Here is a 243793-nt window from a genome sequence, read left to right on the forward strand (position 1 = left end):
GGGTCTAGCAAATTCACAACAGCCCGAGAGGGGGGGATTTTGGGTACCAAAGTCTGTAAGCTTCTCTGAAAACAAACATTCATCGAGGTGCATGACTTATAAAGTTGGCAGTATGGTTTAGTTCTTTGCAATCGAGTCGTATTTGTCCTTCCAAAAGAAAGATTATGCGTTATGTGGTATTGTTTTCAATTTTTTGTTTTTTTGAGTCTTTAATTAAAGTATGGTATGGATTTTTAAGTAAACACAATAATTGCCTTGAACTGAAAATAATAAAATCGCAATGAAACAATTCAACGATTCCAATAATTATTAAATGAATGAAATGGAAATGAAAAATATTACTACAAATTACAATTTGGAGCTCTTAATGGCACATTGCCGGTAGTATTATGATAAAACGGTCGTGATAGACTGACGCCAGAATATGTGTTTCATTATTAACTTTCCGTACAAGCTCATAGCCGAGCCAGGTTATAATTTTCGTTTGAATTTATGTGTAGGCTAAAAAGAGAATCGCCTGGACTTTTTGTTTGCTTGTTTGTTTATTTGTTTGGTTGTTTTTTTTTTCATTGGAAGTTGATTGCAATATTATGCAATGCAAACAAGGCGATATCGTTATGATGAGAAATTCTGGACATTCATGATGTTCTTCTTTAATTAAATTATATTTTATTTATAGTTATTTTTTATTTTTATTTTTATTTTGTCGCCAATTTCAAATTTTTACATGATAGGCAAATGTACTAGAATCAACTAAAAATATGTCTGACCTTTAGTAGGTCATTCATAGCCGTTTTGCTAAAAACTTAGCCGCTAGTATAATTTATTCAATAATTCCTATTAATGTCCTTTAAAACCAGTTGCTGGGGCGGTCCCACGGTATAGTCGTCAACTTGAACGACTTAACAACATGCTCGTCATGGGTTCAAGCCCAGAATAGACCCCCCCCCCCATACGTAGGACAGACTATCCTGAATAGTCTGAATAGTCTAAGCCAAGAAATAGAAGAAGAAGAAGAATAAGAAGAAAAAGAAGAAGAAGAAGAAAAAGAAGAAGAAAAAGAAGAAGAAGAAGAAGAAAAAAAAGAAGAAATTATATAGTGTGCATTTTATCATTCTTATGAATATTTTTAAACATCCTCTAGAACCTTATCGTGAATGAACGCTATAATTGATTGAACGCTTGATTGAATTGATTGAACAATGAACGCTATAATTGATTGTGATAGTTGCGATCTATTTAATATAATGTAAGCGCTAAACAAAACTGCAACTAATTAAACTTGTCCTTAGAGTCCTTAAGTCCTTAAGTCCTTAAGTTCTTACAACAAAATTGCATTGTAACTCTGGAAAAGAATAAACACTGCCTCTTGAAAACATTGTATTCTTGCATAATTTACTTCATCTTCAACGTGTCAAAAATGAGAAAGTCGCGCTGAAATACTTATTCACAATGCTTAGAACCTGATAGAGTACCTTCCTAAGAAAGTAACAAATTGTATTTATTCCGTTTTTCAAGGTCACTTCTCATTAAACTTTTCTATCTCACTCTTTATATATATCTCAGATTGCATTTCTTGCAATGGGTGGATTTAAATCAATGTTAATATAATTATTATCTTCACAGATATCTCAGACACTTTGCCTTCTTCCATCAATCTGTCCAGCAACTGCCAAAGGCAAGAAGAAGGATGCAACAGCCAAATTGCTTTTTAATTCCCAGTTTTATTACAACTGACGAAGCATTACGGCAACGCAAACGTTGTTTTTTTCAATAAAGTATAGGAAAGATGCGTGCCTTAGTCAAAGAACCCTCGGGCTGATGTGTCAATTTCCATCCTCTTTTATGGATACATTGTAGCATCAAGTTCCAATAGCCCAGATCGATTTCGATCGCATGTTCGATTAAGTTAAAAACGATCCAGTAGTGAAGCATGCCATTTTTGGAGTCACAGGTCGCTCCAGGCCAAGTCCAGGTAGATACAGTTTGTTGTTCTGTTTGTGTAGGTGTGTTGATCGGGTTTCACATGTTAAAAGAACACAATTGAGCACCATTCTTGCTGTCAAATTAAATCTTAAAGCACGTAGCATCGACCGAATATCGGTGCTCTTTAATGTATTTTAACCAACAGTCCGTTCTTTAGTAAATGCCCAACAACCGTTGTTATTAGCAACCGAGGGAGATTAAAATGTTAATAAACTTATTCATTATTCCACGACATTGTGTGTGCGAGTGCATTTTCACCTCGGGGGTGAATCGATGCATACGGATATGTCATTTCAGTGAGAATGCATTTGTGTGCAGTTGGACTGTGGGCTATTACAAACCTCGAAATGGCAGCCTTTTCGGAAGCCCCATTGAATTCGCCAGAGTGTGTAAATTAATCAACCGAGTGTGTACCGTGTGTACGGTCACACTGCTGTGGCTGCCTACTCGTAAGGAAGCTATCCGAGCTCCACCCGACCGCTTTCCAGTTCGTCGAACTGCAATGTGATGCATAATAAATTGAGCAAATTTATGGAAATCAGGACGACGCTGGCCGTAAAACATGCGAATATTACAGTTTACGATATCTTTCGCGATATGGGAAACCGACAAACCACAACGACGATCGTGTCAGGTTCCTGCTCCGGGTTTCTGTGCCTCAGCCGGCAGCTCGCGCTAGTCAGCAGCATCGTTCAAGCAGGAATTTACCCTGCGGTGTCGTTAAACCGCGACTAATACGCTCTTGCGATGATGATGAGCTGGCCGAGCCTGGGACTGCGAGCTAACGACCGTTCAATAGCGTTGGATGGATGGTCGTTGACGGACGGCTGGCCTTCGCTTGAACGGGAGGTGTCAGGCAGGACAAAACATCGTAATGATACATCAACCTCGATGTCCATTTTTCTTCATTGGACGGTGCGTATTCCAAATGAGATAGATTTGTGTAGATCACTTCCAGCCAACCTTGTAAGAATAGCGAAAAGAACAGGAACGGCTTTTTACAGGGATTTAACAGCATCCTAACAACGTCGAGTGAAAATTGTTGTAATTGTTATATAATGCTAACTAGCAAGCATTTGATAAGGCATTTTTTCAAAAGGAACATCTTAATAACAGTAGTCATCAATCAAATGTATTTCAACACAAATATATAGGTGTTTTAATTACATAGAAGTAAATTTAAATTAAACTCGATCTTTTTACATGAGTTTTTGTGTTTTACATTTGAGCATATTGTGCAACCGTCCTTCAGCTTTTCTTATTTGCCCAATCGTATCTAGTAGAATTATTATATAATTTAGTATAATTAACATGATAACTATTTTGTTTTTGTTTGTTCTTCAAAGATTGCATGATTGTTAACCACAAAATAGCTGGCTTTAATATATCTCTTCAGATTTTGTTTTTGTTTTGTTTCAAGGATGACGATAATAAAAATATACAATTCGACGAGAGTAGTTGTTTTAAGAAGAAACTTTAATAAATTTCATATTAAATTTATATTTTCCATGATAAACGAAGAGTTTCAAACTCACCATCAACCACAAGTTTTCTTTTTTCAAAAAAGGAGATGTGTTTTTTTTTGTAATTTGTCTTCTTTATCCACAAATAATATGACACGTGTATGAATATGTTTATCTTTTTGGCATAAAATGTAAACTCAAGCCATGCATCTTGCCAACACAAGCATCTTATAGTTTGAGGTTGAAACTTCGGATTAAACCGTTGTAGAGAACCACCTATACAATGTAGTAACTGTAGCTATGCCATATCGTAAATCCCGCAAACGATCTACAACATCATGTTTTTGATCGTTTATGTGCGCTTAAGCAGCTGGATTGAGAACGATCCAAACGATAACAATGATGCTTCACGTCCCGTAGGGAGACGTACACCGCGCACTACCATATAAATAGCCTTGAACGCAGCTAATCAGGTTTCCTCGTCTCGTCGAAAGCGGGAGTAGCTGGATAAGACAGCAATAACCGAACAGAGTGGTGCGACATCTCACCGGGATTTTGCCTGCCACATTACGGGGGCACAGCGATGAATACCGACACTTCTTCCTGCCACATTAACGTTGTTTCTAAGTGGTGATCATTTAAGCACACGTACATATTATGCTTTATCGTTGCGTGGTCATCGAAAATGTCAACTAACACTGCGTAAATATTGCCCACAGCGGTAAGGCCACAACACGCAGTATATTTTGACAAAAATTATGCTCTAAAATATGCTCTGAAAATTGTGTCCAGTTGTGAAGATGCCGACAAAACACGTTATTTCCTCCACTTCTCTGGTGGCCTATTTAGGCTTGCTACTCTTCTATTCATTGCATGCCTGTTCCATTCCACTATGGCCATGTTATCCCCTAGGAGGACTCTCTTTGATGCTTGTTGCTGTGCAGTTGTACCAATGGTCATAGGTTACGTTAGACTGGAAATTAATTGGCCCAGCAAAACTATTCTTCGACACCGCTTTTTTCTCGGCTTTTATCTCGGTATACAGCGTATTCATTTCCACCATAAATCTGTCAAAGACAGCCACTTTTCCGTTGTATAGAGTGCATGTTTCCATCGTGGACCAGAACACACGAGGCGTGACAGCATCTCAAATGATAATGGCTACCAAACATGGTTTCCGAAAGGAAGTGTACGTCAGTTTGCTCGTGACTGAAGAAATGAGAACATCTTTTTCGTTTTGTTGTAAATAATGGATTGAGATGGAATATTTTTACAAACGGTTTATCTTTATAACAATTAATCCCCCCCAAACTCAAAATTATACGTATACAAATTTAATCATTCTTGCATTAGCGATCCAGACAGCAATATATTCCATAAGCCACCATGCTTTGCTGCTGTTTTTTTTTCAACCTCACTTATGCACTGCAAAAAACCATCGAAATGGTATTCAAAAATGAATCTTACCCATGCACCGTTGCATTGCTAGCGTCGTACATGCTAGGTCCTTCCAGTGGCTTTGTGAAGGAGGATATGCTGTTGATTTTTTACTCTATTATTATATAAGTATACCTTTATACACACGCTCACTCATACACTGCATAAAAAGACAAAAGGGGTTTCAATACGATGGCCGTGTTGGAGCGAACGTGAAAACGTTAGGAGCACAAGAAATTGTGATAGCAATTCGAGCAAGGAGGCACCAAAAGCGTGTCATGACGATCCAATACTTTTTTCCCATCTTGAGGTGAGCAAGCAATGATTGCATGAAACGATTTGCTATCGATAAATGTCAACATCAGATTCACGGTTTCGGCAAGATCTTATTTTATCGCACATTAGTCTGTGAAGGTGTATATGATAAGAATGCGCTTTTTGCACATACACTATGAATGAAAAATTAGTTGCCAGTTACAGCATCGTGTTTGGTAAAAGTTTATCAAAGCGGAGTCGATACGATATTTTATGACATCTAGGGAGTAAGAGCACTTATGCATGCGTTATATAAAAAAAAGTTTGCATATTGTTTCGTTTGTGATCTAGTGTGTATAACAAAACAAACGGTTTCAATGTACAACATACACAAACACTCTCCAACCCAAACGCTCTACTCTTAGAAAGGAACTTTACTGAAAGGATGCGCGTTCTTATTTACTACGTTGACCATCTAAAACCAACCCGGACTGGCAGGTTAGTCGGTACGACAGATTTGTGAAAGGCACGAACAGATTGAATGACAAATAAATTTTTGTCTTTTGTTTTACCACCATCATTATGTGCCCTCATTCCTCGAGCTGCAAGAACGACTCTTCGCTTGTCTTGTTCCAGTTCATTCTGGCGAAGAGTTTGCTCTTGCTGTCACTGTTTGCTTGGCTTTGGAGCAGCAAGTTCGTTTTCGCTATTTTGACGATGCACCGTGCTCACCAATTTTGAGTACACACAGCAACAGTCGTTGGCAGACGCGAGAATCCTGTATGGGTTGTTTTTTGTTTTGTTTTGATATTCCCTTACCCTATTCTTGAGCACGAAGCTTATCAGATTATGATTTTCGTTTCATTCACGGAACAGTGCATGGAATAATGTAATTATTTTCAATTGTTCGTTACCCAAAAACCTTTGGCAGGACAGACGACATGCACGGTGTAGGTTGAAGGAGGTCTCGACTATTTTTTTTTCGTTCGTATCTAGACGGTGCTTGAATCGCTGGAGACACTTTGTAACCCAAACGATCCGGAGCGTGTTTTTTTAGAGTGAGGAAAGAGGGAATGGCTTTCTTCGCAGTTATAGAGAAAAAACCTGCTCGAGCCAAAAAGGTAGACAATTTTTGAAAGCAACCACCGCTGGTTGGATGGTTCTTTTGGTACTGTTAAGCACTGTTCCCACAAATGACTATAAGAACGTGAAGATGAAGTCAAATGTGATCGCGCATAAATTAGATTCGGGATGTTAGGGCTGCTCTTGGGCCAGCTGACTGTAATACGTGCAAAAAAAGAATATACTTAAAAAACTCACTTAATGGACCACTATCAGGCACAACGGTGCTAGCTAATGTGCCCGAAAAGAAGGAAAGGTAGATAGCATTATTTTAAAGGCACAACTACATCGCTTGTCGTCGTGGTCCGCGCAAGATAGCCCTTTTACCATGCCGATTTCCCTTTCGAATGAATTGTAGATTGGGCAATGGGCGACGACTCGCTTGCACGAATCGTAGCCTCGTTTCTATGGTGTCGGACAAATTGAATTTATGATGAACTCATTTTGTCACGATTCACCCTGCACGGTGCATGGAACAAACGCATTTCGGCTCGGATGAGCATGCGGTCGAGCAAAAAGCAGGAAGGTGTCAGAAGGTATGATCGGTGCACAAAGATATGCTTCCACTCCGTTGCGGTCTGCAGGGCGGTCGTTTCGGAAGCGTGTCTAACCGAATAAGAACCGCGGCATTTCGGAGCAAAATGGAATGAGGTTTCGACATGCTGCGATGCAGTGCCACTCGTGCAATGGATCCATGGATGGTTAAAAATAGAAAGGCATCAAGGAAGCTTCACTCGCTGCCCTTTGACACGACGAGCGCGAAGGGCATTCCGCCGGTTTATTAAATGCTTTCGATTAGAAAGTCGATGTGATTGGAAGTGTAGCTGTTCGGTAATCAGTGTTATTTTATGACTTTGAGCTCCTAAACCATGATAATTACAGTAGTGAAATTAAGAATGGATTGGTTACGAAGAGGAGTCTCACAATGAGTCACTCGTCATTCAGGTCGGTTTCCATGAGTATGTGGCAACAAGGATGAATAAATGAACATTTCCACAATTACCTTTTATTATATTTTTTTTTACCAAGACTAACAGGTGGTAAGATATAAGACTTGGCTGATTACAACATAACTTCTTAATTGTTATAAAACATTATTGAATTGAAAACTCTATGATCAGCAGCATATCACGACTTACATGACTAACATAATATTTAGAAATAAAATCGATGCTCCAACATACGTATACAAATTGAGAAAATAACAGCTGAATTTTACAATGTACTTGTTCTCGATATTTATACTATTACAGAGGATTTAAAAAAATCCTTCTACAGTGTATGAATATTTAACTCGATGATTCTAATAACGCGTAAACATTTTAAAGACTACCAATAAAGTTCCAGAACTTATAAAATTAGTTATTAAATCAAATCAGGATATTGTGCTTCAATTACGACATTTAAACTAAGATGGACTAAAAAAACTAGAAAAAAGTGCATTGTCAAAATAGCGAAACACATGTGCATCGACATATCCGCCACATGTACACTTGTCCGATAGTTGGTGTTTTTTTTTATAGAGCGTTTGGAGCACAACACTAGTCTGGTGAAGCTCTGTAATCCCTGATATGGTTCCACATCCTTCACTCTTGCGGTTTTACACATAACACGCAGTCATTACCGTATATACAACCATACACACATCACGTGAAAATTTGACATACGACGGATATGTAAGAGAGTTTATAACTATTCATTAAATGCACGGAATGTTTTATTTAAGGGTCTCAATAAGAGCTGCTGTTGTCTATTAATATTTTTCATTCAAATGCTGAAGCATTTTAAGGAATGCTCAAAATAAATATTGGTACTTATTCATAGTTTTCGAAAAAATAGAAATAAAAAATATCTATTTAATTGCGCGTAAAATAAATGTTTCTTATGTTGCTAAAATGTAGTAACTTTCAATTTCATACAAAACAAAAAATCTAATTTTGGCGCAGTCAACCGTTCAATTTTGGTGTACAGTGTTATCCCAACATCTGTGCAACATTTCCCATCTTTAACGTCAAACTATCGGCCTCGATGGTTATCAATTCACGATATAATAATTTGTTGGTTTTTGTTTTTACAATTCACGTCCAACCTATCGTCTTGGTGCACACCAAGTCTCTCAAGCACGTCTTGGCAGTTTTACGCCACCAAGCGCAGCAAGACGTCAGGCAATAGGTTAGTGGCTTCAATCGGAATCCCTCCAATCCTTGGCAGCTCAACTGGAAGCTTGTTTGTTTTTCCGGTGCAGCGTTGTTGCTGTTGCTGGGGGTACCTTGTCAAAATCTACCTTGCGGCGGGTACCCGGTACGAAGCTTTAGCTCAGCGTCAAACCGTCGGCAACCGTTTTGTGCATCAGCTACCCCAAAAGGCGGGCGAAACCATCAGCAAGAACAATAAACCCTTCCCCGGCCACCAGGACGCGGAAAAGGATTGGATTGCACGGGTTGCTGCCCCGCCAACAGTGGCCCAACATCCTCCGGCACTGTTTGGACGGATTGGCAGCGGAAGCGAGTGCATTATGTTTGTGTGCTTTTGCTCAGTCTGCGCTGCCGGTCTGTGTTGCATCGCAAAAGCGCAGCCAGCGAGTGGTGCAAATGCACCGAGCCGGAACAAATGATGGGTGAAAAGGGTGCTGCATGGGATGGGTTCTAGCGTCGAGGTTAGAACCAGCCAGTCATTTGCTGCCGCGTCTTCAGCCACGGCCGCAGCTGAAGGACTGCGACTGAGATGGGGGAAAGTGTTTTCCTTCACGGCTGCACGGCGCATAGGAGGTTGAGGATTTTTAGCTAACAGAAACCGGATACCTTCGGGGTGAATTCGTATAGAGCGACGAGCTGTGCCGAACGGGTGGGCAAGGATTGTAGGTGATTTTGCTCGAGACACGTTTGCATTTGGCAAAAATCGAGTCACGCCAGGGCGCGCACATTCCGTGCACACATTCGCACAAAATCCCACCCCTAATTGAATGGCGAAGAAAAATGTCGAGTCTTAGGAAAAATTTAATCAGCATTAGCTGTGTAAGGAACTTGCCATGCATTGCCGTTTTATTTCGTTTCCCTTGATATCCCACACACACACACACACACACACACACACACACACACACACACACACACACACAAACACTAACACACGCTCTGTGTTTCATTTTTATCCTTCTATCTAACCAAACCTTTCGCTCCGAGACCGTCGACTGGGAAAGCAAAAGAAGCGAGTCCCTTGAGAGACGCTAGCTAAGGCTAACTTATGCCAAAAAATAAAACCAACCCACCCATGGGACCCCTCAGGATGGCATCGTAAAGGGAAGCCTGTGACTGGTTGCGGCGGAGCGCATTAAGCTTATTCCTTCTTCACGGCCAATGGAAGGCGACATTTGTAGATTGCATTCTTCCTTCATTTTACGTGGTTAACTTTATGCCCGCCAGCTTTAGCACCAACCGCACCACCGCCAACCGACGCCAACCGGAGCAGAGCGGAGCATATAAAACAGCTAATTCGGCAGCTTTTCTGGCACGGGGATGGTTCCGCGAATATTTATGCCCGACTATAGTGTCTGCGCTTTTGCGGGTTCGAAGCTTCAATTTGTTTCGATTTCGGTGTCACGCCTCTGGAAAATGCAACTGTGCATTCGATGAGCTTTGCTGCTACGGAGGAATCCGGCAGACTGGGTGAAGTGTAACAACACAACGATGCCAGGGCGGGCGAGAAGGAGAATAAAGAAATTTCATTTGGCAACGAGTTTTAAGTGCAAGGAATCAATTTGTTCAATCCGTTAAGATGGCATGGTTTGATGCTGTGAAATAAAACGGCAGGATCAATGGCAAAACCTGCAGCTTTGCTGCAGTAGATTGCAGAAATGAGGCGTTTTTTTGATTAAAATCGCATCGCCGTGATTGGGGCATGAAAATGAACTCCCAGCCCCGTTAAGCTGGACGTTCAGCTGAGTGGCGTATTTAAATTACTCCACAACATTATTATGTCGTCCAGAACACATATTTACATTTGAAATGTGTACGTCGTGCTTTATTATTCACATTTTACAATACCACAACACCACGACCGCCTGTCAATAAATGAACGTGGACCGCCTTTCAATAGTTACCACAATTGCTACAAGCATAAGCATTTATAGATATTTCTCATCAGCATAAAGCATTGTTTGCCCAGAACAAATAAAGTGCACGCTTTACGAACGAACACATGAGCGCACTGTTAGAACGGTTGGCGTAGTGTGGCGAACAAAACGTTGTCTGTGTTTGCTTTCGGTTGGGGTGTTTGCTTTCCCCGACCCGTTTCCCCGACTCGACTGGCTAGGAGTGCTGTTTAATCAGGATTGGGTGGAACAGACTTAATTTTTTTAAATCATGGCTTACCTTTTGCTGCATTTATTTTGTCCTTCCGCATAATGTGACGGAATTGTGCGTGCGAAACAACAGCAAGTACGTGCCTCCCCGAAACTGTACAGTGATTGGCCCGGACAAACGCATTCCTGGTGCGGGCAGCAGTCACACGCAATAATGCATTTGATTTGCATCTTTCAACAGGGAGGGGCATGCACAATTTTTGCAGCAACGCCAATGTTTGCTTTTGTTTTCAATGTCCTACTGCAAGTACGCTGCAATCGGGTTGTAATGAATAGGGTGGGTTTGTTTATGTAACATAAATTATTCATTTAACCAGAAGCGATGAGTTTACAAGAGGGAACTAGAAAATAAGTTTTCTATGGTAACATAAAGTACAGTTACATTTGAAATTACGTATCCAAGTTTTCTATCTTAAATAACGTAGTTTTTCAGTAGGAAAGGCTTGGTGTATTGTTGCTCAGAAACTAAAAGCTTTGGCGAGTCTACCATAAGCAGAAACAAATTTTTCGTTATTGAATATAATTGTGCAAGTCATAAAAATGATGTTGCTGCACAATAGGTTTATAGGAATAAAAAAAACTTTCACTGCATGATTCAAAGTGCATACCGAGCGTTGGATTTGTTCAATATTCATTTTATTTTTTAAATGAAATTCTAGGATGATCCAGAGTTTTCTACGAGGCTAAAGATTTGGAGCTACATGAAATAAAAGTATGATTTATTGGAGTTATTGCAGTGCTCCAGTACAAATGGGTCGATGTTAAGCTGATAACCATTTTCATAGAAACGTGCTGCATCAATACGGTGTAGATAAATTCGCCAATTTAACATCGTTTTTTCTTTGTGCAGTTTTTGGTTGTTTTTTTTCCAATTTCAAAAGAATAATAGTAAAAAGAAAACCACAGTTATAATAAAAATTAATTCAAAGCAGATGCATTTTCTTTACGAAAAACAATTGATTGAAGATAAAGGTAAATGGAAGATGTAATAAATTTACCAACACAAAATAGGTAAAAAACAGAAAACAATAGCTTTTATCAAAATTATAGCTGAAATCATAACTGAAAATTGAACTGAAAACTAAAAAAATGGTCTCGTAATTGTGGGATATATTCAAACAATTTACAAAGCCTATATACCAATTAATTTTTTTATCTTTTAATGAAACATATATTTTAATAATCGAATCCATGGTGCTTTGTTGTAAATCATGAGTGATGTATGTGTTGATTTTGTTTACTTGGTAATATAATGTTCTATACCCTATAGCAGGGGTCTCCAAACTTTTCTGTTCGCGGGCCGCAATGGTTCACATGTAATGGTGTTGAGGGCCATTGTTCAGTTGCCTGTATCTAATGCAAACGTTTAAATTTCGTCTTTATAAGAAAATACTTAAAAAATATACAAATCTTCTACAGCTTTCTATTATTTAAGTTTGAACTACGTCGCTGAAAAGCAACACTTACATTTTCTTTAAATAAGTCACAATAATTAACTAATTATTTTAACTTTCACAAAGATGCCACGGGCCGCATAATAGGCCGCATGCGACCCGCGGGCCGTAGTTTGGAGACCCCTGCCCTATAGCAATAAACTAACTGAAATTTTCAGGGTGTTTATATTGATGAGAACCGTTTGAAAAAAATAAAAAAAATGTATCTTTGCAAAAAAAAATTAAAGGCTTACAAGGTAATATGTTTCACCAGATTATAGTATACAAAAAATATATCATCATCTGAAATAATATTTATTAAATTATATACGTAAGTATATTATTAGTCGAGCCGGTCTCGTAGTACAGTCGTCAACTCGTACGACTTAACAACATGCTCGTCACGGGTTCGATCCCCAAATAGACCGTGCCGCCATACGTAGGATTGACTATCCTGCTATGGGGGGAAATCAATTAGTCACTGAAAGCCAAATCCCACTAGTGATACAGGCAGGCCTTGACCGACAACGGTTGTTGAGCCAAAGAAGAAGAAGAAGATATTATTAGTAATTGTATGTTACGTATGCGTAACGTATAAAATATTTTTAAGGAGTATAAAAATTATATTATATGAAGTAAATGTTTGTGGTATATGTTATTTGAGACTGATTTATGTGATAAAAATAACTCCTTTCTTTATTTTTTGCCAGGGTTTGTCGTTGTCCCAACACATATATTCAAAATCAAACCTAACTCATTTATCATCGTTTTTTATTTTATTTCTCCGTTTGTCTGTCGAAGCAATTGCGATGTAATCAGCCCTCCCAGAAACTCTGTGTATGCAGAGTACAAAGCATAGCACACCGGAACAGTTTCTAATTGCACCGACACACATCGCACATGGTTTAATTGAATTGTCTGTCTTCAGATGAGTTTCTGCGGACCCCGCTGCTGGAACAAACTAACCCCTGCGGTGGGGGTTCGATGTCAAGTGGGCGTACAGCACCGGTCGATAAATCAGCACCGGGTCGACCATTTAATAACGCTTCACGAGAGACATCTGCGACCTTTTCATACGGTGCTATTCTTTCCTTTCTTTGTGCCGTTTCCTTTGCTCTCTTTCCTCATCTGAAAGGTTCAGGTCAAATCTTGCAAACAAGAACTGCAACGGTTAGGTCATCGCTGATACCTACCAGAAATAGGTGGTGGGGGAAAGAAGGATTGCGATGCTGTAGCAATGCGAACCGACGGTGTCTTCTCGAACCAGTCCGGCCTTCGAGCGATCGAACTGTCCATCGGTGTGTCTCTCATGGGTCAGCTTATCATCATATCGTTGAAAGAATGCTAGCAGTGAATAACGAGTTTATCGACAATTACACCGTCCACGGCAGTTTTCCTGCTTCGGCGAAGGACGCCACCCCTGCCGGCGGTTCTGCTGGATGCGCGAAACCGTTGCGAAGTGCTCCGAGGCCCAATCACGTAACCATAGGTTCCTGCAGTGTCGATCCGATGGATCAGGTCGATCTAATGTTACCCAGCAATCCTCCCAGCGTACGGTCCTCGCTATGATTCCTCGCTGCATTCTGCGCAGCCCAAGCCATGCCCTGCTGTCGGCCCCGTCGGAACGGCAACGGAAACGAGATTTCATTGTATGAAGCCATTTAATGGTACTGAGATTGGTTGGTTAAGATTTCCTGCGCGGTTAGCCCGGGCTCCGAAATACCGTGCCGGTTGCAGTCCCAAGTGCCCACTGACGAAGGTCTTCAATATTGGTTTTGCCACGAGCTTGATTGTTGCCATTCCGTGGTAGCTCGGGAAAAGTCTCGCGCCCTAATACGCTCCCTTACCTTTCCCGGAATGGGTAGGAAAACCCCCGCCGAACGGGACGGAAATTTTTCCTATCCAACAAAACACACGAAACGCGGGCAAGGTTTCTTATCCCGGATCCAGCGCCAGAGAAGCTCGTTCGCAGCGAAGCGATTGCAGATTCTGATTGTGTTTACGGAAATGAGTACGGGCGATTGTGAAGCTGATTCCTTTTTGTCAGCTCTCGCTAGCCTTTACTCCAACGGCAACGGGTTGTTGTTGGATGGAAGCTCGGGAAAAACCACAATAAAAGGAAACACAGTTCGCACGGAAAATCGAATCGAATATCCCGTCTGTTGGTGATCAGAAAGGGTTGTGTGTTTTTTTATTGCTTCAATTCAGTTACTATTGCAATTAAATTGAAGCAGAAAAAACGAAACTTTGCAAAAACAAAATAAATCAAACCCGATGCTCATCACTATCTCACTGGTTGATGGAAAGCTTTTGTTCCGGTACGGGAATGAAAAAATTGTTGGGCTGTGATACTGTAAAATTCCTGATCCAGAAAATGTTAGGGTTTACTGTTAATGACGGGTAAAATATGGATAAAAACGTAAATAGAAATGTTGATGCTTCTCCACCGTTTTATACACACACTTTTCGTTTTTTTGAAATGCCATTGGTGATTTAAGAACCCTGGCGAATTTAACAGAATAATTGAAATGGAAGCGTTGTTATAACAGGGACCGAACTAAATAAAATAAAAACAAAAATAAATTGATTAATGAAAAATTTAAAAGCATCGGATAAAAAGAACATTGTCCATAGTTCTTTTTACTTCTTTTATCTCAATTTTTGCAACAACTTTTAAAATACTGTTAAGCAGTTGACAGATAAATAGGTCTACTTTGTAACGTACCGATTCTAGCATTGGACTCCTGATTTTCATCTGCACTCAAAACATGTGCAGGAACGCTCATCCATTCTCGCTGTGCCCCATCGGAAGAAATTAGAAATAGCTTACGTGATCGTCCTCCCGTCGCGACAAACGCGTGTCCGTACATATTAAAATCCCTCCTTGACCCGCTGCTCTTTCGCTTCTCCCCTTTCCAATTACAACGGTAGTTAATATCGGACACTAAAAGTTGATGGCCAGTAAGTTGGCGCGAAACAATCCATCGAATTAATTCCCAGCGACACTAAGTCGCTGCCCGAAAGCGTCTTGCGTCTTGCACGAAGTAGATAAACCGTATCAGCGAGAGTACCGAGGAAGCAAATGTACAACCACACACACACACACACACACGCACACACACATACACTCACGCATAGCTAAGCCGGCATCAAGATGCGAAAGTGCATCTACACGTTCGCTGCCCCTCCCGTACAGCTGCGTACACATGCATTGCGAGCGCAGCAAAATCATTGTCAATGTCAGTGCGGTTATGATTATAATTAATAAAACGGTTCTTCACATCTCTGCTGGATACAGCTCCTCCGTCCCCCAGTCCCTTTTCCCGCGTTGGACCCCCGTCCTCAGTATTTATAAATCAAACCGCACCGCACGCACGGGGCGTGAAGAGCACGCTCGACGACCAACGCACCGGATCGTTTGCGCACTAAGCAAACGTGTTTATTTTTACCGCTTTGGCGCGCGTTTTGCACCGCCTGGTGGCACACGCGGTGCAGTTGCACTTGATTGTCAAGCCCAGCGCGGTGTCGGTGCGTCGGTGCGTATTAATAACATGTACTGCATTTGCATCCCTAAGCAAATCTTTTTACCCGTTGGTAGGCGCAACCGATCCATGGCGTTTGTGAATGTGCGCAATACCGTTGGGCTTGGTTTAGAAGGGGAAGCCGACGGCAGGGCTTCGCTAATTGAAAAAGTGGTTAAAAAGCGATAATTCATAGTTTAAAACTACTCGCAGTGTTTGCGGTATCCTGACGTTAGCTACAGTAACCAGGCGTGTGTTGTCGATTGCCGTAATGTAAAGTTGCCTGTGCGTGTAATGTAAGGTTGCGCTGTTCTCGCAGTAGTATTCTTAGTTGGAGATGATGAGTTTTGCAAATGAATGAGTTCCCACTTATTCAGAAATACACAAAAAATCCTCTCAATCGCTCGGTCTGCTGATTGCTTTTGGTCGTTCTGAACCGAAAGCGAATGCCACCAACCTCGTAATGCGAGCTGCCTCGTGTAAGCACATTAGTATTGATTTGAGTTCAATTCTAGCCGGTAGCAGCTGCTGCCGGTCGCAAACGACCGCTAACGCTGCCGACTAATGGTTTTATTTGAATCCCACCCCGGCTAAGACAAGCAAACTTCGGCATCGATGATTTATTAACCAAACGCCAACTGGGAATGTAATCAGCTGACGAGCAGCTCAGCCGCGCACCAACCTTGAACGGTCGATGGAGGGTAGATTTACCAGGCAGGAAGGAACGGCTTAGTGGATGGTTCGTTTGTTTGCTTCACAAACTAGTTGATTCTTGCTGCAACTGCTACCGTGGAAAATTACGCACAATTTTTCATGCCATCCCCCAATAGCCGGTTTGTTTCGTAACAGCTATAATGATGACGTTTGTCTCAGCGTGAAGCATGGTCCGTTTTGAGGGAGAAACTTTAACACGCTTAGCTGAGAAGGTTTTTACTGACGCCAGCCTGTATCAATCGATGATTGTCGTAGTTGCATATGTATGAATTCTATGCTGGAATGAACATAATATGGAGTTAATGCGTTTTATTCCATAGAGGAGAAATGGAGGGATTCTTACAACAATTGATTAAATTTATCTTTGGAGTAAACGTGTATGGTCATATTTCGGTTCAAGTTTACTTCATACTGTAGATGAAGTTTTAGGGTACCTCACACAAGTTTGACGTTAAACAATCAACGTTAAATTACAGTTTAAAGTTTAATAAGTTAATTACACGAAAACAGATGCATACGAAAATTAGATTGTGAATATAGTTCTCAACAATGCTTTATTTAAGGATGTACAAGCATACGGAGTAAAATATTGAGTATGTTCAAAATGTTTTTCAACTATACGAAAGTATGTAAAATAGTTTTGGGATCAGAACATATACAGCACACATAAAATTAAAGCATGAATTTGTTTATATACAATGATGCGAAATGATAAAAAAATCTTTAGCTCATATTTTGACAATCGCGTATTTTTAGAGCATTTTGTACAAATTCAACAAAAATAATGTATGCTATCACAAACTAAAGCCCGCGTTATTGCCCCAGTGTAATTGAACGTGAGATTCTGGGTTTTCTGAAATATTTCATTAAATTTTTATCAGAATTTGGCTTATCGTACATATATTTGTACAGATACAAATATCATCGGACATAATATTTTCCAATTCATTAGAGTAAATGTAAATGTTTTTGGTTATTTTAGTAACTATTATATCATTGAAATAGTTGTTTAAGTTCATTTAAGAACAACATATTAAAATCACTGAACAAAATTCTCTAAAAACAAAAAGATTCTCCAAAACTCAACTCGAAGCAACTACTTACACCGAACGGCAACAGCACTCGCACCATAAATAATAAACTATTTTCGACGAACGCAAAATCAACCCGTCCTGCAACAAGTTGAAAAATTGAATATACCATCTATTGAACTCTTTCCACCAGGAGCCGATTCGAACCACTGCAGGAATAGTGGGTGAGAAATTAAAAAAATCAAACATACACACACACACTTACACACAAAAACACATATATTTATATAAACTCCTAGCTACCGGAAACTGGTGCAGTTTCATAAATATTTAAGCATCGAAAAAGTATTCCTAGCGGGCTGGCAAAAGCCCTCGCCGTGCCTCATAAATAACATTCTTTTTCTCCTTTTTTTGTTGTTGCCCAATGCAGCTCGAGCATGGTTTCCAGCTCGGAAAAATGGCCAACTCTCAGACACCTTCAAAACTTCTCACGAAGGTGGGTGCTTGAAAAATTACCCGAAAACTTTTCCAATGAAGTTGTTAGAGTGCGTGTTTTTTGCCCTCGTTTATCCCTTTTTTCACTCGCTGCTTGGGCTGTAGCGATGCCCCTTTCGATTACCCTTCAGACTCTTCAATGGGGCAGCTGAAACGAGAGAGAGAGAGAGAGAGAGAGAGAGAGAGAGAGAGAGAGCAGGAAAACGCCAACCATGACCCTACCGATCAGTGGTATCAGTGGTGATGGTACTGGTGTGAAGACGCCCGAAGCCAATGTCAGCCTGCCGGGTTTAGTGTGGGTTCAACGAGTCTGAACAAGACTGATCTATTTTTTTTTCTTCAGACAGGCATAGATCCACAAAAAAGATTCGACAAAGTGCAATTGAAAGTTTGCAATTGCTTGGGAGGAAATCCAAACGCATACTCCGGGCGAGGAAGCAAAACAGGGAGACACGGCCAAGACAACAATTGTACTGCAGGGGGGTGATTGTTTAGATCACACAATTATTTCTCCCTCTATCTCTCTATCTTTCTTTCTCATGCTTTTTCCTCTCTTAGTATGCTACAACACTCCCAAAAACAGTCTTATAAACGAAAACAAATTTACATAAGAAAAACGAACTATGAATAACATCATCGTGCGTCTTGCCGGAGCAACATGCAGTATGCCTTCCAAGTGTATGTGCGTTGTGGAGAAGTGAGGTGCGAAGGGAGGCACTGGAAAACTTGTATAAGTAAACAAAATCAGAACCAAAGTAAGGAGAACCAACCAACCTCAATTGCCACATTAAAAGAAAGGTTTCATCCCCTACGCTAATGGATGACGAAACGGTGGCCAACATCGGGACCGGCAGATCGCATCGAGCCCATTAATGTGACACAAACATACTCACACAAACGAGCTTGGCAAAAGCTTTAAGCCGTTCAAAGAACGAGGTGTTTGGCTGCGCGAAAGGTCCCCTGAGGATCGGAATCTCGCCAGCTTATTCCCGTGTGACATACTGGGAGGGTTGGGTTTGTATCCGCCCCGGGAATATCTGGCTGGTGGCCAAAAATGTAGATGAGCACCGTATCCGTTTCAATGCGATACGATGTCGGGTGAATTTTTTCCTTGCCACCTCTTCTCCACTCTGCCAGCCTTGGTGCAACTATCTGCTGCGATAACGAGCCGCGCGCGGGCCACAGGAATACCATTTCCGGTGGAAATAATATCCGCAAATAAATATCCTTTTCCCGGGGACGCGATAGGATAAAAATGTAAATATTTTCTCCATGGGCTCAATGTTCTGTTTCGTGAAGCGAGCGAAAGAGTGAAGGTTTTTTTTTATCGTTGGTGCTAGATCGGCCTCGGGATGAGGATCCCTTCGGTCGTTGTTGTTGTTGGTTTGAGACTTTTTAACCACTCATACTTAGGACAAGATGCTTGCGAGCGTAGACCACAGCGGACCCCAGAATCGGGATGCTTCCGGTGTTGAAATATTGCACAAATTTCCGGACACCCTTGGGCTGGGAATGGGTTTTTACTGTGCCAGGCGAAGACAGTGGAGGTCCATCGTTCCGTACGGTTTTAGGTGATACAATTCCAATATCAAACAAGTACATGTACGCAGCCTGCCGTAAAAAAAACTCCATTAAACAGCTGCAAATCCTACTATACGCGGGTCAAACGCAGTCAATCGTGCGACAGCTCGTTCGGTCGGTTTATGTTCGGTAGAATGCAAAAGCACATTCCGTGGGACAAGCGCTTGTGGCACAATCAAAAATTGTCCGTAAATTGTCGCTGATTAATTAACTCGCCTCGCTTATCGTGCGGTACTGATCGTGCGGAAAAGCATACAAAAAATGCATTCTTTTAACCTCGGCTAGGACACACCAGCATCCAGTCCTCGATATTTTGCCTCATGATCGATCGGACAACTACTAGTGGAACGTTGTTTTGTTCTACAAAATCATTTTTCAGCGACACTCTGCGGTGAAGGTTGGCTTGACATACAGGGAGGTCCGTTTGAGCGGGACCACCCCCCTTGTAAGGTGATCGTATCGGTTGCGTTGGAACGACAAAAAGTTGTCCTTTTGCTTTGCTGCAAAAAGCGCGAGACCATATCAAACGTGACAGATATGATTGATTACGTGCCACCATTTTGCAGTGTGACGAAAGCTACAGAAGAAGGCTATGGGGAAGAAGGAGGGAAAACAAAAAGTGATCGTGTTGGATCTGCAGTCGAGATGCATGCGCAGTTGTGACTGGTCGTCAGTTCGTTTCGGTTTTGTGCCTGCTATTTGGATGTTTCTATGGTGATGACAGTGAAATATATGTTTTTAAGCTTACAACGTCCAACGTCTTGCATACGATCTGCTCGTGTTCAGGTTTGCTTAATATGGACTTGACAATCACGACCTACGAAAGATGAGTTAAGCTCATCGTATGTGGCTGTCAAACTATTATAAAACTTAAGATCATTGCTGAATGTTCTGCATTATTTTGGAACTTGAATAAACATCATCAACATATGAAAGCAAGAGTTATCGGATGATGAAGAATCATTAAAAACAATTTTTCTTCACTTGTAACACTTACCCTCCGCCCGATGGACACTATCTGAATCGAACAATCTTGTTCGTGCAGATCTTTCAAGCAATCTGCACAAAGCTCGACATTAAGTGTTCACAGTTTATCGGGCTGCTTCGTTGGTGGTACAAAGCACTTGTGTCTGCATTCAAGACGATCAGCAGCACATAATTCGCGAAACGTTTACCGTCCTCCTTTGCCACTTTTGCCTGGATTGATGGCCGAGCGAAACCTTTGCATGACCATGGCGTACGAGAAGTGTTGAAATTAATTGCTTTTTCCTCTCGGAGTTCCTTCCCCGTTCAGCTGGGAAGAGTCGAAAAAATGATTTATTTACGGCGTAAATTATGCCTCACTTTAAACGGCCGCCGGACCGTTGGGCAATTGTTTTGATTTAGAGGAGCGTGCCACGATAATTACCTACAACGCTGGATTTTCACAAACATGCACATTGCGACATGTCGACCCCAGTCGCGGCCAGTGTTCAGAATGCGCAATCGAAACCGATTTGAACCGCACCGCGTGCTGTTGGAAAAATAATGCCTTTCATCGATACGCTCTTAGGCGACGTGTTTTGACAAACAACGGTGATGAGTGATTGCTTTAACAAGCCATCGAGCAAATTCTATACTGATTATGGGTTAAGAATAATAGTAAACAGAAAACTCCCGTTCCCTGGCTCTGCTATGCCTTGTTTGATAGTGATCTATTTGTTTGGTGCATTGTGTGATCCCACACTAAGGCTACGATAGTGATTTGTCTTGTTCAGCGCAGTGCAGATTGTAAATGTTGTGCAAACTTTTGCACATTTTGCGACACGTTTTATTGGTGTTGTGATTTATGCTGAGTAATTAAAAGCACATATTCGCGTTCGTTATAGAGGAAGTTGATACTGCTCTTTGCGATGATAAGTGCACATGATTATATTCATTAAATGCGTAGTTTCCAGTGCAGTTAGAACAATGGGCTGGATGTATTGATAAGCAGCAATTTTTTGTTGTTACTTGTCCTGTCTCATCATTATGCGCGTGGCCACAACAGCAAAATAGTGCTGGTTTTTTGTTCCAATTTTGGAAGACGGTTGTCAGAATAAAATACCACGCAGTCAAAAGCTGAGCGACAGCACAAATTCATAAGATTCAAGGCTCAAGAATGATTTTTCTTCATAGACACCATAGACGTAGATAGTTGCGAAAAATCGTTAACCATGCGAAATAATTAACTGTTAATGTTTCTGTCTTGCAACATGCTAACCTTTCTTACAGTTTCAGCAAGCCATCAACTGCTGTTTCAGCATAGAAGGATTCTTTCACCTCGGGGCCCTAAGCAACGGGTCAAGATGGAGCCCATATATGCAGAGTAAACGTATCAATATTAAAAATTATTTAAATGATCTCGAAACTAAAAAAACTATTTAAATAATCATATCCAGCTCTCATTTACGAGCTTGATCAAGATTAAAAATGCATTATCAGCTTTTTATGCTGCATTTATTTATTCTCAAAAATAATTTGCTTTTCATTTTAGTTGGCTTTTCATAAGCTTCCCTTGATAGATAATTATTAAAGCTTACTTTTAAAAATAAATATACGACTTTGCCTTTTCTCAGTTATCCATTTTTTTGCCATGGTGGACGAAGGCATTTCTGTAGGCATGTTTTCGATTTTTATCGATTCCTCAAGACAAAATTCTTTGAGTAGATATTTCGCATTATTTTGTTTCCTCAATATTGATCCAAATCAGATTTGATCGGATAGCTGACTAGGGTGTCACATCGATAGTCAGACGCACAAGTTCCAAAAATGATCGCTTTGAAGTGTGGCGTCATTGCCTGCCGCTGCGAAATCAGTGGACGTGATTTTCGCTTGGGGCCGTCCCATTGTACAGTCGTAAACTCGAACGACTCAATAACATGCCCGTCATGGGTTCATAGGTTCAACCCTAGAATGGACCGTCCCCCGGAAGCAAGGTTTGACTAATTAAGTCTTGAAAGCCTGTAAAGGCCAGCATGTCCGCGTAGGAAGTTACGCCAAAGAGAAGAAGAAGATTTTCGCTTTTTAACATGCAATTTCTAACAAGTTTCTTACGGAATTTTTTAGCTGTTGGGTCGGATGCGTCGACCTTCCGCCCAAACGAACGCAACAATGTAATCACTTTATTCTTGGTCGTCGGCCGCTTTTGGAGCTTCTTGTCGCTCATCAGCTTCTTGTCGTCGACTATTCGGAACTGGGATTTTATTCGATGATCTGATTGTTGTCTGCGTTGGATATCCACAAATGATTCTTCGAGGCACATAATGACGATCAGAAGCATTGAGTTATTTATTTATACTAGTTAAGGCCTGGTAAAATCTACCGGATGTCCTCAAATTAAGAATTATTTTCAAACACTACACGTTCAGTGGCAACAACCATAACTCAAAGACCTATTTGTTCTTATGCGTTACACCACAAATAAGTTAACCTTGTAACTTCTTGGAAAGTTACTGTACTTTGCAGGAACGTTAAATATCGTTGAGGCTACTTTTGAGCCAAGTCACGCAATTTTGTATTTTCGAACTGATACGTTCCATGCCTCTGTTGACACAAATGTATAATTTTTTGATTATTATTTTTTAGTTATCGGCGTGATTTTATGGAAAGCATAGCTAAATAGTAACCTCAAAAACGCGATCATTGAATAACGTATTGATGTGCAGTGGATTAAAACAATTAGGATGCCGCTAATACATATACAACATGTTTAGATCCAATCCCAATTGCGTACTTAAAAATATACAATTTTTGAAATGCTCACTTCTGCTTCAATCCATTTTGTGTTTTTTGTGCCCATAGATGTAAGATTGAACTATAAAAATATGATATTGCACGTGGTTCGAATTCCATTTCTACTCTTTTTTTCGACTTATGTTTCATACGTTAGGTAATAAGTAATCGATGCTTAGAACATTTTCAATGTAAATTTTCCCGGTCTTAAATTTCAAAAAGGTCATTTCCAAAAACGCCGTCAAAATTTTATTTTATTATCCTGAAACTGGTTTTGAAGTATTGAATGGAATTGGTATTTGTGTATGAGACAATTGTTATTGTTGCGCCAAATATCAAATTTCAACAGTGAACATATCCCCTCAAATAACCATTCCAAATGTGTAGTTTTAATATTCCAATCTATACTATAGAAAAGAATGGTTCAACACTGTTATAGCCTTTCCAGATCAATTAACTAAGTTCACGTTTACTTGCGAACTACTTTATTCACTCTTGACGACCCACATTTTTCAGATTTTGCTTCTAATTTGACGTGTCCTTGATTATAACGTGGTTGTTCTTAATCAACACCATAGTACGGTTATAGCATCACATGGTAGATATCGCCATCACTCTTGATAGATACAGTCAGAATCTTTTCAGCCTTCTTGGGCACGCTACAGTACAGGGTTTACCAAGTCACTTTGCGATGTGAGCTGCACAATTCATCTCACTTGAGACGTATTTCTATTCTGACGTGCTACTTCATTTGGCCCGAAATAATTTTCTATTCCGCCGCATTCATTTTCATCCATTATATGAAGCCTTTTCACAGGGGATGTTAGCTGGAGCCGTCCGCGATGTTTACATTTTTTTCAAAAATAAATTTTTGGGCTTTTAGTGCTGATTTGTGATACAACTATGTTGTTTAACAAAGAATAGAAGTTTATCTTTGCTCCGCTGTAACATTCTAGCCGAAACATGGGTTATTAATTGAGTTATTAGCAGATTTGACAGAGCAGGTTCAACTGCTAATATCTCAACGATTAATCCATTTTTCGGCTAGAATGCTGCAGCGGAGCAAAGATAAACTTCTATTCTTTGTTAAACAACATAGTTGTATCACAAATCAGCACTAAAAGCCCAAAAATTTATTTTTGAAAAAAATGTAAACATCGCGGACGGCTCCAGCTAACATCCCCTGTGAAAATACTTCATATAATGGATGAAAATGAATGCGGCGGAATAGAAAATTATTTCGGGCCAAATGAAGTAGCACGTCAGAATAGAAATACGTCTCAAGTGAGATGAATTGTGCAGCTCACATCGCAAAGTGACTTGGTAAACCCTGTAAGCATAGTTTCATTGTGAATTTTCTCCAGTTGATGCTGATCCGGCTAAATGCAGTGCTCACGGTTGTCTTACCTAACGCGCAGTATGTTGCAGCCATGTTGCGCAATGAACCATCTCTCCCTTTAGTGCTTTGTTCCGGAAGGACATCCTGAAATAAGTAGTTCTTCCCGCCCGCTAGCAAATCGTTACAAATTCAATTTTTACTTTCAAGCCATCAACATCCGCCGCTTTCTTGCTCGGAATTTCAGCAAGGCTTTGTAGCATATGGCCGCTTAGGGTCTCTCGGCTACATCTGCTTCTTATTGTCATGCGTTGTCCTTGTTCCGACTCAGCCAATATTGCGGAGTAGTAGATTTGAGGGAGTAGTATATTTGGAGCGGTCCCGTGGTACGTGGTCGTCAACTCGAACGACTCAATTACATTCCCGTCACGGGTTCAAGCCCATGGACCGTCCCCCGTAGCAAGGATTGACTATCCGGCTTCGTGATAATGAATTAAGTCTCGAAAGCCTATACAGGCCGGCATGTCCGCATAGCACGTTACGCCAAATAGAAGAATATTTGAGGGAGTGTACATGTTCGACTTCCTAGGTATAGCCACCCGTTTTACAGGATATTCTGTACCACACTTATCTGCCGATGACGACGGTGTAGGTAGTATTCGAGGAGCTTAAGCTCCAATAATGAGTATGTTTGGCTTTATTAATGATTGAATGAATTGGAATATCAACCATTTCACAATTAGGCTAATTTGGATAGTTTTCAAACATGTTTTTTTTATATTGCCTTGAATATCTTGATTAATAATGGGAAGGGGTATGAGATGGGACACTTTATCATCAGGTGGCTAATTTGTAACTTTAATTATTAAAAAAATCATTATATCCAATACCATGTGTTTTCAAATCGGTTTGTGTAAACAAAAAATCTAAGTAACCATTGTCCTCATTACCCGCGGGCTGGCAGTGTTGCATAGAGCAAATCCTTTCGCAGCAACGCGCGTTGCTAAGAGAGCTCTGCTCTCACCGCTTTCTCTCTCTCGCTGAATGTTTACTCTCACGTCATTGTAGCGATTTTCGATTTTATATATAGTGAGATATTTATTTACCGTTTTCACTTTCGCCATAGCTACCTGTTTGTAATTCGTAATCTCCATGTTTTGTATGATGTATCAACACAAGTAAAGACAACAAATGAATCATACTCCATCAACACTATTATTTCCTTTTATGTTACGCGCTGTGTGCACTGCTAATTACCCCTATCCTTGAATGCTTAAATTCAAATTAAAAGAAGCAATAAAATCGATTACATTGTAAACAAATTATTCACTTACATTAATTAAGAAGTCAGATCCAATCATCCACTGCATCGTAAAATAAATCAAACAACCTAGAATATGTATCAATGCTATTCTATTGCGTAGGAAACATTGCGCATCGGTGTAACCTCGAACAGTCTATTTTGCTAGCTGTAGTTGTTTGACTCTTCCGTTAGCTCGATTCAAGCTCATTGCCATCAACAAACCTAAAACGGATCAGTTATAACTGTACACATACACACCCTTCAACACCGATACATTCCCCCGATGGCTAGACACTCTTTCTCTGTATTTCACTTCAGATGCCGCCAATTACGCCTAGCGCCATCGCTTGTAATCCTCTGGCGATAACAACAATTCACTTCCTGGTAGTACTACCCAGGCTAAGTTAGAGCTGGACATCGTACTCAGTGCAGAACCAACCCCCCCACCTCTATACTGTCGTGAACGGTCAGCCAACGACAGCTAATACGGCTGCGACACTCATGGGGCAACAATTGTCAGGAAAACCAATAAAACATCTACGCTACGCACTGTCAAGATGAGTAATGTGGAATATTAATTAAAATAATAAAGAAATATAAAAATAATTCTCTCCGACATTGACACTCCGTAACGGGCGTTTGGCTGTGGCGTCGGATTAAATCGTTCGGCATTGAGGCTGCCAGCAGTCGGCACTTGACACATAGTCAGAGGACAGTTTCTACCGATCTCCTGAACCAACCTGATCCAAGCTCGGCAAACCAAAGCAAAATAAACGATCATTCCGGAGAACCATCAGCATAGACTCACTCCCATTCGCATCCGGCACAACAGTTTTCTTTCGCTTTGGAAAGATCGTATCACGGAATAAGAATGTGTTTGGGGGGGAAATTACCCATCCAAGATAGTGATTCTACTTGGTCTCCCAGTCACCCCAGTCACCGGAAAGAGCGAAGGAAAACCACCACACGGCAAAAGTGACATATATTTACACCAGAGTGTCACATAAATTTCCTAAACAGCATTATTTATAAATTCCAAAACCAACATCCGGACTCTTCCCCATCGTGGAAGCTCCACCCCTGGGGGCCGAACGTAATCCATCCGCTTCGAAATGGAGCGAACCAAGGGAAGATTAAAGCAGATCTGGTAGATGACAAACGGAACCATTAGTATCGCATATCACTATCATCACACATTGGCACATCTGGCTGGCAAGATTGAGCAATGTGGGTAATGTTGAGATTGTGTCTCACCACGGATAGCAAAATGGGTGGTTTCGGTGCTCGAGTTGGAGAAAATTCTGGGTGCCATGCTGCATCAATTATTTTACACGATTGAAACAAATCGCTTCTAGCAAGTGCTAGTCGTGATGTTTAAAAAGAAAACAGAATGGAACGAATATATTATAATTTACAAATGCAGTTTCACAAAGTAAAATACAGAAGTATTTGAAATATGAATTTAATTTCTTTCTTTAAGAGGACATAGTTATAACTAGTATAAATATAAATATAAATTAGTTACGTTCGGCAATAAATAAAACGCGGTAGGGTTTCGCTTTAAATTATCCTTTCTCGCTGTTCTGCTTTTTCACATTCTTCTATCAGTCAACACTATTAAAATAGCTCATAGGCAGGTAATGAATTCACCGCAGTACAATTGATCCTCATTTATTAGCAGATCTGAATAACATCTTAAATCCTTTCTTTACTATTTTACTTAGAAAGTACTTTATTGTACTCATTGCTTTAAGAAATTATTTGCAATAAAATCCTTTTTGCGTTACTTGTTGATTAATTCGCAAATGATTTGATTCATTTCTTTTACTTCTTTTATTCGTAGAATCTATCAGTTTCTTAAACAGTTTGAAGTGAAATTCGCAACTACTGAAAGACCTTGCCTACATCCGGGCTTTGTTCAAGACGCCTGGAAACGGAAACATAAGCACCTCACAAAACGCTAAACCACATACCCACTTGATAACCCAATCGCATCCCGCAGCAAAAACGTGTTCTCGTGGGCATTTTTCGACGCCATTCGTGGCAAAGGCTTGCGCTCGCCAACATTCTCTGGTCAGTCAGTCAGTCAGTGAACATTCCAAACACTGAGAGACATTTATTGACTTACCTCAAGGCACCCCCATACCGTTGCGTGCGACACTTCGATGCTGCAACGGGGACGGATTGGCACGTACGCAGCACCCGACGTGTGATGCTCATTAGCGATTTCATGCATTCGCAATTCGTTTGCATATGATGGCTAACGAATGGCTTCAACACATGTATGTTTTCATTTCCCTTTCGATATAAGCTCATAAGGTAAAGTTAAGGCATTTGTTTTGAGTCTAAGAAGAGATATTGTTTATTCATGCTTATTTACCATAAGTAACATTTTTAAATAATATTAAAATGTCTTAATTATTTTCCAAAACAACAAAATTTTAAGGTGTTTAAATACACATTTACTCATATCTCCTCTGTATTTCTTCTTAGTTTCTACAGAATTGCTTGTTTTGAATATAAATCAGAGGAAATAAAATCATGCTTCCTGTATTTTGTTGCACCGCAATTGCTGCTTGCCACTAATGGTGCCATTTACCCCTACAGCTCAAGCTTGCACTCGCACTTTCACATGGAAAACCCATCGAAGTTCGCCCCAAGTTGCCCCGAAACGGTCCAGCTATTTCCTCGTTGCAGGATAATAAATGTTAATTTCGACAACTTTACACCACTTTTCCACTCGAGCAACAGTCTCCTCCATGCCCCGCAGGTTACTACGTTCCATCAGCCTTTCTTCGCGATTTTATGACCCTACTCATGCCGCCAAGCAAGCTTCACCTGTACCGAATTTCCCTGCACGAAAGGTGACGTAAAGTGCATGGCACCGACCGGCGAAGCAAACCCTTCACACCACCCTTGCACACCAGGTGATTCTATGAAGCCCTTCCTTCCACCGGCTAAGGAAACTGGTCCACTGCGGAATGGCGTGCAGAGCTCCGTGTTGCAGAAAATTGCAGGTACCGGCGAGAGTCATAAAAATGGTGCCGTGGACTGTCGAAGCGGGCCGAAAGGTGGTTTCAAAACGGCAACAGAATAAGAAAAAACAAGACGAATTACAAAATGAAATCATAAATGTAGATGCTAATCTCCTAGCGGTGGGTTCAGACCATTACAACACCCCTCCGTCATGGCGCCTTAGCAATCATTTTAAGTCTACTGCACTAGTTGTCCAATGCAACTGGAGAAACATTCTAGCACGTGGTGATAATGCTTCTGTTTTCTTTTTCTACATAAATCAGTTCTTACTTAGACTGTAAACTCCAAACGATGTCACAGCACGAAACGCATCCGTAAGACGGACAGTGTTGTGCTCATCGTTTCTTGCCTTCCTCTTGGACCTCTTTGAAGAAGAATAGCTTCCTGGTGTCATCAACAACATTTCTGATGGTGTTTGAAAAGAAACGGCAACACAATATTGGCCACGAGTCAGCAGTGAACGATACTCATGACTTCATTGTATCGGCACTCAAAGTCTCTACGAAGAACAAAAAAAGTGTATCGGTAGGCCTATTTCGGTGAGGTTTTCGCTTTTCTACGCTTTCCTGCTTGCCTGAGCTATCCAGATAGATAGAAGCGGGTGGCGTTCATTTCATCACTACCAGTGTCATGATCTAGTAGGCTATCAATGCTCAAGATTGTTCTCGGTTGATTTGCTGTTTTTAAATGGGTCATTGGTTTTTGGTTTCATCCCGTGCTTCCTCAATAGTTCATGCACAAGCCACGTGCACAAGAGTTTGTTGCGTATAAATAAATGAAATTTATAACAATTTTTTTTATGTTTGCTATGAAGAAGGGTTTGAGCTGTACATAATTTATCTAGGAATATATAACTATAAGCATACATCTGAAGCTAAAAACAAATCAAATAAATTGTATTAACCACTCTTAGAAATACATTATGAACATCACAAAATTATTGTATAATCCCAATGTGCTGGTTGTATTACGTGTTTGTTAATCAAATGAATCAAATGGCAATGAAGTTGGAAAGGTTTTTTTTGTATTTATCTTGTGTCAGAAACATCATTTACCATTCATACAAACTTGGTTATTTTATCGGGCTATGATCAGCTAAATAATTAAAGTAAATTTTAGGATGCACTTTAAAGTTCAAATGAAATGACATAAAATAAATAACGAGTGCAAAACATAAGTTATGCATGTGCCTTCACTTATAATTTCTCTGAAGCCATTCAATAACCAAACTAATACTTTAGTTCATATTTTCATATTTTTATGATCTGTTACAAATAATCATTTCAGGTAGGCCTAAACCATCTACACACCCATGACCCCCGGGTATAACGTTCCATTTGGTTGTAAACGTAACCACACGCAGCGCACGTACACACCAATACTGCCAGGCGCAAACCGAGTACCGGCGCGTTAGCGGACGCGGCCGCGAAAATAGATGACCTTGTGCAAAAATATTGCGCAGGTCATGGATGCGAAGACTGGTTTGGTTCAACTTTCGGCTCAGCTTGTGTTATGTTTCGGTTGTTGTTTTTTGTTCGCCTTCCGTCAATTTTCTGCCCGCGAGTAAATTTTCTCTTCTGTTGTTCTTTGCATTATTATCTTTTTCATCATTTTTATTGCTTTTGCTTCGATTCCGCTCAGCAATCTTTTGCCTGTCATCGTTACACGCTTTCCCTGTTCGTGTCATTTGCTCTGTTTCTCTCTTTCTCTCTCTCTATCTCCCTCTCTCTCTCTCTCTCCCTCTCTCTCTCTCTCTCTCTCTCGATCTCTCTCTTCATCACACTCTCTCTTACTCTCTATCGCTCTCGGGCAATTTTTCTTGAACATTCACTTTTAAGTTTATTTGAAGGTTGGTGTGTATTATGTGCGTGTTTCTTTCATTCTCTCACTGCGTTTTTGCAACAGGGTGGATATGGCAGAGTGGCGTTTTGCGCGTTGCTAGTTGCATGTTTGTTTTAACTACGGTTCAGCTGTTTTTGCACGATGCGCCGGCTGGTTTCCGGTGGAATAACAGCGACGATCGTTTTGTACTTCTGTGCCATAAATTGAAGGCAAATAAATTACTGCGCTGGTCTCGAAATACGGGCCTGTGTCAGTTAGGGTGTGTGATGAGCATCTGAACAAGCAAAACCAGAAAAAGAGAGAGAGAGAAACTCATTCACGAAACAAGTTAAAACCTTCAGCGACACCATATGATTGACGAACATAGCAACGATAAGATAGCGATTGTGGTGAAATTCGCATGATCATAAATCAAGCCTTATTATTTAATCAGATGCAAAAACATGAGCTTCAACATCGATGATTATAGGTAAAACGTAACAAGCAAGTGGTCGGGGTTGGTGTTTTATTGGTGTTGTTGCATATTTATAGTTTTTTTTTCTTTTAATTTAATGACAACTTATAGACTAGAAGGTTTTTTGGTGACATCTATTTTAAAAACAAAATCAATGTTTGTATATTGAATTTTGCTAAGCTTTGCATGAGCAAAACACTTCTAACCTAGCCCTTTTCTGTGTATCAAACACTTACTAAATTAGTTTTAATTCAATAAAGTGAAATGAAATTACTAGTTATTTTGTAATAAAAGCATTGATTTGATCGCCAACATAGATTGCCTAATGACTTGCTTGCCTCTGAGGATATACAATTGCAACTTGACTTAAACTTAAATACTGATTCTAAAACTCAATCCTGATGATCCTGTAGGAGTCAGAATCGGAATAACAATAACCGGAGTCAAATCGGTGTCGTGAGTGCGCTCCAGAGAACACATTGCTATACGAACACTCAAGGGGAAAAAGAAAAAGAGAAATAATAATAAAGGCTTAGAAAAATTGGAGCACGTCATAGCGAAACATGTTATTGTACATTATAAAAGGATGTAATGTAGTTTGAAGGAGCTTAACTCATTCATCTGATTTTAATAAAAATAAATCTAGTTTTTTATCTCATATTAATACTATAAGAAAATTAACAGATGTGTAAGTAGCGCTCACAAATTTGACCAGCAATCGTATGTTTTTTAAATCAAATCAAATGTAGATCTTTTATTTTAAAAAACATAAAAAATCATAACAAAGTTCAGTTTATTAGCAATCAGAAAGTATTATTCCAAAATCTGTCTGGTAAAAAAAAATTTCAGGTCAGTTAAACCTCACGATCGCACGATTTGTGATTGTATTTACTCGCCCGGTCCTTGATTTAAACTGCTCGCCACGCTGACGCGCTTGTTTATGCCTGCTCAGCTTAAACACACCCTGCTGGGAGATGCTGAGGCCGTTGAACCGAACAAAATCCAAAACCCGAATGTTCGGTGCGATGCACCGAAACGCACACCGTGGAATCGTGTATTTCGACAGTTTTACGATTTACTTCCAAAGCGCGAACACCCGAGATAGCTCACCCAAAAAATCGATCAATAACCTTTCGCGTGAGGCAATTAAACGTGGTCCACACACCTCACACCATCTCGCGGACAGAACACCACCAACAGGAGATAATGCTTGGTCGTGCATTTGATTGCAATCCTTTCGCCGTGAGCCATACATACAAGTTATATTTTGCTGCCGGTTTCCTTCTTATTTATCTACATCCCTTTAGAAGACTGCCTTTTAGCGGTAACGACCTAAACCGGGGACATCATTACATCATGTGTATATTTTCAGCCAAACTGATGTGCAGGGGTCGAGCGAGTGCAAACTTTTTTTATATGGCTTGATATTTTTGGCCGACCGCGTCCGCGTCCGATGCATATATTTCATGTCCGCCCCAAAATGTTGCATCATCAGCATCGGGTGCGGGTGCAGTTATCGGGCAACGACATCGGATTGTAGCGAGCTACCCGTTTTAGAAAAGCGATGAGAGATCGTTAAAAACAGCTAGAGATCATACAGAAAATCTCATACACATGCACAAAAAGCAAAACTTAAACAGCGTCAAACTGCTTGTGCAAGTCAGTGACTTTCTGACAAACGCAAAAATAAGGCGTTCGTTCCATTTGCAGACAAACGGGGGCTTGATTTTGGGGGAAACGCAGTTCAGCCAAGGCATCCTGCCGCCTGCCCGTGTCCTTAAAGTCCGACCAACGTACTGGTCAACGAACCTGGTTGGCGTGCAGCGTGGATTCTGACTTCGAATTATCACGAAAAATTGTTTTCCACCCGTCAGCAAACGTGCAAAACGCAAGCAGCACCGGGGTAAGGTGCAGGGGTAGCTGGCCAGACAACGGTTTGCCGCGGTTCTTGGGAGGGAAAGTGCAGCTGGGATGGATTTTCCCATTACATTTTCCGGTCGCTAACAGCTACAGCTACACTGCCACTGCCACCGAAACCGAACACGGCTGTCAGTTTAACGGTCGGAGGCAATGTTTTATTTCCTTCACTACGCGCACCGAGCAGCTGGTTGATTTTTATTTGTTTGGCTAATTTTGTCATTTGTTCCGTTGTCGGGCATTGATGCACAAGAGCGCGTCCATCATATGCCGCACCCGGGGTTGAAAGCGCAACGCTGCAGCGATACGCGCGGCCGGATGGTTTTTGCAAAAGGGAAATTTCTTGCTCGGGGCCGCAAAAGTGTCACAAATTACCGCCGCTGACTGCCGATGAAACCAAACCCGACGATGGCAGCTTTGTCATACTCGCTCGTTCTGCAGCGGGCCTAGCCTAGCGCTGGTGCTGGGAAGCGTTTCGTGTGGAACATTCCAAACGTCGTCGCCGTGGCCGGCCGGCAACGGCAACAACTTCCTGAAGGGGGCAACGGCAAAAGTGTTCCGATGTCGGTTGGAATTATTCCGCGCTTCGCTGTACTTGCATGCGTGCGTGTAAGAAATATGCCTGTCACCAGCTCACGTTTTTCTTACGGTTTGTTTTGGGGTGACAGGACGGGTGCGCAGGGGAAGCAAACGATGATCCCAAGGAAGGGGTTAAATTTATCTTTTTATGATCACACGAACTGTGTGTATGTGTGCATGGTATGGTGCCGTACAAGGGGAAAATTCTGCTCGCCGGTTGTCATGATGATCATTCAATTTGCCGAGCAGAAGTGAGATGTTCGAAATGGAAAATAAGACGAAAAAGGGTGAAGGCGTGAGAAGAATGCAAGACACAGTCAAATCATCCTCAACGTTGAGTTTGTTTCTTAGTTTTAAATTGATTTCTTCAGTTTGTCAAATAGCATTTTGAAACCAAAGTGAACATTTCATGTTCATTTTAATCCAGTAATAAAGTATTGTATATCTATTGTTGCGGATTTTTTTTACATAAGCATGTTGTTATTTTGAGCCTAAATTTCATTAGATAAGCTATATCATGTATGCAAATATTCACCAGTAAGCAGCACAGAACAGCTCACTCAGACATGCCGTACCATTAAATATAGATTTTTGTACTCTCCGGGCCCTGCTCGTCCAATCGCTAATCGGATCGGCAGCTTACCCGCACACCGGCCTTTACCACAAAAGGCAAACGACGGATATTCTGGATATTTTTATGACCGACTCGATGGCGGCGGCCGAGACTCACGAACCCGCGCACACCACGACCGTGTGTCGACCGGCTGATTGGATGTACATTCGCCACCCCGTTGGCCTGCGATGAACGATCGTTGACGCGCGAAGTAACTCCAATTCTGTTGCAGAGTCGGCCCAGAACGCTGTCAGTGACTTGCAAGCTGCGATCCGGCGATGCAAAGGGGTGGCTGACTCGTGGGGGGAGGGGCTGGAAAAAAGAACAACAACCTGACGGTGCGACGACAGGACCAGGCACGACCTCACGAGATGATGCACTCGACGCTGCGTGTGTGTGTGTGTGTGTGAACTGCGCTGTAAACTGCAGCATGGTCTCGGTGCAAAAAAAAAACTGGGCGCAGAAATTATTCATCAATCACATTGACATTGGGAAATATAAACACAAAACGCGAGCACTTCTTGTACGCTAGCCCTTTCTCCCTCCTCCTCCATCCGGAGTGGATGGTTTCCTTTCACGACCTCACCACCACCAGGGCAGTTAGTTGTCAGATCCGCCTTCTTTAGCATGCAAACCCGAACCCGAATGCAGATGGGGCGGATTCTGCACAAGATATGCCACATACCGGCGGCCAAGGATGGTGCCAATGAACTGTAATAAAATTATGGTTCTGCATTATTAGTCATCTCCCTATCTTACGCTCAATCGGTTGTGTTTGCCATGCCCGTCCCGTTCCCGGTCGCAGGCTCCAGTGGCGACCGGAAACATGAGAAAGCTTGCCGTTGAGGAGGGAAGCTGGATTGTTGATGAGTTGTGTTTTGAATAAAAAAAGGGGGGAATTAATCGTTGCTTGTAGATGAGCTGTTAAAACGCTGAATGTTGGCAAAACAAAAAACTGTCAAACTGGAGGGCGTTTTGCACACAGTTGAGGCAATACATGGTTTAAAGTTGGACAATGCTAAGATTAAAAACTCATTTTACTGAGTTTGTCATAGTATTTATGAGTGAGATGGAAAATGTGTATGTAAAATGTAAAGATAGACACTCAATTCATTAAAAACTCCTTTAGTTATTTCGATTAATATTTAAAAACTTGATGTAAGCAAAGTTATATCAAGGTGCTTTAATGCAATCTAATGAAGAAGCGTTCTATTCTTCTATTGCTTTTGGAAACATTCTTCTTCTTATTCTTTGGCACAACAACCGATGTCGGTCAAGGGCTACCTAAACCACTAGTGGGCTCGGCTTTCAGTGACTCATATCAGCAGTGTCAGTCCATGAACATTCCATTCAGGGCTTGATCCATGATGGGCCTACTGTTTGTAAAGTTGCTCGAGTTGTCGACTGTACCACGAGACCGGTAACTACTGTTTGAAAGCATTAGTTTATTTTAATTGTTAAACCACATTCGTTTATAATTGCCTTCAATAGACGAACCCGATAAAAGACTCTTCTTAGTTATACTGTTAAATCAGATGTTAAAATGAATGATAAATTAGGAAACACACCGTTTATAATATTTTTTGGCTTACATTATCTGTTGAAACAAACATAAAAAACTATGATAATGAAAAAATAGAGTTATGATACTCCCACGGTATGAACTTTGGACGGAAGTTTAACGAGCTGCGAATAAATTGTTGTGAATAAATATCTATGAAAATAAATCAAAATTCAACCGTTACGCGTATTGATTTCTTCTTCAAATATCAGGACATTTAATCTAATAAAGAAAAAATAGTTAGAAGAAATCAAATAAAGAAAAAATAGTTGTAAAAGCACTTATGAGCAACCAAAAAAATAATTGCCTTAATATTTTAACTATGACTTGCGCTGGAATCATTTTTATAATATAAAACTCAATTTCAAATGAGAAACACCCTTCGTTCCTTCATCGATCAGGGAATTAACGTCAACGACAATGGATCCACAGCAGAGTAAAACTTTTGCAAGTGAAATACGTGGCAACCACTGAACCAGCAGAAACAGTGCACTTCCGTCTCCCTGCTGTTGACTTTGCATCCAGCACCAAAGTGCTCAATCGCCTGCCGGGTGTTTTGAAAACTGCTGCGGAAAAGGTACACTACCGACCACTGCTCGCAAGAATCGGATAAAAGCCCGATCCCACCCAATGCACTGCATGGTTATTGGAGAGCGAGGAGGCACCGATAAAAAAAAGAAAGAAGACAAATTTCAATATTTTCCCTAGCACGTCCTACGTTGGAAGGAAATTGCGATCGGTTCTGGGCCGGACCGGATCGGTAGGTGCAGTGCCAGGCCGGGCAGTTGTTGCCATACGTCGCTCGATTGTCTCCCATTGTTTGAGTGTCCTGGTGGTCCAGGACGGTGGCACATCGCAAGTGACAACACTTTTCCAAACTACTTCTCCAAGCCGGACCGAGTACGAACAGATATCGAATGCAAACGACTGACTGGCTGTATCTGTGTGTATGTGTGTCGATTGAGCAAATCGCTTCAGGAGTATTTCATCTTTTTGAAAGCACAACAAACGGAAGCAAGAGCGTCCGAACTTTCAATCCGATAGCCGGACATCATCGACCCGGATGAGCACACAGTGCCGGGGATCTGGGAAAGTGAATGATCATGATGATGATGATGGTGAGGATGGAAAAGCGGCGGAAAGGTAAAAGTATCCTTTTTGCATTCGACTTCAACCAGCACTCGGTCATCATAGGCACTGTCTGTGGACATTATCGGTAGGGGGGGTTTTCCCGAGCAGGATTGCGGGAGGATCTCCGGTTGGCGAAGCGAACGAAAAGGTGAGCTCACTGGAATGGCCGTCAGGGTTTGCACAGTTGCACATGCACCTGCCAACGCACGCTTCCCTCCCCGGCCGGACTGGGTAACGAGACTGACAAAACAGTGCATCAGTGTCCCGCAGCGATGGATTTGCAATTTTCTAGCAAAACAATTTCAAATTATTGTGTCACAATCACTCCTTCACTTCGGCTTCAGTCGCTACCGGCGGAACTGTACGGATAGCCTTTTAACTTCCTCTCCCTTCCCTTCATACCTTCAATTTCCCAACGGAATCGAGCGCCGCCTACGTACCAACGGGTTCACATACGAAAGCATTGCAATGAAAACAAGGCACTGTCAAGCAGGTGAAGCTTTTCCTCCTTCATCCGCCTTTGTTAATCATACATCATAAAAACAAGAAAGTGTAAGGAATCTGCAATATCGGAATTGATATCAGGAATGGTTCTGGACGACTGTGATCAATGAGAAATGATTCTAATTTTACAAACAAATAAGTTTTCTTTGCGGATGTATTTCTGTGTTATGTTCGAAGCTTTGATCATTAGAATACATTGATTACATTATAGACATTGATGTGTATTCATGGAGCTATACCACTGTAAGCAAAGTAAAATCCTTGCAAGGTTTTATTAGATATAAGAAATATTTCTAATGATAATTAAAACTTCATCATACGTAGCTAATCAAAAATCTCAATTTATCATCTCTATCCTCTCTAACTTCTCTACATCTCTGTCTCTATCTCTATATCCTTATCTATATCTATATCTATATCTATATATCCACCTCCGAAAGGGCTGGATCATTTTCAACGAATCTTAGCGCACACCTCATGGTGGCATGAGATTAGGTCGAAAGAATTACATCAGATGCTACACTATGTTTCTTTACTATGTTTTCTCAAATATCCCAATAAACAAAGCAGAAATGGTATATTAATTAAGTTTTCATGCAACAACTTGATTTTCCGAGCCAGCTAGTAATTACTATAAGAACAGACGTGAACTACAGGGCTTCTTCTCGGTTTTTGGTTGTTTTTAGCATTTTGATATGTTGTTTTGAATCGTTCCCACGATTTATTAAAATCTTTCCATATGAAATAAAGCTTATAAAAAATATATGAGGTATGGCTTGGAAATTATTTTTCCATTGAATCATATACAAATGAAATATATTTTTTCAAAGCTACTCATCGCTGCAAAACCATACAGGGAACAAAAACATTACTACGTGTAGAAGAAACGACGCAACGAAAAAAAAACGACTCGAACAAACACACCACCAGAATCCTGGAACAAAAGTAGGCCAACACGATTAGATACGGAATACCGCCGCCGATGCAATTGCACTTTACACAACTGTGTACATTCGTTCCACGATTCTGAGTATGCGATTGGGGGTATTTTTTCCCCCTGCGCTCTCCCGCTTTGGAAGGTTTGTTTTTGTGTACCTTAATTTTGGCTTCCTTTTTTTTCTTGTTGCCTTCATTTAGCAGGTTTCAGTCGAGCGTCTTCCACGTCTCTTTGCGTTGTTATGCCAAAATGCAGCGCTCCGAAATGAGGTCAGCACGTCGTTTCCAAAAGCCACCATCAACGCTCTCACCCTCTGTCCCATCCGTCTGCATGGCGTTAATGGTGTGCCTGGAGAGGTGTAAATTTTGATAACTGCGCTGCACTTTTCGTGCAGCTTGCCCTCGAGCCCGGCTCCGCTCGTCTCGGATGGAATTTAGAATCGCTTTACGTTAGACTTACAATGTGGCGATGATGCGCTCCGGTCTCACACGGTGATAATTGTACGGCAAAATGGAATGGATGCTTGATAACGTTAGCACAATTAGTGGGGCGACTGCAGTTGGCGTGCAGAATGTAAAGAACATTATTGCTTTTGCTAATGATGTCAGAAAAATGTATAGATATTGTGTGAAAGTGGATTCAGCACTTGCTACCTTATAATTGCTGATTTTGAAGCATGTCGCAAGTATTCGAAACATACATTTTTGATCTACTCTATCTACTATCCAATAGATCTGCTATTCTCAAAAAGGATTTATCTATCAATCAATAGTTCTAAAACGCAAATGATTTGAACAGTACATTAGTAATAATTAAAAAAATCTTTTTAATTCGTACGACAAAACTGCCATCAGCAACTGCATTCAGCTGTGAAATTTTCCATCATGTATCTCCCAACCTCAAAATTCGTTTGTAGCTTGTGCTGCTTTTGCTCGTGGCTAATTGGATAGTCATTTGTAATGGGAAAGGTAGATGGTCAGGCACAAAAAAAACAACACACGGCACAAATTGAATAATTCGCTTACGGAACCATGACTTTCAAGTGTAAGTAGTCACATTTTTGATGTCATTTTTTTCATCCCCGGTCCCACCATTGGCCTCACCGTGGTCATGTCGAATGTTTTTTATTAGCTTCATTTTTTTTTAGCTGTTTTTGATCAGTAGAAACGTTTGCCCATCCCATCGTTTCCTTATCTCCTTGACCTCATTCCGCATTTGTGGGGCTGTGACGTCAAAAAGAGCAGCCTGCTATAACCAAAACAAACCACAATTGGAGTGGGGCAAAAATAACAAAATGCAGTATATCAGCTGCGTGGAAGCGCGACGTTGGAGGACGGGAGAGCAGATAGTTGAATGCAGCCCGTTTTTGAAGTGTAACTGCAGCTTGATGCACCACCTCGGGGTGGCAGACACTTACGGCAGCACGCTGATAAGATTAGAGCGTGTAGATAAGACGCGGTGAGGTTGAGCTTGTTTTAATCGTGCAGGCCAATCAGGATGTCTCCGTCAGTGTCAAGATCGACAAATTACTTTCCTACCTTGCCGACTTGGTTTTCCATCCCACTGCCGGGGGTCTCAGCTGATGTGTGTGTGTGTGTGTGTGTGTGTGTTTGTTAATCGAATATGACGGACGAGTGCTGATATCAGTTTAGGTGAATGCTTTCCATTTCGAACGTTAATCGAAAGGTATTTGCTTTACTGTGCTGTCATGGGTGTTCAATCTTTTCAATGCACTTCAGTTGCAACTAGACGCGGTTCATTGAAACTTGAACGTCAGAAAGGAGGTCAGGGAAGAGTGCGGTGGGATGACTTGCATCCTTTTGCATCGTTCGATGGTTTTGCCCAAGTGAAGATAGTAAATGGAAGGTGATGTTATGATTTTTTTTAGCAGTCTGGACGCAAACGATCAGGGATTTAAAAATAAAATTGCTTCGCGTCTTTTGTATATTATGGAGAAATATCATTATTTGTTACATTTCAATGTTTTAATAAACACAATTTCCCTTATAAAGTAATTATTTTTTTTAATGATTTTAAACAATTTCATAATATAACGGTGTACACCAATACCATAGCAATGGTAGACAATAAGCATTATTATGTATAATTTATTAACAGCTACAGTTAAAATCATAAATGAAATAACACAAAGATGTCTACGGGAAAAAAATATCTGCGAGATGATTAAAATCAAAATAATAAAAATGGAATATTCAAATAGCTTTTTTCTTTTCATAAAGAAATATGTAAAGTATCGATAATAGCAAGGATTGACTCAAGCATGTTTGCACAAAATAAATTTATGTTAAACGCTGATTGAGGAAGCCAAGATTGTCAGACAATTGTAGCACCTGATAAGAATATGGAAGAAATCTATTAATATCAACAGAATAGTAAAATATGATATTTCCAAACATTTGTTTTATAGCGTATTGTTTTTTTCCCCCATTTACTCACATCTGTCGCACTCATCTTGACCTAGATCAGTTAACTGTTCCCAATTTTGACGACGCTATTTTTAACTGCTTCACAGTAACACATGTGGCATGATTTGATAATTTATTCCCCCAACAAAGAAGCGTGTCTGAAATCGAAGCTGCAAACATTTTAAAACCAATCCCGTTGCTCCTTCCTTCCGGCCTGATCAGATCGGTAGACCTAGAGACAGAGTGATAGAGTCCGCGCATCCGTGGCGGGATATTGCTCTTACCTGCCTGATGCATTATTCATTTGGTCGCTCTGGTACCGGGATACCGAGGGAGGGATACACATTTCCAGCGCCAACCTTACCGTTCCGAGTTCATTGATCGTGCCCGAATCGAGTCACCCTTCCGAGTTGGCGATCGAGATGGATCACCCTCTCACGTTCAACTCGCTCAACCGGTCCGTGGAATGGTGCGATAAGCACCGGATTTGCGCGCCTAGATTCAGTCTCTTTGCTTTTCCGCCCTTTACGCTTCCACTCAGACCCAGTCCAGAGTTTTTGCAGATCACGTTTGGAGAGAATACGTTAATTGATGATCGCGGAGTGATGCTGCTGCTGATGATGCTGCTGTTGCTGATGGTTGGTTATTGATATTTACGACCGGAGGGTAAGAGCAGTGGCATTGGTAGGAAAATTGTGCAATCTAATCGATTTTGATGCACTTGGCACATTGGCACATGGATTGCGATGGTCGCGAATGGTCACATGCCATGGTTACTGGTGCATTATAATCGAGCAGTAAGTGGAAGATAGGTACGCCCTTCTAACTATTTCGATGCTTGCATTTGCATGTCATTGCAACATGTAACGGATTTGTATTTAAATCCATTGTATGTATGTAAGGCAAATGTTTAAATGCATGTAAGACGAAAGTTGATTGGCGTGGACGAGTCTAGCAACCTAAGACTAGTTTAAAGAGTTAGAGATAAAAGAGTTTAATGTTTAATGAGACAAACGTCCGATGAATAAATACAAAAATTAATAAAATTAATAAATAATAATAATAAAAAAAAAATTAACAATGGAAGATACTAGAAAATATTATCAGTTTATTTAAAATAATAATGTTTGTTATAATAATAATAATAATAATAATAATAATAATAATAATAATAATAATAATAATAATAATAATAAAAATAAAAATAATAATAATAATAATAATAATAATAATAATAATAATAATAATAATAATAATAATAATAATAATAATAATAATAATAATAATAATAATAATAATAATAATAATAATAATAATAATAATAATAATAATAATAATAATAATAATAATAATAATAATAATAACATAAAAATAATAATTTCATGTTTTTAACCATAATAATAAAAATGTTGACAATATTAATGTTGTATTCCATTTCAAACTACTTTTGAAATGATACAGCCTCAGCGAAACTTAATATCCTTTGAAAAAGCTCCAATAACTTTGCCCTCCGGCAGGACGGACACATCCACACAATACAGGGAATGTTTGCGCAATCCAAACGATGTGTTCGAAATTATTTGTCGTTTGCGATATTACATCCCAATTACACACACCGCAATGACCCACAAATGGATACACAGGCTATCGGGCTGTGCGTCGGTAAACCTTAAACATTTCGTCCGAGCTGCTTGAGTAACGCGTGGGGGTTATTGATTTTAGCCACCCCAATCCGTTCTGTTCACATATTGATAATGGTCTTTGATTGCTTTTGTGGTTAAAGGGACATACACGATTCGAAGATAGGTTTTGAGTGAGTTTCGGCCTAAACCATTTGTGGGGATATTGAAAATTACATGATGCCAAATTCCAAGATAATATTCAATATATAAATTATATTGAATTTATACAGTAGATAAATCATTAATCATAATGTTACATCATCTTTTTAATGTTCTAACCGCTTGCAACATCCTGGTGGCCGCAGCCTGTTCGATAATAAAGTCAATGTTGAAATGTCGTCACGACTGTGGTTTAGCACCACAGTTTGCGGTCTAATCAATTCGTTCAGTTTTTCAAATACACTTGCACCGAGTGTCGCCCTACCGGCGTGGGTTAACGATGTTAGCGGGACAATTTGCATACGGGACCGTCCTAAAGACGCGATTGGGCGCCTTCCCTGTTGATGCCTTTTCTCTCCGGTTCATGCATCACTGTCCGCCCGCGTCTTTGGCGACCAAAACACACGGCGAACGTGACAAACGGACCAATCCATCCCGTACCTTGCAAGTCTTCCTTTCGCCACTCAGACGGCCATTAAAGCTTACAGCTTCACAATTCTACGGTAACCGCGTGTAGCTGCCGGCAGACCGCGTAGGTGGTTTGTACAAACACTTTGTGGAGAGAAAAAGCACACATACACACACTCACACACGTACGCATTCATGGGCCTGGTTGGATTTAGTGCGCTCTGTGTTACCTTCGTCCTTCGTGCCATTGACACCGATCCCGCTACCGGACACTCACGCGAGCCGTCGAACTTGAAGCGTCGTGGTATATCGACGGATGCTTTGCGTGTTTTATTTAATAAATATTTATTTACATTACGCTTACCCAATGCACCCCAACATGCGACGGTGGAGACGTTACGGTACGGTCTTTCCTTTTTTGTCAGTCGCGCCCAACCGTCTGTCTCGACTGTCTGTGGATTGTCCGCTCGCTGGTACATCCCGCTGAGATGTGTCTTCCTCGAGACGGTGGTTCGGCTACTTTCGCTTCCTTTGGGACGATCGTAAGAGGTATTATTCACTCTAAATATGTCCTGTCTGCTGTGTTCAAAGGCTCCTGAACTCTTCCGTTTTGCGGCTCACTGACCTACGTCAACGCTGCTGAACGGTTGAATGGATGAATAAATCCAGCTGGATTAATTTGCGACTGGACGAAGCATGCGATCGACTTATCTCAAGGCCCTTCATGGTTGGGTCGTATATTGTGAATAAGATTATGATGTATCGTTTTCAGGTAACTTATTGATTATATTATCCCGTGATGAGCATTTGCGTTTTTTTAGAAAGAAAAGAATGAAAGCAGAATGAAAAAGAGATTAATTTATTAATTAAACCAACAACAGATTAAAAAGGATAGATCGAATTGTAAGTTGAATTTTTTTTCCTTACAAGAAACGTAAAGGTATAGCAATGAAAATTTTGTTTCAAAAAAACATTATTTTTCAGCTTATTTCATGAACGATTCAATGAAATTCGTAACATAATCCATTTTATGTTCAAATTCGTAACATCAATTTTTGAAACTGAATGCCACTATTAGCTCCAGCCAAACTGATCAGGCAACTCAGTGTGCTTATAACCATCAACAGTACTACAAACAAATCTAGACGTACGTAGGAGTGATGAACGGAAAGGAATAAGTTTTTTTACACTTCACCGATCTCAGGTCAAAGATCAGTACCAACAACAACATGGAAGCTGAATATATACCTGTAAGTAGCTGTTCACCTTAACAAACAAACCGAAGATGGCCAGTATTGACTTTATAGTATAGAGAGGTAGTTTCAATACTCATATATGTTTCATGATTGCCTGTTAGTCGCATTTGTCAAGTTCCCCGTTTCATAAAGTTCACTTCCCAAAAGTGTCTCTAAGTAATGAGAACCTATGAAAACTCCAGAGAGGATGTTCCGAGTATCGACTTCAAGATGAACGAACGAAATTGTAAACGGTTTCAGATAGAGGACCTCAAAGCATTTGTAGTTTTAGATGAGTAAGTGCGTAAGTAAGTTAGTAAGAAAAAAATGTTTCCATATATTTGTAGAGTAAAGTAACAAGCTATTTACTTATTCAGTAATAAGATTTCTAGCAGATTTGATTACTTTGCTTCCATTACAACTCAGATATACATTATATTGTTATCCTGCTTTAAGGCAATCCGGTGAATTTTAATGAACAAAATAAGAAATATCAAATCTTACATAAAACAATTGTAAATCGAAACAAGAAGGGTTTGATAATAATGTAAACCCTATACTGTGGAGTATTAAAATTAAAAAAAAACTATAGAAAAGAGGCATTAAATAACGTAGTTGAATAAGTAAATTTAATGAGAAGCTCTGTTGAAGTATCACGGGACAAATTTACATAGAATCATTCAAAAAAAAAACACTTCGTTTTTTCAGCCATGCCAATCTACAACTCAGCAGGACTTGATAAAATATCCAACGTTGAAAAGCTTATAGCTAAACACAAGGCAACTTCATTTACTTCAATCATCGCGGTATCGTTAGCACTTGTCCACCCTTCGTAGTGACTGGTACGTCCCTTTCACTTCTCTCTTGCTACATGGGACAAGCACGAGATCAGCACAAGGGTACGCTTGATGCGCGCTTTTGCGCTCAAAAACAAACCCCGCAACAATCGGGACGCTTCCGTGTGCGTGGAATGGTGTCGGCGGAGGCGTTTCAAAAATTGCACTCACTGGCCCCGATTCGCGCATTAGGCCACCGCACGGTCATGTGGTGTGGTGCATCATCTAAACAGCTAAATGCAGTGCTGCGCCAATTGCGTTCGTCAATAAGGAACTGGAAGGAGCAGAGCAATAGCAGTCAGTCGCACGTCCCTCGACACGCCCGGCAGTGCTCTGGTCTTCTAGCTAGTTCTAGTGAAATTTTACTGTCTTTTGATTGCTCGTAATGAAAGCTGGTGGCAGTAATTTATGAAATAAAATCATTATCCACTGCAGCCGGTTGTGTTGCGAGGGCCCTTGATGGACCTCGGACTCGCTCGTTCAATCGATTAGATGAGTGCAAGCAGTCGCTATTTTTATTTTATTACTGTTTTTTTAGCTTGTACACAATTTGACCTCTAGGCCGTTTTCCACAAACGCACAAACACAACCAAGGTCAATTAAAATTCCATAGTTTTTTCCTTTCAAAAATGATGCTTCTTAAAATGTATTGAATGTTTGAATCGGTCATAAAACCTCTTATCTGAAGAACGCTCAACGAAACGGTCTATTTTGCGCTTTTCCTTTCGTCTGACCCAATTTTCGGTCAGTCACTTAGTGTTTTCGACGCCTTATCAAGTGTTTCGTGTTTCTTTTTTACGTTGTTTTTATTTTGTCGTAATGCACCCCACTTGACCAATCACGCAACAGCGGGTACTGATCTACGACAAACTTCGGCAGCCCACCAAATGCACTCCAAGTGAAGGAATGCCGGGAAGGCGAGGGCGCACGGAGGCTTTGAGCGATTCTGCGATAATTGTTATCTGGTGTTTACCACCGGTAAGCGATAGGAGGTGAAGTGGCCGCTTGACGGGTCTGTTATTTAGGTACTACGGACGCGATTTTTTTCTTTTGAGCCGTCGTGGTTGATTAAGCCTTCAAAGTCAAGGCTCGGACACTGGGGTGCTGGTGAAGTGCACCGAATCAAAACCAAACGGTCATCCGATAACATTGTGCGATGTGGTGGTGATAGGTGGTGTGGCACAGGTTTGACAGGAGGAGGAGGTTCATCGGAATGCTACGTGATGCACCGAACGAACGAAACACGACCCAGTGAAGGTTTTATGTTAGCATGATAAACAAAACATAACCTACTAATAGTATCAATTGTAGCATGATAAGATACAACACTAAGCAGTAACGGAGTTTCCGATTAAGATTCAGATCAGATTATTATTATTAAACCAATTTAAAAGTTTTGTCAGTTAAGGTGTCAATGGTCAAGGTGTACAATTTAAACCAATTGCTTTTTGAAAGTGTCACTTTTCCAATTCAACAACTAAGCAACGAAACCCTCTAAAAGCAAGCAAATTAATTCGGACACATGTTCATACCCTTTTCGCTTGGCCACTCTTATCTTATCATCAGCTTCTTATCTTCCGTCGCTTCAAACATTTACACGCTCTAGCGACGCTGTTTGGTGTTGATGTACGCTCTTCTTACGTACTTTCCGGTTGCATTATTGCACGCCTTTCGCTTTTATACGCCTGACCTACCCCAAAAAATCGCTCATCGAAGCGATTGCGTTGGCCTTGCGCAAAGTTTGTAAAGGTTACACTACAATCGAGTGCGTATGGGTGTGTGTGTGTGCTCTGTTTTTTTTGTTCATCCTCCCTTCCTTCCGCTTCAAGCTTTATCACCCTCGGCCGCTTTGCTTTCATTGACCGCGATCGGTGACATCGGTTACATCGGTGACCGCAAGATGGTGACAGATAGAGGTGTACAGATGCCACAGCAAATAAACACAACCCCTTAACATCAACAATTGCATCAACAAATCGTTTTCTGCCAGCATCCCTGCCCCGGTTGTCCTTCCCGGGCTCCCTGCTGCATCGTTGCGACGTTCGTTCCAGCGCGATCAGTGAACATGAAGGTACGCGCGCGCGCAAGACCGTTCGGGCAGCGATTAAAAAATGGCTGCCCATCGTTAGTCACGGCCGGCAGGGAGGAAGAAGAATGTTACCGCCGCCGTCAAGCCAGACCAAGGTGGATCATGTCGTGTCGCAGCGGCGATGTTGAGTGTCATATTTTGTAAACAATTTGGCCCTTGGTTTCCTTTCCCTCCTATTTTCTGCCCCCAGTTTGCCAGCGGGACCCCCTTTTTCGGCGGCTTCGGATTACGATGACCGGTCTGTAGGCAAGACTACACACCACATACACACACATACAGATGGTGCGCAGAGAATTGCGATCAAAAAGTGCATCTGCAAGAACCAGGGGCCGGTTCCCCTGTACGGGCATAATTCGCGTTGCTTGCCACCCTGTCGCGGTACGCGGGTTGTCTTGCGATTCCCGAGCGCGGCGCAACTGGCGCAGAGGTTAACAACCATGGCCTTGGATTGTGCGCGTATCACGATTCAGCGAACGGAGCTGCGCTTGGATTCCGTTGCATCAAAGCGGACTTTCCGGCTCAACACTTCGAGGTCAGGTGAATGGGAACGGTTTTTTTTTGTGTGTGTTTGTGAGGACCATTACCTTTCGCAATAGGTGGAGTTTCTTATGTTGTATGCTTTTGAGTTACACTTTTGAGTTGATTTGCTGGTGTGTCTTGTCTAGTATTTAAATTAACTCTAATCTTCAAGCACTGTGAAAGTTTTATTTACGTTACCATAAAAAATTTCTATTGTACACTTTTTGAACAAGCGCCTTAGAAATCCTATTGGATTTGTCCAACAAGCGTGCTATAGAGTCTGATTCGCATTACATTAAGTTCACTTCACGTAAGAAGGAGTCAATAAAGTGTCCCACAGCTATGAAAACTCTTGGAAAACCCTGTACAGATGTCCCCCGAGATACGACTGTATTTGGGACCGAAAAAATGGCTCAAAGCAAGGCGTAAGTCGAAATAGTCGTATGTCGAATATCTGTCAATGTTAAGTTTAAAACCGAAGTTGAAGAGGCGAAATCTATGATATCGTGATTTTTATTTGAAATAATGTTTGATAATGTATTAGTTTTACACCGAAAGTCATTTATGCGATATAAATATCAAAGATCGGCTAGTTATAGAATCTTTGGAAATGTGTTTATAACGGTTTTCAGCACAGAAATTCAAAAAAATACATCAATTTCTTCTCACTGACAACTTTTCGCTATCAAAATCAAAATCGTCGTATCTGCGAATCGTCGTAATTCGAGGAGGTCGTAACTCGGGGGACGCCTGTACATTAAAATACCTTGCAAATTAAACACCACTTGACAAACTATACTTAATTTTGTTTTACATTATAACATAACAACACATTGTCCAAACACGCCTAGGATAAGCTACCTAGGCAAAGAGAATGTCACTGAAGCAATTTGATCCATAAAATTTAAAAAGATTACGAAACATACAAAACATAAAAAATTGATTTATAATTTTGTTGAGCTTTAATAAAAGTTTATGAAATAAGCCATTTTTATCATTAGAATTATAAATACATGAAATTATAAATACTTGGAGATTTGTAATTAAGTAGAAATAACAAGCTGACAGAGTTACCTGGTGAGGATTTGCTTCAATTATTGATTCCTGAAACAGCTTTCAGTTGTGGGAAGCCACAGCAGCATGAAATACCTTTTGTTGTTAGAACTGAGGCTCACGTTGTTTTCAAAACACACATTGAAGCATCTCTGCCCAAATAAATAAATAAATAAATAAACTGTAAATACCTAAAATTAACTTCTTCCACAGAACTCGAGCCATTTAATACACTTTTTATCTTCTTATTTGAAGCAACAATTCATTCAGTCAGGCAAGAGCTGCCGTAAGTCAATAATGAGTTTGCCAATATATGACTTTTTAAATAGAATGATTTTAATTACAATCACCTTTTTTCCCCCTGCAACAAAAGATAAACTTCGAATAGCTTTTTCGTTGCACTGACCTCGTTCAACGGAATGACGTGCATCGGGTTCCGTGCACGTAGGCCATCCCACTGCCATCCCGGAACGACTCGTCTCGTCTCTCATGGTTGCGTTTGCATGCGACTTCCGGTTAGTAAAAGCAACACGGCAAGCCATGGGGAACTGCAGCAACGCAACAACGCTCGCCCTCTGTTCCCCGCGGCTTTCAATCGATCATACTTTTTTTTTATTGCGCTGAAGGTGACACTTCCCTTACCGTCGATACCGGCGTCACCCTCGCACCGGCAAACACCGCCCCAAAACCACTTTTGCTTTCTGCCAGGACGCGTCACCACCATCACCACCAGCAGCAGCGGCAGTGCGCATCTGACGCTGACCTCATTTGGGTTTGTTTAGCCATGCACGTTCCCTTCGCCCGCGGATTCCACTTTCCATGCAACGTCCGTTGTTTGCGAAAACGGTGCGGCGCGGCAAGGGACAGTGGAATCGCTTCATCATCATCGTCATCATCACCGACGCGTTTGTCATTCACTTTCAATATAGCGACACATTTCGCCAGTTACCGGAGGTGGGCCTCGACTCAGCTGGGAGACAATCGAACGCTCGAGAGCAGACAGTGTCCTCCTTGTCGCGAAGTAGCCGAAGCAAAGCGAGAGTAACAAAAAAAACTGCGCCTCCATCTGACCAAATAAAGAAACCCCCCCATCGGGCCGGATGGATTCGCGTACGCAAGTGTGGCATCGGACGCTGGTGCGTCGCGGTAACGTCCAGCACAAAGCGGCGAAGTGTGGAGGACAATCGGGGCCGCCTCAATTTGGGGACGAAGAAAAAAAGTGTTACGTTAGGTCAGTTATTTTCGCCTCCGAACCATGGGCCGAGACCGGAACGGCAAAACGGCAAGTGGATGAAAGGAAACGAAGCAGTAAAAACGCACGTATTAGTGTGTGGGATGGGTTTGGGGGTTGGTTGGGGCTGACCGGCGTTGCTTTGGCTCCACCAACACACTAATGACCTACGGCGGGCGCCTCGACACAACCGAAACCACGAAAGATAAGAGTGTCCAGACGACGCTGGAAGCAATCGAAATGCTTTTGCCGGAGACAGTATGTGTGTATTGCATTACAGTCGTCCCGGGACCGGAGTGGAAGGTGGCCGCCCTGACACACGGTGCGAAACGAAGGCGAAGCAACCTCCCAAAAGGGAACTTTTTAAATGAGCTCCCCCGGTACGCTTGTCTGCTCCTTCCAAAGCTGGGAGACAAAACTTTTGGCAAACTGTGAGCAACATTGACACTTTCCGCAAGGGTGTCGAAGCTGAACCACCAAAATGCTGCCATGTGTATGTGTGTGTGTGTGTGTGTAAGCGTGTTTGGGTGGAACGTTTAAATTGGAAGTAGTATGACGTATTTTTAGGGAATGATTCCAGCACATTCATGAACCGGGGAAGAGAGTACCGACTCGGGACAAGGGAGAGTCAACGCTACGTACAAAACGGAGGTAGCGAAACGAACGAGGTTGGATAAACATCTTCCTTCCGTTTATTCATTCCATTACATTGCGCCCCGTGCGACTCCGTGTCTCCCAGGAGCGCCAGTCCGCATCCTTCCGCCAGACAGTGCCATAGACAGGCCGGACCACCGACCCCATAATACCGAGACCTGTATGTCTGGGCGAATGGACACGTTTGTGTTGGCTCTGTTTGTCTCTCTTTCGCTCGCACGGTTTTCTATCAATTTTATCTCGCTCCCATCGGTTTGATGCTCATTTTTCTCACTCACGCCAGACGTTTACGTTTGCAAGCTTCCAGACCTCAGCTCCTCCTGCTTCGAAAGCACTCTCCGCCCCGGGGAAATCACACCGACGAGGGAGATGTGTCTGGGTTGCTGCTTCTATCGCCGGCTTCATCCTTTCCATTTCGCTTGCATTAAATTGTGTTATTTCATTTGCCCAACAGTTACACGATAGGAGTGTGTTACACGCACACCGGTTTCGGCTACTTTCGGTGTCGTGGGTCGTGACTACTTGGCCACATTCGTCAAGCAATCCGGCGCTTTGCACGCTGTCCGTCTGCGTTTGGACGACGGGCTCCGATTATCGCGTTGATAATTGCCACATTTTTTTTGCAGTTTATTTGCTGTTTTTGAACTGCAAGGGAAGTTTTATCGACTGTATGATATTGACACTTCTTCAGATGGTAAATGATGGATGCTTGCTTTAGATGGCGCTTGCTAGCACTGATGATTGACCGGGCGAGAAGTAAATAGTTCAGTTTAAGGGTTAAATGTTATGAGCAGTAAACCATTGGACGGGTTTCATTTGTTTGAACATGAATAGCATTTTTTGGTGTGATATTTGGTTAGCTATCAACACTTTTTTACTAGGTATTTTATGTATTTTAGTTGGGTGGATTTTGGTTTGGAGTATCAATGCTAAATGGCAAATTAATTATTGGTCATGGATAAATGAATGCTTCAATCAACAATATTACAACCTTGCATCCAATAGATTCCAAGAGATAAATTTAAGAAATGTTTCACTCATTTAAGTATTCTTCTTCTTCTTTGGCAAAACAACCGCTGTCGGTCTAGGCCTGTACCCACTAGTGAAGTGAGCTTGGCTTTCAGTGAATTGTTGTTACCATAGTAGGATAGTCAGTCCTACGTATACTCATTTAAGTTAACCTAAGGTTTAATTTCTGGTTACTATTTTTTGAAACAATATCAGCTTTGTATGATTTTGATGTATGCAATTTATTCTGAATTGAATATTGAAGTTAGACTATTTCGGAGAAATTCTTAGAAGCATTGAAGACATTTCCTATTTTAGTCCATAATCGTAATGATAGTAATTATTTGTGTATCATCGAATTTGAATTGACCTTTTTCAGCAAGTAGAAAACAATATTTGTAATAAAAAAACAAAACATCCAATTTTCAAACCATTAGAATTAATGTTTACATGTTTGAATGTAGCATCTGTTTTTGATTGGAAAGGTGCTTTATGTTTTATTTTAACAAAGATTAGTTTAAAACAAAAAGTATTTATTATTTCAATGAATTTATCAACGCTATAAAACGTTCGTCATAGCGTACACTGCATTATTTTCCATGACAGACTGTAATTAAAATGTCTGCCAATCTATAATAGTGTAAATTATAATTTATTATATTTTTAAATTATTTTTTGCGACATTCTTTTTTAGGAAACCCTCATATTTAACGCATAACTTACTTTGTGAACCCAAACTCGTGCGGTAAATATGTTTGCTGTTCATGAAACAATCGATTCTAATCTCATATTCCACATCTCATATCGCTAGCGAATGTCGCCCCGTAACGGGCGTCCATAATCCATGCAGAGAGCATTTAATCCCAACATCATTCCTGCCACTTGGCGTAACTAATGCAATGTTCTTTAATATGTACTTCAACAAACGAACTCCAAAAGCTAATCCCACTACAAAGAAACGCTTCGTTCTGTTTCAACTTCAACTCGCTCACTACACTGGCGCACACAGTCCTACAGCCATGTTCTACCATCCTGGAGCAGCTCTGCGGTTTGCCCGACCGAGAGTCGTCGTCGTCGTCGTCGTCATCATCAGATGTACGAGTCCTTCCTGGCGGTAAGAAAGAAATGGCAAAAAGCTTTGCCCCGCTAAATCCCTCATACTTCCCTCCACCGCAGCAGACAGTCGGCAGTTAGTCATAAAATAGTTTAATCGTAAGACCTATCCCAACATAAAATTCGACCAACAGCTCCAAACTCTCCCTGGCTCCGCGCATTGCTTTTGGAGCGTGTCGGAAAGGGGCCAAAACCGAACCCCGTTCGTGTTGGTTCCTCCGGCCTCCGATCGACCTTTCCATACACGGATCCAAACCCTGCCGCTCGCCGTCTGGCCTGTCTGTGTGTGAAGCTGCTCCGTCCGTTCATCTGTCTGTCTGTCTGTCTGACTGCGTCCTACGTCCTGCTTCCAGCATGTCACTCGCGGATACCGCGAACCACCAGCTAGCTACGTCCACCAAGCTCATGCGTACCAGCTCTCTCCGTCTCGCTCTCTACTGGCTCGTACACCACACCAATACCTGCTGGTGCTCGCATCGTACAGAGCTACTACCACCACACAGCGGCGTACCCATTTATAACGACCGACTTGGACACGCTGTTGGAAAGAAATAAAGTTCGATGGCGAGATGTCGGCACGGTAAGTCGGTGCGGTATGAAAAAGTTTTAAACGAGAGCATCTAACGACCGAATCCCAGCAGGACTCCACATCTCTTTGGCATTTCCTCCACCACCACCGGGCACCCCAGCGCAAACCCTTCCCTCCGCAAATCGACCACTAACAATTTTGAAGCTAATTTCTCCAGTTCCTCTCGCACCACTTGCTCGTCGGCAGAACTATCCAGAGGTTGCATGTTTTCTTCTTCCTCTTTTTATTGGATACATAAATGTACCACATCTCGTTAGCTTAACTTCTGCCCACTCACTAGTCTGAGGAGTCTGGCGGCTGGCTGCAGTAGCAGCACCAGGTCCAGCCGTCCTTTTAAAAGTGCCTCCACATGCTCGCGCACACATAAAATAGAGGATGTGGTCACGGAATCCTGCACATCCATCTTGCTCTCCAGTCTGAAGGTCGTTCGAAGGAGAGGGAAACACACACACACACACACACACACACACACACACACACACACACACACATACATACAGCACATGCACAGTACAAGGAAGTGTGAATGCATAGAACCGTCCGGTGTCGGTACGATGGGCTAAGGGGGAAAAGTGAAAAAAAGATTGAAAAACATGAAAACCACCGCCAAAAGCTCCCCGTCTAGACTGTTAATATAGAGGGAAGGTATATATAAATTTAATGAAATTCTCCTCGAAATTCTGTCCAAGTGGAAGTGTTAATTATGATATTATTGCTGTTGGTGCTGCTGGGTGCACTACTTTCCAAACCGCTGACCGAAACGACCGGCTGGTCTGGTTGGTGGGTACCAGGAAAGTTCTCCACCGAGAGAATGTAGACTGCACTTTCATATTTATGTTTGGACTACCCGCTGGACGAGAAATGAAACATTTAGATGCTGAAGCAAGCTTTCCTCTGGTTGTTCAAACCGTGCTAGAAGTTAGAATGTAAACACGGAGATAGAAAGAGAGAGAGACAGAGAGAGAGAGAGAGAGAGAGAGAGAAAGAGAGAGAGAGAGATAAAGTAAGAGTCAGATAAAAAAAGAGCTATAAAAGAGAGGGAGAAAGAGAAAGCTATAAAAGTGGGAAAAAATAGAAAAGAGCTTATGGTTTGCCTTCTTTAACATACTATTTGCTACTTTCTAGACGGACTAGATACAAAGAAATATATTTTATTATCATTCAGCAAATCTTTGTGAAATCGTGTAACTCGATCATTCTCTCCTATCTCTCTCTCTCTTTCTCTCTGTGTCTTTTGCTCTCTTGCTCACACATATAATCTTAATACACTTTGGATCGTGCTTACGGACGAACGCCATCGGACCAGAAACGATGAAGTTTTGAACTTTGGCAGTAGTTAACAAGGCCCCCTACCGGTTGAGAGCCCTCCAGCCCTCCAGGAAGGTACTTGTGGCCACTCAGGCTGGCGATACTCTGTTCCTAGTTTGTTTTTTTTTCTCTCTCTCTCTCTTTTCATGTTGCTGCCTTTGCATCATCCGTCTCCTTCCCATTCGTCCCTGTATTCAAAAACCAATCTCATCCTGCGGGTGCAGCTGCATTTGCTTTCGGCCAGGGAAGTAAACTTTACCCACAGCGGGCAGACATCGACACGAATCATTTGCCCGAGCGCCCGGTCGCTCCGTGAAGTAAATTGGCTGCATAATCTCCGATCTCCAGCTGGGTTAACTGGCACGGGTCACTTCTTTCTTCGCTCTGCCTGTTTTTCTTCCGTGCGCTGAAACTGCAGTTCACGCTGCCGGGCGCGCAGCCGTGTTTTTGCAGTGGAGCCAAAATTTTGGCACAAACGAGAAGAATGTTGGTTGTTTTTTTTCTTGTGTGTTATTCTTCTTCATTTGTACTTATTGGGCTGATAGAATAGATGGCAGCATAGAAGAAAGTTTTGCTTTCGGTATGAATAGAGTGCGAGCGAAACATCGGCATGGTGCTGGGCGGACGGGTTGCAAAATTTCTGCCAACGTTGTAAAACCAAGAGCCACGACCTTTTCTTATGCAGCGTTTTTACCCTCCGGAAGCCATCGACTTTAACTTCGTCACTGCACCAATCGTTTGACGCCCCAAGTTGCCAGGTAGGCAGGGAGTCGGTCCAACAAGTTCGATCGCCCCAGCAGACAGTGCAATAACTGCCAGCAGCCGTAAAATACACATTATTCCTAAATCCAAGAATTTAATACATCATTTCCTGTCAGCTTGGAGAAGGCTTGGGGCTAGAAGGTAAGCGAAGCAGCAAAATAATATTGCATCCGTCTGCCCTTTTAAACCGTGCCCGGTAGGGCGGCTTTGTAGTTGGTGGATGTAGTGAAAAGAAAACTGATTACCCAGACAAGGCAACACACTCTGTCAGACTACCCGGTGAAAGCATGCCGGTCGATGGCGTGGAATGTCCTCATAAAACTGACAAAAATCTCATCAATTCTCCATCGCTGTTGACGAACGACCACCACAAACCGTGCTAGCGCTGTGCTGGACAGCAAACTCCTGCTTCTGCCAAAGCATTCTAAACGAAGTTGGAGATTTGATGGTATTGTGGCAAAGATTGTGGACAAAGTAGCGCCGATCAAATCCGGACAAAGGATGATTCTTTTTAAGGAAACAATTCAATGACACTCAGCTATACATTGAACGGGTAAAGTTTGGCAATTCATTCTGTCTGGGGGTTTTGGATAGGTGTTTATGGTGCACTTTCAGTAAAACTACATTTTGAAATTGATTTTTACATTATTTAAGTAAATAGAATGAATAAGATTTTTTGTTCATTAAATCGTTGTAACAAGACATGTTGTATAAGCGACAAAACTTTTTTCAGTATTTTTTGTGCTCCCCTCTGGAGCACTCATCTAACAAGCCACCATGCGTCTCCATGCCGAGAAGGAAGCATTTTCTAGTCATAAGCATCAAGCTAGTTCATTTCTCTGCGGCTTCATTCCACTATCAAGCACATACAAATACCCCTCACCCGTGTGGTAAGTTTGCTGCTAAGTTTTTGATGCTAGTACAACTGCTACACCATCCGAACCAGCCAAATACCATCCCGCGTACGAGGTGCATGATGGAGACGCCGGGAAAATATTACTTATTGAAAGCAAACGGAGCCGGTGTTTACTTGCTTGCATCGTTCACCACACCCGGAAAACGGGGAAGTTTTTCTCGTTTGCCGGTGCAAACTTTACCATACCAAATCACTCAACATAGCGCAATGTTGGTTTCTCTCGTTTCGTCATACCTCGAGTTGAGCAGTATGCAGCATGAAAACTTACACCGGGCGTGGTAAACTGCTGGGATGAAGTTTACGTTTACCTTTTTTTTTTGTTCCGGCACGCCAACGTTGATGAAGATGGTGATGATTAGCTGTAGCCATCTACAAAACTCGATAGTCGTCAATCTTCTCGCAGATGGATCGCTTCATTCCTGACATGTGTGCTTGAGTTTGTACGCTTATGTCGGAGCATTTCCCGGGATGCGCTGAGAAGCATCGAGATTGGATACAATTTACCACCCGCCCTTGTTAGCGTGTGATGCGAAGACGGTGCGTACAAAAGGCAGCCACGCCACGGCTGAATCGATTTTTGTGGCACTACGCTTCTGTCCTGGCCGGTTCAGAGGAAAACCGACGCGGTAAAACGGAAGCCGCGGGTAATATTTATCGCTCCGTCGAGATTTCTACCCGTATTTCTCTAGCACAGGTGAGCGAGCCATACATGCATAGCCCGGTGCTGCACCATATGTCGGTGTTTGACTTTCATTTTCGAATCGATCCTAAGCACACCACTAGAAAGGGTGATCGGTGCTGAGGCGTAGCGCGGCCAGAATCCATTCCCCGGGCAAATGTTTGCAGGAATGCATGTGAGATACTATTTTACACTTTCGCATTCGCAAGAAAACCTCGCCGGCTGATCGTGATGCGATTCTGAGGTTTCGCAAAGTTTATCGATTTTCTGTGCAGCTCTTTCGTTCGCTGCGATTTCGTAGAACAACCGTGCGGGAGTATACACACCGCAGCGACTGTTGAGATAGGTTGGGAACCTTCTACCACCTACACACCAACACACACGCGCAGACGGCGAGACGGAATCGATAACAGCCACTTTGCACGTAATGTTGAGCATAAATAAATATGTACAATATGGTTGGATCGTGCGGGTACGGTCCGTGGTATGGTGTGCTTTATTTCCTGTTCCTTCTTTTTTTCGCAATGCTTGCTTTTCGGTTTGCCTGTCTGGTTCGGCTTCGGCGATGGCCTCATTTTATTCTTCTAACTCTCTATCTCTTCCTTTCTTTCTCTCTCTCTATCTCTCTCTCTATATCTCTCTTTCTCTTCCTCTTTCTTTTTATATTTCTCTTCCTTCAAACACCTGCTTTCTTGCCGGTGTGCTTGTAGCAAGGTATTTCAAATCATCAATATTTCCTTATTTCAAATCGATGAAGTTTGTTGACTAACGGCCAGACTATCTTACCACTTACTACGCGTCATGATTTATTTGCAAGTGGAAGCAGAGAGTTCGAAGAATTGTTACGGGTTTTGTATGGGTAATGCAAACAGGTGCTTCGTTTCATAACCGTATGCGACTGCTTGTGTTGATACTTTGCGTGTATATTTTGGTTACCTACAATACCTGCATTGTTTAATGTAATTTACTGACATGATTTATATGATGCACCTAATTTATATACTTTAATAATCAAATGTTATAATAAGAAAAAATTGCTATGAGTATAATCAATTCGACAATAGTATTCAAATGAATATGTATCAAGGGCTGGCTATCCGGCTGTGTGGTACATTATAAGTCTCTAAAGCCTGTATCGGCCAGCCTGACCACGAAACCAACAACAACAAGACGAAGAACAGTGTTACATCTCTTTTTATGCGTAAAAAAATACAAAACTATTTTATTAAATAGGTAAATTATTATTTCTACAAAATTGTATACATCTAATTCTACAAAACGCAACATTAATTAACAGTTGTATTATTTGAATTTCTTCCATTCCTTACAAATAACTTGTGGCTAAGTAAAAACATCAGTTAATCAAACATCAGTTAAACTTTTCATCCAAACAATAAGTTTGCGCGTAAGTTGATTTTTTCTGGATATAAAAAAATATTTTAAAGTTGTTTAAATAATTTACTATAAAATGACAATGTGTTAATGATTTTTTTAAAAATTAAATGATTTTTAAATCATCAACCAGTTAAATAAATAACTCGTTTATTTTTCACAATAGGCAACAATTATCGTTATTCTGTTTTACTACGAATAAAAATGTACTGATCATGTAGCTGTATCACTGGAACAAAGCATGAGTCTAAATATTTACTGCAATTAAAAGAGAAGGAGGATTGCTCTCCAGGAAAGCAGAGATCTTGAAACTAAACGCTGGTTGTTTACGGTTTTGATTAATTCTGATGATGGTTATTATGATGATGAATCCTTGTGTTACAGTCGAATAAAAAAAAATAGATACAGCTAGTAGAAATACAAATACAGTGATTTCGTTACCTGTCGTAGCACCTGTGACACACAGAAAAAAATATTATCATACATGACACACATAGCAAACGAAATAAAAAAAAGTTGATTAAACTATTCATATCTCTATTTATCTATTTTGCTAGTGCGATGATAAAACAATGTTATGGGATTATTTGAATTAATTTGAACAGCAGTTAAATCCTTTGGAATTCATTTTATTTATAGCGTTGTACACGAAACGATAACAGCCAAGCAAGTAAATGTTTAGCTATGGCGAATGCCAACACCCTCACACACCCACACGCACACACATACATACGTGCGCACACAATTTGTTGCTTTGCATCCCGTTGTGTGAGCGTCTCCTTTTATTACGTTTTGTAGCCATTATTTCCATTGCTGGCAGACACTACGCAATCATAAAATAACGTAGCGCAGGTCCGGGTCGAACAGTCGGTGGATGAATAAAACAAGCACAAATGCTGTGCAAAAAAGAATTGTACACCAAAAAGAAAAAAACGCAAACAAACAGCAGCATGGTGGCAAAAACGCACACCACTGTGGAAAGAGATTGAATGCGCATGTGGACGTTGTGTGTGTGTGCGTTGAAGAAATGGGCCATTGCGATGAGGAAAAAAACAAACACAAATACCAGAGACAGCTCTGGGGGATATATACAAAAACATCCGACGCCGGCAGCGTATTGCGTTTACTTTACTTCTGCTTTTTTCGGTTTCATACGCATCATTTCATTACCCAGGAGCTAGTTGGGGGAGAAAAAAGCTAAAACTATGTACGATATAATAAAGCGGCAGAACAATTGAGTGCAGCAGTCAATTATTAACATACTGCAGCTTTATCAACGTGGCCGCATGCATTATATATTCGAAGGCTTTATTGTTGCACGGACAAACAGCTCGATAGCTCACATTTTATTTTGCAGTATTTTTATCAATTCATTTTAGTATCGGTTTCTGTTTTTTGACAACCACGAGATTTTTTTATCTTTCCTATTGAATTTCTTTTTTAATAGAGAGCCTACTTTAAACCAGCTGGCTTCACATGCCTCTGAAATTACACACTAGTTCTGTACAAAGAGTAGACGAATAAATTTGCTAACGAAAATGTGTCTTATTGTCCATAAAAAAAGCTAAACGAAATAGCATTTCCATAGTTCATTACATTATCATAGATCCTTAAAGCACACAGGACCATCTTTCTCTGGTCAATACCATGGAGAGCTGGTTTACTTGCCTACCAATGACCTTCATACTTGTGCTTACAACGTTCAATGATGAATTCTCCAACGTAAATCTCGTGAGAGAAAGGGACTGGAGGCTTATGTCGTTCTATAAAGTAAGCACATGGTTCTGCTAGAGCTAAAGTCTCAAGTAGCACAACTACATTACCGTTTCACCAAAGTTTAGCTCTCCCGTGGGATGACGATGTAAATGTCTCGCCGAGAACCAGAGCATTCGCTCCACATGCGGCCGACCGATTTTCAAACCGCAAGGAGACCGGAGACTTTCCCCTTACGTAGGGCAGTGTGGATATGGCTGTTACGACCAAGCTATTAACGTCAGCGCTCGTACCGGCAGCTTTTACTTCACACTCGAGATGCTTTTGATAGTGCACTGGGGGATAGAAAACATTGCCATCGAGGTCAATGTGTGTGTGTTTTTTTTTGCAGTGGTGTAACCTTTAGTAGAAAATGAAATCGATACTTCTTTACGTGTATTTAAACCTTTCAAGATGCCGCTTCAATGAGACGCATTTGATAAAATATGATTAAATTCTGGAATCCATCGTCCAACAGCAGATAATGATTATTACGGCAGTCATTGAACAATTTTATCCAACTTGATTCAATTACATCCTTCCACCCGAGATGTTTCTTATCGTATTATCCAACCACTGTCATTGCACGATCGCTCGGAAAGAAATCGTTCCTACGGTGTTCCACTGCAACCGCGTGTCTACACTGCCCTATCACGCCACCCATAATCCTGGGGTTCCATATTCTTATCGTGTGCCATCGCCATCGTCGTCGCGGAAAAGCGATCACGTTTCGCCGGCCAATTAAATTAAACATCCGTATTTTTAAACCCGCTGCCAAAGCCAGTGGCTCGCGACGGTTTGAGCATTTCTCGCATCCTTTGCCCCAGTGCACGTGTATTTGGCTGGAGGCTGTGAGGTTTCATCGACGAAACAGGGGAAGCGTACGTCTATGGATTGACTCTTGGTGATGCGCTTCATGCTTTTGCTTCATTCTATCTTCACGCAATAGACTGAAGTTCACGAGGTAACGGTGCTATCGCTATTATTATTGTTGTTAATAATATTTTCTCCTTTATAGAAATATCAATTCTTGTTCTTTTATTTCCAATGCTCTTTTATTCTTCCAGATACTAACTAGTGTGTTTTTTATGCGCTTGGAAATCTATTTGAGTGCCAATGTTCCATTCCCTTCATCGCTTCCTCTCGAGGTGCTTGAAACATCTGACGACATCTACCGATCTGCCCAAAATTCACTCTACTTTGGATGAACGATGTGAAGTGGCTTCGATGGTGCCGCTACCATACCGGCCAGCTTGAGATGCAGGAGCATCGAAATGCATAGAAAATTCCGTCAAGTTTATCCTTACACTATGTTGCTCGGGTATGTGTAGGTTTTTGATTTTTTTTATTTCTCTCCCTTCTCTCGATGACAACGTTAAACTGTCTCGCCATCCTCTAGATGCATGCTTATACAGCTCAATATGCAACAGCACGGTGGTAGGACACCCTCAACTGTGTTATACAGGACTTTAAGGTTTGGAAAATGATTTGAAAAGTATGGAGGCATGGAAAGAGGCAACCAAGGGGCACGAAACATTTGACTGTCTATGCAATTCGTGAGTGAAAATGAACGAATTTGGGGCGTGATTCGCGTACCAAACAGTGTCCTAGTTAAATGCAGACTAAAAGCATTTTGCTTCCACCAACTGGTGTGTGACACTTTTGTCCCTGCGATGTCGGTTTTGAATAATGTAATTTGAGAAAAAAAATGTGCACAGTTGTTTCAGAAGTATTGAATCACTGCTCGTAGTCGATTGATTGTAGAAAAGACCTTTCGCTTAAAGTTTATCAAAGTACTAATAACTAATAACTCAAACTACTTATTCGATCTTTTAGGAGCGCAATTTTACCATTTCTCTCGATAAATACTTTTTCTTTATTTTAATATAGAATTACGAGTTTAATTTATACGACGCGCATAATAAAAATAGTGAGAAAGCTTTTAATTATTTGCAATTATTTCCCAAGTGCATTGATTCAAGTGATTTTTTTTTGCAAAACTATGAAAAAAAAATCAATTGTCTGTTCATAGAAGATAAATTAATAAACTGTAATGAATTTATTAATATATGAAAATTAACCAATTTAGAAACACATTTATTTCTATTATTTTAACTGTGACATATCACAAATACCCTTAAAATTTCCAAAACTCTTAACAGCGCATGTGAACTGTTATGTATGAAAAGGCTGGTGCTATTTTCATTTGTTTGTCTTTTTACCATTTTAATCTCTTTTTTCCTCAATTACTTGTTCTTTCTACATTGAAGCGGTCTAAATTCATGGAGGTATTAATTTTCAATTTAGTATTCACCCTTTACGCTTACTTAACTAAGCCTCCGGCAAATATGAATTCCTGCAAAGCGTATCCGCCTATGAAGTATGAGTAAAACCGATGTACATTAGCATGTTAAAAGCAACAGAATTATGAAAAACTACAACGAATCTATGAATAAAATATGACCGATTGTGCTACGATGATGTTGATGATGGCGATGATACAAATTCGTGTGCTGCAGCACCGACCCGAGCGTCAACAAAACCCACCCGTCGGCTTCTGGGTGGGTTTTCACGCGCCCAGCGGACAGCGGGTTGTTGCTGCTGGTGCTCTAACGAGCCACCCTTTCCCGCGAAAGCATATGATTCCGTGCCTGATTGCCTGCCTTTTGACCGTGAAACGTGCCATGGATTTTATTCTTACAGCAAATTAAGCATTCGTGGCAGTCGTTAATTCATTCCCGCGGACCTCCGCGGTGCGTGGATCCGGAAGATGGTTCAACGAACCGGACCGGCACGGGGCAGCCTTTGCGCGGAGAGCTTTTAAGTGCTTTTGAATAAATTGGAATACACCCGGGTTGATTGATCGTGATTGCTGTGTGTATTTTTGGACCTCCGCGCGGAACATATTAACGGATTAGCAAGCGATTGCGACTAGAAACCGTACCCGGGAGGGTTACAAATTATGCAAACTTATTCGAATGCGAACACAAAACGGTCATTGTGGTTGTTTTAAGCGCAACAATTATTGTAACTAATGTTTGCTTTTTTTTGTTGTTTGTTGAAACTGTATTGTGCTTCACGCTCATTTCACATTCGTCCGACTCCAATTGAGCCTGATTAAACAATCAACGCGCTGCTTAACTCATCTGCCCGTTTTGTGCCAGCTGATTCGCTCACAAATTTGTGCAGTCCTGTGTGTGGAGCGAACGCCGGCTGGCGGAGCAATTAATGGAAATGAGGTCGAACCGCGACGGACGAGCCGGCGAGCTCTCGAAAGTAAAAACCAGTCTAACCAGGGTGCCATAAATTGTTCATCACCGCTCAAGATTAAGGTAGTCGCAGAGTTTACCCTGCGTCCGCACCCCGCGCGGGAGCACATTAATCTTTTCGGTGCGGATAAATCATGTTCGAATCATCCTCCTACATGAGCGCAGGAACCATCATCCGCACGAGGGCGCCAGGTTCCAACGCACTAGATGAAGGGCGCCAAGAGCGATTAGCTCAGGCAATGGCGTGAACCGCTTTTCGAACGGTGCTACCAGAACGGCACTGGTGGCAACCGTTGTCGGTGTGCCGTTTGCCGTCGCTGTTCACCTTGACTCTTGAAATTGAGTGTCAGCTTGCACGTTTGGGGCTTGGGTGAAGTGGAAGACGAGTCGCACATTCGCGCATTCTTCGTTCCAGCTACGGCTCAACGCCTCGCGTGTGCTGTCACACTAATTAATTGGCATAGATCGTCCTTACGGAGTACGGTGGCATACCTTCGAGGAACAAAATGCCTTACTCAGAACGCTGCGCGTGACAGGGAAAAATGTGGCGAGCGATCTGTGCATCTTTGCATACCTTCGTGGGACAACGATCACAATCGTTTGACTTTGATGGCTGGCTGGCGTTTTGTGTGTGTTTTTTGAGAAGAATGTCCTTTCTTACACATTTTATTGACTCTGTATCGGGAGCACAGCTTCATCATGTTTTGGCAGAAATTCATTAAGATGTAACTAGCCTAACCTGCCAAAGCACTGCGTTCCTCCACTAATCTACGCTAGGGAGTGTTCCTGCAAAATTCCTGCGCAGATTAAAATACACAGCTAGACAGGCGTAGCAACGATCGGAAGGTAGATAAATTTTCAAATTAACAAGCAAACGGCTTGCGAATAATATATACACGCCAGATGATAAATTAACTGCCGCAGTCGCGAACAGTCGTCGGAGCGGTCGTGATCCATTCGTTCGAACAGCAGGGAGTGTTCCGTGCAAGCCTTTCCTAAATCCCACCCCCTTCCCTTCACTGCCGATGGTACTGATCCAGCTAGCCGGAGAACGGAGACGTTTACTTCAAAAACCGCGTGCCGCCTCGACAGGCGTGTGATGCGTGAACAACCGGCCCGGGGAACACAGAAATGTCAACCGAAAGGCGAGGCGGCCGGTCTGTGCATCTTTCGCACGCGCGGCATCTTCACAGGGCTGGCTGGCGCAGTTTGGCGCGGAAATTATTTTTATTTCGGTATGATGATTAAGCGAATCATACCCACTGTGGCGGTCGTCGCTACAGGCCAGCAGACGACTGCGGTCGATGAGTGGAGGAAATCACTACCCTACCAGATCATATGACTCACACACTGACTGTGGATTAGAAATGATGTTGAACTTGCTGCACTTCGGGAACACCCTGCGCTCGGGATGGATGGTATTCATCAGAATGGTCCTACCTCCAGACCCTGATCCACAACCGTGCGCAGAAGATCACAGGTATCTTCAGCCTTTCTGGAATGTAACTCGACCTGCACGCTAGCAGCTCGACCGCTTAAGACGCCAGCACCGATGGACAAGAATTCGCACTTTTTATGAAGCACTTCCAAGGCCAATCCTTGGGCCGTTCGTCTGAACGGCTTTTAATGAGGGCATCGTCCAACTGGCGGGGACTTCCGAGGACGTGTGTCGCAGCTGCTTCAGATGAACCGCGTGAAGCGAACGAGTTCGGCCGAACTCCATCAATCCGAAACTCACCATCGATGGTGGCCATCGGCGAGGTCAAACACCGGCTCGATGATGTGTTAATACCTGGCCAGCCTCTCGTTCATAAATTATATGCAGCCCGTGTGGCAGGGCACGGGACACGACGGTTGCTCAGAAGTGGCAGAAGAGCAGGAACCTACTCGGGTAATTAAACGCGCGAATCCGTTCACACCCCCGGACCGCGTGCGTTTATGAAGACGGATTCGTTGGTGCGCTTGCTTCAGATGACTAAGCCCCAACTGCCGTTCAGCGCGGGGCAGCGTAATATTCCACCACATGTTTCAGTGCAATCGTGCTCGTTCAGGCGTCGTTAAGTTGAGCACGCAGGAAAAAAAATAATGCTGCACATACGAATGAGTGCCTTTTTCTAGCACCGAATGCGCTGCCGCTCGTGAAGTTGTTGCTGATGGTTGTTATGCCAATGATGACGATGCTGGGAAGGCGCGTAAATTATCTTTATTTATTGCAGGCTAACGATCGCATGATCATCATACTAGCACCGTTTCAACCGGCACACAACGTTGCCCTGCAAGGCGACAGACAACGTTCCCGCCAAAAACGATTGTTAATACATCGTGCAGCTTGAGCGGGTATTTCTGGATGGAAGAGGCGGACACAGGGCTGATATGATCAATGAGGATCGTCGCCTGCTTGAACTGACAATGGTGTTGTTGGTATTAACGATTTAAAGGGGCAAATAATGTTATTACCATTGTACTTTGTGGTTGAAATTGTTAAAACAAATCGTTGCTGCAGTCGTTTGCACAGATTTGCGACTTAATTTCATCTCTAGTAAAAGGTGGGTTGTTGTGTGATGCAAACAAATTTGCTAGATTTTAAACGTTTCTTAGTCATTCTTTTAAAAATTACCTCACTTGCATGGAATTTTGGTCCCGTTGCTTTAATGCTTAATCCTATTCGGCCATAGTTTTTTTTCGTGTTTATATAGGACCGAGCGGTCCTATGGTACAGTCGTCAACTCGAACGACTCAACAACATACCCGTCGTGAGCTCGAGTCTAGAATGGATGGACCGTCCCCTCGTTGCAATGATTGACTATCCGGCTGCTTGGCACTGAATGAGTCTTGAAAACCTATAAAGCCTGGCATGTCTGCGTAGGACGTTATGTCAAGAAATTTAAAACAACTACAGTAAGCGTTCACTAACTTGATGCTTTATAACTGAAATGCTTTTTAACGGATGTTCGCTAACTGGGATGGATCCCTGTTAGAATCACTTAAACGTCAAACATAAATGCCCGGCATCGTATGTTTACATACGCATTCATATATGATAGCCATGGCCCCAGGAAACATAACTGACTGTCGTATATGATAGCCATAGCAGTCAAAGTATTAAACAAAACAGTCAAACCAACAACTCAAATTCAAAATCTGATCATTCTTTTTCAGTTCTTATTTATTTGCTTTTATGGCTATAATTTTCAATTCAGTTAACGAACATCGTCCCCTAACTGGAAAGTAAAGACATCTCAACTAGCGAACACTTACTGTATTAAAATGAATTTAAAACGAAATTGAACCATTCGGCAATTCTTCTCCCTAAACTCGATAAGCTAGGACTTCCCTGCCCGCTTGTACAGTGGTTTAAGACTTAGATAATGAATCGCTCATACGTCGTGAAAATTGATAAGCACATGTCCAATAGTCAGCAGCTCGGGTGTTCCACAAGGAAGCAATATTGGCCCGCTTCTCTTCACCTTGTTCATCAACGATGTAACTCTCGCTTTTCCTCCCGACAGTGTCAGTCTGTTTGCCGACGAGGCTAAAATTTTCGCGCCTATACATAACACAGATAATTGTATGCTGCATCGAGAAATGCTTCTGTGTGTCTTTTTGTCGATACAGGAGCCCAATTACTGGTACTTACTGCATAGACGGCACAGCAGTTAATCGACAAAATTATGCTAAAGACCTGGCCGTTCTTCTTGATTCATGTTTGAACTTTAAACAGCACATCGATGTCGTTGTAGCTAGAGGAAACCAACTACTTGGCGTGGTTATCCAGACAACTAACGAATTTCACAAACATTTGTGCATTAAAGCTATCTACAATAGTATCGTTCGTTCGGTTCTGGAATATTTGTGCGTAGTCTGGAGCCCAACTTCTGCTTCTTCAATTGCTCGACTCAAGGCGATTCAACGCAAGCAAACGCGATATGCCCTACATCTACTTCCCGGGCAGGATCGCAATAATCATCCTCCGTATGCTGCGCAGTGCCGTCTTGTAGGTCTTGAGCGTCTGTCGGTTAGAAGACGCAATGCACAGAGCTCTTTCATCACTGGTTTGCTAAAAGGTTCTATCGACTCATCGCTTCTGTTGCATCGTATCGACATCTACGCACCATCCCGACAACTTAGGTCTAGAGAGACTCTACGGGTCGTGCAGCCTCGCTCCAGCACTGGTCGGTCTGGCCCTATGTTCAGCATGTCGGCTGTTTTCAACACTGTTTCGGATTGCTTCGACTTTAATATTTCAACTCAGTGCTTCAACGAACGACTCCGTCTTCTACCGTGGCCACAGTGGACTGCGATACAAATTTTGTTTTTGCTATGTTTATTGTTTTGTGCACTGTTACCCATTTCAATTAGGCCATATAGCCCGTTGAAGATTAATCAATAAAAAACGAATAATAATTACTTCGTAAAAACGCAAAAGTTTCTAATAATCAGTATATATAAAAAATCATAAGCATTATAAAGCAAAGCTACAGCGGATGGTCACAATTAATATTTGTTGGTGTAACTGCTTCAAGTGTTAAAACTTTATGAACAATTATTCCTATAACTAAAACAAGTGATTGTTGTAGAACCGTGAAAATCAACATCAATTTTCATTTTGTATAAAAATAACGACGGTCGGTCTGGTGGTACAGTCATCAATTCGAACGACATAACAACATGCCCGTCATGGGTTCAAGCCTCGAATAGACCGTTCCCCCATACGTAGGACTGACTATCCTGCTATGGTAACAATAAGTCACTGAAAGCCAAGCCCACTTCACTAGTGGGTACAAGCAGGCCTTGACCGGCAGTGGTTGTTGTGCCAAAAGAAGAAGAAGATATACGGCCGTATCGGGGAGCTCGATCGTCGAAGAACGTTCGTTGCTCATGAGTGGACAGGGTTGTACCACTAGATTGGGCAGAACAAAACCTAGACGGTTTTCTAATTTTTGATCATGGAGGGCTGTGAAATGAGTAAAAATGAGCGTCGCGGCGAACGTTCCCAGGAACGAACGAGCTTCCCGATACGGCCGATAATTAACGTAATTGGATTGCTTGAATTTTAATCTTAGCAAAATAATATAATTCATTTAATTTCAGTTTGCACATTTGCACATGTAAAATTGAAAGTATCAACAGGAAATAACACATCTGCTTTGTCAAACAATGTTAAACAAAACCAAAGTCTGGGAATCGCTCTTGCTGTCGTGTTCCTTTTCACTTCAATACGCTGCTCATCACGCGCAAATGATAAAACGATACCAGAATAAGCAGAAGCAGTGTTCATTTGCAATTTGTATTCGCTGCAGACGATCGATGGAATATTTTGTATGACACAAACTCCAAAGCTACCATCAATACAAAAAAAAAGAAAGAAACCCACTAATGCCAAAACGGAACCAGCAACATCCCGTTTCGTGCAGCGAGAGAATGAAGAATGGTCATAAAGTATGTTACTCCCTATCTATTTGCATACCGAGTGGATGCATTTGATTTGCTCTTCTTTCATTCGTACCGCCCACCCCTCTGCCAAACGGTGATGAACGAATCTCATGAGAAATGATCTCAACAGAAAATTTGCAAGAATAACTGACCTACATACATGCGGGTGGAGCGGCCTCCAGCCACCATCCCGCCATCACGGTTGCATCCTACCTTGCCGTGGCAAACCGTCATCAAAACGATCGCCCTGTCGCAGACACCCATGTGATCCATCTCCGTCCGGATGGGAGAAAAATGGCCAAAAATGCAACGCCATATCTTGCCCGCGCCGTTTCGCCTTTGGTTTGGAAGGATGGATGCTTTTTTTGTTGTTTGGCGCGTTTATTTTCGTTTGTTCTTTGAGGCCATTTTTGTTTCTGTTCGCTTTTTTGCCGCGATGCATGGTGAGTGCTCTGAACTGCGGGCAAGGAGTCAGCCAGCGGGTACAGCAACGTGTGCTGGCTGAGTGAATGGATTCGGTATATGAAGGGTTCGCTGTGATGTTGATTTTTGTTCGGCAGCTCTTTTTGCTTTCCTTTTGGACTCTCCTAGACGCGAACACCAAACGCTCTTTTGTCGAGTATTTACTCCTGCACAAAATGGACGTCATTTCCTTCTTCCCCTGTCCTCTCTTTTTCCTCGGATTTTTCGTTGCAAACTGCTTTCCGGCCGGGTTGATCGATTTGCAGCCATTGCTCCTTGACCGTTGGCCGAGTGGTACAGGTGTGGGAGTGGAAAAATCGTTTCCCATCACCATTAGGGTAATATTTTTCTGTTCCTACTCATCCGCTTGCACTCGTTTTCATTCGGTGTGTTTATTTGAACTTTTTCAAGAGGCAAACGAACAGAACGATAGTCTGTTGGAGCTCTTTAAAAATCACGAAATCGTTTGGATTAAATAACCAAACATGACAATGAACGTTCAAAAGCTTTTCTATTGATGATGGAAAAATGCATTTATGAATAAAACTTAATTTGCTGTTTCAACAATTCCCATTCTTTTTTTGTGTGGCCCATTCTTTCTTATGTATTAATGGACTCATTTGTATTAAAAATATGATATTTTTTATTCCAATGCTTTACTTTGTTTTAATTACAAGTGCTGTAAAAACTCTTTTTTTCTATTATCTCAACCATCAACCCCAAGCAGCAGTAAAAGCCTCAGAATTAACCATTGGCATTTCACGCCCGACTCATCGCATTTTCCAGTTGTCGCGGTGACCATTGAAGCCTGGAATTTAATTGCATTTCATCTCGATAACCTATAATTTCCAATCAAATTACCATTTCCGGCAAGCTGACCGGTTGCATTTTTCGCTTCGTTCGGTTGTGGTCGTGGGGGTCATGCCTCGAAAACAGACCATGCCAACGATGCCGGTGTTCCACTCTGCCTCGGATGAGCGATGTCAGCGAACCACCGACCGCCGATCTGGTGCTGGTTTACCATCGCAAGGAAATCAAATAGGATAGGCTTTTATACGATTCTGCTGAATTTTTCTCCATTCCATGCTCGGTGTTACGTTCTGATGCTCAAAAGGGAGGGAGCGGGGCCGAAAAAATGGGTTATTTTGGACTGCCTCAACGATAACGATAACCAACTATGTGGAATGATTCAATGTAATATCCGTTAATGGAATTAATTAACTCACTTTTTGTGCATACCACATTAACATGTTTCCGATTGGCACGTCAATGAGTTGCAACGCGGAGCGAAATTAAAATTGCGCGGTTGCCTACATTATACAGTGCGTTTCACATTTGATGCATCCCCAAGTGAAGTGATCTATCGTGGGGGAGATCATTTAAAAATCCAAAACATAATTGGATGTAGCTTGCACCCTGCTCCCTGACACCTGAGATCACGACGACTCGTTCGCTGCCGTTGCATTCAATCATTGCCAAATTCACGCTTTTGGGACTGGGCAGCGTTTCACACCGTTTCACACCTTGCATACGAAATGCACCTCGGAGAATCTTCGGACATGGATGGATTTCGCTGCACCGACACGGTTACCAGACGCCAGGGGCGCCATCTAGGGAAAGCTCGGCCAACCGATTATGGGTTCAACTGGATTTAAGTTGAAGGGGTTCTCCTTCGGTATGGATTGCCATCGCCTTCTTGGTAAGATTACTTCATACCTTTAGCAGGCCGGGCTGCCAATTCCTTCAACGAGAAGCATCTTAAGCGTGATCGTGAATGAGTGCCGAATGTAATCGTTCCACAGCGATGAGAAGGCCAACAGGGTTGAGAGGTGGCGGATGACACTGAATGCAAATTGCATTGCGGAGGTTCAATGTATTGTGTATCGTTGTCTAATTGAGGGTGGCAAGAGTAGGAGAGAGAGCGTGCATGCGTTTGTGCATGTGTGCATGTTAGCTGATTGCATCTTACCGAGATACGATTGTCAGGGCTTCGGATTTATGACACTTCCTAAATAAGCTGGCAACAGTTATCCAGATACCCTCGCGCTTTCCTGATCGATGAGTAATTTATGGCTGTCATGAGCAAATATAGACAAAGGTGAACAACTTTGTCTGCCGGTACGTTAATTGAATCTGGGAATAGTAGGTTAATAATAAAGTTATATACAGGTTATATGATTGTATTACCTTACTATACAACCAAAAGAGTGGTAAAGTAAATATGAAGTAGTAGCAAAGAAATATAATTGATTGATGATCAACTACCGATAGCAAGCTATGGAAAAAATGTTTTACTTTAGTGTGGAGCGATCAAGGCTACTTATTTTTAAAATAGTTATTTTAATTACTACTAAATTTGTTATTTTTTTTTATTTAACGTCACATAACAACTCATTTGCTTCATATCTATTTTAGATAATTATATTGTGTAATATAACTATAATTAAAACTCTAAATTTTAAATAAAAAAAACTAATATGCTCGATGATATCAAACACATTATCTTCTTTGTCATAGGTATGGCCTGTTAGGTAGTTAAAATAGATATAGAAGTATAATAGCCCCTTTCTGAGGTGGCAAAATAACGAATTGGTGTATGCTGTTAGAGTTTGAATTTTATATTAGAAAATAAGGGATCAGAGCATGATGCACAGCGGACTGATAAATAAAGAAATATGTCCTTGTTTCATTGAAAGTAGAAGCACAAAGCAGGATGTATTTTGTCTTTAATTCATGCGTTACATATGACAAAGAACTCGATTGAGCTAAAATTTCTATTAATTTGAATTGCACAAATTTCTTGACGTTTAGAAGAATAAAAGAAGTAGCGATCCATAACAAAAATATCATGAGGATAAGGCGAATGAAACAAATTTTCACAAAATAATTGTTACTATAACTAGTAAGACCAGGAATTTGCGTAGGCGGCTTTAGTTCTAGATATAGTTGTATTGATATTGTTACTTCTTCAATCAGACTTTTACGCTTAATTCTGCATAAAACGACAATAACACACCATACAGCTTTTCCACACACGTTAATTTAACACTATAAAAAGTGGGCTTTTCTTCTTTACAACGTAAGGGTACACGCAATCTTAGCACGAGCCATCTTAATGTGTCACTGCAAACCGTTAGGTAATTTTGTTAATAAGTGCAACAAATCCAGCCTACAACGGTGAAAAGAAATAGTTTTGATAGGACAAATTATGTTCCATGCGTCCGCACAACCGGGCCCGACAATACCCGGCTATCCGCATTCTACCAGCTTCGCCAATTCGCGATCGAATGTACTTGCTCCAGATGACATAATTGCCGCTGGTTTGCTGGTGGCCCTTGTTGGTGATATTCAAGAGCCGCGCGCGATGCTCCCGTTGCACGATAATTGCAAGTAATGATGAAACTAGTGCACTGGATGGACTGTGTCGCATGGTCGTAATTAAATTTACTTTGAATTTTTTGAATTGTTGCACGCCACTGCTGCCGTCCACCGGGTAGAAGAAATGGTTGGATTTGGAGACCCAGTTGAACGCCGCTATTTATTATCCTTTGCTGCGAGCGAGTTCAGCACGTGGTTCAGCACACTGGCGCATTCTTAGACTGCTATAATTTGTGCCTAGACATTATAAGCTACCAATAGGTCGCAACTTGCAACTCGCCAGCTACTACTCGGCACGGGTTTAACTCCAGTCTTCAGCGTTGCCAGCCCGGGTGACAACGGGCAGAAGAAAACAAAATCAGTCCGCTAGATCCGCGCGTAAGCGTGGAGTGTAAACCATTGGGGCTTAAATTAAATAAAGTGCAGGCAGGCGAAAAGGGAAGCTGCAAAACAGTATTCAACGCAAAGGGTAAGCTTGGCCGGGCACGAGAGACAGAAAGGGAGTCCGAACTCCAGAGAACTGGGCAGGAAAAATGTAAGCACACACACACACATACAGCGGTGGGACCACGGGCGAACTGAAGTGAAGCAGAAAAACGGACCGAAACTAACGAACTGCATGGTAGAACAAAAAAAAGGCAGGAGAAAATTGCAGAAGAAAGCACTCCATCTTGCAAACTTTTATGAGCAAAGTTTGTTATGAAAACAGTGTGTTCAAAAGCTGCAGCAAAGAAGAGTAAGCGTCGTCTTGCACGCGGAGTTTTGGTGCCCAGGAACGGTGCGGCAGCGTTCACAGGCTGGCACGAGGAAAGCCCTTTTGGCTGATGGGTGCCATCTACATCATCGTGCGCCCGATCGCCACCGGTTCCCCGAGAGTGCGGGAAAGTAGAAAAAACACACGGTGGCACAGCAGGAAAAACTAGGTTCCTCAAATAACTTTATGATGCGGCGATAAAAGGCTGTCTGGCTAGGGCGAAATGGAAACCTCCACCTTATTTTGCCACCTTATCCCTGCCATGCACTCTATGCGTCTTTTCTTTCGTTGGTTTTTAGTTTCCATTTTATTTTTGCTTCCCACTTTTTTACGACATTCAGTTTCTTTGGGCGAGATTCTGAACGGAAAAGGTTAGAGATTCTGGTAAACCAAAGCGCTTCCTACCTCATAAGCATAATGCTCTGCATTTGATAAGCATTATTTATCTGCCATTCGATCACGGGGATCTCATCTTCCAAAAACTGAGGTTCGTCCGTTTGTGCACCATTTCGCAATAAGTCATCGTACTCGGGCTCGGGGCATACTCCTTCCGGCAATCTCCTCATCCTGCAGGTCAAATAAAGCCAACTGGTTCGACATGTGTGTACGTGTTCCTACCCGCCTTCCGGGCATTATTAGGGAAGGTTCGTCCGGTGCGGTAAAATAGAGCAAGATTCATTTAGGGAGCCAACATTGGCATAACATTTTTGCTCCCGCACTGCTTCCGAGAAGGTCCTGACGAAATACATCGGGTTTGATTATGTATAATGCATAAAAGATTGCGAGGAATCGAAATTATAAGCATCAGTCCCGTGTCCTTACCGTTCCCCGGAAGCAAGGTTGAAGCTGCTCGAGCATCAAATATTAAGCACAGCCCAAGCCGTGGAACCAAATGTACTTTACCAATATTCTGTGAATCCAGAACCATCACTCCGGCGCAAGGCCACAATCTCGCCGAACGCTCTGAGTGAGCGAGTTTTGATCTCTGACGGCACCACTCCTGCAGTGTGCGGTTATCCACTGGACACCCTTTCTCCCACAGCAAAGCAAAGGAGTCCGTTTCCGCTCGACGTTGAATCGAACCGGTATGATTACCATAAATTTGATCACATTAATTTATTTCCCATTTATATCCATTTCTCTTCCATGCTTTTGCCGGAGCAGTGCTCGAAGAATTTACTTTAACTAGATTTCCTCCCTCCCCCACACTTTTGCTCCGCACATAGGGTCGTTTGCCAAAGGGATACTCCCTCTTTCGATGAGTGCTCATGGTTCATTTCATACCAGTCGCTTGGTACACAGGGACTGTGTGTTTGTGTGTATTGTGAGCTTTTCTTTAATCTGTCAGTGAGAACTTGGGCGGCTACGTTCTGCAGCACTGCTCATAAATAGGGTGGGGATGCGGGACTAGATCAACAAATGTAAAAATGTAAGATGAAAAATGAGTCCTGCATGGTGTACGGTTTCGTTGGGTCGCCGACAGGGGTTTTGCCGTATTTATTTCACCCGTACTCGAAAGGAGCCGAACCATTGATGGGATTGTTATTATTTTCTAACGCCCATCCTCTTGTACCCATGTACCATCCCTTTTGCTGTGCGAATACGTTTTACATCGAGCCAGCTTTGCTGGGGATGGGAAGAAAATTTGGTTTATGAAGGCAGTTTGAAGCTGCTTTGCTTCCAGCCCTATTTCATCTTATCGAGTTATGCTGTAAATTTGCACAAATGTTGCAGTTGTATCGTTTCAAAGATGGTAAGAAGAAGAAAAAAATATACGAGCCTGGTTGTCGTATATTCACATTAGTTTTCCATCCACTCTGGGATAAGTGACTAGAGTGGTGAGGAAAAAGTTTATGATAAGTGAGATAAGTCCTTCCTGAAATTGGATCATCCTAATCGGTTACTAGAACGTAATCAAACCAATATGCGAGGTAAGTTAAGTTAAGTTTAGAATAATAAAGAACGATTAGGGTGACAAAAGGGCAACGTTGAGTGAGGGAAACTTTTTTCATAACTCGTGTAGAATGTTTAAATAATCTTAACACTCGTTTTTGACAGTTTTTATGTGAAAACATCGTTGGTCACTAACGTTGGGAAATTCAAGTTTTTGCTCAATTTCAATGTAATCATAGTCAAAAGTTTATTTGATTTGTGCGCGTACGCGTAAATTGTATTATGTAAAACAAGCCTATTCAAAATGTCCATAGGATAGTAAATTAACGTTCGCTGTGTCAAAAATCGTTAACATAGCTGTGATATTTTTAGGTTTTTATACGCCAACAGGTTTTGGTTATGTGGGTGGTATGGATCGTTCAAGATTTTAAACGATGTTGAGCTTGTTATAGTTTCGCACGCATCACGACTTGGCCCTTTGACGACTATCAATAGAAAAATTGATTATATTTTTCTTTCTTTTTTGTATCAAGACCATAATTTAAGAGGGAAAAAATCCCACTCATTGTTTGTTCGAGCAGCTACCACTCATCATTAGGCAGCAAATCAGACCAAATAAAGATCGTAAAAGCTCTGCCAGGCGTTAAATTTACCCCCCTGAATCATTAGCAGCGGCAGCAGCAGTGATGTGACTTGTTTGACAACGTGCTACAGCTGCACCCATTGCCTGCGTTCTGGACAAACCCCATCTTCTAGGCGCCTGGACGCCAACCGGTCCCCACAAATCGTCAAATCGAACTCACGCGCCGTGGACGCGTTGATGCGTGGCAGCGGCGGTAAATATGCTACCCATCCTCACATGCCGGCTGGAAAGGGGTGTGATTAGAGAATGTTAGCTTCATGTTTCATTCAGTGATTCAACAAACATCGATTCACCTTTAATGACTACTTTCGTGGGTGCTACGCATCGGCCTCCGAAAGTCAAGCGCCGAAAAAAAGGGCGCACAAGCACGGATGCCCTCATCGAACGGGCTGAACAGTAGAATGCGTGCGTTTGTATGATTGAAAAACGTTCAACAATATGTTATTAGCGCGTGCTTTTTGGGATGGTCCCGTATAAAACTGCTCGCTCGGTGATGACATTAGCTTAATGTTTTCGAACGAACGCTCGATCACACCCATTTGGAACATCCCAGCTATCTAATCAATTTGAAGCCTATTTTCTCCACCCGGGAAACTGCTGCACTCGAGACAATCACCGGCAAATGATGATGGATTTTTTTCCACACCACTGGATGGCACATTTTTGTTAGACATATTCAACATTGGGTCGTTTGATTTTTCCTACGCATTATTTTTTCTACTATGTTTTGCTTTCATAATGTATGGTTACATTAAATCGTATGTTTTAGATCTAGGAGTGTCACTAAGAAGCGTGTACTGTACAGTGTAGAAGCGCAAAAGTTACAACTTTCAAAGCATTGATGAACCAATTAGTAAGTTGTGCAACATGCATGTACATTCACAGTAAATAATTCCATTACATTTTTGATCTGCTTGACTTGAATGCATAATGACAACTTATGTTGGTATAATTAAGGGTTTATTATATTTTTCAACTTTCAGAACCATTTTATAGAATCAAGATGTTTATGAAAATTATGGAAATAATACAGGGTTTTCCAGGGTTTCTCTCATAGTTGTGGGACACTTCCTTGACTCTTTCTTATTGGAATTAAACTTCATATGTTGGAAATTGGACTCGATGGTACCCGTCTTGGACAAGCTAGTTGGACATTCTTATTGGATTTGTTCAACAAGGGTGCGCTAGAGTCCAATTCCCATTACATTAAGTTCAATTAACGTAAAAAACAGTTAATAAAGTGTCCCACTGCTATGAGAACTCCTAGAAACCCCTGTAATGCCAAGGAATTAATGTATTCATGTTGAATTAACGTATACACCAATTTCAATACAAACAGCTATGTTTACTGGTTGAAAGAAGAAACAAACTATAAATGCGCTATAAAATGGGTTTTCTTCCAAATGAAGCTGGTTATACATCAAGCACATCTGACTTAAGTGAAAATTATTTGCCTATGAATGTGACCTAAACCGCCTTCTCTACAATTTTTTGTCTTATATTGATGCAAAAAAGCAACGTTAATCTTTACCAAAGTCACAAAAATATATTAAATAGTGGACCATTCATTACGGTAGTTAATTAAGCACCACTCAACATAATGCTCCTCTACCCCTTTGGTGCAGTTTTTCCGTATTTAAATAATAGTTTGGTTACATTTGTTATTGTCAGTAATTCAACTTCACGCTAGCCAACAGTACGCCGACTATAGTCATTGCTTTTCGGCATTGCTCTACGCCATTCGCTGTCTTACCTATATCCTACCAAACGTATAGAGCAGACAGTTGAAAAATTGTTCCGCTTAAGGTTGCGGCAGTCATTCAGACGCGTACGCGTGCATCAGTGAACATGTGAGGTAGATTAATTCGTCTCCTCACCCTGTCCAAGGGGGGTTCAGTTTTGGACGCAGTTTGAAAAATGTCCCAATTTAATTCTGCCCTTTTTTTCGATAACGATCTGCCCCACTCTTTCTGCGGGTGGCTATTTGTATTTGCTTCCTTCCGTCGTTTGCTTGCATCCTTTTTCCAGCAAGCGGGCTGTGCCTTCAAACAGCTCAACGCGCGGGCGCGCGCCTGTTGAATTCTCAATCTAATTATTGGACAGAATTAATTGCTTGCCCAACGCTTACGCCTTCTAGCGCTGAAGAAAATTTGAATGAAATATCTTTCAGCTTGCGTTCCTCGGGGAGAGCCGTCCGTTATAGTCTTTCAGGACAGGTAAAGGTAGCTTACCTACAAACACCGGCACAGCACCGTGGCCGATAACCCGCATGGCCGTAAAACTACACACGGAAGACGACAAATGCGTGAATTATGTAAATGCACGCAACAAACTAATATTTTCCTTTCCTTTTCGGTCGTAATTAGGCACGAACCTATTTCTGATATGGTAAACGCGGCTGTTTAATGTACGATCAGCGAGTGGGAGTTTTGACAGTTCTCAATGTTAGTTGGTTACGGTTTGTTTCAGTGCTATGTAACGCAGGAACGACCAGTGATAGATACATCTCCATACTTCTTCTTGTGAAGGCTTTAACGTTTTGCGTCTTTAAGGTATGTGTACTTAAACATTTTTCTTGCATGCTAGATGGACAGGAATATTTAAACTTGTTCACATGATAGGGACGTCGTACAAGTGATGGTGAACAATTTATTTGCAGATTTATTTCCTTTAATTCATTTATTTGAGATTTTTTTTAGGATTTTTTTTAAACATGCGAGTTTAAAACGCGTACATTTTTTATACGTGTCTAATGCTTCTATTCTTCTTCTAATGCTACTCAACAATCAAAATTATGCTTGAACAAATAATCATTTGCATTACTTTTCTGGTAGATTTTTTGAAATAATGTTTTGTCCTCGTTTCATTACATTGGCATACTTTTAGTCAATTTCTCCGAGAATGTTTCCCAGGCCATGAACAAGTATAATTTAAGACATTACGTGACGCGCTCCGCAGTCGAAATGTGCTACAAGTTCTGGCATTCAGTGTGGATGAGTATGTGTGTGTGTGTATTTTTTTTTTTTCGATACAAACCTGCAATCCAATGGCAACGGCCGAGTTCGCAGCGAGAGTCACAAACCAATCGGCTGAAATGGGGGTGATTGTGTGAGAAAAAAAGCACCCATAAAACGAACAAACCACCCTCACCACATTCGCACAAACTCTTCTTCAATATTTTTGCACGGCGATGGTGGTGAAATGCAACCTTGTTTACTGTGCACATATGCACCGGTGAATAGAGGCCATCGGGGTAAATTGGGTCAAAACGGGTGCATCTTTGCTCAGATGGCACGATACACAAACCAAAAAAAAAACGCCTGCACACCGTTGTCGACTCCCTACGATCGTGTTCAAACAACAGCCGAAAGAGCGGCGCTGCATCCCGTCCATCAATCAGAGTTATTTATACCGCAATTATAAAGATAAAATTTTGAGCTATTTACCAAACAAGGGTCGAAACGGACGTCCGAAAATACGGTGCGTCTTCGCGTTTGACTTTCGAAATGACGAACTGACCAAACAATTCGCCCACCAAAACGACCGGTGAAAGAGCGAGTGTTTAAACTGTTTGTGATAGCGGATGCAGCAGCTCAGCCCAGATGAAAGTGCAGTTTGGGCAAACTGCGGTGCGCTGTGGGAGGGAGCGAAATAATGCAGAAACCATTCATGTGGTCTATCAGCAGACAAAACGACCGGCGTTGTACAGCCGGGATGATCGACGATTTATTTACTATCAAGGTAGAGAACGTTAAGCGTAAACACACACGTAAATTATCCACTTGACATTGGGCACGATTGCTTAAAGTTGTAGTAGCAAAAATATACCACAGGTTAATGTACCAATGTTGTTACAATTAATGAAACATGTCAACTTGCTAACAGAAGCAATTTTATTCAATGATATAAAACGGGTGTTTCAACTGATACATGTAGAACTGTCTAAAATATGAATACACAGGCTGACAAAAATAGGTGACATAGCTGCATGAGATGAGTTTGATCTTGGATTTCTTTGTCTTGTTTTTTTACTATTTCCTCATATTTGAGCAATTTCATAGGTGAACCAGAACATCGAATAGGGCTGAAATATAACTCATTACCCAATGATTTAGCCGGAACCGATTAATTTATTGTAGACACATGATTTCATAAATTAATGTACCTTATTGAAAGATAAATGAGGACCTTCAGTATCCCCAAATTATATTGAATAAAAAAATGTATCTGTTCTGGTTTAGAAGAGTTATATTAAATTCCATAGAATGTTAATGAAAAATTTGCCATATTTTAATAATCCTACTTCCTATCTGGTTTGTCCAACAAGGGTGCTACAGAGTAAAATTCCTATTACGTTAAGTTCATTTCACGGAAGAAGCAGTCAATAAAGTGTCCTACTGTTATGAGAACTCCTGGAAAATCCTATATCTCCTTCTTTATGGTGAGTATTAGGTTCTTGAACGCTTTTTTCTTAACCAGAAATGCATCAATGATTTTAAATTTACAATTTTTTACTAGACATGCATATTTTTACTTTAAATACGAAAATTTTTGTTTAGCTCTAAGCACAAAACATTTAAAAGCTTTCAAAAACATCGCCTCATTGCATAGATATTACATTGTAATTCAAAATCGGCATTCGTCTAATTAAACATATCCATTTTTGAACATTGCATGAATTTGCTATATCGATGCACGTTCCCAACTCTTTCAAACACATAAATTTCCTTAAAGATTTACAAAATCCGCGATAATATCTTCCTATCAACATGGAATGTGTACATCATTCTGCGTGCAATCTTTCGTTCGCCACCTTACCGTAGCAGCTGTCCGCAGCTCGGATCGTAAAACTGTTTTCCCAATTAACAGCGCGAAGTCCTACGCTTCAAACAGGCGAATGTGACGAATGTGAAATCCACAAAAAAAAACTCATGCACAAGCCATGCATAAAACTGCAATGGGAACGGAAGACGTCTTGCACACTGTCATGCCACACACACACACACACACACGCACACCGAAACACACGTAAATGGGGGAAGGAAGGAAGCGCATTCACATTTTCACCTCATTTCAGAGCTCGGCACAAGCACGGGCACGGGCAAGACCGGGTGGCCTAAAGGTGGCCGCTGATTGCAGATGGTCGTATTTCTTGCAATTATTCGCCATTTGCTAAAGTGGAGAAATGAACGTAAATATCATTTTTATATGCGACCAGACGGCCACGGTTCTTCCTTTACCTACCGCAGCCGAGCCGTGGGCGTGGGCGAGAGCACCGCCTGGCAGACGCTGATCATGCTGACGATCGTTGGCGACAAAACGCGTCAAAACGGTGGACCCTTACAAATGATAAAGATGTGAGCGACACACATAAAAATTAACATTTCCACCCGGCACCGTTTCGCTTGCGGGACGTCGAAGCGATACAGTTTTCTTTTGAAAGGGTGTGTGAGTGGTTTTTTTTTAAATATTTATTTCTGAATGCTTCTTCAAAGCATCTTTTTGCTGCCTTGGTTTTGGCTGTTGCATGCACATGCAGGACAGGGAAGCTATTCATATACTGTCACACACACACGCACACACACACACACACATACACACACACACACACACACACACACACACACACACACACACACACAAGCACACATTCAAAAACGCTCCCGGAGCTACATCGAAGTGCAGACATTTGTCGGCAGTTTACGAACCGTAACGTGTAATTTTGGGCCTGCATTTGCATTTGCACGGAGCAGAAGATTTTTATTTTAGCAACAATTTGCATTCACTTGCAACCCGCCACTCCAGACGGACGTCAGACCGATGCACCCAGGGGACACGGACGGTGGACCTTCGGTCAGCCCGAGCCGGCTTTTGCGTTCCAGCGGCTGATTGGAATTTTTGCACCGCCAATTTTCGCCACACGTCAATTTTTCACCTCCTGCACAAATCTCTTTCTTGCTCCCTCTCTCTTTCATCGCCACCTTCCGCTTACCCTTAATGTATCACCGCACGTTTTGGTGCATCTGGTTCGGTGTAGGGGGTGTTTTTAAAAAAAATGAGAATTGTTTACGCGCTGTTGCTGCATTTTGCTTTGACAGTTTTATTTCGTCGCTTTTGTACGCCGACGCGGTACGAGCTGTGAGGGTGGGTTTGATTTGATGTGTGTTACTGCAGCTGCAAATGGAACAGTTTTTTTTTTTTTGCACTGCTCAGAGATGCATTCAGCAGCATGTGCGGGAAGTATAAATTTCATGCTGCAATGGGTGAAATGATCCCTAAGGAAATGTTGTTGGTTTGTTTGATAGGCTGTCAAATATGTTCCGTGGGGATCGTTTTTGTGTGCACAAGAATTAGTATAACAGTAAATGTAATTAAAACTCAATTATCCTTGTATCATCGTCTTTATTAAAGAAGCCAACCAAGCAAACAGCTATGTTTTTTAGGGATTAAATAACTTTTTTTCCAGTCACTCAAACATTTTTTTAGTGTGCTTCAGGAAATTTAATTTTAATGGTACCTGGTAACCGTGCGTATCATTTTCAAACAACAGTTATCTCTTGTATTTATTCCTTGCACGAAAAAAATCTTTACATGCAAACATGCTGAAACGACCAATTGTGATAGCTATCTCATCCACCTGTTTGCTAATGGTAGAAGGAACAGTTTAATAATTCAATCTAAAAAAACTACTTACATGCTTCAGATACCTTCCAAACATTTTCAAACTAGTATCAATTTCAAGAGCAAAAAATGGACTGAAAAAATCATAACGATTGCAGCTGACCGATAAGAACAACGATCAAACCCGCTTCCGGATGTCAGGTGGGAAGTCATGCAGTCGTTCAGTCGTGCAATGGTAGTGCAATCTGAAAAAATATGACACTCTTATAGATGAGTCAGAACATGTAAACAAAACATAAGGTGAAAAATATTACCGACATGAACATGTCAAAGTGAAGTGTCCGTCGCAGCTGTACGCCACAGTGCGGCGTTTGGAGGCAGCGAAACAAATGGTAAAGGATGGGACGTCGAGCTTTCGCTGGGAGAGTATTAAAATGATTGAATAAAAAATAAAACACATCCATTAGATCGGAGAAGGTGGCAATGCAATGCAAAGGGTCAGAGTGTGGCGCGCTCGGCGAAAGAACGGCAGCTGCAACGAGCCGACGGGAATGCGGGCATCAGCACGCAGCCCCAGCGCTGCCGAGCGATGATCAAGTGTTGAAGGCAGAATTGTTGATGGGAAGGTTGCACAGTTCGCCGATGCACTGCTCATCCGTTGCATTCGGCTGAGCACCTCCCATGCCCGGCCGACCGACCGACAGGAAGGAGATGCGCAATGTTTTGGCGGTGGTTTGACAGGCGGTTTTTCGGCCCGATGGATATGAATACAAACACACACACACACGCGCACAAGTATGGCGCTACCGAGTGTGCTGCGGTCCAGTAGCAACGTCAACGTCATCCTTCCCAGCTCTTCAATCTTACCCTTTTCCGTACCCATTCAGGGAAGGGCTTTTTTATTATTTTTGATTTGAGCCGTACGACGACTAACGGAAATGCAGATTTTAATGGTGGGCTAATTTTTAAAACCACGTTAGTATTTTTTTTGTGAAGTGCCACCCAGTTGAACATACCCAACCGAACATGTGGCCCTGCTCCCAGGAGGTTGGAGGATGCAGTTTTGTTGCAGTAAAATGCAGCGGTATTTTGTTTTTGTTCATTTTCGTTTGTTTTTTACGTCGTTTCCATCAACATCCGTTCCATTTTGCTCTCGTCTCGTTGGCATCGAACTGACCGTACAGAGGATGTGATCGAACCCTCTCGGTGCGTGTGTGTGTGTAAGTGCCTGTTCGTTAGTAGAGCTTTGTATTTTTTGTAGTTGTTTGCGTACGTTTTTGGTGTACATACATTTTTTTTACATAACTTAGAGTATGCAGAGCTTCGGTTGACTGTTTTTGGCAGGGGGAAGAGGGGAATTAATTCAACTCTCTAGGTATGCGAAAGCATGTAGTGGAAACACCTGAAAGGCAGGCATGATGTTGTTACGGTAAACAAAAAAAATCAAACCAATATCTATTATAATGCACTCGTTGATAAAAATTCACCTGTCGCTTTAGGACAGTGTTGCAGTGTTTGGGAAGTTTTTTTGTTCGCTTAATTGCAACGCAGCTTCGATGGAATGCATTATAAGGTCAAAATTATTCAATGCATAAATTGCGCAAAACTAGTGGTATCGCGTTCAATGTTCCGTTATGTAGATTAATGATTGCGTTGGTTTGTTTTTGCTTTGTAGAATAAATATGACAGCTTTTGCAAAGTCAGTTGCAATGGAGTCAGTTGGGTTTTAACAAAAATGTAAATAAACGAAGCTATACGAAGTAATGGTAAAACATTATTTGTCCCAAAATCCCTCCAAGTTTAATAATGAAACTAAGTGGACCAATAACAAATTAAACTGAACAACAGAAACAAAACCTCAACGAGTCAAGTTAAATAGCACAAAAGCACAACCTCTTCACTGCATTATTTTTCCAAAACTTAAAAATTTGAGAACAGAATGTCCACAGCACCTGACTGTGAAGCAAACGTTATTTTTTGTATTTACTTTACCAACTCAGCTTTTAGAAGCGTATTTACCAAATCAACGACAATTTCTAAAAACGCAAACCCCACACCATCTTGAGATCCACCCAAAACCCAAACCAAACCACCGGCTTATCATTAAAACTGCACGACCGAACGCATTGTTTGTACGCATTCAATTGCGTACCCCCCGGCTGTGTGTTAGATACCGATCGCAATAGCTCGTCGCACGCAACCGTGAACCCTGACGCATCACGCATCATCGTGACATCGTGGTACGACCCGACGCCCCCATTTGGCGCTCGGCGGGGCTGCGCGGGGGGCGATACAAAATTATCATCGTCGACTAAATTTTGATAGAAAATTGTTCACACAAAACATTCGCTCACGGAACGCAGCGGAATCAGGGGAACAGCAACGAGAGCTTCACCTCCCGCCGGTCCGTTCGAGGAAGCGGCAGCATTTCGGGGTTTGCGCGTCTTATCAGTTGTGCCCGATCGGGGAGCAAATAATACAGCCCGTGGTTCGAAAGCGGTGGCTCATCTTAACCCTCTGCGCCCAAGAGCCACATGATCACATGATTTCGGGGTCTCTCTGCAGCGTGTTGCGGGATTCACGCACACACGCACATGGGACGCGCAGCTGGCAGGATGGTACCGGTAACGGAACGGTACAAAATAAGCTAACCTCATTCCTGATAACGCGCACGAATAAACGGTTACGGGGAGCTTAGCCTGGGGCGTACCGTCGCCAACCATCGGGCCAAACCATTGTGACATTTGGGCACGGCTGGGCGCTATTTAGCCGTTTTCGAGCCTTTTGTAATTGAATAGAGGAAATCACACCGAGCACGCATAAATATGCAAATGAGGCAGCCGCGTCCCGCACGGTCATGGTCATCTTTCGCTTCTGCTTGTTCGTAATACGAGCTCGCGGGGCAAATAACACGTTCGGTGTAATATTTCCGTGCGATGTGATGCGTACGTAATAGTGCGATTGGAATTGTGATTGGGAGTGAATCGACCATACTTCACAAAACCAGAAAGAAAAGAATCGTGTAATTTTTATTATTCTGTTTCACAAGGTTCAATGTGCTCAATGTTATATTTAAGTTAAGTCATTATTAGATGTAAAGAATATTTTTGGATTAATGACGTTGTGGGTTGAAAAAAGCGAAACACAAATATATATATATAATTCAATTTTTGAAATATTTTTTAATGTTCATAAATGAATAAACGTATATTACAATATATTCTTTTCTTGCTGTGCTAACCGTTTCTTATTTGTAATTTAATGTTGGACCATTCCCCATAAATTTCTTAGCATCAGCACAATGATTTTGACATTTTGTCATTATTTGTCTTTGGGTTTTACATGCGCAAGCTTCCTGAGCAACAAATTCTAACCGCATTGTTGCTACCAAGCGAACATTACCGAAACCCTTGTTCAATGGGTATTAGCGAGCCGAACAAATCGTACGCAAAAGTCCTACTGACACACCTACGCGCGCTCGTGCCGATTGAATGAGTGGTTAATTATGCTGAAAATGCAGAAAACGTAGGGCACAAGCGAGACCAGTTATTTACTTAATCGGTCCGCACGGTATCGCTTCCGGTTGTATATCCCCGGTCGGCATTAGGAAAAAGTATTTTCCATGGGGAAAATAAACCTTCCCTTGTCGCTGTTTCATTTAGGAAAGGGGCTTCTGGTAGCTCCCACCTAAAAATACCAAAATGATTCGGTCCCGTTCACTTTTCGAGCAAAGGAAACGCTCGTAATCACCCGTTGCCGGTGGTATTCTCTGGAGGAGTACTGTACTGCTCGTCTGTCCCTGTTAATCCTTTTCTTCGCTCGCTTTCTAGGGAAGAACGCGAAAACATTCGGAAGAAAAACGTTCCCCACTACGGCTACCAACTCAACCGGCCCACGGAACGACCATCCGGGTGGGTATTAGTTGCTCGTTAAGAGCTTAAAGTAAACTCAGACAGATCCCAGCTGGGACAGTTCTCGACCAAACAAGTTAGCTGCCTCCCATAGCAGCTCCTTCCAGAAACGGGGTGCCGTTTGGCTACACTTTATTAGATCTCAGCTAACGTTCACCCCATTCTGGATGACCTTCTTGAAAGAGGTGAATTAGCAGGCTACACAAAAAAAAGCCACAGACTGTATGTAACAAGCCACCCATACTGCGAGCCTATTCCCGCTTAAACGTGTTCCGACACGTTCAATCTTTTAGCGATAGCAGTCGGCCAGCAAAAGTGTCGATTAATCGGAAGGCACCAGCACGTTTGAGCGGACCAGCAACCGTTGTCTTACGAGCCGGCAACCGTCGTATCACGTTGAATGGCCCGGGGAGACCGTCATGTGTTGACTCATGAGCTACTCAAACATTCGCGAATCAGCGACCAACATGATGTTTATCGATATTGCATCAGCCAATAGGAAGAAAAAATAGACGCTCGTGCTACAACCATTTGAATCAAAAAGAAAAAAATGAATATTTTTCTGTCTACAACGAAATGAACTATTAAAGTTTTTTTTTAGAATTGACCTTAGTATAAGAAACCATTGCGTTATTTTTTTTAATGCTGGATGGATTTGCTGCAGTTTAGATAAACAAACATATACTACACAGAATAATTGTAGCTGTATGCAAAAATGCTTTGCGAAACCTGCTTCAGAAATACGACATAGCAGTTGTTATTAAACTAAAACAAAAATGAAAAATCATGTTATTTGCTTACTTACATCGCATTGAGAACAATTCCAATTTTATTTTATTTTATTGCTATGAATGTTTTTCATAGCACGCATGCCTTACTGCATGTGATAGTTCCACCTTTTTTAAACAATTGACATTTGGCATAGTAACAATGGCTTATATAATGGTTTTGAAAATATACTATTGTTAGTCAGCAACATCTACTCTCTACAGATTGATATGTGTTTGTTTTTTTTGTTGACATACACGGTTCAGTATTACAACAAAATGGGATTTTTGTTTTGTACGAATATAAAGTGAGAAGTTCCTTAACAAGGGTTTAAATTATTGAAATAAATGCTTGGTAATCTAAAACTATCTTTAAAATTATAGCTTAGACATCCAACACATTTCAAACCGCCATGAAATTTTCTCCAAAAGCAACATTGTAGGAACACATTTCTTCATGCCAGTCAATTTACGGACAAACCGATGCAAATGACCACTCGCAACAGATCTTAAAAATTTAAAACCACTAGCAAGGTGCTACGATTTATAACATCAAATTTGCAATTCGTTTTTTTTAAGTTTTCCATCAAACCAAGTGGAGACAGTTGCTGTGCTTTTAAACGAAAATCCACCGAACCGCAAAATCAAGTTTACGATTACCAAGGACATCATTTGCGTACGCTGCGTGCGCGTAGACAGAAGAAACAGCACGACGCTTAAAAATGGGAATCGTTGTCATTTTATTCGCCGCCGGGACCCACACAGCGAAAAGGCGCGTTTGGGCTTTTCGAATTGAAGCGATTAGGCCATGGGTTGCAAATGTCGGTAAAAGAGGCATATCATGAATCGGGTCTTTCCAAGCAACCCACCAGCAACGACTTACGTACTGGCCGCTTTCTTTAAGATTCCCTTCAAACCATAGCTTGCGATTTCTTGCACTTAAGATGTCTTGCCTTTGTTGTGACACCCTTAGCTCGAGCTCCTCCAGGTCTCGTACTACCTAACCATTATGAAGCGTAACGCGACGGACGAAAACTGAGCATATTAATAAATGGCCCCCGCGTTGTCAACGGGATAAAAGCCCAGAAGTCGCCCTCTAAGGTTGATGGAAACGGTCATAAAATATTAAAAACATGCTAATGGGAAACTGTTTTCGTTTTTCTTCATGTTTTTCAACATTTCAGCGTGCTTGTCCTGCATGGTACGATACCCCATCCCCCAACCTCACCACTCAATTTGGTGATTTTGGACGGAGTTTGCTGTTTTGAAATTACCTTACAGAATGTAGGGCTTGACGTTACAAATGAAGGGAGTTCAGACTTTGTTCTCTCTCTACTAGACAGCAAAAGAAATTGTCAGACGGTCGTTGACAACGCTCTCCGTTTATCTGAGGCTTTTAACGATGCTTGTCATTGGCGGTTGGTGGTAGGATCCTTTCCATTCCAAATAAACTTCACAGTCCATACCTGATCCCCCTTCAGCATGACCAGCGTTGTTGTCCAGCAGTGTTGTCCATCAAAATTTTAACGATAAAACTGTCATCTTTTTCTTCGTTTTTTTATTCCCTGTGGCCAATGGTCATTGCGGGAGGAAATTTTTTAATAGCATAGACTGGTTCCTTCTATTCTCGCTGTTGTTAGCATCAATATTGAAAGCACCGAAACCGATGTCAAAAAGTTCACTGACCAGCGCAGGATGTTACATTTTGCGGTAAAAAAGAGGGAGTTAGAGAGAGATATAGAGAGAGAAAGAGAAAGAGAGAGAGAGAGAGTGAGAAATAGAGAGAGAGAGAGAGAGATAGAGAGAGAGAGAGAGAGAGAGAGAGAGAGAGAGAGAGAGAGACAGAGATAAAAAAACGGAAGAAGCTTATCACATTTTCCTGAGACCCTTTACAACAAGCAGCCTCAAGAAAAGTTGTTATCTTTCGGTTGGGTAATATTTGATGGGAGAAAAGTGTGCTGGTGGTAAACGAATTCTCAAACTGCGAAGAACAAATTGCCAAATGATTGGGATGCATTCATGCCTTCTTTTGAGTGCAAGTGCTACTAGTAACGAACATTTAGCTCAAGAGATGCTTCAGTTTTGTGCAAGGGAACGTAAATTGACTCATTAATAATGCAAAGCAACCAACAGCTCTATTTTAATATGAATTGAAAGTTTCTGTAAGATGACCAAGAAGATGTATGAGTTTTTAGTTTACTTTGAATATCCATTTGAATCGTTTTGCGATGCAGTAAAATGTGTTGGAGCTATTGAAATAATACAAGTGATTTTTACAATTCAATTAAAACGTTTCAGGTTAATCAAACATAAAATAGAATCTTTGCGAATGTTGATTTGCTGCACCGATCGGTTAAGGCTTCCCTCCATTACCACAAAAGGGTTTGATTATCACTTTAAACGTTTTTCAGACATTACAAGATGAAGGCTTTTTTATTCGAGCGAACGAGAAGAATAATGTGATAAAATTTATTGTAGTTAAATACGTTCAAAGATAACTATGAAATTTATTTTATTTATTTATCTATTTATTTCATAATTCCATGTCTGTTCCAAAAAAGTCTCATAAAATAATTCGCTAAGATTTTTATTGGCCTGCATGACCTCGTTGGTCGATCGAAATAGACAAGGTAGTTATTGCAGTGTTTTCCTCTCCATGAAAAAAATTAAGTTTTTTTCACTAAATTCAAAACACAGATTTTACACATGTCCTCTAATTTTCTTCTTCTTCTATTTTACGTTAACAAAAGTCAGCTCTGCACAATATGACAAAAACACAAAAACACAACGCCCTTTACGACCGCAAACGACCACGCTGTGAAATATGTCTTCATTTTAGGCCAAAATAATCATATTAGGCTACTGGATTACTTACCTCGAAACTTCCAACCATCCAGCAGCTCATAACTTTACCGAAACACTATTTCTTCACTACCTGAACGTAGCACCCAGCAGCGGATGCCAAGTGTGTTGGTGAAGGTTTCGAGGAAACGCTTGAAAACAGAAAGAGAAAAGGTTCACTTCCTATTTAACCGGCCGGTCTGCTGTGAGGTGTACCTTATTTACGATATTTGCCCGTGTGTTTTTCACTTACCTCTTATAACACACATACACACCCCTGTCCTGCCCAGCTCCTCCAGAGTAAACTAATCAAACTTATAACGCTGCTAGCCAGTTAGCAAACGCGGCAATACGGACCAAATTGAGAGCGCAAAGTACTCTAATTCATAACTCTTTTTTACGATTATTTTCTTTTGCTTCACGAAAAACCCATTGGATTCTTGAGCGATGCCAACCGAGCGGACGGGCCATTTCCAATGGGCATTTGGTTTAGTGATATTTTTAAAAATAAATAATTTCCTATCTGCGTGGAAACTCTCTGACCCGAAACGTTTCCACAGCAAGCCGGCAAGCGAAGGCAAAGGCGGCCCTACTAAAAGTGATTCGAAAATGAACGTTGTAGATAAATAGGAAAATGTGTAGTTTAGACGCAACTTGTCTCGTTGACGAGTTTGTGCGTGTGTGTGTGAGTTCACTCGTGCGCTGACATCTTGCTGAAAATTGGTTAACTAGTCGGGGAAATAGTGTAATAACAATAACAGCAGCCAGCAAGCCGGAACTAGGCAGTGGATCGGCTGAAGTACGGCAGTCGTAGTCGGTGCGGTCTAACGAAACGAATTTGGAATTCATAATTTCTTATCAGTTGCGTAGCGTTTGGGCAAATTAACTTTTATTCTAGAAACCGAAAGCTTACCCAACCGCATCAAGCGGAAAGGGCACACCCTCCGGGATGGTTTTTTTTTCATCCCCGTTTTAGAGCTACCGTTTGCTGCGTGTTGAATTTCTTTTTTCTTTTCGGAAGCCCGTTTTCCGTGCCGACATGGTTAGCCGCAAACGGTGTGCGCCTTCGTTGACACGCTGTTGAGGACTTCGAAAGTATGATTTGTGTGTGTGTGTGAGTGTGTGTTTGGACTAAAGTGGGAAAGCTCTCGCGTCACTGCCTATCGATGGGAATTGGGCAATAAAACACCTTCGTTACCCGCATAGCATAATCATCAAGATAATGCGCACCCGAGGGGTGTACCGGGGGATGTGGCCTCGTTATTATCATACGGCGGCTTGTACGAGGAATAAAGACAATCTCACTCACTGCCGCAACGCACACGCATTTGAGCGCTGCTTACGCTTGAAAGCATATCGAAAATGATGCTCGGGTGATGTAAACTTTCATAAAAGTTAATGAAGCGTACAACCATGGAGCGCGTTTCGTAGGAACATTTAAACCAATCCTAACGATCCTCTAACGCCATCGGAACATATCATTCGGCCTTTTGCTAGCTTGCTAGCACACCAGCACAGGAGTGACTTTTTAAAGACCATCTCCCATTAAATGGACGGTGGACGACTTCAATTGACCGTGCGAGATAGTGCGACTAGTGCAACTGGCCTCCCCGGTTCTCTTCGATGCACGTTTGGGGTTAAGCAGCTTAAAAACTTCTACCTTTTCCGGTCAAGCGACCGTTCTAAGCTCGTACAGCACCTAACAGCAGGGCTTGAGATCCATTATCGTAAAGGCTATCTTTAGTAATGAGACCCAAACGGCAGCTGACGAGAAAACTGTCCATTTGCAAAATAACTAACTCTTCCACTCTTTAATGCTCCGGAAAAGGGTAAATGTATCAATTAGGTAGAACAGTTTCGACATAGTTTTAAATGCTATGGTTTGGAGTTGGTTTTGAGCCACAAATTGAAGCATATATAAGCTGGTAGGTTGGTTAGGGTTATTTCTAAAGTGTTTGTTTCATTGATTTGAGGCACAGTTCTAATGCTCTTCGTTGGCCCAATAATGATGTTGAAGAGTAGAAAGAGCTAATAATACAGCTGAGAACGTCATCAGAAACTATAGCCTAATATCTCAATAATATAATATGGGAGTAGATGACATTAAAGACTCAAATGCTCAATACAAATATTACTATTTTTTAAGCTTATATATTGAAGTAATCTCAACTTATCTCTTCGTTATATCCAAAAATGCTAACACGAATCAGATTTTTTGTGAATGAAAATTGCAAAAAAATATCATCGTAAGTTATGGAAAGTCACACAAACTGCATTGTAATTCTGGTCTCAAAGGCAGATATTTTTTATTTCCTAGCAAAATAGGATATCACCGAAAATAGATTAAAATAGGCGCAACAGATAGGAAATGAAGGAAAACGACCTCAATGTCCGGTGATTGACGTAGGTTCGGTTTGGAATGTTTCGCTATCCCGTTTGCAAGATCCCTCTCAAGGCACCGGAACACCCGGAAGGATACGCCCGGTTATTTCTCTGCTGTTGTTGTTATCTTTTGCTTGGGAAACTTCCTGATTGTTTTTTTTTTTGCCCGTTGCCTGCGTTCTGAGCAAATAGCAAACTTGGTCGATCTTTCCAGCGAAGGCGTTGATTTGAACATTGAGCGACGGGTTTTCGCTCTTCCTTACTGCACTTTGCTCCCCATAGTGTCGCTTCTTTATTGTTGGAATACTGTAGGCAAATTAAATATATTTACATTTCCATTTGTATCGAAAAGGTTTTTTTTTCTAAAAGGCTCTAGTTTATGTTTATTGAAATGCGGGATATTTTCCATTTTTGTTCCAAACCCTTATCCAAATGGTCATTGCCGTGATGTCAGAGAAATTATGACATCTTACTGTTTTTTGCAGCGTTCCCTTAACTCATGGGGCAATTCTGTGAACGAAGGAATGATTCAATTTTGGTTTCGTTTTTTTTTCACTGTCCAATCGGAATACTTTTCTGATTGTTTATTTTTTTATTATGAACAAAAAGACATTCACATAGTTCCTGTAAATAGATCGTCATAAGCAGATGTGTCAAACTCATTTTTTGGGCAGACTACTTATTAACCAGAAAATAATATCGCGGACCGCTATTACAAGCCTGAATATCGATGCTAAACGTGTTCCTTTTGAAATATAGACAAGGTTTATCATAATTATCAAGTAGTGTTGCGAGCCGCATATGGAATCCTCAGGGTCTGCATGCTGCCCGTGGGCTGTAAGCTTGACATACCTGTTCATTAGCATGTAATGTTTTTATTTGTCACTTTTTTCCGTTTTTGTCTCGTTTGTGTTTCAATCATTCCCATTCTAATCGTTTCCAAACTTATTTCACGCCCTTGTTCGAATGAGGTGTGTCTTGATGGCAAAGTTCTCACTTTGTCGTTGGATTTTTTTTTACATTTTGTTTCTCTTTACTTCGACTGCCATCATCCGTTTCATAAGCAGTTCAGCCGGAAGGACGCCTTCTAACATAATTAGCAATAAATTTGATGTTAACATAAGATTAAACAATGAAGGAATATGGTGGATGTATCAAGCGCACACATACACACTTGGCCTCGAGTTGAGGCGCCGCAATCAAATTAAGTTAACTATTATTTTTATTTAACCGATAATGGATTTCAGCTGCGATTGCGGAGTCATTCCACCGGACGGAAAGCTCAACCGATCTCGACCGCTCGCTTCGCTCTCGAGTGGCCCTTGGCAATTAATTAAAATGACCACTTGCTTCGTGCACGTTTGCCGAGCTCTCGGCGTTGCGGTCGTCCTCGCTGTCCTGTTGCTAAATGGACGTATCCTAATATACAAAACAGTGGCTTGGAAGCACTAGCAACTAAGGCAATGGCCGAAAAACTTCATCCAAGCTGCCCGAAAAGCAATTGGCTACCGTCACCTAACCGGTGGTCCGGGATTTGTGCGGCAAAGGAAAACCCCCGTATTCCAGTGTTGAAGCGGCTGCATGCCCTCAACCTTCAGGTGCTCGAAGCTAATGAGGTCACTCAACTCGAAATGTCAAGATTTTTTGATGGCCTGATACTTGAGTTGCGAAAGTTACCCTCGGCGATGAAGCTCTTATTATTACTACGCGAGTAAGTGTGTGTGTGTGTGTATTTCTGTAGCATTTTTTGTTTTTTTTTTTTGGTGAATGCTGAGGTTTATTTCTTCTTAATCATCGTTCACTGTTTGGTACAGTTTCGCGGAAAGCAGGTGATTGTTTTTGCCACAAGAAGAAATCAAGATCGAGCGAATTCGTGTCCGCGCAAAACGGAAATGAATAATGCCATTATTATCAAGATACCGAGTGCCCGGACCCGCTGTATCGTTCAAATCGCCATAATGCAATGTTCCTGGAAGAGGGTAGCCAAGGCTTTCGATTTCGATGCTACCGTCGGAAAACTATTTGTAACACGTTTTGTTCCGTTTCGGTTACATTCATTTGACAGCACGATTCCTACCTCAAACCGTGTAGTTTGTTTTTGTAAAGTCATCTTGAAAATCTAGCCTCTAGTTGATTAGTGAGCACCGAGACTTCATTTACATTTTTCGTATGAAAAACGTTCTCTATATTTTAACCCGATTGAATCGCATCTCGGTTTTGTGGGATTTGATTGAACATTCAATTTTGTTGCTGGGCACCGAAATAATGGTGGCAATGACTTGGATTTTACTGCGTAAATATGTTAACAAAAACATGAGAGATTATTTACTAAAGCTCAAATCGTGTTAACCATCGTGTAAATCATCATTGATAGCTAAATTGGAGATTGTTTTGTGAATTCATAAACTGTTACATTGACAAAAACAAAAGCACATTACTTTCTGTTGACGTTTTTGTTTCGTTCAACGCGTTTTAGCGAAAGATTTGATTTTTGGATGAAATGTATGTTTAAATACTTAGGAAATAAATGCTTTCAAAGGATGTCACCACTATGGAGAAATATATGTAAAAGCACCTGAAAGAGATAGAAACACGAGCAACAATACAAATCGAAAAAAGGGGATTGGCTTTCCAAGTTCCATTGTTGAATCACTCGAAAATCAATGTTGCAATACCATGTTCACCCCTGCCGATATGCTTTTTTCAAGACTTTACACAGTACCGAGTACTTTACCGTGGTAAAATGAAAAAAAAAGTTTGCAAATATGCCGTACTCCTGTTCATCGAATTCATCGGTTAATTGCAAATATCCGGATCTGTCAATAAAAGCTACCTGTGAACCATTTCCCCAGCAACAGAAGCCCTGCAGCAAGAAAAATGAAAAGCTTTTTACGCCATCCCACACCATACCGGTGCAATGAAGGAGAGCGGCGCATTCGCGCGATGCACAAAACTCACGTTCACGCTAATGAAAATTGAAGTTGTTGATTCTGCTTTTCATTTCGAACATAAAATCCATCATAATGCCCCTAAGCTTGGTTATTGTTTTCTGTTATTCTACGTTCCCCCCCCCCCCCCCTGCTCCCGTTCCGTGAGCGTTTTTGTTCAATATTTGGCTTCGGCCCATGCGTTTGTTAGACACGACGGGGACAAAAAGCTGATAGTGTCTGCATCGATGGATCGGAAAAAGCTTGCCAACTCTTCAACCTGCTCCACGGCACGGCCGTACCTGTGCCAGAGGAAGCCCAGCCTGGCTAGATGGATGTTGGTAGTATTTGAAAATTAAGCCCAAAATTGAATTGGCTTTCGGGTCTCGCATGTACATCATCGTAGTCGCCGTCGTACTCGGTCGTTGCTCGTCATCAGTAGAATGCAGTTTACCGGACCGGTGCAACTGCAACCGTACCTAACGGAGTTGCAACCGAGACGGGAGGAATTCGGACGGTTGTGAGTGTGTGTGTGTGTGTGTTGTATATTCCTTTCTCGACAAATGAACGAAAATTTTGATTCGCATTCGGGCTAGGAAGCGAATCAGCTCAAAACTTTGCCCCAGCCGGGCAATGGGCAATAGGCTACCGGAGAGAGAGAGAGAGAGTGAATGGGGGAGCGATAGAAGACTAAGGGCAAAGGCGGCGAATGTTAAGCTGTGTGGTCCTTTGGCCCAACGCATCGACTCCTTGCCCAGCCAACTCAAACACGCAAACATCGAGCCCAGCAGCAGTTGAAACAACATTCATCAATTCGTCCGTCCAGATTCGCCGGCCGAATCCCGACACTGGGCAGAGCGCTGGTACGACCTATCTCGGTATGCAATTTCGATGTTTACACCCTGCTCGCAGCCCCGGATTCGAAGGCTCGCTTTTAGGCATCAGGAATAGGAACCCACCCCACACGCTGGAGCCCTCCATTGCACTCATTTCAAACTGCTACGCAACCCTGGTTGAATTACACATTCTGCACAGGCCGGTTCTACGCAGAGCCGCAGCACCATAAAGAACCCATGACCTAGACTGCACGTGGAAATGGTGATTGATTAGGTGCATCTAGCGAGTACGTACGGCAGCAGGCTGGTTGGTACCGTCAGAAATACGACCTCGGAACGATGGCAGCCGACGCCATTTTTGCTGGTCCACGCGGTAAGCCAGTGTCCAAGCTCCCGGCCGAGGCAATAGAAATGCGAACGAAAACTACTGCAAATATTATTTTTCTTGTCAGCAGCCTTGATGCAAAAGTTCCCCCCTTCCCGTTCCTCGTCTATCTCTGCCGTGCGCCATGGGGTCAATGAATGCAATTTCCAGCCGGCACCGACAAGGCAAATCAAGCCGAAGCCGCAGGTGATAAGCTTCAACGTTTGATTTCGTAATTTGCACACCGGCTAGGCTGAGCTCACCACTTCCCTCCCCCCCCCCCCCCCCTTTCTCTGCGGGACAGTATCATAAATCAGCCTCAGCCTCTGTACCTGCATGCAGCGAACACACACCGACCCAAACTTGGTGCACTTCCCTGCGAATGGCCCGCGAATGCGCACTCATTAGATGCAGAGCGCCATTTTACGTCGCTGGCTGCAGTCGATTGACGATTCTGAAATTCACTTACATGCCCGCGGGTCGCGAATCGGTCGGATGAATTGATTTATTTCCTGCAGATTTCGGTTCTGGTTCCTGGCTCCTGTTCCGCTGCCGGTGTTCACGTCCCATTGGGTTTCGGCATTAGGAAAGTGGTTTGTCTGCGTTCCGTTGACGGTCCGCTCCCGGTACGATTATGTTAAATTATTCATACCCTGTTTTTGGGACCGTTGCCGGGAGGTATAAATCATCGTAAATTAATTTACGCACGTTTGATTTGCTGTTTTGGAGTAAAAACTGGCGAGGCACTGATGGGTTCGTTCTAATTAGTATGAAATGATGCGTTGGTGAAAGCAAAAGGGTTTGCTGGTAGAGCGTTGTATTAGAGAAAAAAGTCTTTTTGTTATGTGCAAAATAGAACAAATGAATAGAAACTATTAGTTTTACTTATTTCATAATAATAGTAAAACTTATCTTTTAATGTCTATGACTCTTTTTGCTCATAAATATCTCAATAAATAAATATCGCCAATATGTTATGATTTTTTTTATTTTCATGTTTAATCATATTTTATGATGAAACAAAAGATCTGTAATATTCTTTACTCAGACTATTATGTGAGTGCCAATCTTGATCAACATTACACACTTACACCAAAGGTTTTAATACTCATATTCAACGACTTGTAATGGTGATGGCAAATATAACACTATTTAATAATTGACTGTGTTGATTAATTGTCTCGTTTGACTTGTTATGTCTGTATAAATTCGTTTGCTTTTCTTTTTTAAATATTTAAAAGTATTTAGATAGTTTTTTGTACACCCACATCATAAAAGGAACATCTCTTAAGCTTCTCTTGTGGTCGTTCTAAGTCCTGGTTGAGTCATAAGTTTAAAAGCAAATCCTCTTGTATAAAAAATAAAACCTGTCTTCCATCCAAGACGTAATCGTCGCAGACAGCTACTTTCTTGATGCCGTGCATCGTTTTGAACGCGAATGAAACGTTAATGCAATGCCATAAACCAGCACAAAAGGTGTTAAACCCTCCTCGACACAACCCGTGTGCAACTTTGTGCGTTGAAGTATGCGAATATAAAACATAAGCATCGTCGGTAGCAAAAGTCATCGTCCAAGAATGCACATCCTCAAAGTATAGCTCGTGATCGATTCAGTAATATCCGGGCGTACCGATGGGGGCAAACCTTTATATCATATCAGTAAGACGTAAAATTCAAATTACGATGCCGTTAAAAAAAGGAAGGTAAAATTATTTATGTGCAAGGAACCAATTAAAACGTGCTCGGCTCAGGCACAGACACGTCGGATGTTTTACGAGCAAACTCGGAGCGTCATGTCGGGCAATAAAATAAACTCGAGAAAAGATGCAACCCCGAAAGCTTCCACCCGGTACTATTGATCTCTGATCATCGGCCCTTTCTGATTGACCAGTAACCGAGGTGAGAAGAGAACGTGGTGGAGACGAGCGGGAAGTTTTCTGGCCCCGGTACAATTCTGGGCCCGGGTGAAAGGTTCGTCCAAGTGCATCGAAATGGTCTGTAAGCACACATTGTGTACCGTACCAAAAGCCCAAGTAATTCAAACCAAGCTCGAGCTGTCTGCCTCCCCGACACCAACCAGTTACCAACCGCTCAACCGACAGGGTGAATTGGCCTTAATTAAGAGCAACACACTCCTGTGCTGTGCTGACTAAGTCCCTCCGCATCTTCCTGTCTTCTTGTCACTTGTCACCTAAATGCCGGGGGTACCTTCGCACGATGCCAGGAGCGGTTTGGAAACGCCATCAGCCCGGGCAAAGTGGAAACGCCCCCGGTAGCGTACAGGAGCAGCCAGGATTAAAAACAAAATCGATGCTTGTTTGCCTCGGGTCAACGTGATTTACTGCACCTGTGCAGTCGGAAGTGTCGACGCGTCGAAGGAAGCGTTGGCTGTGTGGGGTTTCCGGCCACACGGAGACGGACCGAGGCACATTTATTCTGGTGCACCATTTGTGTGCGTTGTGTGTACTGTTGTGTGCTGTGCTCTGTGTGTGTTTGTGTTTGAAATCAGCTTTCCAATTTGCCATCATGTAATTATAATCCCGCGTCCTTTTTGCATATGCAACACCGAAGCACAACGATGCACATGCACTTGGGCCGAGTTTATGTGCACACTGCGCCAAACCACACTGCAAATTTCCTTTTTGCCGCTACCGGCCGTGGAGGAGATGCTTGGCAAAGGCCTACGACGAGGTAAAATAAATCACAAACAAGCGCAAGCACGCTGGCATGGGATGGAGGGGTGGTAGTGATGGTTTGAAGAAAAGCCTGGCCCCTGGATGTGGACGAAAAGAAGAACAAGTATCGTAACCATCAGCCTCAAACAAGGCCGTAAAACAAATCGAATCCCGGACAGTGATGGGTTGCTTTTGTTTCGTTATTAGTTATGGTTTTTGCGACACTCTCCGCCTTGGGTGTATTACGAACAGTTGGTATGGTTCGAGGTTGAAGGTTTTGGATAAATAGCAGGTAGGTACTAAATAAAGGTTTTTTTTGTTTGGTTTCCATTTAACTCATACCAAAGATGTCAAGAAGATTTCTCTTGGGATTTGAACGCAGACAAACAATACGTTGAACAAAGCTAGAAGTGCATTTTATTGCTAAGGCTGTACAATTGTACGCCATTGGTTCATGATTCATGCTTGAACATAAATATTTCTCACATTTAATTCTTCCAGATCTAGAAACATCCAGCGCTTCCGTATACCAGTCGTCCTCCAACCGAGGCTCCCACAAATCATTTCCCTCTATCGGCGAGGTTTCGGACAAAGTGCTTTACTTGAACGACACTTGGAAGCCACAAAACTGTTCCAAAATCCATCCACCCTACGTCTGCCAGCTCAAACAAGCCGTATGGAAACGTAAATGACTGGAATGAAGAGAGGAGAATAGAGGAGGAACGGTAAAAACCTCACCACAGGAAATGCGTACAATTCATAACACTCCAGCTAATCATCCGCAAATCGGCTTACAGCAATGTACTCGGTGCGAACCGAATGCAACTACGTTTCATGTTTTCCAGCCCGCCGTAAATAACAAAAAAAAAATCAAAACCTATCCTGAGTCTGTGAAGGGATTTAGGATTGACATCGATGGACGAATCCACACACGGGCGGATTTGATACGGAAATGACGATTTTTCGCTGACCACTACCGACTGATCGATCGGAGGATTAATAACCGCTGCAGTTGTCCCTGGGCCTGGTGCGATTCCATTACCCCAAGCTACAAAGCTTAGGGGGTCACTCCCCTTCCGGGGGATCGAATTTGCCTCCGCTAGAACACAAATTAGACGACAGCCAAACGGCGGTAGCAAAATGTTCCGACAAAATCGGATTTAAAGTTTAGCATTTATTGCTTCCCGCGCCGTAGCGCCACACCTTGAAATGAGCTCATATTTCAACACTCGGGTCCAATTTGGCGTCCGTGCCCCCGACGGTATTATTAGTACGATTTTGGTAGCGATCATTATTATCTTCTCGTCTTACTGCTCATTTCATCAAGCATTTAATACCTTTTTTTTCAAATCAGATATTCTTATCTATTTTGTAATTTAAAAAAAAATTGTTAAGTTTGGTGGAATTGGTTCCCAAAAGCAATTGCCTCAAATTAGCCTCCCATCCAAAAAAATGAACCTAATGACGGCTCTCGAACAAAAACCTATAGTGAATTGTCGGCTGTCCATTTTTAATAGGCTTTTAAATAGCAAGGTAGAATGATTGAGGATGCTGAAAGCTTCGGTTTTGGGTTTGACATTATTGGTTCTGTCTTGAAAGAGATGAACAATACTAGCATAACTTATCAACGTTGACATCAAATATGCTGAGATGTTATAAAGAATTTTTGAAAACAGTACAAAATTTAAAAAGTTAACATTTTACGGTTTGCTCTACTCTTCGGATGGTTTGAATAAATAAGTTTTAGATAAATTATTCCGCTCATCAAATAATTGATAAGTTTATCTGCTAATTGATTTGGCACATAACACAACTTTTTATTTAATGTAACCTCTACGGCAGAATAGTGCAAAACGGGTTACATCAGTGTTCAATACACGCATTAAAAACTGTCAATCACCATCAATTAAATTAGGCTTTAGCATAAAAGCAATTTGAATTATGTATCTAGCTCGACAATATTAATAAAATCGACAGCTGTTCGTTTACAGAAAGGGAGTAAAGTGGCATAACTCCTATACTGTTTCAGAAATCTTTGGACCCCGAGAGCTTTTTGTCCATTGTTAATTCAAGTGCGAATATTCTTGCATTTTTATTAGGTGCAATTTTTTTTTTAATATTATTTAACAGCATTTGTTAATATCTGATCAATCTGTCCACTTAAACATAATTATAAACTATCACCCTTCAGTCATGTTCGCTATAATTTATGCTCAATTCGTATCGATCGATAATCGCACGCATGGCATGGTAATGCTGCATAGTAAGTGCTGCAAAAATATTCTTCTTTTATGCCGCGTTGAACAATCCAACAAATTACAACCACATTTTACATCTGTAATCATTTATCAAATATTTAAATTTGCACGCCAAAAAAAAAAAAACCTCTCACTCAGATTGGGCAGCAAACGCCGGTCAATCGGATCAAATAGGCTCGACAGAGGCGACCACGGACATACAGAGGTACGGGCGCCTGTTTCCTGCTTTCCCGCACCCAGCCAACGCATAATCAATTTTCCCGCCAACCTGACCACTGCGGGCACATTTTTCACCCATAGCGCAATTGTAACGATCATACGGCACACAATGTTGCCGCGGCCACCACGAAAATCAATAACTCAAATGTGAAATAAGATGAGGGCCCAGCGCAGCGCAGGCATCGGGCACGCAATGAGTGATAAATTGGGAATGGAAAATTTAACCGATTCTTACTGGCAGTGGGCAGGCTGGGCGAGAACCAATGTACACTTTTGTTTTTTCTTCCCTACCCGATCACCAAGAAAGAAACGGCACAACCAGCGGAACCGCAGAGGAAGAAACCCGAAACCGCCCCATTTGTGCCGTCTGCGCGGAGATTGGGCTCGTAAAATTTTATTACATTATTAATGGCACTTTATCGTCATTTTGCATTCGTGTGCGCATTCGAGTGTAATGAAATTTCGATCCAATCACACAAAAACCACGAAATTGCTTCTGCAACTTATGAGAAAAAAGGTGCACCTTGGGTTTTCGATCTCCAAATTGCAATGACTCAACGGTGCAACCTGCCCCGGCCAAACAGGATAACCTGCACGGGCTGCTTCGGGTGAGCGGGAGCGCTGCAGGACAGTGGAGAGAGAAAAGGGCCTAACATCCATGTGCAGCTCTAACGAGCCTGCCCGTGGGCCACGTTCTTCATGCGTACCGTGACCTGCCACCCGAAGGCATTATTGGCCGTAGCCGTTGCAAACTCGCGCTTCAGCAATGCAGCGACCGGCCGCATGCATCGGCTGTGTGCAGGTAGGAGCGGTGTAAAATGCGTTGCGAACCGCGAGCCCGCGTGCAATATGAATAATTTCGTAAGATTCGACGCAAAACATAATAATTTTCTCGCCACATTCGAACAAACGTGCTTCAAGTGGTGGTCGCTCCCTGCCCACATTTACCTCCACTGTTTCGCTCGCTAGCAGCTACAAATGGGAAGTGAAGGGCTAAGAAACTTGCGGGAGAACTTGTGTGGCCGAGGTCACCATCCCTTCCCTGCTTGGTAAATGATTGTGTGTTAGCAAAAAAGTTTTCCGTTTTCCATCCAACCGTCCACCCCCGATCGAGGGCCGACCGTCGCTAGACACGTAGCAACACCCTGCGGATCTGTGGGTGAGCGTGAACTCTTCTACCTGTGCCGCAGACCTAGGTTGAGCGGCGTGTACCGTACACCAGTACACCAGCATTGAACCAGGTACTGACGAATTTAAATTACAGTCTTAGTAGTGCAGATTTATGCTACAATGTCAATGAATAATTATTGCACAGGGTATGCAAAACCTAGCCGGGGCGGTTTCTCTCCCCGATGGACGGTTTGCACGAACCAATACATCATGGTACCTTTCAGGGGTCTAGGTGCATGAAAGAGTAAAACAAAAAAATAAATTGAAACCGACTGTATCGCACCGGAAATAAAAAGAAGGATGCAAGTTAACCTTGAATGATGGTTGCGTGATGATGATGGGTGAAAATTTTCTTCATAATGAAACAAATAAAAAATACAACATTTTTCATGATGTACTATAAGTTTTCCAAATAATGTTTATTCAATTAAAAAAGTCTGTCCATAAAAAAAACATGTATTTTTAAAAATTCAATGAATAAAATGTTTTAAATCTTTTGGGTTTGCAGACAGTTTTTAAAATATGCTAATGAAAATTAGTTTAATTTGATTTCCCTCATCCATCATAAGTTAATAAAATATGCATGATTCTTCAAAATATGGGATTTATTTTATGCAAATTTAATCATAATGCTTTCTGTTTTTCTCATTAGTATGATGTAAATAACAATTAGTTGAAAATAAAAAGTATTAGTTTATTTAATTATTTATCTATTTATTTATATTAATTTTTATTTTTTTTAGTTTTTAATAAAAGTTGTCGAGCAACTGCAGGCCTATACAACTTATTTATGTACTTTACAATAAATCACACTGATCTTCTTCTTCTTCTTCTTCTTCCTTGGCACAACACAACCGTTGTCGGTCAAGGCCTGCCTGTACCCAATGGTGAAGTGAGCATGGCTTTCAGTGAATTGTTGTTACCATAGTAGGATAGTCAGTCCTGCTTATGGGTGGGCACGGTCTATTCGGGGATTGAACCCATGACGGGAAAGTTGTACGAGAACCACCAAACCGACCCGCTGATACACACTGTTAAAATGCAAGAGATAAAATAAATTTAACCAGAAACAAACACAAATAATCTCGTTCGCAAAAGTGATTTTAGTTGGTTCTCACTAACATTAAAATCGAAAGTGCAACTTGTAGAGGAACAGGCATTACTCTTTTTTTTTATCGGGTCATTTGAGCCATGCTCTGGTGTCAAAAAATTGTACAATATAATGGTCTTGGCCTAAAGATTCGACTAGGCGCACGAAAGTTTACATGTACGAGAATGGACGGGGCGTCAATCGATTCATAAAGTAGCTTATGTAAAAAAAGATTATCAGTCAATTTAAACATGAAAAAGACTCTTTCTTAGTATCGGCCACAACATGTAACTTTAAATGAAAGTTTAACAGTAATCAACAGTACAATAATATTTGCGTTTCGTTACTTCAGCACTTCTACAAAAATAATATTGGTTTTTGTTAGAATAATGCTCAATCTTTTTCGTAACAGTACGGTCTACAATATGCCAGTCATAGGTTCAAACCCCGTATGGATCGAATCAATCCGTCATCTGTCCTGTATGATTTTCTGTCAGTCTTACCCGTAAATGGTAAGGGGCTCAAGAACAACTACGATTGATTGGTCAAATAAGAAAAAAAGAGTAATAAAAAACAATTTTAAAGTAATTTATTTCGTGACACATGTTTCGCTACATTTGTTACGCAAAGTACCTTCGACATATTGGGAGCTAGTTGAGGACCACACTTTAACTATGCAATAATGATTCTCGTCAAAAATGGAAAATAATGGCTTACTAAGGACCTTTTGTTAGATATTACGGAAGAACCAACCGATACATTTCTTACTGGCTGTGGTTCCCATTTGCTCTCTCTCTCTCTCTCTATCTCTCTCTCTATCTCTCTCTCTTTCTCTCTCTTCTTTCCATGCCCACAACCTGCTGCCTACTGCTACTGCTAGGAAAGCGTTCACCGGCCCTTAATACACCTACCTGACACGAGTGGTGTGTTGCGTTTTCCGTTTGACTTTACCAGGCTTCAATTAAATTATGAAATCCAATCACGCGACTTGTATATAATTAAAGCGATTTCCCTGCAACAGTTTGTGAAAATCGTTATTATCGTTATTTTTCCCGGCACCGTTTCGCCTCGTTACTGTGCGCTGGTTGGTGTAGCACTTCGCCAAACAAAAAAAAAACGAACCTGCATTTATATGCTCTTATGAGCATTCACATACAAACACGCTTTGGTAGTTCGTGGCCGTATGTACCACCTGTAACATCTGATGGTGCATAAAACATTGCAAAAGCGAAATAATTAAAAACAACCCTTAGTGCATACACTTGTGAAAACTCTTTTTACCACTAATGGACGATCATTTATGGGGAGTAGTTAGGAAAAATCGTGTGTTGGAATCTAGACTGAATGCATTTGAACACTTGCAGTATACTGATAGAAAATTTGCTGCGGTGCATTATCATTTTGATTTTATTTGATCGATTGATTCAAAATCATTCATCCAGCGCACGAAATAAAGAAACAAACAACCATTAATACCACGAGCGCATAATGCACTGTCTGCTGGAAATATAATATGATTTAAAAACGTTATACACATTCATGACAACCGATGGAAACACATTTCCCCAGTCGAAAAACGAACCATCCCTTTAGGCTTCTTTGCCTGCATTGATGGAAGCTGTGGTGATCAATTTTCATTTTACAAATATGCAAATAATACACCCCTCACACCAGGGATGGGTAGCAGCCAAACCGGGCGGGCCCGGAGTGTACAGGGAAATAGCTAAAATCACTCTAGCACAAACATACCATTTGAAGCGATTATTGTTTTTGTACTGCTTTTTGTGTGGTTTTAATGTTGCTACCATTCAAACTTCGATACAGGTCGTAGGGAAAAGGCTAACCAATTGAAATCAAGCAATGGTTTTTTTTGTCCTGCAATAAAAGCATTGGTTTACCGATGCACCCAGGCCGGGTTTCGGTGGAGCTGTAATTACAGCAGCTGAACTTCCCCCCGCCTGGTGCTACCGACCGGCGATGCAAATTTGCCAAACCCTTTATACATTCTCTGCACTCCAATTGCAGTCCGATTGAGCGATGCACACTGGTTGTATGCGTTGGCGCTTTTATTTTTCAGTACTAAAACAACGACCACACACAAAAGCTTACCGGCGAGACAATTTATGTTTTACCTCGCGTCGGCGCGGGATCCGAAGCCCCGGAAGTCCGGGAGACGTGATGCAAGTGGGGCGAAAAATACGAAATAAAGGGAAAAACCACACAGGCTCACACGGTTCTGGGTGGTGGTGGGTGGTGTAGCAGCACGAGCGGAAGCTTAAACCATTTTTTGTTGTTGTTTCGAGCCGTTCCGACCACCCATCAAAGACTGGAACATCCCAGCGGGAAAGGAAAAGTGAATGCATTTTAATGGCAATTTGTGTTTGTGTACACATATGTGTGAGTGTGCATTCTCCCTTCCCTTTTCCAGCCCTAATTTGCTGCACTCACACGAGGAAACGTCATACGGGACCCAATGGGAAAAGGGGTAGGAAAATTGATGATATGCGTAATTGAACGACCCGCCTGCCGTCTGTCGATGATGGACTAGACACCGCTCCAGGGTGACAGACTAACTGACTGACTAAAATGCACAACTGCAGTGTGAGGGGATACAACAACAGCAACAGCAAAATAAACTCCCACAGTGGTCGGTTTGGTTCGAGCGAGACTGATGGAAAACGAGATGAGGAAAAGTTTTGCAATGCAGTGGCCATAAATTCTCCGCTGAATAGTGCCCAACGGAGCATCGGTGGGTCATCTCGTTCCGTCACGTTCCCGTTTTGGTTCGCTATTGAGGTAGGGCCGCGTTCGGTTTTAGTGTTTCGTTCGAGTTAAAAATCGGTCCACGCCACGAGAAAGTGTGTCTTAAAATTGCACTTTTGATCCATCCTGCCAACTGGTATGCTGGGAAATTGAATTAGCGTCGCACGGAATCGAACTGTTCTAATGGGTCTATTGCCAATTATCGTAATTGCGTATCTCGAGCTTTTGATGCTGAACATAAATGTTTATGATTGCCTTGTTTATGGAACCACCCATATTTTGTGAACAGACTGTATAGTTTTGATTTGAAAAAGATATAAGTTGACTGGGTTTCGGGGAAAGTTCACAGTTATATTTATTAAAATAACCAATTTCCCCCATGGAACTGCATCCAATAAGACTATTTAAGATTGCTATAGAAAAGTTTGCCCCAATCAGATTCTGTAGGAAATTTGCGATGTGCCTGTCCAATAGGGGTGCCGTAGAATCAACTTCCAATCACACAAAATCCAGTACAGTGACAACTTTATCACAAGTGTTCAAAAAATAAAACTTTGCGTGCAAAAGAGTCAAGAAAGTGTGCCAACTTCATCAAAACCCCTGGAAAACTCTGTAAAAGTTTCTGAATACGTTTTACATTATCAGAAGAAAAAATAGCATGTATAATAACCACACTTTAATTTCAGTAGTTCTTAATCTTGATTACGAAAAACTTCTTAAACCTGTGGAAAGCAATCCGATGCTACCTTCTTAAGAAAAAAATCGTTAAAGTCCTATGAGCAATCAACAAATTCTAAACAATGTTCAAGCATAAAATATAATTTGTGCTAAATGTGCAACCATGATCAGCTTAGTCCGCAACTACCTGTACAATCCCTTCTCATCGCATCATACAATCAGCCACCAAACCGCCAGAAATCAATTTGTTACATTTTACTCCTACCCTTTCCGTGCCAAAAATGCAGAAGCCTCTTATTCGCTTTCAGCTCCTGCTATCTGTCGAAAGTAACATATTGCCGACGTTGAACATTCAGTCTGGTGATTGTGATTTCATCTGGAAGCGTCCTTTATCGCGTGTGTTGACGAGCCGAGAGCGAAGAAAACTTTCCCCGAAACCAACACGTTGACAATGATGGGGGTAACACGGTGATGAGGAAAGAAAAACGATCATTTATCCTTGCTTCTTTACTGTCTTTATTCCCTTTGCACTGGTGGACTGGCGCACATTCAGGCGAGAATGAATAAGCGGCCGGCGGGTATTCGTGTTGTAAGAATGTGTGTGTGTGTGTGTGTGTGTGTGTGTGTGTGTGTGTGTGTGTGTGTGTGTGTGTGTGTGTGTGTGCGGAATGATGGATGCTGGCAAAGTTACAAGCAACATTCAGCTCCATCTTCGGCTGCCTGCACCAAGTTTCTACGGTCAAAAACACCTTCCCAATGCCTGAATGGACTAACCGGTGGAATCCGTCTGCACCCGAAAAACCCATCCAAATCCGTACATTCCAGGTTAACACATACCGAACATAACAGAGCAAAAGGGGCAAAAGGAGACACAGGGATCCCAGCAGAGGGAAGGAAGCTGAATGCAAATGAAATGGAAAAACGAAATATTTTAAAGTTTTTTTTTATGAATAACTTCCACCCGTTCGAGAAAAGTTTGGTTGCAAAAGAGGAGTAGGGACGAGATGGGGTAAATGGGATAGGAATGTGTATGGAAAGGGTGGGTAAAATACCGGAAGTCGGTAAGCGACCGAGACTGGACGCGGTCGAGAGCGGTTTTTGTTCTTTGATCGTCCTTTCTTTTGCAGACTGGTAGAATGCTGCCTAGGGGAGGGAACATCTTAAGGGCTACCGTTTGGACTCACTTTTCCACAGACTTTGAAAGCAAACTTCTTCATCACACCGGTAGCCATCGATGACAAATCGTTCGAGAGCAGTCGCAGGTAGGGAAACCGAAGTATGGTGAGGCGAAGTATGATCCGAAAAGAGTTTGGTGCATGCCAAGTACGAATTGTTGCAATGGGGCAACGGTGGATGAAGACACAAGCCAGACGATAGGGCCAAGTGAGTCAAAAGCATGGGAAAGTTTAGTTTGCATTTTTATTATTCCGTTGAAAATATTCTAACCACTGGCACCTTTTCCATTCCGTAGGCCATTTGTTTGCAGTTTGTTTCCGTTCGTTCAAGGAGTTTGATATTAGAATGAAAGGATGAGCCGGGTAAAAAGCTGTGTTTTGAAACGATCATCTGCCAGTTGCTTATTTTGTAGATGGATTTTTTATTTAACTCCTTAAACAGTGATTACTTTTAGCAAAATGCTACTCATCCTCGTATGATCGAATGATTTTTTTTAAATCCGAATTTTGAGTATTTTTATCATTTAATGTTTTGCCTCATCAACGACTTTTAATGCGTTTATTTTGATAAAGAGATCTTTTATTTTATTTTTAATGCATAAAAGTAGAAACAAAACAAATAATATAATATCATTAAATTTTAAATTTCAACTTCAAGATTACCCTTTTTTAACATCATTCATAGCATTCATAGAGGTTTTATGTGAAGTGAGGAGCTTTAAGAAGCGAGTAGAATAAAAAAAAACTATAAAATATATAACAATAAATAAGATCATCTCTTCTTTCATATTAAAACATACCTCATCGAAGTTGTGAATAAAATCACCTACAATGTCATTAATCCCACACCTATTGCAATCAAATCAATTGCTTACCTTAATAAACTTATCATAAAATTCCATCATACCCTCACACTTACTCCAGTAGGATCAGTCTAGCATCTTCTCGAATTGATTAACCTTAAAAATTTGTCCAATCGATCCAACCGTACTATCATTGTACCCTGCCAAAACTGTGCTCCATCGTGCCACCAGAATTCAGAATCATCCACAAAATTCGCCACCTCTCATCCAGTGTGCTACGATTGCATCCGATCTGGAATACAACACTCACCCGAACACGCCAATATCGAGCTAATCCGTCCATTCGTTCACTCACGGCATCGCCACCTCGCTTTTAATAGTTATGCTAATTTAATTTATACCGTATAATTGCATTTCGTTGTCCAGCTCATTCGCTACCCTTCCTGAATCAACACACACACGCAAACACTTACATACATACAGGTTATGCTTGTCCCACCACACTGCTGTGCGGATGTGGAACAACGAACCGAGGAAACGTTTGTGGATGTGCTATAAAGCAAAAAATAAACACGGGGAAAACAGTGCACCCATATGCTAATTCAAATCAACACTGTACGGGTTTAATTTTCACGCACATCGAACAATCGCCACTCGCCATACACTCGGACCGGTGGTGCCGATGTTGGTGAAACACAAATATGTTGGGGAACCCATGCGGGATGGGTTTGAGCCACTGTGAAGCAGATTTCGGTTCGCCTTTTCGTTTCTAACAATGACCAGCACCGTCACCGGCCTGTCAATCTAATAAATTCTATTAAAACTGCACTTTCCATTCGCTGATCATTTTACGTTCGTTCCCCAAAGCTGGCGTGTGTTTGTTTGATGCAACGGGCGCACATGAAAGAGTGAGCTTTTGGACTCGAACGAGAAGTCTCATTGACGTCCTCATTGAATGAAATGGCATGTAGGGAAAGTGCAGAGAAGTCACTTAAGTATGTTATAATTTTTTAGTTATGTACTCGTTACTCTATGGTCATCATTGTTTAAGATCCACAAAGATTATTCTTATATATTTCGTTATTATAGTTCTATGAGCATGTGAGAAATGAATTAAAATTTCAAATGAAATTTTTTAACTTTTCCATGCCACACTTTCTCATATACCAAAACAATTCGATATCGTGCACGGCAAGTGGGAAAGTGTTGTATTTTATTATGATATAGATCTGATATTGAAACGCTGGTGGTGGAGAGAGTATGGTTTTCTATTCAAAACAACTCACGTTCAAACACGCACAAACATGAGCACGCATTTTTAACGCCATACACTGATAATCCAGCCTTCATGTGTGTTCTACTACAGAGAAAATAAAGTACATAAAGGAAACGAAAATGAAACAAAAAAACTACACCATGCCAGGGGGGTCGATGCGGTAAAGTTAGAATAAAATATGCATTTTTATGGTACAAGGGAATTGTTTTGTTTAATTTTTGAATGGTAATGAATATTGGGATGGTTGAAAAGATTTTCCCAAGTACATTACGGTTGATTTATATTAAACCATGGTTCAATACACTCACGTCGTAGTGAAGTTTACTTGGTTTAAAGAAACTCAATGATTATTTTTTGTATTTTTTACATATATTCAATAGATTCCGCATAATTTGCTTAATCAGCCATGTATATAAACGAACCTGTTCCTTGCGGCTAGAAAAATAATATTTTCCAATAAATGCGATGATGACACTAAATTTAAACAGTGTTCAAACAAGCTTTGCGTATAGTCCTTCTATTTTATTTCGTTTGATTCATGTTATCTATTTTCAAAGGCAGCCAAATGCTGACTTGCCTGTTCATTTAAGAAATATTGCATGTACCATTAATATTTATCCAATTATTTATCACAAGAACCGCATTTGTTGATTTAAGCTTGCCTACAGTACTACAGTCCTACAGTCCTACATATAAGGGGCATGATTTGAACGGGGCTAAGGCCCGTGACGGACATATTGTTAGGTTGTGCGAGTGGACGACTGTACTACAGCACCGATCTACTTTATAACCTCAAAAACATAATACAATTAACGATAAATACTTCACATAACTGAATCCTATACACTAAAAAAGTAACAAAAAAACTTGGTAGGGCTAAGTTGCTAAGTTGTTCAAACAATGGGGAAAGGAAACGAATTAGAACCCATTACGAATCCATAAGGGTACCCATTGTACACTATACAAACATTTTCAAATCAATAATAACTTGTATACTACTATACTACCACTACTACTTCACATAGCTGGGAATAATGAATAAGTTTTAAGTATGGTTATGTAGGCTGCTTGAAGTTAAATAAATACGAATTGCACACAAAATGTTAAGTGTCATCACGTTATGACTTATTATATTTACTTGCTTCGTGAGGCGATTGTACATTTGTGCAAATACTTTACATATTATGAAATTAAAATAAAAATAACCGAAACAAAAGATCACTTTGACGGCATATGTCATTAAGCAAACTTAATAACTCGAAACATTATTTCGAAAATAGAACAAACCGTGGAAGAAACACAACCAACCCCACTATTTTTTGTTCTATCTCTAGAGGGTATTTTAACTACGATCCAGTTTCATCCAGTCACTACTAAGAATCGATAGTTTTGCTACTGTTACTGAAAAAATACAAAAAAAACATAATGCAAACACAACATCACAAAAACAAGACCAAACTTTACAGGCTCCACCAGAGAAACGGTGCATGCGAGTTCCCGTGTTTTCGTCGCTCACGAGATAATAAAAGCAACAATTTAACACTAAATTATTGTACCGCTTTTCGGCAAACTTTTTGCTGACTTTGGCCTCAGCACTGTACTCTATGTAGGTCGTCCGTATGTGTTCGTTCCTCCCAAAGTGAACCTAAAAGGAGGCGCCTGATCAATGAACCGGCTAGAGCGAAGTATACAGTGCGGCGGTGGTGGCGACGGTTTGTTTTAATTGTTATTTTTGTTTGCCCTATTATGTCACTCCAACAAAAAGGGACAAGTTTTTTTGTGATTTTTTGTTTGAATTGTCTCTTTGTTTGAGTGTTGTTCTTGCTTTTTGGATATTTTTTTTCGTACTATTTTGTTTTTGACCACATTAGACGATTTCATAGCAGAAGTGAGTGCATTTGAAATTTTGCGAATGAGGAGAGTTGAGTACTATTTTGTAGCAGTAGTCGTTCAACCCGATATGACCATAACTTACCTCTATTCATCGATGTTTTTGTTTCACTTTAAAGGTACTACTTGACCCGATTCCGACTCGTTGGGAAAAGTGTTTGGGGGAAAAGTTTGGACAAATTTTATCGACCACATCAACGATAGCCCTGCAACCCATTACGATAACACCCTCATTGCAAACCATTCAGCTACGGTTATCCTACGGTTGGATCTATTCCGTATTGGTTATCTCTTCACGCAATGCACGAGAGCTGCTCAAGTTTCTTGAGTCGAAAAGTTCGTCACATTAGGACACTTTTCGCTCCATCCTTGGGGACGTGATCGCGTGTGTGTGTGTGTGTGTGTGTGTGTGTGTGTGTGTGTGTACAGCAAGACTTTGTCCACTACTTCTGGCGTTGGTGTGTAGTTGATGTTTGTCGTAGATAATGATGATGATGATGATGATGATGATGATGTTACGGGGTGGCAGCGGTATGCTCCCCAGAGAAAATTCTATCTACTTTAACTCATACACACACAGGCACTCACGTTACCATACAAATCAACCGTACAGCAACAAGAGACCTTGATTTGGAAAGTTGCCCCGATACCGATGAGTGAGCTGTTGTTGGCGCCCGATAATTTCGATTGGAAAACTTTACGGATAATTTTCCTTAATTGTAATTATCCGTGTTGTCACTTTCTCGTGACCAGTTGGTATAGTGTGTAGCAGCTATGATTTAGGTATTTTCGTTGTGTAAATTTGTGGTTTTCATTTCTATGCTTTTGGAAATGGCGAAGACGTTTCCGCTTTTCTATGATATCTTTATCGGACATTATTGGGTTAACGAATGATTGCTTTACTATTCTAATTAAAAAGTAAGATATATATTTTATACAGCAGTTAAACTCTTCTATAGTAATACGTATTACTTCAAACACTTCAACATTTTACCCTTGCCTTTATTATAGATGTTTAAATTCTATCTCCTAACATTTGTGATATGAAAATGAATAACTAAATTAAAAAATGCCAACGAAGATTATTTGGCATTGCATGTATTCTAGAAATGATCAATAATAACTCCTTTAAAAGTTGCCACCTTTCACCAAAATTATCTTGATTGTCTCTCATTTCAAGTAGCTTGAATTCCAACGATTATTTATGCTTCGAGGTAAAGCACCAATTTGAAGGAACTGCCTGTGATCGAACCACACGGCGCAGCCAATAAAAAAGAAAATCTTTTAAAGCGTTTCTTAACCTTTCCACTACAAATACACCCATTTCCTTCGAACGGACACAATACCAGTTCAAGATACTAATCAACGAAACGAACAGTGTTGCAGCACAGTTTAGGTCTTTTGTGTTGCGATAAAAAAGTATGTGCTTCCAGAAACTCGTGCGGCAATGATAAGGGAAAACATGCAATGAACCCTTTTAGATTGCTTTTTTCTACGTCCAATGGAAAATCTCTTCCCGAAAAGGAACCATTTCAAGCGAATTGTATAGCATTACATGCTTCTTTGCTTGAGTCCATCCGCTTGCGATGTTCATTTTCAATTCTACCCTTCCAAAACACATCCAACGTCGCAGGAGTGAAGAAAAAGGCTCCGATCATTACGCTTCATTACGCGACTCGTTCACGAGCGGTACTCTCCATTTGCCACCTTGCCTCCATCGCATCCAATAACTGTGCAGTTTCCTTTAGCGATGCCAGCATCTCGGAAGGAGAAGGCTGGCGGACTTGAAATGACTTCAGTTCACCGAATCGCTAGCTTGGGTCCAAAAACTGTGACGATGGTGGGCAGGATCGAAAAACCGAATCACAAGTGAACACTAATTAGACTTTTAGAGACATGTCGAAGACACTCTCTTTAATTTTCGCCTCTCAAATCAAGCTACAACACAGCGGAGCGGTGCAGTATAGCTCGGAAGCCCACCACTTCTTACGGTCCCAGTGTCTTGCGCCTTTTTTGGCGGGTGAAATAATTGGAGCATTCATTAGAACGTGGAGTGAAAACGGGAAGAATAGGGGAGAAACGAGCCGGATGGAAATGAGCAGCATGATTGAGGCAAATTAACCGGACTAATGACACTGCATCATGAATGTTTATTGCTTGCTATTTGTTTGCAAAGCCCTGGAGATGGGGCCGTTTTTAAAGACGTTCGAGTCCTAAGAATGAAATGTTTTAACATTTGAATATTTCTCATGAACATTGCGATTTTTTACTGATTTTTATTGTACAACCAGGGTTGGTCGCATGTTGAAAAACACCTTTGCTGTAGGGACAAACAGTCTCCGGATAGTAATTTGATTGATATATTTTCAGCAAAAATCTTCCAAAAGACGTAAGTCAAAATAAAACGATCTTCAATAGTTTTCATCGTTTGTAAATGGAACTATGCCTGGGTCATTTCCTTTTTTATTTTTTTTTTATTTTTTTATTCATAAATGACTGCCCTTGGGGTTGTGGCTTTGCGCGAACTTGCAAATAGCGAATGTTTAATTATTCATCGACCCATTCATGAGCCTCGCGCGATCATTTGTCATTTTCCTATTGGCGTTCCGCTCTTCTGTTCCACTCTTCCTACCAACCAACAGCCATCGACCAGAAAAAGAGCCTAGCCAAGCCAAACCAACTGGAACGAACAAACGGCCCGTCATTCCGCACGACAATAGCGGGCCGTTACACGATCTCGCCTCAGAACCGTACCCTCCCGGCAAGCGCTGGTCGACGAACTCTCGACGAGCGCCCCTGTGAGTGATTGTGCGTATTTTCGACGAGTTCACGCCATGCTCTGCGCACCTCATAAGCTAAACCCACGCGCCCGCGTGCGTTCGTGCGTGAGGCCGCAAAAAGCCACCATTCCGTTGGGCCGCGGAGCCGTTGGGCGGGCGGTACCGGTCGCAGTGTACGGAAAGATGTGATGATTTAATTGTAGATAAATTCAACCGAACCTGTCATAGATTTATGATTGCCAACACCGTCGCCGTTCGGTCTGTGCGTACGCGGTACACACGTACCGCCACCGTCCTGCACCGATCTTCACCGACAAATAGCAATCACACGCGGTGGACGAGACGATCGGGCGGTTCAATAGGACAGCTGGGCGAGTCGGTGGTGGTGGTGGTTGGTTTTGGCGCGGTAGTACACCTTCGCCGACATGCGTAAAAGCACACACAAAGGCACACAAATCATCGGCCACGAGTCGAGCAGAACTCTTGCCTTCGGTCCCTGGCAAGATGCCGCGGCGGTAGGACAGGTGCGGCTAGAACGGCGCCGCGGGTAATATTATGCTGGTCGGCAGATTGAACCAACACCGTGCAGCTAATCCGTGGAAAAGCCGGGGTTTACGTTAGTGAAGATTTATTTGTTGAAATTTAAGAAATCAACGCCTTGCTGCATATTCAAGCGGCGGCTGCCGCTCGAACGCTCGATTAATATTCAATTGGCCCCTTGTTAATGAAAGGCATTTCATTACCGTCGGAGTTTTGATATGTTGACCAACGCGCAACTGGATCAGGGAATGGTTTGTGTGATTGTAGTTCGATTCTGCAATGAGCATAATAACGGGCTGGTTGGGCTTTATCCTTTAGCAGGATTTTCAGCTTACCTTGGCACATGAAGCAGTTGGAAACATGCACATGTTTTCCACTGTGGTAAGCATTCGAAGAATATATAAAAAGAGTTAAAGAGAAGATTTTTTGCATGTATTGTAAAAGGTTTTTGAGAACTCGATACATCTACGAAACAGCTGCTACCGTTTTATTTTTCATTTGAGATTGGGAAAATGTTTCTTTATTTCAATTATCCTGACTGACTAAACTGGCGCAACATAAAAAAGCAAAAAAAAAAAAAAAATAGCTTTATTTTAAACACGTATCTTGTTACTTCAATTGCTGTAAAAGTATCTTTTTCTGCGCTAGTCGTTCATCCGTGATTCACTACACCAAACAACAAAAAAACTTTGAAACCTATAACCGTTTGGGAATTTTTGAAACGCACAGACCATGATCAATCTGCATGATATTATATTCAAAGAGTTGTCAGTCAGTAACCTCCTTAATATAGGATTTAACGACCTCAGTCTTCCTTTACCGCAGCGCCATGTTGAAGGATAATGTTGGCGCTCCATATGTTCCGCGTCGCCCTCGGGCGCCGGCTGCAGCTCATCTGCAATCCATTAATTTTAATGAGTGCAACACTTTACGTAGATAATTGTCCCTAAACCCCCGTTCTAATTGCATCTGACTTCACGTGTTGTGCGCTTGTTCTGCTCACCATTTAACATTCGGAGTTCAAAAAACGAGGCTGCCCGTAATAAAAAAGCAAAATCGAATAAAACAAATTCAAACACACGCTCATCAGCATCCACCACAACCTACGCCCCAGCCTAACACGACCGCTAAACACGACCGTAACCTTGCCCGGCAGCGACCACAGTGTGTGCCACCCACGTCGAGGTGCCGGTGCGTTGGCCCTCCCCGGAACGAGCCCCTGCGCTGCGGAGGTCAACATTCGGCGATAAATCTCGCTGCCCGGGTCTCGCTACCGGCACGCTTCGTGGAGCAATTCAAGGGCGCATCAATTAATTAAAATAAACAGTTGAGCACAACATCGAAGTCACCGGCCCTTTTACTAAGTGTCTGTGTATGTGTGTGTGTGTTGCTTTAATCCAACAAGCGTTCCTCTCCGGTGTCCCACTGGATTGCTGCCGGGGATGTTTCGGGTCGGGTGGATGATTAAGTAAAGTTAAGCTCATTATATCTAGGGTGAAGTTGAGCACATAACCCCACTTTCGGAGGGTGTTAAAAGTATGAGCAATAACAAAAAATAGTAGTTTTGCGAAAGGTTAGTGTTTGGTAGAGATTTGCTAATGAGTATGGAAAGCATACGCAGCTTTGAATCGGACAGCAAAAATGTTTGGCCAGTTAATTGGTGTTGAATCATTTATGCACCCGTGTTTTGGGAGGATAATGATCCAATAGTTTGCGATGGACGGGCAACGTGTAATCTTACTTCTATCGTATTTATTATGCCAAATATAGTGAAAGATAAAAATAAAGCAAACATAAAAGTCACACGTACAATAAACCTCCGAATCCACACAATACATGAATCAATAAAACATTAATTATAAAAATATGTTCATTCCATGTTTTATCAGAACATGACGTCGAATTGCAAAAAAAAAAAAATCAAATCATCCCACCACTATTATGTACAATCTAATTATGTATCTTCCATTATTTTACCACGCCATCACGTCATCCTTTCATCAAACCACTCAGATAATGGTTTACAATCAAAACAACCCCCATGCGTTTGTAACAATAGGAGAAAAAGCCACACCACTTAATGTGTTCACACAAAAGGCATACTCGTTCGCACCGCCAACGGTGGGGAAATTGGATGGAGCAAGGAAAAACCAAAAATCAATTCCGCTATCCAAATCGCTGTTCAGCTTTTGTTTCGACTCCTTCCACATCTCAGCCCACCGAAAACAATTATTTTCTTGCGTGCTCATATGTGCTTTCTGCTCCCGATTTTCCTCGAAGGATAACATGCAACGGGATGAGCTACCGATCAACACAATCAGTCAACTGATAATTAAAGCACCTCCTCACACACATATTTCAGCCCATTCAGATCGACTCTTATCATTGTTCCATCGTTTCCTTTCTAGTCGTTCTAGTTCTTGCTGTTGCGAGCGAGTGTATTATGACGAACAACTTCACGTGCTATTATTCTCAATCAATTAGTCCAATGATAAGGCGCGCCAGCTGCTAGCACACTTACGGGGAAGGAATCTCACCCACTGACGATGATGATAAATGACCTACTGCGGAATGGGTCCAAGTAGAACCAGGCAGAAGATGAGAAGTATTTAGTTTTGTTGATAAATAAGCTCCATGTTTTCTTAGCCGATAGAAAAGAGGGGACTCTGGAAAAGATAGGAGAAAGTAACGCTTTCTTTTAATCAGCATTCAACCTATATCCAGAATCAACAATCAACATCAACAAGAATTTAGCGTAGTGTATCGCTTTGACTATGTATCTTTATTTTTGCTGATCCTTGTTTAAATAGAACTACATTCCAGTCGTTTATTTTACCAAAATCCATGGATATCCCGTTCGGAATATTTGAAAAATTATTTTGAAATATTGTTTCTGCAAAATCGGTTATTATGTGAAAAAAATTAATAATAATAAATTCGCAAAAACTTTATGTGTGGAATAAGAGATAACACGATGGAGCAGGTCGCAGTTTTCCCTTATACAGGAGTTTTTGTTTTGTTTTAATCCAAGTATATAACATAATGTTTGAAGCATTCACTCGGATCATCCATACTTTACCTTCACTATTCTGAACAATCCTTAACAACAATATACGCAATATAACCTTGAAACTTAAACAAACGAGAAGATTATATTAGGTCAACGGGATAATTTATATCCTTACCTGCTTCATTCTGGTTTGGATATCCCTGCGTAAGAGTATTGTATTTGAATACAATTCTACCCAGCAGAACATTATACGCTACGATTAAAGATGTTTGGTTCAAACGGGATTCTCATTATGTCATCACGATGCTTAGGCAGTTGAAATTGTTAGCAAAGTAAATAGCAATATACACCGTAAAGATACCGCGAACCACAGCTAACCGACACTAGAGGACAAACGAAAGGATGATCCGAACTTTGGCGAGTAGACGGTGACCTCATGGACAACGGAATTTCTTTTTGTTGAATGTTATTTTATGATGAATCTTTAAATGACTAAACAAGTCGTTAAAACAGTCGGTTTTAGTAGACCATCCAAACCAATTTTAAATCCAATCCTTTGTCATCTCAAACCCCACACCATTCAATTCTATTACTCCCCATCATCCGAGTGATTGTGATATATATCAACATTACATTTCACTCCAACACTGAAAGCAAAACACGAACGACGAGGTACAACTATTTTTTTGCAAATAAACTGCACTTTCACTTTTGTTTTATTATCATCATCATTAGTCGCTTAACAGAAACAAAGAAAACACCTTTCAAACTGTACACAAATTCAAAAGTAAAAATGACATATTGACTTTCAAATATACAAACTAATCAAACATTGCTGTTCAGAGCTGTCAGCTCTCACAGATCGCACCGGTACACACATCAATCGTTTGATTAATGCGTTTGATGCATTTGTTGCTGTGTTGTTGTGTACCTTCCAATTCTAACACGAAAGAGTGACTTTTGTGTTGTGTTTTTATTTTATTTTATGCTCATTGTTTTCTCATAGGTTTTAAACTTATTTATGCTCCTTTCTTTTGGACAATTGCTTTGTAACAGCTCTTAATGCTAACTCCTACCAAATATGTTGCTCCTTCTTAACCATCTTTTTTGCCTTGTTACTTGTCGTAGTTAAATGTTTTGTTTGTTTTTATATTGTTTCCCAATTTTTCAATGAGTTTCCATCAGAAAAGATTAATTGCTGTTTCACTGTTTAAAACCTGGTTTATTTGTATTTACACTTAAACGTACATAACCTAAGATACAAAACAAACAGTTTTAGACGGTTAGCAACTTATACAATTCACATTTTGGTAAACTTTTCGTTCATTTTTGTGTATGTGTGTGTTTTTTTTTTCTTTCATTCTTCTCCCTCTAAATTTGGATTAAACCATGTTTTTTTTGTATTTTCTTCTGCCTGTTCCTTGACGAACCCAGAGGATAACCATTAAAACAGGTTGTGTTTTACATCTCCCCTCTTTGTTGTTTGTTACACAATAATTCTCCTTGCGCGTACACACGTAATTAACTTGAATGTAGTCACAACTGTGACCGTTCATATTCACACTTCACCTTACCACTTCTAGCTCAATCTATTTTGTAGGTTTGTATGTTTTGTTTTCTGTTTTTGCTACCGTTATGTTTGTGTGTTTCTACATTGTTTGCGTATTGTTTATCGGTTGTTGTGTGATGTCGTTTTTTTTTTCTCTCGATGTTTTCTTCACCTTTTTTGCTTCAATTTTGTCTCTACCGATAATACTACAGTTACCACTCCTGCCTGCTTCTTGAATGTCGCATTTATCTCATCTATTTTATACACAATATTCACAATTCTGCACTATTTCCTTGCTTACTCATTTCAAAAGTGTATGTGTTTTGATACTATATTTGTGTACTGTGGGCCCCCGGTTACAGTTTGTGTAGATGGTTATAGTTTTCTTTATTATTCTCCAACTCTCATTGCTTCATTTTATTGATTTCAGTATGGTAGTGGAAGGTTTAGGTTTATGTTTTTAAGTACCCTGGCAAACGACGCAGTATTGGCAATAAGTTCAAATGTTAAACGTTACCCACGCACAAAGCTCCATTGTCATGTATCCAATATTCCAAATCGAAGCAATCAAAAACAAAACAAATCGTGTTTGTTTCGGTTGTGTTGTAAAGTAGCACCCTCCGCAAGCTGCTGCGGCCGTTTCACAAGAGCAGTGGCGTTATTATGGGGTTAAATATTCCTCTTTATGTGTTGCACTGAAACTCGTTGCTTTAACTTTTGCTAATTCACATTGCTAGAGTTACGTGAATTAATGCCGTTCGATTCCTTTACGTACTAGCACACCAATTTCTAGACGAACTGTCGACTAGTTTTTAAAAACCATTCCTTTTCTTTATGAAACCGTCATCGACAATACCTACTTTCTTTGCATTCTTTTCTATGTTCGCTATCCGTCAAATCATTCTTTTTGCTGTATGCTGTATGCTTTCGTTTCGTTTGCCATTCACAATATGCATGTCTGCCAAAATCGTTCTGCAGCCTAACAATTGAATGTTCCTTCTAGTTTGTTTGCGAATACGTGTATTTTTGTTTTTGTTTTTGGTATTTTTCATAAGTTTTGCTGGATCAGTATCCCCACACGAACAATCGGATTGCCTAGAAAACCTTTCCACCCTATTAGTTCTACGCTTTTGCTCTGGTAAATTTGTTTGTGCATGTCCCGAGTGGACAATAGTGTTCGTTTTCTGCTTCGTTTCTGCTTGGTTTCTATGATCGGTTGCCGTTTCTGGTTTGCTTGTGTAAATTTATCGTTTTGTTTTTTTTCTTTTGGACCTAATTTTTAGCACCCGGTTCAAACAACTTCCTATTCCAAAACCCCATCGTATTGCGATGCCGTTTGAACGGAAACAACGTTTCCATTGCCAACTGCCAATAATTTCTCCCATCAGCACTGCCCCACGAACCACGACAAAAAAGAACAAACAACGCCCGAGCAAAAGGGATTAACAACAGTTCGGTTCCAATGCTCAGTATCTTTAGCTACAAAATGTACAAACATACGCTCCCTCCCCATACCCCCAGCGCCTTGCATTTCCACGGGGAGGGGGCGAAACTTCCTGCTTCTACCATCGCGACTTACCACTTGCAACTCTACATACGTCCCTATACGAGACATTGCTCTGAGGTTGCTCGAGCCTATGTTTTCGATGCAACCTGAATTACTTCACTGTTAAGACACACCGTCTCGTTTGGCTCGGGCAAAACGATCTCTTGCACTGCCAGTTTGCGTTCCACATTCAAAAGCTCCATTAGAACAACTTCGAGCAAACTGACGGACAGACACACATTTTGTATGAGATGCTCAGTCACTTTGATGTTTGTATTTGTTTCAATTAGTTTAGCTGTAAATATTCACTCTCAGTTTTTTGTTTGTTTTGTGATTAAGTTTGCCGTTTGGTTTTTCCTCCCGTCGAATGATGACTTCGTACTATGATTATTATCTTGTTCAAAATGAATTATTAACCATTTTTAAGCTGCTTGGCAAAGTTATCCAATGATATTTCCAGTGCTTCTCGTGAAGTGAATGCTCGTTACTTTTCTCATTCGTCATGTCGATGCAGTCGAATAGTTCCCTCCAATGTCTTGCCGACCTTTACTGCAACATACATTTATTGAAACAATCACCATCAAACTCTACTTGGATGTTGCGTGAAGGTTAGTAATAATCATTATCCTTTTATTAGTAATATAATAATATCAATATTTATTATTATATTCTAGTGTACTTGCTCCTGGTTGTTTGTTTTAGTTTACTGCTTTAGTGTTATCTTTCTTTTACACAATCTTGCACTACGGTTTTAATTGTTTTGTTTTCTGATTTGTTTGTTGTTTTGTAAATATATAAATAGACATTTAATGATTTGTTTTTGTTTCGTTTCGATTAATATAGTATGTGATGTTTATCTTGCTTCCTTTTCATTTAGTATGGTATTTTAAAAACTCCTCCTCCTAATAACTGTTTTCCATTCCACCACTCGATCTTTTCGATACAAGTTGTATGCGGAACGTGTTGTGAACTATCGAACTGTTCCTACGTCCCGGCAATGCACAGAAAGAACCAGGAGGATACATCGTGTGTGGTGAATTGATTAACTTCAGCTCGCACATACACACATCCACAGTGTTGAGTGTTTGTTTCTTCTAATAATAATATATTCCATATCACTCAATTCAACATTTTGTATAGTGTATAACTTATGCGCGTATGCTAGATTATTCTGTTAGTCTTAATATGAAAGAAACGGTTCACTACACATTGAAAGCGATGTTTACGATTATGTTATGCGTTATCAACCATAATAGTTTGCTTGCCCTTTGCCACTCCTGTTTCCTGTGCCTTCTGCTGCTAAGTATGTTGCTTGTAATTTCAAGTTCACTACATCTTCCAGTGTATCGCATGCGATAACGATGACACTCTAACAAAATCTTCAAAAACAATGTAATATCAATTATAAACAAAACGCTTGAAAACGCTGCCATCTGTTGGATAAAAATTTCTTTTTGCCTCTAGTTATTGCCCCCGTTTTGTTTGATTCAATTCAATGCTCTGATATTAGGTATACTGTGAGTGATATTAAAAAATCAAGAATGTCACACGCTTAAAAATGGTTTGATTATATTTCTAAAATTTCACAGACAAAGCACAAAGAGCTTTATGTTTGATTGAGTTGGGAAATTATGTGATTTTGTTTTAAATTTAATTCATATTCTGAAACAGAACATCTTATAAACCAACCTCAGCACATGCATGTGTTATACAAAAGGATGGGCCAAAACTATGATTATAAATTTAAATCAAATGCATCGTTTTACGTGGTTTGTTCGGTTGGCAGTTTTGTGTTGTTATTTCGTGATTGGTTTTGTTACTTTGTTCTTTTTTAATCTATCTGCTCAGATTGTAGATTGTTTTGCTTAAAATGTCCTTGACTAAATTTATCTCTTTGTTTTTGTTTTTGTTTGTTCTAAAATCTTGCTTTCGTTTTATTTGACTGGTCTGGTTTTGATTACAGTTTTTTTTTGTTTTGTTGTTATTGAAAACGTTAAACATCAAATTGTTTTTTTTTAACATTTAATATTTTTTGAATAAACCAAACCTCATCCTCCTTCGTTTATGTACCCAAAAATTCGAAAGAAAGGGACGAAGACAGTAAATGTCTTTCAGTCGAACGAAACCTTAAACAATGTACGAAAAAAGAAACGAAAGAAACTTATACTAAAATACAAACACGTATACAAACACACGCCTGACTTCAAACATGATCAATAAAACCTATAATAAACAAATAGACTATTTCACAGCCTGTTTAGATACCTGAATATTTTATTCATTTGTTTGCCGTCAAACCTCGCTCGGTTTGCCGTGTTGCTAATTCCCTATGCTACAAATGTTTGTCCCAATCGGCAAATGGGGTTTGCTTGTGCTCTAATAACGTTCATATTCTTGTCCGTTGCATTCCTCGTTAAGCACACGTTTAACACACTAAACTCACACTAGATTCCTCCCTTTTAATTATTTTTACTTCAATTGATCTCGCTCACAAAAACTTCAAAGCTATGTCTTTGTTCTAGACGTCATTAATTGTTCATTGCTGTAGATTGATGAATCGATCGAGGATTAAAAAAAAAAAACAATTTGAGATTGTCAGTTAAAGAGTTGACTGCGGTGCGATTACCTGTAGTAGTGAAATGAGATCATTTGAATTTAAGAAACTCAAGAACAAAACAATACTTTACTGAATTAAAGCATACCACCAAACGCAATAAGAGTATCCATTATTGGAACATTCTTCCTTCATATGATACCGGGTTGCTGGGGAAAAATTGATGCTAATCGCCAAAGCTACCGTTTATCGGTTGAAAATAACATTCACTTCAGCGAGTGAGAAAAAATACATTGTTAGACACCCGGGGGAAAAAGCACTAACAGAAATCCAATCCATCTCGTTGCTAGTTGCTGTGTTGGGAGTATTCAGTCTTGCAGTCATCGTTGCACTTCAAACGCTGGATGATCTGGACCAGAATGGGAGATCGGGGATCATCACGAATCAGAGGCGTACGCGTGTTCATTATGCGTACAGTATCTGTACGCTTTTGCTTTGCTTCATGGTTTCTCTCCTTACTTTTCCCTTAATTGTAAGAAATAGCACATATACATCTGTAAACTTTAAGCCTTGTTTTGTTGTATTAACCTTCCCTACTATGCCACCTTGTGCAAAGGTTCGATAAACCTAGCGTTGCGTTACGTTATGTTATAGCCAAGAATACACTACTAACACCGACACTAACACGATTGATTTTTTGCTGCTCTGTCACTACTTGACTTTTTGTTTTTACTTGTTATATATCCAGTATCCTTTAAGAGAATAGTTGTATGAAAAACAAAGAAAAAGAAAAAAAACGCCCCTCCACTTTGTTGAGAATGTGTTGTGTGATTGATTTAAAATTTAGTTCCATTCGACGCTTTGCTGCAGGATGCTCCCTGAGACAAAGACACAAAACCCGAAATCGTTCAATTGCATCTTGTGAATGAAATCTCGGCTTGGGTTGAATTTTGCTTCAAACATTCGGAAAACCAGATTGCTTTACATTATTTTGATGGAACTATTGTTCCGAATGTGCTTCGGACACTTCACAACCGATAAAAAAAACAACTCCACGATTGAGAATCACATCCTTTCTTTTTGACATTCTTTCCGTTGTGTGATGTGATTTGTTCACGGGTAAAATTTAGATTTTTTCCTTAATTTTCCCTCCGATGATTGTGCAATTATGTTTGCATTTGTGTGTACTGAAATGTATGTGCACAATGGAGCGAACACCGTCTCATCCCGATGGACTCCTACCAACGGCGCTATGGTTTTGAAAAGTGTATTGTTATTCTTCTAGTTTTAGTTTGCCCGGATCCGAATGATACATTCGTGCCCAGTTGTGTTGGTTGTATGCGATTAGTTTATTTTAACACCCAGGAATGAAGAACTGTTTTGCTACCGCGCCCGTGCCATTTCGGCCGCACCAGGATTATTCCGAGAGAGGTTTCTGTTTGGGATCACGTTGCGTTGCGTTTAGTTTAAGTGTTACACTACGTTTTACATACATCCTGCAAAAAAGGACCATTTGGTTTCGGTTTATCACTTGCGCTTTTGTTTGTTAGTGAACTGTGGTTTTAATAGTAGTTGTTGTAGTAGTAGTGGTTGTTGTTGTTGTTTGCTTGAGCTGCTTCACTGCTATTTCGTAGTTGTAGTGCTATGTACCGGCAAAGTGACCGTAGGACGACCGACTACCCTGGTGACGTTTTTTTTTTTTCTTCACTCCTTTCGTTCCACACTCTCAACACTGCCGTGTGTATCGACACGGTCACTTTGCGCTCCGTTTATGTAATAGGGGCTTGCTGAGGTTAAAAATGGGAACCTAAACTATTAGCATTCGTTTGTTCCGTTCCCCTACTTCGTGTTGCGGTAGTTGCTGTCAATTTTATTACCATAAAGTTTTGCTATTTTTGCAATAATTTTTCCTGAGTTTTGTAATTTGTTTCATTTGCTTTTTTTCTCACCCACATGTACGCTTCCTGTTTACTACTATAAGTAAAACCGTTTTGTTTTGCGTTTGCGTTTGATTTGAACCTTGCTGTAGATGCTCTTGTGTGTTTTTGTTTTGTTTTATTTCGTTTAAAGTTTTGTTTCGTCTTTTTTTCTGTTTTCTTGTTTTAGATGCGTGTGCCCATTGTTTTTACCGGGTATTGAAAACGCCCGCCAAACGTTCAACCGACTGGGACCGTTTCGAACCGATCCAGCGAAAGAATCCAGCAAGGCTATGAAAAAGATTCTATACCCTTTAACATTGTTCGTTGTTTGAAATGCCATGGATGTCTTTGTTTTTTGTATGAACGAAATGTCGCTGAGAGTGAAAACATGTGCCCAGTTTTTTCTACTTTGTAAAATGTTTGCTGCTTTTTTCTATGATTAACTGTTGCTTCGGGAAATATTGCTTGATCAGGGGTCTTCAACAGGGGCCTAAAACGGCTCTCGAAAGCTTTTGAATCGAAGACAGTTTTATTCAAATGAAATAAATAATCTGTAATTTTTGAAATTTTCTTTGCGGATTTCAACAAGAAACTAAAATTTTCAAAACTGAAAAGCCTTACAAATTTGACATTTTCAGATTATATTTTTCATCAAAGAAAGAATTGAACGTTCATTCGTTAGAATTGTGGGTAAACACACAAGTTTTGAAGACCCCTGACTTTGAGGATTTCAACTGATAACAGTCCTTTTTTTAGCTGTCGCTTTTACTAGCTGCAATTATGAACGTTTTCTCAATACATGTTGATATTATTGTTCGCCGATTCGTCTGTTTCTTTTCTTCAGACATATGCATGTTGTAAATCCTGTTTATGATAACACTACAAATGGAGTGATAGAAACTCTTATTTCGCTGTCATAAATTGAATGCAAAGTAATTCCGAAATAGTACAAAAAAACTAAATTTTTAGAAAAAAAGTATAAAAAATGGAACTATAAATAAACATTGAAAAAGCAATTATAACCACTTAATTGTTTTATAAATGTTGCTCATAGTGCAACCTCCGGTTTTCTAAAATAACCACGAAAACAGTCGATCTCGGATGCTGAACAGAAAAAAAAGTCCTGAAACATACCAAACAAACGAGAAAAGAGAGAACAAAAACAACCGGACAACGACCCTGAAAACTCAAACCCTAAATCGAGCGAACTATTCAAAACCAATATTACTTTTTCTTCCAATTCAATCGGCGGAAAAATTGTGACAAACAAGAAACAAACAAAACAAAAACACAGATAAATAAAATAAAATAAAAACAATGCTTTAGGTATTTGATTGATGCTTCATTCTTCATTGCAAACATGGCTGCATTGATTATCATAGAGTTATAATAGTACCAGCGTAATAGTAACTATAATTAGTAGTAATACCTTATCTAACAACGAAAAGAAACATTTGATTTGTAACGCTTATCTGTCTGTGATTGTTTCTTTGTGGGTGTGTGTGTGTGTGTACGTGTGTACGTGCCTGAATTTCGCTCGATCGTCTGCAAAGTGTCCCCACGGACGAAATGGCGGCTTCAGAAGGGTAACATTAGTAAAACTAGTTGTAATTGTTCCAGCCAGCGAATTCACCGACCACCAATCAAACGAGAAACGAACAATAAGGGAAACGCTTGCCTGTTCCATTTTCTAGCTCTCCTCTTGCATAGGGCTAGAGTGTATGGGCATGTGAATAGTCTTACCTTAACCGGCTGATTAATAACCAATAGGACTTTTGCAAGTGGTGTTTTTGGCACACTTGCTACACGAAATGTAGTTTCTCCTACTTGTTTGTTCTTCTATTCTATTGTATTGGTTATTCCTCTCCTCTGGGTGGGCTTATCTCCTAGGTTTTGCGTCTTTGTGTCGCCAAATTTTGGTTACTTTGCGCACTTACACACTAATCACTTACCGCACTACGCGCTTACGCGCATCTCGCGCAAACTTTACACAAACGTTATAGCTAAACCATTTTAACCGTCCGTCTCTCATCCTTCCGCTCGTTCGCACTACTTGCCCGTACATTGCACAACGCAAGTGCACTGCTGGCCTATGCCTGTGTGCCTTAATCCATTACTTTTAATCACATATTCAGCTTATTTTCTTTATTTTCATATCTACAAGTTTACCACGGTCTCTCTCGTTCGCACTCGTCCACTCAACGTTCGTGTTAATTCTAGTTCAAATGACTGTTTGCGTGTTTGTGTGTGTTTGTGGAAGGTTGTATTCTCTGTCTTCTTCATACCTAATTTACCCTCAATTGAAGTCATTTTTGTGACTGTATTGAAGGCGACTTTAAAACGTAAAAAGTGTGTGTGTGTGTGTGTGTGTGTGTGTGTGTGTGTGTGTGTGTGTGTGTGTGTGTGTGTGTGTGTGTGTGTGTGTGTGTGTGTGTGTGTGTGTGTGTGTGTGTATGTGTGTGTGTGTGTGTGTGTGTGTGTGTGTGTGTGTATGTGTGTGTATGTGTGTGTGATGGATACTAGGTTTTAATGCATTCAAAGTATGCACCGTCTTATAGAGAGTAAGATAGCAGTCCTAACGTAGAATATTGATGGTAAAGAATATGGTTAGCATTAATGTTCCAAAGTAATCCTTACTTATTACACTCTACCTGAACGTATTCAACCCTGACAGAAGGATCTCACATGGTTGAAAGAAATAATGACCCATTTAGAATACAGCACGAACAAAAAGTTGCGACCAAGAATATATAACTCTAAACCAACATTATTCAATATACAGTGCTTTAACATAATGTATAACATCAACAGCTAGTTCTTAGAAATGAGGAAAAATCTTATAGTTCTACTTCCTGCTCTGTACATAAAAGCTGGCTAACGAAAATGGTTAAAGGATGCACGGGTGGCTTCGTTACGTGGCTAACGTGTGCTAAAGTGTGAATGTTTTAGATGCTCTGTACTGGCAGAATGTTCTTCCGATACAAAATACTCAACTTCTGATAAATCGTTTTCTTGACTATTTTCAAACAGCAAGTCAATAATTGGACCATTCAAAGGCCAGTCAAGCATGACTTTAAACATTCGACAGTGGGCTTCCTTAGTCGATCATACTGAACATCCGTCGTGGCGTGTGAAAGTCTCCCGGTCCTTCCTAGCGCACATCAACAAAATGAAGTTTGCATCTTGCCTGTCGACATCAAGAGCCATAATCAAACTTACGCTTATCCCGAAGGCGAGAAAAACACACACCAGCTGGCCGGTTCGATTTCCACCCCGATGTCGATGAAATTGCTCGTAATGCTCAATCATCCCTGTTTGCAGGTCGTTTCCCCCAAATGATCGTGATTGGTGAAGTGTAAAGCACTTCGACAGCGCCCTTGGGTGGAAAAGGAAGTATCACGATTGGAAGAAGAACGAAAAACCGTTCCATGGGACGCAAGCAGCCAACATAAGCAACCAGCGAAGAAAGAAAGAAAAAATGGGCTCCCAGGAAAACGCTGCAAAACACATTGCCGATGAGATGAGCGATTGGGAAGGATCGGAAGGCAAGTGGGAACACAATTTCCTTCCAAGCAGTGGCGCTGCCATCTGGAAATTGGCTCTGGGTTTGTGTACGCACACACACATACACATAAAAACCGAATAAAAACCAATGTAGAGTAACATTTTCTTTTGTGTGTGTGTGTGTGTGCCAAACCCAAAATGAAAGGCAAAAAACCCCATATAACCAGGACCCACTGGCTCCCAGGGCACAGAGGAATAATAAACCCAATGCCCGCCGATCCTTCGGGCAGTTTTTCAATATCTCCGTTCGTCCGAAAGTGCCCCGGGGGGTTCCGTGCATATCCTGATTTGGTGCGTTTTGGTGGCTGAATTTCGATTATTCCGTGAAAGGGCTATATGGCGAACCGGGAGAAACTGGGTCGAAGAGCACGGGACTGGCGAACTAACAAACGGTTGGGGTAAAACCGATTCAAGCGATTCGCAGTGGAATCTGAAATTTTTATCCAACCTCCTTCTTCGCCTTCCGCAAACCGCTTCTTTCACCGTAAGTTGGAAAGAAATTGTAGAAATTGGACGAAAATAGGATAATGTACCCGTATTGCTGCTTAGCCCAGCCAGCCAGCCACTATCGGGCCAGGCAGGATAGCAGGCAGGCATGCCGCGTGTTTTTTTTTTTCCATTAGCCGATGCTTCACGGTACGCTTCTTGTTTGCAGGAGCGTGAAAGAAATTTAATAAAACACCTCTTTTACACCAGCCTCGTGGCTGCGCCTTCCGGGACTGGAAGCTGGGTATTACATTAATCAAATTGTTCCACCTTTATCAGGGAATGCTGTGCAGTTCCCTGTCAGTAGGTTCCCCCCGAAGGAGCGAGTAAGTACTGTGGGGAAGTTGTTTGCTCCATCACAATAGTCATTTTTGCTAAATTCCATACCGGACCGGCAGGATGCATCTTCGCTACACGCTGCTTTACCGTAAACCAGTTTATATTTTTCAATTGCTGTGGAATGGAATTTTCCAAACCCGTGGCGTGAGGTCCAAACCGGCAATAAAACATACACACAGCGACCCTAACGATGAGCTATTTACAAATAAATCTCACTCTATTAGAACACCTTGGACAGCGATTCCAATCATTTGGATTCCACTCGGAAACCCGGAGGATAAGACAGCCAAATTGCTCACCCGCTGCCGTCCTATATTCCATACAGCAGTACAATTTTAATCACAACGCCACTTTTTTCTTCAGTTCGGCTACCAGCAAGTACGTGAGCTATTTTTAATTACAAAACTGTACGCGACGCTGCGAACCCCAAAATTCCATCCCTTTTCCAAACCCGTACCGATCCACATTGATGCCCCACTTCGCCATCGGCTGCGTGGAATTTGTTCCGCTCAAAATCGGCACTCCATATCGAATAATTTGATCGCAAACAGGAACACAAGCGCAAGATTGCTGCCCAGAGTTACCATTTGAAAAGCACGTCCGCACCTCATCCACAAACTCACCACTTATGTTAGCATCCTTTTTTTTCTTCAACCAGCTATGCATCGTACTCTCTTAACGTCAAACGTTCTCCGATCACTTTTCTTTCTGTGAATGTCGCTGTGTTTGTATGTGGTTTTCTTTTCCTATTTTTCTGTAAGCTCTGAGTCGCTCGGTTTGTGTGTTTTGTTTACGGTTTCGTTTTATTTCCATTTTGTTTCATTTGTATCTTTAGCGATTTGCAATCCGATGGACTTTCTTTCTTTCTCGATTCAATTTTCTGAACTCTTTGCTTGTTTTCTTACTTAGTGTTGTTTTGCTTTATGGTTTTGTTATATTGCATACTTGACAAACACGCGCACTAACGCGCATTTTCTGGCTATATTTTAAGTTTTCCTTAGGGTTCTAGATCATTCTGTTACTGTACGCTTACACACACAAACTCACACATACTCACGCACTCTTTCTCACTTGCTCTCTCGCACTCACGCACTTTCTTTACAATCATGCACCTCATCTGATAAAGCACTTATTTTTTCCCTTCTTACGCTTCCTTTTTTCTTTGTCTGCTCTTTTACCTTACTCTCTCTGTCTCTTTTTCCTCTTCTCTCTCTCTGTCTCTCTCTCGCTTTCTCATTTTGTTTGTTGTGATAAATGATAACAAAGTGTCTACTTTGCATCTGTTTTTACTTTTCCCCTTCTTTGTGGATAATAAATTCCAAGACTACGAAGGCTCAAATCCCTTTCTCTACTATGCACCCGTGTGTTGGTATATATATTTATGTGTATGTTTGTTGGTGTGTGGGGGAAAAGTTTTGATTTGTATAGATGTGTGTGTGAGTAGTGAGGAAAGGTTCTTTTGTTTTTTGTTTTTTTTTTTTGGAGGATATTTCGCTCACCAGTTCACCATAGACGCCGCTGCTTTTACACGTTGAAGCTGAGGTTTTGCTCGGACAGGAAAATACTGTTGCCCTCGGCGATGAACTCTAGATGGGAGCCGCTGGACGAGGAGGCCGTTTCCATGCCCTCGAACGTGTAGTCCATCTGGGCGGCGCACACGTCCAGAATACCGTCCAGCAGGTTCTGATCGTCCGACTGGCTCATGCTGTCGATGATGTGGCTGTCGAGTGCCACGAGCGTACCGAACCCGTCGACCGACGGCGACGGTTGACAGTTGGGCACAATGGACGTCTCGGCTATCAGCGACAAGCTGCCCATATTCTCCACCGCTAGCTGCTGGCACGTGTACTGGCGCAGATGCTGCTGGAACTGCTGGTGCTGTTGCTGCTGCTGCTGTTGCTGGTGCTGCTGCTGCTGGTGAAGGCTGTTGGCAATCAGGGGCTGGTTTGCCTCGGAGTACTGGAACGGTTGCAGCAACTGCTGCTGCAACGGCTGGTGGCACTGCTGTCCGTTGGTGATTTCGTTAAAGCTCGCTAGTGCGCCCCGCTGCTGCTGTTGCTGGTTGAGGTGGTGTGACTGTTGTGATTGCTGCTGCTGTTGTGGCTGCTGCTGCTGCTGCTGTTGCTGTTGCTGCTGTGGGTGCTGCTGCTGCTGTTGGTGCTGCTGGTGCTGCGGCTCAGCCAGCGTGAAATGCCCGTTGAAGGGCTCAATGTCGCTGAAACACACACCGGGCTCCAGATCCAGCATGCTGCCAAAGTGGTCACTCTGACACTCATCGTCATCGTAGTACTTCTCCGTCTTTATGCAGTCACCGTCGCTGTCGGCGTAGACGGACTTGGCGGACGGCGTCGTTTGCTGCTGGAGGTGATTGTTGTTGATCTGAAGACTGTTGTTGTTGTTGTTGTTGTTGTTGTTGTGTTGCTGCTGATTGTGTTGCTGGTGTTGATTGTGGTGCTGTTGCGGAAGGGGACTGTTGCAGGACGGCACGTGCGCACCGTGATGCACCGTGACCGTGGTCGCCGGACTGCTGGAGGTGGTATTGGTGGCGGAGGCGGTCGAGCAGGTGGTGTGGTTGGTGTGGCCTAGCGGGCTCCCCACACTGTCTCCCCCGGTGAGATCGGGCGTAGCGCCGTGCGCGTACCGGAAGCCCTTGGCCTCGTGCTCAAAGTGGCTGCTTTCGTCCACCGCGAACACGCTGTGGTCGGGCGTGCGGATGAACAGGGGCGTGCCTTCCGTGAACGAGCCAAACGTGGGCTCGGGCGAGATCAGCGACCGCTCGTCGTACAGCGTGGCACTCTCCGGTGAGTTCGGCAGCAGCTTGGTCGCGGCCAGCGAGTAACAGTCGGGCTGCGCCGCTAGGGGCGGCATGGTGGCGGCCGTCGCGACCGCCGCCATCGTCGGCTGGCCCAGCTCGTCGAGGATGAGCTGCTTCTTGCCCTTGAGCGAGCCACCGCTAGCGCCCCCCTTGGACACCTTCCCGCTCGCGGTCCGGCTACGCTTGCCTGTCGGCGCAGCCGGAGATTTGGCGGACGACGACGACGAGGACGACGAGGAGGAACTACTGGACGAACCGCAGCTGTCCCGGGACGACACCGAGTCGGGCGAACCGGTCGAGGAGGACGTGGACAGGGCGGGCGAACCAGCACCAGTGGAGGAGGAGGAGGAGGAGGACGACGACGAACCGTTCTTGGGGGAGCTTGCCGGACCTGCGCCACCACTACCACTACCCTTGATCTGCTTCTTCTTTGGACGGTACTTGTAGTTGGGGTACTCCTGCGTGTGCAGCTTGCGCAAGCGCTCCGCCTCCTCGATGAACGGTTGGCGCTCCTCCGGGCTCAGCTGCTTCCAGCGCTGGCCCAGGTTCTTGGAGATGACCGCGTTGTGCATGTCCGGCGTCACCTCGCAAATCTTGCGCCGCTCGATCTGGCTCCACACCATGAACGGATTCATCGGCCGCTTGATGTGTCCGGGGCTGTGTTTTTTCGTCTGCGGTAGAGGGAAGAAACCAATGGGAAAAGATGAGGAGCTTAGTGGAATGGAAGCTTCAAAGAGATTGTGCTACAAAAAAAAAAAAAAAAAAAAAATCGGTCCAGCGCAGCGTAACCAAACGTTTGGAGTCACAGATATTGCTCCAGGCTCCGTGGGACACTTTCGGTGAAGTGCTATGGTCCCGCAGTGGTGGGTTTTTGGGAAATGGGTCCATTAAAAACGGAAGCACAACTACGCCACCACACGCGGGTGCAGGTTGAAAGCCGTTCCATTATGGTTCCAGTGTGGCGGTGAAAGGAATAATACAAAAAAGCGCGCGCTTTCCAACTCCGACACCGAAAACCCGTGAACGTTTCGGCGAAATATAACCGTTTGATGTTGTAGCATCCGTTTCGGTAGAATCAGGGATTACGAGTCCACCGTCCGTGTGTGTACTTGTATATTGCACTTTTGAAAGAGGGCGTACTTTTGACTATGACGATGAAAAATAAATCCCTTTTTCTCCCAGACGCGAGGACTCATTTTTAATTCAACCGTAAGCTTGTTTGGGCCGGCATGTAAATGTTTTGATAGGGAGGCGAAGCGATTGCACAGCGTGGCAGGGATTCATGGGGGCAGTAACTTCACTGTTTCATCTCCAGACCGTACGCTAATGAAATTACAACAATCCCATCACTTTCGCCATTCCGCCGACGTCGTGGTCGTCTGATTGACATTTATCGTCGGAAAATCCTACCATCAAACACACACACACACACATGAAAGGCACCAGATTTGCTGGCATTTTGAGTTCCCAGCCCCCAACCCATGTACAGGGCACTACAATAACGGCTGGACGACTTTCATCGCAAGGTCGGTGGTCGGTGGTTCGCCCCGTCATGCGTGTAAGTTTATTATGTTCAACATGGATGTTCTTGCCCTGGCCCGGGGCGCCCCCGACACAAGGGACAGTATCGGTTGATGGCAAAACAACCACCGGAAACAGACACATGCACAAACACACACACACACAAACATAGGAAAAACCCAATCGGTACACAACGTGGCCAGTGACAAGCGTGGCAGTTATAAATTATACTTTATAATAGAGTTTTTTTTCTGTTTTGGGTCGTGCACATTTCTGTTCCATCGCTCTGGTCTAGTTAAATCCCCACAGTGCGCCAGTCTCCGAGCCAGTCCTGATAACTAGATTCCATGCAACATGGCGGAGCGTAGAACAAAAAAAACCCTTTCAACTCGGTACTGTACTGGTTTTTTCCTATTTTCCAGCCAGCGCTAATATACACTTGCTTTAGATCCTTCGTGCACAACCGTGATGGTGGAGATGCTTGTCGGAGCAAGGGTTTCCTTTTTTTCGGGAAAAAAGTTTTTTTTCTGCGGCACATTTTTAATATGTATGTTTTTCGCTTGTTTCGGACAGGGGGAGCATCATGCAAAACATATTTACGTACTCCTTAACCATGTTGCGAGCGGCCGACCGCCCAATAGCCAACGGCTTGACAGCAACATATGGTTAAATTAATCTACGTCCGCTGCGATGCTCCGGTCTAGGAAAAAGAGCGATAAAAATCCACAGTTGAGTCGAGGTGGTCCGACAAAAAATAATATTAAACTGTCACCCGCCTATTTGTTTTGTTTGTTAACAAGAACATAAAAAATACAAGCTACGGCCGCTCTTTGCCAGCTGGAAGCACAGAGACGTGACACACCCGGTGCCGGTGTACCGAAAGGTTATGCGCAGAAATTATTATCGCCTTCTACTTCCGCAATCACAAACAGTTTCACCCAGAGCGGGGTGGTGAGCGTGGATTCTATTCGCCGCACATATTAGTGACAACGATCAACATCATCATCATCAGCATTAAGCGTATCGCCCCGAGATGGCGGCCCGTGTATTCCTTCACCCGTGTAGCACCCCATACGTGTGTGCGCGCTGGCATGCACACAATCACACATACACACACACACACACACACACATGCTGTCACATTTGCAGTACCTCCGCAGCTGCACTTATAAAAATGCATAAATCGTAAGCAGTGTGTTGGCCGCGAAATCGACCGCGAATGCGTAAGCGGTCGCGGATGAGGAAGTGTGTGCTTTTGCGCAATGAGCGCTGATCTGTATGCCCGCCCCGGCACGCCGATGAGCGTCGACAGCCCGGGGTACGTGCGCGTCCTTCGGATGCCCGTACAAGTCGCGACTTGTTTTTTTTTTTCTTTTGCTATCCCGTGGCTGGCGCGAACATTCGCCACCTTCTCACGGTACCGGCCGCTACAGCTGTGGTCAGTACCAGTTTTTTTAGTTATTGACTGTCCCGTTCGCCTGTCCCGACGGATCGCGGAGAGGGTGAGGTCAAGTTTGCCTCTTCCAGCAGCAGTTCTAGCAACCTAAGCCTTGTAAAGCTCCCGAAGCACCGAGAGCTAGAAGCACAGTGGAGCAGCTTCCAAGCTTTTGCAAGTTTACTGCCGAAAAATATAGGAAAAACTGCAGAACAAACATCGAAATGCGAAAGCGTACCGAACAGCGTGTTCTATTCATTCCCAACTCCCAAGCCCTTTTCCCCACTCCGATCCGTGGATAGAGGACACTCTCCGTAACCTTAACGCCCGCACCAGAACCGTTCCGTTCGGCGCAGCGCCAAATGCAAACTGGAGCTGGAAAATAAACAACAAGCGACCAGGTCCAGGGCGCTGCCTGATGGTGCCTGATGGTTTATTTAAATTTTTGCATTTTCTCCCTCCGTTCCATGCCTTCCTCCCTTCACCACTCACTCAGGGGTCGGGGTTTGTGCGGCTTGGTTCCGGCGGCGAACTGCTTTCCGAACTGCGCGCTATCTGCCATCACTAATCTTTTACGATGATGAATGAATAATGAGTGGATTTTTGTTCTTCTACCCATTCTTCTGATTGTGTGTGTGTGTGCTTGTGTCAGGTTTTGGGTGGGTGGAGCTGCAGCAGCTGCATTTGCATGAAATGCTCTTTTCTGTTGGCACATTTTTATTCCGCCCTCTGCCTTCGCACCATTAAGGGTGGCCACCGTTAGACGCTGAAGGATCCTAAGGGAGGCAGCAAATACAGCAAAAAAAGGAAAGAAACTCACTCAGATGAGCATTTCTTTTAAATTAAAGTACATTTAACGTGATCTAGATAGGGCAACATCTTTTGAAGAATGGTCTCCAAAAAAAGGAAGAAAAAAAATCACACAGAACCCTCCCAACGATAACTTAATTTTTGTCCTTTTAATTAAAAAGCTTTCTTTTGTGCTAAATCAATTGGGAGAAAATCAATAGTTACACAACGGAGAAAGTTTTTAAATCCATCTTGCCTCATAACTGCGATGCATTATTCAGAATGTTCAGGAAATAAAAAAAAAGGTTTTGCACCGTTTCCGTTCCCTCCAAACACGGAAAAGCGTCATTTTGTGAGCATTCGCAAAGGGCTAAAGTTTGATAAATTCATTATCAGCCCCGTAATGTGGGATGATCGGTTTTTTTTGTTCGCCTTCTTACATTTAACGGATCTTTTTAAGGTCCAAATGTAGCACTCACCGTCCTGTTGTGGGGCAACAATTTATTCGTAAAACAGATTCAACCTTCCTCTTCCGATGTTTCAGGAGGAAGTTTCTTTTCTCACTCACACTCTCACCGCGACTTAAGTGCTACTTCAACCAATTGAAAACTTAGTAGCTTCGGTAAGGGCAGGAGAACAAACAAAACCCGAAGCAAAGAAAGAATGAGCAAACTGACCACTAATCAATTAAAAATTTTGTTCATCTGTCCGTTGGACTGGCGCGCATGGGGCCCGGCTACCGCCTTATCAGGCCCGAGACGCGAGAAAAAAAAACCGATCGAGAAGTTCCGGAAACAGGAGTGACAGGGATACGTTGCGACCGGGACACGAGATAGGATGTGGGGGAGAAGTTTTCTGACGCTTGTTTCAAATTTCCTTTTCGATGGATTTTTTTATCATTCTGTTTCATCTCTGGACCCGCTTCGGGGCGGGCCTGTGTGTACTAATGGTTTAATTTCTTTCTACTTTTTCGACTCTAACTTTCCTTCGCCTTCGAGAGTGCAACGCAACAAAGCCGATACAACGCACACACACACACACACACACACACACAGAGAAAAAGTGCGCAAACTGACAGCCGCGACGGTCCATCGAGTCCTGCTGTTTCGAAGTAATTGAAAACTTTGTCCCCAACCTTGTTTGCTTTGTTAATTGACTGGTTTCGGTGCGATGCGCGTTCGCTGCTTCCCAGTGCTCCCTCTCCCTCTGTGTGGCTTTCGTATCAAGTGTAATAAAATTATTTTTTCTCAACCTTGCCCGGACCAGCCCAGGCGAACCCCTGATAAGGGTTTTTGGCGTTCGAAAAATGTTCGTTTAATTGATTGTCCCAGCCAAACACGTGGCAGGACAAGGGTCCAGCCGGCAGTCGGGTTGTGGGTCGTAAAACCAGTTCGTCACCCACCAACAACGCCTAAACAGGAAAGAACGTGGAAACGAAGGAAGGAAAAACTCAAAGACCGTTTCTTCTTCTTCTTCTTCTTCTTCTTCCTTTTTTTGCTGTCCCCCGAAGCGGACAAGTTTTAGGGGCCCACATTACAAAGTAAAATTTCCGAAACGATTTTCCTCGTTATGGTTTTTTATTGCGCGCTGGAATTGTAACCGCGGAAAAGGCTTCGCGAGTGACACACACACACACGGGACCATAAAATGCCCAACAAGTGCGTTAATGTCGTTTTTGCCGTATCGTATCGTTCGTATTTTGGTATGAATATAAACAAGCCGTAATACATCTTTATATGCATGGCTCGGAGGACCCATCGTGCGGGGCGACATTCGAGGCGACAATCGATGGCAAGACGACCACATCGCTGTTTGAATTGAAGCATCACTCGGGCGACCTGGCCGAGCGCTGTGTATGCTGGGAGGTGGATTTTACTGGTGTCGGTGGGCAATAAATAATACAGATTATGCACTGATTATGATTTCCACATGGCCAAATATTGATGTTCGAAGCGAAGGGGCCAAAATCCACCGGGCTCCCCGAGAAGCGAGAAGCCTGAGCGCCGGAAAGGTTGAACGCTCGTCTCGTTAAAAAAGAAACACAGCAAGCAACGTCTACCATCAGTTGTGTTTCTACCGCTGTACCGGAGGGTCCCATGTGTGTAACCACGAATCGGTTGCAAGGGAATAGAGTGGTGAGCATTAAGTTGGCATGGTTAACGATATGTGGCAGTGGCTAATAAAACGGACTACTAAAACAAACCAATTTGTAGCTATGGATTACTGAGCTGGAGGAACGAGTTGTCTTATCATTTTCGTATTAAAGCTTGTGTCGCCGTTTTGGAAACGTATTTACTTATCAAACCCACCGCCGTAGATCTCACATTTCTATCTCATGCTGCATTTTGCTGCTCCTTATTATTTCAAATGAATCAGTATCCGACGACAGATCAGTGCTTGGCGAGTGGGTATAATGGTACGAAACTTGTTATCGGCAAAACACTCTACAGCTTGGTGGAGGTGTAAACCCAAGTGCTCAACTGGTAATGCTCCCTGCTCACCACAAACCACCAACTGTCCCGATCATGTCGAGATGTGTGCAATCGCTCAACATCCCACAAAGCCCTGCGACCGGCGACCAGTCTGTGCTGCTTCGTGTGATTATTGTTATTAAATAGAAAATAATTGCAAATAATTACATAATGACGACAAGTTACTCTTTTCGCCAGTCCATCGTCGTTGCACAAACCGCCGATCGCACAAGGTTCACTTTATCGGCCATTCTTTTCCAACGACATTCCGTGTTTTTTCTTATCCGTCCTTACCACAAAGCTACGGTTCCAAAAGTTATAAAAGCACTCGCATCACTTTATCCGCCACCGGTAGAAAGTATTTCCCTTTACTTTTCCAGTGTCCAGCATTTCCCTTGCACGGTCGAAAAACCTTCAATCAGTTAAGAGTTTGTTCGTTCTTTTAAAGTGCCGAGACGCTTACAATTGAATCAATCTTTATTCCCCCTCTTCGAGATGTGTTTTTTTTGGGTTGTTTTTGTTGTAAACTTTGCTCCAACCGTTCATCATCCATCGCGCGAGGGATCAGAATATGTTCCCCCAATGGGGATTAAAATCACGATCTGAGTCCGAATGTATGCGATTGTGCTGCCCCGAAAAGGCACTCGGTGGGTCACTATTTACCTTTCTCCTGCTTCACCGGTGCGACCCTGCGCGCGCGGACGATAATCACAATCGATCATCGTTAGGTGCAATTAGGCGACCTGAAAACTGAAGTGTGTGTGTTTGTGTGAGTGGAGCGGTTTCCTCCGCTTGTTGATACGTGTGCCCAGGCCTCGACGCACCCTGTGAGATGGGTCACGGTGACGTTGATTTCGTGTCCCTTCAGTATTTTCGGTATCATTATGTTGCTACCGTGTGCGTACCACCAAGCGGGTCAACATAAATGGTTTCGCTTGGGAGAAAACCGCTTTATCGGCGGTGATGTTTTCTTTGCCCTTCTCCCACTTTCTTGGGCAAAGGGCAAGTTCAATGTGATTTCGTTATTGTCATGTTAGCTTAAACCCTCTAGAGAGTTACATTTTTTACTACTCCCCTGTTACTAAAGACCACATACACAACAACACACACACACAAAACTGTACAGCTCAACGGTGACCTAACTGCGCCCCAAGAGGTACCCTAAATAAATATTGCAAGAAATGTTGCCTCTTACTAATCTTGTCGTTTCTTTTTTTTTCCTAGCGCACTCCCAATTTGCACAATGCTGCACCCCATCGGGATGACTGTGGAGAGGCGGCAGAGGCTTTGGAGAACCGTTCTCCATCAAAGACGAAAGCGCTAACTTTTCTGGACACAGCTCCGGCACAACTGATTGCTTCACCGCACTTCTGTCATTATGGCAGCAGAACTGCCCCGGCCCAAAACGTAGTTCGGGTCCTGCGACTCCGAATCAAATGGTTACTTTTCTTCGCTGACAAATTAAATTAGAACGAATTAAACATCTTCAATTTCACGCTCCCGTGACGCCAGTTGCGCAGCGCACGGTGACATCGTAGCGGGTGGAAAAGGGCCGACGCTGGGCCGTTTCGTCTGATGGGTGAATTTTCGGGCTGACAACGAAAGTCGAAATTAATTAATTTACGACGCAGGCTGTGAAATCAATCAAACTCAAAGGCTTGCTCAAAGTTCTAGCTCGTGGGAGCCACGGCGGGGCACTGGGTGAGGGTGGACAGTGGGTCTTTTATTTCCACCCGGAAGCGCTAAAACCCTTTTCGCTCCCGCTGTCACACTGTGTACACGCACGGACAGGTTGATGAAGCGCACGGTGATTATGTCGTTTGCTGGAAAGGCAAGGGCCCCAATGATCAGAGTAAATGAGGGAAAATTGTCAGCACATGATCGCGCGGGACCCACATCCCCATCCACAGCTGGACAACATTTTGGGTGCTCCGGGGTGCCGATTTGCAGAAGGCATTAATAAGCACACACACTCACAGGAGAGAGGCAAAAAACAAAAATGCCGTACACACATGATAACCATTAAAAAATCATAAAGACCTTGTCTTTGGTAAGGAGCGTCACCGGGTGTGTTGGAAGATTAAACAGAAAAAAACGGACGACCTCGAACCGACTTCGGAATCTTTCCCGGAACGCACTTCTCGGATGAGAAATGTACGCGCGCGGGAATGAAAATCACATAATTTGACATTTATCATAATAAAAGATGGGCATGTTTCGGAGACGAACGAGCGAGTGAAAATAAGGGGGACTGTTTTTTCAGTTCAGCTTCGAGTTTTTTTAATAGCTATAGGAAGGCGCGTCTGCTGGATTGTGGCCGGCAAAACACGAACATTCCGGATAAAAAAGGATTATGAGCAGGTCGAGGTGTTTTTTCACTTGGTTGGTTGGCCTCAATTTTTGCTCCAAACTGTCGGTGTTGTCATCGTTCGAATATTTGTGCTTCATCTTTGCGCTCCTCCATTCTGTTGCTGCTCTGATTCCAGCATATTGAATCATCTCAAAAATTAAGAAGCACAACCATATGCTTGCACCGAATGTGAGATGAAAGGTATCGCTTCAATCCACATGGTCCCTCAACCGCCCGCTGTACAAAACCCGCCCAAGCAGTATGGATTAGCGTCTTAATGATGTGATTATGGTCGTAAAACATGTGGTAAAATTTACGACCATAGGCAGACCGTTTTGGATATTCGAACAGAGGCGCACACGCACGATCGTGGCGATGGTTTTTCCGGAAAAAATCAAGAATTGTGGGCCTTCGAAACCGTAAACTTCCCCTGGTGACCTACCCCTCAAGGATAGCGGTGACATCGCGCCAAAGATGAAAGGACACGTGCCCAGAGCCATTTAACAAAAAAAAGACACACATAAACACACACAGCGTGCTCCAAACTGGCCGCCTTAATTATAGCGGAAATTATTACACTCACCTGCAGTCGGGCGTTTTGTGCAGCGCCCGCTCGAAAAACAACAACCAGATTGCTAGCTAAATTTTATGGCAATTAACGAAAAGCACAGGAGGGGCAGGGAGGAGTGGTGTGGGGAGACACCCTATAGCAGAGATGGTAAATGGTGTCTCATAAAATCGACAAAACCACTCCAACTTAAACCTGACACAACCAGGGCTAGGTGAGAGGTTCCGATCTTTTGGAAGCAAATGAAACCTCGGCCAGGTAGTGGCCCATTGCATGGACTAGAATTGAGGCGACTTCTGAGCTACTAATTGAAATTTACGACTGTTTCAACCATTTGATGCCGTCTGAGGCAGAGGTTAGGTTGGCCACGTGCCTTACGATCTTGCCTTGATTTATCGAGCAGTTTGGGTGAGAGTTTGAATCGATCAACACACACACAAATAACCAGTATTTTTTTGTCATAAAAGGAAGAATAGGAGACACACTCAAAGCCTTCATTTCTGTTCATTGAAGGAATCAATTTTCTTGATCAATGATGAACAGAAATTATACGTTTTGTGACACACTTTTTGAGGTCTATCATCACGATACCTTAGTAAAATCGCGCCCTTTTCCATCACACTTCCGCAATAACACCATAAATTGACTCCCGTTCTGGCAAACCTCCAAGCACAATGGTGGCTCGTCTATTAATAATGCTCCTAATTGTCCATTAAGAACGCCTCCTTTTGTCACGTCCTGCAACGAACAAACTGAACCGACCGAAAAGATACACTCCATGGATGAGTTGCCTTTTCCGCTTCGGTGTCGAGAGTGTAGCACAGTTCCTCGCACCGAACGGCGCACTGATTGTTCATAATTAGTGTGAAACATGCGAGGTCATAAATTCACTTGTTTACGATCATGCGTACGTCAAAATGGGTGACGGTTTGATAAAAATAGAGCACCAAAAACAGTGAAGCTAGAGGGTCAGGCCTACCAGTTTGCTCCCTCGTTTATGTTAGATGTTAGAGGGTCCCATCAGAAATCTATATCAATGCCATAAAAGATCTCTTCTTACATCGCACATCGAACGTTGCAGCCAGTACGCCTGTAAATTGCGGGTGGCTTTCGTTCATCTCCGAAAGTGCGTGCGAGAATTTAAATAATCGTGTCGTGAACGAAGAACTCGAAGGGCTCCATGGAAGCTTTATATTTGGGTGGGTGTGTATCTTCTACCAGCTGGCCTATTGTCCTGTGAACTTTTCCCAAAAAAAAAAAAAAACAGGGCACAGAAATAATGCGCTCTTTGCAAGACACAGTTTCTGGTGTTTGAGGTCACGCAATTTCCACGCCGAATTAAACAGAACATCCAAGCGGCCGCGTGTGTGCGGTGGTGAGTTTAAGGGTGGTGTAGGGAGAGACCACTTTTGTTGCCATTCGTTCGTCCCACACACGCAGCACATACACGCTATCGGTTCTGAAACAGTGAGGGTCCAAAACCGCTACAGCCATTCGGCAATTCTTTGACAATCAAAAAGAAAACACGGAAGGAAGAAAACTTTGATATGTTTCAAAGGAATGAAATTATTCATTCGCTCTGGTAAATTAACGAACGCTCGGATTCAATCTGTCCTGCACAGACAATGACGACCCGGTGCTGGATTCCGGACGGAGCAGGAACAGTGCGTCGTCTAATGCAGTTGATTGATGTCCGTCCGTCAGAATTGAAGCGTTTCCTTTGCTGACGCAGAGGTCCAAATTTTGATTCTCTTCTTTTGCAGAACGAGGCCAAATTTGTTGGGCTAGAGCATCCGTCCGTTGCATACGGAAAAGATTAGGGTAGGGTTATTTCACAGTCATTAAAGGTGGAAGATTACATTCCTTAACATTTAATTACATGTTTAAGACCAAGTCAACCACCATTTATGTCCGCCAAAATTTTAAAGTGTTATTTTTGTATAAAGAATGTTATAACACAAATCGAGGAAGCAAATGGTTGTCAATCAACAACCTTATGCGTTCTACGTTTGCTAAAATGATCTCCCGCTCGTGCCAGATGACACTCGTGCAAAACCACCATTAAACCGGCCTTCAAGGTGCATTAGCGAGTGCACCAGCCGCACAAGCGTTGTAACGTTTTCAGCTTTTGTGTGTCATTTTTCCACACACCTCCCGCTGTTCCACTGGCAGCCATTTTTCTCTTTTCCCATTCAGCGCAAACGCCTTTTGAATGGTTTTGTCACCATCGGAATGCACCCGATCGTTATCGCTGTGCGATGCATTAGCGCCGTGAGTTGACAATAATGCTCAGGGTTCTCCCTAAAATGCCACCACCACATGCCGAAGGGGTTGCATGAAAGGGAAGCGTTATCCTTGAACTGCTCACCTCTCCCCTTCTTCTTCCGCTGCTGCTGCACTAAACCCTGCTGTCGGCTGCTGTGTCTTAATTAGGAACCGCAACTGGCGCTAATGATCGAAGAGTGTGCCGGTTTGAACGATCGCTCGATCGCTGTTGGGGGGCGGGGGCAGCAGGCCCGCTGCTGCCGATCCGATGATCGATGAACAGGGAAATTAATTAAATGCAAGTGTGAATACAGGCTGCGGAACGACCGCAGCACGATCTCTTTTGTGCCACGAAAACCACGCTTGAAGGCAGCGTGGTTGGGTTTTATGATTGATGGTGTCTTACACGGCGTAAGTCGTGATTTAGTGCACCATTTGCCACCTGGCCGTTTGGAAAGGAGGCACCCATTGTTATGTAAAATAATTAACCCCAGCCCCAGATGCATACGGACCCGGGTTGACATGCAGCGAGAGACATATCCGTGATCTGTTGTGCGCTAGCGATCGTCCACTCGTGCTGCAAACGCTGTTCGCGTCCAGCGCCTTGGTTCTGACGGTTTACAGCATCGTGCAAGCTGTTTCTAGTTTTGGCGGTGCTGGTGAGAAATTCACCACGCTAGCCCTGCTTACCAGCCCGCTGCTTGAAATGATTTGCCATCGTTGGCAATCGAGTCCGGGCTCGAGCGGTCAAGTTTCGTCGTCGTCGATTGTCCGTCGATTGGCACCCTCGAGTGGAGCAAAGTGAAGTCGGCTCAAGTGGGTGTATGTGCTATAAACACACGATTTCACATGAGCACCGCACCAATGTGCTCAACCGACGGCTTTAAACACATCCTCAACGCGCCCAACTCACAGCTCCAGCCCCGCTCAGCCACCAAAACCCCTGCATCCAGCGCGAGTCGGAGCGCCCGAGAGTTTGAAGTGTCTTTGCGCGTTGGTGGAACGGAAACAACGAACCTGATTGATGGCAAAAGAGGTTAGGACTTATGTAAGAAACCCTCAACCCTGTCCATAGCCTGCTGCTTCTACCCACAGCCCCAGCAACCACTCTTTACACTCCTTGGTCGATGTGTGTTATTGAGAAGCTTTCTTCTGCAGCTGTGCGGCCGGAGATGATGGCGTCCCGGACACCCGGGTTGGGCGGCAAGATATGTGTTTCCACTGTAATCCACCAACCACTGCGAGATTATAATTGCAATCGTTGAACATTGCATCCTCGTAGCGTCGGCGACTCGGCGACGACTCCGCTCTTTGATGATGCCCTCACTAGATGCTCTCGATACAGAAACCGGGGGCTGGGGCCTCCGAACCATCCATCGATGCGTGTGCATTCGGGGGAAGCAAATGGAACGGCAGTGAACGAAGCCAAGAAACAAGATCTCCAGCATCTCACCCCCCGCGTCCCTTCCGTGATGTGTCTTCGACATGAAGATTGAAGCGTGGAACAAGCAAGAAAGATAATAATTAGCTCAATGTCAATTGCAGTAGCAGCAGCAGCAGCAGCAGCATCAGCAGCAACGGCAGCTTCTCAAGAGTGACTTCGACCCACGAGCGTTGCTCCACTCGACCGAGGCGCAAACGCCATCGTTCATCCATCGATCCGATCGATCAACAGGGCAGGGCGGTGTTTAGTCAGGATTTTAATTATTGGTCCACCACCGAACAAGATCTCCGCACGGGGTTTTCCCCATCCCGTCCTCCCTGTGTAGCCAGGAGAGCCCTGAGCCGACTCCTTGATGTTCATCGTCGCGTAAAGTCAAAGGGAATCACAGCAGCCAGTCGGCAACTGATGAGCCACCGATGAGCCAGGAGACGTACAAACAGCACAAAAAATGGGAACGAATCGAATGGATATAAATTACACTGGCGTCAAGTGGTGGGTCGCAGCGGTAGCAACATCCAGTTCGTCAACGTCATCAGTGTCAGTGGGAGCAGATCTGACGAGCTGCTGGAATTGATGGTAGCCCGCGGGTGATTTCGCGAGGGGGCGAATTTCACTGGAACATCTCCTGGGGACGTTTCTGCCAGTCTGTGTATCCCGTTCCGATGTCCCTGTCGCTCCCGCTGCTGGGCAGACCGTTGCACCCAACCTTCGGAAATGACTTTTGTGTAATCCTTATAATTTCGATCGGCTTTTGATAACCACTGGAGCTGACTGAGAGCAAGCGAACCGGCCCCCGAGATATCCACGAGGATAGAGGATCAATAATCTTCGGTCCTGCTGCTTTGCGGCGCCGTCCTGCCAGCCACCTGGCCCACCCGTCTTTAAGGTGCATCCCACCGTCTGGTGTGGCTCGCCAATTCCCAAGAATTCAGGGAGCACCGGTGCGAAGCGGGTGATAAAACTCATTAAACCTCTTTCAACGGTCGATTAGTTTCCTGATGAGGTTGTTACAGCAGCAGCACATCAAGGGAGGTCTTTTCCGATAGGGAGAATTGCACCACGCTCCGAATGGACGGTTGTGTTAATTGTTTTTAACGGACGATTGGACCGAAGATGAGTTGAAGTGGCCAGTCGGTGGCCCCGGCGGTATACGGTTGACGAACACGGTGGATGCAAGGACAAGTATAGTTCTTTTTTTTTTTTTGCTGTCTTGCTGCGACGATGGTGGAAAAAATGATGATTCTCGAGAAACTATTGCTTGCGGGCATCGAGATACCAGATGATATGCTTCGCTGCGTTCACTTCAAACGAGACATGATAGTAATAACGAAGGAAAAAATCCTCCACTCATTGATTGAGCTCAGGAAAGATTGATAGTGGAGCAGGGGCAGTGGTTAAAGATTCACCTGTTCCCACAGTTTGTTATCATGCTGGTTGTTTTTAAACGGACAAACGGATCATTTACGAGAATTTTGTTCAAATAAATCAGTAAAGTATGCTCAAATAATTGCAGCAAAATAAAATGCAATAATGAGGTCACAAAAATGAGAAACTAGCATTAGCGTTAAACCTGTAATTAAGCTTAAGCGTTTGGGTTTGATAGTTTCATTTGTAATTTAACTTCCTCTGCTCTAAATTTTATTTTTCGTTACCAGAAATATGAAATGTTGCCTATACCTGTCTATTCCCCTGGCGCTGGTGATACATTTCGCTTCCTCAACTGGTTCATCTATCACGCCGCATGCAGTACGTCCAAGCAGAAACAGACAACGGTGAAATAACTTTTCCAACCATTCCCTGTCCGATGGGTTTTCCCACCACAGACCATAAGGATGGTGGAAAATGTTCAAAACGAACTCTAGTATGCCTTTTTTCCGGCAGCAGCAGCAGTAGAACTTTTTCCCTCCCCAAGAACATCGGTGTAGACGTGCCAGGCAACAAAAAAAATGCAGCAAAACAGTAAAGCAACGGTCCCAGTCCCCCGCGGCCATATGGCTTATTTCTCACTGGTTTTTAATTTCCAATTAAAAACTCAAAGTTGAAAGTTTTTGACACTGGTGCTCGGGCATTGCTATTTGCGCGCTAGTGCCTTCCACGCACCGCGTCGTCCCCGATGGGGGTTTTCGGCGGCTCGGGGGGAGAAACGGTACCGGTCCCCGGACGTACCGAGGGACTCTGGACACCGGTCCTTGCTGGGGACGATGGCAGATGACTACCAAAGTAGCAATATCTCCGATAGCCGAAACTGTCGAACAATCTATCTAGGCTGCGGCTGGCCCCAAGCTCGGTCGCACCAAGCAGGCGCTAAATGGTGTCAAACTTGTGTGCGGTCTTACAACTGTCCGAAGCCGCGCACAACCAAGGCAGACGAAAGGGGGGAAATAGAAAAATGTGTAGAGGATGAAAAAATCGTCCCTCCGACCAGAGATGTTTTCAAGATCTGTCAGCTCAGAAAAAGATGTTTGCCGCACTGCTCTAATTTTTGTACGTTTTTTACCAGTCTTTTTTATTTCACTTTTTAGTTAGTCAGTTTCAGGTCGTGCGAAGAAAGCCTGTGATACGATGGTGTATGTGTGCGTGGAGGTAAACCATCTCCAAACGCTTGATGAAGATTTCAGCCTGTCAAAAGTCTTCGGCCTGCAGAGGTTTTTTTTTCTTTTTTCAGAGTGGGCTAAGTGGTAGGTCAAGAGTGTTACACCGTCGGCTCGTTCGAGACCATTTGAGTGTAACGAAGCAATACTTAGTTAAGACAATTCTCAGTAAACAATCTGCTCAATCAGTCTCAGACAGGCCGAGTTTAATCAGAAATCGAATCAACCCTGGGTGATACCAGGGAAACTTCTGGTAAAAAAAGTGTGTGTGTGTGTGTGTGTTTTTTTTTTTTTTTTAAAGAAAATCGATACATTCACCATCACCCCGAACTCGGCATTGGCGCCGAACATGAACGATGTGGTTCTAAATCAAAACAGTGCCCCGCGGTATAGATCGGGCACGATGCTATATGGAGGAAAACATTGTCCAAGGTTAGAGGTGACTAATGGAAACGCAAAAAAGTGGTAGTCAACTGGGGCCGACGAGATGGGCGATTTGACCCGGGGGAAACATTTACCCACCCAGCAGCAGCTAGTGCAGTATACGCCCGGGCCGCCGCTTATAAACGGCACTACTCAATCACGTGCATTGTGCAAGCAAAAGCGAACGACCGAGCTCGCGCGCGCGATCTCAGTCAAAGTGGGTTTCATGGTGAGGCCGGGCTTAAAGTTTGGTTGGAAATATTGGTTTTTACTATACCACTTTTTGTCTGTCCATTTTCCATCGTTCACAGCACAGTTGGGCAGGTTTTGCAGTGTGCGCCGTGTTGTTTTGAAAATTGCTACCACGGTATATTGCATAAAGCGAGCAAAGATACCTTCCCGAAACCCCTCCGGCCTTGCTAGATTCCGGACGCTTGTCGTCTTGTGGCCACAGTATAGGCTCGATTGAAGCAAGCAAGAGAGAGAGAGAGAGAGCGCCTGCAGCCTCATCACTCAACTTCGGTAGCACAAGCGGCCAGCCCAAGACCCTTGAGGGCAAGAGTTGTGATACAGCAAGGCGCTTGGGAAAATAATCGACCTCCTAATACCGGGTGAACGTTCCTTTTTTCTCGCACCATTGCCCGAGAATCGTCGAGCAAGCGAAGACAATTTTCAATCAATTTTCAAATCAAATTCAATATTCAACAGTGACCGTTGCAGCAGCAACAGAACGGCACACTACGGTGCTCGGCTGGAAGGATCCCAAGGCAGAAGGGAGTCAGTTTACCCACCCTAAAACCGCAACCCGCAATAAGTTCAATAAATAGATATAGAAAGGAGTCGCTACGTGACGGATGGACTGGAACGAAATGTTTTGTGCGACGACATGTTTCGTAAATGATGGATATGAAACTGGCAGACCAAAACAAGCATCTTTTAAAAATGCAGCGAACTGCAGAAGGTTGAAGGGTATTTATTTACATTACGTTCGATGTGTTTTATCACGATCTGTCAAAATGTGATTTGGTAGAATAGGTTCGTAACTTTCCAGCACTATGTCAGAAGCTTCTTCTCGCGCTAGTCATACCTAAAAAATATACTCACTCAAAAGCCAAATAGTACCGAATGAAACTCCAAAAAAATGACGTAACTCGAACAAAATTTACCTGTAAGTAAAGAAAATACCAATCCACACATTAGTACATCTGTTAATGCAAAACATTCAGTTACATTATGTTAAAAACAATCTCATCCCAGCGCAACCACGTTCTGTCATCTTCCGTTTCGATGAACCTGTCACGACCCGGAAACTAACTTCTGCTGCACATTGGGCAACCGTTGCTGACAGTTTTACTGCTGAAATTTGACCAAACAATTCCTTTCCTCCTGACCTTCTCCCCACCCCTTAGCTCCTTACTTGCAAAGCGCCCGATAAGGCGAGAGATAATTTTTTTCATTTATCCAATTAATTCTTTAACCACGAACATCATCCAGCATGTTGCAGCCAGGGTAAACGCGCGCTCACACACACACCCACGGACAAAATAGTGTCCCCAGCACGAAACGAACAAGCAAATGCTGCAACGCTTTTTTGTATGTTTTGCGCTAAATTCAACGCAGATCCGAAACAAGAATTAAAAAAAAAAAAACAAGAGCCTCAACACAAAACCGTTCGTCCGGTCGTCGGGCATACCGTGTGGTTGGCAGTGAGACGCGCAGCAGCGTTGCAGTGAAAGATCCAATTTCACAAAAGCATATCTTGGCCCCGGTAAGCCCCAGCCCATAGCGCCCCTGGCAGGGATGGGAGGGCCCAAAAAAACATTAACACGGCACCGAGAACAAGTCCAAAACAATGCAGTTTGTGCGCATGGAAGTGCTGGGTGGTGGTGGTGGTGTTGTACGTAGCGCATAAGTCTAATGGCGCAAAACCCGCTGCAAAGTGAATGCGACGCAGGGGCCGGGGAGAGCGGGCTAGACGAAAAAGATAGTGACAGCAAACAAATAATGCGCTTCCTGTCCATGAAAGCGATAGCGGCACAAACTTTCTCGAGAACTTGTTGGTGCTGATGAGAAGCGAAAAAAAAAAGAAAAATGTGGAAGAAACCGACCAGCAGGCAGCAAACCCGAAACATATGGAAAGATAGCAAGGGAAACGAAACTGGAAAGAAAAAAATGGCGCAACGGAGCAGAGTAGCAGGGGTGGGAATTGGAGGGGGAAAGGGATTCCAAAGCAGATAGCCCCGAGGTAAGTGACAGCAAACGGGACCAACATTTTCGGTCGGCAAAATGCAACGTCGTCCTCCGGAATGGTGGAACTGTTGGGACGACCCCGGACAACCATTTGAAGCGACCCCTATGTAGTGACGGAGGAGACACGAGTGAGACAGAGAGAGTGCATTGAGATATGTATCCCAGGCAACCGGCACGAACGAAAGATATTGCCAGCGTCTAAAACGAAATTAAACCAACACACTCCCAGACATACAAGCACCGAGACAAGCTCAACCTGCCAAACCTTCGCTTCCTTCCTTCGGGGTCTTGTGCTGCTCCGCTACGCCATCCATATCTTGTTGCTTCCTTTTCTTCTGCCCTAAACACACACACATACACACAAACAGGGGCGCTCGGTCGCTTCGTTTTAATTACCGGAAGTCGACGGAAGACAAAAGAGCAAACTCATGTCCGACATGCAAAAGCGACCAAAACCTACCGAACACGAACACCGAGCACCGAAACAGACGGAGTTGGCCGTTGCCGAAATTATCCACGGCTGTGATCAGTTCTACACTGAGGTCAACAGGGTCCACCGCACACCATCTCCTGTCCGCTTTTCCCCTCCCCTCCCGTTAACCGGGTGCATTTCCCGTTGCACTTCAACGGATCTCCCGTTTTTCGGTGTGTGTGTTTGTGTTTTCTGACTGCAAAAGGAAGAAAAAAGAGACGCCTCCCCCCGGTTGAGAACTTTACCAATGAATGGAGGGTAGGTGATTGATAAAGCAGGACCACTTGCAGGGTAGAGGAAGGTGAAGTAACAGCAAGAACAACCACGAAAAAACACACACAAAAGTTAACGAATCTTAAATGCATTCGGTCACGCGTTAAGCATTGCAGAGTTGCTGGGCTTTTTCTACTTCCTCGGTGTGTAGGTGGATCGTCGGAATCAATTTAGCACACAATAACCGGCAAGAGCGACGTCTTGATAGATGGCTATTAAAAAATTCACTGGGCCAAAGGGGGAAACTCCCTTCTTTTTCTTTGACGCTAAGTGATTGCAAATAGAAGGTGTACTTTTGTGATTGCAAAATTTTATTTTTCTTTTACGCTGCAGTGCCTTTCGTTGCATTTTAGAATCGTTATCCATCTCGGACCAAAAAAACAGACAAGCTTAATCATTTTGACGAAGTAAAAAAAACGTGACTCTCCTGTGCGGAAGGCCCATTTGGCCAAGGAAAAACGAACGCTGAAAAGCGGCGTTCCAGCATTTGCTAATCAGCCCAACCGAAAATCTAACCTATAGACCCCGAACAGTGGAAGGGCTTGATCGATCAAGCCGAATTATCCAAACCAAAAGCGCGATTCTCCGCGGAACTGAAACAGCTGGTTCGGTTCAGTGAGAGAGCGAGCGAGCCCGCGGTGAGGCCAAAAGGGCAAACATAAAAGTGCATTTTTCAATCATAATCCATCAGACGGGCGGTGGCAAACTCTCGCACGATAAGAAGCATGACAGGGCGGGTGTGCTGGGGGTTCTACGTAAAAAAGGGTAGACGTGATCGTGCAATCCCCAGCTCGTTCATTCAGCATCGCAATCCTATGTCCTATCGTTTTTTGCTTGATTCGAAAGGCAGCAAACGCAAACCCCCGGTACGAAAATCTCCGCCGCGTGATGGAGCGGTTCCGGGGAATTGGCCATTGGCCTCACTCTACCGCCAGCGATCTACCTCGGGGTAATCATAATTTTATCTGTTCCTACAATATTTCGCTCCATCGCACGGCAGCAAGGCGAACGGAACGGGAGCGCAGTCCATCATCATCGAGCATCATTCCATCTTCTTGACGGGGTGGCTGCTGCTGCTGCTACTCAAGAACGGGAGAATTGGGGCGCAGATATAGCCCAGCAAAACGTTATCCAAAAAAAAAACAGGGAACGAAAAGCAAAAAGCACGAGCAGATAGCGAAGCATGTGGCCATTCCGACGCCCTCTCCCTTTGCGCTCCTGCGTCACAAAAAGGTTGAAAATCTATATTTCATACGCTTTAATACGAAAACAAATTAAAGGTCGTGCCATAAATTTTAAATCATTTTTCGATTTTAAATTGATTTTTTATGTTTCACTTCGGCCTGCTGTAGGAGGGAGGGAGGGAGAGAGGGTGTTTTAAAGTAAGGGCGATCGAGCTAGCGCACGCGTTCCTACCCGCTCGGTGGCTTTACGCCCCAAACCCCTTGCGTATGCTAAACACCTTCGACGGGGGGGCTGCGCGCGACAGCTTAACCCTGTTGCCCAGCATTAAACATTGGCCTGACAATGAAGAGGCTACGCTTCGAGTTCTTTGTGTGCCTTCTTGCCCGTGGCCCATTAAAATGCCCGGCCCAATCTAAATAAATAATCTCATAAACTTTGCGCCAGCGCTGCCCAATAGCAAAACACAGGAAAGAAAAAACCATTCGTGGTGACGAATAAATAGAGACATTTGCTCGATTTGATGCATTCAGCCCCTATCCACCGCGAGCTATTTCTAATAAAACCTCTTCCTATCTTCATACACCCCTTTTTGTTGATGAAACACATTCGTTAGCAAGAGAAACAAGACGATTTAACACGTGCTGGAGCGACCAGCCAACCAAGGGGGAATGAGGGCGTACATCGGTACATCCCGGTTCCGCTGGCAGATTTTTGACGGGAGCTGATTGCCCTTATGTCACACCTAATTTCCTATCACACGTACCAGCTTGCCATGTGCCGTGCGTCAAGTCTAAATTTGGTTGGCCCTAGCGCACCGCGTTTAATTACTTCGAGCGGGCTTTGGAGCAGGTGGCTGGGTATGGAAAATTAGCCTAAGCACATCTTCTAATTACAATTCTTGCCTGATGGTCACTAATAACGGTTGTAAGAATAGGGAAAAAACAAGAAAGCAGTAGACGCCCAAAAAAATATGAATAAATTACCTTTGACGTTAGGAAATGTACATAGAGTTAGTTAACTTTGTTAAAAAAACAAGCTGAAGAGGGTAAGGTAAGAAACAAACACGAATGAGCATCAAAAGTCAACCAAGTGGAATAATTATTGAGAAAATAATACAACTTTCCGCAGCACCCAAACGTTCGCCAGACAGCAACATGACGCGCGTGATACATGATTTGTTGAGTCGTTGACATCAAGTACCGATTTTGGGGGCATGCCCGAGACTCACAAACTACATCAAACGGGGTAAAAAATTGCCCACACAATTGCCCTGTCCTCTGGCGGCTCGTGACCTCCCCGCTGGAGGGTGAGGGAGGCGTTGCCACGGTAGACCGATCGTGCACGAAAGGAAGAAATTTAATTTCACGCACACTTCAGCGGTCGTAATGGTAATGATTATTATTATTTTAAATAACTTTGCCAGCCGCGTCTCCGCGGCCGGCGGGCAAACACGGCTAGCGGCTGGAGGGGCAGGCAAATTTAGCAGCGGCGTTGCCATTGGACATGAGCTAAGATCATCTGACTGGGAGGCACACGCCTTGAAGACACGCACTGACGCGATGTACGCGCTGTGGATGGAAAAGCGAAACGAAGCGCACCAAGAAAAGTGTGATTCAAGTCAGATAAAAAGAGAGACATCGAGAGAAGGGGGCAGGGAGATGTGTGTGTGTGTGCGTGGACGTGGTAGAGAAAATGAAAAATTTACATAATTTTCGTTTGTTCGTGTTTCTCGGCCCCGGTTTTGTTTTCGTCTACTCCTCTGTTCGTTTCTAGTCCACTGTTTGCGTTTGGGGGTTCTCGCGTTCGCTCGGTCTCCCGCTGCGTGGTACTGCGCGGACCACAGCGGAACAGAGAGATGGAAATGACTTTTCCACGTTTTTTTTGTTGTTGCTGTTGCTTCTGCTGTCATCTTTCGTCGGATAGCTCTCCTCAGTCACCCAGTTAGTTGTCTGCGAGACGCATGAGTGCGCTTTTCACGGCAAAACATACATGTGTGCACATAAACACACTCACATACATATATGAAAATGCTGACGCAAAAGGTCCGCTCCGAAATTCCGAATTCCAAACCAAACTGTACCAAGAATCTCAATACAAATCTCCCATCCCTCAGCTCACACACAAGATACTCACACAGCCACCAGACACACACACACACACACCCAGAAACGGGCAACCTGTCGCGGCCAGGACACCAAAACGGCTATAGCCTTCGTGCTTAGTATTTCCGACGCCGATCTTTTATGACGGATTTTAATGGCAAAGCTTGGTTCACACGTCCCTACATGTTGTTGGGGATGGCGCGGAGGATGAAGGTCGGCAGATAGGCAACTTGTGGATCGATATAGCGCCAAGAATGGGGCAGGCAGGAGTTGGTAGACAGTGAGGAAGTCACGTGAATTATTGCTTTCAGTTGTCATTGGAAGTAAAATGGAACGGAGCGTATGAACTTCTGCGTTTGCATTTACAAGTGAGTCATCGTTTGGGTGGATTGGGCGAAGGTAGGATGTGGATGATAGTGAACTAACTGTATATACCACCTTGCACCCCTGCACACACGCACACACGATTCGGGAGAGGTGTCGGTCTAATAAGTTCATGAGCAGGTTACTAAATAACTTGGGCGAGAAATGGGTTGTAGCTTCTCGAGGCACACGAAGATCCCGGCAACGGAAGGTAGGCACTAGCGGGAAAGAGATCCTTACGCCCCAGAAAGCATAATTAGAAAAGTTCCATTAGACACGTTGGATGCGACCGGCTTTTACGACCGCAGCTACAGAAGCAGCAGCAGCAGCAGTCATCAGTGAAGCCTTGGAGCATCACCCGCTCATACAATGAGCGCTTTGCCAGGTTCTTGGGCATTGGGAGGGGACATAAAATTTTATTGCCAAGCATTTAAATCTATCCACCTTCATGCCTAGAGATGGGGCCAGGTCAGATCTGGTCTGGAAGGTGTGCTGCGCAAGAAGAGCAAGCGTTGAGTTCCATTTTTTCCTCCCCGGCCGGTGCTGCCGGTGCTTGCGTGTGTTTAGTGTTTCGCCGGAACTTTACAATTCTCGTCAGGTTTGGGTGGCACGATCCACTCATCTCCGAACTCCGCCCATGTTCGCTTGGAATGGAGGCTTCGATTTTACGACAATTCACTTGCTGGAGGCTGGGATTTCCATTCGGACATTAAAAGGGCACCCACTGCACCACACACACACACTTGGGCTGGGTGCGATGACTTAGCCACCGGAGCGACCCCAGAATGGCCCAAAAATGTCTGAACTGTACTGTGTGTGTATTTTTTTTTTGGCTCTTCCATGCTCTGACCGCTTTTTGCCACCTTGCGCACCATGATGTGTCGGTGGCTGCGCTTTAGCCAGTTCGGACCGTTAAAACGTCCTTCTCGATGGTCCGATGCGTCCATAAATCCTAAGTGGGTCGAAATGGTTGTAACTTCGTCTCGCGGTACCTCCGCTGGCCTCCGCTAGACGGTGACGCAGCACTGATCAGACCAGGAGACACAGCCCCGCGTGTCTAAAGTCATGTCAACCGTTGTGGGGAGGCTGCTGTGTTTTGTAGCTGTGCTTTTTTATGTTCGTACCAAACGACAAATGACAAAACCATTCACAAGGCGCAAGACGATTGCGGCTGGCAGCACTAATTTGCTGGAGGTCCGGTCTGGACGAAGCCTGACCCGACCATGCGCATGCCAGCTCCAGTGAGACAGGGAATTATCTTCCCGTATTGAAAAATTAGCCACCTTAGTGGCCATATCTTGGCGTTCCCGGGCGATGTGTGTTTCCACAGCCAAACGATAATGGTGCGACAAGCAGCGGCACTTTACCCAACACCCATCACCATCATCATCATCATTTTGTCTTCTTCTTCCCCCTGATAGAGATGGCGTCGCGGAAGGGATCAAATTTAATGTGCCTTCTGTATGTGTGTGTATTTCTTTCTTCTTTTCGCGTTATTGTCTTCATCTTCTCGCGCCTCATCCGCTGTTGGGCGAGGGACTCACTGACCCACAAGCCGTAAGTTCGCGTGTGGTTAACAATTACGGTACCAACGATTAGCGGGTGTGTGAGGGTGTACAGCCCATCCTAACTTACCCTTGCACTGGCCAAAAGCGGACCAGGAGAATTCGATTTCTTCTTCGCCGAAAATTTAATACAATCAACTAAAATCGCACACTCCGGTCACCCCCTAAAATGGGCAAAAGATGAAAGACGCTTACACACATTGCACATCCGTTTTTGTAGCTGACACAGCAATCGAGAGGGACTTTTTACTTCCTGAAACTTGGATCGTAAACGAGCTTCAAGCTTACGGGGTGCAAAAAAAAGTGTAAAGCCGTTAAATAATGATTTCGTAAACGGTTCTATGTTTGGGTTTTAGGCTCAAACGCTCACATTTACAGACCTTCCCAGTAAGTGGGTTGCAAATTAAGCGTGAAATACGCACAACCATGCATAGATCTTAGAGAACTGAAAACGATTCCCAAGGAGCTGCATCATCAAACAATCACTCTTCATCGCGCTCATTAGGCTTTCTGGCAGGACGTGTTGGGTGTGAAGTAAATCGCTTGTTTCGATTGAGTTATTCGTTTTCTTTTCCATTCTTTCAATTTATACTCCAACTAAAGGAGAACCTTATGCTTGTTTTACTTCAAAACAAATGCTGTAACGTTTAAAAGCCTAAGCCACAAAGTGGTACGGAGCTGTTCACTCATACGCCTCCCAGATGTATCAAACAAACGGGTCGGTAATGGAATGCAATAGCACACTCAGCAACTCTCCATGCATCCACCCACCCAATACACCCCACAAAATTAATGGACACGGATTAAGGGAAAACAACAGCAGCAAAAATTACTTCAATTCTGAGCCTTTCCCGGGTAGACACATACATGTACACGCGCTATGCTCGTCTAGCAGACGTTCATTAAGGCATCACCAACCGGTTTCCGTGGAAATCAGCGCGCGGACGAGTGAGCCGACTGCCTCATGACGCGTAAAATGTCTCTATCAAACGCTGGCAGGGCTGTCATTTGGCGATGGAAAATGGTAGGCAAACACCTCCGCCTAACCACGCAGTACGTGAAGTGTTTTCACGCGGATCAAAATGGCGCACAATTTGTCTCAAAACACACTCACACCCAACTCGAAGCGGCCACACGTTACAGGGGGAGGAAGAAAATTTAACATTTGCAGCAAATCTACGAACCATTTGCTTAATTTCAACTGTTCCTGCCATTTGCTTATGAAAACGTTTGCTCGATGGAGGGCATGGCACGCGTTTTGGAGCGGCGGTACAGAAAAGAAGGGGTCAGTGGGGTTACGCGGTGGTGATGGTGGTGGTAATCAGCGCCAATCAGGGGCAGAAGAGCACGGAGAAATAGGAGAGGAAGAAAAGGCTTTTATGAATCCAAACACACCTCTTCATCTTCTACGCGGGCGCGACAGTTTCGCAATTTTCCATTACACATTTTACCTCACACCAGCCTCCCAGCCACCCTCCGGAAGCATCTCGTCAAGCATCATTACGCGTTGTTTTTACGTCGACAAATTCCTGCCCGCACCACACCACGCCGCGAGAAGATTGGAAAATGCGTGCGTGCGTGCGTGCGTGCGCTCGTTTTGTGCTGCCGTTTTCGACGCTCGGGGGTAAATTTTCCCTCCCCCTGTTCACAGCCACCCACACACACACACACGAACTCGGCTCTTAAATCATTGTTGCTAAACGAACGTGTGTATGTGCGAGCGCAGGAGTGGGAAAATGCTGCGGAAAACGAAGCTGCTGCTCGCCAAAAACCCACCGCCACCCCTTACGCTGCACTGACGTGGCTTTAATTGGAAAACCATAATCGCTGAACCGTGTGCCAGGTGGCAGGAATTTTCGTGCGGCACCCCAAACCCGGAGGTTAGTGGTTTGATTTTGTCCTGTTACCACGGTGCTCGGGCGTGATGGAAAGCGCCCGCAAAGCAAGGCGTTGAGAGGGCGGGTTCGCTGTCGCTTTTTCCCAATTATGTCACCTACGCGCGGATTGAGCAAAAAAAAAGAAAAGAAAAAAAGAAAACCTGTGTGCTTCCTTCCCCGTCACTTCACATGTGCACTTTTGTCGCGTAGCATTGAACTAACTTTAATTTCATTTCACAGCTCCTTTTGCCGCTTGCCGATGAAAGGTGTCGCTCCCCACGGCACGTGTGAATGTCCTCCGCTCGCGATTCGAGCCTTTTCTCCTATTTTAATGTGCTCTACCTTTTAACAGGCCGGGCTTTCCTTTTATTAAACTTTTCAATTTAAATGCTAATCGGTAGCGCGGCAGCGGTTGCCCCCACCACTGTGGTAGCGGTGCTGAGAGTTTGGCATAATTTTATTTCCTCCTTTTTTTCTTTTCGTTTTTTTTTGCCCCCGAAAACTCCTGCTTGCAGCGTGTTTTCCCTGTTTGCCCTGCCAACCAATTTGTCACATTCGATTGAGCTTCCCTTATGCGATGCCATGCTGAATGCGATGGCACAAAACAACTTTACCGCATTCCATACCGCACGGGAAGCAAAATGTGCAAAATGAGGTGGAAAATACAATTTAACCACTCACTCGTGCAGAGTTTGTGGCATGTTGCAAACGGTCGCCGTGAAGCGAGTGAGTGATTGGAAAGCCCCAGCGTGCGTTTTTTTGTGATTTTCCCGATTAGAAGCAAAATCGATCGGGAAATAATGAGGAAAAAAATAAGGTTCGTTGCTTCCGTTCATTCTTTTAATAATTTCAATCGCTAAAACGAAACGAACGTATGCAAAAAATGTGCTGTCGACCTGGGGGTGGGGGGACTGCACGCACGCGGACAGGTGTTTAACCTCCACACTGCATGACGCAGTGTCACACAGCCCGGTAACGGCCGCAACAGAGCGGCAGTGAGAACCAAACCACCACTCCGTGGGCGGGTGCTGGAAGGAGGAAAAATCGATCCTTCTTACCAAGTCACCACGCCACCGCCATACGGAGTGACACGCAAACCAGCATGGAGACCTTTTCCAGTTTAATTTGCCACCACCTCCAATACAACCCCACCCAGCACCCACTGCTGTTTGTGGCAAGGATGGGGAGGGCAACATGGTTTCGCGCAAAAATATGACATCGTCCGCGGGGCGGAAGCGGCAAAGGTGTTCGAAGGATGTGTTCAAGGGAGTTTGTCGTTCCTGGTCGTGCCGTGCTGCGCCACTCCCCCTTCCGCCCATCAATCCAGCCGCAGGACGAAGGGCGAACGCGTTTTGCGTTGCATGCGTGTGTCAGCACCGTCCATTTTAGGGTGGTTGGGCGGAAGTTTCATTAAAATTAATTATATTTTCCTATCGCTCGATTCCACTTTTCCTAGCAATGGAACAAAAAAAAAACATAATGTACACACACACACCCATGCACAGGAACCACAAGAGTAATGGAAAACATCGACTTATGGTACACAATCGGAAACCCGGAAAAAACGACACCGCCTGGCCTGGAACGCATCGAGGCGAAGGGTGGAAATAGCACTAGAAAGACAAAAAAACATACACACACACACACACCACGCTGCTTTATTCGTGTGCAAACGAGAGTGACATTGGTGGAGCAAAAATAATACAAAAAAACAAGCCCATACGCATACAGACGCGCGCGTGTATCAAACGCACATCGTAAGGTACGCGAAACCTCACACTCACGGCTTCGGCCCAAGGGTGAGGTAGGAGGGTGGGCAGGCACCACGCATGAATAATATAGAGGAGCCCGCGCGAACCGCACCGGTGGCGTACGTGTGTGCATTAAGTAGCATAAAGTATAAAATTTTATGCTCCAGAACGAAGTGTTTCGCCCAGCCCAGCACGGCCCGCCCGCACCGAACCGTTCGCACCGGTTCCCCTTTTAACCTTCTTTTAACCGGTGCTGAAAGGTGCCGCACGGTACTGCCTGGCCCCCACCTGGCCGGGCGCCACCGAATCATCGCGTGGTAAGCCGATGTGATGTACGACACTGACGGACGGATGGACGGGACGGGACGGGACAAGCATGTGAGGCAGTGAGCGAGGAGAAGCAGGGTGGGCTCACTGATGGTAAGCTTCAGATATTGAAAATCCGTACATTAATGCCTCGCAAACCAACCCCACCCTATTGCCCTCACCAAAAGCGCCGTAGTGGTGTGTCGTAAACAAAAATAATATTTTATTTAACATTATTAACAACAATGTATGGCCATGCAGTGCACGCTACATACACACACACACTCACACGGAGATGGTCGAGTGTTTCGGGAAAACTGTCAGATGAGGGTGGTAAACCCCTTCTCGACCCCAGTTGGGCTCCAGCTACCAGATGGCAAAGCGGAACACGGGGTAATGAAGGAGTGAAAGCATAAATATTTTAGCAACGCGAAGCGCAATTTACCTTTTTTCTATCTTTTTTGGGGCGGCTTTTTTGCCCCTTAAATTGAGTTACTTTTACTGTTACTAACTAGTAACGGTGACAATCAGCAGGTGTAGTACGGAACAAGCACACTGGGGCTGACACGATTCTACACCGAGCAAATGCATTTACAGCCATGATAAAGTTTAACTAAATGTAGCCCCTTCATAAAGATATAAAACATTTCATTAGCTAACTCCACTGACCGTACCATCTTCCCTCTCTTCCGTAATGCTATTCATGTTTTCAAACACACACAGAAAGATCAGCCACTGCCCTCTGCCACTGCCGCAAACATTCGTAAATGCGAAAAAGACCTCCACGTTACGATGCATTGTTAAGCGATGGGGTTCGAAATTGAAAAGGAAAACCATCATTTCCGGCATTCATCGCTGCCCAGAAGCTCCCTTCGGGCTGGTTGGTGGGGATGGAGACCCGTCGCACTACAATTAACCGCTTTTCCTCACCCAAAAAAAGCAATCCCTATCTAGGTTTCAACGCCACCCTGAAACGTCCCGCTGGGAGTGAACACAGCAACCGTGGCAACGCCGCGTGGCCATCAAATTCTTCGCTGCTCCTTCCACCATCCTCTCCCCCCCCCCCCCCCCCCCGGGACTAAGGGCATAATAATTCCCCCCGTCCAACCGACACGGAGACACTAGCTTAACAACTGGAGGAAGAAAAAAGCTGGAAAAACCTTAGCAGCAAAACGTAGCAAGGTAGTTACTATTATTCAAAACGCCGAAAAACGTTTCCACCGTCTGAGCCGGTGTGACCTTCGACCTCATCTTGCCACCTGTGATGCCGTTCGCAGCAAAGCGCTTCCAAACGATGTCGACGTCTGAGGTTCTCTTTTTTTTGAGCACCATTCCCTTCCCCTCGTTCCCAAAAGCCCTTTTATGGTCCAACCGCCCACTGTTTCGGGCGACGGTTGTTTCGGTTTGCGGGTTCATCCCCACGGTACGGTGATCATTATTATCATTATAATAACTAATTAAATTTTATTTTCAACCCCCTCCCCCACTCCGAGCCGGCCGGCCAAACTGACGACACTGGCTGGCCCGGCCTTTGCCGGTGCTCCGTTTGCTATTCCAATCAAAATCATGGAACTCATTAACGTAAATCTCATTTCTTACAGACCGTTGAGCCGCACTTACTCGTTTGCGGCGGCGGCAGTGCTCGTTGTTTTGGGGGAGGTGCTAAGGAACAACCCCGGGACGGAAAACTTCAACACCGTACACCAGCTGAAAACTGGCGAACGTTTTTGCTCGCGCACAATGAGCGCACTGAGGCTTTGAAAGTTGACATTCGGACCGCTCGAAGGACATCTTTCCGCAGTGATTAAAGCACTGTGATCTTTTTTTGCGCTTTCCAGAACGTTAAACCAAATGAAATCGTGCTCGAAACAGCTCCCCCGAATGCACTTGTCACCAAAATCGAGGCTTACCTACCTCTCTCTCCCGGCGCACTCATTAGACTATGCAAATTTGGCAAAACCCAAAATGCGCGAGAAATTACGCGTGCTGGCGTCCCGTGATAAATGGCGCTCATAAATTCATCCGCCGGGCGGCGCTCTGCATGTGAAATTAAAAACAAAGCCAGGCCCCAATTTCGTTGCATCGATCTGAATCGGCTTCGGCGATTAGTTATGGACTCGCCGGCAGGTCTTCCACCACCACCAATGCTTGTTAGTTAGGCGTGTGATAATACAAATTCTACCATTTGCATCCAACGCCAGTGCAGGCCGGGAAGGTGGTATGCTGTGCATCCGGGGATAATATCTGCCGCTCCGGATCATCTGGGCTGGACGCGCTCTCCCGACGGTGGACGGATTTGTTGAACGCGCAACCCATATCATTGTTGTTTCCTCGTCATCGTCATTGCGCTCCCTCCCTACTCCACACCACACGATTACGATAATTGAAATTTTCCACTAAATTATTCAGCAGCACAATCCAACACCGTGCGTGTGTGTCTCTGTGTGCAGTGAAACGCACGTACATAATTATGATACGGATATCTGGAGCGGCAGCGAGCGCGTAAATCAATAGGCTTGATGCCAGATTTCACCGTCCAAAAAGGCCGCCGGACCTCTCGAGCGCGTTTTCCTTCAAAGGCACACCCGTGCCACGCACAAACACAGCGCAAAAGCCTAATCCGTGCAGCAAAACCGTACCGCCGCGACACTCCCGGGCATGGCAAATTTGAATTCGATGAAATATTTGCATAATACATAAAATAATTCAACACCGCTTCATCGTCCCGTGCGTACCCGGCGTTGTGTTGAATAAAGCCTTAACTCGATTCCGAAGCGCCCCTCCGAGCCGCCCAGAGGAGGGTGTGTCCCAGGTGTGTTTTAAAAGCATAATCACCATTGCACAATGGTAGCACGGTGCTCCCGGCTGGTGTTTGGTCCTGAGACTGGGGGTCCTGAGAAGCAGGGAGGGCTGCCGAGCTTGGGAAATTGATTTCATTGAGAGCATAATTTGTTGGCTTCGGACGTGTCGCTATCGCTGTCCTCCGCACGGCCCGGCCGACCAGAAAAACCGACCGATATGAATTGCCTTCCCTTCTCCCTGTGGCGCTGTGCTGGCCACTTCTAGGCAGAGCGGCAGCATATTGCCACCCAACTTGCGATTTACCCGCGCACAGCAAAACGCTTCTGGCGGCACCGGTGCTGGCTACTGCCCGGACACTGATAGGACGGCCGAGCCGAAGGAAATGAGTGTGAAGCTAAATTGAATGATTTATCTTTCCGGTGCTGCTAGGGGCGCAAGCGAGGCTGGAAGCGAGGTGCGAGATGCACAGGAATATATATTCCGACCGATCAACCATAAAGCCCCGGTCGGATCATCAACCTTAGGCGGGGCGGTATGGAGGACGGCCCAAAACGGTTCCTTTACGTCTGTCAATCAAAAGGGAAAATGGTGGCTAGCGCTAGGAAAGACGAAGGAAGGCGCAAAACAGAAATCACTACCATCCTTCCATCATTTCCCGAGCGAGCAAAAAAGAGTGGCCGCATGTGGCAGATGAAGATTCCGTACCGATTCCGTTCGTTAGTTGGGTTTCCCTCTTCCCTCTGCTCGCTTCTATGCCCGCTTCTACGATCACAATGGAATGAAGTGTGAAAAAAATCACATAATCTTTCCTTCAATCCGCCTTGTGCCACGCCGAGAAGCCGGGCTGGAAAAGCTGGCACCGGAAAACCCACAGGAAGGTTGTGTGTGTGTGTGGGGAGTAGGACTAGGAAAAAAGTGTCAGAAATGCTAAACAAAAAACACACACACACACGTACACCGGCCCGTGTATAGGCCTTATCCACAATCACCTTCGGCAGGGCGACTAGGAAGAAGAGTAAAAAAAAGGGCCCCGCTTATCTCGAAAGCAACATTCCTCGCCACACCATGTTCCCCGCATGGCAAGCAACAGGAGCAACCGTAGCAGCGGCATCTAGGCGCAACAGACGAACCTTCAAACTCGAAGGAGTAGCAGCAGATACGAAAAAGAGAGAGAGAGAGAGAGAGAGAGAGAGAGAGAGAGAGAGAGAGAGAGAAAGAGAGTGAAAAAATACATCAAAAAATAGGAAAAGAAAAAAATGAAACAACCCGGGCAGCTTCTGCTTTTCACAAGGCCGGCTTACATAATTTATGTTGCGTAGCTACCATTTCGAGTGATAAGACTGCGGATATTGCAAATGCTTCGCCCTATAGTTCTGTGTGTAGCAGAAAACCAAAAAAAATGAAAACACACACACACACACAGAAGAACGCGTTCCAGCACAAAGAAATGGTATTGCGATCAAAGCTCTAGCCAAGTTGCTGCTGCTAGTACTCTGTGCTCGTCCTTACTTAGCAAATACCTCGTCTGTTGGCGTGTCCCGAGCAGCAGCTCCCGATGCCCGTTTACATATGTTTCCCTACCCCCGGGCTTGCGTGCTCTTGCCCGGAATGGGGAGATTTTGATGGCCGAGAACAAAAGTTTCCCCAAAATCCATCCAAAACACCTCCGGAACACGGGAGCGGGTGGTGGCATTTGAGGGTTTGTACCAAAAAAAAAGAACCATTCCTTCCATGCCATTTCGTTTCGGAGGAGTTTTCCTTTTTTCAGCGTGTGTGTGTGTTTGATATGTCGTTGGCCTAGAGGCCCGATTTTGGGTTAGAGGCCTTGGAAAAGAATTACCGCCGAGCATGGCAAAGAAGGTGAGGAGGGATAGGGGAGAGGGGGGCAGATTGGCAGATCGTTCCCAAAAACAGCAGATGCTTTCGTTCCGTATCATTGCCCGGTATCGGATGCCGGCTTCACCCCAATCCCAGCAGCCAGCCGCATCAGTTGACCAACGCTCACCTCACTGCTCTTCCGGCACGCACGGATGAGCAGCGCACCACTTGCCCGGGAAGGAAGAGGGAGGAAATGACCATAAACTCAAGCACACGACGAAGCAATAGGAGCAACAAAAGAAAGCAAAAACACACGTATACAAGGCGACCTCTCAGAGGAAAGAGGAAAAAAACTCTCTCCCAGTCTTCAAGCAGGCCTCCCCTGAAGAAAAGATCGAAACATTATTGGTACATAGAGGTGCTCTGCTTGCGTGTGTGTGCTTTCCCATCCTGATGACACTTATGAGATTGTGGAAAATGGCCTGGAAAGGCTGGACAACAACAACAGCAGCAAAAAAAAAACTGGACACGATCAACGCAAGTTCAAAGGTAAGTTATAGCAAAAACAAACAAACAGTTGAGATTAGAAGAGGAAAAACACACCAACAAGACCAACGTGGTAGATTTGTCCGTAGTGGAGCTAGTACAATCATGATTTAGACGACGACTTACGCACACACTCCCACTCATACACAAAAAACGCATTCAATTTCCTCCCAGACTGTGTTATTCTAATGGAGGAATGTGTCACTTCAAGGAAGCATCATCAAGCTAACAAGCAAAGCCTCTCGGTGTACGACACTCTCCCTGCGACTCACCTTCGGCAGCTTCCGCCTAGGATGACGTGGAAAGGACGTGCACGCGCACCGTGGTACATTTGCTAAATTGCACGAAGAGTGCCCCGTGGACAGGGATATGGTGTCACATATGGTGCGTAGATTGGTGCGGTGATTTACGGCCCGGACGGCAACACCGAGGCGAAGCTCAGCTGCCACTTAGCGTTCGACAGCCGGCCGGTTGGCCAAGGGCCCACGCATGCCTCTTCTCGCACCACTCAGACCAAGAAAGATTTACTGTGCAAATCTGTGTTTTTTTCGCCCCCGTGCGGCATTAGCTTTTCTTTTTCCGTTGTCAATTTCTGTACCCCAAACTTGCTGTTTGTGTGTTCTTGTGAATCTATTTTTGCCCCGCTCCCCTCCGTTCGATTGCGTTCGAGTGTAATGACACGAAACGGATGTCCGAAACGTCCGAAGAAGTTGGGAAATTCATCAAAGCGCCTACTGAGGGTGCAGCTGGGGTTTCTTCGACTGCCCCATTTTGACAACCGAAGCAATGATTGAAATGACCTGTAAACGATCGTCGGAACAGGTAAACTGTGCTTTAACTTTAATTTTATTACTGCAATTAATTTATGCACCTTAAACCTTTCGCTCAGACACACACAGCACAGCACAGCGGTGTGCAGTTTTTGCTGCCGACGGCCCAACATCTTGATAGCACGCTTGATGATTGCACCCAGATAGTGATCGTGGCCGTATAATGGCAATGTTTCATAATTTTTACTGCACCACATGAGGCGTCCAAGGTTCGAGGGTTCCGAAAATCCGAGCCTCAAACCACCTGCTGGGGGAGGGCAAGTTGAAGTGGTCTTTAAAGCCACAGCACCCAGCCCACTTCAAGACCACAATGTCCCGCAAAAACCACCCCACTTCCGGGCGAGTGTTTTTCCCCCCATGCAGCACACAACGGTGAAAGGTGGAAAAGTGGTCTTAAGGCATCCTAACCCGTGCACACAAAAACGAAGTTGGGTCACTCCCGGGGTTAAAGTTCGTGTGTCAGAAGCGTAGGCTTCCATGCTAGGCAGCAATTCAAACTGCTGAAATTTTGATAGTATTCCCGTTCTCCGCATGTCCCATGGCGACGCTGCCGTCGTCCCCACTTCCGGTACAAAGTGGGGAGGGAGAGAGATGGTGGACCGATGGCGATGGTGACTAACATAAAAGCCCAGGAAATACGACTCTAATCAACCATCGTCCTAAAGCGCACCGCGTAGCGTACTACTTCAGGAACTTCGGTGTGGTCTAGGCTCCTGCCGCTCTAAATACACGAACACAGTTTCGGGAAGGGTAGAGCAGGTGCATGTATTAGATGTTGGCACCACAGCACCACCCGCAGACCACTGACCAGACCGGCCTGGTGATGGCTGGTGGCAGCAGGACGAAGAACTTGCTACGTAATAAAAAAGCATAAACGTAGTAAACAGCTTATAAACGCTGCCTACCAACGACGGTGGTTGATGATAGCCCGGTTGATGGCAGATTTCACCCATTCGGCTCCTTTTTAGAACCATCCCGCACTGCCACGCAACTGCTGGCTCGTTTCTAATAAACGGGTGCGACGTAAGCATTCATACCTTGCCGCCGCGATTCCTTCCCCCCCTCTGATGCGCTCGTAAGCGCGCGCACTTTTACGACTCCGGAACACGTGATTCCACAGCTCGTTTGTTTATGAAACATGCTTCGGTGAGTATGTGCGTGTGTGTGTGTGATGGCTTTGCGTCTGCGAATAAGGCCTTTTCCATCGTGCCCAATGGTGACAACGGGTGGGTAAACAATGTTCATATCGGACAAACGTTCGCTGACCAAACGCTCCTGGCCTGGCGCTTCCTGGCATGCCGTACCGACACCGGCGTGTAACGACCAGTGAGTGTGTCGCTGTGTGTATGTTACGGTACCACCTGCATGAAACGACCCTGTGTAGGTACAATCGTCCCTACCCCCTCCCGAGGGAGACCGACCAATTCCACCAAAACGTGAAGCGGGTTGTACGAAATTGTGCACCGTTTTGTGATTGCCCCGACCGTGTCCGAGGATCGAGGTACGTTTCGGGCCACACACACACACACACACACTACACCAACTCGACGCCTGTTGACGCGACGCATCGTTGTTAGCGCGTCTCCCACCTCCCAACCTCCACCCGACAATCCGGAACAATCACGTCGCGCACTTACAAGAAGGTGCCCATGATTAAACACACCTCGGCACACCTCGGGCTTTTCGGCCACTGATGGCATCTTCCGGGCGAGTTGTGGAAGCCAGCAAGTTTCGGGGAGGGAGAGGCAAGACGTATGAGTAATTACTGCTGCCTGCCTGCTGGTCACCAGCGGGAATGGAGCGCGTACAACGGCACAATTTCCTACCGTGTTGTTCTTGGCGACAACGGCCACTATCGCGCGCTTGTTGTTCCATGTTTCGGCGCTATTCCCCCGGCGAACAACCCCCGTAGCAATTGTGACGCGCTGTTGTAGAGGTGTTTTCGTGCGGAAGATGCAGCTTATAAATTGCACGTTACATTACCTGGAAATAGAGAGGAAGAGAGAGAGAGAGAGGGAAAACGTTAATTATAGACGGAAAAGCGAAATTATGTTGGATTGCTCTAGATTTGTTACTTTGACACACAGCGGGGTTTTTGCTTTTATTTTGATGTGTGTATTTAGTTAGGTAACATCTAATAATGTCGCAACAAGTCCCTTTAGAGGCGCTGTGTGCAGTATACAACGGACCTAGGGGCTTGGCTAAGGACAACTGTAAGACTGCTCCTACAGCAATCAATTAAGAGGCCTATTGAAAGAATAATCAAACATGATCGTAGCAACGATTCGAAGCGATTTCTAACTCTCCCAAGTAATTACAGAAATTGTTCGAAACGCTTTAATTTACAGTTCACTTACGACACACACAAAAAAACCCCTCTCGCACACCTTTAGAATGTCAATGTCTGGCCCAGAACGGTTGGACTAGTTCATTTTCCCTCCCGCCGTGCGTAAAAACTTGACCAGACGGATTTCCTTCGGCTCGGTGTTGCTCGCTCGATCGCAGCTCAGTAACGGACGGGTTCGCCAAACAAAAAAAAACCACGCGCGTTCCGATGCGTCGTTTTCCAATGCACCAAGCCCCACAACCTTTGGCGCGCAATGCCATCGTGTGGGGCGCCCCATCAATTCGCGCTCTCGATACGCGCGCCGTCCGAACGAAAGTTTTCGGATTCAGCGGTTTCGAGGCAACACCGATTAAAGTTCCACCAAGCGCTAGAGACGGCGAGCACGCACGCACGCTTGGAGGTTTCGGTTTCACATCGAACATCGCTCACCCGCCCAAAACCGGCCACATACGACCGGTGTGTATGGTGCGGGGAATAAAATGGCAAAACGAAACCGAAACTGAAACGAGAGAGAAAAAAGAAAAAAAAACAACAACTGCTCACACATAATCACGGCACATGGTAGAAGCGAGAAGAGAAAAAATACAGGCTAGTCGTGCTGAAGGAAGCGCGAATCGCGCCGGGGTGGCATAGAAAAGGCGGCAATGCTAAAGCAATTAGTTTGAAGCTCGAAAACTTTGCTTTGGGAGAGGGTGAGCAGAAGGTCGGTTTCTAGTTTTCTACCAGCTGCGAAATTGCATCGGCACATCTAGCGCACACACACACACAGACAGGCTTAGCAAGGTGTGCTCGAGTAGTTTGGAGAGTTCTTGAAGTTGGCGCGCAACGGTGGTGACATAACTTCGATGCCGATTGCACCGACAAGCTTCGGTCGCATATTAATTCTGTGTGTGTGGATTCCGATTCGGTTGAGCTCGAAATTGGCCCTCGTCCAGTCTGCAGGGGAAGCAGGGGTGGATGGAACGTTTTGATTGCGATGTAACTCACTCCGATACGAAGGTTTGACGGTTACACTGATTGTACAGAAATCTGTCTTAAGGGGTGTTGCAAAGACAGTCATGCGTAAGAAGAAATTAAATTGAATATTTCCAGACAAAAATGACGCCAACTTAAAAACTGAACGATAATTGCGTTCCTCAAGCAATTTAATGCCCCATAAAACGCTTTCTTTATGAAGCACATGTGTTTATGTCTGCAAGAAAGAAAACAAAAAGTTGTCTAACAACTGCCACAAAATTTTTCCTTATTTTTTTCCCTCAGTCATAAAATCACAGCACGAGCGGGGCTGGAGATGTGTCTTTCTCGTCGAACAGTCGATTTCCTGCTTCAGGCGCCGTCTCACCTTAAGGACCCGTGTACGCACCACACGTGCGATTCCGAGGCGTAAAAGTTTTTAAGACAAGTGTGATAAATTCCAGCAGCCAGCGGTGTGTCTGATCTACGTGACTCACGGGAGTTCCAGAAATCCCCGTTTATTCCCGGTTCCAGGCAACACGCGGAAAACACACACAAAAACTCGCCCCATTCCAAAGGATCTATTGCGCCCCGAGCCATGGCGCACAAGTTATTTGGGAGGGGATGGGGGGAAGCGTTAGATTTTTCCTCCAGCGTGTGGCCCTTGCCGGGGTGTTTATCGTTTTTCCATATTTTGTATTCTCTCTACCACTTGTTTCCTCCCCGTGCCATGTTGGAGCTGGAATGCAAATATATTGCACGCACAGTAGAGGGTACGCACGCACGTGTTTGTGTGTGTGTGTGTGTGTGTGCCGGGAGCTTGCGCTTAAAGCAAACGCGCCAAACCATCCCTTAACACACGCAAGAAGGGAATGAGAGAACAAGAAAAAAAACGCACACAAAACGGGCACAAACAAACGCGAGTGACATTCTTCCATCCTCCCAGCTGCTCTTGGCATTTGGCGTATAGCGGGGTGGTACGCCAACCCCACCCCCTTCCTTCTATGCAACACGCGCTTCACACACAGCACGGGTCACATTGCCACACGCATCGGTACCGTGCGTCTGGCTTCCATATCGGCTGCGGGCGATCCACACACACACGGAGCGAGCGCATGGCTTATCGGCCACGGTCGCCTTATCTCGCGCTCGTACGTGACCGACCGACCAGGCCCCGCCAGGAAAGGGAAGGCACCGGGCTGCGTAGCTGCGCGCAACGCGTCATCGAAGCGAACGTCGTCGTCGGCAAATGTGCACGCGTGCACATCGCAAACGGGGTGGAGAAGCAAAAAAAAAGGTGAAGAAATCGTACGAAACCCTTCCACCACCTTCCTTCTTTGTAAGCCAACGCGACATAGTTGACAAGCTCCGCTCTGCCACTCACCGCTGACCATCTAATGTTGTGTGACGGCTCTATTTGTTTGTTGAAGTAGATGAGCTGTTCGTTTATCCAGACTGTGTCAATTTGTTGTTCGAAAGGAATTAAACTTATTAAGCGTGGCAATTGAGCGATTTATAAATGGCAAACATTTGCTGCTTTTAAACAAAGCTCTTCAACGGTGCACCTTTCGAGGGAAGGATCACCCTTTAGTCCCGCCCTTTGAATTGAAGCGATTTTTCAACCTTACAAACAGTTTCGGGTAACATTACCTCAGTCCTCTTGTAAACCTCACTCCACTTTTACTTGCCAAAAAAACATACCACATTTTCAACGCCACGCACGAACCACTCACAGGGGCCCATCAGTCCTAATAAAGGAGCCGCCCGAAAGCCCATTTCATCCGACACCTCGCTGCCGCCGTGCTTGCAGGCCTGTTTTTGCCACCACCTTTTCGGGTGAGAGCAAAGAGACCACACACAGGTATGGAACCGGACCGGCTGTTGTAGTTTTTATGCTGCCCACCCACCACCGACTCCGTTCCGGTGGTAAAAGACGAAGTAAAAGGGTTATGCGCAATCAATAATTCAGTTCATCGGTCTCGGGGTTCCGGAACCCCTGCCAGCCCCCGGGACACGCTTATTTATCGGCTTAAAAGCAAGTGTTAAATCCATGCCCTGTATCCCGCCCCACCTCAGATTTGTTTTTTATGCGTGTGCGTGCGTGTGGCGTGTGTTTTGGCACTACTACTTCCGATTTGGCTGGCCGAACGGGGAGGGCGTGTTTTAAGAACATATAGATTTATTGTTTTATATAGTTTTATGGGAAATCTATAAATCAAACGCACCGGTCCCGGAATGCTCTACCGCCCCCAGGTGCCCTGGGTTTGCACGACCTGGGAGGTCACCTCTAAGCGGGCTCCGGAGTAACTACGGGAAAGGTGTGTACACGGGAGTGTGTTTTATTTTCAAACTGGGGGTGGTGATATAAATTAAAGGTCAATAAAGTTCCTGCTCCAACCGTTGGTTTTTTTGGTACAACAGGCAGCTTTGGCCAGGCGTCATCCATCGAGAACCGTTACGAGTGGAGGGAAGGCAAGGTACGTCACGAGCTGGAATTGAAATATTACCGATTGTTTACCGAAATTTACGGGGCCAAACACTTTACATCAAAGCTTGAAGTGATTCCATGTCACGTCTATTTCAGCAGCCCGTGATTAAGCAGCTGAAGGCTGGCTAGGTGGGGGTGAAAGTTTAAATGCCAAATCCCATTCCGAGCATCTTCTCGAATCTCGACGGTGCGTGCGCCCGACGGGACTCAATCCACCAATCCTCAAACCATGCAGTGCCGAAGCAGCGGAGCAACTTCGTTCTACACCGGAGCTAATTAATTTAAACACCCTTCCCCCCTCGCACGCACCAAATGGGCGGCTGCGGATGTGCGAGAATCAATTGAAAGTTGATTAAAATCTTACGGAATTTACTACCGAAACCGGCGCCCACAACCCGACGACCGCACGCCGGCACTCGGCTCCCCATTCGCGGCACTCGCACTCCCGGTGCCAGTTTGATTGATTGACAATCGTAAAGCGGAATATTTTCACCGAAAAACAGCACGGAACGACCCTCCACAGCTCGATGTACGGAGCACCCGTTTGTACCCGAGGCACAACGAAACCCCCTGAACGATAGATAGGAAGCCCTAGAACGGTGGGAACCCTTCCGCGGTGCGTTCGTGGCTTCTCGGTGGTGGTGGTGGAATATGGTAAAAGTTTATTGATTTATAGTACGAAAAATAATAGTCCAACGGTAGGCAGCACTGCTGCACCGAAAGGGGCAGAAGGTTGCAGGTCCCCGGGACGTTGAGTTATGTTCCATTTGGGTCCTCTCGCTACACCCTTTCGGCGTCAGCATTTTTGATGATGTGATCGAACGGTCCCGCTTGCCGACGGGCTTTTGTAAAGTAAACCCGGTAAAACGTGTACACGGGTTTGGGTTTCAAATTGTAGACACTCTGAGAGCTCTCTCTACCGGTTTGTTGTGTTCTTGGCTTAGTGTCTGGAAGGACTTCATCGTTAATTGAGCGAGGACATTAAACCGGAGAACCGTCCAGAGGAATGGTAAAAGTCGCTGGTACCTGTTTTGCACCATTAAAAGCAACGCACTCAGCAATGGAACGTACTGCTAAGGAGAACATCTTCCTCACATAATCGTACCATAAAAATCTGCTGCTTCCGGTACAAGAGAGGGAGAGAGAGAGAGAGAGAGAGAGAGAGACAGAGAGAGAGAGAGAGACAGAGAGAGAGAGAGAAGTAATCCTACTGAACCGCGAGCTACCTACCATGATTTACGATGGCGCCCGTTATCGATCTCGACAGATCGCGATCGAAAGGGGGAGCGCATGTTTTCGGTTGCTGCACGCAGCAGTATGTCACAACATGATTTTTTAAAATGATACATTGTTTCAAGACCACCTCCATCTTGCCTTCGCACGCAATTCCGCCGCTTGCCGTCGTAAAAAAGCAGGTAGCTGCTCGCCGCATCGCAAAACGAAACTACCGAGGGGCCGTTTTTTTTTTAATTTAGCTTCGTATTTTGATGTAGGTGCAAATGGAAAATAACATACTTAAATACTGTTTTTTTTTTTCTTCTTCTTTATCTACATTTCAAAGCATCCCACAGCCGGTGCAACGAAACGTGTCCTTCCGGCTGTACACTCCCCATCTAGACTCCCATTAAACGCAGCAAAAATACACAACACAATGTAGTACGGCGCGGGTCCGGGCAATGAATTCGACCGGCTATCGAGCCGCCTAGATCTTAACTTTCACATCTAATTGATAGTAAAGCAGATTTATAGCTTCCCTTCTTCTTGTTTTTTTTTCTTTTCTCTCGGTTCCATCTCGACGCGAGACTTGTGCGGACACGCAAAGCTACCAGCGCTCTTTCCTTTCCAGCGCCTCAAGAAAAGGGTCTACTGCCTCTTACCCGAAAGACCCGGGCGACTATCTTTCGATCGCACGTAATGCGTACTTAAAGGCAAAAAGAACGCTCGATGCTATCGGGCGGATGGTTGGATTTTATTGCAAGAAATAAAACCAACTACACGAACGTAGTATCTGGCTGGATGTATTTGTGTGTATATGCGTTTAAGTAAGATTGCGAGACAATGTTTGCCAAAAATTTGCCCCAAATTATCATGCCCGATCATGCCGGCTGGTTGGGCGAGATACGCTCGCACAGGTGGACACTAGTTCTGGTAGCACCTGGTGAACAACATTTTCCCGCAACAACTCGCACGCACGTACTGCTTCCTTCCTTCTCCCTTAACTATCTAATCGAATTACCCGTGCTTCGAAACGAACGGCACGCAATTATTAATCGAGAGCGGCCAGCACAGGGCAGGTAGACACGGTCAGCATGTTGATCGTTTAATTACGACGACGACGACGCCACGGTGCGTATCATGCGTGTGCCTCGATGTTCTTGATGCTCTCGCTTACGGACTCACACGTGCGCCTCAGCATTCTCTCCAAGCCCCCACAACCGTTCGCTTTTGAGGGGAAGATGGGCGTTGGCCACGTTTTGGGGTGGTCTTTACCGATTGCTTTCCCTCGCCGCTAGAACGATCGGCTAATTACGGATCGTTTTCCAGCCTGCTGACCACTGCGGGCAGACCACCACCGCAGAAGCTCGAGTGACGGAAAGTGAACTGAGATACGGTTTGGTAAATTTTTCTCGTTTTCCTCTTCACCCGGGCGTTATTTATTAGGCTTCCCTCAATTGCTTCTTCCGATTGAAATTCGCAACAAAACGGAAGGTTAATCGGGCCAATCGTGCCGAGCTCGCTGAAGGAAGGTGCTCATCAATAAAGACACCTATAAGCATGACCGGCCGGCTGGTTGTGAGGGTAATGCGTTGCGTGTGGAAAGTATATGGTTAAGCTGTAAATCGCTTTGGATTTATAATTAGTCACTCCGGTTGTAAAGGGCGTGTAGCGTGTTAATAAGTCGGCCGTAAAACCTCCTCCCGGGACCGGCCTACAGGCTACCGGACTTTGCTGAGAAGGTAACACAGGCGCTCGGCGGCGGCTCTCACCCTCTTGCTTTGGAACCGTTTTGTTCACGACGTCCGACAAAGTCAAAACGGTGGAACTGCGGTTGCAGGTTTTATTTATTTATTTTTTGTTTCACAGGAAGTTTAACAAGATTTGGAGGGGTCGCGGAAAATTGTACCGAAAATTGTGCGCCCGTTTGGAATCTTTCGACGAGCGATTGTAAAACACACACGAAGCTGAAACGGTTGTTTTCGTTTTACGATGAACCCCCAGAGCTCCCGCACGGCCTAGCTAATGAGCTTTTATGCTACCGGGTACGGTACAGCAGACCCAGGGAGCTTCTGCTTTTCTAGCTACAATTAGGAAGCTGAACATGAAACAGTGAAGATGAGCATGAACATAAATTCCTTGTCCGTAAGCATGGTTAAGAGCGCCTAATTATGCTTCGAATTTTAGGTAAATCTTCATCATCAAACAATGAAACAAGTTTTATGCTCGATGATATAAGCGTTTGTAGAATGTTTCCTCAATTGAATTATAATATAATACAAATGAATAGTTATTTCCTCTTGTCTGGTACATTTTGTGATTCCTGGTTTAGTTTCAATTATTGATAAAACGTCGAACAAACCACAGACAATTGTTGCAACCCGCTGTGAACCAATCCAACTGGTTTCATCGTGCAATTGGCACGAGGAGTCCTCCCGTGCTAGGGTAGCAATTAAAGGAAAAGCCACTTTCTTCCTACTAGAACTGTACAGTAAAGGCGTTGCGGTTTCTGAAACATAAATAGTTAACACCGCACTGACTTTGTATTTGTCTTTTCCTTCGCACAGTAATATTCGCACAGCGTATCGCACCAACACCGCGCAATGCCGTGGGCTCCATCATAATTATCCTAATGTCAACCCTTTTATTCTAGCCAAGTTTCTTCGTCCCAATCCCTTCCTCTAATTTGAGCCCTCGTTTTCCCTGTCCCTCCAATGTTAACAGTAAAAGTCGATCAAAGGGCAAAAAATCAGTCGACGGGAGGGGAAAACACGCTGCTGATCAACCCATCTTTGATTGACTCTGATTCGTTGTTTTGTCAGAGGCGGAGAGTGTGGGAGAAAGCAAGCACCACCCAGTTGTTTGCTTCTCAGTCCTATCGCTTACCGCGGCACCACGTAAGACACCACTTGAACCCCAGAGTCTGCTCCTTTGAACTTGAGTAAAGGCGCGCGCGCGCCATAACGGGTTCGCACGAAAGGCGCCAAACCGAAGGTACGCTCGCGGACTCCTAATGACAAAGTGCTGTTACGGCTGTGTTAACACAGTGCAATCAGCAAAAGGATACGGCAAGCGCAAGGTGCGGCAGGAGGGAGAAGGTGCATCGAAATGTCCTCCGTGTGCCGGCACGGCATAATGTCGTGATAGAGGCGAATTAGTGTACTCTCTCGGCGCACAAGCTCGATACGCCGGTGCTGCTGCCGTCGAAAGGGAGCAGAGAGAGAGAGCCCTTGCGATCGGGCCAACGAATTGAGGCCAACTGCGCTGTGCTGGCTGGCTACTAATTATATCACTGGAAAATTGTCTCTAATTACACTTGCGGCACCGTTGGGGCTGGGAGTTGACTAGGGTGGGAATGGGGAGCGGGTTTGAAGCAGCAGCAAACGGTTTTGCAAAGACACTTGGTAGAATTGGACCCGTAGTCCCGGTGGTGGACCCGATCCGCTGGACTGGGCTCGGCCCGCTGTCCAGAAGTTTTTGCGCCGTGGGAACTGTCGCCGGCTCTCGGTGGCTGCAGGGATTGGCTGCACGATGGACGCAAGCAAATACTCCCCATCATGCACCTCGTCGCCCCGGCTCTGCTACCCTTAAATCCCAATGGTGTTGATAATTATTTCCCTCTCCCTTAAACAATCTCCCTCCCGGTCCCTTTTTCCTGGAGACTAGGACGACGGCGACGACGACGACGGCGACGACGACGACGGCGGAGTAGCAAAATCTTCCACTCGACGTACCATTCCGGTTATTATCCGCCCGCAGCAGATTATCAACTGAGGTATATGCGTTTTAATGTCCATGTGCGTGTGTGTGTGCATGTGCAATGGTCCCAAAATGCTTCGCAAACGCAATGGATCTCCGGTCGGCCGTAAAGTGGACGGTTTTGCGTTAATGTACATGTTCAACACCCCTGCAGCCGTGCAGCACCCTTCGGCGCAGCGTTCCGCAGCGTTTGCTCACCGCCTCACCGACGCGCTTGCACGATGCACCAGCATCGAGGAGGGGAAGCAATAAATTTATAGCCGGATTGCACATAATTTATCTTTAACAACTTATCGACAAACATTCGCAGCGCAGCGCCCACTATCTGCTGAGGCAGCTCTCCCCCCAACGGACGTCGTGCGACGTCTTAACAAAAGTGTGGGGCCTCCACCATGTGTACTGCTGCTCCGCGTGCACGTCCGATAAATGTCCGGGTTTCCAGGGGCGTGCGTGTGTATCGCTCTGCCCGTGGGCACTGGGTGCATTTGCCGCAGTGACGCAGTACATCTGCCGGGGTAGCGGGGGGGAAAAGCCAGCGAGCGAGCCGGGTGTTTCGAAGTCGGTGTTGTTGTATGTTGCTTCAATCATGTTAACGCGATCCGACGATTAAGCTTAAAACACACATTAAATATTCGCATGCAATACTTATGTCTTAATAGGTTTCGGTTTAGGCGCATGAAGAAGCAACACAGCACTAAATAGCCGACCACTTACATTGACTTCTTCCTGCTCTCGTCTTCTCTCTCTCTCTCTCTCTCTCTCTCTCTCTCTCTCTCTCTCTCTCTCTCTCTCTCTATCTCTATTCGTGCTTGTACGGTGTCGTGGTGAAATGGTTCGCATTGCCGATGCCATGCAATCGATGTACACAGTGCGCGCACACCCATATGTTGCCACCGGCTTTAAAGGGCGGCCACCGGGCCACATCCGATTGGCAATTTGTGGAGCAGCGCCCTTTGCCATCAGAAATTAGTCCATTTCCTTCGGAGTTCGAACCACTACCGCTGGCTAGGATATTTTCTACACAGACACATACACACAAACACACCCCTTGTCGGATAGCTGGGCGTAGCGAGGGTTAGCTTTATTGCCAGCCGACGACGCAACTCTCGGCAAACTGTTCGGAGGCCAACGACTTGGCGCTGTCCTTCCGAAAACGGTGTTTGTGAGGGCAGCCCGGTAACATGCTGTTCGTACCGCTGTTCATCGATCGTCCAACCCGGTGTGGAAGAGGTCTCTCTCTCGCTCGCTCTTTTCCTTGGCCCGCGAAAGACCACTAACGCCCGTACATCATAAATAATGCACGGTGTGTGTTTCCGTGGGAAATATTAATTGATTATGCTGTCAGACGAACGTAATGGCTGCGCTTAGATAAGGCGCGGGCGAGCTCGGCATTACAGCGCAACGCTGACGGTGCACATACCATCGTACGATTTCTTGGACCACACTTTCTTTCCAGCAGGAGTAGAGCGTTGGGTTGCTGGAATTACTGGAAACTATACGGAAGGAAATCTTTAACCAACACGTAATGTTCGTCACAGCCCTAAGAATTGACCGTGTAAAAAAACAAAATCATCATAGTGGACGGTAAAACAGAATGATAAAGACACAGCACTAAATCCAATTTAAATACTTCCCACCGCAAAACGATGTGATGTTCGCTACAATTGCTTTGAAATTGGCGCTGGTGTGTGTCTATCGTTGATTCATGTTGCAGGCAGCAAAAGAACGCAACTCTTAATTGCCACCAGTCTCGGACCAAAGTCTCAGTTTTAGGTATTTTTGTTGAAGGTTTACATTTTCCGTCCATTGTGGTAGATTGTTAAAAAATAAAGTAAAACTAGTGATTAAACGCAAAGTCCCTGCGGACACGCCAAACAGAACCAGGGCTGTTGAAACACCTTTCGCCACCTGGTACGCGCAGGATGCTGGGCGAAAAGGGAAAGCGCAGTAATTTGCATGGGATATAAATCGGCTTTTAATTAAAATTTATTCACCCGATCGACAGCGAACAGCGGCCAGAAGCAGATCGAAGAAGCTTGCCAGAGAAGGTGGTGCAGAAAATAAACCTCCGCTGCGTGCCAACCTTCAAAAGGGCCACAAAATGGGTGAGGGAGTATCGTTTGAGGTTGGTCTTGGTTTTGTGTATGTGTGTGTCTATTTTCTGCACCTTTAAAGCAAACTGCTGTCAAAGCAACCGGAGCAAAACCGAGCACTGCGTCGCCTTGCGAAAAGACAATAATTTCGTCAACTCCCGCGGAAGTCACAATTTGCTTCCCACTTTCGCTCTTTCGCAGCGGCACCGAGGCGCCATTTTGCTCTGGTGAGATTTATGGTTAAACGAGCTCATAATTGCTTTTCGCCAGGGCAACCCTACACACACACACACATTTTGGAGCGGCTTGGGATGTTGTTGGATGGCGCTGTATGCTTCGCCACCGTCAGCATGAACCGGAGGAGCGCAAAAGGGAACATTTCTCCCGAGCCCTGGGTGTCCTTGGGTGCGTGCGCGTGTGTTTTTCGGGTGTCAAGATAGGTGTTAGGTATTTGTGTGTATGTGTGACTGAACACTCCCACCGCCACCCAAACACCAACTCCAACCCGGAGGTGGAGACTTGCTTTGTAAAAGCAATAAACTAATTCTGAGCTCCCGGATACACTGTCGTTTTGTGCTGGTTATGGTAAGGAGACCGAGCTACCGAGCGTATGCGTGTGTCCTTGTGATCAAAGATTGTGTTGCCTCGCAACGAAGCTCTGCAGCTTGAGTAGCGTACCATTTTTGTACAGCGAACTTGCTTTCCCAACGTACACACGATTGTTTGTGTTTTTCGGTTGATTGAACATCGAAAGAAATAAGCTGCAACTTAAATTGATTACCAAAACGAAATCAAAGAAGATACACATCGAACCATCGATTCCAGCAATTTAAGCCGCGTTGCAAGCAGGGAAGACATTTCACTACACAGATACATCAAGTGAGCGGAAATGCCTTTAGCGGCGGCGCATAATCGGAGTGTTACTGTGCGTATAAGCGGTGCAACGCCTTCGGAAGTGCCTTTCAATTAAAATGCTTCTCGACAGCCGTCCTTGCTGAGTCGCACAAAACCGGTTCGAGCAGTGCCATTGACACTGAAATCCTTCAGACCAAATCACGACACCCAAAGCTTCGTTCGGCAGAGCTTGAGCTAGCGCCAGGCCTTGACCAAAGCCTTTGGCCGTTCGAACGTACGATTAGATCAAGGTTTTGAGCGCGTCTCGAAATGGCTTCCATAGCAGATATCGCACCAACAGCCTAGTGAAGATAGCACCCGTCCCGGGACAAGCAAAAAGCTTGCTCCTCATACGCCCATCGTCCATCGTTTGCAAAGGACTGTTTCATCCGAGATAAAGAAATATTACTCAATTCTACGTCCATTACTCGGTCCTTATCGGTTCGGAATGTTGTGGCCGCAAAGCATATATCTCCCAGCGAAAAACTTTCTCCTTCACACCGGATCGGAACGGTCATAAATCATAACAACTCTCCCAAAAAACCCCGCTTCTCGAAGCACCCACTCGGGTCAACCCTTGCGCTATCTTCACGCACCCGGGCACGGTGATTTCACAATCCCAAGCAGTGTTGAAAAATCTGTCCTACTGGTCAGCCGATACCCCCGAAGCTAAGCGGGACGGAGCACTAGCACTGTCCAAAAACTCTCGGTGCACAAACAGCCGTAGACGACCCAAAGGCTAGCTGCTGTTGATGTGTTGCCAAACAGTGGTCAAACGGTCAACCCATGCCCCACTCCCTTTCTGCTGGTGGCCAGTGCGAGGCCGGCGGTGACAACCGGTACCGGGAAGCTACCACAAGGCACTAGGGGTGGGAAAAAAATAAATAAGCGAATCCCAAACGAATATACAACTGATTTGATTATTCCAGGCACGTTCCGGTATCTCCACAAGACTGGCCGAAAATTAACTCGATACGCAACGAACCGAACCGAAGCGGTCCAACCTCGAAGACCCCAAAGACCCCTGGCCGTTCGGAGGACCAGTACGGAACTTTCGGAACTGCTTGCCAGTGGGGTGGGGTTGTAGGTGGTTCGAGGGGTCAGCGTAACCCAGCACACCCGTGCGCCGGTGTTCACGCTGACCGCAAAACAGCTGATTACTATTGCGGACATGTTTCTATTATCAAACTTCACATAAATATGCACCTCCGGTAGTGGGCAGCTGTAGCCGTAAAGGGGTTTCCCGGGGTGGAAGTAAGGGTAAGGGACAGGGTGGCCGAATCCAAAAAGCCTACACCCGCTTCAACGGAGCGGCCGAAACGCAAAACATCGTTGCCATTTCCGCCAGGTGTTTCGCCCTCCCCCCGAAATGTGAAGGGGTGAAACGGGAAAGGGTGCGCGTTTGGTGCAAAACTAACGTACTCCCTAACGAGCTGGGGAGCCGCTTGATCATGATGATGATTGGAGTTGGGGAAGAGCCAGGAAATTCACTGCAAGCGTTTCGAAGGGTTGCTACCTCCCCCGACCCACCGGGCTGCAGGATGTGAGTGCAATTTTTAAGCATCAACCACCGAAACCAGCGAAAACCATCACAGAGCGGATGTGGTGGAGGTTTGAGCGGATGCTGGCTACTCCTAGGTTCTCTTAAAAGCCTTCCCGATGTGAGGCTTTTCGTACGCCAACTGTCCCAACCGTAACAATGGCGAAACGTCGATGGTGCGAGGTGGGACGAAAAAGGTTGTTTACGGTTCGGTGGCAAACCAATATGCGATTCCTGCGATTCCCGGGTGTTGGGTAACGCCATGGCCGGTCAGCAACACGGGCAGTCCCTTCGCAGGAAACCCAGGATGGTCGTCGATGGGCGCACGGGAAAGGTTAAACTGTAGCCACACATTAAAGCACATAATGAACCTCCGCGCTTCGTAGAAAGGCCTAGCCGAAAATCTATCGGTCAGGGCAGATTGTCGGACGTGACGTGCGAGGCAAATAGTAGCACTATGTGCGTTTGTGTGTGTGTGTATACATATAGGCGCAACAGTATTCGGAGTAGTCCCGGTGGCCCGGTGTTATCAGGAAATCTCGAGGGTAGGTTAATGTTGCCTTCCCTCCATGGCTAATGCCAACGTCCAACACACTGGTGTGGGGGAGTGAGTGTAAGGCTAAATGCAAACGTGCCAACACTGGACGAATTATGAATTCCAATTCGATTACGGCGAAACGGTGGTGGAGGTGGTTCGAACCACTTTGCTGTGAAGTTCGTCCCGCAAGCGATGGGTTCCTGTATCGAAGCGCTAGTCCAGAGCAATATGGCCATAAATGAATACGACGCACCAAATGAAGTTTGCAAATTTTGTGAAAGTAAATGAGAACGCACTATAACGTCGCTATGTCCTGCGGTTCTGCCTTTGGAGTGGACTTCCCCGTTTTTTGTATGATTTTAAGTTGTCTATTTTTAGGGGGCTAGAGCAACTTGCTAGACAAACCGCTTTGCTAGATGATATCATAAAACCAACCAATGATAGCTTCTCCACACAACGTGCCGCAAAACCTTGAACTCTGCGTACGACCTCATCGTGCCGCCGGCTATGTTTGGTTTGGATTTTCGACTCAAGCCAATGGTTTGCACTTAGACGCTGTGTCCGTGTTTGAAAGGATTTCTGAACGAACCGTCGAACGACAGAAGAATGTAAGGGGTACCGAGCTCGTTTTATTTTGCATCGACGAAGCCTATCCAATTACATCCTATCGCTGCTCCGTTGCTTTCCTGCTGCGCTGCGCTTAGAAGAGTCTCGAGTGGTCAACCCTTTCGCGGGATGTCAATTTTTGGACACGTCAGGACGTATTAGCCCGTGTTTGCGTCAATGTGATGCATGCATGCATGGACGAGAACTCCACTTACCTCCCTCTAATAGCTGAACCTGCTGGGCAACCGGTTTACAACGAAACTGAAACGCCTTCCCATCCCCAGCTGTTACGAGTCCTACGAGCTGAAGCGATCGTAATCGGACACCTTCCAGCACGGTGGCCATCCAGCGAGAACGGTTCGATTATCGATAGCGCCCCCGTCAACGGTGTGACGCGTTCGTTCTCCCTCTTATTCTATGCTTAAAAAATGTATTTTTACTGCACACCAACCTCATCCGATCGATGACGAAGACGACAGCGCGTTAGGAGCTCACTGTAGCCGCAAAGGGAGGGCAAATGTGTTAGATAATGCGACGAATTAGCTGCGCTCGAATCTGCCCCAGGGGTTTGTCGGATGGATTCGGCGAGGTTTTGTATCGATCAATAATTTTCGAGCTCATGTTCTTTTCCGCTCCAAAGGTCCGCTGTAAATGTTGGCCCCCATCCCGATGTGTTCCAGTCAATCGAGCAGGACAGAAACCAGACCACTCTGGATAACTGCCCGTTGCGGCCACCTTTATCCCGGCGAGAGGTGAACGGGTGGTTTGGCAATTACCAGCGTGCAGTTTTGGTGGCGGGTTTGGGGTGTTTGAAAAATTAAGCACAGCGCAGTGGATGTTTAAAAATAAATTTATCATTTTAATTTAGACAAATAGCTACGGCAAGAGCAGCAACCAACTTAAACGGGGCGAACACTCGCTCCAGAACTGGCTTTAACGCACTTACGGTACGGGAAAGCAGCCGCCGCCGGTTCGGTTGTTAATAAATATTGGTAAAACGAGAGCTCACTCCAGCTACTGTTAGGTCCTAACTTCTAACAGCAGCTCCTAAAATTGTGACAAAAACCGCATGCAGCACATCACACTTGGAGCAGAATACGCTCCAAAACGGGGGAAGCAGTAGCAGCGCCAGCGTTTCCGTTCTACAAGATGTTGTACACAAAATGGGAATTTGATTGAATTAAGAAAGTCTTAAATTCGTTCACGTCAGCTCGGGCGCAAACGGGGTGAGGGACCAATTTTTGTCCACCAAACTCGTTTCCAGCTCAAAGTTTTATCGTTTCATCTCATGTTCGTCACTTTCTCGCCGTTTTTCACCGACATGTGCTGCTGCGACGTATGTGCTTCAGTGTAAAATGGAAGATTAATGTAACAACAGAGTACCCTAAGCTACCGGGGGAAGCTCTCTCCCCCGGTACGAAACGGTGCGGCCATAAATATCTCAAGGAAAGGCTTACCCCTAGTACTTGCCCTGGCTGATAGGGATTCCGCTTCTTTCTTTTCCTTTCTACCGATTACTAAAACGAATTCGTTAGAGTTGTAAGCGTTGAGGCCCTTTTTTACGTTTGGCCCTTTTTTCGTTCCCCATCGCTACCATCGCTTGCTTTTGGGATGGCGAAACATAAGCTAACAACTCCCCAAACACAACCACACACACACAGATACACTCACAAACAGACGCAGTCATCGTACAGCACAGACCAACAGCATCATCATCGATCGATGCGCTCTGCTCCGTGGAATAATGATGCGTATCATATTAAAAATTATGCGTTCCAGACCCCAGGGCTGGGAAATTAACCGAGCGCCAGAGCGAGCAATACACGTCTTCGATACGCAGCAGCTCGATGGCGGGTTCGATGTTAGATGGACCAACATTACACCTTGTGTTTTGTGGCTTTACTCCTTTGCCAACCCTGAAATGATCACTTCGCTGCTGAAAGTACCCCGAAGAAAACAAAAAAAAAGGTGGGCAATACTTATAGCACACCGCGTTCGAAGAAATTTGGGCCAGCAGAGTTTAAAGACATCGCGTTTGCCGGTGGTTTCCACCGAAACACTTCTAAACAGTCCCGCATCTTCTCCCGTCTGCTCCCCGTATCCATTACAACGCGCGAAGGGCAGGGGCTGTATAATGTTGCGCCAAAGACAAGAAAAGCAACGGAGAGAGAGAAAGCGCGAGCGACAGAGAGGGAGGATAAATAAACAGTGCTCTAATAAGTAAAACAAACATAAACAAAACACTACGGCCGCGTACCGGCTAGCACGCGAGCATTCGCCATGCTACAGCGCCCGCATCAGAGGGCAAACGCGTCAGAAGGTTTTTGGGGTGTGGAGCCGGTGGGAGTAGGTGGTGGCGAGAGACGGGTATGTTTGGCATATGCAATCGTTTTCAGCCTCCCGGTTTGCCGGTACTGAAACCATTTTTTTCTTTCTCTTTTCCCTGGATGCCACTTGGACGTGTACAAACAAGCTGTGATGTTATGCTTTGCAGGATACTTTAAAGGAGTGACAGCAGAGTGGAGCATTATTAAATCATACGAAAATGGAATGATGTAGTTTTACCTCTCGTAAAAAAGCCAAACACATTCGCGGCCAAAGTTTTGCCTTTGTAAATCAAACCAATCACACATCACGCACCACACCGGGTTGGCAACAGTTTGATAAATAAGTACGCAAACGATTCACGGGGCCTTATCTCCTTAGCTCAGCGGAGGACCAAAAGCGAACGGGTGCGGTAAACTAATTTACATCATTCGCTCTGCTTCTGCTTCCTGCAGCTTAACTCTTTCCCGGCTTTTAGCGCTTTGTCGGAGGTGATGCGTCTAAAAAAGAGGGGGGGGGGGGGGGGTTGACATTATGTGCGCTACAGAGACGGCTTTTCTGTCGCTCCCACCAAACTGGCTGGGTGTGATCAAACATCATCCCAACTTCAAACCAGCCGACGGTGCTATACGGTGAGCCACTCAAGTGGAAGAAGTATCGTCGCAACCGCGCATCGTCGTATCCTGTGGGCTCGCGTCCCGGGCCTGGTAAAAGCCATTTCAACGCGAACGCAACACATGGCTGTCGTGTGGTGCGGAACGTTTCGTTTCCATCGGCAAGAGTTTTTGGGAAATGTGGTTCAGGATCACGGTTCCGCTTCCACTTTGCTTCCTACATGGGAAATCGAGACAGGTAAGACAGGCACGAAGACATCCGCCCGATTGACGGTATAATGCTACTCATTATTTAATTGAGTGGATATTGAGAAACGCCACCATCGTCTTCGTACACTTTCCAGCATCAGGGTGTGGGTGTGTTAGTGTCGTTAGTCTCGCATCACGGTGGTTTTGTCCTTGCGAGTGCGCCTTTAGCCGTCTTTCTGCCGTGTTCGCTCCAACAGGAGCCAACAAACTCTGACTCATGGGCAAGGGCTGGAAGCTTGCAACCGAATGCGATAGCAATCGAAACAACACTCTCCACGACAGACGAAAAAAAAGAGACATGAAATAACAAAACATAACACCGTTCGCTAGCAAGCATTACCAAACTGTTCGCCAAAAACCTTCCCGCCAGCCCGTAACCGTAGCCGTCGGTCGGAAGACGCGCACAAACGTATTATTTCCCGTTTGAAGAGATTTCGCTCATGGCCTCATCGCCCAGCCCGTGGTCCGGACGTACGGAGCGTTCGTTGCGTCTCGCGCCTTTTCACGAGCTTTGGCTGTTTGGATGCCTTCCAACAATGAGAAAATTTCATTATTATTACCACAGATAAGGATAATCTGGCGAAGGATTTCCCGGCCGTTTGCTGTTTTTTTGTTGTTGTGTGCTTGCTTTTTCCTTCTTCGTCAGTTTTTGCTCTCCCAAGGACTGCATTATCCGGCAGCGCTTCGGGCATTAAGGGAGAGGAAGATGGTTCGGTGGATGGTTCGGGGGCACGGTATGGGAGGATGGGTTTGTTGGTTCCGAGCCGAGCAAATGAAACAATTGCCAAAATTTATCCAAACAAACAGAAAAACCAATATCCAAGCGAGCGGTGCCAACGAAAGAAAAACAGACAACACGAGGGGCATTAGTGAGCGCTGGTGGAATTGCAGAAAGGTTGACCCGGGTCGGAGCCAATCCGAGAGTTCAAATGAATTGTTTTAGTGTTCGTGTGTGTGTGTGTATGCGTATTTGTGAAAGAAGCAAATAGGGAAAAGGAAATCTTCAAGGACTTTCTGTCGAGAAAATGTCGTCCCGGATCGTTTGGTCCGAGCGTCGCGTTTCGCTTGCCGGTGGCTCCCTTCCAGAGTGACCGTCCCAGTCCCCTCCCGGGTTTCACCGGCACAGCTTCTACCCCCAAAATGGTCTGTGAAATCTTCGGCCCCGCAACTCATCGACACGCTTCCGCACCGCATGACGCAAAAAGGCCCCGGAAAAGATGGGAATCGTATCCTCCGTAGGATTACAGATAATTAGAGGAAAAGAAATCTTAATTATGTCGTATTTTAGTTCCCACTCGGGTGAGGCATGAGACCACCACACTTCGACGTCAGCTCCCTTCCGCCAGGACACAGGACACTGTTTGCACGAGACGAAATAGGGGAAAAGGTTTTTGCTTTCTTGTGAGTCGCTTTTTTTTCTCTGCTCGGTGCCGCTGATGAAATTGAAACAACGTTTTCGGAACAGCGAAGGTGGTGGTAGTGATGGTGTCCGGTATATCCGGTGCCACTTTTCGATTCGCCACGCCGCAAAGGATGGTTCTGCTTTTGAAGGGAGCGAAAGCAGTCCGAAACAGCACACACTGAAGGCCGTACAAGGCTGTTCTCGTGCCATGATCAGATTTTACATTCCGGTAGCGTTCCGGGCGCCAGCACCATCCTGCACATGGGCATGGCATGGGATGCTCTGGTCGAACAAGTTGGCGAGGAAATCGTGTTTCACCAAAGAAAAACTAAAAGAAGCGCAGACGAATCCCTGGGAGCGAAGCGCACGCGTTGGGAAAAGCATTCATCGGAGCATAAAAATGAACGTCGGTGTAGCTATCCTGATCCTTTGCCGTTACAGCGGTTGAGATTGTCTGTCGCTGGGCCGTGGCGAGCAAGTCACCCGGCGCTTTCGCAAAGGCAGAGCGTACGGTGGGGAGGGGACCTATTTTGAAAAGCTTCATTAATTTTTACGACAGCGCATGTACGGCGCCGCTTTCGCGGATCGGAAATTCGGCATCCCCAAACTCGTCGACCCCCGGTCGCGTCATTATCATCAACATCGACATGATCGTTTGGCCTATCGTTTGGCAGGCGAGATGGGAGTGCGAACGAGAGAGTGAGAGAGAGAGAAAGAGAGAGATGGATGGAGAGCTTAAGGCTACCGAAAACCGGACGGAGGTCATTAATGGACGCCTCCGATGGACGTATGTGGGGCCGCACGCTGGCAGAGTGGGATGAGCTCCCAGAGGTTCATGGCATAAATAAATGCCTCTCTCGCAACTCCATCTCCTTCCATCGACGGAAGAGGTCGTTCGTAGTAAATAGGATCTGTGGGTAATTAAAATAAATTTCCAATCATAAATTCCCATAAGCCTAGGCCCTATTCCGTGGCTTCCAATGGTGGTGGATGGTGGTGCATCGCATAAACAAAACGGTGCAACAGTGCGGCGGAATGAAGTCTTCGTCCCAGGTTTTATTCCTTGCCCCAAAATTCTGGGGCGCCTTTGAAGCGATCAAAGTGATACATGACGTGCGCTGTGCCGTGTACGCTGACCCATCGCCATGGCACGTGGTCTATTGCAGACTGTGCTTCAGGCAGAGTCGGGCCTCGCACTATCCATAACCCATTAATAGTCCATTTTTGGCAATTATTTTTGCTAGCTCGACAGCTGGCCCGGTCCATCGTGCGCCTAGACCTCGCACACTATCATTAGTGGCGAAATGTTACAAGTTCATCAGACGTCTCCGCAGCGCTCAGTGGAAGTCTTTGCGGCTACACCATTAGCCAGTGTGTGTGTGTGTGTGTGTCTGTGTTGACGCGAATGGTTCCGGGACGTCCCAGATGTTGGGGGCCACCGGTTTCGATGATATAATTACCGAAACCGGTGGAGCCTGCCAAGGTCGCGAAAGCGAACGGAGCTCCAGCAAAACGGCCGACTCATTAAACAACCGTAGCCCCACAAGGGACCCATTTTCGGTGTCCAAAATTGCCGACTAGAATCGGCCCAACTTCTTCAACTCAACCGTTTAGCTACAGCCAAACGGTACGAACAGTTGTAGCGAGCCACTTTACACATGATTGTTACCTTCACTCCGTGGGTAGTTGCTCTGAACGATGCAGACACATGGTTACTGCCGTGTTTCGGTTTCGTTTTCATTCGGATCTCTGCAAAACTGCGGAAACTGAAAACAGAGAGGTCGATAGCTGAAAAGAAGTCATCAAACTAAGCCCCAACTCCGAGTGGCTTGTCTCCCCCAACACTGCAAGATCTCCGTCCAGATCGAAGAAGTTGAAACTCCCTCTGCACACCTGTAAAAGATGAAAGTAAAACTCGGAAGCTGCACCTGGTCCGAGCAGAGCATGATACACGAGCATGATCCATATGCCGCTCATAATTTGCGTTCACTTCTTGGCAGCTGAGCTGATGTGTCGTTTTTTGCTGCTGTATTTCTCTCTCCGTTCGTCATTAATTATGTCATCGTCTGCTCGTTCAAAAGGGAGACCGCAGTACGAAAAAAGCGACTCCCCCATCCTAACTACAACGAAGCTTCCAGCCTTTCAACATCGTTCCAGTAGTAGTTGGTGCAGAAATTTTAATATCCTTTGCCACTTCCCCCCCACTTCAGGATCCACCATCCGGTTCAACTTGTGCTCATCCCGTGCCCAAAGGAGCCGCCTTTGTCGGAACGCCATTTTCGGATGCTTGCCGCATCCTCATCCACCCAGGGTTTTGCCCGGAGATGGATAGTAGAGCAGGCCACTCTCCTGCTGCTCGACAGTGGGCATCCACCATCCACCGACCGAAGGGATGTGTCGACATAATTGAACACAACAAGCGCATACGCTGAAGGCACACCAGCGCACACATGTGGCAAAGTGGCGAAAGAAAAAGTGCATCACGCTGGTCCTGCTGCTGCTGCTGCTGCTGCTGCTACCCGCCCGGCGCGTACGGAAGAAGCGTGTAATGCAATATTAATCAGCGTCTCACTCGTTTATCTTTTCCATGTGAGGGGCCCCCGGTTTTGGCTCTTCTTTCAATGTGTGTGCTTTTTTGTTGCTGCATTTTTATGCTTTCAACGGGTAGCACAAGACAAGAACGAAGGGCACACACAACATCGCTCGGGGAGTCGTGACATAGCACCACTAAACGGTGCAGGAGCAGCAAGACGAAGCTTTTTCACAAGGGGTGCAGTGCGCAAGGAAACGAACAGAGCGAGAGGGAACAAAAAATCGGAGCAGAGGAGTTTTCCCTTCAGCCGTTACAGCCGTACGCCGTGCAGCGTCAGCAGTGTCGGCTATCGTTTGCGTTTTCCGACAATTTATCTCGACCATATTAGCGCTGATAAATGTTTTGCTTGATTCCCTCCCTTTCCTGCGGCCGCGAACGATGTGCCCGAGTCCCGGCGCCAGCAACCTACTCACTTCCCCAGCGCCTTTCCCTCCCTGCTAGCTGGGCTATCTGGTGGCGAGCATCGGCGGCAACAGCGTACAACATGTGCCATCGGTTGCAGATGGTTGTCGCGCTTGGTTCGCGCTCGAGTTCTTCAGCCGACTAATCACTCGGCAGCGGATCCATGCAGCGACATGCAGGAGCAGCAAACGGGAGAACGAAGCAAAACGGCTTACATGACAAGCACATACAGTACATGCCCAGTGGGTAGTATGGGCTCTCTTTCTCCTTCTCTACCTCACATGGCTATAATTAATGCAGCTAGTCATGTTCGCGCCACACCGTGGATGAGCGTGGCCAGTAGCTGGAGTCGTTTAATTATCAATTTAGTTTTGTCTTCGGTTTACTTTCCCATACACACCGGGTTCATGGGAACGGAGGACGCTCGGGAGTATTCATAGTCATGGTTAGATTCTTTTTGTTTCTCCTAATGTCCAATCGGTCCGACTTTCAGTCAGTTTCTTTCACAGACCAAACATTATGAGATTTCGTGTCGCACAGCATCACACAGCACTGGCCCTAACGTTCGCTGGTCACCCTGAAACTGTCGCCGTCAAGCGTCGCGTTTGTCTTCACCCGGTGCATTAGCGAATTGCATTGCGGGGCAGAACGCAAAACGCATCTAATGCGGTGCGACGATTACGCTTGATCTGGAATTCCAAGGCACCCGCGCCCTAGATTCCGCACGTATTGAACCACGTAAGTGTGTGTATGTGTGAGTTTACCTGCGTCACCGGCATCATTTCCAGCCCGGCATTTGGTTTTGGCTGCCCTTTTTTGCATTTAAAAATAGGTCCCGATGCCAGCAGATGGGCGAGAGCATGGAGGGCAGCAGCTAACCGTGGGTTCTACACCCCCCTCCCTCCCAACCCCCCAGGTTGTAATCCAGCGGTCAACCGCGGCACACCAGCACAGATTTCGGTGCTCGGTACTCGGCGCTATAATTAGACGCTGTTAATTTATTTATTCCGTAAACCGCCCGGTGCATGCGATGCAGGTCAACATCGCGCACACCGTCAAGACGTCGGCCTGGAGGACGTTCGGTAACACTCCGAGCGGGAGAGAGCAAGAACGAATGTTATTTATTACCCGTGGAAATGTGAACCGCAACAAGCGGTCGGTTCTAGCGTCGCCCCGCCCAGGCTCCAACCTTCACCTGCAACCTGGCAACGAAGGGAGAAAGTTTTCAGTGACCCCAAAAAAACGGAAAAGGCCTGACACCCTTCAAGTGGTGCTTCAAGTGATGCGTTGGGGTGGGTGGGAGAGTGGAGCAAAGGGGGAGAGCCAAATTTGTTACGTAATTTCATCGGCTCCGGGGGCACCGATACGCGTAACGATTTGTGACGATCGACGAGGGGCCTAACGCCCTCCAAAACCCGATTTCGGCCTGCCTGTTGCCTAAGGAGGTAGATTTAAATTTAAATTTCAACCGGCGCGAGATCTCAAGCATTTGATGGATGTCGGACTCGCTACACTCCCGGAGGCCCCGGGAAGTTCCGGATACTAACACACACACACACACACAGGGTGATCACGTTCGACTCGAGTGCCAAAACCCGATCGGATTGGAACATGATTGCGGAACATCATTTGTCATCTCGCACGTCGTAAAATGCGAAGAGAAAAGAAGAAGTCGAGCGCTCGAGCGATATGGAAGCTGGTCGAAATTTTTGATAGCTGGTTTGCGTGCTAGTGTACTAGGAACCCTACCGCAACCCTCGCCCCACAAGACCCGCCGAACCTCAAGTGCGGACTGAATGCTACGGCGCTACTTTGGAGCTGCGATACTTTGAGAGCTTCTCGAGAGTTTGCTTTTTTCTCACCCACAATGTAGACCGTGATCGATCGAACGTCACGGCAGAAGTGGTCTAGAATGGGAGGCGTTGTGCGGACGTTCCGCCTGGCCACTTGAGGCACCCGTTAGACCGTTACGCAGCACCAGGGGGCGGCTCACCGCGACCAGTGGCAGTAATGTTTGTCAACAAGTCACCCATTTCCCTGCCCTCCCTGTTTCGACCGTGTTTCGACACGTTTCGGAAGATCTGTCGAGCTCTCGGCCGACCTAGACACACACACACAATCACACTGCCATCTGTTTTCTGTTGTCTTGAAGTGTTAATAAAAACTTTTTAGCAACGTTTACAAACTCAAACAACTCGCTCGAGGGAATGTGCGGGTGGTGTTAGCGTGGTGTGAAAGTGAAACGAAAACTAGCCCGGATTTTTCCCATGGCCTAACCGGGGGGGCCCCCATGTTTTCCAGAGAGTGCCACGACGTGCGCTTTGCTGCGCATAGATTGATCATTAAAACATCATCTCGAGCGTGTGAGGTCGGCCCGAGAAAGCGTGAATGAGGAAGTGCCGTAGGGGAAGCGCTGTCCGCTTGCTAGAGGGTGGTTATTTTTATCACAGTTTGTCACTTTTTGATTAAATTTTAAACACATTACATAGAGGCACAGGCAGCATTCTTGGGGTAAGCAAGTCGACGCTATGCCAGGCTTTTCGTGCTTCGGCATGATCGGAACGGAGAGGGCGAACCGAACAGAACGTTAACAATTTGTCGCATGTCAGCGTGTGCTGGGAAAGTATTAAAAAAAGGGTGTCCCGTCAAGTGTCACCGAAGTGACACTGGTTTAGGTGGAAAGGGGCCTGTTCGGTAGAAGCACTCTCGAGCAATATTGCTACTCATATTGATCCATTTATCAGCCCAAAAGTTACTCGTTCCATTTGCGAGCTGCCTGCCGCGTACGTACAAACCATACCACCTTATTGAGCCGCAGCATCTGTCCGCTCCGACCTCCGTCAACGGACTTAATTAGAACGGATACCTCTTCGATAAGGGTCACGGCACAAAACCTTTCTACTCAGCCTCCGAAGCGTACCTGCAACGAAAAAGGTAAACAAACATACTTGATTAACGGAATGATGAACTTGCTGCTTCGTGCCATCGGGCCGAACTGGGGAGAGAAAAACAACGAGAAAACGAAACCGCTTGCTAATAGGTTCAAAAGTCAACCCAGCAAGGGTCCGTCAGTTGCGTTCATTGAATGGTGGAGGATGGTTTAGAAAAATGGTAGAACGTAGCAAAAAAAAACATGGGAAAACAAAGTGAACGCTATGTTTACGAGAACAAAGACAGGATTAGATTGTTACATTAAGGATAAGGATTAAGGATTATAATCACCTTCGTTGATACAGACAACAGAGGAGAAAAAACCAAAAACAGCAAAATCATCCCCCGACCCTGCAGCATGACTAGGTATATATGTCTCAAAGCTTACTTTTTTGCCCGATGATGCTTCGCTTCCTAAATTCTCGAGCTGGAGATTAAATCGATCCAAGCGCGCTGCCAGCCGAGCAAGATAACGCAACAAGAAGCACAATAATCCATACTCCCAAAACTCCCTCAGCCCACGAGGGGTTTGATTGACCAATTTTGGCGCCAGCTACAAATGGAAGCAAATTTGCCGACTACCAAAAGACACCGACTGACTGACCCCCATCCCATAATGCCACCCATTATTGGATTATTTCCATTCAGCGGTGGCAATAAACGGTTCGTGTGGTTTCGATCCATTGGCGGCATACCGCTACGGGCAAAGTTTTCACGCACGCGAAAGGGAGAGATATAAAGAGAGAAAGAGAGAGAGAGAGAGAGAGAGAGAGAGAGAGAGAGAGAGAGAGGGAATAAAACATCAATGTACAAATCCGCTTAGAAGCAGCATCTCCCAACTCCCAAGGTGATCTTAGCGTCAATCGTGTGCGTGCGAGCGATAAGACAAAACGGCAAGAAGTAAACGATACGATATATGCTTTCCGACCAAGCTGCGAAGCGTTGGTGGCGGTAGTGGTGCGGGAAGTGTGCAAGCATTAATGATAATAATCAAACGAAAAAAGGGCCTCATCTCCCCCGTTCGGCCGGGACAAAAGGTAGCGCGCTGCAGGAAACGGGTAGCGTTGGTAACGGCGGAGGGCGGCATTCGACGCCGAAAGGGCTCCCACAATCATGCCCGAAACATGATTGTACCGCCCGCTGCACACATGTAGCGGTTTCGGTGCGGAACATATGTTTTTATTCTTCCACGGGGTAACTTTTTATGTTTCACTTTTTACCGCACCGTACCCGCCGCGGTCACCGTCCGCATTATTAGCAGCGCCGGCGCGGGCAACATTGGCAGCATCAACCAGCCGAGCCGACAACCAGCAGTGACGGGATGGTTTAAAAAGCGATAGAACATGGCGACACGGTACGGTGCGAGGCGAAACAGGACCGCGCAGCACAATATGACAAACCTTTAATGGAAAAGATACAACCACTCCACCACTGGATGAGAGGGTCGGTCGGTCGGTCGGTGTGTGTGTTTGCATTTGCGAGAGCGAACCCTGTTGGGCAACAGACGGTACCGATGCTGCAGTTGGGTTTAGTGGCTGCCCTTTTTGTTTCTTTTGCCTCCCCACTTCGGGAGTGGGAGATAAATTTTGAATAAACATAGCTACTACCGCAACTAAACACACCCGCCAGATGATAGGGATTAACGAACGGGTGGGTTGTTGTTTCTGGCTGGTACTTTTTTGTGCTCTTCTCTTCCGTCTATTGAACCTTCCAATATCGCCTGTGTAGTTAGGGCTTGGAGCAAGACAAACCTTAGGTGAACTATCCAATAGACACTCTTCGTCGTCGATTCTTCAGTAATGCGTGCTTCAAACAATTATGAATGATTTGTTTTTAAATTCAGGAATTTTAAATGTTTCCATTGTTATACAAATAAAGTTTGAAAGTAATGAAGTAAACAGAACAAGAAAAGGATGAATAGAGCTATTGATTCCATGATAAATGTTCATGAAACTAACGGTAAAGTAATTCTTCGTCCATTTCATTTAATCGTTACTCATGTAAATGATTGAAATCAATCAATTTTCCTTCCACAAACTTTAACATAAAAGCAACAACGGAGGCACTAGTAGCTATCAATAAGTCGTACAAAGCGCCAATGCCCCGTTTCCGAATAGCTAATAGACCCCCGAGTTCCCAAGAACCAAACCAACTCCCCGCCCGCCAACTCCCAAGCAATCAGACGGAACAAAACGGCTACCGGCTCCGGCTAATGGAAGTCAAGCCGGCACTGTTTATGTATTCATGTACGGCCATGATTGCAGGTTGGTCTAATTAGTGTCACCGTTAACAAATTTATGGGACTTTATTTTTATTGCCCACCCCGCCTCGCCAGCATCCAGCAGTAGCGAGCAGGAGCGAATAAAGGCGAACCCAGCAGCCACCCAGCAGCGAACCACCGTCGGATTTTCCGTGCGACCCACCGAAGGGAAAGGAAATGCCGGATTGCGTTCGGCTTATCGCTCAAGATGTGCATGCAACACCGATTGGTGCAGCAACATACACTCAACACATACGTACGCACTTACGCACCCTGAGAGTGAGATGCAGTTTAAGGCAGGCAACGCTCGTGTGGTAGTGCTCCGTTATCCGAGACCGATCTGAAAGTGCGCTCCGGGCGTACCGAAAAGTTTTCGTTCGGTCCAATCGTTCGGCCACCGGATGGGGCGTCCCTGGCGAAGATCCCTATCGGTGCCGGCATTGGACCGGGGAAGGATAAGATGCGTAAATGCGACGGTTTGCCAGCAGCAGCAGCATCATAAACCAAGCCGGAGCGGACCGAGCAGCGATAGCGACAGATCTTTTCTGGAAGATGGTTCTGCGGCTGCGGCAAGAGTCGGCTCAGCTCAAAGGCCGTGCGGCTCGAGGTGATGTGGCGCACTAAAAACGGATTTAGCGTGGCTTAGATTTATTACAACGACAGCAGGTCCGGCTCTTTCTCCCGTTTGCCGCTCCTCCCGATCAATTGTTTTGATAAATAAGTGCACACGGCAACGGCAATGCAGTGCCTGGAGGTGCTTGACGGCATTGAGTTTTGCTGGACCGGGTCGTGTGCGTAGGACCAGGGGTGGACGCGTGTCACATACGCCAGCAGCTACACCGTCGTCGCAGCGCCCAAAACATCGGTCCCACATTTTTTATGGAGCCTCGCAATGGCATGGACCGCGTGGCCTAGGATCGTTTACCTTTATCCCCGTCCCAGGCCCTGCGCTCCCAAGCACCACCACCCGGCGGGCGGGCAATAAATATAAACGAACGAAATAAGCTTACGGGTGTATCGGTTGGAGCATAATCAGCATAATATATCTTCGCTCTCGAGTGTCCTCGGTGCTCGGCTACGTCACCACACCATCGGGCATCGTTTTGCTGGGCCCCGGCACTACCTCGGCCGATTGAACCGGATGGTATCATTTTGAAGCATGAATCAAAGCTTTCCGCCATTCCGCGTGGACAGGTGGGAGCGGTGCTGCCGGTCGACCGTTAATGCCACTGCAGACGCACGCGGATCGTCCTCCGTAAGTAAGCTTCGCAAGCACCGCAAGAGAAAACGGCCCAAACGGGGTGGCAGGGAGGTGCATGAATCTCGGTAGGTAAGATTTATGGTTTTCGGAAAACAAATCTCCGTCAATGATAGCTACTGCCGGCGTTCTCTCTCTCTCTCTCGCTCCGTTCGTGTGGTTTCTGAAGAGCTCAAATCGAAGCGCTCGTGCGCCAATCGAAAATTCGAAGGAATCGTTTCGGGGCAGCCAGGTGAAATTCACATGTCCTGGGCAAAATGGTGGAACAGGTCGCTGTAGCCCAATTGTAATGCCAACTCAATGTGTATGTGTGTCTGTGTGTGTGCGTTTGTGTCCAATTCCTGCCCAAAGTACCCTTTTGGAGTGGGCGAATGCGAATTCGATGCCGATTACGCCCTATCCCACTACGCCGCAGCAATAAATGATTAATCACTCAACTGTCGAACTCGACGCTCGATCGATGCTAATGCTGACGGCGCCGTACATTCGCCCACCGGCCACCAACCATTCAACCGGCACCGAAACAAAGGTATTAATAATTACTTGGCATCACCATCATCATCATCATCATTGGCGTCGTCCGGGGAGGGATGATGTTGTTACTCCTCCCCAAACAGGGACAACGCACGAGAATCACAGGAAAAGCAACAATAAAAAAACGCACACACACACACACACAAACAGCAAGCGCACGCGTTGAAACAACGACTTAAAGTTCGGAGGCTCGCGAGACCACTTCCGAGGCTCGCATCCGGGTGGCGAAACGCGCGGCAACAGGACATTTCGCGTCATCTTGAAAGTCATTACGATAAGCCTATTATCGGCTATGATTGCCTTGTCATTGTATCCGTGTGCGGAGAGGTAGAGGCAGAGCGAGGGAGAGAGACGCCCTTTTGGTCGGAAAGCATCGTAAATTACCCAAACGAAGAGGCTTGTCCGCTTTCTCGGTGCCACCTTTTCGCAGCAGAAGTAGTACAGGAAGTGCAAAAAAGCGGACAAGATACGAGGCGGATAAACAGACACACACACACACAGCCCATATTTAGGCGAAAATGATAAACGACAGGTCGGTCACCCGGAGTGTGAGGAGGGTCCTTTCATCCAGCGGAAAATCTTTTGCAGAGCAACGAACGAGACAAAGAAGGAGAGAGAGTGCTCTGATTTCTTAATTTTCACTTTTGATAATCATTTGTGTCCACGCGTTTCCCAAGAATCCCTCCGAGGCGCGGGCGATGTCCCTCGAGCGATGAAAGTGAACGCTACTGAACGGACGAGCGGAGAAGAAAAGGACTTGCTTCGCAGGCCGGTCAGCCTGTGGAACGACAAGATGATTTATCAGGGCGGCACCATTGTTGGCCGAGCGCAACCCACCCGAGTGCGAGGTGAAGAAAAGTCCAATGATTTTAATGACCATTATTATCCCGGACTCGGTTTGACAGGTTCGTCGTCGCCGTGGCCGTTCCGGGGCAAGCATAAATCTAATCTAATGCTTGCGCGTAACGGATGGGTGCGCTTCTTCGAAAAAGATTGCCGTTTGCCGGATATCGTGCCAAATCTTTATCCTGTTTCTGTGAAGGTGAATCGGCGGAGCGGAGATTAGCGACACACACACACACACACCAAAACTTTAGCGGCCCTTTCGCGGCAGGGTCGCTGTAAACGACCGTTTTGCTTGCGCGTGAGCAAAGAATAAGCAACTCTTCATCAATCAGTGGAATTGTTTGGGGAGGACCGGTCGCTAGGCTCAATGCAACCGTTTCCGTGCGAGTGGGTCAGGAATTCATTTAAAGTTAAGCAGCCATACAGTTGAAACCACGGCAGGAAAAACGAGCAAGATGCAAGGTGTAAAGAAAACACATCAAACAAACGATGATAAGATCACAATAAAGCGAAAAGAAATGATTGCCGAAAACGAAGGGAAAAGAAAACAGACAAAAAACGAGTTTCTCCTTGGATACGGAGTGAGGAAAATGAGTCAAAAAAATCGTCAATCATTCATCTATCAATTTCCACTTCAGGAAAAGAGGACACACTGGGGCGCTTTTTTCAAGGTTCGAGGGTGTGGGCATCCTTTCACGGAGCCGAGCAACTTATCGAAAAGGGAGCCTTTCGGTACAAAATCACAGTGAAAGAAAAATCAACCATCATTAATAACCGTCTAGACGTGGAGACATTTTTCTTGGAGGAAATTTTGTTAAAAACACACACACACAAAAGGCAGTGCGATAGGAAAACATTCTCCTCAATCCTAGCAAGCAATAAGGTGAATTTCTACAGTAAATTGCCGTATCTACCTCAGTGAAACGATTCTTTACCACTTACCGCTTTGCTTCCACCTTCAACCGCCTCTCTCCGAATGCCCTTTCCAGACAAAACAAACCTCCCCATTTGGTGCACACTTTTCTTAATCGCTTCTCGTTACCTCGGGAAAAAAACCCCTGGAGAACGGCGGAACGCTCAGCAATCTCCCCCCAGACACATTTCGGCGCAAAATGTTTGCTGCCAGGGCGATTGCTGGTCCACATGGTCAAAAGTTGCGCGAAACAAATGATCGCCTACGCACGCATAACGATAGAGTGAAGGAAAAAAAAGAAAGGGAGGGCCCCCACACCATAGCTCGCACATATACAGTGAGGAAAGAAAAACCACTAAAAATGGCCACTTATCAGCCCGAAGAAAAGGCCGGCCAGCCGACCCCGTCCGGAGGCGTCGGGTTTTGACGTCTTTTTTCCGGCGAGCGATAGGAATTCATTTCCAGCGTTTGTTACAGGAGTTGTCTGCCTCTCGCCTCTCGGTTTCCCCCTGGGTGCGAGTATTACAAGTATTTATCGTTATTGTTATTATTGCTATCATCATTATTTATTTAGCTCTCGCTCCCGCCCAGGTTCGTTGCGCTTTTTCAAGCTTGCGTCACGGAAAGAGAAAAAAAAACCCTAGCCTCAAATAGGGCAGGCAATTTCTGTAAGAATACGCATAGATTCTCGTCCCGTCGATTTTTTTGTTCGCTTTTTCACAAATCGCTTACATTACATTAGAAAGCAAACGGAATGATATAAAAATGGCAGGAACACTTCATTCTTGGACACCGGGGTCGTGGTGGTCGTCAGCACAAGGACAGGGCTGTTCTGCTTTCTCGGCGTAGCAGAAGCAGAAGCAACGGGAAGCCAAGTCTCGATATCCGATCCACTTAAGGTCGTGCCCGAGAAGCGCACATTAGCAACCTTCAGCAGCACGGCAGTTCGACCCAATCACATTCTGCTCCTCTTCCCTGCTGCCGATGTCATGCAGCTTGTAAACTGCACCGAGTGGAGTTCGGTCGGGAAGTGAACGATTGCGGTATGCGTCATGTCCCCGAAATCGTTCAACGACTTGGAACCGGCCGCCCCGAACGTACTGAACGTGACGGTCAGCGCCGCACACGAGCGACGGCGAAGGCAGAACCTTTCGGTGACGGGAAGCGATCCGCGGATACGCAACCGAGCCAATGAACTCACCCTCACCGGCGGGCGAGTGCGCGCGCGAGATACGCGCGTGGCGAGTTCATTGGAACTGTTCAATGCAATCCGGCTGCGTGGAGTGCGTGGAGTGCCGCAGTGCAACCGAAGCCGAAGAGAATAGGGAAGGGAACCGGTAGGACCTGTTGGCCCCGGAATGGGTGTGGGATGTATTTTCGGTACCCAGCGGGCATTAAAGGCTCCTCGTTCGTTTGCTCGCACCCCTGCCCGAAGCCACCGGACGTGCGAAGTGATTTAGAGCGTCCGAGAGCTCCAATGGAGTAGCATGTTTTGCTGTAATCTCGGGCTCCCAATCGCGACTGATCAGGACAGAACGGTCCTATCGAAATTGTTTCAAGGCTAACCGAGGCTGCCGGGCCGATTGGTGTGACGATGTGATTTTCAATGTTAATGACACCGAATGCCGCCTCGCGAACTGATTGGCGCCGAATGAATCACTTCGATCGTGTGCGAGTGTGTGCAACGAATCGTTTCCACCGAGGGCGGGTGTCTGCAAACTGCATCCAAATTCCAGCACTGCAGCAGCGATCGAGCCCCGAGCGACCTTGAAAGCGTCCGACCAGGGTCCGTTCTTTGCTTCGGTAATTGTTTTTCGGGCAGCTCCAGGTGGGAATGCTTCGCAATTTAAGAGACCGCGATGAGGCGAAGCACCAAAAACAGCAATCATGAAAATCAATGATGGATCGAGATCGGTACAGGCATTGCAACTGATCGGGAAGGTCTAAATTATAGCTACTGCACACCCCGCGAAGCTGCCACCACCATTAGTCGCGGAGGAAGCGAGAGCGATGCTTTTATCCCCACCAGCATGCCGACCAGCCGGGAGTTTATGTTTTTCGTGCCGCGCTTTACATCTTCGCGCTCGTTCGCTTCTCAGCGGCTAATTTTACTCCAATTCGACCTTGACTTTTTCGAGCCTTGCGGCGCTGGCGATGCCGCTGAGTGTCTGCCACTGCTGCTGCTGCTGCTGCTGGCGGAAACAGCGAACCGCTATGCCTCACCGCTAGCCATTTAAGTTCCATCGACCATTGGTGGCCAGACGTTGGCCGACGAGAAACAAACAAAAAATCTCTCACACACATGTCTGAGCTCTGCAGCGGCGGGGCCTCTCTTGCATAGCCTTGGAAGCTTACGGGCGTGCTGAAACATTTCGGCGACACTGATGCGTGCCGAATCGATCAGTTCAGTCAATGACCAGCCGCGCACCGAACGCCAGACGTCTGGTGCGGCGGCGGTCCAATTTCCAACTTGTCCGGAGCAAATCTCTAAAGGGCTTTGCTTGGGGCATCTGCGAAGGCGCGTGGTGGGCTTCGCCCGGCGTGGGGGTGTAGCGAATCGTGACGGAACTGCGGCGGCTTAGCCTTACCACCCGATGACTTTGTTGAAAATACACCTTAACACACACAGACACCACTGTCGGAGGAATGTGCGTGAGGAATTAGGAATTTGTTTTTGAGTGAATGGGCTGTTGAAGCCTATTTCCTCTTTCGGCATTCTTTGGCGCTCTTGTTTGTTTGTTGGCCGGGGTTTTTTTGTGTGTTAAATTTCAATCCGATTCTCATCGATTCTTCATCCCGAATTCATTACACCCGCTTACTGCACTTTATAAAGCAACAAATAAACAATGCGCCCTGTCAGATACAAGAATCTTACGACTGGGACGTGATTTAAGCCATTTCCCAAGCGAAACCTCTTCACCGCTCGAGACAGGTTCAGTCTCGGGTGAGTTATGGCCGCACTGTAAACTGTGCGAGCGTGCGAGTTCAAGAGGTCAAAGCTGTTTACCGAAAACTTTATGTCATTTTAACACGTGAAACTTGCACAATTACCCCTCAGTGTGTGTGTGTGTGTGTGTGCTCCCATTCATCATGCTCCATGGTTCGAAGCGAATCCTTCTTCGAACCTGCCACATTTTGCTATACTGAAAGGGTGCCCAACCATTGAAAGGGATCTCTGGCAGACTCTTGCGCCGAAAACACCGAACTAGAGACAGAGTGAGTGTGAGTGAGTGCGAACCAAATACGGGTAGCTATAATAATAAATAATGCTTTATGAGTTTGCCTTTCGACTCGGGTACCCACCACCCACTAGGGAGAAAAGAAAAACTGTCATCTTAACTTTGCCGCCAAACGCCAAACGCCAAACGCATTCTGGCCCCAGCTTGTGCGATATATGTGTGGTGTGCCTTCAATCATCGGAACGGATCTCGGCTTTTCGAACTCGTACGTGCGTACGGGTGTGTCTGTGTGCCGCGAAGAAATTCGATACTTTACCGTTCCATCGATAGATGGATCGATCCAGCCGGCAGCCGTGCCCGCGCGGAGGTTTTTGGAGACCGAAAAGCGAAAAGCGGTTCACCCGTTGCGGAAAGGAAAAATGGGATAATAACCTGGGAATCATCGGAAGGATCTGCCTTGCCTTAGTTTGTGTCTTCCATTGGTTTTTTTTCTCCCCTTTGTGCTCAAACACATCCTGCCTCCTTGCGAAAAAGAGAGAGAGAGAGTGTTCAATCCAAAACCGGAAAAAAAGGATAGAAAACCCGGATAAGTTGACTTCATGCAAAAAGGAAAGTAGCTACAAAAGAAGGAAGAAGGCACTCAATCGAAGATAACGACACCAGTCAACCGATGACGAGGGCAAGAGGGAGATGCGGGGGAGGTGGGCGAAGGAGTGGGCCTCCCAGATCGAATGGGTAATGATGATTTAGAAAGAGGCCATAAAAAGTAATTTGATTGGCCCGGGAAGACTATTTTTCTTTCCCCTAGCCCCATGCATCAGCGAGTCCATTCCGAGAGAGCAACTTTTTGACAAACGGGACGACGCTGGGACGTCCCTGGGAAGACGGTTTCGCTTTGAAGGGTGCACGGAATAGTGCCTGAGTGGGTTAAACGAAGGGGACAGACGGGGGGAGTCAAACATGATTGAAATATGAAAACGAACCCCATCGTACATCAGCGCGATCTGTCGTTCACCGTGCCGGACACGTCAAGGTCACGGAACAAGGAAGAAACCGTTTGGGTGGCCAGAATTGCCAGCATGACGATCCTTTCGCTTTTTTTGAGTTTTAGATGTCGAAACGGAAAAATACACACACACATACACCCTGCACATATCTCGTTGTGCAGCTATATGTGTATTGTACATGTAAAACATGAGGAAATACAGGTACTTCCAATTAGCCAACACCACCAACAAACTTCGTGTCGAAATTAATACGCATTCTTCGCTCGCCCAAAGCAGCCACAGCAAGGGTTGCAAATCAAATTCATAATGCTGTTTCCATTCGGTAACAAGCGGCAGTGGCGCTTGTTCGAGCATATTGCAGACATGCTCCGAGTCCGAAGTTCAGGGCAGCTCAAGAAGGCCATTTGTATGCAACCGATGCCGGCCGCTTGCCGCAACTGCTCGCCCCGCCGACGTCGGCTGCAATCGGGGTCGGTTCAGTCGACCGTGCCCGTTTCCCCTCCCGCTTTGCACGAGGCATCCAAGTGCATCCAAAAGCTTCGCCGAGTGGCTGGGTGGCAACATTCTTGTGAGCAGCGTTGTGTTCGCCCATACACGTACGATAACGCGTGCACGAGGCCAGCTACACGTGCTTGGCGGCCGAGTGGCATCGCGGCATGAACGTGGACCAAAAAAATTGAAAGAAAAAAAAAACGCTAGGCAATCTTGTGACCAGCTGCACCAGCAAGTCAAGTCAAGCCCAGGGCGGGAGATTTCCAGCACGCTGATAGTCCCAACCAGCCCGATCCCACACTATCAGCGTTTGTCCACGTTCCCGGGCGGAGGACCTCGACGACCGTACGAGAAACAATTCACATTTCGGTGCTAAGATAAATGCTGTTGTATTCCGTTTCGAAATTCCGTCACAATCGCTCCCATCTGGAGCGGGCAGGGCGACACTGAAGGTTGCGCCTCGACGGATGGTGCAGATGAAGATGCTGATGATGATGCTGGTCCACCGCCGGTTGACGTACAACCTCTCTCTCGCTCAAGGCCGTTGGTCGTTGACGTTGCAGCTTTCGGGCACACAGGAACCACCAGCGCGCGTTCCGCTTCCCACGGTTTACCTTCGGTGGGCTGCTCACAAAAACAGCAACAAAAAAGCCTTCCGCAACCAACACTTACCAACCTGATGGCCACGTTTCAGTGCGTGTAAATGCCGATCGATAGGAGTTCAATTCCAGCGCGCGATGCATTCCTGTGCGCGATGCAACAATACCGCACCGCAACAAGGGGGTGCACTATTGCACTAAGGTAGGAGCAAGAAAGTGTGGGGGGGGGAGGAGTGAAGATTAGCGGAAGGGGCAATGTTGCTGCTGAACGCCAGCATTGCGCGAACATGCGCGTCGGATTCCAGCGCGCAATTGCGCCAACCGCGCGCGCCAAGATAGCAGGCACGGGGCCGCTTGATATTGAAAAACAAAATGCGGAAGCACAGCGGCGTTGGGCGTTCTGCAATTCCTTCTCCCCGTGGCAAGCAGGCATGCAGGAGCTTCGCATGCGCGTTATGACATTGCAGCTACGACTGTACGTACGCGGGCTAATATGAATGAGGGGGACGGGGGAAGGTTGCCTTTGCCGCTTATCGCCATCAGCTGGGCGAATTCTACACTTGCCTGCGCACTGCTTCACGGCTTTCTGCGGTGCAATATCATCGCGGTGAGGTAGCGGTGGCAAGGTTCTTGTAGGTGGCATTGATAGCAGATACTTTCAAGATTAATCGAAGGTCAGGCAAAAAAAAACTAGTAAAGTTGAGAAGCTAACTTGAACGCGTTTCTGCTTTAAAACATCTTGAAACGAAAGTTGAAAACATCTTGAACAAATGCCCATAAAACTGGAACGTTAGAAACCGAACAGAAGCGCATAAATATCTGTCAGCTCGCCGTTGGTCCCATATCGCCACACAGCACTACAGCTCGTACGGGCTTAGACTGGCCTCCCATATACTGTCACACACACACACTGGCAGAGAGATCTAAGTTGGTTAAGGGGAAACCGAAAGCCCGAGGATGAATTTATGATTCCTTGGAGATTGTTGGTGAGCTCCTAAATGTCCTATTCATAACCTGCCCGCTTTCATTCGCTGACACATTTTCGCCGAACGCGAGTACGAAACTTGGTGACAGCGCCTTTTGAAGAAAGAAAGTTAAGAAGGGGAAAAGCACACACACACACACACACACACACACACACACACACACACATATGCGCTTCCAAACCCTTTTTCTATCGGGCCGATATATTGCTGCTCTTTCTCTTAACGAGCTGGCGCGATGAGGGGACGCTCGCGTTGGCCCTTCGAGCCGGATTGCCCTCCGACGCCGCCTCCGAAACGCAATATAAATAAATAACGAGTTTCGGTCAACTTACGCCCGATCGGATCCCTCTGCACATCGCGCAAAGGATGCTGTGGGACCAGCCTACCGTGGGCCCCTTCTGCGTGGCTCTTCGTTTCCTCTCTCTCTCTCCCTCTCTACATCTTGACCCCGGTTGGAAAGCTATAAAACTTTTCGCCAGAAAAAGTGCCCAAAGCAGCAAAGATCGGATTAGGCAAACATACACAAATACCTTTCCTACTGTGCACCGTGTCCCACCCTTAGGCCCTTCCAACAGTTCGGAGGGAACGAACCAGATCGATGGATGAAGCGCCTATCAGTGTTTGTGTGTTGGTGTTCTGTACAATCCGCTTTTGCTCGTTTGAAGGGAAAGTGTCAGCCGGTATTCGCAGCAAGAATCCTTTCCCGAGCGAGTGAAATACGATCGAACTGTTTCGCAACACTGGTGTGATCAACACTGCCGAAAAGCCGAGCGGAAAAAAGGCGAAACAAATTGCAAACTTTCCTATCCATCCTTTCCAGCGTGGACATTCCCAACCGGGAACCCTGATTAGCACGGCAGCAAATTGTCCCACACTTTCCCCCCCTGGTTCGCTGGTTGATTCGTTGTTGATTATTGTTAGCCCTTTTCGATTCTTCGCTATGGGGAGCGAAAACACAAAACACAAACCCCGCCCGAAGAGCTTACGGCCTCCAAGGTGCCCGCAAAACTTTCTGCTTCTTTTCCCCAAGAATTGGCAACGAGTTAAATCCAGCGTTTTCCACCGAAAAACCAATCGAAACACGAATATTGTCACGCGTAATGATGACAAAACTTGTCAAACTTGGGCGCAGCTTAGGGTCGCGCTCCCGGGTTGTCCCGAAGTAGCGAACTTTCACCGTTTTTTTGGAGCTACCGCTGCCGCTACCCTTTTCCGAGCAGGTTTGAGTCGTCTTTTTGCTGCGGTGCGCCTTTTGCGGGTCCTTTGCGCTATCGGATTTTACACTTTTCTATCTTGTCTTGCTGTTGTTGCTTCCACCTCCACTTTCCCCGACACACCCCCGCCCGAAAAACAGGCCAACAAAGATGACGGGTCTTTGGGAACCAGAAGCTCGAATTTCTTAAGCTGCCAGCCCCCTTGGTTCACTGCCGGCTGATGAAGAAGTTCCGGAAAGCGGCCCTCAGCAGCCCTTAGCGCACAGGCTACTGTAACGAAGTGAGGAAGCTAAGGGACACGGAAAGGAACGGCGAAAACCTCCAAAGGGCCAGGGCTAAATCGAAAAACTTTTACGGCTTTAAAGCAGCACAAATCGTTAAATTAACTTTTTTCTTTCTTTTCTCTCTCTGTCGATACTTGGATGTGCCTGGGCGCCCCCTTTTTTGGGTCCATCGGGTTACACATCAATCGGGGGGAGGAGGGAGTGGCAAGTTTTGCTTTCAGAGGGTCGATAGAGAAAAAAGGTGAATCTGCCAAGTGCACAACTGCCGGCGAAGGCAATAATACCGAAACGCGGACAAACCCCGGACCGAAGCCAAAGGCCGTGAAGGGTGCCACCGCCGCTTCTGCTGCTTCTGATGAGAAGCTTAGGCGAAGACACGAATGAGAAAACTGACGTCGTGTTGAGCTTTTTTACGACTTTTCGAGTCCAAAAAGCGACCGGAGACAAGGGAAACGACTCAAGTTGGGGCAGTAAGGCTCGCACTGTAGTAGGTTTTTTGTTTTGTTGCTTTGGCCGTTTCCCAAACCGAGGGATGAGCCGATAGTGGCACGGCAAGCACTTTTCGCCCGGTCCAAATCTCTGCCCGTGTGTATGTGTGCGTGTGTTTCTGACTTCACGAGGTCACGAGATCTTGCCCTCCCTCCCAAGAGACCTCGGACTGACCCACGTCGGCCGAACAATAAAACTCGCGACTTTGACCGAGCGGACGGCCGGCGGGTTGGATAATCTGTTTCGTCCGAAAACCCCTCGGAACGGAAGCCCACGTTGGATGAGATCATGCCGCTCGTTGCGTTCTTTTGCTGCTTAGAGAGCAGTGAGCCCAACAGCAACCACCGCCGTCTGCTGCATCATGCTCGCTTCACAGTACTTCTCAAGCACCGTCACCTTTCCGCTTCCGCCAGTCGCCGCGCAAACCTTCCTCAGTAGCATCAACCACACACAAGATCCCCATTACAAACGAAAACCTAAAGCGAGATAGACCCCAGACAGTTCTGTAACTATGTACATGCTCGCTGTCTGTGGTGTGTTTTTTTTCGGTGGCTTTCGTTAATTCTGCTCGGTTATTAGCATAATTACTCATCATCAAATTTAAGAACAATTTTTCCTTCGCGTACCATTTCCGCCCCGGCGTTTTCCGCCGTCATTCGTCACAAACCGTTCCGGCTACCGGGTCGCCGACTTTACCGTCGATTGGTGCGGATTCCGGGGCTGCCCTCGTTCCCTGCCCATGTTGCTGCTCCCTTCAAACGCACACACACACAGACAGAGGTACTTTTTTTCATTGTTTGTGCACGGTAATTGCCCGCGACCTATCGAGAATTTGGACCGATCTTGAGCTCCACCCCCCATCCGAAAACAACGTACGATTTCCAGCGCACGATAGCGAACAAAAGCGAACCGATAGATAGTAATCACTTCATTTGCATACACACAGCCCTTTTTCCTCGAACGTACTACCACCATCTGCTCCCTCATCTCCCGGCTTTAGTGGATTCGGTTCGGAGCTACCGAATGTTCTGCTATGCGTGACTTCTTTCGTTTCGGGCGCTGGAGCTTGTTCGCTGTACAGCCAGAAAACACCTTAAACGCGCTGATCCGTTTGAGCCCGCCCCGTGTGTCCCGGTCTCAAATGTAGGGAGAGAGAGAGAGAGATTTTTTGTTCCACTCCGAGCGACCAAAGCTCGTTTGCGCCCATGATTGATGTAGATTTAATGTAAAATTTGCGTACGCCAATCAATACGGCTTATAGACCATTAATTTTAACACACGGTTCTCGCACGGCCACGGAGTTAGGAGTGTGTCGATTTGCATAGCCGTTACTACTGCTCCACGCCTTGCTGAACAACACACACACACAAACAGACACGTCCTCTCGCTGTGCGGATAAATATAAACCACTTTAACGGACTGTTTTGATTGCGCCAAGGAAAAGCCATACAAACAAGATCGCTTAATTCAGTTTTCATAATTCATTTCCCGCGTTTTCCCGCTCGCCCGCTAGAAGCGGGTGAAGGTGAGCGGGAAGGTGACAACAGTGTGCAGGCAGCATCACCCGGCACCCCACAACCACACCAATACACACACACTCGCTCTATTCGCATGGTCGTTGACATTGCCGGCCGTTAGCCAGCCGTCGCGTTTGTTTCATCATAATTTACTTCGTGAAAATATTGTTGTTTTCGTCCATCCCCTGTCCACCCCGAACCCGAACCCCTCCTCACCTGGTCGGTAGCAGTTGTTGCGATGGTATCACGCGTTCTATCGTCCACAGCGTCCCAACCAGCGGGTTCGTCGTCTCACACCTCCAATCCGGCGCCCGGTGCCGCATTTCATTCGATCGTATTAGCCCCCACCCTGTGGGCTGCGTGCGAGTGACAGTGCCCCGGACCGGGCGGACAGGGCAAGGGCAATGTCACTGATGCACGCAGTGCGCTACCGCGCAAACAGACTGGCTTCGTTCGTAGGCTGCCCCGTGCTAGAAGACGCGACAAACACGCTCCATATGCGATTAGGTTCGCTCTCCCACCCACCCCCCCTCCCCTGGCCCTTCCCCTACAGGCCCCCGGACCAGTGGAGGCAAACAAGCTGTCAAACGCCCGATGGCAACGACCTTCAAAACGTGTGCAGTGCGCTTGAACCTTCCTGCCGAGCCGGACACACGATAAAATTGATTTGAACCTTTACACGATGAGACCTGCGGTTGTGACAGATAAGCTTCACCTTTATTGCGATAGTTGTGTGTGTGTGTGCATCTGCGTCTTCAATCGTTCTGGGGGAGAGGGGGGGAAGTAATTCTAACGCCGTGTTCGATGGGTTCAAAAGTGAACGAACTGTCACAACACAGTTTCGAGAGTGAGCAATCCGCTGCCACTCCACGGTACTCGACGACCAAACAGCCTCTCCGCTTATCTGCCACCACAAAACCTCCAAACAAACGTAAAACAAAACAAACCACAGAAAGTGAGAGCCACGGCAGCGTATCCGGAACTCGTAGCGATAAGACGCCGATCAGCTGGGACATCGTTTCGCTGCTTTTCGGTGGTGCAAACATCTTCGAAAAGGTACTCTCCGCACCCTGGTACAGTCATCGCCGTGTGCGGCGGACCGATGACCTCACCGTCTGCGGACGAACGTCCGGGCACCGGCTTTAACCGGTCAAGCCTGCCTATCTTGCAAGAGGAAGGTTTCGAGAAGCAAACGCTAAGAAGTTCCTCGGAGCATTCGTCAGCTCATCTATTTCCAGCAGGATGTCGTCGGCTACGTTCCTTCTGGGTGATCGCGCCACAGTGATGTGGGGGCAATTTTTCTGCGATCCCTTCAGATTTTGCGGCCAACAACACCGTCGGGAGATTAATCGTGGCTGGATCGCTGAGCAGTACACGTGTGGCCATCATTTTTCATACACCAAACTGAATCAGTTGGCAAAGGATTATCAGCATCAGCAAACAGGGAGTGCGCTACGGATCGGATTACGGTAGTCCGCGGATCGTCAGCTGGCAGTGCTGCTCGCAGTTTACGACTGGCCACACAAGTATTTCGTAACTCCGATAACGCAACGGCTCGGAACTCCCACACGGGCGCGGTCCGAGGCGCAAAATTCACTGCGCCGCACTTTCCACAGCGGTGCGTATCTTTCTGGGTCACGATGTAATCGGCCTTCTGCTCGACCGAAACTAACTTCGGCAAACAGCACACGAACCACCCCAAAAAAACACACACTCTCAAACCCGGCCGAGGGTGTACTGCATTCAAGGGCAGATGCAGATTTTCCAACTGCCGTGGTGGTAGTGTTCTCGTTTTGTTTCTCTTTTGAGGCTTCAAAAAATTGAACAGTCAACGGTTATGCTTTACTTGAACAAATGCATGTCAGGGATACTCAAACCCCTTTGAATTGAATTTAGAATTTAATGGTATCAGAATTTTGACTTATTTTAGCATAATTTTCTATCAAATTTCCAACCATTCTTAAAGATATTCAAAATTTGGCTGATAGCATGTGCTCAAACCAAAATTGCTCGAACTCAAACATACACACACATACACACGGGTCGTGAAGGGTATTGAAGGTGAACGAGACGGGCCTGGGCGAGGTGTGGAAAACGCACTGCATCATGCGGCCACTTATGCAGCGAACGGCGACCAGCGCGTCCAAAGGATGAACCGGTCGAGCGATCGGCCGCCGAAGATAGGCAAAAGAAAACGAATCCGAAGGCCAGCCAGTCTGCGGCAGTGATCGCATCGCAGCGAACCAATTCAATGGGTGGGTGGGATTGGATGCCCGTCCACGACCGGGTCTACGAAGCCGGGTAAACGACCGGTTGCCCAGATTCGATTCACTGCCGTCGGTCAGCAAATTCAATGTCAAAAGTTGCGCATCGGCGTCGCACCGACTCCTTCCTTCTCTCTCTCTCTCTGCATTTGCTTCACGAGTGCGAGAGCGTGCGACGGGTAGATGCACACCCCACTGCATCTGTTGCACGGTCGTTCGCGCACGGTGGCCTCGTGCCTCGGTTTGCTAGAGTTTTCCTTCGCACTAGTGGCGCACAGGGGCTTTGCCTAGGCCTCGGTCGACACTCTCTTTCGCCTTGCACAGGCGGCCGCCTTTCAACTTGCATAATGTAGCCGCACCATTAGCAACGCACCTTCTCGGGCTCGTCGCTTAGAACCTCGTCGCAGCTCCGTAGTAACATTGTTTGGACGTCCAGCCTGGGTTTGGTGTTGTGCGCGTTCGTCGCTCGACTTAACTAGTGCTTCCGCCCGCACTCCCTCCGAAGTGTGGCAGTGCAAGGGGGAGAAGGGACAGCATGACGTTCATGAGTGCTGCAGATAAACGTCGACCGTCGCCCGCACAAGAATGGCGAAAAGTGCAACGAACACGACACCAGGCTTTTGCACCACGAAGGCGCAAAGCGGATGGGCAGCTCGACGATGGGCAGGCACCTTCGAACTTCGAAGCGTAACCAGCGGTCGTTTTGCTTTTTTTTTATTCTTTTTTTGAGCGAACGTCCATCACGTCCATCCGTAGCTGCTTGCAGGGGGAGGAAATGGTGTTGCACCGTGCATTTCTAGCACCGTTGCGCCTTGCATACGAGCAGTAGAAACCGAAACGTGCTGTGGGTGTAATTTAACATCTAGCATCTTTCCGCGTAGTCAATATTTATGCATGCGTAAGCTGGATCCTTTGTGCTTTGCGTTCTGTTTTTTTTTTTTTGTTTCATCTGGAGCAAAACCTCAGCCTAATGGTAATCTTTGCTTCCTTCGTAGACTTACTGGCTCGCTAGAACGCCAAAGTAACATACCGTTGTAGACCAGTCGTTAGATGCATTAAATCAAAGAATTAAATTAAAGTTGCATAGTAAATTGAATTTCAAGGTATGTTCAAGCAAAAACACACCGAAAGAAAGGTACTTTTTGCATTCAATTTACCCACTTACGTAGCGGAATAAAATTACAATAGAAATCCAATATCAAGTTTACACTGTAATTTTGGCCCTTCCGGCATTTAAAGAAGCAAAAAGGGGGAACCAAAAAATCATGCGCCAGCCGCACAAAACACAATCTTCTTCGGCCAACACATTTGCAAGAAACCGGGGAAGAAAATGGAAAACAAAATCAGTGTCACCACAAATACAGAAAGATAACGAGCAGCATAGAAGAAACCAACACAGCAACACAAAACCAACAAACTAGCCTAAAGGAAGTTTTTTTTGCATGTTTTTCTCTACCCACCAACAACACAATAGTTTCCACCGGCGTTTGTGTGTGTGTGTTTGCATTCAGTACGACGCTTAGCCAATTGGATTGTTATCCCGGTAAGGCCATGTCGCCCACGCCCCCGCGCATTAGAAGCAAGCTTACCAGCGGGGCCCGGTCCGATAAGCACATCTTAATTTCCATAATCGCCGACCAAGGGGGAAAATGCGCGAAAAAAGAATAACATTTTGCCGCAAGAAAGCAGTCGCAGCAGAAAGAAAAACACTAACTAAAGAACGTCCGGCGGGGTGGCGACTTGGAACGACGGGAACTTTGGAAAAACGGTGACCAAATTTTACTGCTCGTTACGCTCGAAACTGTCCAGCGCGTTCCCGGGATTTTTATTTTTGGCGTACCATTTTGGTTTATTCGCGTCGGTTTATTCAATTTCCCTTCCTCGGGTGCGATACTGCACAAAAAGCGCCCTACGCTGTGCGCGTAAGGAAACGACGAAATCTTATTTGCATTCGGTTAATTTTAAGTCGCATCGCTTATGCCCTTCCCTTGGGGTCAAGTGTACTTTTAAGTTTCGCTTCCCTCACGGTTCGAGCGGGACCGGCACTCCACCCGCTAGGAACATTTCCACTTGCCATTTGGGGGAGCCAAATAAAAGCTCGCAATAAAAATACAACAACTCAGAAGAAAGAATCAGCCCACCCAATGGGACAGCGACTAAAGTGACCTTAAACGGGAAAAAAAGACCTTTAAAAAAATCTACATTTCGCAGCCATGGGCTGCGTGTGTCTTGCAAGATTTGTTCACGTTAGCGAAACCTTTAAGCCTTCCTCTGGCGGGGGGACTACGGGACGCCGTTAGCGTGTAGCGACCGTTTAGCGCACTGAACTCACCCACCCACCTTTGCCCTCCTCCCTAAGGGGTGACCCAATTATTTGTAGAATTTTCTTTCCAGGAACTATTCCGGCCGGTGCCGGTGCTCTGCAGAGAATGGAAAAACTGAAACTTTATAGTGGCCACTTCGTTCGGTGGTGCAGTTTGCTGATACAGGCAGGCTGAGGAGGGATAGAACCCGATGGAGAAAGAAAGATGTAGGTAATTTAATTTGTGATGACATTAGTAAGATCTTTATCGCGCCGTGCTGTTCCCTTTCGGTCGCTCCGTTCCTGTTGTGTGAAAGCGAGGAACAAGCATTGGCTGCACACGTAATGACCACAAAAAGATCAACAACACCAACACAGCAACTCTATTGCTATCATAAAACAACAAGATTCTACAACCTTTCAGGGGAGCACACTGGCCTCTTAAGCGCATAAGCCGATGAAGCGCACACACACGGTGAGAGAACGATGATGACGATGATGAAATCATACACCACGATTTTTGATGAATGATAGCAGCGTTTGCGTGCACTCTGGATGCCCCCCTCTTCGGTTCCACTTATATCCCCTTCCGTGGCAAGGTTAGCAACAGATCAGGTTTCCTCGCGAAAACTCCTGCGGGAGACTCGCGCGACGAAATCCATCATCCGTCTCCGCTAGTGGCAAGGAATCGCTCATCTGGCACGACCATCAGACACACCCAACCAAGAGCTAGTACCGACGGGGCAATCCCGATGCAACGGCCAATGTGCAGAAAAGCAAGAAACACACACACACATACAAACCCTCCTCACTGCGTGCCATCCCACCCTGACAGACATTGGTTGCACCAGAAGCGACCGGGTGCGTCTGTTGCACTGAGGTGCATCGCAGCACCGATGAAATATGGTAACGCGAGTAGAAGAGAGGTGGTTGAAGATGGAAAGAAGTTTATAATTTATAAAATTACCTTCATCCATATTCATCCCATCCCGGCGAGGGACTCGAGTGGGAGAGCAAAAAAAAAGGACGGTCTCCACCTTTTTTCCCCATCCGTGTTATTTGATGATGGCCACCAGGGCCGACTCCATATGGAACCGAAAATGTACGGCACATCGTAATTGGTTGTAACGTTCACTAAATATTTCATCGAGCAAAAACCCTGTGAGCCCTGTGGATGGGGTGGGTGGGTGGTTCCTCCGAGCTGCACCGAACCATTGCGCCATCGAATCGCGTCCCGTCGTGTTGTTTGTTGACTTTTATCCTTGCGTGTTTCACAAATTGTGTTTGCGGAGCTTTTTATTTTCTTCCACATCGGTTCCTCGCCGATCCTACCATGCGCCGTGTAGCGGGAAACAGGGAAAAGGGGTTCGTTTTTTTATTGTTGTTGTATATTCTTCTTCAGGCGCAATAGCGAGCTTCTAGCAGCACCCGGTCACCCGACACTAGTCCGGCTCCTCCGAGGTAGTGCTCGGTTTTGTGCAGATTCCGGTAGCAAATATGAAATTTAATTAAATGTTTACATATCATACTTGCGCATGCCGGTCGCCCGGTTTTGGGGCATGTGTGCCGGGAAAAACCTCATCGTTCATAAAGTCTGTCTGCACTCGCTGCTCACATCGCCACTACCAAAGTAATGACAAAAAGTGTAATCGGAGTGTATGTATGTAGAGAAAAAGGGGGTAATCGACGAGGTCAAAAGCCAACACCATCATTCACAAACACACACACACACACACACACTCATCCTTGCACCGTTTCCATGAGCATGACATTTGCCTTCGGGCCAAACGATGTTTCGAACAGAGACGTTAGCGAAACGATTGCACAGTGCAGCGAGTGCGCCGTACGGTTGGCCTTCTGCCCCATCGATACACCCCTGCTAAATTTGCCTGCCCGCTTGGAAAGCGAATAATTGCGTCGACTAAACGAGGCATGTTGAGGTGAAGAACGGCAAACCATGCTACAGGATGCGAAAAATCAACTTCAACGCAAAATACATCAACGAGCTCAACCACTATGAGTCATGTGGAAACTTACAGCTTCATTGTAAGGTTAGGGTTGCAGTAGATGAGTGATCAACGTTCACTAGTAAGCTCCATTATGTATACAACATAATTTACTCGAGCAAATCGAAAAAAAAAACAAGATAACATGCGTAACAACTAAAAGTATGGAACGAACAGTGAGTAAAATATAACAAAACATGATAAAAAATAAGTTCAAATTGCTTACCAATATTCGCAGTCAAGACACAAAGATTAAAAACAAAGTTTTCATTACCTAAAAAGAAACGAAAAATAAAAATGAGGGCAAAATTAATAAAAACCTAAACCGATAAAAATCACAAAAAAAAACAAAATGATGATAGAAATAAAATAAAAATAAACAAAAATCCTTCCAACATTGAAGTCGTTTTACAAGAGTCTGAACTATTGTAAAGCAATCAAAAGGAGATATTGTTTGTGTAAAATAGGCTCATAGTCGCAACAATTAATAAAAATAATAAACTTTTGCAGTGAATACGAAAACAAAACACTAAATAACGCAACCATTGTACTCAAAAAAATAGCTTACACAGCCATAATAAAAGGCCAATCTTTGCTCGAAATCACACGATAAAGAAACCGTACAAATACGCTCCCATACATTGAATGTCGCAAACAAAACGAACACATAACATAAACTACCAAACCTACCCAACAAAAGCCCCCCAAAAACGGTCCCCGGGTCGTCAGCCCCGGCTTCCTAAAGTTTATGTTGTGCTTCTGCCCGCACCAATTTTCAGCATCGCAAGTTTGTGTTTCGTTGCTCGTCTTTTTGCCAATGCTTGCCATTGCTTCGTTTTGTTTATGTTACATTCCCTGTTCTATCGTCAGTCTGTGAGTTTGCCTTCGCCAAAGACTTCGATTAGCTCACACTCAATCGCCCAGAGGTTAGTATAGAGATGCAGAGGAAAACCAGCGAGACAGAGACAGCGAAAACACACACACAACAAACCCCAGGCCAGTTTGATGGTGATGGTTTATGTTGATGATAATGTGGCGATACCATCCTCCGCTTGCCACAACAAAAAAACATCCCCACTCGCATTGATGCCGACCATCTTTTGATTGCATCGAAACCATTCCACCCGCGCACACATACATACACACACACACACATGCTGCTCTGTGGCTTCAAAATTATTTTTTCTTGCAACTTTCTTCCGAATCCAATTGATTCAACTTTAGCGAAGGCGAAGGGTCCCCATTCCTCCTGCCCTCTTTCCACCACTCCACGAGTGTGGAGTTGTGGAGTTCCGCTCACCCAGAGATAATTCCAGTGAGTGTGTTTATTTTTATTTATAATTCATTTAAGCTCCCTTTTTTCGCCTCGTTCGCGCTTCATCGATAATGCAATAATGATAAAAGCTTGAAGCGCTCCGTCCCCAGAGAGCGAGCAAGTGCGAGGCGCGGGCTGGGCGCCTTTTAACCGCCAACAGAAGCGATTAGATCGCTCGGAAACGTTAGAAGTCAGTTGGTGTTGGAGAAAGGGGGCGCGAGAAAAGAAAAAAGTGCGACCTCACGCACAGCCCTGGCCATGCAGAACATGCAGACACGCGTGGCCAGTGTAGACTTGGCAATGGCACGCGAGACTTCACACACGCGTGGTGCCTGCTGTGTGGTGGAAAACCCCGAAAGGAATCAAATAAAATTGAATGATTTTTATTTTATTAGATATGGAGTTGAGGAAATCAAATTATTCACACTCCGCACCCACGGTCTCGGTTGAGCACGGTTCTGGGCGGACGGCTGTGTGAGTGTGTCTGCACAGCCGGAAGATGTTTCCCACAGACGGAACAGAGTGGCCCAACATTTCCAACAAGAAAGGGAGGAGAGAATGGGTAAGAGTGAAGAAAAAAGGCTGGAGGAAATTTTCTCAAGCTCGAGAAGCAGGAAACAAGCTTCATTGGGTGCTTCACAATCGCCTTAAATCACAGGATAACGTGGACTCCGAGCAGCAGCTACGAACGAGAACCCCTCATTTTACGTCTTTGTGTGGTTATGTATGTGTATGCTTTGCTACTTCCACTCCCACCGCGAACCCGAATGCAGCATGAAAGCGTTGCAGCAAGCGTTGGGCAACATAAAAGCCACGACAGAAGAAAATAAAAAAAAAACAAAAAAGAAGCAAGCAAAACTCCAACATAAATTATTTGCGAAAAGTTTTGACTATCGCCACATCGCAACCATGCCACATCGTGCCCCTCCACAAAAGGTCCTGGCCCGGTAACGAAAGCGGCAGAGAAGCAGCGCGTGTAGCGCAACACGGCGCACGGCGAGTCAATTTTGTATTCATGAGATTCAACGAAGAAGATAATAAATGATCCGGAGGGCGCTGAATGGTCGTTGTTGCGTTTGAAGAGTGACACCACACTTCCGCCCTCCACGGGGGAGGGCTAGTGCCTTGCAACGCACTTGAAACCGGAAGCGATTGGCGAGGCCATTTCCGTGGCTTCCGTTTTGCTCAAGCCCCCGAGCCCGGGGGTGGTGTACCGGTTGCATAGGTCAGGGCGGCCAGGATCAAAACAGGAGACGTGGTGCGATTTTCCGGCAGCTAGCATAGATCGAGATGAGCGCAGAAGGCCACAAAAAAAGACGCCACGAAATCGTTTAAGCCACTGCGTTATGAATCAATAAACCACTCGGGAATGTAAATTTACTGCGAACAAAATGGTACAATTTATTCTACGCAGAGCGGGTCGCATCAGCGTCGAGGAGTTGTAATTCAATTTAATGTTACTTTTTCAAACATTTTGCACTGTATAATATTGTACCAACATTCAAATAGAGTGATATTTACTTATCAACGATAGTATCCATCAAAATTGTCGACCGTCCTTCCATGCTTCCGTTATCGCAACAGTCCAATCCCTTGAACAAACTGAATTTATCTGACTGAAACAATTTCCCTCCCCGGTTTTCGGCAAAGACGGCAAAACTCCTGGCAAGCCACTCTTTGTCACATCTACAGCACTACAGTGCAGTACGAGCCAGCGCGAACCAGCGGACGGAGGTTTTCATTCAATAAGCGCAATCCAATCGAAAAGTTTTGATTTCGCCCCGCTTACTGCAAAGCTCTCGGAGTATGATCTCTCGGCTAAACAAAAGCACTACTTAATATCAATGTTGATAAACACCAAACCGCCCTCTCCCACCGGCAAAAACTTTGTCGTCCGCCGTACGACGATACCAAGCAAATCCAGTGCCAGGTCGTGTAGTGTTTTACATGCAAGAAGAGGGTTTTGTTTTGTTTTTTTTCTAGGAGTTGCAACTCTGCCGCGTCACTATGAAAGACACTCTGGTGGCAGCGGGTAAACGAGCTTCCAACAAACCACACCCACCTTGCATTTTCCGGGAGCCGGGAAAATGTCCACCCTCGCACACTACTCCACCGCCGCACACAATAACAACCAAACGCGGGAAAACCCCCGAGCCGGGGGAGGGGGAAGGAAAACTATCATGTTTGTTCTGCAAGCAGAAATATATTCCCGAATTTCTCTTTCAATCTCGTCCGTGCGTGCAGTTTTCCGAGGAAGGTTTTTCGAGGTCCCCCCCCCGGAAGGAGTGGGAAGGGGAAGAAAAACCTTTGCTCCCATTCCCCCAGTGTTATCTACGGGAAGAATAACATTCCGATTTTCATATATTCACCCGAAACGATGACTTGCCCGCATTTTCTGGTTTGCCCAGTTTGCCCTTTCGTTTCATTTGCTGGCAACCGGGTCACACATACACACACTTACACACATTCACTCGAAAATGGGGTCGGACACATTTTGGGGACGAGCGAGTAAAAGACAATGTTGCAACAAAAGGGGCACAGCCATGCGGTGTCATACCGGAAGCAGAAGGATTGAATGTTTTTCCTAAGTCCTACTTACACCCCCGGCTCTGTTCGGATCCACTCGGTTCGGGGTTTTTATTTTTTTTTGCTATGTCCACATCCAACAGAGAAAGTTGGATTTCATGACTTTCATACCCACCCACCCACGGGTGCACCCCGCAAATCGTACAGTCAGCCGCATGTGTGCCCGCACAGGATACGCTACGGATATGCTTCAAACAATAATGAAAGCCCCAGCGCGGGAACAGCCCCTCGTCCTTCTCAACCCCCGTCTCAACCCCAGGGAAGATAAACAGCGCGTGGTCGGGACGGGACCGGTGCCTTCAGAACCGTCAGAATGCTAGAACAAATATTTGCCCTTCCATGCGATTGGAATATCACTCCCGAGAAACGAGTTGCAAGTGGCCGTCGGCCCGGTGTGCTCGACAGACGCCATCGAGCCCGGGAATAGGAGCTGGTGGGGTGGGGGAAGGACATGCCAGCGAGGTTTGTTTGTTGAGATACGAAAATGTTCCTCCGCTTCATGCCGTCGTGCTATTTTTCGTTCTCTATTTTTCTGCTTCACTCTTCACTACGACACAACGAGGGAAGGAGTTTCTAGTTTGCTCCGAGCGTTTGTGTGTGTGTGTGTGTGTGTTTGCCGGCTGGAGACACTTACCGACCGAACCCTGCCTGCCGGCTTTGGCGAGTGAAACGAGTAGAAAAGGGGGAAAATACACTACCGAAAAGGTAGTGTTACCGACTTCTCCTCCCGCTCCAATTCGGTTTAGCACCCAGGCAATTACTTTTCGGTTAACCCCGTTGAAGCGGGGTGCGGAGGGGGTTTCCGGGGGTCGTCGAGGATAATCCAAACAAAAATATACACATTTTCACATTTTATTTTCTCACCACCATCACCACTGCCACAGCTACGCTTGCTTCGTTTGTTGCTGCTGGCAAAAGGGCAATAGGGCAGGGTCATTGCTTCGCAGTGGCTGCTGCGTATGAATTCGCTCACAAACTTGCCGAAAGAAAAGTGAAAAATTTGATTCCCTTTCCTATCATTCCATTCAACCTCCATGAAGAATTGGGATGAAAAAAACAACGAAAAATCCACCTCCAAATTCGAAATCCAAGGCACCGAGGATTCCCCTTTACGCCGCCCGAAATGGGACTATCGCTTCCTCTAGCCTGCAGCTGTTTTGGCTGGGGCACAACACATCGTGCTGCTGTTGTATTGATTTTGTGCTCCCTGGTGCCCTGGTGGGTGAATGACATGCGTTTCGATTTTGCTTCTTCATTTTTCCGCTCAAACTCTTTTCCTCAATTTTCGTCCCCGTTGTGTGTGTGTGTGTGTGTCAAAAGTCGTCCCTTCAAGACCGGTTTGTGGTACGTGATAGAAGGTGGAAAGATGCTCCCAAAATGTGACACTTTCTGCGGTGAAAGATTCAATTGGTTCTTCGCATATTTCCCCTCCGGAAGTGTGTGTGTGTTTTCGATGTATCGATGAAGAAGAAAGTGAAATCCTTTCGCTTTTTCTTTACGTGCCACGAAACTGAGAAAAATCGACACACGCAGCCATTGCCGTGCGCGAAAAAAAAATCGAGAAAACCTATCAAACGCCCTGTCCACCGACTACTCATCCCCTCACCAGGTCGTCACCAAGAAAATGCTTCGCTGCGGCAGCAAAATATCATGTCAATGATGTCAACAATCGTGGCCAACGTCGTGTCGCCAGCGTTCTCGTCACTGCCGCCCGGAACAAAGCAACGAGAAAAAAAATGCGCCGAAAAACCTAATTTCGTCCCGTCCGTCCATTCCATCCCTTTCCGCGTCGTTATCGCGTCCGCCTGCCGTGCCTCAGCCACCGTTACTGATATCGGCAAGAAAAGGGGTCGTTTCCGGTTCGTATCGTTTTCACCGAAGGGGTAGGGTGGGGCATCTGCGGTCCCGGAAAATCCCCCAAACCCCATCGGAGGGAGGGGAAAAGCGCAAGCCTTCTTTCTGCAGGGAAAGCGCACAGCGGGCCCACAGAAATAACAAAACTTTCACTCCCCCCGTTTTGGGTGCCTGCTTTCGTTGCGCCGTGCCGTGGGCCTGATGTGGGCCAGCGCCCCAAACGATTGATGACAGCAGGGACGAACCGGCGGCATTCCGGAAAGTGGCTTTCCTCCCCACTCCTCGCTCCCGTTTGGTGGTGGTCGCTCCCGTGACAGAAAGCAGGAATTTTATGTCACTTTTTTATTTGCTTTCTTTCCACAACAACTATTCGGAGCTCGGAAAAGGGAGGGGGGCTGGGCCACATACAGGCGTGCACAACGCACTCCGTCCCGTCCCGTTAATCGATGGGAAAATCGGAAAATATGAAAAACTTTTCGCGAGGCGCACCGCGCCCGTTGCGGCCTTCTTGCTTCTGTCACGTGCCGCCCGTGTACGCGCGAGAACTGTTTTATTTTTCTTCATTATCTTTTATGGCTCCCCGCGTTACGTGTTAGTATGTCCTTAGGATGGTGAGTGTTTGTGTGTGTGTATGTGTTGTTCCCAGTTCCCTGCTCGTTTCTCGTGCTGGTTAGATTTTTGTTTCTACTTTATGTTTTCAATTTTATTTCCCCGATCCGCCAGCCTGGTAGAACTTTCCGGTAACGGCTCCACCACTCCCCGGGAATATCATCCAACGGGGTGGAGGAAACGAAAAAGGAAGCACAAAAGTGTTCGAGTGTCCCACGAGTGTGTCCCGGGGATACAAACGTTGAACTCCGGGGGGGTTTTCCCCTTCACCGTTGATCGGCATGATTGAATGATCCATGGCATGCAAACGATGTGCTTCGGGATGTTCGGTCTGTCCCTCGGTACGACCGGTCTTCTCCGGGACGCGAAATAGAGTCGACGAACTGTGCCTGTGCCCGGATCAGGCCGCACGGTCGGTGTATTTGTGTCCGTGTGTAGGTGTGTGTGTGAAGAAGCGCTCTGTAGCGGATTAGGGGAAAATGTTGAGCAGAAGCAAAAGTTTTTCGGTGTAATTTGTAAACTTTTCCCAACACGGCGGACGGCTTTGGCATTTCCACTTGTTTGCATTCTTCGACATTTCCCATACATTTCAATGGCGAATAAGTAAAAAAAACACACACAATAACAAATTGTTGAAATCATGCCGCTTTTTACTCTTTTGAAATGTTTTTTCTTCTTTCTTTTGGAGTGTTTGGCATCACGGTGCACCCGCCTCACAGACACTTTTATAAACACATATGAAATCAAACATAACGAGTGTTTAAAAAATTCTTAACCGAAATGTGCCCGGGTTCGTCGCTTACCCAGCAAGGGTGGTAAAACATATTATAATAAGTGTCTCGGCTTTGGTGTTTTGCCCCACCCAACAAAGCGATGGAAAATTCCTTCCGGACGGAACGCCACATTCCTCACGACAAACCAAACTTTTGTACAGCCGTATCTTGATCTGCCGCCAGATCGAGCCGAAATCGTCACGCTGTATGTCACCACGTTCGGCTGGCAAGGGACTGGAAAGCCCCTCCCCCTCCACTATACAAACCACGTCACGACACGACAAAACAAACCGGAGCATACCGGAGCTTAAGTTTTTCCTTGCCAAGGTGGAAAGTTTTTCTTTTCTATAGCTTTTTTTTTCTTTTTCGTTTCGTTTTCAACCTTGGTGAAGATGCATCGCCTTTCCGTGTGAACTTATTCCGTGTCTCTTGCTTTCAGTCCCTCACCCCATTTTGCAACTCTCCCCCGCGGCGTCGGTGGATTTCCACCGACGAAGCGCGTAGGATGCCCAAAAATTTATTACTATTTACTCAAGCATGCACGATGCCTTCATGTCTGGGCGCTATCAGCCGGCATCGCAACCCTGTTTTCCACAGCCACTCGCCACAGTCACCTTGGGTAGCGGTAAGAAGTCATTTCGCTTCTTCACCGTCAACCCACAGCCCTCCGTCACTATTGATCCAATAAATGGAACAAATCGTCACAAGCAGATAGCTCCTCGTCCATGCTTTGAAAAAAAAGATGACAAATTCCGAGTGTGATGAACCGATGGTGAGGATGGCGTTGTGGATCGGTTGCTGCACACGCAGCACACGCAGGAAGAATATGTTTATTTCGGCCTTCGACCCGCGGGGACGCGGGGACCTAAACTTGCTAACAGAGCAATTTTGTCTCCCTGGTTCTGGTTTGCCCAAATCGATCCCGTTATTGAGGGAGAGGGGGGTAAGCGGCTTTTCCGGACCACTGGCTGCAGTGACGGTGCCCCGTCCCGTTCCCTTCCACATGTCAAATGTTGTCAGATATTTTGTTTCATATTTTGCTTCGCTTTGATTATAGTGCACCCATCATCGAAAGTGAAAGGCCATGCTTTGGGGGCACGGAATGGGATGCCCCCCACCCTTCCCTCAAATCCTCACTGACGAAGGACGGACAGCTGCTTGTTCCGCTTGTACGTCCTGCTGCAGAATCTATCAAAGGAGAGGTCTGTGTTGTCGTTTGTCTGTCTGTGTGTATGAACGCATCGAAATAAAACAGAAATGATGAAGTGTTTATTGTTGTGCAAACGGTCCCGGGAAGAAAAGCAAAACGTGAGGGTAACTAAAAGGTCCTTTACGTGTCTGCTGGGCCGCTGGGTGGCAAAGGAAGATTTCAATCATTTTTAGTACCAATTCTTTCGTTCGTGTTTGTTCGTTCTTTTGCTAGGGCACAGCACAAAAGATCTAGCATATATCTTTCCCGCTGCACCTGAAGAACGAATCCAACAAAGCGCCTTCAATCTCTATGAATGGAACACCCTTAACCTTACTCCAAGTGTGGAATATTCCCTTGATGGAAGCGAAAAGAAAATATTTCTTTTTAATATGATTTTTCCCCAGCTTTTGCCACTTTCCATAACCGGCAGGGGAAAAAGAAATGTCTTTTTATATGCACCCAGTGCGATTTGAATGAAATAACTCTCACACTCTCCTTCTCTCTCCCTCTTGGTCGCTATGTGCCAGGTCACCTAACTCGACCCACGGATGTGTACACCGGAAGCAGCAGAAATTGGTGTTTACGATCGTTTGAAATTAAACCTTCGCTATCGGGAGTATAATTCGAAATTGCATTTTTAATACCTTTTTCACGCTTTCCTTTTTCACGGCAGCGTTTGGCTTTGCTGGCTTGATGTTTCCTGTGAGTGTTTGCGGGATACAGCACCTACAGCCAGGGAAAAGACCAATCCAGCGCATTGCCAATGGGATGGATTTTGGATCGGAACTGAAACGCCGAAAGGACTGTAGCCAAATTCGACACGCTCGGTTCAATGGTTCAGTGCCGGAAAATCGAGGAGCCTTTTTTGGAATTTTCTTGCGACCCAGTGGCAGCTGGATCTGCAATCCACAAAAGTCCAGCGCGCCAACGAGCGTAAGAGAAAAATCAAACGAAATTAAATTAACCATACATTTCTCTTACTTTTTCTTTCTTTTTACGCTCGTCACACCCTTTCTATTTCGCCTTCCCGTCCTGCTCGGTGCTCGGCTTATTGTCCTTCATTTGCCTAAACCCCATTGCTTGATTTTGTTTTGCCCGGCAACTGGGGGTGATGCGGCCGGACCAAATCAAACCGAACGAACGGACGAAAAGGCGAACCATTTGTGGCGCTCCGACACAAAAAAAAAAGAAAAAAGGGGCAAATGGTCCAATTCAGAACTGGTCGCTTTTTTACAAAACAAAAAAACCCCAAAAACTACGAACGCTCCAACATCTCTGTGGGGCTGGGTGTCGCTAGATGAGGAGATCTGGGAGAGCGAGAGGCGTTCCTGAAAAGCGATAAACTCAAATAGGATTTTCCATTTTGCCCGTTTCGTTCCCGTGCGCCACGCTGCCATGATCAAAATCCACGCGATGTGAGGTAGGACACGACACGAAACGATTCAAATTTCTTCCCGGGGGTTTCCATTTATTTATTTTTTTTCTGCGCGCTTTCACCAGTAGGGGAAGCACCTGCAAGCGGGGTACATTTTTATTTCATTTTTATGGCCAATTTTATTTTACTTTCAAATGAAAATTCGAATTTCTACACCTAGCGGCGGACAGCCGGGTAAGCTTACCGCGCTAAGCTCTAAGCCCAGGCTCCTCTCTTATTCCAGTTATTATGTGAACAAGTTTAAACCTTCGGCGAGCCGTCGCTTGAATAAGAAGAGAAAAAAATGACAAAAAACACCGGGAGACAAGAAAATGTATTGAGCGCCCTCGTCCTACCGTGCTGTAGACCGTACGCCGTCGTCTATCACTTGGGGCAGCCTGAATTTTCTCCTGCCTCCGTCAGACCCGGCTCGCGTGCTTTAACTGCCAGGTTAAATCGATGATCCGACGGCCGATTTTCCGTTCGCACTTCGTTCGCACCGATATACGAAATCATAACCATGCGCAAGCCGACTCGATTCGGGAAACATTAAAAGAAAACACATAACAACATCCAGGACTCCCGGTGCCTCACCTTTTCTTTATTTGTTTCTCCCGCCTATCCGCGCGCGCTCTCGTTCTCTTTTCCTGGATGTGCTTCACTTCATCGTTAAAAAATAAAAACGAATGAAAATGTTTTATTGCGATGGTTTTTTGTTATTTTTTCATGGAAAAGAAGATGGTTTACTTTGAGCTGTTGGGTTTGAGATTTGTTGGGTAAAGCTTGGGAAGCAATGAAGTGTGTGCGAACGCTGTATAGCTGTTCTCAGCCCGATTCCTCACTCGTTGGATCGCAATCAATCCTGCGTCGAAGCAGCGTACGTGCGTCGGAACATCAAAATGTTCTATTTTTTTTTTTTTACTTTTTGCATCCTTTCCTTCCAGCCGCGGTTCTTATCAGGCTCCTGCCAATCACCCATTCTATACTGACCAAAACGGGTTTTTTTCTGAATGTCTCGATTGATAAGAAAACGAAAACCCGTGGTAAATTTTTGGGGAAGAAGAACTTAACCAACCATAAACCGTCCAGCGGGACATCTCTATCGTCACCCTGGCGTCGTCTTTATAGACGATGCGATTTTATTGCTTTTCTTTTGCAACGGCAGCCAAACCGGAAGCCGTTGCGTGGAAGTGGAAAGGTCCGGAACCCCTTACTGCGATGCTCCGGTTAGGTACGGTGCGTAGCAAAGAATTTATTGATGAAAGAAACTCGTACAGCTTTAATCACTGAAGAAAGTCAACTATGCATGCGTTACAACAAAAACCCATCTTTAAATCCTCATCCCAAATAAAAAACATACAGGAACGAGGCAACGGAGAAATTTACGAAAAATAATACCATATTTTCTCCAGTCAAATCAACCGCTGGCATTGCAAGTATCGGGAGCACAAGGGAAAATCGGCACAATCACGATATGACGCATCTCTGGACCCTTTGATTGCGGGTTGCGGTACACTCGGACACGCGGGCTACGCTTGAAGGATGTCGATGAGGAAGATTAATGATGATTATGCTGATTTCCAAAGGGTCAGAGGGTACAGGGCCGGGTGGGAAATATTCCCTCTCTCAGCCATCCTCTTCCTTCATTAATGCCATAAATCGCGTATGCCAATTTTTCATCACCATCAAGCCTAAGCGTCTGTCACTTTGGACTTATTCAAGTAAAGAGATGCCGGTTCAAAAAAACAGTTGTTAAACAATTCAATTTTCATGTTTTTTGGGCCGAAGAAACCCAATTTGAACAAGCTACTGGGCGTCTCCTTTTCGGTGATATTCTTGAAATCCACATATTATTTTGATTGATTTTTTGTATGAATTCAACTATTTATTAATTGATGAAAATACTAAAAATTGAGCAATATAGAAAATAGAGCAAAATAGACAATATAGAATATAGAAAATGGTCGTATAGATTTTTTTTTAATAATGATTTTCCTATGCTCACAATGCAAACCAAATTGCTCAAAAAAAAAGATATCGATTCGGTGACTCTCTTCACTATGAACGGAATGACATTTTTTATCCCCATTCAACCTATCAAACCAGTCACCACCGTGCAGCAACCACCTCCATCACTCCATTCGCAGAACCGCATGGATTTGTGTCCAGATTTGGCAACGTGTTTTGGTCGATTCCACTTCCACGCTCATTGAAACGCTTCCTTCGACGCTACTCGTTTCATCTTCCATTCAATCGTTTACCCTGCGACCGTGGTTTTTCCGCGTCCGTCTGTGATCCCTCCCCATCCCGCCATTATTGCACGGTGTGCCAAAAGAGCAAAGTTTTCTCCAGTCACGCAGTTTCTTCTGGTTTTCGCGCAAGGTCGCCATCGTTATTAATATGGCGCGTATTTTTTTTTTCTTATGGTTTTTCTTTCTTTTTTTGTTTGCTTGGCGCCCTTCAGCTGCACACACTCACACGCATGCCGTCCGTTTGGCCGCCGTCGCGCCGCAGGGATCCCCTGCCAACACGCACACATACACGCATGATAAATTATCCGACGGTCAATCATCGTCAGGCGTGAGTTTTGGCTGGTGAAGAAGCAGGAGGAGAAGGAGAAAGAACTATTGGTGGGAGGAACCCGGATGGCTTGCGGGATGCGGGATGGGTTGCATGTTGTTGAATTATTATTATTCCGCCAGCAGCAGCAGCAAGGCATCCTGCTTCGCGAGCGCACAGTCGGCCATCTTAATCGAATCACGCACTCACTCACGCCGCCTGGAACGCCGGAGCGAGCCGGTTTCGAACATGACGCGGTGGTCTTTCGCGGGGGTTTTATTTGGGGAGGGGCAGCTGAAGTCAGAACTCAGAAGGGACGGACTGGGCCATGTATATACGTACGTACGTATGGCACACGTGCATTCGGTGGAGGCGGTGGAGGTTGGTTTCTTGAAGATTTCGGGCGTTTCGAACCACGCGGGGCTTACCTTTCCCGCAGGGTAAACGATGAAGCTTGAGGAATTATTCAATTAATTACAACCAAATTACGACCGCAAAGTGGTCAAGCTGTGCTGTCGGTTTCGGGACTCGGAGTGACGATGGAAGTGGTTGAACCGCTGGTGCTGCTGACGACGGACTTCCCTTGCACGAGGAAAAGGGAATGCCATTGGCCCACAACCTAATTGCGAAACAAAAACTCTCCAAATCTGTCCGTCTTTTTGTTTTCTTCTCTTTGGCACTGGCAAAGTAGTAGCCAGCGAATTATGAAACGTCTTCTGCCAGTGCCTTTGCATCCACTCGCCCAGCAAAGCAAACCCCTGCCTGCATGGCTACAGCGAATCGCGCGAGTTGAAGTTTATTATCATTCGCAGCACGCACCGCCCGTCATCTTCATCAGACGGATTTCAATTTGGAAAAGTGTAATCTAATACGAAGGAAGAAAAATCCAACTGACAAGAGACCCGGGCCGCCCATTCAGGAGCAGCTTCCGGTTGTCTGTTTTCGGGCCTGGAGATGGTGTGTGAGTTTGATAATACAAGCAAAGGAAGCTCATCACAGCAAACTCTGTGTGAATATAGCGATATCTTCAGCTGGGAAGGAACGATGCTGGGTGTAATTTTCACTACCGCCGGTGTTAAGCTTTTTTTAGCTAAGTAAACATTTCTCTTGTACGTATTGTTATTTATGAAATGCAATCGTTATTATTATTGAATTCGGCACATTTACCAACACCTGAAGGAACTGAATCCCTGAATCCTTAATAAAAATTAGGTTTTTTTTTTGTCGAATATGTCTTTCGGCATCGGCACACCGATGAATTATTGATAATGTAGCATCTTTTGTTAGACAGTTGAAATCTTAACATCCCCAACGCTACTAATCCAGCAAAAAGGGTCTAAAACAAAACAAAAAATAGATAACAAGGACATCTTTTCCGTTCTTCATTCATCATTCAGCTCGGTGGCAGGTAGGTTGTGCTGACTTTGTTTTCCTGCACAATCGTGCAACAGCGCAAATAATCCCGGAAGTTGATTTGTTTTAGACAACCAAACCAAACCGGCAAGCGAAATAAAAAAGCAAATAACACCAAGTGCGCGGACCGCTATCCTTCCCGGAATTGTGATGCGAACGGTGCCCCATAGTGCCACTGATCCGCTTTGCGAGGATTAATTCAAGTTTTCCGATTTCATCCCATTTTGGGACGATTATCCACCAGACACTTTTCCCTAGCCCTGCTCGGTAAGCATGCCCTTCGCCACCACTTCATCCCACGTCTAATTTCGTTACGAACAAACGGCTTTCCACCTCTTGCCATCGAACCACACAGCAAAAGGAAAAGCCACCAGCGTCGTCGGCATCGGCACAAAGGAAAAAGGGGTTTACCTTCGCATCACCATTTTACCTCCCAAAAATCCTCCACTAATCCAATATTGCTCGAAGCCACAAGAAGTGTGTCGGAGTAGCACGGGAAGAAGCGTGTTGCGTAAATAACCCCTGCCGGCATGAGCACAGCCCACGGCAATGGAGTGAGCGAAAGGGCCGCACTGGAAATGGCAAATGTCGCTCGAAATTCGAACAACTTCCATAAGGGTTTAAATTTCCACCTTGTGGACCATTGCTACTTGCCAGCAGTATCGATGGGAGAGCGTTGGGGTGTTTTTAAAATCTGCACCGGTAAAGCTTTAATTTCTCCATAATGCTTCCGGACATTGATTAAACCACCTTCACCTTCTTTTTTTTTTGACTCATGGTGAAGGGACGAAGGCGCGACCTTATTCAACCCGGCGGCTTGCGAAACTGACTCCTCCCGACGAGGCCTCCCTAATCGGTTAGCTTTCCCGTCGAAGTAGCGAGAACAAGGGGCCCAGCTAATGGTGATGATGATCGCCCTGCTGCTGCTGCTGCTCCGGCAGTGTTGATGTCCGGAGCGAAGGAAAGTTTTCAAATTTCATCATTTAATTAAATTCCATCATCGAACGCAACACTGGGCGGGCTGAAGTTCTCTGGCCTGCCGCTTCAAATTTCACGGCAAACTTCGGTCTAGCGACCAAAGCGGGGGGGGGGGGCATGATGAACATGGCACGACACGAGCTGCTCACCAGTACCGCCCACCGGGGCCGCTTTCATAATAAGCAGCATCCTCTGTCCGGCGATCGATGCAAAATATGGCTTTAATCTTCACCTGAACCGACGCTCCTCGGAAGCTGGAAAGCCAGAAATAAAACTAACCGCGGCCAGGTCCCGGCAGCTAAAACGGAAGGCTTCGAAGCAGACAGGCCGAACTGAATTTGCTTTGATTTAATCCACACTTATTTAATTAAATGAAACGGTATAGCGCCCCCTCCCGATAAACATTGCCAGCCTTCCAAGAACTGGCCAGTGGTTGTTTTGGGCCACAGGTAAAGGGAGAAAATGAAGAATAAATCCTTTAAATTAAGGAGTATCAATTTTCAAGCCTTTGGTTCGGAAACTAATCGCTCTTCCAGCACACGGCCGTTTGGTTTCCTTGCGACGAGATAAATGCGCAAAAAAATGTCCCACCGACCTCATTTACGCCCAGACGCAAGCAAGGGACATTTACGACCCCGGCAGTACTTAGATGATAGATTGAGCGCACACGCAATTGGGTTGATGGCGCAGGCCAATTCGAGACGATTTTATTTTATCCCCAGTACGGCCCCGTCATCGCATCGCTGGGTGGTGCATCGTGAGAATCTAGAACACATAAACATCACCCCAACCAGACGGCAGAACTACTGCACACCCGCACCGTGCATTCGCGGTGCCCTAGATGACATTAACGTGTAACTAAATTATCGTTGATTTGTTTTGTGTAAACAATCCCTCAATCGGTCGCCCCGGTACAAATGTCAGTACGTGTGCGGACTGGGAGCTGCAGCAGCGCGTCTGTACGCAGCGAAACAGCGCCGCTAGTAGGGTGCCGCAACTTGTTTTTTTTATTTGCTACCTCTTCTTAGAACTATATCTTCGCCAAGCGGACAACGATGTTACCCGGAGTAGAGCGTGTTTGCTACCAAAGTGCTTTGCGTTAGTCATGCGCGACCAGGCGCGGAAATCAAGTGCGGAGATGTTTGATTGTTTGTCTAGGCCGAGCTGGGAAAGGGAGGGATGGGGTGCGACAATAGTTGCAAATGGTGGGTCATCTAGCCGGAAGGGCACACGGCGCGCTAAGGCAGAATGAGGTGAAGGCTGCCATTTCGCTCATTCCGTCTGACCATCGCGCGGAAGGATTGAAATGGAAGCAGATTAGCAAAAACGCAATTCAAGGTACGTGGTTGTCAGTAATGTCTTTCTAGTCGGATTAATAGAAGGATGACTGGTACGTGAAGTCCCATCACATGTTAAATTACAGTGGCTAAAGCGGAACTCTTTGAGCGAAATAAACAATAAAAGAAGCTTCATTCTCAGAAGGTTTTGTCACTCAACATCATTCGCATGTGACACTCCCTTCTACGTGTACTGTTCTAACACAATCAGTTGGCACTAAAAATACCCCAAAAACCTATTAGCAAAGCGTTGATAACAGGCATGATCGATAAGCGTTAAGATTTTACAGGAAAAACAGCTTCCGTTTGTTCGGAAAGTACCCGCCAACAATGTACCCGTAAGCCTATTGTGGGACGAGGAATTTTGCAAAACCACACTCACTGACCGCAAGACCCTAAAATAGAATGACATAAACCTGGACGAGCCCGGGTGTGATTACAACGTTCGACGCCCGAAGTAACCGAACCTTCTGGCCACGTAGCAACACCTTCCGTACTGTGCGAACCTGCAAGGAAAGCTTGCCTGCACAAACATTTACCGTAATGTCAAAACATTCCCTTTAAACTATCTTTCCCGCGATATGACGCATGAATAGATGGCAGTAACGGTAAGTATGGGAGGTGCGTCAGCTATGGCCAACGAACCAACCAGGGAGGAGGGAAACGAGTGTTTGAAATGATTTTTAAGTACCTTTTTTCTTGCTTCTTCCTCTCCCTCGGCCGCTGCCTTTTCTTTATTTACGTTACTCAGTTTAATTTCCGAGCCGCGCCCCCTCGCGTGTGCTCAACTAGGTGCATTTTTAATTAACAAGTGCTAAGTTTAGTTTGCATCACCTCTCAACTCTCTGCACGGCAAATGGCAAGTGCGCTCGCTGCGGTGCACGCTGCACGTTAGAAACGGTCAGCAACTACGTCAGGTTTCAGTACCGTTCGTTGCACACGACCTAGCTTGGTGCGAAACGCCTCACCCTACACCAATTTCTAATAGCGTCCCAATAATCTGATTTTTGCGTTTGCGTCCAAACGTAACGCTCAATTGAACCTACGACCTGTCCGAGGACCCCCCGTTCCCAGGTGCCCTAGAAGCGGTGCTCCTAATTCACAACTCCAGCCCGGGCCAGATGATGCAAAATAAAATGCAAAAATCGGCATGCGACCCTGCAACAACATCCTCGTCGCTCCAGTTTTCTGCGCGCGTTACGGGCAGGTCCAAAAGAAATTAACCTTTCCCAACCGACTCGGCGAGACTGGAAGGCGCGCAATAGTTTTTATTTTCTGCCATCGTCTTACATCATCGTGTGCATTTCAGTGCCTTCCATGACGCGTTCGTCAAAGCGTTCTAGCTAATTCTAATCGAAACCACTACGCTGAGTCATGGGCCGTGGGGCTCGGTGCAGTCTGGCAGGAATGGCAAAAAAATCGAATCCACTTCCCACGAGAAAGGCTTCCAAAGGCGGGGGGGGTGTAAAACGTTCCAACGCGAATCGCTTCACACGTGTCGGGGTTGGCAACTTCAGGCAGGCAACTCCAACCCGATCAGTTGTGCCCACTGTACACTCAGACGGACCGGTAAACAGTAAAAGTCAACCGACCATCCGGCAATCACGCCGACCCGTTTGTGTGTGTGTGTGTGTGTGTGTGTGTGTGTGTGTGTGTGTGTGTGTGTGTGTGTGTGTGTGTGAGTGCGTTACATCACACTTCACGCGTCCAGAAACCGGCCGACAGGACGGCCCGGCACGTGGACCATCATCCACCAAGCAATGAAGTGGAGAAAGTAGAAAACAACCAGCGCAAAAGGCGTGGAAGAATAAAAATACATCCCCAACCAGGACCGGAGAGTGAGCCAGGCTCTTTTACAGCACAACCGCAGTAAAACCGTACCCGAGCAGATGGAGAATGGAAGGCGCAAGAAGTCGTCTAAATGTCTGCCCCGATACTGGAAGCGCAAACGCGTCGCATCGTGAAGCAGCGTGTAAAGTGTACTTAGCTCTTCAAATCCAAGTGTCATCAAAACAACAACTGCCCCTGATAACGACAGGCCACACTTGCTTGCAGTGCTTCTTCGCTTTCCTTCGCGACCGAGACGGGCCGGTAAACAGTGTCACCCCGGCCCGCCCTAGGCCTAAAGCGAATCCTTCCGGATTTTACCTTTAGCATTTTGTTTATGTTCTGCTATCTATGGCCTTCCCGATTGAAGATGCACAAACAGTGCACCGTTGTCCCACATCCAGGTTGCGCTTGCTCTCGGTGTTTGGACGGCGGCTTAATGTGTCCCGCCTCCCGACTACTCTTTCGCCACTTCTCCACTAGAGCTTATCGGACTTTCAAGCACCTTGGACTTGCACTTGAGACTTGTCCATTTGAAGGTCCAGCAGATCCCTATCCAGGCCGTTTCTGTGGAGTTCGATGAACGTTTAGAGCATCCTCCACCACCGGTTACGGTTGTCACGTGTGGGTAGGGGTGCGCACCGGTATCACCAACTATCAGGCCAGCAGCTGTCGAGAGTGGGCAAGCAACATCGTTATATCATAGCCCCAGACGCACAAGTGGTGTCAACTTGGAGATAGTGCTATGGTAACAGTGTCAGATGTTACAGCTGTATCTGCGTGGCCGAACCGTCATAGCAGTGACCACTATTATTTTTAAAAGGCGAAATTTTTACAAAACTTTTTGTTGGACGTTTCAGCGTTACCGAAATTGCATATGCGCAAACCGAGCGTAAGGTGTGTACACAAACAACTCCCTCCCGGGTAGGTGTTCCCGCCAGCTTAATCGGCTTTTGGGCCGGGGAGCGGTGGGCGACCAAAACCAGTGCAGCAGAGCATCTGGGAGGGCGATGGGAGGGACGCGATTTCCATACCCCTGCACCCGGTTGGCCGGGTCAGCAAATCATACAGTCACGTACGGTCGGGCTGATCACGTTTTCGGTCCGTCCCAGGCACGCTTCCATTGCAGCGACAAGTGGCTCACCAGAGTTAGAGCGGCTCAGGCACACAACGAAAAACCGCATACACCAAGACGCTGGGTGACGCTGAGTTCGCGCGACGTCTGAGCTGCAGAGTAGGGCTTAGGCCCTCAGGCAGTACTATTGTTTTCGATCAGTCATCACTAAACACAAACACACACACAGACACAGCTTTGTGCTACAGTGTTGCCATTTATCCACTCATTTAGTAAATGTGTGTTTGCTGACATGCAGTGACAGAAGCAAAAGACAACATTAAAAAAACAAGCGCTTTAATCTGGAAACCTGACTCGGGCAGTGTTTTCGATTAACGGTGGCACTGCTTCCTGCCGTAAATGACTCATGCCTGGGAGAGGCGCGTGTTGTTTTATTGCCGTTTTTGAGCTCGCAGTACTTAAGCCGAGCAGTTACAAAAAAGTGTGTCTAGTTTACTAAACAGCGCTGGTTTACTCTACCTCCTCCCAACTCTGAAATTAATATTTGGGCGATTAAACGGACGGCAGGACCGGGGAAGGCGTGGAACTACTTCCAGCACAGGAAAGGTGTATTTTATTTCAAACAAATAAATCACACCCCAAAGAGCAATAAGCTCATTTTTTCTTGCTGCGGCGTGAGACTGTTTCATCACCTTCTCCCGAGAAACCTTTCGCACCTACTTAGAACCTTCCGCGCCAACGGTTGCCGGAACCCATCTAAAACATCCAAAAACAACAACGACCAAAAGTGTACGCCTCAAACATTCCAGCGAAAACTCCACCAGACTGCAGAAACAACAAAACAAGCACACACACACACAGACCATACCTCAAAAAAACCATACCTCAAATCCACAGCCAGAGCTTTGGCCGTCGCTGGAAAGCCAACCAAAGCGGAAAACACCCGCTTGGCACGAGATATTGAACCGAGCCAGCCGAAACGATTTGAAAAATTTGCCAACACTCTGGGCCACTCTTTTCGGAAGATTTTCCCACCTCCGCATGGCCCGCTCCACTCCGCTCTGCTACCACCGGTTAGTGTGTAATGCCGCTCTGCCAGCGGAAATATTTCATAGTGAAATAATATTTGAAAAGAATTCCCCTCCCTGGTTGTTTTTATGGATTTTTTGGCACTGGGTGGTTGTTGTTTTTGCCTCGTGTTTCACACATACACACAATCGCCCGTGGAAGCCTCGCAGGGGTATTTCGACAGTTCGTCACCTCGTCACAGTCTTCCCAACCGTTTTTTTTGTGGAGTGTTTTTTTACACCGCACACCCAGACGGGGAAGTAGTCCGCAAAGAAAACGTGTCCGCAACGTTGGGTTTCTTGGGCGACACCAAAAAACAACCCAAGCTAAGGTGACGAAGAAGAAAAGGGAAACGAAGAGGAAGAGCTAAAGCGGACCAACAGCAACAACAAAAAACCATCCCTACGCTCTTTAGAGCGCGTATAATTTTGGCACAATCTGGCACAGTCGGCGCGCACTCTTACGGAAAACCCACGGGTAAATGATCGTATTTATCAAGCAATTAACACTTCTTCATCACGGCCCCTACACTCTGCAAGCGTTGGTCAGAGGGCTGAGGTCTGGCCGAGATGGTGAATGCGAGGAACATTTTTGCACTTTCCGGAAAAATGCCCCAGCCCAGTAGGTTCGCCGTTTGCCACCCATTCTGGGGTGAACGAGTGAAAAAAAACGCCAAGAAATAACTAACGACTCTAGAGGCTACTACAGGACTGCCACCACCACCAAACTCCGTCTCCGTTGCTAAATGATAATGATAAAATAGCGAGCGAAAAACAGAAATGGAAAGCAAAGTAGAACTAGCGCTGGGGCAGTATCTACTAGACGGTGTGGGTTCGGCAAAAAGCCTCCAAAAGGAAAGAGCACGGTGTTTTTGAACGCTCGTGACGCTCGGCAAATTCGATTCCATCAGCGCGTACAGGCCTCGTGTGGCAAAATACTTCATCCTTAATTCGGTTTTAATAATTCATTCCATCTTCTAACCATTTAGCGCAAACCCGGGAAGCCGCATGAAAATGCGTCAATTCGCTGCGAGCCGTGATTCGGTGAAGCTGAAAAACAACAGCAACGACAACCCGGGACACTCCTTCTCGCTTCCCTTCGGCTTTGCCTTGAAGACGCGTGGCAGCTAGCGCATTCCATTAGAGATTTCCACTTGATCGCAAATATGGTCTTGGTTTGGTGATTAAAGCACAGGCACGGCACAACGTTAAAAAAAACACGCGGCACGCAAAAATACGGACAACATAATGCTCCAGGCGACAAGCCAAAATCTTATTTCTAGCGGACCGTGTCGCAAGCAATGGCATCCTCCGCAAAACGTGTGCAGCACATGGCGTTGTATGCTAATTTTTGGATTGGATTTAGGTGTTTTGTCTTTTTTTTTTTGGGATTCTAAAAAGGGACATTTAAAATACAGGGAAGTGGCTGATTGTTCTAAATGCTCTGTTTAACTGGCGTGTGCCTGGATAAAGATTAAAAATTAAATTGGATTCCGACACGACTGGACCGTTTTTGCATCGTTTTCTTTAAGCAACAACTCCTTTTTTTTGGGTAACGAGATCATCATTTTGCCTGACCCAACGCAAGGTTCACTTCCGGTCCGAAGCTCTAGCAGCGAATGGATTTACGCGTTTTTTTTGTGGTGCAATTTTTGCGATTCTTGGAAAATTTTCCTTCAGTGTTTCCTTTCCTTCTCCCTAAAACAAGTGCAAAAGTTTCTAGCTTAAGAGTGTGCCAACCAACCAGCTACTGCGTGAAGAGCAATATGAAACAAAAGCTCCACCATCACCAAGCCCGCAATAGAGACGAAACGCGGAAAAATAAGGTAAAGTGCCCATTTCATAAAACGGTACAAACTTTTCGCGACAGAGAAATCCCCAAGTCAGAGGAAATTTTCATAAAAAAACAAACCACGTGGGCCAAGTATGCCCCGATGCTACCACGCTTAGTGGGGTTGGCTGTTGGCCCAGCGAAGAAGGGAAAAACTTTAACCAAACGAAATATCTTGCAGGCGTGCATGGTTGGAAAATGTCACCACCCCTTCCACCACGGCACGGAGATATTCGGTAAGGCAGCAAGCTCCATCGCATCGTCCGTTTCTTTGCCGGTTGCTTTGCTTCGCCGAGGGAAAAGACCCAAATGAACAAGCCCGGGAAAGGCAACCGCACGGCCCCATCCACGGCCAGGTTCGCCAAGACCGCACAGATAATATGGAAATTTATGTTTTAATCTAGACGATATAAATTATGGCCATCGATTCGCCCGGGCATCCGGAGGACGCCAAAAACCGGACGGTAAAGAGATGGCGAAAAATGAGCAATAGCGCACACAGACACAAACACACACACACACCAGCAGTGACTACATTGCACCAGGTACTGGGGAAATGGGAAACACACAGCGAGGATAGGAAAAATCTCTGTGACAAAACGATCAACCAAGCGCCGCAGGACGATACGCGAAACGGGAGGCCGTGGTAGAGCTTTTCTCGCCCGGCAAGAAGCGAAATTTATGTGCCAGTCAGTGTTTCGGGCATCTTTGATTTATTTCCGGCTGAAAGTGGGTTTTTTTGTGTTGGCTTGCTCTTGTTTGTTGTTTGGTTTGAGACCGGGTTGTCGGGTTTTTTTTTCACTCACGTTCGTCGTTCTACACATTTCGACCAGAGTTGGGGGTATGGTTTGCTTGATCCAACTCGGAACGAGCGGATTATGGTGGCTGCTTTGTTTACTAAGCGAAGATACAGGGTCAGGGCTTAGAATGCTATTAATTAAATGAATGGTCAATCACTCAGGGCAAAAAACCGTTCACAAACGGAGAAACAACATTATTGATTTCAGTGCGAAAGGTTGCTTGAAAATTCAAGCTCATCTTTAAAAAAAAAACAACAAACATCTACGTCGTTGTAGCATTTCACACAAACATCACCAGACCAGACACCAAACAGTCTACGTGCGCGTACAGTGCCAATTGATAAGGCACCTAGCCCCCGGGGGCAAAAATAAAACATCGTTATCACATCCACACTCTTCCTAAGCACTGCTGCGCTTCCCGTGCACGAGTGAGAGTGCAATAATTTGCACACCCCACACAATCACACACACACACACTGCAACCAAAATCAACAGCTGCATCACAACTGTGCTTCCGCGGCACAATTTTCGCGAGTTCACTCACCTGCGTTGCATCGGTGTAGGGCGTGCTGGAGTTCTTATCCACCATCTGGGAGCCGAACACGGGCGGCGAGGCGTTGTTGCCGTACTGCTGCTGCAGCTGCTGTTGCTGTTGCTGTTGCACCACCACCGTATCCATCTCGCTGCCGTGCTGTGACAACGCGTTGATCACCTGATTGTGTTGGGGTATCATCACTGCTGCCCCCGCGGAGAATGGAAAAACCCGTCACCACACACTTTCCTACACTGTGGGGGAAGGAACCGAGCGGATTTCCTTCCGCTCACCCTTTACTGAACTCTTTCTATAGCTTCTTTTAGATAGAAAACTCCTCCAAGCAAACAAACCAACAATCAAAATTAATGCAAAAATAATTAATTGGCTACGCACGTTTTGTACTTCAAAACGCGCTAATGCACACTACTAAGAAGACGGCGATGTACTTGCTAGCCTTTACTTTCGCACATTTCACGCAGCCCGTGACCCATCGGAGGGATGGATAGTGGGATATACAACACACACACACACGCACACAAAACGCACAAAACACTGGCACTTTTCCTGCTTTCTTCACCCTTTTTTTGTGCACTTTCGTTTCTTTTGCAATTTGCACCTGCTCCTCGCGCGGATCAGGAGAACTGTGTCGAGCGGGTCGGCTTTACCGGCTACGCACTAATCTTTTGCTCTGGACGCGTTACATACACTCGGGCACCGGAGTTGCGTTGTTTTCATTTTTTATGCATCTGTGTTTAAACTAACTCGCAAGGCGTCAATTTGTTAAAATTTTACTGTGTGCACGATTGTTGTATTGGTTTGTTTTTTTTTTTTTGTAGCGCTTTACTCCACGTAATGACACAGGAACAAATGCACATACACACACATACACATATACACACAAACAAATAACTGAAACTGCTTTTCTTCTTCTTTTGATCACTTGCAATGCATTGAACCACACAGTACGTTCGTTTCTTGTTTGAAAAATTACGTTGCTGTTAGGTTTAAAAAAAGAAGGACAAAATTAAAGCAATTTAACACTTTCACATTAAACAAGTTTTTTAGTTTTTAGAAAAAAATCTTTCAGTTTTTTTATAACCCTTCATTGCTACCAACAGTCTCACTCGTTTGGTTGAATCGCAGCGACTAAAGAATGCACCCAACAGTCAATCGTCTTATAAATCGGTGCAGAACGCGAGAAGATTTATTGATGCAGATGGTGTGCCAACCCAAACAAAAAAACTGCAAACCTCCGAAAAAAAACCCCAACACACCACGAGGCTCACCGCACGCAAAAGGAAAACACCTCCCAGGCGACACAGCACACAGTGAAACTAAACCAACAAACGAACAAAATAAAACACATCCGCTAACAATAATCGCATACGTAGTGCACAGCATCCCACACACCCCTCCCCGGCACCCAAACACTGCCGAACCGAGAAGCTTCTGTGTCGGTGCAATGGACGGCGAACTGCGCGGCCCCATTCGGCGGTGCACGTGGGGCGTGCGGTTGCTGGGGAGCGATATGAATTTCGTTTGAAAAACTGCACCCCGAACCTCTCACATGTTATCGAGTTCGTTTTGGTGGGTTTTTTTTACACCGGCAACGGATTTGACAAAGTGCAACCCACTTCATCCTCCATCATTGCATTGATCGATCACACTGGGTATGTGTGTGTGTGTGGGTCTGCTATTGATGATTGCGTGTCGGTGACGTATTCTTTTCGCGTCTCCTATTACACCTGCACCATTTTGTATTCTGTGCCGGGGGGATGCTTTAGCCACTGTTCACAATCGATTAACCGTTCGTCACCAACCACTGTGTTTGCGGGGTTGCACGTCTCACAAAACACTTTATTTTATTTATGAGTCCAGCGTTTGTCCAAATGTTTCCCACTTCTGATTAGACTGATTTCCACCTAAATGTAAGTTCGAGTCCGACTCCCTGCTAACATAACGAACCCTAATAGATCCTACTTCCGGCATTACACCAATCGAATCAGAGCAATCAGATCATCAAGAATTGCTGTTGAAGAAATGATTTGTTTCTTTCAACTACTTTAAACAGGTTCTAAACGAGCTTTGGCCACATTCGTGATAAAGAATTTACTTCCGCATTGCATCTCGACATGTGTAGATAACGTCATCTAGTCATCTAGTCATATGTGAAATACTTCCAAACCATATGTGAAATACTTCCAAACCATTTGGTGCATAAATGCTCAAAATTTGTTGTTTTCGTTTTAAAAAATAATTAATTTAATGTTAAAAAGTAGTGAAAAATGAACAGTATATATATTTTTTTAATTCATCAAAAAAATTTGCACCAAAAAAAATTCAATCAGTATTGAAAATTCCAAAAATCATCACAAAACCATTTTATTACGTCAACATCAAAAACACACTTTTAAAAAAGTGCATGAGTTGGGGTTGAAAAAAATCACAGCTCAGCAAACCCTTATCTGTTGCTTCAAAAGTGTTACTGCTGAAGCCACTTAAGTTAACTGTTGCACTGCTCCCAACACAACACGGACATGCCCCTCTAAGTGTTATGGCACTGGGAATGTCTTCAAGTTAATGATGACAACAAATTGAAATATCTCTTCAAAAAAATTAAACAATCATTATCGAAAATTTGGTAAAACCTGGTTTTAATAGAAAATCGTTCAAAAAATCGGCTTTTATAGATACAGATTTTCAGAAGGTTTTTTTTTTCTTGGAGCCTCACATTCTCACAGACTATCCCTTTTTTGCGCCACCCGTTTTTTCGTCACTGACAGTACACACGCCATCCTTTTTCCGACATCGATGCACTATCTCTTGGTCGGAAAAATCCCGCAACACATTTTCACTCCTAGGCGCATGGCGTTGCAAAGCTGTTCGGATGCGAAGTTTGTCACCAACATATTGAGAGCACATCACAGATTCCTCGCATCGTGCATAATCGTGCTGCCGGGCACGATTAACGAACGTCAAACACGAATAATTTCAAAAATCAAAGAAACCATCACTCCACAATATTCACCTTTATCGCACGCGCTTGGAACTTGGCGGAAGTTTAACGGGAACGGAACCTTGCAGCAAGGACGCGAAGGTGCGTGTGTAGAAAATGTTTTGCAAAAATATGATTGCCGTTCCGTTCGGTGCCGGGGACGATGCCACTGGCGCACTGGCTCACTGAAACCGCACTACCGCGAGCTACTTGTGTTTCGGAACAGTGGCAGACTGTTCCGATGTGTGGCCCCGAGATGTGCTTCTGCTTGCTAAATTGGGGGGTGTTTGCCTGCTTGCTTGCTGCTACTAAGATGCGAATCTAAAGACGCCTTTCGGACGGGCAGGTCGCAGTTTTTGCGTCCGCCTCGGGAAGTGTTGTTTTGAGACTGAACACTCGTTCGATGTTTTCGAGACGGCAGACTGCGCCCTCGGTGCTTCGGGTTTCGGTCCTACACACAGACACACAGCAAAGCACCGTGTTCGGTTCGTTCGCACAGTGTTCGGTTCGCGATACACTCACGCGCGTGCCCTCTCTGTCTGGCGTGCGCTGGCCGTTGTAAACATGCACGATGACGGCGGCTGCGTTCCGTCTAACCCTCTATCCACCCCCTATGCCCAACACGCATTCACGCGCTACCATCGTGTACGCAATTTTATCCATCGGGTAAAGTTTGTATACACGAACAAGTTGTGAAGTGAGTTACGGATCGCGTGAGTGGCACAAGATAAAACGTTGCACCTTTAAGCACATCCCACGAGTGTGGATGGGTATATTCTAG

At 44.8% G+C, this 243793-nt stretch overlaps 1 protein-coding gene across 1 annotated transcript; it reads right to left on the reverse strand.

Annotated features, from left to right (window-relative positions):
* Positions 1-119662: 119662 nt before the first annotated feature.
* LOC120952043 (myb-like protein Q) lies at positions 119663-243424 on the reverse strand. Its single transcript, XM_040371135.2, has 3 exons — positions 243046-243424; positions 240027-241012; positions 119663-134426 (listed from the first exon to the last, which is right to left on the reverse strand). Exons 2-3 carry the CDS (start codon positions 240213-240215, stop codon positions 132465-132467), a joined length of 2151 nt encoding a protein of 716 aa, XP_040227069.2. The 5' UTR covers positions 240216-241012; positions 243046-243424; the 3' UTR covers positions 119663-132464.
* Between the last annotated feature and the right edge of the window lie 369 nt (positions 243425-243793).

Source organism: Anopheles coluzzii, chromosome 2, assembly GCF_943734685.1.
Source record: "Anopheles coluzzii chromosome 2, AcolN3, whole genome shotgun sequence".
Taxonomy (NCBI): Eukaryota; Metazoa; Arthropoda; class Insecta; order Diptera; family Culicidae; genus Anopheles; species Anopheles coluzzii.

Bases quoted from the DNA above. Each gene is read 5' to 3' on its own strand.
- LOC120952043 (XM_040371135.2), bottom strand. From the start codon at position 240,215: ATGATACCCCAACACAATCAGGTGATCAACGCGTTGTCACAGCACGGC. The intron at 134,427-240,026 runs GTGAGTGAACTC...CCTCTACCGCAG, and splicing joins CCTACACCGATGCAACGCAG to ACGAAAAAACACAGCCCCGG.